Source organism: Erythrolamprus reginae, chromosome 1 (assembly GCF_031021105.1).
Source record: "Erythrolamprus reginae isolate rEryReg1 chromosome 1, rEryReg1.hap1, whole genome shotgun sequence".
NCBI classification, from domain to species: domain Eukaryota; kingdom Metazoa; phylum Chordata; class Lepidosauria; order Squamata; family Dipsadidae; genus Erythrolamprus; species Erythrolamprus reginae.
Genome location: NC_091950.1, coordinates 301,427,576 through 301,715,933, shown reverse-complemented (window position 1 = coordinate 301,715,933; position 288,358 = coordinate 301,427,576). Strand labels below are relative to the sequence as shown.

General features: G+C 39.9%; 1 protein-coding gene and 1 long non-coding RNA gene across 2 annotated transcripts; both read left to right on the top strand.

Moving 5' to 3' along the window:
• The first annotated feature begins 8,307 nt into the window (after positions 1 to 8,307).
• Positions 8,308 to 16,058, top strand: LOC139160984 (uncharacterized). Its single transcript, XR_011558053.1, has 3 exons — positions 8,308 to 8,375; positions 8,527 to 8,721; positions 15,979 to 16,058. It is a non-coding gene; the product is annotated as an uncharacterized lncRNA (long non-coding RNA).
• Positions 16,059 to 68,923: 52,865 nt separating this feature from the next.
• On the top strand, positions 68,924 to 278,387 carry HS3ST5 (heparan sulfate-glucosamine 3-sulfotransferase 5). The gene is made up of 4 exons (XM_070739501.1): positions 68,924 to 69,006; positions 149,840 to 150,031; positions 269,216 to 269,354; positions 276,403 to 278,387. The coding sequence occupies exons 3-4, from the start codon at positions 269,248 to 269,250 to the stop codon at positions 277,331 to 277,333; spliced, it is 1,038 nt and encodes a 345-aa protein (XP_070595602.1). The 5' UTR covers positions 68,924 to 69,006; positions 149,840 to 150,031; positions 269,216 to 269,247; the 3' UTR covers positions 277,334 to 278,387.
• The last annotated feature ends 9,971 nt before the right edge of the window (positions 278,388 to 288,358 follow it).

The window sequence follows — 288,358 nt, the reverse complement described above, 5'->3', positions numbered from 1 at the left end:
ATTACTCTTTAGGCTGAATTAGACCTCTTGCAAATGGCCCTCAAGTTTATCCCACAGCAGCTATCTTTGAATCTATTTTTGTCACAGGGACTGTTAAAAATTGAGTTATGAAATTCCCCTGTGACTTGGAATAACATATTGAAAAAAGCCACAGAATTTAATTGCCAGACACCTTGAACTGAAGTCTACTTTCTTAAATGTGTTTAGAATTGCTTCATTTCAATGAGACAACAAAAAGACTTCCTTAGAAAGCTAGATAGGACACAGATAAAAAGGTACCCAAGGCCTCAATAAGTGCTGAGTATATTTACTACAAAGAAGCTTAAGAAATGATTACAAGAAAATTCCAGTTGCTGCTGAGTACAAGCTATATTTTATACAAGCTATATTTTAGTGACATATTGAAATTCTTGTACCTCTTTTTCCAGCACATATGTTATAAGCCACTCTTTTTCACTGAGATCAAGGATCTCCACCAATCTCTTGTTTTGGAAAGATATCGTTCAAGCATCATTCTAAAGACTGTCCTCATTTAGTAACTGTTGTGGTTCAGCCTGAGCCAGATCAAAGACCAGCTGCGTCTCTGCTGGCTCCATGGCCGGGGGAGTCTGAGAGCGGAGGGGAGGGTTCTTTGCAGCCAGACAGTGGAGAAAGCAGTCAAGAAAGTGACGATAAAGCAAGGTCTGGGAGCCCTGGGGAAGGGCTATCTCAAACAAGTAGCTTGGATTCCCTGGAGTCCCTGGATGACGAAGCACAAGCTATCATTAGTATGCGACAGAGACACAGAGATCAAAGGAGAACTCAACTGCGTAGATATTATCAGCGCTGAATGAGGAGCACCTGGGGGTTGGGTGTGGTCCTCATTAGCAGGGAAGGGTTTATAAGGCATGCGAACAGCGTGGCAGCGTGGAGTGTTATCAAAGTGGAGTTGGTGTTATCTGCATTTTCTCTCAGCATTTTTGTTCCTGGCTCGTGGCCCAGCAGCCTTGAAGACCGGTGAGAGGTTTGTGTCTGTTCGCTCAACAGCCTCGTTTGGCATTAAGGATCCTGTTTTTCTGTATGAACAATTGCTTTCGTGTTTCTTTTGGAGTTCCAGTGCTTTCCTGACCTGTAAGGACATTTTCTGTTGGCTTCTTTTCTCTTTACCATTATAAAACTGTGTTTGGATTCAACCGGTGTGTCTGGCTTATCTTTTTGGGTTGGTCATAACTTCCGGAGTGACCCAGACAGAACAGTAACTAATATGACTAACTGGGTTTGACAACTTGGTCATTAAAGGAAGTGGTCACTTAGTGAAACTGCCATTGTGCTTAGGATCTTACTAAAGTTTTTTCTTTGCTTTACAAACCTATGAAGGTTGTAAATATGACAACTGGCCATAAAGTTACATTTTTAACCACCCTCATAGCTGTGAATGGTCACTAAACATGGGAATCATTAAATGAGAACTACCTAATTGATGTTTCCTCCTCCACAAAATAAGACCGGGTCTTATTTTCTTTGGGGTCCCAAAATAAGCACTAGGGCTTATTTCCCCTCCCACTCCAATGTATGGAAAGCCCACTTCTTCTGCTTGCTTGCAGTGGGGCAGGAGGCCATGTGGCTCACCAGTACTGCTGCCATGAGGTAAGTGTGTGGAGCTTTCCCACAAACCCCACACCAGCTTAATCCGGGGCCTTCACAACCAGACTACCTGCCTCACACCTATGTATCATTTAATTACTGCCAGCTTAGGAAACATTTGAAGTTGTGACCATACTGAAAAAATAAATTTACAACTTGGTTCTCACATTCATAAGGTCACCCATGGTCATATAATTAACTGTGGTCACATTTCACATTATATATGCATGCTTCCTTTTCCTACTGCTCCCTCCCATGATATTTGGGTATATCAGGTTACTCAACAGAAAAACGTGCAATCTTTCCCTGGCTCAGCTGAATAGGAAGAAGAACCTGTAGCTTACAGGGTAAAAGCACTGCCTAGTAAGGCAAAACCAGCTCAGGTTCTAATTCTAAAAGGATATGGCTAGCTGGTGAGAGCTAAATAGCTCAAAATAGATCTATACCAGTCTCCCTTTATTTCTTTATCATTTCTTTGCAAGTTTGGAATAGATAGGGAGGGAGGGAGATTGATTGATTGGATGGATGGATGGATGGATGGATGGATGGATGGATGGATGGATGGATGGATGGATGGATGAATGAATGAATGATACAGATGAAGGTCTGTGATCCTCAAGAAGTTTTTGAATGATGTGCCATTCATTCATTCTAGCCAATGCAGCCATTAGAGAGAGATAATTCATACTGTTGTTCAGTGACTTCTAGTTTCCTATTCAGCTATGAGTTTTCTACTAAACAGTACTTTATCTAATATTTTAATAACAAATGTAATAACTTTATGAGGATCAATACAAATGCTTTTGTCAGGCGATAAATGTTGATTATGAATTGGTAAATTCATGATAAATGTCCACCCAGAATAGGAATCTGAGGAGCATTGATGTTATTGGTTCATAGTCTTCTGTTTGCTAGCTTTGAACAGAATATAAAAAGAAAAAGTTGTGCAAAACTAAAGAGATTCTCATTAGATGCTAGTCAGATTGTTGAATGCCTTCAAGGCTGCTGGGAAAATGAATTTCTGAAACCTCTATAGTCAGCAAAGATCCAGAAAGCACAAACTTTCTTTCTGATCTGATTTACACATTTTTGTAAGCCATGATGGGGTATGTTTGCATAAAGTACAAACTCAGTTACATTGATTTGCATTGCATCTGAATCAAGCCATCATATCTTGTTCAAAATATTTTTATTTAAAAAGGGGACTGTGTTGTTTGTGAGATCAGTCATTGTTCAATCAGTAGTAAGCGTTATTTAATTTAGGCAGATGAACTTTTTGATGTCTTAAAATTATAACTTAGTGATGCGCTCCAGCCACTCCACTCTAGAATTATTTTACGTATCTTTCAAAGCAGAATTCCTTAGAACTAAGTTGTTACTCCAGAAAACACATGAAATGACAGAAAATTTACAATTAAAAAAGAGGAAAGAGAGGAACTTAGACATTCCCTCCTGTAGGGATATCATAGATGGTGTATTTAGTCCTTGATAAACTGCATAATGCCAAACATATATATGGGAGTTAGGAAGAATCTGATTGTTTTAAGGTCAATTTGCTGGTTTCCAGAAGCCTTAAGTTATTTTCTATAAGAAAAAGTTTTCCTGCTTGGTATGTATGTATGTATGTATGTATGTATGTATGTATGTATGTATGTATGTATGTATGTATTTATTTATTTATTTATTTATTTATTTATTATTTGGATTTGTATGCCGCCCCTCTCCGAAGACTCGGGGCGGCATACAAATCCAGCTGGATTTTTCTCCTATTCGTTCTCATAACAATAGCTCCATTAGACAAACTAATGTAATCTAACTTATTTCTGAAATTTGCATTCACCAATAGTGACTTCCACAGCCCATCACTTTGGGTATAATCATCCTAAAAGGGCAAGCGGTACATTATTAAAAACAAACTAGAACCATTATTGCATCTGCACTATTTTAAAAAAAACACAAACAATAGGAATGGTGCAATGTAATTGCTATTTAAAATGTTATCTCTAAAAGCAGGAGTGCTGTAGGAGTACGCTGAGTGATCTAGCAATCTTTTACTAGCAGCAATTAGAAGCAGCTATCTATCCCTGGTAGTAAAAGCTTAAATTGTGTGTCGTTCCTGTTAAAGCCCCCTAGGGTGCTTCTTAAAAGAGCATTTGCAATGTAGGGGTGAGAAAAACACAATTCCATACATTTCAGGAGAGCTTTTAAAAATGTGCTGGGTCATCTTGCGTCTTTGTCTCCAACAATGTCTGGCTCTTGATGTTAATGTTGTTTTAGTGAGAACGGCAATGCACCTGCACAAATCATTGCTTTGTGATCCCAAAAGCATTCAAAAGTGATTTTGTTCGTTTCACAGAGACCATGATTACCTGCGTCCCTTTGTGGGTCAGAGAACTCTCCGTGCAGTACAAAGGCTACAGTCAATAAATATTTAAAGTCGTACTTCATATGTAAATATGAATGTTTCCATTTTGTTAAGCTCATTTAATTGCCTTTCAATCTGACTGGGCACTCTGCAAAAACCACAAACGTTCCCAAAAGACTGCCTTGAGAAGGTCTCCCAGGAATTCTGCACAAGGATGAATAGGAAAAGCCAAGTCCCCTACCCACTTCTTATCTTCCACAGAAATGTAACTAAAGCCAAGTAGAATCTATGAAAACCCCAAATAAATTGGCTGGGGGGTTTTTTCCCCCTTTTCAAAGGCACAAAGCATTATTCCTAAAATTATTCTGCCTTTTCCTCCATCCATCCACCCTCACGCTGATTTTTAAGAACCTCTGTTCTAATGGAGATTTTTCTCTTTCTTTCTATTTAAAATGTCTGCATCAGGAAGAGGAAGAAAACACATTTGGGAAAATAATTACAAAAGAGGGGGGAGATATAGTGTATTTCCTCCATTTTTTTTCCTTCATAGTCATTCTGAACTGAATTGGGTGTTTGCATTTATTTTTTAGGGGGAAATAAAGAGAAGTCCATACGAGGGCATGAGCTGGATGTTACATGATATGGCAGTTTGACCCTCAATGATTTAATTTTCTTCTTATGAGATACAGTGGTACCTCTACTTACGAACTTAATTCATTCCGTGACCAGGTTCTTAAGTAGAAAAGTTTGTAAGAACAAGCAATTTTTCCCATAGGAATCAATGTAAAAGCAAATAATGTGTGTGATTGAGGAAACCATAAGGAGGGTGAGACCCCATGGAGGCTTCTCCCCAACTTTTCTGGCCCTGTTTCCTCCCAGGAGATTCATAGAGAGGCCCCACGGAGGCCTCTCTGCCTTTTCCGGTTACAGTTTCAAAGGCTCAGGTTTGTAAGTAGAAAATGGTTCTTGAGAAGAGGCAAAAAAATCTTGAACCCCAGGTTCTTATCTAGAAAAGTTCGTAAGTAGAGGCATAGAGGTACCACCCTATTCCTGTGACTGAATTTGGAATACTATATTTCATAAAAGAAATTGTTTAGGGACTTACAAAACTCTAGTTAGATTTCTCTGCACAGTTAATTCTGAGGTGAAGAGAGTCATGCCGAAGAAGTATTTTAGACAAGGCACTCTCTCAGCTCAACCCACCTCGCAAGATTGTCATTGTGGAGAAAGTAGAAAGTGGGGAAGCATTAGAAAGGTTTCCCAAATAGAGTTATATATAAAAAGGTTAAATAAAAGAAGAACAACATCCAGAAACAGACATCTGAAATGGAGGAGATAAGATGAGCATTAATTTATAATGTGAAATAAGTTATTCACAGAAGAACTGGAACAACTACAAAGGTCTACCCAGGGCAAAGAAATCAAAGCCTTGCAAATGTAGCTCACACTGTAAAGGCAAACCATGGGAGTCACCAGTAGAGGAAGCCAGTGGTTTTCATTCCCAAACAGGGACCCTCTTCTCCACCTTCTCCTCAGAAAGAATAAAGACTTGGAACTTAAAAAAAAATGAAACAAAGAGTAACTGAACTCTAGAACAGCACAAAAACAAAATAATGATTTAGCCTGCCTTGAAGCTTCTTCCAAAAAGACCCCACCTAGCACAAGTATTAAAAGATGCCAATACTGGAATATCAAATATAGGCACCAACTCACTGCAGGAAACAAGCCAACTAATGTACAGCTGGTAGCAGATCCCATCTGAGATGAGGCTGAAGAGGTGATGCACAAGCAGCCTGTGCAGCTGGCACCCAAATCGGACAGTGAGGAGGCGGGCAAGGTCTCAGTGCCAGAGGCAGAGTCTCTGCTTTCGGAACCTCCATCATCTCACAGCAGTGATGAGGAAGAAGAGGAGGAGCCACTTCCTAATGCATGAGCACACAGATCTGCCAAAAGGCAGGAATGGCTACTCAGGGGGATGTCTCATCGGGAATAGGCTTAGGGCTAATTGGCCACTCCCCAAGCCCACAGGGAATGACGGAAAAAACTGAACGAAGACAGAAAAAATTCTGCAGGAAACAACTCATTTGATAGTTTGTTCGTCATGTGCCTCTTGTTTGGAAAACCTCTGCTCAATTTGCCTTCTTTTTTGTGGACTGATTTCAGGCATCTTGCCAACCTCCATAAGCTTCCTGCAATATCCAGCACTAATTACTTATCTTTGGTTTATGACTTTATGTTAATGCTGTATTATTAACAGCTGGGAGTTTTTTTCAAAAAAAGAGACTGAATTAAGATTTGTTTGTGTGTGAATACTACTAAGGCAGTTTATTAGTGATCAATCAATTAAATAAATATAGGTTTGGACAAACTAGGTAGATGTGTTGCATTTTCTCTGGTCCGTAGCTGGGGTAGAACATGAGCATTAAAGAAAGGTAAAAGAAAAGCAGTGGGGAGAGAGAGAGGCAGGCTGACTTTAAATTGCTTTGCATGACACTGGTGCGGTACAGGGCGGTGGGGCAAGAATGAGCCACCGCTTAGCGCAGTCCTGGGGAGGGGAAGGAGAAAGCATCCCTGAGCAGATATGGCATTTCAGCGAGGCCTTGCTGGACTTCTGCAGGGTAAGGGCAGAAGCAACAGCAGCCGCCAAGCAATGGACACTGTGGGTTGTTCCTCACCATGCTGTAAAAAGCAACCTTTGTCCCAAATAGGTAGCAGTCCAACCAAAATAAGAGGTGTATGTCAGCCTGGAGTATTTCACGTGTGTATGTATGTATGTATGTATGTATGTATGTATGTATGTATGTATGTACCGTATATACTTGAGTATAAGTCGGCCCGAGTATAAGCCGAGACACCTACTTTTGCCACAAAAACTGGGAAAACTTATTGACTCGAATATAAGCCCAGGGTGGAAAATACAGTGGCTACTGGTAACTTATAAAAATGGAATATTCTTCTATTGTAGCTTCTTAAAATTATTTTTGTAGAAGAATAAAAAAAACATATGAAGAATGGTTGCAAGAACTGGGTATATCTAGTTTAATGGGGGGAAAAGGACCAGGGGAGACATGATAGCATTCTTCCAATATCTCAGGATTTGCCACAAAGAGAGTCAACCTATTCTCCAAAGCACCTGAGGGCAGAACAAGAAGCAATGGGTGGAAACTAAACAAGGAGAGAAGCAACTTAGAACTAAGGAGAAAATTCCTGACAGTTGGAACAATGAATATGTGGAACAGCCTGGCACCAGAAGTTGTGAATGCTCCAACACTAGAAGTTTCTAAGAAGATGTTGGATACCCATTTGTCTGAAGTAGTGTAGGGTTTCCTGCCTAGGCAAGGGGTTGGACTAGAAGACCTCCAAGGTCCCTTCCAACTCTGTTGTTATTATTATTATGTAACTTTTTTCCTTCCAAAATGTTTTTTATTTCTTGCATCTTTCTTCCTCCCCTTCCAAAATCTTTCTTTTTCTAAATTCCAATACCCTCTTAAAATATCTTTAGGAATGTTATCTTAATATTAAAACCTGTTATCTTAATCTTCATTACAATATCATTATAATTTTCTTAATAATTGGTATTTCATATATTCTTTCAAAACGATTGCTTAAATCAAACTTCCATGTAATAAATATTCAGATTTTCCATTTAAAACATCTTTCATAAGTTAAAATCATTACTATCTCAATAGATCAGTAAATAACAATTGGGGGTTACTCAATCATTAATTGTAAAATCTTTCTTCTACATGATATTTATCTTGCATAAGGAGAAACCATACTCTTAAAAAAGGTAAATCTATTCATATTAATTATGTAGAACAAATGATTAATGGCAAAATTCATACTATTAGTAATATTATCCTAACCTTTGTATTGTTTTAAACAAGTCAGCATTAACAATCCTCTTGGGTATAAGTATAGTTGGAAGAAAAAGTTTAATTACACAGAATTATCCCCACTTGAAGCAACAATTTCTTACAAAATAACCTATCCTGTTAATCAAATTTAAATGGGTAACTTACATTTTACTTGTACATTTTATTTACTTGTAAAATATTGTTGTTGGCTACATCAGAAGAGAAAGCCATGGTTCCTTCCTTCTGAAAGTCTCTTACACCCTCCCGCCCCTTCCCCCAGTGCTTCCTGTAGAGGAGGAGCTGTGATTGTTACAGCCTGCTGCCAATCAGATAGCTCTCTCAGTGCCTCCTTTCTGTATAGAGGAGGATCTGTGATTGGTTCAGCCTGCTGCTAATCAGGCAGCTGAGGGGTATTGCCAAGAGCAGAAAGAAAAAAAACCCCTTGTGTTGCCAGCCATGAGGTTTCTTTCCTTCCTGCCTTTCACATGGGAACTGTGGAGCTTTGGAAAATGCTGCAGGGCAGTTTTCAGGTCAGTGAAAGTCAGTGACTCTAGTATAAGTCGAGGTTGGATTTTTCGGCACATTTTTTGTGCAGAAAATCTCAACTTATACTCCAGTATATACGGTATATATGTATATATATGTATGTATACGTTGTTCATTTGTTTTATTGATTTCTAGGTCGATCTTCTCTGAAGACTCAGAGCATCTTACAACATGTAAAAACAATACAAAAAACATTATAAGGTCCAATTATAAAACTAATCTAAAAACCCCAGTGTTAAAAAACCATACAACCACATTCATCCAATCTCAGTCATGGTATTGACCTGAGCAGAGTGTTCATGCTCAACGGCCCCAGGCCTGCCAGCAAAGGTGAGTTTTTAAAGCTTTATAGAAGGCCAGGAGAGTGGGGGCAGTGCAAATCCCGGGAGAAGTTGGTTCCAAAGGGTCAGAGCTGCTACAGAGAAGGCCCTTTCCCTTCTCTGGAGAGGCATTGCTTGGCTGATGGGACCTGGAGAAGGCCAACTCTGTGGGCCCTGACTAGTCTCCTGGGATACACGAGATGGGAGACAGTCCCGTAAGTAACTCAGTCCTAAGCAGTGAAGGGCTACCAAAATTTTTACTACCACACTGTGGGTGTGGTTTATGTAGGACGCCCTGCATTTTCTTTCAACATCTTTCAGTGCAAATTGGGTGCTCTGGGGTGGAGCTCCATTTTTGCTACCCCACTGCGTTTCCCCTGGTCTGGGCAGCAGCCCACCTCTGATCCTAAGCCATGTAAGGCTTTGTAGGTGACAACCAACACTTTGAATTGCATTTGGAGACCAATCGGTAACCAATGCAGCTCGCGGAATGACGGAGATACATGGGCACACCTTGGTATGGGCGATGAATTGAACCTTCTCCCCTAAAACAAATGTGATGTGGATTGGGGTTTTTGTTTTTGTTTTGTAGCAACATGGATTGTTTCCCTGGGCGATTTTAAGAGTAAAGTGGTGGGTTTTTATGGTGTTTCATATTTAGCAGTGCTACCTGCAAAATGCTCTTACTGAAGGTTTTTAATTTTGGGAGGCTTGAGATGAAGGAATCAGGCCAAATAACTGCACACTATAATTCTGTAGAGTCTAAAAAATGTGTTAATAGTGTTTCATAATATGCCAACAATAAATGGTAAAGTAAGATAATTAACTAAAAATGTATGATCGTTTCAGGATAAAATAAAATATATGTATAAAAAGTAGCATATCTATGGAGATTCTCAGTCATCCAGGTCATGGTTGTCCCGAAAGTGTTTTTTTCAAGAAGCATATGGACTTTCTGGTTTTGTTTTGATTTTTGAAGACCTTTCATTTCTCATCCAAGAAGCTTCTTCAGAACTGAGGAAGCTTGGATGAGAAGTGAAACATCTTCTAAGATAGTGATGCCAAATCTCTTTTGGCTCGGGTGCCATAGGGGCACATGTGGAGCGATAGCATGAGCGTGTTTGCCCACATCCATAATGCAATGCCTTCCCCCCCACACATGTGCACTGATAGATAAGTGAGTTTTTGCAGATTCACAGAACTTAGTAGTCCTTTTAAACAGGGAACTTTTATTCTGGCATTTGCAGCACCATTCCAGCTTAAATAGAACAGCGAACAGACTTTTGAAAGCTGCTTTTATCGTGTGGTTGTCAGACAGCCAACCAATGTCAGTGCTTTAACTTTCTGCTCAAAAGGCTTCTTGTGCTTCGCCAATCAGGCTTCAGCAACAGCCTTTCTGGCCGATTGTAAGTCAAGGACTTTGCATTTCTGGTGGGGTTGTAAGTTGAAGACTTAACACGCACAACTTCTGTACTGCCCCCTATGCTCAGGGCTCACTGAAGCCTCCAGACTTCCGCTAGGCCCGTTGAGTTGTTTTTCGCTGTCCCCAGGGTTCAGGAAACCCTTCTGAAACCTAGGGAGAGCGAAAAATGGCCCAACAGGAAGTTCAGAAATAAACTTCCAGTTGGCCCATTGAACTGGGGTATTTTTGCCCTCTCCAAGCTTCAGGAGGTTTTCCTGAAGCCTGGGGAGAGCGAAAACAACTGAAAATCAGCTGGGTGGTGTGTGCATGAATCCTTGAGTTTACATAGGGAAACACCTCACGTGCCCTCAGATATGGCTCCGCAGGTTACTTGTGGCATGTGTGCCATAGGTTCGCCATCACTGTTATAAGATATAAAGAGCAGACTATGTTCAGTATTTAAATATAAGTGAAGCTTTTGATCTGCAAAGCAAAGTCTTATGATTCAGGCTGTTGCAAGTATTATGATTCAAATTGTGGGTAATACTTTTTGTTCTCTCCCCCCCACCTTTCTCTTTCAGGCCTGTTTGAAAGCACTGCCCTTCATTCAGTAACTATTTTAATGTTCTTTTCCTTTTTAAAAAAGAAAAGCTCTATAGTTAAAAGACTGAGTTTGGGTAATTTATATATAACTGCATAATTAACCTTCATGAACATGCAACTCGCAGATCAGTAAATCCAAATTTTATTACAGTCCTAGCCTAGTATAAGAATGGTAGGATATAAACAATTTTAAAAATATAAAATACACAAAGTTTTTTAAAAAGCAAATGTTTAAATCTAAAAAAAGAAACTTATTAGAAAGGTAAAACATTAAATACAAGCAAAACAAAAGCATATGGATGACTAAATAATACAGAACACACTTAAATGACAAGTTAAAACTATTTTTTTAAAAATAGGATTAACTTGAAGCTCATAAATGTATAAATTTTCCTGGTAAGGATAAACTTGTCAAAATAAAGATACTGACCAGGTTATCATATTTTTTAAAAAGTGTTTTAAAATCTGAAACCATCCATTTGTGGTGGGTGGGGTCAAGGGCTCATATAGGGTATTAAGAAAGACAAGAGAGAAAGACAAAAGGAAAGAAAGAAAGAAAGAAAGAAAGAAAAAAGAAAGAGGAGGAGAAAGGAAGGGAGAGAGACAAAGAAAGAGAAAGAAAGAAAAAGAAGGGAGGGAGGGAGGGTGGGAGGGAGGGAGGGAAAGAAATAAAGAAAAAAAGAGAAAGCAAAAAAGAACAAGGATGGAAGGAAGAAAGGGAGGCAGGGAAGGAGAGAGAGAAGAAAGAACATAGAATTAAATAGTTTATTTTAGATGTTCAATAGTAGTAAATAAATAGACAAGGAAATTGAATCTCATTGATACCTTTGAGGCAAGGAGAGGCCAGGCATCCTAATCCTAACCCTTGGCATGAGTGATGTCAAGTTGGCCACACCCGCCCAGTCACATGACTAACCAGCTAAACCCACCCAATCACATGACCAACCAGTCACACCGACCTAGTCATATGACCACCAAGACATACCCACCCAGTCACATAATCTTGAAGCAACACCCACTGTCACATGACCATCAAGCTACACCCATAACGTAACCCACAGAACCGGTAGTAAAAAATTTAGAATCTTCCCTTGCTTGGAACATCTCATATTCAGTGATAGTCCTTTTAATATTATTAAACAACTTCTGCCTAACCCAAGTCTGATCCCTCTGGATCAGACTGCTTCTATACAACTGGTAGTAACTTTACAGCCTGGTAGTAACTTTGCAGCCTGCAACTGGCAGCGACCCAGGCCTTCCACGCCCCTGAGCCACTTCTCATGGTGGTGCCATAGGCAGGGCCATCTCTTTTTTTTTTGCTTCTGGGCATGTGCAGAGGTTTTTTTTGTTACTGCACATCTGCATGTGTGTGCCCGCATGTGAAGCGCCCCTGTGGTGCATCCCTGAGCAAACCGGCTGTAAAACAATCCAGAACCTACTTCTGACCCAAGTACTTGGTAAGAACTCAATAGTTGGACAAAAATGTCAGATCCAGCAAATTTTCTGGTTAACTCTGTGACCAATCATAATAATTTGATTAAAGTATGACTAATTTATACACAAGGCAGAAAAGGATGATAGAATTGACTAAATGCTTTCTGTCAGAATATGCCTAGATATTCCGTGCAGTATGCTTCAATGTTTTGAAACAAGAATCTTGCAAATAAAAATTATTAACAGCAGGATGGGAAAAAATTGACTCAGCTTCTTCCTGCTGTGCTATTTTCCAAATATAATCTGTTTATTTACTCCATGTGGCAGACACCCAAGAGCTATCATTCTTTGAAGGAATATCCACAAAACAATTTAAAACCACAAAAACTCCCACAAAAACACAATGGTATAACATAATTAATAACCTTAATATCACAAGACAGAGACAAAAGCTAAGCAACATTCCCATTTGGGAGGCAATAATTAAATATTTCAGAGTAAAAACAGATGCAAAATATACAAGATATATTCTGCAAAGTTAAAATAACAGGTTTTTAAAAAAATATATATGTAAGAATGTCAGAGTTGTGTTTGCCTTTTGCTGAAAAGATATTCAGCTTAAAGCAAGGCTTTGCTGTAACATAACATAAGCAACAGAAAGATAATTAAAAGACCCCTCTTTCACGAACCCCAACTACATGTTAACATGCAGCACATTTTATGAAGTAATGGTTGATAGGAGATCCTTCAAGTACTATGGTTTCCAAATCCAATTCAGCATCTTGAATCGAACCTGAAAATAATATGGGAGTCTGAAGTTGATGAACTATTGACATAATGCCTAGTTTAAGACAATATTCTGATAAAATAATTCAAAAGGGGTCTGCTGTATACCCACTGCAGTTTCCAAAATATTTTCAGATAAAGACATACAACCTAAAGAGGATTTAGAAGCAGGGAAAATATCTAATAAGAATTGTATATGATATTCCCAGATAAACTAGAAGAAACAATTTGAAAGACCTTTATACTTCCACTAAATCTCTTTTAAGAAGTCCTAGATGAATTCCTAGAAATACAGTACCTGATTGGAATAGGGACTAGCTTTTATTCCAGTATGCTTCTAATCTGTAATGGGCAGCCAAAATTTTTACAGCCACACTGTGGGTGTGGCTTATTTTGTGGGTTTGGCTTGATGGTCATGTGACTGGGTAGGAGTGGCTTGCCAGACATGTGACCAGGTGGGAGTGGCTTGAACGATCATCATCGTTCAAGTGAACTGTTAAGTCTTCACCAGTGTCGCTCTCTGGGATGACAATTTGCTTCCCGTTTCCCACATTCTCCTTCCTGGGTCACTCCCTGCCTCAGGCTGGGTAGCTAGGTGAATGGGTGCCGATCAGCTGTTGAGAAAAGAGGGGGGAGGAAATGGACCACCTGCAATTCCTGTCAGTGCTGGTCTCCCTGCTGCTTTTCGAGGAGGAAGAAGAGGATGGGAGGGGAGTATAGTCAGCTGGAGCTGGGCACACAGCTTCATTTCCGCTGGTGGAACTGCATTCCACTCCGTCCTGCCTGCTGCCCACCCCTGTTTGTAATGCAAATCAAAGGGTTGGTTAGCAGTTTTAAAACAGGTCATGTTACAAGGCCAGGTTGCTAGCTATCTCGCAGGGTTCCTGTCAATTCCACCCGATCTGACATAACAGCATTCTCCACCTCCCTTCTACTGGATGGTACCATTGTCCTTTAAGGTACCTTCTCTAATATAGCTCATGCTCTAAGAAAGGGCTCTCCTCTGATATTTGGATGGTCCTGACCCATTTGACTCTCCAGGAGGTTGTTAAAACCTGGCTTTCCCACTAGGCATTTAGGGTCAGGATGTTAGAGACCCCCACAATACATGGGTATTTTCATGGAATGGTTATGTAGTGACTTGGTTATTTTTTTTCTTGCATAGAATTATTTTAATTGGTTATGGTTTTTGTAGGGACTGTTCATCAACTCAGGGTTATTTATGTAAGATAGGAGACGACATCAATTTTCTAAATCAATACATAAATAAATAAATATAGCAGAATATAACATGCCATTTCTATCTAAACGTGTGATGCCTCTTTTGTTGGGAAAACTTCTCTGGAGGCAGAACATTAACACATTGCTTCAGTTGCCCTAATCATTTTCTATTTAGAGGCAGTTGTGAATACAGAGCAGCATTAAACATTCCTTCTTCCCATTTGCAGATCAAAGTGGCAAAGTTCATACCACCAGACCACCTTATATAGAGATGTTGTGGTGTTATGCATCTGACCTTCTCCGGGTCTGGGTCTAGGTGGCTGAGAGTTAAGGCCAACTTCGTGGCACATAAAAAATGAGCAATCCCTGAGAAAAAGAATGTTTGAAAAATACTGAACTGGAATAAATTTCATTATAGGTATTTCATCCCTCTCTGTCTCTCCCATTATGCTCTTCTTTACTCATATGTTTGCCTAATTCAGTTCTGTGCCTTATTAAATGAAAGACAAATAGCCATTCACATGCAGTGGTGGGATTTAACCGGTTTGTACAACTTCGGTCGAACTGGTTGTTAAATTGCTGGGTGGCCCAGCCCTTCCTCAGCCCTTCCAGAAGTCCCCTGCACACTGATTTGGCTCACAGGTAAATGCAGGGAAGCCTACTAGGCCACAAATGGGGCACAAGGGGTGCACTTTGCTTCCCTGTGTCCCATTTTTGCTCCCAGGGAGCTGCAGGGAAGCCCACTAGGCCCAAAATGGGGTGTGGGAGGTCACATTCCCTGGCCATGCTACTCCCACCCACCCAGTCATTACGGCAGAGAACCAGTCGTTAAATTATTTGAATCCCACTACTATTAACATGGCATGATTATCTGAGAAGAATTGTGGTGTGGTGCAGAAATATCCAACAAATTTTGCCCTATTAATTGTGCAAAAATTTAGTTATATTCTATTGAACTTAATGGTTTTCCTTTCTTCCTTTCCTTCTTGCTGCCAATTAGCAGGTGCTATTCATTCCAATATAAATTTGTATTATGAATTAAACCAAACACAATCCTGTTATCTAATTTAAACAGAAACTATCAACATGTGCCATTGTGACAGGAATATGTGTGACCATAATTTACCTAATTTGAAGTCACCAAGTTTATATGGGACTGAAAAGTTTTCACAGTCCCTCATATTCCTCTTGGATTATATTAATGGCACCCATTAACTTTATTCAATTGAATTAAATTATAGTTTAGTTCAGATTTAGATGATCTGACCACACCTAGACATTGCCCTGTTTTTTAAAGCGCTTTTCCCACAATGACAGTCAAAGATAATTAATTAAAAGTCAAAAAGTAGAGGAGTTTTAACCCTGGTTCCAACAAATAAGCAGAATTACTCCCAGGTCATAATACTACTCATGAATATTTATAAATGTTCTAATTTATCAATATTAATTAATAGTGCAAGATCAGAAAATGTGGACTGACCTGGCCCATAGAATCGCCAAGAGCTTAAATCAACTGAGTGCCTCACATCATCATCATCATCTAATTTATGCTGCGTGGGAGATATTTTTTTCTAATCCCTTTTTTCCTTTTAGCACAAAATTCTTTTTTGAAATATGGGATTTCCTTTCTGTTTTCCAAAACTCCAATCTAGAGCTTTCTTCTTTTTCTATTAATAATTTTATTTTCATTTCTGCATTTGCTGCCACCCCATGTCCCCCTCCTTGTGAGTTTTGTAATTGTGTTTTACTCAGCTCTGTAGAAAAACATGTGGCTTTGTGTTCTTTTTGTATTGTTTCAATCCTGTCTTTTTTTTTTTTAAGGCAATCCATTCAGGAGTCTTCTTGTCAAAAGAGTTTCTTGTTTCTTTGTACCTCTCATGTTGCTGACATTATAACTGGACTGCCTCATAACCCAAGTTTATGTAAAGGTCAGTCAATTTTTTCCATTATAAAACTCCATTATTTTCTTGTAACTGAACAATAGATCTGCTACTTGGCACCAAGTTACTATCCCAGTTACATTTCCTTTAGTCATTGATTAAAAAAACACATGGAAATAGCTATGCAGGAGCTTCTGCATATTTGAGGCCTATCACTTTGAACCTAAACTCAAGCAGTTACACATAGACTCCAGTTCCGCCACAAATGTGGGATGAACTTTCCACGACAGCCAACCTGATCCTGGGTAAACCGTTAAATTACCCCACCCACCCACCTCTATCAAAGTGGATCCTGGACACTGTGCTGCAATGGAGAATTGGAAATGCAGCAGGCAGCAGGAGGAGAGGAGGAGAAGCAGGGAGAAGAAAGAGGGAGAGTAGCCTCCTCCTTCCCTCACGCCAGTCGCTCCTTTGACCATTTTTCCATTGCAGCACCGCGCTGCACAGTTTGTGCCACCCACCATTGCCCAGTTCCCCTCGCTTCCCCCAAGAAAGTTGTTCAAAGAAAAAGGATTCTGAATGCCATAATTAAACCATGGCTTCCTAAGATGTCATCTCTGTCACTGAATAAAGTGTGGCGGGCGACTCAAGGCAGTGAGCACTTCCGGCCCCGACAAAAGGAAAGAAGACGAAATGTGAAAGCAGCACCTGCCCACATCTCTTTTCCACCCCCAAACATTGCATGTCTCCTAAAGGCCTCTGGTTTGACACATCCACCCTCTCTGCCTCTTTCCGTAGCATCCCTCTCATACCCAAGATCAGGACATTGGCACCTTTCCTCAGTGTAGTGGTGTCTCAAATCCATGGAGGTTGGCAGGGCAGCTCCTGGTCTACATGGTTGACTGTGGCTCTGGGTGAGCCAAGAGAGAGACAGAAAGGGAGAGGCAGAGAGGGAGGGAGGGAGGGGGAGAGGGAGAGATATGAATGGACGACGGCACGTGACTGACAGTTCCAGCACCAGAGAGGGCAGAGAAGGGAAGTATCCTGGCTACTTCTGCCTTTCATTGGGGCACACGTTTATTTATTTTATTTTATTTATTTATTTTGTCCAATACACAATGAGGGTTTTAGTGAGTATATATCAATATACACATGGTAAAATACATGATGAATGTTATAGAGGAGATACTCATAGTAAAATATATCTAAGAAATAATAGAAAAGAAGATATAGAAATAGAATATATCAATGAAAGAATAGAAGAAGAGATATAGGAATAGAAGAAAGGTATAGGAGATATAGGAGAGTAATAGGACAGGGGACGGAAGGCACTCTAGTGCACTTGTACTCGCCCCTTACTGACCTCTGAGGAATCTGAATAGGTCAACCGTAGATAATCTAAGGGTAAAGTGTTGGGGGTTTGGGGATGACACTATGGAGTCCGGTAATGAGTTCCATGCTTCGACAACTCGGTTACTGAAGTCATATTTTTTACAGTCAAGTTTGGAGCGGTTAATATTAAGTTTAAATCTGTTGTGTGCTCTTGTGTTGTTGTGGTTGAAGCTGAAGCTGAAGCTGAAGTAGTCGCTGACAGGCAGGACGTTGCAGCATATGATCTTGTGGGCAATACTTAGATCTTGTTTAAGGCGTCTTAGTTCTAAACTTTCTAGACAAGGTTCCTCTTGCCTTCTCTTCTCCCCACCACCACTTGCCAGGCAAACCAGGGCTTCCTGTCCCTTACTTCACCCAGTTCACCGAACTCCAGGAAAATTTAGCTACTGGTTCTACTGAATCAGTGCGAACCAGCTGAATCCCACCGCTTCATAGACATACATTTATTTGCAGTTAGAATCCTGAGGACTTGTCAGCCAATGCAGAATCTTCAGATTGTGATTTTGATTTTCTAAGTTCTATGAGATTTTAAGTAGATATACTCAAATGTTCAAGAGTTCATGGTTGTTTGGGGACAAGTCCTTTGAATAACAGCTTTCAAGCTTAGCAAAATCCTCTTCAGATAGCCAGCTCTAGTGCCTACTCTTTATTTATCAGATTTTTACAAGTGTGCCACATGCCTTCAACAAAATTACTGCTGGAGATAATACATAGCAATCACACCCTTTTAAAGCATTCCAGCAAAATAAGGTCACATTAAGCAAGCTCCGGTTACTTTCTTTTCTGTAGCCTATTTATTATTTTCCATGAAAAAGAAAATAATCTTTGATACATACTGTACTCTTTAGCTTTTCAGTGTGAACTTTTTTTCCTCCTCAGTCCCAGCCTTAAGGTAGTCAAGGCTTCGTTCCTTTCTTCTTATCAGTCAGTATCATTGCTCATACAGTTGCTTGTGGTTTAAGTGTTTCAATCTTACCAAGTTCAATCTTACCAAGAGTCAGATTTAGCATCCTGCTTTTCGATGGCCTACAGTTCAGAGATGGATTCTAACTTTACCTCGTGCCAGTTCACTTCCTCTCGCACTGTGTGGCTGCGCCACGCATGCACATGAGCACATGCGCAGTACCAAAAACTTAGCTTCTGTGCATGCACAGAAGCCAAAAACTAGATGGCAACCCACAGACCAGTACCAACCAAAACCAACTCTGTTACATCATCACTGGTTTACTAACATGTCTAAAGAAAGTGCATATTTATTTTATTTATTTATTTATTCATTCATTCATTTGTCCAATACACAAATACATAGGAAGAAAAATAGACATGTGGTAATATAAATGAGGGTGAAAGTGAACTTAGAGGAGAGGATATATGAAAGGAAGAGAATATATAAGATAGGTGAAAGAAAGGAAAGACAATTGGACAGGGGACGAAAGGCACACCAGTGCACTTATGTACATTGCATTTATGAATCTAAACATAAAGGACAGCTTGTTGTAGTTTGTGGCAAGAAGGAAAAACAAGTTGAAAGATATGGTAGACTAAAAAAAATGGAAAAAGAGAGTGAAGGGAGGAAATGCAACAAATGACATCACAAAAAAGCAAAAGGATGTCCTGAGCATCTTTCAAGACATTTCTGAATTCTGTCTTTAACAGGAATTTTTGGATTTATTTATTTTTAAAAAAGTTCCTGAGACCAAAAGGAGTCCAAGTCCTTTTTCTATGATATAAATACATTAGAAAGTGTCCAGAGATACTTTGCAAGAAGCTACTCTACTCACAACAGTATACCTTACACAACCAGACTTGAAATCTTGGGCTTAGAAAGCTTTGAACTACATCGCCTTCAGCACAACCTAAGTATAGCTCATAAAATTATCTGCTACATCCTTTATGTCAATGACTTTTTCAACTCAACCACAACAATAGACGAGCACACAACAAATACAAAGTGAAAGTGAACCGCTCCAAACTTGACTGTAGAAAATACGACTTTAGCAACAGAATGGTCAATGCCTGAAACACACTACCTGACTGTGGTTTCGTCGCCTAACCCCCAAATTTTTACCCTTAGACTGTCCTCTGTTGACCTAACCTGATTACTAAGAGGTAAGGTCAGGACATACATAAGCGCACCAGTGTGCCTACCATCCCTGTCCTAATATTCCCTCTTATCTTATGCATATAAACAATGTTATATCTATGTATATTACCAATACATGACAAATAGAATAAATAAATAACTAAAAATAAAATAAATGCAAATATCTTGGATTGTTTTATGCATCCTTTCTTTCCCTGCTTTGTTCAAATTGTCGCCTCCACCAGTAGCGGTTTGCTACCGGTATGGTAAAGGATGCCACACTGGTAGCGATCACTGCACTGGGTGCGCATCTTCAAGTATGTTACATAGAAACATAGAAACATAGAAGTCTGACGGCAGAAAAAGACCCCATGGTCCATCTAGTCTGCCCTTATACTATTTTCTGTATTTTATCTTAGGATGGATATATGTTTATCCCATATATTGTGCATCCCAGCATGTGTTTGCTTCTGCACACACTCAGGAAACAAAATCTCGCAAGGGGACGTGTGCGCAAGAGAGATTTCAGCAATTTTTGGCTTCTGCACATGAGCAGAAGCAAACAAATTGCCAAAATCTCTCGCGCTTGCACGTCCCCTTGCGAAATTTTGCTTCCTGTGCATGCTCAGAACCAAAAACATGCTAGGACACATGTGTGCATGCAAAGTAACAGTGCACCGGTAGTGGTGGTAATAGGACTCTGACCCTGGCCTCCACCCTAAATTCACATTAATCACCTCTTCAACACCTCACCTATTAACCAAGATAGAAACATAGAAACATAGAAGACTGACAGCAGAAAAAGACCTCATGGTCCATCTAGTCTGCCCTTATATTATTTTCTGTATTTTATCTTAGGATGGATATATGTTTATCCCAGGCATGTTTAAATTCAGTTACTGTGGATTTACCAACCACGTCTGCTGGAAGTTTGTTCCAAGGATCTACTACTCTTTCAGTAAAATAATATTTTCTCATGTTGCTTTTGATCTTTCCCCCAACTAACCTCAGATTGTGTCCCCTAGTTCTTGTGTTCACTTTCCTATTAAAAACACTTCCCTCCTGGACCTTATTTAACCCTTTAACATATTTAAATGTTTCAGTCATGTCCCCCCTTTCCCTTCTGTCCTCCAGACTATACAGATTGAGTTCATTAAGTCTTTCCTGATATGTTTTATGCTTAAGACCTTCCACCATTCTTGTAGCCCGTCTTTGGACCCGTTCAATTTTGTCAATATCTTTTTGTAGGTTGAGAACTGAACACAGTATTCCAAATGTGGTCTCACCAGCGCTCTATACAGCGGGATCATAATATCCTCTTCCTGCTTGTTATACCTCTAGCTATCATTGTGTTCCTTAATAAAAACTAGCAGCTGTTCATGTTGGATCCAGTCTGCTTCCCTTCCTCTGTTCCAGTGGTTCTTTATTCCATACCCTGAAGTCTTCCAGATATGCCTGGACTGCATTTCTCAAAAACGCCATTTGGGAACTGTGTGATTTGTAGCCACAGCTCACCTGAAGAAATCCAGATTAGAGATGGTGCCTTTATGGCATCCTAACAGAGCAGAAGACTTGTTTGCTTCATCATTAAAATGAAGGTACTTCTAAAAATCTGCAGCAATGTTTTTATCCAATCTGCTTAGTTAATTGAAGTCAATTTTCTCCTTCTTTCCATTGTGGTAAATAAAGCGACATTCTTTTTTATTTATTTCTTTTTTTTCCCTTTGTGTTTTTCTTGTTGTTGTCAGGCACAGGACTTGCAATTAAAAGTTATGTGAAAGTTTTTTGTTTGTTTTGCAGCAGCATTGTTAAATATTTATGAAGGGCCTTAAGTCTAGCTCGCCTTGAGGAAAAATAGAGGAATTAATAATGTATGCCATTGCTTTGCAGAAAATTAAAGGTTGGGAGCACGTGTTTAAAAATTAAATCATCCACAATCTAAGCTAACAGATGTTATTTAGTTAAAAATCTCACAGACAACAAAGTATGGAAAAGGTGTCTACTCTTTCCTCACTCCCTTCTCTCAGTGAAATCTTAATGATTCATTGCAGTTGAACAGATTCTGAAGCCTGAGGCTATCAGATGGATAATAAAGAGGAACTTCCATTATATCCTTGAAAACTTTTGCTTCTCTGTCAAATTTCCTATGCTATTATAATTTAATAATGAATGCCCTGATCTACATAGACAATTTTCAACATACGTAGCTCTAGCATCAGGAGTGGCTGTGTAAGTAAATCAATTTAGACACGGGGTGTCAAACTTGATCGCATCACATGACGTATCGTGACGTATTGCCACGTTTTTTACCTTTGTGGACCCAGGATTGATGTGGCCTATGTGTGATGCATCTGGCCCATGGGTCACCAGTTTGACAGGCCTGAATTACGAGCTATTCCAGATGTTTCTCTTCCCACATAACAACTGATCAGTCTCATGTTAGCCATTTTGAATTCCACCTTATCCCCACCAAAGCTTCTGTGATGACACCCCGGCCTTTACTTAAAGAGTTCTAGCAAAGAACAACACAACATCTCCTTTCATAATTTGTAGTCAAGGTGTTATCCTGATGTGTAGCTTGAATCCTCCTTATAATTCCAATCAATGTATAACAAATTCTAATCTAGTTCTAGTCTTGCCTTCTGGAGCAATAGAGAATAAGTCCATTCTCTCTTTAAGTGCTGTATGCTGATCATGAATATCATCTTATAGATACCCTACTGTATTTTTTCTAAATTAGTATCTCAATTTCCCCATGTTTAATTGCCATATTCAGTGCACTGGTGTAGAAACGTCTAAGGTTTTCAGTTATAGTAACTATGGTGCAATGAAATGGAATTGAATAGTTCACATTTATTTTATTTATTGGTATCCAACTTTTTGGGGTGGCAGAGTGTCCTAGAAGTGAAGACATTCGTCTCCCACTCAAAGGCTTCAGAGTTCCTTTTTCAGGATGAAAAGAGAAGATATCTGCTGTGAACTCCACGTAGGTGTCAGGAAGGGCATCTGGACAGTAAATGCTCTGCTCCATTCATTCCCCCTGACTCCACCCTGATAAACAGAGAAAGAGGTCATAAAAAGAGAAAAATATATCTCATCTTTATTAGTTTTACAAATAACTCAAGGCTGGGAACATATCCATAGCCACCCTGAGTCTGCGGAGAGGGGCGGCATACAAATCTAAATAATAATAATAATAATAATAATAATAATAATAATAATAATAATAATAATAATCCAACTGACCTTCCTTTTATTTCCCCCGCAGCAATAACCCTGTGAGGTAAGTTATGACCATATAGATAATCATCAATATCAGACTACAATTCACCCCAAAATTTATGTTGATTAGTCAGAAACCTGTTAAGTGAGTTTGCCTCATTTTAAGACTTTTCTTGCCCTATTTGTTAAGTCAATCACTGCAATTGTTAAATTAGCAACATAGATGTTAAGTGAACTTGGTTCCCCATTGAGTCGCGAAAGGGAATACACAACTCCAGGACACTACAACCATCATAAATATGAGTCGGTTTGTTAAGCATCCAAATGTAAAACATGTGACCATGGGGATACTACAAAGGTCATCAGTGTGAAAAATAGTCAAAAGTCACTTTTTTTCAGTGCCATTGTAACTTCCAATGGTCACTAAACGAACTATTGTAAGTCAAAGACCTACAAGCCTAAAACACAATAAAAATGAAAATAGTTTAGCAAGATTTATTTTGTCAAATCTATGCTTACTCTAATTCTTAAAGATATGCTGTGATGGAGAACCTATGGCACCTATGCCACAGATGGTACATGGAGCATGGAGCCATCAGAGGGCATGTGAGACTTTGCCATGTTTCAGTTCCAGCACACATGCGTGTGCTAGCCAGCTGATTTTCAGCCTCCTGACAATTCAAGGAAGCTTCCCTGAAGCCCCGAGAAAAAATATTGCCCAACGAACGAACCGGAAGTTTGGAAAAATGCACTTCCTGTTTTCTGTTGTGTTGGTTTTTTTGCACTCTGAAGAGTTCAGGGAAGCTTCCTGAAGCCCCAGAGTGCAAAAAACAGCACAATTGGCAAACCAGAAGTGTGTTTTCCAAACTTCTGGTTTGCCCGTTATGCTGTTTTTTGCCTCCAGAGCTTCCCTGAACCCTCTGGAGTGTAAAGAACAGCACAATGGTAAACCAGAAGTGTATTTTCCCAAATTTCCAGTTGGGCATTTTTTTTCACCTACCAGACTTCAGAAAGATCTGTGCACATGCATGGGGAGTAGCATGGTGTGTGTGCACATGTGTGTGGGGTAAAGAAGGAGTGTGGGCATGTGTACACATGCTAGCACACACCCAAACACCTCTTTTGGCATGTGAATCAAAAAAGGTTCGCCATCACTGCTCTAGCATCTTTTCAATAAACTTTCCTCTACGTGGATCTTTCCCCACTCCCCTCTTTCTGTGGATAGAGTTCATATGTATCTTTCTGTATTCATATGCTATTTCATTCAATCAACATTTCTTACAGATAGTAAGAAACCATCTGAGAACAAGCCTCTATCCTCTTCCTTCAAAACATTTGGAAACATTAGAAACAGTTGGGCGGCACTACAAACTTCATTTGAAAAAAAACAACACTTAATGGAAGTTTTGTGCTATAATCTTATCTTTTCCTTCTGATTAATATTGCTAATCCAGGTAGTAGTATTTATTAGAAAGAGTGCTAATGAACAGATGTCTGCAAGGAATATAAATCCTTCCACTTTCCACCACTCAGTCAGAACTGAAGAAGTTTCTTGGATGCACGGAAGGAAAAAACTTCACTGGAACATGGGCGGACCTGCGTCTCCATGAACGATTTCGCTACCTGCGTGGGCGCAGCAGCATAACTGCTGAAACTCACGGGACCTCCAGAGCTGCAGTGGTGAGCCCAATTAGGTATTCCGGATAGTAGCCCACCCCTGATGAAAGGCAAAATGTCTTCAAGGAAAAGTCCAGTTGCCTCCTGGCCTGAAAAAGCACCTTTGAGACAACCATAACCTGGATGACTGAGAACCTCCATGTTAATCAGGGAGTTAAGATTTGATCCTTAGATTGTTTTCTGATAGGGATTCAGAAAGGTGGAAAATTCTGGAAAACATAGGAGTGCAGTCCAAATCATAATTTGTTCAGTTTATAGGTAGGCTTGCATGCTCAGTCAGTTCTGAAGATGGGTTGAGTCTTACTGAGTATGAGAAAGACACATCAGTAAAATTACATTATCGGCACCCTACAATGAAAATTATTACAAGCTATTTTATAGATGGCATCTCCCCCCTGCAAGACTTTATAAAATGTATCTGAAAGTAAATGATAGATGTTGGAAATGTAAAAAGGAGACTGGCACTTTTTTTCATATGTGGTGGACCTGCTCCAAAATCAGGAAATTATGGAATATTATTCACAATTGGCCAAAAGAAATTAGAAAAGAAGATATCGATTTCACTCCAGAAGGAATGCTATTAGGAATTTGGAAAAAGAAATATAGTATACAGACACTTTATCTAGTGACACACATTACAACAGCAGTCAGAATATCAATAGCCCAAATGCGGAAGAAAGAAACTGTTAAATCCTTGCTAGAATGAAGGACTGCAATCTTGGAGTAAGTAATGGTTCTTTATTCAACAGTAGGTAACAGTTTACAGAACTAAAACAAGACAAACATGGCCATGCCTGGAAGCTATATATATCCTGGGCTGCCAGGCTGAGCCAACCAATCACCTTGCAGTATTTTCCCGCCCAAGGAATATGGGGCGGGTACAAGGCCTAACTGTCCTCTGGGCACAACAGAAACAATCCCAACAGAGAGTAATATCATTGAAAAAATCTATAGATGTGTAGAAATGAATGAGATGACAAAGGAAATTAAGGGAATTAAAAATGAAGAAATGGAAAAAGTATGGAATATATAGTATGAATGGATTAAAAACAAATAGAATAGATAAAATATAAAGTGTAAATGTATACAAAAATAACAAATACTGTATATAGTAATATGAAAATTAAATTATTTTTCTTTTCTCTATCCTTCGGATATATAACAAACAAATAAATATATATTGTGATATGATATATTACACTGAAAAATATTGTAAAATACAAATAGGTATAATTACAAAAGGTATCAGACACAGGTGTTGATTTGTAGCAATGTACATGTTTCTTTTTAATGCTTTTCTTTTTTTGAAAATTAATAAGTAAACTTGGGGGGCAAAAAGAAGATGGGTTGAGTCTTCCCATTTAAAGCTTCCCATTCCATTTTTAGCTAGTCATACTTCAAATGAAAACTCACTTTCATCAATGTGTTATGGACCTAGCCACATTTTCTTGCTAGTTAAATTGTTTGTCTCTGTTTTACTTTGTTTTATTTTTCAATGTTTATTTATCAATGTTTGGTTTATTCTGTTTTCATATTGCTTGGGATGTTTTTAACATCTTCCTTTATATCCCTGTGTACTCTAATATACGTTTATTTACAGCTGTATTTATTGTGCATTTGAGAGTAATTTCCCCTAACTTGTATTTTGTAAAATTGGAGAATGTTCTCCATTTCAGAAAATAATTGACTTTCTACTTATGCAATAATTCAAAAATGAGAAATTAAATAGCTTCGCATTAAGGTGTGCCGTTCTTTCTCATTCTCAGCCTGAGGCAAAACAATTCAAAAGCCTTGAACCATGAGTATAAAATTATAGTGAACTAAATTAAACTTTATTTCTTATAAGATGATTAATGTACAGGAGTACTAACATCTAAAATTTAAACTTTGGGTTGGCACAGTCTTTTGTTAACAAGAAATATTTGCTTGCAGTTTGTGGATTAGAATTCTGTGCTGAAGAAACACAACTTAGTGTAAATCTTCCTAAATAGCCATTGCTGTGGAGTAGAGTTATCACAACTGATGTCTACAATATACAATATACAATGTCTAACATCTCAGCTTAGTGAGATCCTCCCATTCAAAATGAGATAGTTGATATGTAAGATGAAAGGGCATCAACATTTACATTGTAGAAACCATGTCTCATTGTAGATCTAAAGTTGTTTCATTCTAATGCAACATGACAGTGAATGGGAATTTTAATGGAAGGCAATCATGCTTTCTAGGAGATGCCTCATCCTGTTGGTAAGAGAATCTAAACTGCAGAAAAGTCACTGGTTTGTAGAGAGGCCTAAATCATTTGTATATGTGAGGAAGATGATGTATTAAATGGCTGGCAAGTAATTAATCAAAGTGGGAGACAAAACAGCTTGTCACCTCGCTCTTTATGAAAACAAAACATACACAAAAAGTGGCAATATGATGCTTTACTGCTTTCCAATTTCCTCGAAAGTCTGCTAGCCTAAAATGCCAGCTTTTCCTCCACTGTTTACATATTATACCACCTACACAGTGAAAACAGAATCAGGATATTTTTTCTACAAGTAAGAAAACTAACCTACATACATGGAAAGATATAATCTACAAAGGCAGAGGGGTTTTTAAGAAGTTAAGATTCAGGGAAGTTAAGATTCAGGGAAAAATCATACGGTTGATTCTATTATGGAAATGAGCCTCAGTGTGGCAAATTATGAGAATTGATTATGAGAAAAAATATATATGTGTATCCTGTGTGTGTGTGTGTGTGTGTGTGTGTGTGTGTGGATGAAGGTATTCAAGAGAGAGTGCTTTTGTGGCTTCTCACCATCTATGAGGAAACTGGATGCAGTTATTCAAGAAATAATTTGTGATTTGTGTTTGTATAATTTATTTATTTATTGGATTTGTATGCCGTCCTCTCTGAATACACAGGGTGGCTCACAACATAAATGAAGCTGACCACCCTCCCTCCCATCCTCCTCCTCAGAAAGCGACAGGGAGACCAGCACTGGCAGGAGTTGCAGGGAGCCCATTTCTTCCCCCATCTTTTCTCAACAGCTGATTGGCACCCATTAGCCTAGCTACCCAGCCTGAGGCAGGGAGTGACCCAGGAAGGAGAACGCAAGAAACATGAAGCAAATTGTCACCCCATCGAGCGACACTGCTAAGGTTGTAAGTCGAGGAATTTACAGTTCATTTGAACGATGATGATCGTTCAAGCCACTCCTACCTGGTCACATGGCCAGTAAGCCACTCCTACCCGGTCATGTGACCATCAAGCCACACCCACAAAATAAGCCACATCCACAGTGTAGTAGTAAAAAATTTGGCTGCCCATTACTGTACTAATCTAAATTCCGAATTTTGTTAAAAAATCAATCATAACCATTCAAATAACAGTCACACATAACATTCGTCGCCAGGGTGCTAAGATCTAATTGCCCCAAGCCTGATGGCATAAATGAGTCTTAATACTCTTGAAAAAGGTGAGGAGGAGGGTGGGGGCAGTGCAAATCTCTGGAGGGAGTTGATTCGGGGCGGCTCACAACAATATACAGTGTTTGATTAGAAAGGATCAGCAATCCCCTAGACTACCATCTATTCATGATTTCAGTGCTTGCCTGTTCTCTGACTGCTATAATTGAGGGGCTACCACAATGAAGAGTCAACCTATTTTCCAAAGCACTGGGAAGTAAGATAAGAAGCAATGGATGGAAACTAATCAAGGAGAAAAGCAACCTAGAACTATGGGAAACATTTCTCACAGTAAAAACAATTAACCAGTGGAACATCTTTCCTTCAGAAGTTTGAGTGCTCTATCACTGGAACCTTTCAAGAAGAGATTGGACATTCGCTTGTCTCAAATTATATAGGGTCTCCAGTTTCAGCAGTCTTCAATTTGAGCAGGAGATGGGCTACAAGATCTCCAAGATCCCTTCCAGCTCTGTTATTCTGTTATTTCAGAGACCTGACAACCACCTGCAGTGATTTTTTTTCAGTTGGAAATTGATTTGCCATTAGCTAGTTCATTATCTTTATATATGTAAGAGCTCATTTGCTCAGCAGTTTTACGTGACATATGTTATGCGATGATACATAATGAACTGCATATTCAATTCTTGACTTTTGTTTTTTCCAAACTTTCTTGACCCCACTGCCCCATAATGTAATATTGCTTTTACCAACAATCTCATGAACATATTGCATACAGAGACACTCACTGTCTAGGAAAAAAATTATTCCTGTACAAGCAAAAGAAGTTATGCATCATCTGTGCAGTGCAAAGAGAAAACAATTTTCATGTCTGTGTGCATTTCTTTTAACTGCAGACCATCTAAACTGATGTTCATAATAGCCTACAGTTCTTGATTGGGTAAGCATTTTAATAAAACAAATAAATAATATATTTGTTATGCAAAATTTCAAGGTCTTATTATAGTAGTTCATTTTCCATCTGGGTTATTCCATTATTTCTTTTGCAGAGTCATTTACCAGAGCATACTTTCAGAAATTATTCTGATGATTTTTTTTTAATTAGGCATCTCCGTGTTTTCAACACAGAAGTATTTGCAAGTTGTAGTCACTTATGAAGAAACTATTCTGATTCAGCTAATAATCAAAATACTAAGCAAATTACAAAATACCTGGATTGTTAATAGTCCTCGTCATTGCCAAATTCTTAAGTAACGATCATGTACAAGTTTTTATGTAGCAAAGTATGAATTTGCAGGGAAGTGTATGGCTAGCCTCCAAGAGTGAAAGAAGAAAAGTGGGGAAAAAAAGCAACTGTTAATTATACTATATTTTCTGATAATATAATAAGCATTTTCCTAAATCTTAATTCCCTGGGGAGCATTACCAGTAGACTTTCTTTCTTTCTTTCTTTCTTTCTTTCTTCCTTCCTTCCTTCCTTCCTTCTTCCTTCCTTCCTTCTTTCTTTCTTCTTTCCTTCCTTCCTTCCTTCCTTCCTTACTTACTTATTTACTTACTTACTTGTACTTATCTGGGGTTGAGGGAATTAATTCATTTGTGTTTTACTTTCTTCAGAAATTGTTCCTCACTTTTAGCACTCTTGTACATTTATGAATTATCTTCTCATTAACTCTCCTGATCTAATAGATGAGGTTATTTCCTAACCATTAACATGTGTGAACCCTATCTTTCACATGTCAATGAACATGTGCTCTGAGTCTGCAGAGAAGGGCGGCATAGAAATCCAACCAAATAAATAAATATACATCCCAAATTCTACTTATTGTAGTAGGATGTACAAATGTATCTGCCTATGTTATGTTGCAAAGAGTTTTAAAATCTTGATAAACTATGATGTTATGATATCCTTCTAGTGTATTACCAAAGCAGTCAAGAATACCAGTTCTCAATAAAGTTTAAACAATAATTTATAGAAATCACAAAGGACCACTTCCTTTGTTTCCTTATTTAAATAATTATGGTTTTCTATAAATCTCTTTCTATGAATCTCTTTCTAAATGAAGCATAAAATGACCTGGATTTTTTCAGGGGAGGGGTGGTGGATTCTAAATAGGATTTCATTTTAATGTATTAAAATAGATTTAATAGATTAATTGTCTTTTTAAATTTCATGATGTAAAATAATTCAAGCCATCCTTTTCATAACATGATGGCAAAACACACTAGTTACTTTCGTCATGGTGACCCAGACTTTCTGCTTGCATCTTTTATACTGCCAAATCATTCACAAATTTATTCATAAAAGATGAAACCAGTATCGGATGAAACGGATGAAACTGTGCGCACAGCTTCGTGTTTCCAGCAGGCACACACGTGTGCGTCCGAATGAGATTTTGTTTCTGCGCATGCACAGGAAGCAATATCTTGCGAGGGGAGAAGCGCGCAAGAGATATTTCAGTGATTTTTGCTTCTGCGCAAGATTCTGTGCATGCGCAGAGGCAAAATTTCGCTCAGACAAACATGCACATGCAGCGCACCTGGAGCAATAGGAGCAGCAACCGATGCTTGGATGTAACCTAATATAGTCTGTTCTTTTAGATAGGGATCAAGTATCCTTTCATACACTTGTAACAATTCATTCACTTCTAGTAAATTGTTCTGAAAATTATTGGGTTGGTGAGGATCTCTTGGCTTTCTTTCTTTCTTTCCTTCTTTCCTTCTTTACTTCCTTCCTTCCTTCCTTCCTTCCTTCCTTCCTTACTTACTTACTTACTTACTTACTTACTTATTAGATTTGTATGCTGCCCTTCTCCGTAGACTCGAGGCATTAGTAGAAAGTTAGTCTTTCTACTGAAATGCCTTATACTTCTATTTTCTTGATTTATATTTTTAGATACTTATGGCAGTATGGCATGTTCACAACTTATGAAAAACCAATCCCTTTCCATTGGTACTTTAATGGTAGTATTTCTATTATCTCTCAAGACAAAAGTATTTTCAAATATATCTTGTGAGATTAAAAAGCATTGTCACCACTTTGGGCAGCTTGGTGCCTACATCTCAGATTCACCTATTTATGCATAGAAAAGTCCATTAGATCCTAAGGCATCCTTAGATTTGTTATTCATGAGAAATCATATCATATGTCAACAGTATCATCACAATCATAATCATAATAACAACAGAGTTGGAAGGTGCCTTGGAGGTCTTCTAGTCCAACACCCTGCTTAGGCAGTAAATCCTACAATACTTTAGACAGATGGTTATCCAACATCTGCTTAAAAACTTCCAGTGTTGGAGCATTCACAACTTCTGGAGGCAAGCTGTTCCACTGATCAACCGTTCTGACTGTCAGGAAATTTCTCCTTAGTTCTAAGTTACTTCTCTCCTTGTTTAGTTTCCACCCATTGCTTCTTGTTCTACCCTCAGGTGCTTTGGAGGATATGTTGTCTCCTTCTTTGTGGCAACCCTTGAGATACTGGAGGACTGCTCACGTAGGAATGTTTCCTGGGTAGTTTACCTCTTCCTTCTTCAAAAGGGAAAAGATAGAAGAAGCTGTTCTGAAAAGGAGTTTTCTACCTATGGTCTTCCTCTGTTGTACAACAGATTCTTCTCTTCATTCTAAAACACTTTCTATATTTGGATTTTGTTTTCCATTGTTTGGCTGTACTGAATCTGAGAACATCTGATGAAGTTGCCCAGAAATAAGTCTGTATTGCAAAACAGGATTATCAGGTTGACTACAGGGTGCTTTAATTATTTATGATAATGGACCTATAATCCCCGAAGTCAATCATTCCTACCCACACTTTAAGAGAGACTTCAGCATCTATCTATAATTTATTTAATTTATTTGTTTTATTATTTATTTATTTATTAATTAGGTTCATTTGGCCATCCATCTCACAAAATGTGACTTTGCAGTTGCCGCTCACGGTGTCAGTTTTATTCTACCTGGACTGTCTTATACAGTATATTCCTGTTATTATTTGTTTTCCCCGATATTGGTATCCAAAATATTCCCAAGAAAAGAGAATTACAAGTAAGTGATGGATTGAAAAAAAGAGTTTCAATTTACATGTCCAAATTATGAATTCACTCAATTTGGAATGCACAATTTCTTTTCAGAAATCATTTTTGTTATCCTTATTAACCTTTAGTCTCAACTTTAGCATGAAGTATGATAATATATTTCCCAGGTATGTAAGAAAATAGGTTTCTTTATATGGAAGCCTACACATTTATTGCATACTTATAATGTACTAAGTGCTCAAAACAACGTGTTAAATTAAATAGCATGTAACTTTATAATTAAACCTATCCTTGATAACAAATTTGATAGAAATACATAAAACTATTTGTCATCATCCATTGTGTCAATTCAGACACTAAATTTATTGGAAAGAAATATTTTCTATATTTTCTTTCTTGAAGACCCCTATTTTTCAGCACAGATGGAAAATGGGAACCAGGACCTTTGGGAAAGTACATAAATTTAAAGATATTTTTTTTGGACATGTTTTTCAATATGATGCCAGTTGAAAAGCTACCTTATTCATCTACCAATTTTTCCTGGTGTGGGGATTATAATGTCATTATTATTATTATTATTATTATTATTATTATTATTATTATTATTTCCCTCCCTTTACTATCGTTATTAGTGTATCTGAAACTATAAATAGAGATTGAAATGTATTCAATATACTGTGGATACAGTGAATAACTCCACAGTTCTATTTTTCTGTGTCTTGTGTGCTTGTGTGTATGTGTCCGTGTGTGTCTTTGGGGATATGTATATAGAGTTGTATTAATATACTGAATATATTGAGTTTATAAATTCTGTATATTTCATTCTGTGTCCATATTAGTAATGTATGCATTTTTTACATCAATTTATTGAGAATCCAACTGAAATTAAACTCACAGAGAATATGAAAAAATATCCAGAGGAGGCAACCTTTTAAATGTATGGAGCTTCAAATATATGCCATCCTAGATATTCCCATATTTTATAGTCCCACATACATTTTCATAAGCATACTGATTTCTTTAGCAAAATAAATTAAAATTTTGTCTTCAGAAAACTACTTTACTTTATGAAGTAGGGAAAAATAGAAAAAAGAAATAAGATTATATTAAAGAAAGTGCAAGATTGCTAGAAAAATATATGACATTTTTTTCCTATAATGTTAGGTTTTAACTAGGATCAGGAGACCCAATTATCATCTGTCCTCAGCAACTGAAACTCATTATATATGTCAGGGGTGAAATGCTCTCAATTTGCTTGTGCCTATTGGTTGTCGAAGAGCCAATCGTGAAGGAAGCATGACGCTCTGCCCACCCACCCAGATGCTGCCAATTGGATTCTTTTACCCTCTGCACATGCACAGAATGCTTTGCTCATGAGCAGAGGGTAAAAGAATCCAAATTATGGCATCCAGGCAGGTGGGTGGAGCCATGTGCTCCCTTTGCGACTGGCTCTCCGACGACCAATAAGCACAAGCAAACTGGGAACATTTTACCTCTGGTATGTGTTATGTCAAATGTTTGAATGAAAGCTGAAATATAAATGAAATAAATAAATAAAGGAGGGGCAACTGTAAATAAATCACTGGAAGTAGCATCTGTTTAGAGATTGAACAACCAATGGTCCGAAAGAGAATAAGAGTTATACAGTATATAAAGCTGATGTAGATAACAATTGAATCAAGTTTTTTCAGGATGTTCCATTCGTAAGTATCCCATTAGTGATTCACCAAAAAAGGTTAATAAGCTCCAATAAGACAATAATTTGTTTTGAAATTCCATAATTATGTAAGTAAATATTTTTATGACAAACTATATAGCAGTCAATGGGTAAACGTTCTCTCTGGAGAAGTATTCAAGAAAATTCAGTGGGCTGCATAGGATGAGAAAAAAGGTTAATTTAGTTGTGAAAATAGCTTTTTTCTCGCATAGAATCACTCATTGTAGCATTTTTTTATTTTTAAATAGCTACATTTAGTGTCAGGAACACCTATCCTGGAAATACCAAGCTAAACTTCTTTGTTGGGGTTGATTAAATCTGTGGTCTGCAGAAATTATATTCTTTAAGCTGTCATCTCTTCATCTATCAATGGATAGGACAACATATAACAATGTACAAGTATATTCCCTATTGAACATACCAATGTTTTATTGTTTAATAGCACAGATAAATGATTAGCATATTAATAATGGATTCCTTGAGACGCCACACATCCATTATATGAAATAATGTATTGAATTTCTCTTGAAAATATAACTAATTTACCATCAGAATTTAGTGTCTAAAAACAAACAGCAAGTTTCATAAACAGCAAGTATGATTTTATTCTGAATTGTATTGGAGGAAAAGATAATCTACAATTTATTTTAAAAATATTTTTTTCTCCAAACACAGATATTTTTTCAGGACCTGAATCTTTAAAAGAAGAGGAACAATCTATATAGATTTATTGTTTTATCATTAATTGAACAGAAGTAGGTTTTTTTCCATGCCAAGGGCGCTTTTTCAGAAGCAAGACAGCTACTTTCACTCAGAATAAAAATGATACGAATAAAAATTCTAAGGCAGAATCTGCATCCGAATCACTCAGACTGAGAATATCAATGAGGAAGGTAAAGAAAGGCACATTGAAACAATAACAGCAAATGAAGTAGATGTAGGAGTTCCGTGTGTATATTTACTTTGATCATGCTGCAGCCTATCCCAATAGAATGCTCTCTGGAAATATTAAAGTTCCAATCTTATGATTTATGGATCCATTGCCCTTGCTGGCTAGGATTTTGGCTCAAATTCAGAAATTGACAATCCAGGACCTGAATAAATGGGCAGCGCCGGACTTACCCGGCTGGCAGGCTTTGCTGGAGGGACCGGGAGACACGGTCCCTCATGGCGGCCGCCATCTTGGATCCCGGGCGAAGTCTCGCGATGCAAGACTTCGCTCGGGAGATCGGAACCTGATTGGCCAGGTCCCTGATTGGTCCGGGCGGGGCCTGCTTGCCCTATATAAGGGTGAGCAGGCCCGGGGCTCTCCCTTTTCGCCCGGACTGCTTTGCAAGAGCAGACACCCGCCCGCCCTCCACTATTTTGCAGTGTGCTTAGGGGTCGCCCTTAGGGGGCCGAATGGGAATTTTTTGCAGTTCTGCCTCTTAGCTGAGCTGTTTTTTCGCCCATTCCACACTGAGGTGCTGGATGTGCGGTTAGGGGGTGCTTGCATTAATTAGGTTAATTGGCTTACCTTTGGTCATTTGGGTAGGCAGGTTAGGGGCGGAAAACTGGGTGGTTTAGCAACCGCGCGTTCTCCCTTGGGCATCTTTGGGGATGATTGACAGGTTCTCCGCAAGCTCATGGAGGGAGTTTCTGCCTGAGCAGCTGGGGGGAACCTGTCTTTGGGTCCTGCACCTTTAATTCCCCGATTCGGGTTAGCCGGTGGGACCCCCCTCATGCACAGCATGGCAGAAAAAGGTCACAGGTGACGGCCTGGCCCTCACCTGGACCTTGCATCGAGATACGCCCATGAGTTGCCCAGGAATGTTTGGTGGCATAACGTCATTTCCGCCCCGGAAGTATTTGTTTGACCCTGCAGGTCCATTTCCGGGTCATAGTTGTTTATGCTAATTTATGCAAAGTATTTGAATAAATTATGCAAATTTATGTTAATAAAAATGACCCAATTTTAAATCCAGCTCTGGTGTCCGTGTCGTTACTCCGTCTCTCCAGCAAATGGATTAGCTCTTTAACAACCATGAAACGCTAGTGTCATTTTTATGGGACTTCAGAATATTTCAAAAGATAAAGCCACTGTAGTTATGCCAAACAGGAGGAGGAATATTAAGGAGGGGAGGAGGAAATGGGATCTCTACGATTAAAAATTATTCTGCCCAAACAGACATTGCATTCAAATAACTGATTGCCTAAATAAAAGTATTTGGCTGTGTATCTTGAGATTCAGAGTAACATAGAAACATAGAAGTCTGACTGCCAGAAAAAAGATCTCATGGTCCATCTTGTCTGCCCTTATACTATTTTCTGTATTTTATCTTAGGATGGATATATGTTTATCCCAGGCATGTTTAAATTCAGTTACTGTGGATTTATCTACCACATCTGCTGGAAGTTTGTTCCAAGGATCTACTACTCTTTCAGTAAAATAATATTTTCTCATGTTGCTTTTGATCTTTCCCCCAACTAACTTCAGATTGTGTCCCCTTGTTCTTGTGTTCACTTTCCTATTAAAAACACTTCCCTCCTGGACCTTATTTAACCCTTTAACATATTTAAATGTTTTGATCATGTCCCCCCTTTTCCTTCTGTCCTCCAGATTATACAGATTGAGTTCATTAAGTCTTTCCTGATACGTTTTATGCTTAAGACCTTCCACCATTCTTGTAGCCCGTCTTTGGACCCGTTCAATTTTGTCAATATCTTTTTGTAGGTGAGGTCTCCAGAACTGAACACAGTATTCCAAATGTGGTCTCACCAGCGCTCTATACAGCGGGATCATAATCTCCCTCTTCCTGCATGTTATACCTCTAGCTATGCAGCCAAGCATCCTACTTGCTTTCCCTACCGCCTGACTGCACTGTTCACCCATTTTGAGACTGTCAGAAATCACTACCCCTAAATCTTTTTCTTCTGAAGTTTTTGCTAACACAGTCTTTTATTGGGATTTGCAACTTGGCTAAAAAAATAAAGAAAACAAATTATATTCTTACAGAAACATCAGCAGAGTCAGAGGCATTGAAGCTAGCACAATTTATTGAAACTTTTTTCTATTTATTACAATAAAGGGAGTTGTTCTCCAGAATGTAGAGATGTACTTATTGATTATTAAGTCATTGCCAAGCCAGTTAATTCGCATGGGAGCCTATGAAATATATTCAATCCTACCTGAAATGTTTTTGACTTTTGACTAAAAACTGATTTGGAATGCTCTCTGAGGACACCTCAAAATACTCCTTGCTTTACACATTTCCTTTTATACTATGACTTTGCAAATTTGATATTAGCTAACTTTAAAGTAGCAAGTAACCAGGAAATTTTGGCTGGTTATCCCACGGGCAAATTATTGATATTTTGCTGAGCTCCATTCTAAATTCAGTTTCAGACAACTAACTTCTCTGTATATTGTATTTTGAAGTCTTTGATTTCCCTGAAGTTTAATAATTCCATGTCCAATCTTGATTTTTATTTTCAGTCAATCATCTAGTGTGACTCTGGGCTTCAATTTGGTTTGAATGTCAACCCAGGATTTGTTTGCTATACAGGATTGTCCATTGTGATCTTTTCTTTGCGTGATCCCATTTGGCTTTTATGGTTAGCTGACATTTCCAAGGCAACAGTTTTCTTTTTAATTCTCTAACACTAACTTTTTCCTCATTCATCAATGGAGATATGTATTATGTTCTAAACTGAGAGTTAAAGCCCTTTTTATAGCCCTGTAAAGCAAAATATCATAAGTGCATAAATGCACCAGAGTGCCTTCCATCCCCTGTCCTAATGTTTCTCTTTTACTAGTATCATGTATATAAATATTATTATAATTTTGTATACTACCAATACGTACTTGACAAAAAAAATAACAAAATAAATAAAAAATTCCTTAAGTGTTACTTTTAGTCTCCACCTCAGCAACTTTAAGTCGTGTGGACTTCGACTCCCAAAATTGCCTAGCCAGTCTGGGGAACAGCTAGGGAATCCTGGAAGTTGATGTCCATACATTGTAAAGCTGCTAAAATGGGGAAACTCTGGTTTACAGATTCCTTATGTCAGGCTGGTGCAGAAGATGGTAATAAATCAACAGGTTGCCACACTATCTGTAGAAGGCCTGGTGTTTATGGGAACTTGGGAGGGGTGATTTCATGAGGGAGCAGATGCAGCCACAAAGCATTCAAGGCCATCATATATCTATCACCTGGGCGGAAGTGGAAGGAGGAGTTGCCACAATCTATGTGGGCAACATGGCAAATTTGTGGGTGGGGGGGGCAAGGCAATGTGAACTTTCAACTGGGTGGGAAGCTCAAATTTGGGTTCCCCAGTGTAGGTGCCAGAATGACTCCATAAATAAATTGGAACTTTGAGGAATACTTTGACTTGGACTCTGATTTAAACTTGGATGCTACTTAGAACTTTGACACGTTCTTTAGTCTTTTGGTCCTTTAGTGGGGGTTAGTATTTTACATTGAATTTACTGGCTGGGAGTCACATTGATACATTTTAAAAACTGCCAGAAAAAGAGTGTCAAACTCAGGGTCCGTGGGCTGGATCCGGCCCACGGGGTGCTTAGATCTGGCCTGCAGAACTGCCCCGGAAACAACAAAGGATTGAGCAACGGTGCCTCTGCCAGCAAAAATGGAGCTTGGGAGGCCCAGCCTCCATTTTTGCGGCTCTTGCAGCCTCTGCTAATGAAAATGGATTCTTTCGGGATTGGGTGGCATAGAAGTCAAACAAACAAAGAAACAAAAAAAAATGGAGCCAGAGAGTGTGTTGCAGCCAAAAATGGAGTCTGGGTGGGCCACATGCAGTCTCCTTAAGCTCCATTTTCGCTGGCAGAGGGCTGCAGAAAGCCATCATGGCCAAAAACATTGAGCTGGCCACACCCACCCTGCCCACATCCACCCTACCCATGCCCACCTAGCCCCCTGAGGTCAAACACAACTGTAATGTGACCCTCAATGAAATTGACCTTGGCATCCCTTTGCTAGAAGGTCTTAAAACAAATGCTACAATCTAGCTATATTTTTGGTGTTAGAATTACAGGTCGTCCTCAACTATGACCACCTCTGAGACCAAAATTTATGTTTTATAAGTGAGACACTAGATAAATGAATTTTGCTCTATTTTGTGAGCTTTCTTGCCACAAATATTAAGTGAATAACATGGTTGTTAAGTGAATCTGATTTCCCCATTGACTTTGCTTGTCAGATCCCAGGACACTGCTACTGTCATAAATATGAACCTGTTGCCAAGCATCCCAATTGTCATAATGTGATCATTGGATGCTGCAATTGTAAGTGTAAATCACTTTTTTTGGTGCCATGGTAACTTTGAATGGTCACTAAATGAACTGCTGTAAGTCAAAGACTGCCTATATTGTATTTTATTGGTGAACACATGGGTTTCTGCTTTTAGTTCTGGGGGTCCTAATAATGTCTTTACTTTGTTTTAGCCTACTGTTCATAATGATGATTGGTTAATTACCTTTTACAATTAGCCTTTTACATTTATAACCAAAAGCAGGAAATCGGCTTTATTGGAGTTATTGTATTCTTGGTATACATAACATATACCTTCCCCCTAGGCCTTTACAATTTTATGCATGGTATGTCTGTCTGTATGTATGTATGTTTGATTTTATAATAAGGATTTTTAACTGTTTTAGTATTGGATTATTATTATATGCTGTTTTATTGCTGTTGTTAGCCGACCCGAGTCTGCAGAGAGGGGCGGCATACAAATCCTATAAATAAGATAGATAGATAGATAGATAGATAGATAGATAGATAGATAGATAGATAGATAGATAGATAGATAGATAGATAGATATAGGAGTACCATCTTACTCTCTTTACTCTCTGTTTACTATTAAACAAGTTAATTATAAAAACTTTCCAATGTGATCTGCCAAGTATTACAAAGTTTTGTGACATCTTAGAAACTGGCAAGTGTATTACAAGTTTCCAATTAATAATATCATGTTTTTCTGCTTTAGATTATTTACCATATTTCACCAGTACAGGTAGGTAGGTAGGTAAGTAAATAAATAAACAAACAAACAAATAAATAAGGCACTTGTGTCTGAGGCACTTATGTTAAAATAAATTCAGGGTTAATGCTGGTTGGAATTATTTTCCTATGTTTTGGGGGGGGGAAATCACCTGCCATTAGTTATACAAATTCATACATGTTTGTCAATAGGGACATATTAAATGCTAACTAAAGCACAAACTGCAGCTTTTATTGAAAATACTTTCTTTCTCTTTTATATTCAAAAATTGTCTGAATTTTTGGATATTAAAGCTTGTAAAATATTTGATCTTTTTAAAAACGATTAGAAAGACAAAAGATTAAAAATCTATGTGTGTGTGTATATACACACACACACACATACACACACACACACACACACATACAGCCTTTTAATCCTTTTTCTTTCTACTTGTTTTTAAAAAGATCAAATGTTTTATATATACTAAAACAAGTCTACCCATTTTTTTTATTGAAAGCCTAGGATTTGAATTGATTTTTACCCATATAAAAATGTTAAGATTTTTTGTTGTTGCTACATTTCAGAGAAACCTTAAAAGTTAATAATAGTTCAGAAGATAAAATATAAAAAAAGTTCAACTGATAGGTCATTGGAACATTTATATGAAACTGAGTAATTTATTTAAAAAAAACATCTCAAGGTAATTACAAACTATATCTGTTATTATTTAAACTAGTAAAATTTACATACAATTAAAGAATTATAAAGTGAGGGTTCAAAATGTTTGAATCATGTACACAAGTTCATTTCTATATGAAATCTGACTAAATTGTATATTATAACCTTACATTTGACAAATAATTATTTCCAAGGATATGTATATAATATATAATAATGTTGATTTTTTTAAACCTGAAAATATAGCAAATATGAAGGTGTGTATCTGAAACATATTGTCAGCATTCCTACTATTTCCTTCATTTTAAAGTAGAACCCCAAGGCCTGACACATATGGGCAAAAATATTAAATCTTAAAAGGTGATTGAGAAATTCAGGTCCATCAAGGGCAACATGCTCTAAATACTAAATTGCTTGGCAACTTGAGAAGAGTTCAATATTGCCTTCATATACCACCTGTAAACATATCTCAGCCATCTGGTCAGTATTTATGGGGGTGCGGATTGTTGGCTAACTACTGTTTATTTATTTTATAAATTACAGCTTTCCTTATGTTCAAAAGATTTATATACTGTTGTTGATTTCAAATATTTATTTGAAATATTTACCCATTCCCTTAGAAACTCTGGCTGCCCTTTGAAGATTCGGTGAAAACATCCATAAAAGAATACAAAAATTATGACATATAACTCAAAAAATAACTCAAAGCTGTATATTTTGAAACTCCTTCAAATCCGTTGTAAGAAGGTAGGAGTTTGGTTTTATTTTAGTAGCAATTTATTCCACAATAGGTAGCCTGCCACAGAGAAAGCTAAAAGACTATAGACATTAAACGTATCCATGATGGAACACTCAAAATGTTCTGATAATCTAAGCATATGGGACAGACTATGGTAGAACCTCTGGTCTTAACCATAATTTGTTCCATAATTTTAGTCACAAACCAATTTGGTCATGACCCAAACCTAATTTTGGAAATTTGGTGCTTACAAAAAAAAATAGGACCTGGATGGGGGAATCGGCTGCGGGAAAAAAAATGATTTATTTGGTCAGAACCCAATTTGGTCATGGTCAGGAGCGTTTATGACCAGAGGTCCTACTATCTATGCAAGTAAATGGTCCCAAAAAATGATTTCTCCAGGAAGAGAGAGAGAGAGAAAGAGAAAGAGAGATAGAGAGAGATTTATTAACTTTAGATTTGAGAGCCGATTTGGGAATCAGTGAAGCTGTTTCAGTATGAAGGATCATGAAAGCTTTTACATTCTCCACTTACAATGTCTAGCTGCAGGTTTCAAACTCTCTTTAAGGGTCATTCTAGGAAGAGAACTCTGCAGCGATCCTGGCTTGCTACAAAACCAAGCCACATAAAAATAGCTTTCATATCACAAAAATCATTTGGTTATGGTATATTAGTGCTGAACACAAGAGCACGCAACAGGTTCAAACTTAATATCAACTGCTCCAAACTTAACTGTAAAAAATATGACTAGCAATCGAGTTGTCGAAGAGTGGAACTCATTACCGGACTCCGTGGTGTCAACCCCCAACATTTTTCCCTTAGACTATCCACGATTGACCTCTCCAGGTTCCTTAGAGGTCAGTAAGGGGCGAGCATAAGTGCACTAGTGTGCCTTCCGTCCCGTCCAGTTGTCTCTCCTATATTTTATATATGTTTTCTCCCATTCATATATCCTGATTTGGGTGGGATTTTGATTTTTTGCCATGTCCATCATTTTGCCACTGTTGATTCCTACTGCAGTTTCCTGAGTCTATACTTTAGGTATGCTCCTTTCCAGGGTGGGATTCAAAAAAAATGTACTACCAATTCTGTGGGCATGGCAGGAGAAAGATACTGCAAAATCCCCATTTCCTCCTGATCAGCTGGGACTCAGGAGGCATAGAATAGATGGGGGCAGGGCCAGTCAGTGGTGGTATTTACTGGTTCTCCAAATTACTCAAAATTTCCACTACTAGTTCTCCAAACTACTTAAAATTTCTGCTATTGGTTCTCCAACACTGGTCAGAACCTGCCATATCTCCTCCTTTCACGATTCTTTTTTTATTTTGTTTATTAATATTTTTATTGATTTTTATAATATAAAACACACATACAACATATGACATATAACATGTGCTCAGTGATTGTGCCCACCACCAGACAATCAATCATACACCACCACCAGTTGGGGGTATTTCTTGTATAAATCATTTAAACCCAAGAGTGAAATATTTCTTTACATATTATAGAGTGATTCCAACTTGTTTCTTATAAGCTTGGTCTCGCATCCTACTCACCATATATCATCTTACCTTGTCCCATCGCTCCTTTCACGATTCTAACTCACTTAGTTCCTCCATATTCTGCTCTATTGCTTTAGCAATAGCACTCAAACTTATATACCGCTTCACAGTGCTTTATAGTGCTTTATAGCCCTCTCTAATTAATTTACAGAGTCAGCATATATTGCTCCCCAACAATCTGGGTCCTCATTTTACCGATCTCAGAGGGATGGAAGGCTGAGTCAACCATGAGCTGGTGAGAATTGAATTGCTGAACTAATGGCAGCCGGCAGTCAGCAGAAGTAGCCTGCACTACTGCATTCTAATCATTGCCCCACCACAGTTCTTAAAATTCTTATAAATCTTACAAATTCTTAGATCAGAGGTCTTCAAACTTGGCAATTTTAAGACTTGCGGACTTCAACTCCCAGAATTCTCCAGCCAACATAGCTGGCTGGAGAATTTATTTATTTATTTATTTATTTATTTATTCAGTTTTTATGCCGCCTTTCTCCTTAGACTCAGGGCGGCTTACAACATGTTAGCAATAGCACTTTTTTTAACAGAGCCAGCATATTCTGGAAGTTGAAGTCCACAAGTCTTAAAATAGCCAAGTTTGGAGACCCCTGTCTTAGATTGTACAAATTCTTTACTAGACAGATGCTGTGGCCTGGTACATTCATGTTTTAGCAGCTATACACAATTTATTGCGGTCTATACATTCAAAGCTGTGTAACATCTAATAAAGTAGCTGCTGATCATGTTCACTTTGATGTAGCCTTTTACTCTGATAGTGACTATTTACTACTACTCAGAGTACTTGATTCTAACATTCATCTGTGTGCACAGTTTCAAAATGATCTGGTTGGATAAACACAGGCTTCAAAAATTAAGCAATTCAAGATGATTATCATAGCAGTGTTAGACCTTTGATTTTCACCTAAAATACTAGTATCTTAACAAGCCATTAAGATAACAAGGGATGCTTGTGAAGCACAACATGTTTGTCGTATTTTGCTGTAATGTATGTCAGACCATTCTCCATTGCATCCGGAAGGAGAGTCCAATATGGGTTATTCTCAATCCTATTGGTCGAGACTGAGTTTAAAATTAACATATTATTAGGCACCGCCCCTTGCCTGCCCCCAGTGAGCTCAGTTTTAAAAACTCAGTCCATGTAACGAGACGTATGAGTTTACTTGTAATAAAGAAATTGTTTTTTAATTGTGTTTAACTTGTCTAACCTGTTTTCTCTTCTTGTGTTTACTGTTTTTCAGATACAGCAGAAGACCAAGAGGAGTTTCTGCCCTCCGTGGGCAGCATCCCCCATCGAAATTTCCCCAGGAGACCTCTTCCCTCATAGAGGGTACCGTCCCACAAAGGGGTATCAGCCTGGGGTCACTGGCCTCCGTGGCCAAACTCGGCTGTGAGCCGAAGGTGGGGGGTCCGCCCCCCCCCCCACTGGGAGGCTTGGGGATTCGGAATCCCCCGAAGTCGGATCTTCTCCTAGCGGCGTGAGCGGCAGCGGAGACTGCATTCTTCTCCCCCATATGTTCGGCAGCCAGCTACGAGCCACGGGGGAGATGCCGCGGTGTCGGAGTGAGGCAGGAAGAAAGCCTCCCATATGGTCAGCGGCCGGCTGCGAGCCTCTGGGGAAACGCCACAGCCGCATCAGTGAGGGAGAATGGGAAGGAAACCTCCCATATGATCGGCAGCCGACTACGAGCCGCTGAGAGCCGCCACAGCCACTTCGCGCTGAGGAGAAGCCTCCTATTCATTGAATCACCCTCGGAGGTTGGCAGAGGGCTAGGAAGCCACCGAGAACACCAAGCCGTCGGTTGTTCCTTTCATATGGTTGGCGGCCGCCTCTCCATAAGAGGCTTGATATTAGCTGCCATGGCAAACCGTTAGGCACCGCGCCCGCCATTTTTGGCGGTTGGCGGGAAGGGCTTCCTCCCCCCCCGTTGTTAGCACCATATAAAAAGGGCGCGAAGGGGGGGTTGATATGGCGTGGTGACGCATGCGCAGTCCTCGACAGCCACGGGAGCCATTTTGTGTGTGTTCCGAGCTTTGACTGGAAACTGTGGTCAGTGTTTTTTCTCGCTGTTCCTTGGTTATAATTTCCTCTCGACCGTGAGTAATATGGAATCAACTGTCGGAGGTGAGCAAGCTGCTCCTTCTACCCCAGTTGCCAAGTCCAAGGATAAGGGGAAGACAAAGCCCAAGACTTCACAGGGCTCCTCTTCCTCAGCCCTCAAAGAGGCCGAGAGGAGAATCCAAGCCCTGGAACAAAAGCTAGAGGCAGTCATGTGTGCGACCCCCCCCAATCCAAACGGGACCAGGTCTGGACCATCCTGCTGGGCCAGTGGTTCCAGGGATCCCTGGGGACACAAGAGCTGAGAGGGTTTGGTCCCCAGACCGCCACATGTTACCTTTGTTGCCTACTCCCAGAAGTAGACCAGGCTCAGCAGCCCAGGAGAGGCCTGTGTGGGGAATTTCCCCTCAACCCAAGGTAGTTCCAACAGCTACCTGCACCCATACAGCTGCTGGACTCAGGGCTCAGCCAGATGCCTGGCAAGATATGTCACCAGCCCTTCAGGACTTAATTACAAACGCCTACTCACAGGGCATAGCAGTTGGAGTGCAACAGGGCACCCAACAACCAAGGCAAACCACACACCGGGATCTTTGGTCTGCACCGCCCCTTTCAGGTCTGGAGTCCACAACAGAAGAGCCAGTAGTAATGGAGGACAGCGACAAGGAGTATGACCTGTCTGATGATGAGACTCCTCCAGAACAACCACTAGTGGCAGGTCTATTCAAACAGTCTTCGTTTAGGACACTATTACATAAGGCAAAGCAGGCAATGGAGCTGAAGGACCCTGCACAGCCTTCACAAACTGTGACACCCAGATCCGCCACTCTGTTGAAGGAACCCAAGCCTGAAACAGACCATGTCCCGGCATCAGAAATATTTATCCAAAGCATAAAGAGACCATGGCAATACCCGGCGGCTGCCCAAGGTCCATCGGTGATAGAAAGGAAATTCTACACCTTTGACGACGAGGTAGAGGCTTTGCTTCAGTTCCCTCCTATAGACTCTCCAGTGGTTACACTGGTTTCCAATGCTCTGGTTCCGGCTGAGATGGGGGATAATTTGAAACCTGAGGACAAGAAGGCCGAAGTCCTTCTGCGAATGTCAGACATGATGTCCAGCTGGGGGTTTTGCGCAGCGGCGGCTGCGTCTTTCTTTAATCGAGCCTCCATTGTTTGGATTGAGGATATGCTATCCTACCTGGGACCAGAGGAAGGGAGACTGCGTCAAAATCTTAGTAAGTTGTTGGCGGCTGCGGAGTTTTCAGCTGATTCCACCTTACATGCCGCCAAATTTGCAGGGAGAGGGATGTCAGCCACCCTGGCATCACGTAGACTACTGTGGCTGCGCAGCTGGCAAGCAGACACTAAGTCGAAATGGTGCCTGGCCTCTTCGCCTTTCCAGGGCTCTCAACTTTTTGGAGACATATTGGAAGAAGTCCTCATAGAGGACAAGGACAAATTGAAAATACTCCCGAGGTCCAAAAGGGGACAGGATCGCTGCCACAACCCCTACAACCGGCGTCAGTCCTTTCGCTGGGACACTTCACGGTCAAACCAATCATTTAGGCCCTTCTCTCAAGGCAATTTTACCCAAAATACCTACAGGAGTGACCGAGTGCCGTTTCAAGACCGCACAAGGGGATATCAACAAACTAGACGCCCATTTCGAGGTTCCAGCCAGAGGGGCTTTAAACGCCCCAAATGACTTTGTCGTGACACAGCCAGTAGGAGGGAAACTCCACCTTTACAGTACCTCCTGGCGTGTCACATCTTCAGACAAATGGGCATTATCTACAGTAACACAGGGACTGCGGTTGGAGTTTGTTCAGCCCCCACCCAACCGTTTCCTGCATTGCCCAAGATCCCGGAACCCTATCAAATGGAAGGAGCTACTCCAAGAAGTAAGTCACCTCCTGGAGATCCAGGCCATAGAGCCCGTGCCGAAACACGCAGAGGGCACGGGATTTTACTCTGTGGTGTTCATAGTCCCCAAGGCATCGGGGGGGTGTCGCTTAATTCTGAATCTGAAACAATTGAATCAATACATTCTTTACCGGAGATTCAGGATGCACACCCTGCATACTATCCTAGCGGCAGTACGCCCTCAGGACTTCCTTACCTCCTTAGACCTGAAGGAGGCTTATCTGCATGTGCCGATATTTCCACCACATCGCAAGTATCTACGATTCTGTGTAGAGGGAACACATTATCAGTACAGGGCCATGCCATTCGGCCTATCATCGGCCCCTCGGACTTTCACCAAGTTGCTGGATGTGTTAACAGCGCATCTGCATGCACAGTCTGTCCGCCTGATGGCATACTTGGACGATATAATAATTTTGTCCAAGTCCCAGGCAGGAGCGCACCAAGACCTCCACCTTACGATGAAGGTTCTGGAAGAACACGGCTTTACAATCAATATTCCCAAGAGCCAACTGGAACCATCTACAAGGCTCCTGCATCTGGGGTCGGTAATAGACACAACCACGAGCATAGTGTCACTTTCACCAGACAGGCAGGACAACATCATAGCCTTGATAACCTCTGTCCAGAGACAACGGACAGTCTCCCTAGCCTTATTGTCCAGGCTGCTGGGGACCATGGTCTCGTGTATAGGGATTGTGCCGTGGGCCAGACATCACATCCGCCCATTACAAGGGTTTCTGCTTCCAGCCCAGAGGGCAAAATTGGGTCAGTCATACAAACAAATCAGGCTCCCACAGAGGGTCAGGACGTTCTTGGCCTGATGGACTTCGCTGGCCCTGTTTCAGGGGTGTTCTTTCCAGACTCACGATCAAGTCGTCATGACTACAGACGCCAGTTTGTCAGGTTGGGGCGCGCACATAGACCTCCAACTGGCACAAGGACTTTGGACCAAGGAGGACCTCAGCCCTGTGAACATCAACCTCCTGGAGCTCAGGGCTGTGTTCTTAGCGCTCCAACGCTTTGTGGCCTTGGTTCAAGGGAAACACGTGTTAGTCCTAACGGACAATGTGGCAACAAAGGCCTACCTCAACCACCAGGGAGGCACGAGATCACCACGCCTCATGAGGGAGACCATGGCTCTCTTCAATTGGGCCGAATACAACTTGGCCTCTCTATCGGCGGAGCACATAGCAGGCGTCAACAATGTCCAGGCCGACTGGCTAAGCCGAACCACCTTGGATCCCACGGAGTGGAGACTGGATCCGCAGTTGTTCCACAAGATCACTCTTCGATTCAGGACACCGCTGGTGGACTTGTTCGCCTCTCACACCAATGCACAGCTCCCCAGGTTCTATTCTCGGTTCCATTCGCCCACGATGGAGAAAACCAACGCCCTGAGGTCGAGCTGGCCACGCGGCCTCTTATACGCCTTCCCTCCAACAAATTTGATTCAGAAAGTGATAGACAAAATTCTACTGGAGGAAGCGGAAATGTTGCTTGTCGCACCACATTGGCCATGGCGCCCGTGGTTCTCGGACTTAGTAGCTCTGTCGATCTCCCCACCTTGGAGGATCCCGGACAAGATAATCACACTCAGCCAAGGGTCAGTCTATCACCCAGACCCGCAATGGTTTCAATTAGCCGTTTGGCATTTGAGAGGAATAAGTTGAGGGAGCAATGTTTACTGGACGATATCATTGCCACAATGCAGGCTGCCCGCCGGCCATCCACGTCCAGGATTTACCAGGCAACGTAGTCGGCCTTTTGTAAGTTCTGCAACGGGAAAGGTATGGAACCGGAAAGGGCTCAAATAATTACTGTACTAGAATTTTTGCAATTGGGCCTTGAAAAAGGACTAACTCCAAACACCCTTAGGAGGCAGGTGGCGGCATTGGCAATGGTTATTCGGTTACCAGAATACCGATCTTTGACTATTCACCCTTGGATACGGGACTTTCTCAGGGGTGCTATGAACACCCCCCCACACTGCTGCATAGATTCCCAATGTGGGTCTTATCCCTAGTGTTGAAGGCTCTGACTGGTCCACCCTTTGAGCCTTTGAGATCTATTCAGCTTAAATTCCTTTCCATCAAGACGGCCTTTCTAGTGGCCATCACATCAGCCAGACGTGTATCGGATTTGTCTGCGTTATACACCAGACCAGACCTTTGCATCTTTTATCCGGACCGGGTAGTCCTACGTTTGGACCCGACCTTTCTTCCTAAGGTCAACTCGTTATTCCACAGGAAACAAGAGCTGATCTTGCCGGACTTTTGCTCGCATGGGAGCCACCCTACAGAACTTAGGTGGCACAAACTAGATGTTAGGCGAGCTGTTAAAATCTACATTAGAAGAACCGAGTCTTTTAGGAAGTCTGACTTGTTGTTTATTGCTTATACAGAACCAAAAATGGGTCTGGGCGTTTCTCCCAGCTCAATCAGCCGATGGATCCGGAGTTGCATAGGGGAGGCTTATAAGGCCAGAGCTCAGAATCCTCCTCAAGGGGTCACAGCGCACTCTACTCGCAGTGCAGCCATGTCAGCAGCCTGGAGGACTCAAGCCTCGATCGAGGACATATGCCGGGCTGCAACTTGGACGACACCTTCTACATTCACTAGACATTATAGACTGGATGCCCATGCTTCGGCTGAGGCATCTTTTGGGAGAAGAGTATTACAGAGGGTGTGTTCCTCTCCAGCTGCCCTGACTTAACAATCTCCCTCCCATTTAAATTGGAACTTGGGTATATCCCATATTGGACTCTCCTTCCAGATGCAATGGAGAAGAATCGTTGTACCTACCTGAACGGTCTTCTCAGTGCACTGGAAGGAGAGTCCAAACCCGCCCAGCATTGGATTGTTTCAGGGAAGCTGGGTTCGGTTGTTTTTGGTTAATGTTATATATATATATTTGGTTCAATAAAATTGTGTTGGATATATTACCTTTCGTTTTTAAAACTGAGCTCACTGGGGGCAGGCAAGGGGCGGTGCCTAATAATATGTTAATTTTAAACTCAGTATCGACCAATAGGATTGAGAATAACCCATATTGGACTCTCCTTCCAGTGCACTGAGAAGACTGTTCAGGTAGGTACAACGGTTCTTCTAAATATAACTTCACTTTTGAACAAAAAAAAAATCACCTAAAAATGTGTTTTGATAAAGAATATGTTTCAGCTAAACCTAACCTATTGGATGCACTCAAAATACTCAAATGTCATCACTTCTATAACATCTTTTGCTTTGGAAGCAGAATAGAAAACACTCCTAAGAAAGAAGAAATTGACTGTGAAAGATTACTGCAAGCAGCCCAAGAGAGCAATATTGCTGGTTTTTGGCACTTACTTAATGACAATGCCCCCAGACAGTGTTTGGTCCAAGGAGTTTGATCACCTCTATGGCTGGGTTAATATCACCTAAAGATTAGAGTCCCAAGCTGCTCTCAAAGGATCCCCTTCCTGGGTATCTATCTATTTTTGATATTTCTAAGCACGTCTCCTAATTATAAAATGGGAAAGCTGCTGGTGTTGATTAAATCATAAAAATCCTTTAACATCATACTCAGCATGGGTAGTTCTTTTTATTGGCCTCACTATTCAGCCACACAGATAAATCAATCCAGATGATTGGAAACACTCTATAACTATCCCAATCTTAAGGGGATACAATAGAGAGGTCTCATACAGCTATCAGCCCATCAGGTTTCCCCCTCCCTCCCCCCCCCCCCTAAGTATAATATGCAAGTTATATGTCAGGCATATTTGTTTAAAGATGATAGATTACTGTAGATGGTTCAATAAATGATTCTAATTGTGGAGCAAAATAGCTTTAAGCGAGGCTTTTGAATTTTTGATCAAAGCATCTTATGAACATCTGGCTGAAAAATATTCTAGCCCTTGCTAAGGGATCCTTTATATTGTCTTCCTTGACATTAAGACAGGTTTTGGTTCAATACTTTATTGATGATACTTTTATGTAGCTAGTAATCATGCTTCATGATTCAAATCAAATATAAGTCCGTTTGTGCTCACATCTCCAATCTCAGAAGAGGCTAAACAAGTATGTACTCTTGCATACCCCTTCTCTTTAATTTCTAAATCAGTGATACCATACAGATAGTTCCATATGTAAGTTTCACTCTCCTTTGCTAAACCGCATATTATATTCCACGATGCTTCATTCTAACGCAAATTCTTTTTCTTGACCCAAATTGGTCTTGGCCATTTTGTCTGTTAATGTAAAACTTCCAAGGGACCAAAGAAGTAAAATCCTCTAAAATGAAGGCATTCCTTTCAATCAAGAGATATTGCCAGGCTAAATGGGAAATTAACAGCTACAAAGTGGCCAACTTATTTTCCAAAGCACTGGAAAGTAAGACAAAAAACAATGGATGGAAACTAATCAAGGAGAGAAGCAATATGGAATTAAGGAGAAACTTCCAAACAGTGAGAATAATTAGCTGGTGGAACAGCTTGCCTTCAGAAGTTGTGGGTGCTACATCACTGGAAGTATTTAAGAAGAGACTGGACAGCTGTTTTAAATGATATAGGGTCGCTTGCTTGAACAGGGGGCTTGACTAGGAGGATTCCAAGGCCCCTTCCAGCTCTATTCTGATTGATTGAAGTTTTCAAATCAAGTAGATATTCAATTTGAAGAGAGCATAATTTATTTTACCTCTAATCATTGACCATGTTGTCTGGGGATAATGGAATGTAGTTCAATAATTTTAGGAAAGGTTTGAATAGGCAGTTTAATAGCAAAAGTCAGGGTGGGAGGGAAAGGGAGGTTCTGCTTTTCTTCGCTCCTTGGCTTATCACATGGGCAACCACATGCATGCATAGTGCTAAAAACAAGATGGTGGTGCCTATGGTACTGCTGAGAAAGCTGGTTCGGGAGCGTGGCAGGCCTCGAATTTGAATCAGAGCATTATATGCAGGTTGCAGCAGTAGAAAGATGACAGAGAACTAGAAAACACTGATTCTTTGATGTTATCTGGCAGCCATCTGAAGCTCTGGAAGCCAGAGAAGATATGTTTACTTGAGTTGAAAGACAGACCTTTGCTTTTTAAATTTAGTTGAGCATATTCTTTATGAGAACCAGTTCGGTGTAATGGTTAAAGCGCTGCGAGTTCTGCTTCTACCCTAGTCATGAAAGACAGCTGGGTGATTTTGACAGTCTCTCTCTCTCTCTCTCTCTCTCTCTCTCTTTCTCTGCAAAGAAAAAAAATGACAATTGGTAAAAATGTATTTTTTAAAAACCTGAAACATGTAAACAAAATCCTTAATTATTGTAAAGTCATTTATGCACGGAATGTGGCCTATTGCCTTGAGAAGGCAATAACAACGCTGAGACTTGTGGCATATTTTTTGCATGAAGGATCTGCAACCTTGTTAATCATACAGTTACAGCCTTTTTTCTAAACTGAGTTCCTGATGACATGGTTAATGCAATGGTAAGCATATGGGATACTTTTATGGACATTCTAAATATACGTACACCATAGAATTATTTATGACTTCTTTCATTCTTCCCTTGAATCTCTCAATGTGGAATGAAATTGTCTACTCCAAGCATATTTCATCTACACTGCTCTTTTAATTCCCCCCCCTGATACAATGTATTCCATCAGCAATGCTTTCATTGTTAAACCATAATATGGGAGAGTGGATGTGAGCATGAAAAGAAAATGCCTTGTCTTTAAAATATAGCAATTTGATTATCTGCTATTGTTGCTTGCCAGCAATGAACTAAAGAGGTTAATGGATCACAGCAAACAGCCATACTTCCTCTCATTCAATAGCATTTGGAGGTGATGTTATGCTTGCTTGGTTGCTGGTAAATACAAGTTGTAATATTTTACATAACACTTTAAAAGAAACCACTCAGCCTTTTGTGTCATTCAGCATGAATTTTGTGTGATGATGATGAATAAGGATTGGATAATGGGGTCTTGAAACTCATTTCCTTTGCTTCTTACACTGGTCCTGCACTTGTGCAAAGTGCTTGTAAAATATTCTCATGTGTTCTTGAGTGATATCATACTTGGTGGCTAATAAATAAGAACACTGCAAATCCATACTCCTTGCCCCAAAAATCTGTACCTACCGAAGGCTGAGAGTGATTGGCCCAAAGTCACCCAGCCAGCTTTCACAGCTAGAAGTAATGTAGATAAGTGCTTCAGTCTGACAGATTTCTGTCTATAAGTGAGCAGCAATAAAGAAACTATTCAGAAATAACTCCTTGTGTTGTTCTTGGTTCTTTGAGCCTGAATGCAGAACACTGATGAATTAGAGACCAAAATGTAGAGCCTGGGTTTATCTTGTGGGGCACAACACAAAATCTCAGAATTCACTCCATTGCATGAGAGTTGTGTGGAACTTTTATTCATTGGATTTCTCCATGGGCTATTGGTTATTCTTTTAGACCTATTGCTATCTCATTATCTCAGCTTGCAACTGAGCAGGACAGCAGAGAACCATTAATTCAGAGGTGGGGAAGAGGGTCATTAGGAATCAGAAGTGATACAACAGTGATACAACAGTGATCGGACTCATTCAAGACAATGATGAATCTGCATACAGACGGGAAGTTGAACAACTATCCTTGTGGTGTGACTAGAACAATCTAGAACTGAACACACTCAAAACCGTAGAAATGGTGGAAGACTTTAGGAAAAACCCTTCCACCTCTCACAATACTGGACAACATAGTATCAACAGTAGAGACCTTCAAATTTCTATGTTCTATCATATCTCAAGACCTAAAATGGTCACCTAACATCAAAAACATCATAAAAAAGCACAACAAAGAATGTTCTTTCTGCGCCAGCTCAGGAAGCTCAAACTGTCCAAGGAGCTGCTGATACAGTTCTACAGAGGAATCATTGAGTCTGTTATCTGCACCTCTATAACTGACTGGTTTGCTGCTGCAACCCAACAGGACCGACACAGACTTCAGAGGATAATCAGAACTGCAGAAAAAACAATTGCTGCCAACCTGCCTTCCATTGAGGACCTGTATACTGCACAAGTCAAAAAGAGGGCGGGGAAAATATTTACTGACCCCTCGCATCCTGGATACAAACTGTTTCAACTCCTAACCTCAAAACGTTGGTACAGAGCACTGCACACCAAGACAACTAGACACAAGAACAGTTTTTTCCCCGAATGCCATCACTCTACTAAACAAATAATTACCTCAACATTGTCAGACTTTTTACTAAATCTGCACTTCTACTAGTTTTTCTCATCATTCCTATTATCCTTTTCCTCCCACGTATGACTGTAACTTGTTGCTTGTATCCTCAGATTTTTATTAATATTGATTGTTTCTTCATTGCTTATTTGACCCCTATGACAATTGTTAAGTGTTGTACCACAAATTTATCCTTTTCTTTTATGTACGCTGAGAGCATATGCACCAAGACAAATTCCTTGTGGCCAATAAAATTCTATTCTATTCTATTCTATTTCAAGAGGGTCATTAGGAATCAGAAGATTAATGTCCTGTTCCATACACACACACACACACACACACACACACACACACACACACACTGGCAGATCTTTAGAAATCAGAAATTACTTATCTGAAACAAGACAATTGGAATTGGAGGATAAAATCTCTTTACTATTAATCATGTGATAACTCATTGTGAGGTTTTGTGCATATATCCAATAGATCTGCTATAGCCATCACATTTCATACTGCTCTGACTCATTTGGAATGGCTGCGGGTGGGGTGCTATGCCAAATCTCACACGGAAGTGCACACCCACCTGGCGGTCATGCGCAGCTGCGCACACATTTTCATTTTTATTCCCACTCTATAGAGTGCCCTGTAACAGCTGCAACCCATTACTGGAAGTAATAATGTCAAAATATTCAAATCACATTTATAAAATTGTATTGTTTTCTTTTTATATATTGTAAGCCACCCCGAGACCTCGGAGAGGAGCAGCATATAAATCCAATCAATCAATCAACCAACCAACCAAACAACAAATAAAATGTTTAAATTTACAAATTATAATACACTAAATTTTCCATAGTCAGTCTTCTCCAAATTTTGCAGTGCAATTCTATGCACATAAAATGTACAATGTATACATCAATGGAAAATTTGTACAAAAATGCATTTTAAAAGGGAGTATGCATAATGTTTAGCAGACTAATTAAGACACATGTCCCAAATGCATTATAGTACAAAAATGTATTTGTAAAAATGAATACAATAAACATATGCACACAAACAAAAAATTATATTGAGAAACATGTTTTCCTTTTTAAATTGCAAACTGTCAATGGCAGCTTTCTGTTCTCCCTCACTTTTAAGCCTAACTATAGTCATCCAGATGCATAGAAAAAGGTGATTCTATGGAAAAGAAATATAAGATGACATCACATAATGATGTAAAATAAGGCCACTATAGGACCAAATTATACCATCTGCCAAAATAGACTTTGCTGTTCCAGGGATAGCAATAGTGAATAGACTCTGCAAGTGCCTGTCATTATCTGGACAAAAATATAGATATTTATTTGTGAAAATGCACCTGGGAAATAGCACATATTTTGGGAAATTGTATACAAAAATTTGGATTATTCTGGTTTTTTAAAAAAGACAAACATGAGTGATATTTTTAAAAGATGCAAAACAACAAATCACACTAAAATAATATTCCTTTGAGAAATATATAAAAAACAGTATGTATATTTTTAGCAAAAAAAATGTTTAACTCTGGTATTCTCCTTGGGTCTAAAAGGACCCGAAATGAAGTTTGATACACTGTAAAATACTTTCCCTGCATATCTGAAACTTGAAATCCCACGACTTTTTCTCATTTGAGGGGTTCTTTCTAAGGGTGGTGGGTTTTTTGGGGTGTGTGTGGGGTGTATAGTTTTTGTTGGGCAAAAAAAGTTACCAATGTTACCCTTCGGGTCCTTTTAGACCCGGAGTATAAGTGTTGGTTCTAGCTACTGGAATGGTCTTTTTGAATACTTTTTTCACTAGTATACTAATTTGAACATTTCTGAACACAATGAAATGAAAATTAATGCTTATTTGTTTATTTTGCTGAGAAAAGCCTGCCCCCCCCGGCTGTATGTAATTATTTCAATTTATAGATAGATTAGCCTGCAAAATCCTTTTTTTTTTCCATTTAATTTTTCATTTGTTTGTGATCAGGGATGTTCAAATTAGTGTACTAGTGAAAAAAGTATTCAAAAAACCCATTCCAGTAGCTAGAACCAACCTTTTTAATACTTCGGGTCTAAAAGGACCCAGAGGAGCACAAGTGTATAATCTTTGTGAACTTTAGGCAGCAAGGCTCAAGCAAACCAGGACTCTGGAAAGCCTACAGAGTTATTTATTTATTTATTGGATTTGTATGCCGCCCCTCTTCGAGGACTCCTGTATATTGCCCTTGTATGGCCCAATGGGAGTCTGACAGCCAAGCAGAATGCATTTCTTATACAGGAGCAGGAATCCCCAGAGTGAGGTCCAATAGAGGCCATAAAATCAAGGGACTCTTCAGTATCTCACTCCCTTTTCTCTTTTCTTCAACATCTTCAAGGTATGTGATTCCCCCTTTCCCCAGGACCTTTGACCATGTGGTCCTGCCGTCCTCCATTAAACCATCTTTCCAAGCAGCCCCATGCTTCCAATGTCTTTTTCCCTACTTGGAACTGAACCCAGATGGATATTCTTTACAATACAAATCTAAGTGATAATCTCTGCAGAAAAATGAAATGTCTAGAACATTTCTAAAACAGTGCATTCTAGCATTCTAAAACAGTGATGGTGAACCTTTTTTCCCTCTGGTGCCGAAAGCACATGAGTACACACTATCAGGCCTGCACGAGAGCCCACACCCATAATCCAATGCCTGGGGAGGGCGAAAATTGCCTCTCTTGCCCCCCGACCGAAGGTCTTCTGGAAGCCAGAAACAGCCCATTTCCCAACTTCTGGTGAGCAAAACCACCCTTCCCCATCCCTCTGGAAGCCCTCTGGAAATAAAAATGTCCTCCCTGATCCTCAGTGTGAGCTGAAAATGAGCTGGCTTGTGTGCACATATGTGCTGGAGCTGAGCTAGAGCAATGGCTTGCATGCTGGCAGATATGGCTCCACATGCCACTAGTGGCACCCACGCCATAGGTTTGCCATCATTGTTCTAGAACATCCAAGATATTCATTTGGGTGATAAAAACAAGATTCTTGGATTATGGTATCCTAAGCATCATGTGTGTATTATAGATAGCATTTGGGATGCATAGAAACATAGAAGATTGACGGCAGAAAAAGACCTCACGGTCCATCTAGTCTGCCCTTATACTATTTCTTGTATTTTATCTTAGGATGGATATATGTTTACCCCAGGCATGTTTAAATTCAGTTACTGTGGATTTACCAACCACGTCTGCTGGAAGTTTGTTCCAAGCATCTACTACTCTTTCAGTAAAATATTTTCTCACATTACTTCTAATCTTTCCCCCAACTAACCTCAGATTGTACCCCCTTGTTCTTGTGTTCACTTTCCTATTAAAAACACTTCCCTCCTGAACCTTATTTAACCCTTTAACATATTTCAATGTTTCGATCATGTCCCCCCTTTCCCTTCTGTCTTCCAGACTATACAAGATTGTGTTCATTAAGTCTTTCCTGATAAGTTTTATGCTTAAGACCTTCCACCATTTTTGTAGCCTGTCTTTGGACCGGTTCAATTTTATCAATATCTTTTTGAAGATTAGGTCTCCAGAACTGAACACAGTATTCCAAATGTGGTCATACCAGCACTCTATACAGCGGGATCACTGTCTCTCTCTTCCTGCTTGTTATACCTCTAGCTATGCAGCCAAGCATTCTACTTGCTTTCCCTACCGCCTGACTGCACTACAGTTAACGTTTGCTTATTAAAATAGGTCTTGCATTGATTGGTGATTATTTTCAAACAAATGTATGTATAACTTCAATTGTTATGTTAAATATTTGCTTCTTTTGTACTAACCAATAAAATTTGGGAGATAAGATTTCCTGGATAATTAAGCTGTTGTTATTCAATACATATTTTACTTTTACTTTGATTACTTACCCAAGCAACCTAGTCACTGAAGTACATGATGAATGTAACTTAGTTTTAAAAAGTTTTGATAAGGCACATGGGAGATTCTAATGAAATGGAGAATCCTTTAGGATTGGAATGTCATAATACATGCTGATGCAATTTGTATTCATGCTGATGTCATTGATGCAACTTCCTTCACAGACAAATTTGGTTAACCCTTGGAGAAACAATTACCCAATTTTCTATTCTGCTGAAAATATTTGTACTAAACCATCTTTACATATTACGGATATCTATAACAATACTGCATATTTGGATATTGTGGCTGTTTCAGTGCAAAATGGATTCACTGCAGCATTTTCTTTCTGTAGGATGTTTGATTCAGTTACAATAACTCACAGATACAATGTGACCTGAACAATATCCAGTGAAGAAAAAAAAAAAGGAAATATTACTTTGGATGTTAAACACTTTTTTGCTATGAGAATGAAAAATATATAGGCTTCAAAGAATGAAATAAAATTAATGCATTTTTCCTTCAAATATTATTGTGGAGAAGGTCTATTCAGTTAGATCTTTCAATTATGTTGAATGTGTCAACAATGGTCTTAATTCCTGTCTAGGAGGGAAGAAAACCAATACAACCATTATATATGAAAGTAAAGATTCTAGAGTTTTATAATATTAAAAAAGAAACAATTTGTTAGATATTTTCTGTTAATTTTTTTGTATAACTACTGCTTCAGGTTTCTCTTGAAGCATTGATATGTGATACTCAGTTGTAATAATTTCTATCTCTACCTTCTTAAAATTAGGAACACACCTTTAAAAAGGTAACTGGCAACAATTTTTCTGAAAAACACATCCAAACTATTTTGTGGACAAACAATTGCTGGTTGTTGACAGTTTTTCCCTATCAAATGCATGGTGAATCCAACTGAAATTTCCAGGCTTCTGGGATTTTTAAATGTATCACCTACTCAGTGCAACTCGGTGTGAAGTATTGTATACAGTAGTTTCCATATCCCTTTTGATCAGTCCACTACTCTTTGTTGTTCCAGATAGCTGACCAAAGCTGACCAATTGCTAACAGGGGATAAATCCTTTATTCAATTTCTAATCACAGATGGAGTATTTGTTAACAATTTCTTCTGACTGCTCTATTCTTCAGTGCATACCATTCTTCATTCTGATCATGCAACTCTGGCCAATTGCTTCTGCAAGAAACAAAAACAATTAGTCACTGAATTATTCAGTACAATATTCCAAACGCTCCCAAAACTGTTATAACTCCCATTTTCACATTGAGAAAACTGGTTGTTTTATCCAATTAGCTGCTGGTTTTGGCTGTCAACAGGTTTCCAATGCAGAGAAAGTGTACAAATCTGCTTAACTGGATGAAAATCTAATTATTACAGGTTTCACAACCCTTTTCTGGTATGAAGCCTTTTGATTCCTGTAATTAGCTTGTAATTTTCATTTGCAGAAATTGACTCAGGTATGCTTATGTCAAGTACACTGATTTAACAAGGAGTGTATGAAATCTGTGCTATCCATTCTGGGAAAGCAATGTCATAATGTATTCATTTATATATTGCACTTGTATAGCAGTGAACCCTACAATTCATGATGGTTTACACAAATAAGAATGAACACAATAAACATAGATCCAAAAACAAAATAACAATAATTAAGATAAACACTAAAAAGCCATAAATAGCTACCAGGCTCAACCCCCAAATGTCAAAATATTACAAATACCTGTAGAACACTGTGGCACAAGAGCATAAAAAGCTGCCAGTATTGGAACAAATTTGCTTTTCCGAGGGCACAGAAGCACATTCCAAGGAGAGTGGTCCAATAAAGAGAATGGGAATGAATCACCATCTCCAGGACTTTAAAATGCTCATCCTTAGGAATATTATCAAATCAGAAATACTGGTCACTTTACTTCATCAAGATATTTATATTCTTTCATTGAAATACAGTGATCCCTCGATTTTCACGATCTCGTTCTTCGCGAAACGCTATATCGCGATTTTTCCCACCCGATGACGTCACTCTCTTCCTTCCTTTCTCATCTTTCTTTCTCTCTCTCTCTTTCTCTATCTTGCTTCTTCCTCTCTCACACTCTCTTCCTCCCTCTCTCATCTCTTTCTTTCCTTCTCTCTCTTTCTCTATCTCTCCCCCTCTTGCTGGCGGGCGGCGGGCGGGTGGCGGGCGGGCGAGGGCATCAGCGAAGAAGACCCAGGGAAGGTTCCTTCGGCCGCCCAGCAGCTGATCTGCTGGGCGGCAGCAGCAGCAGCGAGCAGATGAAGATCGGGGTTTCCCCTTTGCGTGGGCGGCGGGGAAACCCTGATCTTCGTCTGCTCACTGCTACTGCGCTGCCGAGCAGATCAGCTGCTGGGCGGCCGCAGCAGCAGCGAGCAGACGAAGATCGGGGTTTCCCCGCCACCCACGCAAAGGGGAAACCCCGATCTTCGTCTGCTCGCTGCTACTGCGCTGCCGAGCAGATCAGCTGCTGGGCGGCCGAAGGAACCTTCCCTGGGTCTTCCCCGCCGCCCACGCAAACTCCACCATCTGCGCATGTGCAGCCATGAAAAAAAGGTGCGCATTGCACAGATGGTGTTTTTACTTCCGCAACCCTACATCGCGAAAAATCGATTATCGTGAGGGGTCTTGGAACGGAACCCTCGCGATAATCGAGGGATCACTGTATACACATTCCAACAGTTTATATAAACTATTTGGGAATATTGGATATCTTGTTGTGGTTGGCTCTGGCCCAGCTCCTGCCCCAAGGAATGTGGAGGTGGATGCAGGGGAAACATCAACATGTCATAGGCCTGTTTTATTGCCGACAGAGTCAGGTAGTGCAGTTTCCTCGGACGAAGAAGAAGATGGGGGTGACTTGGAAGAGGGGGGCTTGGAATACAGCTCAGGAAGCCAATCTCCATTATCTTCGATCGATTCGGATGAGGAAGTGTTAGACCCACGCATGTGCAGAATTATGAATCAAAGAGACCAATTGAAGAAATATTACAGGAGATAAGAGAGGCCACCTGTGTTTGGGTGGGGCTCCAGTAATTAGAGTTGCTGATATAAATAGCAGCATGCTGGCTTGGCCGTTGTGGAAGATTATCTGATCGTTGTTCTTCAGGACCGGGCCTTGCTGTTTCCGGACTTTGTTTGTTGATTTTTCACGACTTTGAAACCAAAGCAGAGCAAAGTGTGTGTGCATTTCACTTTGTGGAAGGAGGGCTGTGATGTTTCTTCCCAGCTGCTAGCTAAGTACTAAGGACTGATTAAGGGGATTGTACAGACTACCAGGTTGTTTTGGGACGAGTGCTCTTTGCAATACAAAAAGGGTGCATTGTTTCTTTTGAATTTTTGTGATAAAGAACATTTTTTTTGAACTTTCAAGCGTGTGTGTGTGTGTGTCTGAAATTTGTACCCTTGAATTTTCAGGAGACTCATACCATAGAGGCTGGCAGAACATTACTGAGTGATTTTTTAAAAATAACTTCATTATTGTTGTCTGCTGTGATTTGTAAAGGCAATTGTATTAATTAATTAATTAATTAATTAATTAATTAATTAATTAATTAATGGGACTTGTATGCCACCTTACTCCCAGAGGATTCTAGGTAGCTTACAACAAAATACAGATAAAATACAATATAAAACCTCCTAAAAACAGTGCAGAACAATTTAAAACCAACAATTAACAATTAAAACAAAAAACCATGCATGTCTTTCCTGGTCGCCATCTGATCAATGACCCCAGGCCTGCTGGAAAAGCCTGGTCTTTATGGCTTTTCAAAAGGCCAGTAGGTTAGGGGCAGTCTGTATCTCAGGAGGTTGCTGGTTCCAAAGATACAGAGCAGCCACAAAAAAGACCCTCCCCTGCAGGCCCGCCAGCCCACACTGTTTAGTTTTTGTTTTATTTGTGACCTTCTCAGCATTAAATATGTTCAATCGGAGCATGTGTGTATCAGAAAATTTCTTGAGAACAGGTCTGCATAACACATAGCCAAAGAAATGGGATTCAGTTTTCTTATATGTCAAACCATAATGGTAGGAAAGCACAGGAATTCCAAATAACTTAGTTGTTATAAAGGTATATATCAAAGTTTGTCATTTATTTTATTGCCTTAAGATAAAAGCAAGGTGATAATATCCCCCAATCCATAGAGTTTTGACTGAATTTGCAATTCAATTTTATCTCAATATTGGCCATAGAATAATGTTGTGTATCAGGGATTTCCAAACCCTAGGCTGTGAACCCAGATTGGTCCATGGCCTGTTAGGAACCAGGCCGTGCAAGGGATGGGTGAGTGAGCGAATCTTCATGTAAGCATGTGTGGGATCTATGTTGCATGAAACACACACACACACACAAGGCCCATGAAAAAATTGTGCTCCACAAAACCTGTCCCCGATGCCAGAAAGATTGGGGAATCTATCATGAGGACAGATTAAATGACATACACATTTCTTCTTTCCAATAGCACAGTTCTGTTCACAACTGAATTCAAGAGGAAAATCATATGGCATCTGCACAGATCTGTTCACAATTGAATTCAAGAGGAAAATCATATGGCATCTGCACAGTTCTGTTCACAACTGAATTCAAGAGGAAAATCATATGGCATCTGCACAGATCTGTTCACAATTGAATTCAAGAGGAAAATCATATGGCATCTGCACAGATCTGTTCACAATTGAATTCAAGAGGAACATCATATGGCATCTGCACAGTTCTGTTCACAACTGAATTCAAGAGGAAAATCATATGGCATCTGCACAGATCTGTTCACAATTGAATTCAAGAGGAAAATCATATGGCATCTGCACAGATCTGTTCACAATTGAATTCAAGAGGAAAATCATATGGCATCTGCACAGTTCTGTTCACAACTGAATTCAAGAGGAACATCATATGACTTTGTCATCTCATGTTATCTACTTTGTAGGGCTGGTTCAGCGATATTAACATGCATTCTCAATAATCCCGAATGTCATGTCCTTCGGGTTGGAAGATTCAGTGCTACTCTGAATAAAAAGGATTCCTTTTGCTACGAATTAATGCTATAACACAAAATAAAATCTGAATGAAAATAAATCCAATCTTTTCACTCCCCCCACCACTAATTATTGTAATTTAGTAGAGAACTGTTGATAATGCTTATGCTCCCATTAGTACAACTAGTGCTATTTTAAAAACCATTAATACCAATACTAAGGATTGCAAAGACAGATGAAAGATAAAACCATGCAAATACAGTAATACCTCATGATACGAACTTAATTGGTGCAAGGAGGAGGTTCATAAGACGAAAGGTTCGTAAGACGAAACATTGTTTCCCATAGGATCACTTTTAAAACGGGGGGGGGGGAGCAGCTGCCACAGCCGCCGGCTTCCCCGCCGCTCCCATAGGAAACAATGTAAAGTCTATTAATCCGTGCAACAACAAAAAAACCCCCGCAAAAAAACGCTGCCGCCCGTCTGTCACTTTTAAAACGGGGGGGGGGGGAGCAGCTGCCACAGCCGCCGGCTTCCCCGCCGCTTGCCCGCCCAGGATGCTGACCTGCTGTCTCACGGGGAAGCCGGGCAAGAGCGATCTTCTGCCGGCCATGGGCGAGCGGCGGGGAGTTGCCCATGGCCGGCAGAAGATCGCTCTTGCCCGGCTTCCCCGTGAGGCTTCCCCCCTCCTTGCCCGCCACCCGCCCATCCAGAATGCTGACCTGATGCCTCGCGGGGAAGCCGGGCAAGAGCGATCTTCTGACGGCCATGGGTGAGCGGCGGGGAGTCGCCCATGGCCGGCAGAAGATCGCTCTTGCCCGGCTTCACCGCGAGGCATCAGGTCAGCAAGAGCGATCTTCTGCCGGCCATTGGCGACTCCCCGCCGCTCACCCATGGCCGGCAGAAGATCGCTCTTGCCTGGCTTCCCGCGAGGCTTCCCCCCCCCCCCGCCGCGCTGGCTGCGAGCGCTCTGCCAGGCAGCCAAGAAGCATTCAGGGCGAAGTGACGTGGAGGAATGGGGAGCTGAAACCGGGCGGTTTCATCTTTCCATCCCTTCACGTCACTTCGCCGCTAAATCGTGTGGCAGCAAACATGCTTTGGGGTTTTGGCTGGGAGGGAGGGAGTTAGGAAGGTCCTACTTCTCCCCCCAGCCAAAACCCCAAAGCCTGTTTACTGCCACACGATTTAGCCAGGACAGGAGCGAAGTTTGGGTTTGGCATTTGGCTTCGGGAGATGGCTGGGAAGACGCGCGGCTCTTTTAAAAGGTCACAGCCGGGCTGGGGGGCTTCCCAGCAACCCCCCCAGCCCAGCTGTGACCTTTTAAAATGGCCACGCGGCTTCCCAGCCATCTCCTGAAGCCAAACACCAAACCCAAACTTCCGCGTTTGGCGGCTGCTGGAAACCCCCCCAGCCCGGCTGTCACCTTTTAAAACAGCCGCGCGGCTTTCCAGCAGCCTTCAAACGCATTGTTCTCCGGACCCCACCCGCTCAGCCCGGCTGCTGGATTCAAAGCGCTGGGGTGGGGGGGGCTGTCGGGAGAAGGAGCGAGGGGGCTGCGAAGGGGCACGCGCGGCAGAGCTCCGGCGGAGGAGCCGCGCACAAAGGCCGAGGTGAGGCTGAGCAGGAGGCGAAGCCAACCAGTGAGGCCGTGGGCTGGGAGCCGCAGGGGAAAGGAGCTCGGGCATTGTTCTCCGGACCCCGCCCGCAGCCTGGAGAGGGAAAGGGCCGCCGCGGGGCTGAGCGAGCGGGGTCCGGAGAACAATGCCTGGCGCCGCGCTCCGATGCCCGAGCTCCTTTCACCTGCGGCTCCCAGCCCACCGCCTCACTGGTTGGCTTCTCCTCCTGCTCAGCCTCGCCTCGGCCTTTGTGCGCGGGTTGTCCCGACAGCCCCCCCACCCCAGCACTTTGAATCCAGCAGCTTCTGCTGGATACGGGCGGTGGGTGGGACGAGCGGTGCGGAAGCCAGGGGCTTGGCAGCTCGCCCCGCCCATCGCCCGTATCCAGCAGAAGCGGCGGGATTCAAAGTGCTGGGGTGGGGGGTGGCCCGACAGCCCCCCCACCCCAGCACTTTGAATCCAGCAGCTTCTGCTGGATAAGGGCGGTGGGTGGGACGAGCGGCACGGAAGTCAGGGGCTTGGCAGCTCGCCCCGCCCATCGCCCGTATCCAGCAGAAGTGGCGGGATTCAAAGTGCTGGGGTGGGGGGTGTCCCGACAGCCCCAACACCCCAGCACTTTGAATCCAGCAGCTTCTGCTGGATACGGGCGGTGGGTGGGACGAGCGGCGCGGAAGCCAGGGGCTTGGCAGCTCGCCCCGCCCACCACCCGTATCCAGCAGAAGCGGCGGTATTCAAAGTGCTGGGGTGGGGGGTGTCCCAGACCTGCTGCCTTTTCCCGCGCCCGCTGCCGGCCCGATCCTGCGCCTCCTGCTTTCCCCCCCAGCCAAAAATATAAAGGGGTCTCCGGCGGCAGACTGTCTTTGTGTTTTTCACTGGGAGGGGGGAGCAGGAGGACCTTCCTGACTCCCTCCCCCAGCGCCGGACATCCTGCCCTCCCTCCCAGCAAAAAACCCAAAGCGGCCTCCCGAACGTTTTCCATCTTACGAACCTGCCGCCGCCGCCGAGAAGCCCCGCCGCCCGGCTGTCACCTTTAAAACAGCCGGGGGGCTTCCCAGCAGCTTCCCGAAGCCGAACGCCAAACCCGAACTTCCGGCTTCGGCTTCCGGGAAGCCCCCCGGCTGTTTTAAAAGGTGACAGCTGGGCTGCGGGGCTTCCCAGCAGCCTCCCGAACGCCGAACCCGGAAGTTCAGGTTTGGCGTTCGTAAGACGAAAAAAGTTTGTAAGAAGAGGCAAAAATTTTCTGAACCCCGGGTTCGTATCTCGGGTTGTTCGTAAGATGAGGGGTTCGTATCTTGAGGTACCACTGTATATATATATTCTGTTGCCCTTAAAAGGATTAAAGCATTCTATAAACTTGGCACTCAGTTTCTTCTGGGCTGTGTTTCACTTTGTTCTCTTATTTGAAATCCCTATTTATTTTTATTCCGAAACAACCTTGTATAACCATGCATGCCAATAAAAGCATATATACCACACTTGTAAGTGGCTAAGAAATTCTTTATCACTGAATATTTTATTGTTGTAGCCTTTTATGTCTGGTATCCATTTCTATTGTGATATATTACTATGGTAGATTACTTGTCAAAGTGACAAGTTTACAGTTTTGTTATTTCCCAGATCAATAAAGTTTTAAAATGATTTATTAGGTTACTGCCTTGCTATGGTCAAGGGGAAAGAATAGCAGTGACCTTACTCACTTTCCCTTTCTGTAACATTAAATTTCCTTTAATAAACTATGTGTTCACAGTGGCATATTAAATATCAATGCCATGCCTTTCTTTAGTAAAGTGAATGCAAATATCTGTTAAATAAAGGACTGACAATCATTAGTGAACTGTAAAGTGAAGTATTGTATAAAAATCTGACTTACAAGAAGTACACTATTAGTTCCTTTTTGAGAAAAAATGCATAATTCACTTTTTTTTGCTGCTACCTACCATCTTTCCATGCATTATGTCGTCTAAATAAATAATAACAATCAACTTTGCAATCCTTTGCATCATTACAGTTGCATTCACTGAGAGGCGAGGTGAGGAGTGGAGAGGAAAGGAAATCATGTTGGACTTAAATGGAATAGTCACATGCTTCCTAAGTTTTTATTCTAGAATCTGTGTTGTAGATCATTTGCTATAACAAGATGAACGCATCCTCCGGGATTAAATGAGTTGCTATTATAGAAAGAGTAGCATTGCTTGAATTGCTTAAATCTTGGGAGATGTAGTGATCAGAAGGTCCCAGAAAAACAGAAGAAACCACAGAAGCAGGAAATCAACAGCTGTGGAATTAAAAGGAATTATAATTAGCCTAAAAGAAAGAGGAAAAATGGAATGCAGAATCAAGGCTAGAAGAGCACAATTCACAAGGCCAACAACCACAGTGTGGGAGTAGAGAAAACCACTTAGTTAAAGAACTACAAACCCCTATAATTGTAATGGACTTTGTTTTTCAGCATATTAAGAGCTAAGTCATTGCTCTTATATCAATTATTAAATGTTGTTCTTATATCAATTATTAATGTAAATTTTAGAATATACTGGGGCTATTAAACAACTAACTGTACATCCCCAAATTTATTGCACCAATGTAAATAAAATATTGTAACATTCAGAGTACTGTATATCTAACATTGTCTATTTGATCTGCAGAGTTGGGGCTTACAGAGTAATGATGAGATGCATACCAACACACAAATTGTCCCATGCAATGAGATATACACCTGTAGGAGTTCCCAAAAATCTCAGAAGCAAATTGCTAAGTGGGTAGATGATAAATCATAATGAAAGGAATACATTTTTACTAGATAGATAGATAGATAGATAGATAGATAGATAGATAGATAGATAGATAGATAAGATATAGTAATAGGTGTGCGTAAGTGCACCAGTGTGCCTACTATCCCTGTCCTAATGTTTCCCTCTTATTAGTATCAATGCCATGTGTTTATATACATGATATGATTATATACATGTTATAGCTATGCATACTACCAATACGGACTGGACAAAATAAATGGATGGATGGATGGGCGGACAGACTGACTGACTAGGAGATACATTATGTTCCTTGGGCTAAAAAATGAAACTGTGGTAAAATGAAGCAGTAGAGCAAGGTTTACTTATGTGTGACCTATGTATTGGAGTTTGGAAATGCTCCACAGGAAGGGAGCAGCCTGGGTAACTGTTCTTCTACTAAAGCACTGTCAAATCATACCAGCCGCATCATGGAGCAATGCAAAGCCCTCCCTTCGTGGGGTAGATTCCTTCCTCCCTCGGTCCCTTCTCTTTACTCTCTCTTTCCTACGAAAGAGTTGCGGTCCAGAGAGCCGGTGTCGTTTCTTTTGTTCGCTTTGCTGGGTCGCTTGCCGCCGCCGCCGCCGCGCTTGTACAAGTGGCTCTTTCAGATGCCCCTGGCATCGAGCCCGCAGTCTGCCAATGGGAGCCTGACAAAGAGACGGTTTGCCAATTTGGTGTGCGGGAATCCGAGGTTACCCGAGTCAGGCCACCCTCCCGACCTCGCCAAATTCCTCGGGTGCGTGTGTGAGGGAATCAAGACACCCCCTCCCTCCCTTTCTGCGTTGCAATTTTTTGCTCTTTTCTCGCCGTTCCTCCCCACCCAGGCAACCCCAGGCAGGGTAGGAACAACTCGCTTAGGTCGCAAAATCGGAAGGCGGTAACAGCAGCAGCAGAGAGGGCGACCAAGAGAGAGAGAGAGAGAGACGGGGAATTCTTGAGCTTTGGCCAAAAATGAGGGGATTGTCGGGAGGGGAAAAGCAAAGCGAGCTCTCCCCCCTCCCCGCCCTCTCCCCCTCCCACGCGAACGAGGTTCTTGTCACCGAAAATTAGGGGGCGGGAGAGGCCACGCCACACGCGAGCAAACGCCCGGGCGGCGGCAGGGAAACGCTGCGACTCGTAACTGAGAGGCGGAGGTGGTGGTGGCGAGTGTTGGTGTTGTGGAGAATGGGCGACGAGCTTCGCTGCTTGCAAACAGCGCCGCGGGGAGAAGAGACGAGACTCCGCGGCTTGTAAAGGGAAGCCGCACAGGCGCACATAACGGGAGGGCTCGGCGGCGCCTTCCCGAAGGGAACTCGACTGACTGGAACTCGAGTTTGTCCGTCGGCTGCCTGTGGAAGTGAGGCGAAGAATGTGCCACAGCCCCACCTCCTCCTCCCCCCGCCGCCGCTTCCCTGGCTCCTCAAGAGGAGAGCAGCCTGGAAGTGAAGGGGCTCGGTTTGCGGCCGCTGCTGCTGCTGCTGCTGCTGCTGCCAGTCGCGCTGTGCCTGCGCCGCGGGAGCGAGCGCTGCTGCTGCCGCCGCCGCCGCACCTGGCCTCGGCCGCTCTGGGATGTGCAGCAGGCGCCGCCTCCTGAACTCAGCTAGTTCTCCCGCGCGCTCCTCGGCTCCGGCTGGGAGCTCCCACTCGCGCCCCGGCTCCGCTTCGGCTTCAGCGGGAGGGGAGAGCGAAGGCAGCGAGAGCCCTGATTGGCGAGCCGAGCTTTGGCAAAAGGCGCCAAGCGGTGGCGTCCTAATCTCACAGGCGGCCAAAAAAAAATAAAAATAAAAATAACGACCCGTCGGAGTAACCCAGGAGGAGGAGGAGGAGGAGGAGACCGAGCGAGGGCAGAGCGAGGGCTACGGAACACCCTCGCCCTACCCCGCCCTCTGGACTTTGCTTTTGGCGCCAGGGTCCGGAGGCAGAAGGGGGCGAGAGGTTGGTGGCGTCCCGTGACCCGACCCCGTGCAGTTGGAGCTGCTTTGCTTTTGAAGGTTGGCTCTTTACGGAGAACACTTTTGGGCTTGGGCTCTGTGTGTGTGTGTGTTTGTTGTGCGTGCGTGTGTGGTACGTATAGCTGTGCGCGCGCGTTTGCGCCTGTGTGCCTGCGATGCTTGCCAAATAAAAAATTAAAAAAAGAGGCGTCTTGTTCCTCTGGTGCAGTTTTGGAAGGCGCTCCGCAGTGCATTGTTCGAAGGGATGCTTTCGGTTGCTTTTTTTTTTTTTAAGGCGGGCTTTACCTGGGAGTAAGTCCCCTATTGTATGCGGGGACTGTATGATAAAAATGAGGCTCTTCGGGTGAATTGCTTTGCTGGCACCGTGGGGCGGGGAGGGGGGATGAGGATGGCTGGGATATTCTGGTTTTGTCGAAATTGGTCCGGTGTGGCAGTTAATTAGTACGGGGTGGGGGCGCTCGTTGTTCCCTGGCTCCGATGGAGGAGAAGCAGCTGGGGCAAGGAGAGAGTCCTTCCCCCTTGGGCTTACCTGAGGGAAGGTTTTCCAGGTACGAGCTTCCCAGCACCCGCTTTGAGAAAGGTACATTACTATCCTTGTGCCTTCCAAGTATTTTGTTCCTTCTGCTTCAGTGCTGAGGCGCTAAGGGGAACGGGGGGGGGGGATTTCAGCACCTGGACCAAAAAATGGCACAGGGTGTGTGAAAAGTCTTTTTTTCCTCTCACCCACCCAGTCGCTTTCGCCCTGTATTGAACAGCAAGCTGTCGCTGTGAAAATGTGCACCCCTTAAGGAAACCTGTAATACAGTATTTGCGAAATGTTTCCCACCCAGTGGGTGCTGGTGAACCGATTTTTCTCCCCCTTTCTGCTGGCAACTTCATTCAGATGTGAGACAGTTCCTGGCTTGATAGAGCAACCCTGAATAGGTGGGTAGGAAAGCTGAGGAGCCCCACAAGACCCTGGTTTCCTGGTTTGTGCCAGGCATATAAACCCAGGGAGGTTTATTTATTTGTTTGTTTTTAAAACCCAACTCGATTTGTTAAGCAGTTTTGAACATTTGCCACTTAATTTTAATCTTGAACTCTAATGGTATATAAATCTCAGTTTGGTAAGCTGAGATAATGTTCAGTAACTTTCTAACCATAAAATGATGATGTGGGTTTCAGAAAAAATGAGGTAAGAAAAACAATTAATGCATTTTTTTTCTTTAAAATGATAAAAAAAACTGCAAAGGAAAAGTACAGCCACTTTCTTGGAATAATCCAACTACAATATCATAAGCAGGTGTTAGATTTATAGCAGTGTATGTACTGTATTTATCCTATAGATTGGTGTGTATGCTTGGGTGTGCATCATGATTTTTTTTAAAAAAATATTATTTTAGTTAAATATAATTGTTAATAGCTGGACGTCTGATTCATTGCCTAAAATATTTTACAAAAAAGCAAAAAAAGCAAAACTATAATTTAGTCTGCAAGGCAGTTGAAAACACCTTTTCTTTATTTATTAGATGTCCACGGAGGTTCATAGCAAAATATTCAAGCACTGCCTACTGTTCTATATTTTTAGTAGAAAAATATGATAAATATTTAACTATGCATAAATTTATTGTGAAAGGAATGGCAGATAAGGATTTTTCCTTTATATTTTCTTATGCTTTTGTTTCAAGAAACCGTTTAAGGTAACATATTATATGTCCATGGCTTTAAAGCTCTTTATCCAGCTCTGAACTTCTTATTCACTTTCTGAAAAGTGAACATGTAGCTGGGGCAAATATATATGTACATATATTAGAAGTTTTATCACATAGCTGTTCTTATAATGAAGAAAATATTAATTAAAGTACAAAATGAATGTATCATAAAGTCTTGGTCAGTTGTTTTTTAAATGCCTGTTATATCTACGTTTACTCTTATGGCTCCTTTTTTTCCTTATGGCCATTTATTAAAGAGTTATTTCTGTGGATGAATCTATCATTTTAGAGAAGCAATATGGAAGGCTATTAAGCAAGGTCTCTTAAGATTAATGGAAGATATATATTTTCTGAGAAGTATGTTTAGAACTTTGTATGCTTAGTTTCTAAAATAAAATAATGTGTGGATATTAGAATGAAATAGCAGTGCAATGCATCATTTGAAAGCATAGTATTTGAATTAAAGATGTTGATCTGGATTCCAATAGAATAATGTAGTATGTTCATAAATTGCCAAAAAACTCTTGTGACATCATATCACATCGCATGATACAACACTTCCAAAACTCAGGGGATATTTGAGCATTACCTAAAATAAAACCCAAAATGTTTTTCCTAAAGAAAAAACAAGAGACTTAAACATTCATATGGAAAGTCATATTTTCCTGGGATATATTTGGATGTTGAGTTATCTGAATTAATAATATCATAACAGAGTTATAATATACTCTTGTTAAAATATTAATATCAGAAACATAGCATTCCAAATTACAACACATTTGCAAATCTGTATAAGACAACAGCAGAAATATCACCTAAAGGTGTTAGCTGCTGGTGTTTCTTCAGCACTGTATTACTATGGAAGGATGGTTATGTTAATGTGAATGAACTGTCATTCATTTTTTACTCTGCATGTTTTGATTTTGATGAAAATATATAATTTGTACATTTATTTATTTATTTATTTATTTATTTATTTATTTATTTATTTATTTATATTTATATGCCTCCTCTCTCTCCGAGGACTCGGGGTGACTTACAACATGTTGCTATTGGCCAAATATTTATTCTATAACAGTTGTCATTAAGGCTACATTTTGAAACATATATATTGAATTTATGTCAGTAAAAGAGGGACAACATGAAAATAAATATATGCAGAAGGCTTCTCAAAAATCACAAGATGTTATATTTAGACCACTTTGATATTTTACTATTTTGCTTAGTTCTCAGCAAGGGGTTCCAAAGAATTCACTTAGTACACAAAACAGAATACGGAATCCACATGAACTGAGTCGGGTATCCTAACTCAAAGGCAATCCATGTAGAGCATTCACACTGGTGTAACACTTGTCATACATATTCTTTCATGACAAACATTTCAAAGCACTCCTGTGGAGGAAGATGTCACAGGAAAGGTTTCCTACTTGCAGGATTGTTGATATAGCTTACCAAAAGCTTTATGTCACCCGTGGGAATTCCCCAGGATAAACAGACTGTTAACAGTAAACACTGTGTGCCGGGATTGGCTAGATAATTTTATAAAGTTCATGATTTTTAAATGAATGCAAAGAGGATAATTTGCCAGAATCAAGCTGTTAGGCAGCCAGGGACCAAATTAGGTGTTTGACTTAATCTTTTCAGAAATTCTAAGAGGGCGGGAAGAGAAAAATCTCAGTGACTGTTTCTTTATCTGGTTTATTTAGTTTTCCTTATCTAGTTTGTTTTTTAAAAAAAATTGGGGGGAGCTAGACAGAACATTTTTGCTCAATCCATTTACTTTTTAGAGGAGAAATATATCCGTTCAAATCTGTAGCAATAAAATATTGTAACTTAATGACTAGAAAAATCTTAAATAATTATATGTATTTATTGTAGTCTCAAAGGACTGTCATAAATACAAAGGTTTTGCTGCATAATAGTAGAGACTTTGGTAAGACAGATAATTGGAAATTACAATTTGATAAAACTGTAAAAGGTGTAAATAATCATAGCCTTAAGACTATGCAGTCTGACATGGGAGCAAGCCCACTGATTTTCTTTTGAGAAGACACATATAAATTAGCACAATGTTAATTTCTAGTTAAAATATTCTATTTGTCGTTTGCTTCTTAAAAGCCAAAGAACAAATATTAGGGTAGTAATCTGCATCGGTAGGTGTAAAAATGGAGGCCTCTGTTATATAAAATAAGTTTTGCTATCTTTCTAAACAGCTTTTACTGGGGAATACATTGAATCCATCCTATCCCATCCCATCCCATCCCACCCCTCCTTCTGTCGATCGATTGATCCATTGATTGATCCATTGATTGATTGATTGATCCATCCATCCATCCATCCATCCATCCATCCATCCATTTAAATAGCCATGAAGTTGCCATTTAGTCCACAGTAGAAACTAATGCAGGAATAGTTTGGTATCAAGTTGAAGAAATACAAGTCAACTATAAAGGTGTATTCAATGAATATTTTTTTAAAAACATACAAACATATGCATTTCTTGAGTGGATTGTTATGCTGATTTTTAAAAAAGAAATTGCTTCATGTTTGCACTTAAATTTATGATAAATTGGGGAGGTACAAGAAGTATAAAGCCCAAAACATGGTTTCAACAATGATTTATGAATTAGATTTAAACAAAGCAGTTAATAAAAAATTAAGCAATCAATTGTTTATTCTATAAAGTGGAAGTTTATTTGTCTTTGAGATAAATTTTATTTGATGTAATAAGAATAAAAACATGATCTGTCAAATAGCTGTGTCCAATTCAAGTAGATTTCCATTGGTGAAATCGAGCTTCCTATTACTCTCTTTCCTCCCTCTCACCCATCCGAATCTATTTTATTTGGGGGAATCTTCTCCATCATTCAGGGCAGATATAGATTAGACATATGGAATATTCATCTGGATGAAAAATATCTGTTAGGACAGTGGTTCTCAACCTGGTGGTTGGGACCCCTTTGGGGGTTGAATGACCGTTTCACAGGAGTCACCTGTAAAAGACAAATTTCCCATGGTATTAGGAACTAAAGCTTCTATTCTGGCACCTTGAAACATAGTTTTACAATCCAACCAATCAGGCATTTACAGTGAGGATGTCCCTCTGACTTTCCTGCCAATCAGATTAAAGCTCTGTTGGGAGAATTGGCACTAGACTTATGGTTGGGGCTCACCACAACGTGAGGAACTGTATTAAGGGCATTAGAAAGGTCCCAGCATTAGAAAGGTTAAAAACCATTGTGTTGGGGGAACAACTTCATTGACAAAAGGCCATATTTTAATTGACATGTATATCTTATATTTATCCCTGGACTATAATTTTAATAATTGAATTGAATTGAATTGTTAGCCATGTTGCCATTTTCCATAAAGGTATATCTGGCATTGTCACACAGATGTATTCTAAGAGGTTAACGGGTCTAATTCTGTGCAGAAGCCCAGCACATATAAATTACATTTTGCTATGGAATTAGATCATTGTTGTAAATGAACTTGACTTCACAAGAAACTTCTGTTATAAAGTTTCTATTAAGTATAACTTGCATAGCAATTTAAACAAGAAATTTCTGTATCACACCTTGTTTTATGGGAGCAGCCCCAGTTTGGTCAGTTTTTTCCTTATCAGAACAGAAATGAGCCATGTGTTCCATGAATTAGAATAGAATAGAATTTTTATTGGCCAAGTGTGATTGGACACACAAGGAATTTGTCTTTGGTGCATATGCTCTCAGTGTACATTAAAAAAAGATACATTTGTCAAGAATCATGAGGTACAACACTTAATGATTGTCATAGAGGTCAAATAAGCAATGAAGAAACAATCAATATTATTAAAAATCTTAAGGATACAAGAAACAAGTTACAGTCATAAAGTCATAAGTGGGAGGAAATGGGTGATAGGAATGATAAGAAAAAACAAGTAGTAATAGTAATGCAGACTTAGTAAATAGTTTGACAGTGTTGAGAGAATTACTATTTGTTTAGCAGAGTGATGGCCAATGTAATTCCCATTCTCTCCTTTAATCATCTAAGCATTAGTATTTAGAGTTAATAAGCAAATTGGCACAAGTATTGTGGATTCCATTATGTCTCACTATTTGTTAGGATTCCATATGTAATATAGTCTGGAGATCAGGGCCTCATTTACCTAGAATTCATGGAAGTTATAGATTCTTTCTTCATCAATTTCAATGATTTGGTCATTAAATGACATGATCACTAATAAGTGACACATGACAGCAGGGGAGAGAGAGAGAGAGATCACCAGCTGTTGCTGTCTTGTTGTTCCATACAGTGTGCTATGGCTGATCCATCGCTCCCCCACCCCCATTCTTTTGCCCTTTGCTTAAATAATCACTTCCTAAGCAGCTTTTCGATGCAGCAAAGCACTTCCCTAAAATGTGCTAATTGCAAGATAACAAGCTTAGCTCTGTGACCTTAATTAGTGGATTTCAACTCTTCCATAGTTCATTTTGCTACCTGAAACTGACCAGACCTTAATCAGTTTCACACTAAACACTTTTGTTGTCAAGCACATGAGTTGTAAATGAGTGCAATAGCAGGAAAATGATTTTTTAAATTACCATTTGTTACAGTTGTGCTTATGAATAGTCAATAACGACAGCAGTCACTAACTGAGGAGTGGCTATAATCCATAATACAGTGATCCCCCGTTTATTGCGTCCCCAACCATTGCGAACAGGGTACTTCGCTATTTTTCAACCCGGAAGTCAAAATACCATCTACGCATGCGTGCCCGTTTTTTCTATGGGCACGCATGCGTAGATGGCAACCGGCTTCCTTGGGTCTTCCCCCTCTTGCTGGCGTCAGCGAGGAGTTTCCCCACCGCCCACGCAAACTCCTCGCTGCCGCCCGCCCTTCGCCCGCCCACGCGGTTCATTCTCGCCGCTTTCGAGCTGAGTCCGGAAGAGAATTCGCTCCCGGACTCAGCTTGAAAGCGCCGATAGCCAGCGTGGACAAGCCATTCGCTAGCACTGGCTATCGGCGCTTTTGAGCTGAGTCTGGAAGAGAATTCGCTCCCGGACTCAGCTCGAAAGCGCCGATAGCCAGCGTGGACAAGCCGTTCGCTAGCGCTGGCTATCGGCACTTTTGAGCTGAGTCCTGGAGCGAATTCGCTCCCGGACTCAGCTCGAAAGCGCCGAGAGCCAGCGCGGAGGAGCCGAAGATTGGGGGCGGCGCGGCTATTTTAAAATGTTGCCGCCGGCATGGGGGGCTTGCCAGCACCCCCCGGACCCCAAACCCGGGTTTGGGGGGCTGCTAGGAAGCCCCCCATGCCGGCGGCAAACAGCCGCGCCGCCCCCAATCTTCGGTTCCTCGCTAGCGCTGTGGGAGTAAAAACACCATCTGCACATGCGCTACTTCGCGAAAACCCGCTCGTTGCGGGGGGTCCTGGAACGGAACCCTCGCAATGAGCGGGGGATCACTGTATATCTGAAGGACATTAGGTTTATTTATTAATTAAGAAAATGTATATGGCTACCGAACTTTAGGCAGCTTATAGAAGTAAAAACTCTAAAACAAAACCTAAAGAAATACAAATACAACATTCAACGCCCTGGCAACCACAATTAGACAGTCCACTTGATGAACTCCATACCATCCTGAGGGTCACTAGGCTGGCTGCCAAAACCAGGTGTTCAGGACCTTTTAAGAGTATCAAGGTGCATTATTTATTAGGAAGCTTACCAATCTTTGATGTAGAAGAGGCATAACATAGTTTGATCCATATGGAATCTCTTTGGATACAATGATCAGTAATTAATAAATCCTATGTCCAGGGCTTATATTAGGCTAAGGCCAAGTAAACCTAAGCCTAAGGTGCCAACGCTTATGGGGTACCAATATTGCTTCTTCTTCCAAATCATTCTAAAAATGAAAATCCTTGCATTGGTGAAATGTGGCATTATGTCAATGTGGCATAGGAGTGCCATATTTATTTATTTATTTATTTATTTATTTATTTATTTATTATTTAGATTTGTATGCCGCCCCTTTCCGAAGACTCGGGGCGGCTCACAACAAGATAGAACAAATCATAAATAATCCAAATAACTTTAAAATATTTAAAGATTTAAAAGAACCCCATATACTAACAGACACACACACAAGCATACCATGTATAAAATTGAACATGCCCGGGGGAGGTGTTTCAATTCCCCCATGCCTGACGGCAAAGGTGGGTTTTAAGGAGTTTACGGAAGGCAGGAAGAGTAGGGGCAGTTCTAATCTCTGGGGGGAGTTGGTTCCAGAGAGCCGGTGCCGCCACAGAGAAGGCTCTTCCCCTGGGGCCTGCCAACCGACATTGTTTAGTTGACGGGACCCGGAGAAGGCCCACTCTGTGGGACCTAATCGGTCGCTTGGATTTGTGAGGCAGGAGGCGGTATCAGAGATATTCTGGTCCAGTGCCATGAAGGGCTTTAAAGGTCATAACCAACACTTTGAATTGTGACCGGAAATTGATCGGCAGCCACTGCAGACTGCGGAGTGATGGTGAAACATGGGCATACCTAGGTAAGCCCATGACTGCTCTCGCAGCTGCATTCTGCACAATCTGAAGTTTCTGAACACTTTTCAGAGGTAGCCCCATGTAGAGAGCATTACAGTAGTCGAACCTCGAGGTGATGAGGGCATGAGTGACTGTGAGCAATGAGTCCTGGTCCAGATAGGGCCGCAACTGGTGCACCAGGCGAACCTGGGCAAATGCCCCCCTCGCCACAGCTGAAAGATGGTTCTCTAATGTGAGCTGTGGATCGGGGAGGATGCCCAAGTTGCGGACCCTCTCCGAGGGGGTCAATAATTCCCCCCCCAGGGTAATGGACGGACAGATGGGATTGTCCTTGGGAGGCAAAACCCACAGCCACTCCGTCTTATCCGGGTTAAGTTTGAGTCTGTTGCCACCCATCCAGGCCCCAACAGCCTCCAGGCACCGGCACATCACTTCCACCGCTTCGTTGACTGGACATGGGGTGGAGATGTAAAGCTGGGTATCATCAGCATATTGTCCTTGGATGATCTCACCCAGCGGTTTCATGTAGATATTAAATAGCAGGGGGGAGAGGACCGACCCCTGAGGAACCCCACAAGGGAGAGCCCTCGGAGCCGACCTCTGACCCCCCACTAACACCGACTGCGACCGGCCAGAGAGGTAGGAGGAGAACCACTGGAGAACAGTGCCTCCCACCCCCAACCCCTCCAGCCGGTGCAGAAGGATACCATGGTCGATGGTATCGAAAGCCGCTGAGAGGTCAAGGAGCACCAGGACAGAGGATAAACCCCTGTCCCGGGCCCGCCAGAGATCATCCATCAACATGACCAAAGCAGTTTCCATGCTGTAACCGGGCCTGAAACCCGACTGCTGGGGACCTAGATAATCGGCTTCTTCCAAGGACCGTTGGAGCTGGAGCGCCACCACCTTCTCAACAACCTTCCCCATCAAGGGAAGGTTGGAGACTGGACGATAGTTATTAAGTACGGCTGGGTCCAGGGAAGGCTTCTTGAGGAGGGGGCGCACAAGCGCTTCTTTATAGAGTGTTGGAAAGACTCCCCTCCCCAAGGAAGCGTTGGTAATCTCCTGAGCCCAGCTCCGTGTCACCTCCCTGCTGGCTGAGACCAACCAGGAGCGACACGGATCCAGTAAACAGGTGGCAGAACTCACAGCTCCAATGGCCTTGTCCACTTCATTAGGTGTCACCAGATCAAACTCTTCCCAGACAGGTGAACAAGTACGTGCCCCAGTCACCTCGACTGACTCGTTGTCAGTCGACTCTGTTTTACAATTGGAGTCGAGATCGGCTCGTATCTGAGCGACTTTATCAGCGAAAAACGTGTTAAAATCCTCGGCACTGCTCTGCAAGGGCTCCCCAACTCCCCCCTGGTTAAGAAGGGAGTGGGTCACCCTAAACAGAGCGGCCGGGCGGGATTCCGCTGATGCAATCAAGGCGGCATGGTACGCGCATCTTGCCGCCTTGAGCGCCACTTTGTAAGTCTTAATAAAAGCTCTTACAAGTGTTAGATCAGATTCAGACCTACTCTTCCTCCATCGCTTCTCTAGACGTCTCTTTTGGCGTTTCAACTCCTGGAGCTCCTCGTTGAACCATGGGGCTCTACGAGGTCTAGCGCCACGGAGAGGTTGCAAAGGCACAATCCGGTCAAGAGCCTCTGCCGCAGCCCTGTTCCAGGCCTCCGCAAGAGACTCCGCCGAACTGTGGACGAGTGCCTCTGGAAAAACCCCAAGCGCCGTTTGAAAGCCCTCTGGGTCCATCAGGCGTCTGGGGCAGAACATCTTCATTGGTTCCGCCTTCTTGCGGGGAAGGATTAGAGCCAGGAAGTCAAGCCGTAGTAGAAAATGGTCTGACCATGACAAAGGCAATGCTTCTAAGTCCCTTAGTCTCAGACCATTACTCAATTGCTCAGAAAGAAATACCATGTCAGGTGCGTGCCCTCCCTCGTGAGTCGGACCCTGTACTACTTGAGTCAGGTCCATGGCTGTCATGGTGGCCATGAACTCCTGTGCCAACCCAGAGGTTTCGCCGAGTGACAGCAGATTGAAGTCCCCCAGGACAATGAGTCCGGGGAACTCCACCGACAACCCGGCTACCTCCTTGAGTAGCACAGGCAGGGCTTTTGACACACAGCTGGGAGGCAGGTACGTGATAAATAAGCCCACCTGAACCCCTAAGTCCAACCTCATCAAGAGAGACTCGCAACCCGCAATTTCCGGAGCAATGAGTCTACGTAGGCAAAGGCTCTCCCTGGCTATAATAGCCACTCCTCCCCCCCTTCCCTGGGGTCGAGGTTGATGCCATATCTGAAACCCGGCTGGGCAGATTTCAGAGAGAGGAACACTCTGGGCCCAGCCAGGTTTCAGTAATACATGCCAGGTCGGCCTCCTCATGCAGGATCAAATCCCGGATGAGGAGAGCTTTATTTACCACCGACCTGGCATTAAGCAGCAGCAACCTGAGCCCAGGGCCAGAGTTACACTCATCACCAGTACCCAAGATTGGGCTCACAGAGCCAGAACAAGGGACCGTTATTAAGCAACGGTCCCTCGTTCCCCTGGAACGGCTAACTCTGTGGCCCCCCGCCATATCTGCCTCTCCCCAGCAACACTGGAATATTCCGACCCTCTGCCACCCCAGAGATCGGTGCCCCTTCCTCTCCTGTCTCCCGAGCGTCAGGTGGGCCAAATCTATCATTCATACTACTATCGGTCATCTCATCCATACCATAACCCCACCCACCCCCACCAACCCAATCATGCCAGTCATTCCACTCATACCCACAAGTATATTTATCCCAATCATCCAATTAAATTAATAACAATTTAAAATAGCAGTTAATAACAATTTAAAACATTAAAACATATAAAATTATAAATCTGAATAAGTTAATAAGTTAATAAGATAGTATAAAAATATAAAATCAGATCTTAATCAATATCAATCATCAGTCAATCAACCAATCCAGGTATTGGTTGATGGCATATGGCACTACCTGTAGCTCTTTCCGATAGCTAAATAAAGTCATCATGACACAGTTCATCATGATTAAGTTTACACTAATAGGAAAATAAGCACGCATATACCAGTTGACCTTTGTCTTAAGCCAGTCTATCAATAGTTGTTAAAGTATACATGATTGTCTGTAGGCAACCAAAGAACTTCATTAATAAATTATCTGTAAAATATGAATTTTTTATTTGGCTGTGCCTGTGTTTATTTTTAATTAGAAACCAAGACCACAGAATAAATTGGGTTTGTCCAGAAAAAGGCCAAAGGCTGACTTATTTGTAAAGGTAGTCAAATATTGAAGCTGCTGTCTTGCGACTGTAGCTTATTGATGTCTTTTCAATCAAGAGTGCATGTCTTTTTAATGAATATATTCTGGTTCAATTATATTGCCAGGACCTGATTTAGTTTCGATTGAAATATTGTTATGTAACATGTTGTCCTAGATAATTATCCTTGTCACTTCCTGAAATCTATGGTTGTAAACCTCCATCTTGCTATGCAGACCAGCCAGGGACTTTCCATGCTACCTTGTAATATATAATATCCAGGTTTACTTAGTGCAGCCTTTTGAAACTTCTCAGTATGATGGGATTGCAGTTCCCTGAATTTCTCGGTAATGGGAGAAACAAAAAATGGATCAGATTTCTTGTAATTGTAATGCCAGTTCCCAGTACTGGCAGAGTATAATTTGAGAAGGGCTGTTTTATTAAGATCCAGTTTTTCCTGTAATTAGAGGACACCTGTCTCCAGAAACTGGAAAGGTCAAAATGGAGATGTAATTCATTAGATCTAAATTTTAATACAAATGAACCTGGTTTAACCATCCGACTTATATTTATTGGGTGAGCAAGCTGCATACATCTTCTAAAGCTTCCGTATGGCTTTTGGAGTTAATCTCATTACTCAACTCTGAGAAATGGTGGCAATCAGCAGAAAACCACCCAAGAGACAATCAATGACAATTGTGAGCAAGCCACTGGAAAACAATTGATTCAAAGATAATGACAATAAAAATAACTTAAGATGCTATGAATGTAAGAGTTGTGGTTTATCTTTGTATTAAAGTACTCAAATATTTTTGTATTGACCTGTTTTCTTTTCAGAATGAAACTTTTTCATCTTTTCAAAAGTTTTTCTTTAAAAAATGACTCCCAAAAGTGCCATGGCTACTCTTTGAATGTGACTTTCTGCACAGCTGCTAGTCAGACACAAATTGGCTATTTTGCATTACTTGCATATTAAACTAGTGTGCTGTTAGAACTCACAAATGTTATAAGCATGCCTATAAGAGGACCCGGATTGTGGGGGCAATATGCTGGCTCTGTTAAAAAAGTGCTATTGCTAACATGTTGTAAGACACCCCGAGTCTAAGGAGAAGGGCGGCATAAAAATCAAATAAATAGATAGATAGATAGATAGATAGATAGATAGATAGATAGATAGATAGATAGATAGATAGATACACATTAATAAAACTGTTATTTATTTAGATTGCAGAGTGTATAAAAATTAGAAATAAATTAGCAAATATTTACTTTAAACAAATTATTTTCAGAACTTTACACTAAAGGAAAGAGGTATAGAAAGTGTGTAATAAGAACAATTGGATGGCACAAGATGCAAACTTTCACAGAGTTTGGTCTTGTTTTTATTCTCATTCTTTCCCTTTTCTTTAGATTTACTTCTTAAAGTGATATGGAGTGGAAGTAAGCCAAAGTAAACTTACAGTGGACAAAATGGGAAATTGAGCAAAACAAATTGATAGAGGCATTCATCTATGGCTAAAACTGACTTTTCCCTTAATAAGTTCAACTCATCTCTTTTGGATAGGCCACATCTTGGCAGCTCATGGAATAAAGAGATTTGCTTAAGACACAATGCAGGCATTTTTCCAGGCCATCTGTTGGTGAAAGAGCAGAGACATTCTCAATATTATAAAAAATCATAAATTTCATTGTACTACAATGAGATAGTTAGAACACATAGCCAAACCTCATTCACTGTATTAGAATTTTCTTGGCTAGGGGTTGTTCTTGTTTCTGTACATGGAGTTAATAATTAAGAGGATCCTCCTCCTTCATTAAATCATTAATTCTATTCCTGCGTTACATCTACTAACAGTAGAAGTCCTAATAATATTATTTGGGTTTTAAAAATTGAAAAGGATTGTAAAGTCTGAGTTAGATTAATGTAAGTTAAATTAATTAAAACATAATGATCAGTGATGAGAATCTGAGTAATTTGAATTCAGTGTCAAGAAAAAACAAGGGATAAATATAATAAAAACTGTACAATAATAGCAATAGCACTTTAATCTATACCGCTCCATAGTGCTTTACAGCACTTTCTGGGTGGTTTATAGAATCAGTATACTTCCTCCAACAATCTGGGTCATCATTTTGCTGACATCGGAAGGATGGAAGAATGACTCAACCATCTGCCAGTGAGGCTTGAACTCCAGATTATGGGCAGAGTTCACCTGCAGTGCTGCATTCTAACCACTGTGCCACCACAATAAGGTTCCCTAATCTCATCTTCCTGCCATTATCATGGGTTGCTAGACAAAAAAATGGAACCAAATAGGGAGACCACGTAGACTTACAAGACTGACTTTTATAGATTTAAAAAAATCATTCCACTATATTTTGAAAATTTATAATTCATTTTTACATTCACAGGAATTTTCAAAACAAAGAACAGCAAATGGGAACAAAAGTTTTAGAATATTAACAGCATATTAAAGATAACAATTAAAATCAATATTTTTCTTCATTGGCAAGGAAGATAAAATCCTGAAAAACACATGGGTCTGTTACAAGGGACTGGTACGTTCTGCCATTATAAAGTATAAACTAAGTATGGAAGGCCTAGTAGTAGTTTTCCAATACTCCTTCCAATACTACTACCAATTTCATTTACTAATTAATAACTTCATGTGTTCATTTCAGTGAAGTTCTTGCTGGCGTATAACATCAGCCTTTGCCTGTAAAATATATCTGAACAAACCGTTCTAGTTGTTAGAAGATAGTGCATAGTGGGAATAGCAGAAGTTGACTATCCTTGATCTGGAAAAAAAAGTTAATCCTAAAAGGTTTATTAAAAAAAATAGTTTAGGAGAAAGGTGCTCTGGCAGTTTCTGCTGCAGATTATGATTGCTTCTGAAAGTTATGTGAAAAAGAATGTTTAATGTACAGTACATAGAGACATACACATAGTTCAGTTAACTCTGGTGATGAAGAAAGATGCTTGTTGAATATTCTGGAAGGAGTATTATTTTATTTAATACGAATCTGTAAAATAGTTGGCTATAAGTAAATTGTGTTGATCTTCTTCACTTGACAGTTAAATCCCCGATTTAATGAAAAAGCAATCCATTGTTGAGCAATTTTTAGAAGAGATAATATATTTGATTGTCTAATTAAATTTGATTCAAATGATTTTTTCCCATTCTATTTCCTCCTAATTTCTCCATTTTTGGTAATAGTTAACTTTTCGTTTTTCTCATACTTCAGTGAATATGTCATTTTTTAAATTTACACTGTGTAGGTGTTTGGGTGCATATTTCAATAAACACATTCATTTTTATTTGCAGTTTTTACAAATAGACAGAAAACTGAATCGGAAATGACCAAAATACATATCTGTTTACTTGTCTTCAAATACAAATTAATTTTATCATCAAACCTCTGCAGTGATGTTTTAGAAAAACTGAGTGCTGGAAGATTAAAAAAATATATTTACCAACTCTTGTATAATATGTGTTTATAATACGAAGAATCTACAAAGAGGGGCGGCATACAAATCTAATAAATGAATGAATGAATATATGAATGAATGAATGAATGAATAATTAATTAAATAATTAAATAAATGCCATTCATCAGCTGTGAACCATGCCGTTAACTTGCTATCCTGGTTTCTCCTCACTTATTGGTCCAAATTAAGACAGGCAAACTCTGCCACCAAACTCTTTGGGATTCTATTGATGAGAAACCCAGTGATCCTTATATTGATGCATGCCAATAAAATATACCACTATTAATTTCTCTTCAAGTATTTTGGTTTCTTATTTAAGTGGGAATTTGTCCCACAACAAGTAGGGATACTAAAGTTCTAGCTGCTGACCAGCCCAGAAAATGTTCTCAGTGATTAGAGAAAATGGATGGCTAAGGAGATTCACTTTGTTTCTTCCATATACATAGATGAACTGCCAATGCAATATAGAACAAGACATCTGCAGAAGAGGACAGGGTTGAGTGCAAATGATACAGAGGACTGTATAAAGAAGACAAGTATGAGTTGTAATCATCAGATGGACTTCAGGCAACTGCAATGGAGAATTTAAAAAAAGAATAAGATTGAAAATAAGGAGTTGTGGTAACACAACGAAAAGCTATATGAGTGGCAAGATCACATATGTGCCAACAAATATGTGAAGGATGCTAAAATCAATCTGATACTGCAAGTATAGTTACCTTGCTTGGATTGCTGATGGTGAATTTTACCATCAATTGGTAAAATTGGTAAATATTATTATTATTTGAAATACACTTAAAGACAAAACTAAGTATAACATTAATAACAAAACCGCAATTCAAACTGCCAACTCAGTTAAGCAAAGCAATCATTCAGTGAAGCCATGATCGTGCTTACAATCTTACTTCAACTTTCCTTCATTTTACATAGCTGCAAAGGTGGTCAATGGGAGGATTGTTACTTTTTCATCACAGTCATAAATGCGAAGGGTCACTAAACAAGGCCATTGCTAAATGAGGACCATCTGTAAATTGTTTAACTTTCTGACATTGTCAGAAAGCACTAAAAACTGTCAGAAGACGCCATTTGCTTGTTTTACAGTGGCCAATATATTTTCACTTACAAGGCTTATGTAACCTCATATGGTTATTTTAATTAGGCACTTAAGTTCATCAATACTATTCCTATCCTTTTTCCAATATTCACTTCCATAGAGTGTCATAGGGAATACCATGACTTATATGATAATGATCTTTGTTGTATAGGACATTTTACAGCATTTTCATGGCTGCTCTGCCAAATGTTAGCTTGTGGTGTATTTTTTAAAATGTTTGTTCCTTTACTATTGATGCTTGATCCTAAAAGGTGTAAGCTCATCCGTAACTTTAATATCTCAATCCCCATTCTACAAATTGTAGTTCTACTTGTTATTAGTTTGGCCTACTTTATATTTAATTTTAGCACCACTTTTCCACTTTGTTTCTTAACCTTCATAACTAGAGTTTACAAATCATTTCCATTTTCAGCAGTGTCCTTAACATTATTGTGAGTTATTCATGTTTCTTCATCCAGTTTTCAAAGCATGCAGGGAAAGCATACAGCCTTGACATCATGGAGGCATTTTGCTTCATCATGTTGTATCCATCCTACAGTGTTCTAACCTGTATATAAGTTTCTCACGAAGACAATGAGATATTTTTTGGAATTCTAATTTTTCTGAGCGTGTTCCACAGCTTGATATATTCACACAAACCAAGGCCTTTCTATAATTAATAGAGTGACTCCTGTTCATGCTCTTTGGCTTTCTCAATTATCCAGCATGCTTCAGTGATAATTCCTCAACCTTTCAAGTTAGCTTGAACATTTAGAAACTGAATGTGAGGCTGTACTCTGCATTGGATGGTTCTAAGCATTATTTTGATAGCATGTGAAATTAGATAAATTAGTACAGACTAAATATAAATATGTTTTGGTTTAAAACCAGAGTAACGTATCTTTACCTTTACCTCCCCCCTGTTGTTGTAAAAGAAGTTAGCTGAAACAAATGAAGAAAAAACTACCCAGAAGAGTGTCATCTCTACCTGCTTGAGGAAAGCCATCCATACTAAACAAATCAAAATTTCAGGGGAAGGCTGTTCAGTAGAACAGAGACCATGATTAGGAAACATCTCCTGCCCCACCTCCTTACACACGCACACCCCAACTCTGACATCTTAGAATGCTTTTGGGCAAGACAGGCGAAGTTAACAAAGCTCCTGTGCTTAAATGTAATTTTCCATTTGCTTGTAGGAGGTAAAACGAAGATTAGAACAGCAGGGTGTTCAAAAGTGACTTAACTGCAGACATTCTTGGCAGTCACCTCACTTTCCAAGCTGAAGCTAATCATTATTCTGGGTTCACAAAATGTGGGAAAGTAGAGCCAGACCTAAACAAATACCAAACCATGATTCAGATTGTAGTTTTGATACAGGTTCCTTAACCACTGTCTGAAGTCACTTGCTCATTCCCTGGCATCCTGAACATGTTTCTTGTTAAGAAAACCAAAGCAACCAATTTTTTACTCAGCCGTGGAGCACTCAGCAACCTTCTGTAAGAAGGTTTCCATGTGGTGTTCTCAATAAAAAGAACACTTTTTGTTAAATCATCATATTTTGTTTGCTGAATGATGCTGTCAGTGAAAAAAAAATCTATTGAGTATGAAACCTGAGTAAATATTCCAGCCTTGGGATTCTCAAGCAAAGAAATATCATGGAACTTGTACAAATTTTATGAGTAATCTTAATGAGCAAACTGTTATCTTAAATTCAATAATATTTAATGCTGTGTTCATATAATACATCTATTGGGGTATAACGTTTGCTATTTCAAGTTGGAATAGCTACAAGATATAATGTATGCACCAGTAGTTCCAGAGTAACTGCCAGAAATATTAATACCTTCTACTGATACATTATGAAAGCTGTTAATATAACTGGAAAGGATTTTGACTACATCGCTCTAACATCTGTATAATTCATTAAACTATGGAATATCTCTAGTCAGTTAGGGAAACAAAAAATTTGCATGCTTATATTACACCAAGGAAACAAAATAACCATCCTTTGAATGGCTGGAAACATAGAGATGAATATTAAAAATATATACAGATCTTTATAAGAACTTGTTAAAGGGAAAATAGCTGGACTATATATGAAATAGCAGCACTACGGCAATATATTTTTAAAAATGCTTCTGGGTTTTGGGTCCCACTCATACTTGGTGTGCCAAAAATATTACAAGAAATAGAGGTTGTGCTGAATACTACTGATTTGCCTCACAACATCCATTCAATGAATGTTTCACCTTTATTTTGTATAACTCAAAATTACACACCTCAAACAAGGTTGTTATTCTTTTAAAAAAATCAAAACAATCTAAATAATTCATGCAGGGAGCCTGCTAGACTTCAAGGAAGCATATTTGGACCTGACGTTTGGTGGTGAGAACATAAATGTCTATGACATTCTTTGAGTGGGAAATCCATTCAGCTGATAGAAACGTTTCTATTGACTTCTGAATGTGTACTCCAAATTCACCCATTGTCTGAAAAGAAAAAAGTCCTAGATTCCTCAAATATTTCCCCTTGATGAAAAGTGAATAGCAGGTTTTTCTTTTAGGGATATGCAAAACGTCATGTTACTGAAGAAAACAAGATATTCTACATACAATTTTGAATTATATCTGAAAACTTCTTGTTTTTAAACAAGATTTAAACACTTAAATCTCGTATTCAGAGAGTTGGAGTGGCATAAACATTAAGGTGCTGGACTAGAAGAGGGAATCCCAGGACTTGCCTCTCCCTTATGCATAGCTGGGTAGTTTTGGACCAGTCACTTCCTCTCAGTCCCAAATAGCATCAGGCTCTGTGACTAATTGATTGAAAAACAAACCCCTTGTCATATCATACACTGATAACTTCATTATGTGAACTACAGTGAGTGCAGGACAAAAGAAGTAAAGGCAAGCAATCTGGACAAATGCTAGGAACAATAAGAACTTATCAAGATAACTAGATGATAGCAAGCAAGAGAGAGAGAGAGAGAGAGAGAGAGAGGATACATTATAGCTAGATACTATAACAAGTAATACCCATTTAATTCAATGTATACATGAACCCCCTCTCCTTGTAGATGAAATCTTGGCACTGTAACTTACTGCATGGAAATGTACTGTATGTACCTATTTTGTTCTGATTCTTATGTAAATATCCTTCAGAAACAATAAATTATGCTTTTAAAAAAAAAATAATTCTATAGAATTTGAAGAGAATGGGTTATTTTTTTCTGGAGACAATTATTTTTCCGTGAACATACTTGTCAACACATTCCTGGATTCCAGTTTAATGTAGCCTAGACATGAGGGCAGTGCTACAGGCAAATCATTTTACACTTCTGTTAACATGTGACAAAAGGCCACTATTCCCACTGAGCAACATAGCAACACAGAATCAGTAATCCTATGTCTGATTCCTTTTTCATTCAGTTTTGTTTTAGTATGGTAATATATTGTTTTATTATTGGAATTGTAAACTATGAATGATAATTAGACATATACACATTATTGTCCAAATTGTTCCAAATTAGTAAAATTCCCAGTAGTAACTCTTCTGTTCTCTCCCTGACTGGAAAAATAATAGCATTTTCCCAAATAATTCCCTGGGGGGGGAATTATTGACCCCCTCAGAGAGGGTCCGCAACTTGGGCGTCCTCCTCGATCCACAGCTCACATTAGAACAACATCTTTCAGCTGTGGCGAGGGGGGCGTTTGCCCAGGTTCGCCTGGTGCACCAGTTGCGGCCCTATCTGGACCGGGACTCATTGCTCACAGTCACTCATGCCCTCATCACCTCGAGGTTCGACTACTGTAATGCTCTCTACATGGGGCTACCTTTGAAAAGTGTTCGGAAACTTCAGATCGTGCAAAATGCAGCTGCGAGAGCAGTCATGGGCCTACCTAGGTATGCCCATGTTTCACCATCACTCCGCAGTCTGCATTGGTTGCCGATCAATTTCCGGTCACAATTCAAAGTGTTGGTTATGACCTTTAAAGCCCTTCATGGCATCGGACCAGAATATCTCCGAGACCGCCTCCTGCCGCACGAATCCCAGCGACCGATTAGGTCCCACAGAGTGGGCCTTCTCCGGGTCCCGTCAACTAAACAATGTCGGTTGGCGGGCCCCAGGGGAAGAGCCTTCTCTGTGGCGGCACCGACTCTCTGGAACCAACTCCCCCCGGAGATTAGAACTGCCCCTACTCTTCCTGCCTTCCGTAAACTCCTTAAAACCCACCTTTGCCGTCAGGCATGGGGGAACTGAAACATCTCCCCCTGGGCACGTTTAATTTATGCATGGTATGTCTCTGTGTGTGACTGTTAGCATATGGGTTTTTTTAAATATTTAAATATTTTAAATTTGTCTGATTGCTTATGATTTGTTTTTTACATGTTGTGAGCCGCCCTGAGTCTTCGGAGAGGGGCGGCATACAAATCTAAGTAATAAATAAATAAATAAATAAATAAAAATGGAGAGAAAAATAATTAGGTATACAGATAGTCATTATTTAGCAACTGCCTCATTTGGTAACCATTTGCAGTTATGAATCTGTAGAGATTCTCAGTTATCATGGTTGTCCCAAAGGTGCTTTTCCTGGAGGCAACTAGACTTTCTTTTTTCTTTTGAAGACGTTTCGCTTCTCATCCAAGAAGCTTCATCAGCTCTGACAGGATAGTGGGGAATGGAAGGATTTATATTCCTTGCAGACAGCTGGTAATCTGCCTCCTTTTAGAGGGTCATTGAAGCACTTGGAGGTTTATCTGTGTCCTCAGGGTCACCTGAGTAGTGCTCCTGATTCCTGTAATCTGAAATTTTTCCTCTGGAAATCCATTCCTATTCCCACACCTTTCAAAGGGTGTTCATCCCAAATCATATAGCAAAAAGTCTGTAGAGATGCTCACTCATCTATTCGCAGTTATGGCGGTGAAAAATAATGTTGTGATCAATGCTCACATTTATGAACCTCATAGAAAAAGTCATAAAGCAAAGGAAAGCTGAAATAAGATCACAAATACAATTGCTGTTTCACTTAGTGGCTGCTTCACTTAACTGAAATGCTAATTATGATTGTGATCTAAATGAAATTTACTGGTATGTATTTCTGAGAAGAGGTATTCATACGGATTTGAGATTCATTTTGATTATCTCATCCTCATCAGGAATAAGAGGACAAAAATATGTAGGGTAAATGTGGTTAACACAGTGAAAAAAACCTACATTTATGGTAACTAACATTGTGATAACATACTGTTCTCATTTTGAATTTGTATATGATTTTTAATAACTTTTATTGTTCTTCATTACAATATGTGAGTGTTATTGTTCCTACTTTTTAGAAAGTTTGTTTATATTGCCTTGTGATTTCCTAGTTTGCATTAATAAACGTTTAGGGGGTCTTTTCTGAAAGAGATTTGGGGCCCTAGCACCAAAAGTCTGTTCTGATAATTCTACTATTCAACTATACTGTAAGATCTATTTTCTAGCTCTCTCATCACAGACATTTTTTCTCTTTCAATTAGATGGTTCTGTGTAAGATCTAAGATGTTTTTCTTTATTCTCACAAATGACAGCAGTTCTTTGAGGATGAGCCCCCTTATCATGAGCAATGCACATAACATTAAATGAAAATCTTTGCTATTTAATTTTTGTAGATTCAGCTGTTGTTAAAGGCAAGGTCGATTAAATTTGTTTCATGCTGCAATACTTGATCCACGTATGTCTCATTTAATTTCTGTTTAGAAGACATAATAATAGTCTTTAAGGTTGCAGGACTTTATACAGGTTTTAGGGAGTCAATTCCGCTGAGCTCAGTGTGACGCACATGAGAATAAACATAGATAGTGCATCATGTCCTTTTTGCTGCCCTATTCTGCTATTTTTGATTCAATTCAATACTGTAGTTCTGCTTATAATTGAAAAACCTGTCTTTTATATTGTGTCTGAAGCTCAAAACATGCATTATCATTCATAAATAGTCTGCAATAGGCTTTGGTCTTCCTGGTTACCATATTTTAGCTGCAGAAATTCAGAACCAGTATCAAAAATCCTATCAAAGTATTGAAGAATCATTTTATGGCTATGCCTTCCAGATTTTTAGAGTTCAGGCATGATAGACCTACATTCTTTACATCTTTTTTTTTTTTTTGGTAAAGGAAATAATGGGTGTCCTGATCCTAGTTCAAATTGTTACTATCTGTCAGAATAGCTGTCTTCTGTGAAGAAAATGAATCGTCCTCCAATTGCTTCATTTCTCAAAAAATCCTACTGTATATCAAGCGTCAATCTTGGCAAGAGGAGTATCTGTAGTAGAGCAGCTCAGGAAAGGTTCCACAGAAGATGACCCTTATTTTAACTGCAACTTCATTTATTTTGTGTATGAGAAAGTCAGCATACACTTGAAGTAATTTTTTTTTCTGTTTAGGACACAAAATGTTTCTCTCTCCCTTCTCCTGCTCTTTCTCTCTTTTCCTCCCTCCCCCTCTCTCTCTGTGGTGTGTGTCTCTGTGTTTAGAAGCTTAATGTAACATACCGTTTTGATTTATATTCCCTACTTACTTGGATATAACATCCATCATGGGACAGTCACACTACATACAATGCCATCCATGAAGCCAGTCCAGGCTTTATATTTTTCCCAGGGTGCTGTAGAATCCAGAAATAGCAGTGAAGTGTTATTTAGAAGATAACCTATTCCACAGTAGAATAAAACCCAATCAGTTCAGCTGTTGTTTGCTCATTCTGTTTCAAGTTACTTTGATGACCCCATTTATCTCTTTAATGCGTAAACAGATTAAAAGCTAAATAAGTTAAGAGGTGCTTTTCGTGACAATACTTGATTGTGTAGAGTGAATGTGAATTCTGAATTATAATGGAACATTAAGACAGAAAAAATAAGCTTTTCTATTAAAATTGTGATCATAAATGCAGTTTATCTTGAATAAATTGAAGTCTAGGTAGTTTCTTCTTTTAATAAGAGGTGTAATTTGCTTGTGCAATAATTATGTTTTCAGCAAAAGAGGAATGAATAATTAGAAAATATTTAAAAGCAAAGTTTTCTTTGAGTTGGATTAATTCTTGCTTACTTTCATGGGTACATCCTTTTTTTTTTTTTTGCAGGGGGCATTATTTAGAAATAATTTGTCACTGCCTTCTGTCTAGTTGACGGGACTTGGAGAAGGCCGACTCTGTGGGACCTAACTGGTCACTGAGACTCATGTGGTCCTGCAAGTAATCTGGCCCAATGCCATATAGGGCTTTATAGGTCATTACCAACACTTTGAATTATGTCTGGAAACCAATCGGCAGCCAATGCAGTCCGCTGAGTGTTGGAGAAAAATGGGCATACTTAGGGAGGCCCATGATTGCTTGTGCAGCTGCATTCTGCACAGTTTGTAGTTTCCAAGCTAAGTATGGAAGGCCTAGTAGTAGTTTTCCAATACTCCTTCCAATACTACTACCAATTTCATTTACTAATTAATAACTTCATGTGTTCATTTCAGTGAAGTTCTTGCTGGCGTATAACATCAGCCTTTGCCTATAAACTATATCTGAAAAAACTGTTCTAGTTGTTAGAAGATAGTGCAAACACCCCCGCACACCTGCCACAGACGATGGTCCAAAGTCAGCTGTGGATCGAGGTGGACGGCCAAGTTGTAGGCCCTCTCTGAGGGGGGTCAAAAGTCCCCCCCCTCCGAGTAATGGACAGACGGAAGTGTCCCTGGGAGGCAGAACCCACAGCCACTCCATCTTGTCAGAGTTGAGTCTCAGCCTCTTAACACCCATCCAGACAGCCTCCAAACATGGGCACATTATATTTTTTTGGGGGGGGGGTCTGTGTCAATACAAGTGAATCTAAAGGTTTGGAGATTCGGTTTTTTGGTAATACAGATTCCTTTGTTTCATTAGTTGCTTATACTTTTCCAGGAACATGGATTAGGGGAATTTATCAAGTCACTATTGTGGCTTTTTCATTGAACGAATGCTTAATGTGATGTTTGAATCTGACCATATTGAAACCCTTTTTAAAAACCCTTACTTCTTTGACAATAAATCATAAAAAATAATAAACAGTTTATTCAAAGTTTATACCATGGATTATGTCTATAACAGACTGCATTTCTGCAGCAATTTACATCATTTGGTTGTTTTATGTTACTACATGAATAATACAAATAAAGTAATAACATCATCATCACCTATGTAATTCTGTTTCACAGACCCATGCAATTGGTCCATTCAGTCAAGATGATATATCTTGTCTTAGAAAATTGTCTTGAGATTGTCTCTCTACACAATAGGATGACAAAATAAAGCATGCATTACACAATGGTTCTTGATAAGAAAATTTCCCTTGTTTTACATTTTGATCGCTTTCCAAGCCAGCTCAATTAAATGTTCAAATCAATGGAAGTGATACAATTATATATGAATCTTATTCAGTATAATTTCAGGGAGTTTTCAATTTCTATCAATCTTATCAGTGGGATTGAGATGCATCTAGTAAAGCTTTATATTAGGCCAGTGTGCAGTTCTTCCTGGTTTAGAGTTATAGGAGAAGGAATGGGTACAGTGGGAAAAGCATTCCTTAATGAAAGAGTAGTGTGAAGAATAATTCCCAATCAATGTAATGATATGTCATGTAGATTGGTTGCACTTGGGAGGGATGTACTTCCGGTAAGGAAATGACGAACTCACATCCTGTGGATAGCAGAAACATTGCAGCTGAAAACAGCAACTGCATCTTGGATCTAGATTGCTGAAATCCTTTGGGACAGAGATCTTTATGTCAACCATATGTTTGTTTTTGTGAGTAAATGGAAGAAGCTGAGTTTATGCTCTTGGCCACAATTGTGAGCTGCAGAATTCCACCAAACATATAGCCCTCAATGTAGCCTTTTTGGGACTAGGTGCTTGACTGAACCTCACATTTCAATCTCTTTGGATTTTACCTTCTTTAAAAAAAACCTTGCTTTTTTTAAAGGTGAGATTTGGAATGAGAAGATATATATTTTTAAGAGATGACATATTGTTAATATCAATTATATTTTCTGTGAATGAAGTGGGAAATTTTATACATGCATACATACATACATACATACATACATACATACATACATACATACATACAAGATTGTATTAGTTTTATTTTTTTAATATAACCTTTACTAAAATTATTGTGAAAACAGATTTGTTGCACTTTGGAAATTTAGTTTTTTAATTGCGAGCCCTTTGGCAATTCTTCCTTTGAGCTAGTTTTTAAACTGACTACTTAAAAGGCTCATTACAACTTCATTTGACCTTGGTTAAAAATGGTATATTCTATGCAACCGTTTACATTGGACTCTTGGGTGTACCTCTGATAAAATCTATGCAGGGTGGAGATGTGCTTTCTATAGAATGTTAGTCTTCTTAATACTTCATTATGTATGATAACAGAAATGATTACTATTCATAGAGCAAAACCAACTCCCTATCCCCTAAACATTGATTATTTTGAATATATTTTATTATCCCAAACCAGGTTAATTTATCTTGTAGTAATAAAACAAAGTCAAAGAGGGGTAAGGAAAAAGTGCATCTTCTTGATTATATCATGCAACTTTTAAAATTGCAATGGGATTCTTTCTTAATCCCAGCACTGGGAAGAACAAAAATGAATGAAGATTGTAAAATCAATTATTTTGTTTTAGTACTACATTTTTGTCCCAGGCTTTTATTTTTCCAATAGAAAAGGTTATACAATGTAGGCACTTACATTTAGATATCTAAACTACCATACTTTTGGAATATAAGACGCACCGGAATATGAGACGCACCTAGATTTTAGAGGTGCAAAACAAGGAAAAAAGTATTCTGAACCAAATGGTGCAGTAATATATTATTTAATAAAATACCAGTGTAGCAGAATCCTTGTTACAAACATGTATACTTTTTACAACCATGGACAATTTTTACAAACTTCAAACTTGACAGCTTTAAGACTTGTGGACCAACTCCTAGAATTCCTCCCCAGTCATGCTAGCTCAGGAATGGAAGTTGGAGTTCATTAGTCTTAAAATTGCCAGGTTTGGAGACCTTTGCACCCTTAATTCCTAACCCAGGGGTCTTCAAATTTGGCAACTTTAAGACTTGTGGACTTCAGTTCCCAGAATCCTCAAGTCATGCTAATTCAGTGTTTGGCCTTTGAGGCTGCCTGCGTTCCTTCTCCACCTCGGGGCTGCTCCCCCTCCCCCACTGCTCCTCCGTGTTGTTGTCCTCAAAGGCTGATCGGAGCATACTAACCTCCACCCCAGGCACTGGAAATTAAGCCTTGTGTTTTCTCCTGTGAATCTGCCATTTCGATCGCTAACTTCGCTATCTCCCCCTTCGTTCTTCCTTTCTGATTGGTGGTTGGATCAATCTCCTGGAATACCGCCAAACAGCTGTCTGTTGCCACCAATTGTGGCTATTATCGCTGTCCCGCCAACTCCTTTCCCCCTCCTGGGTGCAGCATTTGGTGTATAAGACCACAGATTAATTGTTCTAACTGCCAGGAAATTTCTCCTTAGTTCTAAGTTGCTTCCCTCCTTGATTAGTTTCCAACCATTGCTTCTTGTTTGCTTGCTTGTTTGTTTGTTTATTATTTATTTTGCCTTATGCCGCCCAATCCCGAAGAACTCAGGGCAGCTTACAACAATATAAAATTACCATATAAAATTACAAATAACAATAAAAAGAAGTCAAGAAAAGAAAACAATCTAAATTCTAAAACCCTAATTAAAATTTGTAGTAGAACAACTCAACAACACACTCCCTCTTCTTTGTGGCAACCCCTGAAATATTGAAACATTGCTATCGTGTCTCTCCTGTTCCTTCTTTTCATTAAACTAGACATACCCAGTTCCTGCAACTATTCTTCATAGTTTTAGCCTCCAGTCCCCCAACCCTCTTTGTTGCTCTTTTCTGCACTCTTTTATAGTCTCAACATCCTTTTTACATCATGACAAACAAAACTGAATGCAACATTCCAAGTGTAGTCATCTGCAAATTTGATGGAGTAACCAGTGCATATGCTGCATGGGGACAATTTATGTTTTTATATTCCTTTTGTAATAAAGACAACACAGTAGAAAAATATTTGGGAGGGGTGGGAATCTTAAGTCTAATGAAAAAGTAAGGCAGACTAAAAAAGACACTCATTTTGAATTCCACATTTGTTGGTGTCCTTGCTTATTCTGCCTAATAACAACTTCTGCGATTGTTGATAGGAAATATCACATATTGTACATACATACCCACCTTTCATTTATTCTAATAATATTGCAATGTGAGATTGCTGGTGCACTTTCGAAGCTTTTGACAACTGGCAAGGACCTTGAGGAAAAAATGAAATGCTTTATTGGCTATGAAAACTGTTGAGCAGAGAGATGCAATCACCTCTAAACTAAATGGCTTAAAATAAAAGCTGTGGGTGAAGCTTCAGATAGGATTGGAAGTGAGAAAAGAGCTTCTTCAGTTTATATAATGAACAGGAACATATAGTTTACGTGACATCCAACAAACCAAACTTTAAATTGAACATTATTCTATGCAAACGTCTGAATACTTATTGTGCTGTAAGAATCACAGCTTGTGGAAAGATTCAAATAAATATGAACTGATGACCTTTTAACATATTATGACATGAAGTGCACTCATGATCCCAAGTAATTAATTTTCTACTGTGACACATTTTCTCCTCAATCACATTTTTTCAGAAAATATGCATTCAAAACCATTAGATATTTTTAATGACTTTTCCTGGCTATGTTATATCAAACAGACCAAATAGAGGTTGGACTGCATTTGCCTTAAGGTCAATTAGTTGGCGTAATGGAAAAGAGAAGGTCACCACTTAAATTAGCCTGAAAATCTCCTATGTTTGATAAATGTTTGAAAAAGGATAAAAAATAAACTCAAACTCAGAGTGACATTAATGATTGAAGTGGTACTACATATTGCATCCCTATAAAGAATGTATAAAAAATGGACATCATTTTTTAAAAGTTGAAACTGTAAACACTTTGAGGGCTTATTAACTTTTAATCATTAACCAGTTTGGCATAGTGGTTATGATGCTGGCCTAAAAACCCAGGCGTTCTAATTACCCCAAAGCTGTCTAAATGATTTTAGCCAGTCATTTTCGCAGTCCAACTCACCTCTCATGGTTGTTATTGTGGGGAAAGTAGGAGGAAGAAGTAACATGTTGCCTTGAGTTACTTATAAGGTAATAGAGGCAAAATAAAAATTTAATGAATAAATACATTCATGGCATGGCCATACAATCATTTTGTATTAATGCATATTAGTAGATTTATGGGAAAACCTTTAAATTTTAAAGATGCTAATGCAAAGTTGAATTATATACCATAGTTTTGGAATTTAACTATCAGGGATTAATAATTAATGAGGGTGCTAAAATCATGCTAAGAAATTGGAAAAGTGATATTATTCCAAAAGTCAAAGAATGGTTGCTAGAAATGTTTTGGAAAAATCAATATTTTCGACTAATAAAAAGTACCGTACTTTACTTAAATTCTGTCTTTCTTTAAGATTAATTATTGCTTTAGTAATAGCGCATATATGAACTAAATAAAAGGGTTTTTTTAAAAAAATAAAAGGGGCATTATGTGAAAGTATCATGTTATGATATTGGCCTACCCCTTTTTGGAGTCTTCCACAAGTTCAAATATAAATGAGGATATCTTAGGACTAGTAAATGAAGGGATGACGTGTACTGGAGATAAAAAAGGTTTGCAGTTGAAGAGACAGAATGTTGAGGCATGGTCCAGTTCTGAAACAGACTACTTTTCTTTTTGGAACCTCTGAGGTACTAGAGGTGTCTTTATTGTTTTCCATGTAGGAAAGGCCCACTTCTGTTTTTTCCCAACAGGATAGGAGGTTGCCGCGAGGCGGGTATAGGTAAAGTTGCCCATGTGCCTGACACTGTCTTACCTCAGGGCCCCATATCCAGGCCATCCACTCACCAGCACCTGCTTCACCTCCCATCTACAGCACCAACATACTGCTCAGCCTCCTGCTCCATTGCCATCACAAGCAAGCACTTGGACTCCTACTGCACATGGGTTCTGGTGCTGCCCCTGTGAAGCAGCTGTTGGGACATGGCTAGCCTGGCTGAAGGGGCCAGGGTGCGTGGGCCAGCTCCATCACAATCCTGCCTCACCTTGTTGCTGGAGCACTATGAGCAACTAAAAGGAATGAGTGGCCAGCTAGTTGTGCAGGCTTTTAAGTAGGCCTTATTTTGTGGGGTAGGCCTTATTTTCGAAATAGGTCTTATTTTCAGGGGAATGGGGTATGTAATAGGACACCAGGAATATGTACAGTAGCTTGCAACAGTTGACTTCTCTCTTATAAACCCTAAAGAGTATGCAATATTTTGATGTACATGGTTAGCATCTAAAATCATTGTCCATTGAATTTGCTCCAAAACTTTAAGAGTGACACACATTTCTAATATTTGGTCTACCTGTATATTAATTTGATTCATATTCTTTTAAACATATTGTTAGATATTTGCCTGGGTGACCTACCCAGACAGGGTAAAAGTCAAAAGTTCAGATTTGTTTATTGCATGTTGATTGGTTGCCTTCTTTTGGTGCTTAAAATGTATCTTTGTAAAACTGCCCTGTTGCTGGGCTAGATTGTATAAATAGGAGAACTGTCATTGTATAGAGCTCTCAATACTCCATTGCTTCTTGACTGAATTGACTTCCTTGTCCTGTTAGCGAAATAAATCTTGCTTGATTCAACCTTGCTTTGAGAGTTATTACACATACTCTTTAATCATAACCAACATTTGTTAAATATCTACAAGCAGGAAGCTAAAGTTAATGGATCTGGTGAAATTCTTTAACCTAAATTATCCATTTTCTAACTATAAACAAAATAAATTACATTCATAAATTATTTATATAAAGCAAAGGTGCAGTCTCTCTCAGAATGATACAAAATTTTGTTTGTGGGATCTCAAAAAGGATAAAGCACTATTAGAAAAGATGGAGGTAAAGGAAATCAAATTGTATGAGGAAATCAACTCCGTGAGGGGAACAGAAAACTCTGTGAGGCGCACGGGAAGATAAATGTGAGGTGGCTGGGACCCACTGACATGAGTTTTTGGTCTGACCTTTTTTTGACTTAAGTGGCTTTTTGAGACATTTGCAAGCATGTGGCTTCGCTAATAAAAAAAATTCTGAGGCATTTCTGAGTCATTAAATTTTCAATGCATCACCAATATTTGATGCATTTAAAAGTTCTGTGGGGACAGGGATTTCTGGGGAAGCCAAGGGTAACTCTCTGTGCTTGATTCTATCTACAAAATATATAGCCTGGATTGTAAGCATAAAACTTCAAAAACTTCATACTATGGATGGATTTATGTTCTCCTTTTTGGTTAGTGTTTACCCCCACCCTCCTCCCATCTTTTTCTCTATATAATTTATAGACAAAATATCTGTTGAAACTTGTTTTCTTCTGCTGACACCGACAGAGATTTGAAACAAAAGGATAACCATAATTCTTCACTATTTCTTAGCATGAAGAAAAGCGAATATACTGAATCAAAATGTGAATTTTTTTATAGCAGATAATTTATACACAATTTTTCTTCTCAAAAAAGGCTATGCTATCCACAATACAGTTGGTCCAAACTTGTACATTCTCTCCTTCTCTCTTTTCGCATGTTCTGCCTTTTAGGGATTATCCCAGAATGCTTCTTATAATGCCTTTAATCCTCCCCGAAGGGAATGTTAAGATAGCAGCTTTGAAAGATCTCAAGGGTAAGTATCTTGCATGGCAGATGTTGTACTTTGGATTTGCTTTCAGCTAATGGCATAGAGCGAAGCATTCCACTAAAGACCATTTAAAACCAGTAGAGCTCAAGCACAATCTAGATAGACCTATTTGCAATGTGCTTTGTTTGCCGAATAATTTGAGGAGAGGCTCCGACCTGATGCGATGTCATTGTTTCAGTCCTCTTAAAATAAAAAAAAGTATGCAATCTTTTGATGTTTATTTATTTTATTTTATTTATTTATTTATTTTGTCCAATACACAATGAGGGTTTTAGTGGGTATATATCAATATACACATAGTAAAATACATGATGAAGGTTATAGAGGAGATACTCATAGTAAAATATATTTAAGAAATAATAGAAAAGAAGATATAGGAATAGAATATATCAATGAAAGAATAGAAGAAGAGATATAGGAATAAAGGTATAGGAGATATAGGAGAGCAATAGGACAGGGGACGGAAGGCACTCTAGTGCATGATTAGTGTATAAAATGATGATTAGGAATGCCTAAGGAACATGATATATAAACTGCACATTCTCCTTATTTTTTACTTAGTAATAAAGCAGAAAAATTATAGTTTAGAGTTGAAAGGGGGGGATCCTTGTTCTCTCAGTTTTGTTGTTTTGTTGCAGACATGTCTTTTTGTTTGGATGTTTCATTACCAAACTAGGTATCTTTGTCAATGTTGGTAGGGGGTGGGCTTTGCTCTCAATATATATTCTGGTAGTTTTTCCTGTTAGTGTTCACGGGAGAAGTCTCAATGGTTCTTTGATTGGGTTGTTTACAGTTAAATTGTCGCGGCCACTCTCCTTGCCTTTTGAAAGTCCTTAAAACACACCTGTGCCGGCAGGCCTGGGGACCCTGAGCCTTGCTCCGGCCATTTGTATGAAAGAGGTATGATTGATTATTTTAATAGTGGATTTTATGTATTTTCTAATGTTTTAATTGTATTTATTATCTACTGTGTTTATTTTTATCATTGTGAGCCACCCTGAGTATGCGAGGAGAAGGGCGGTCTATGAATCTAATTAAATTAGTAAGTAAGTAAATAAATAATTAAGTTAGTAAGTCGGTAAGTAAGTAAATAAATAGTATTTTTGGACTTTGCTTGGTCTAGGATGGTCAGGGCTTTTCAGTTGAAATTATGGTTAGGTCTGTACTTACGTTGGGAATTAAAGAGTTTTCAACATGTCTTCCAATTGCTACCGTAGTTGGTGTTCATTGATGTGTTCCGCTAGTCTTCTGCTTGTTTTTCCTATGTAGTGGCTGTTGCTGTTTTTATATGTATGTTGTAAATGACATAAGAAGTTTTGGAAGGGCTTTAGTTGGTTTGTGTGCTACATTGATGCCATGTGGTTGTAATGGTCTATTGGTAACTTCTGAGATGTTTTTGCTATATGGGAGTATTATGCTAAAGGTCTGGGTGAAAAATTAGATCTTAGTCCAGATTGAGACACTACGTACTTAGAGTGTACTGTAGTTTGCATTGCATTCTTGCTTGCCATGACCTTAGTGATTTCTATTAATTAGGATTTTGATCTGATCGTGCCATTGCCTGATCTACTGACTCTGGAACAGCACTTGTTTTCCCAACTGGTGCAGCTAGTGACTGTCCTCCTCCTCTTCTTCCTCCTCCTCCCACCCAAATTCAGAGCTTTTATTTCTTTCCTAATGTGTTTGCATGCATTATTTGCTTTTACATTGATTCGTATGGAAAAAATTGCTTCTACTTACTGATCGTTCAAAGTCGCAACGGCCCTGAAAAAAGTGACTTATGTCCCTTATTGTTGTGAGCTGCCCCAAGTCTACAGAGAGGGGTGGCATACAAATCTAATAAATAATAATAATAATAATAATAATAATAATAATAATAATAATAATAATAATTTTCACACTTATGACCCTCGCAGTAGCCCCACGATCGTGTGATCAAAACTTGGTTGCTGTTTCATATTTATGACCGTTGCTGTGTCTTGAGGTCACGTGACACCCTTTTGCAACTGTCTCACAAGCGAAGACATTGGGGGAGTGGGGCGGAGAAGCCAGATTCTAACCAATCTACGCCCAGACATGAAAATGTGCTGCTCAGACTTTTCTACCCACACAGAAAAAAAAAATTAGAGGGAACATTGGATGGCATAGTTCAGAATTTAAGTAACCCTCCCATTTGTTGATATGATCATTTCAGTCAGTGTGAATACAGTGTGTATTTAGTGCTCCAACTTAAATAAAGCAGTCATCCATCACATTAAAAGCATTCCATCACCTTTTATCATGGACAAGAAGTAGAAGAAAAGATTATGCATTTCAAAAGGCAGCTCAGCACAAGTGGAAGCCAATTTGATTTTTTTAAATCTGAGGTCCCAGAGTATAAAGGAGAATGATAACTTTAGACTGCAGTTCTTTTGTTAATGCAAATGAATGCTGAAATTTATTATTCATTTGAAAAATAACTATGCGGTTTGTAAGAGAGGAAACCTGCCCTATACTTCTAACACTGCAGTATCTAGTTTTAACTAGATTCCATTATTTTATTCCATAATTAAATTATTATATGGAATTTTTACATCAATACTTTTGAGCTTTTGTTACAAAGCATTCTAATATAATATCATTTTTTAAATTTGAATTTGTTTCTACTTCGATTGCTTCAGTTTTTTATTCTTTAGCTAAATTCCTCATGACATATAAAAGTTGTCTTTTTACAACAAATTTGAACGAAGCATTTAACACAGGGGCAAGTGGTAGAACTTCTTCTTTCTTTGTGTAGGGTCTTAGAAGATATTAGTCTAATTACTCACTAAAACACTTCCCATTTATTTTTTCCCCTTTTCTGTCTTTTGAACTGCATACCCTTTCAAAAAGAATAGCAAAAATGACCCTGGGTATTTTACTTTCAATGGTATTGTAGTGGAAGGACAAATGGGATTGTGTTAAATAAAATAGCTGTTGTGAGACATGCCAATCCCATAGAGAAAACGTAGGATATGAACATGAATACAAACATTTTTAACCATCTGACTTCTGGCCAAACTAATAAGGAAGCTTGCCACATTTATCCTTGAGTGACAAACTTTACTGTCATAAGCAATTAAGATGAAGAGGCCTAGATTGGCTTTGGCTGTAAACTCAGTTGTGATGATTCTTTGCCTGTTTCTCCTAATTATAAAGAAGAGAAACTTCTCTGGGGGCAGGATAAGTGTAATGTCACAAGGACTATTTGGACAAGAAATCCTGCGTGAGACCATCGCCAGACAAAGCTTTAAACCTATTTTGCTATCATTTTGCATTTTTTTTAAAAAGCTAGCAAAAAGTCCCTAATTTTGCTGTGAAAGGGTATTTACTCCAACAGCAATCTGAAGAATGGTTAAAAATTGTCATGTGCTTGAACTACAATCCTGTTAATAGATATAATTTGAAATGTGATATAGGATCTTTTAGAAGGATTTTTTAAAAATCTGCGTAAATGTTACCCCACTATATATAGTAAAATTTTATTTCCTTATTCTTTTTCTAATCTTTTCTCTCATCAGATTCCCTAGAAACAATTCTAAATGCTTGTCTGAAATTCTATAGGGCAGTTGTGGTGAACCTATGGCACGGGTGCCACAGGTGGCACGCGGAGCCATATCTGCTGGCACACGAGCCATTGCCCTAGCTCAGTGCCTTCGTGTATATGTGTTCCAACCAGCTGATTTTTGGCTCATGCAGAGGCTCTAATAGGGCATTTTTGGCTTCCAGACAGCCTCTGGGAGGATGGGGGAGGGCGTTTTTACCCTCTCCCGGCTCCAGGAAAGCCTTCAGAACCTGGGGAGGGTGAAATATGAGCTACTAGGCCCACCAGAAGTTGGAAAACAGGCCATATCCAGCCTCCAAAGGGCCTCCATGGGAGTGGGGGAAAGCTGTTTTCGCCCTCCCCAGGCATTGAATTATGGGTGGGGCACTCGCACATGCATGATAGCGCACACCAACACTTTTTTGGCACCCAAGGAAACAAAGGTTCGCCATTCCTACCGGTCAATGACTACTTCAGCTTCAACCGCAACAACACAGGAGCACGCAACAGATTCAAACTTAATACGAACCGCTCCAAACTTGACTGTAAAAAATATGATTTCAACAATCGAGTTCTCGAAGCGTGGAACTCATTACCGGACTCAATTGTGTCAACCCCTAACCCCCAACATTTCTCCCTTAGACTCTCCACGATTGACCTCTCCAGGTTCCTAAGAGGCCAATAAGGGGCGTGCATAAGTGCACCAGTGTGCCTTTCGTCCCCTGTCCAATTGTCTTTCCTTTCTCTCACTTATCATATATATTTTCTTTCTTTCATATATCCTCTCCTCTAAGTTCACTTTACCCTTATATATATTACTACATATCTATTTTCTTCCTATGTATTTGTGTATTGGACAAATGAATAAATAAATAAAATAAATAAAAAATCACTGCTATCGGCTTTCCTGCTTGAGCAGAGGGTTGGACTAGAAGACCTCGAAGTTCCCTTCCAACTGTATTCTGATTCTGAATCATTAGGGTCATGAAGTGGATCCTTTGAAAGGGTCCTGCCATCTAACAGAAGTCGTGTGTGACGGGATTCATGAAATGAAGGGCAGAGGATGAAATTATGACAAGTTTTATCTTAGTCTGTTTAATTTGTTCTTTGTAACTTAGCCTTTACATTTTATTTCTAATCAGAAAATCTTGCAATTTTCTTCCATGTGTTTTTTTTAATACAATTTGAATTAATTTGCTCCTGCCCTCAGTTCATTAATGGATGTATATTTTGAATTGTAACTTCTAAATTCCTGATTATTAGCTAGGATAGACTTATGAGATTGTAAAAATTGAGAATACTGATATTGCATTTTATAATGCTAATTGCCTATTGAATGTGTAATGTATGGTAGCATTAGTTTGATTAGCCTTTCTAGATTAATGTATACAAATTAACATGAAAACACATTTCAACCAGTGTTTAGATCTTTTCCTTGATGAAGTATCTATTTGTGTAGGAATTCCTTTCTAGCAAAATATTAGGGAGAACTCCAATACTTTTTGCATTAGCAGAGTTAGTGTTGCATATACAGTGATCCCTCGAGTTTCGCGATCTCGATCTTCGCGAAAACGCTATATCGCGATTTTTCAGCAATTGTTACCATCTCGATCTTCGCGAACACTATATCGCGATTTTCCCCACCCGATCAGGTCACTCTCTTCCTTCCTTTCTCATCTTTCTTTCTCTCTCTCTATGTTGCTTCTTCCTCTCTCACACTCTCTTCCTCCCTCTCTCATCTCTTTCTTTCCTTCTCTCTCTTTCTCTCCCCCTCTTGCTCTCAAGCGGCCGCCTAGCAGCTGATCTGCTCGGCAGCGCAGCAGCAGCGAGGAGCCGAAGATCTTCGGCTCCTCGCTGGTGCTGCGCTGCCGAGCAGATCAACTGCTAGGCGGCCGAAGGAACGTTCCCTGGGTCTTCCCCGCCGCCTCGGATCCTCGCTGATGCCCGCCCGCCGTTTGCCGCTCGCCCCGTTCGGCGGCCGCACGTCCCGTTCGCCCGCCGCTCGCCCCGTTCGCCCGCCGCTCGCCCCGTTCGCCAGCTGCTCCCCTCGTTCGCCCCCCACTCCCCTCGTTCGCCCGCCGCTTGCCTCATTCGCCCGCCGCTCCCCTCGTTCGCCCCCCACTCCTCTCGTTCACCCGCCGCTCCCCTCGTTCGCCCCCCACTCCCCTCGTTCGCCCGCCGCTCGCCTCGTTCGCCCGCCGCTATCGAACTTGCTATCGAGCCTGCTAATGAAATCCAACCCGCAGCGGCCCTTTCCCTCTCCAGGCTGCGGGAGGGGTCCGGAGAACAATGCCTGGCGCCGCGCTCCCGGCTGGGCTTTTTTCCCCCATTTCCCCTCAGGTGGAATTTCAGACCCTCCGCCGGTTGGATTTCATTAGCAGGCTCGATAGCAAGTTCTTCCTCCCTTTAGAAAGCCCCGCAGCCTCCTCCGCCCGGCGAGGCCGCCAGCGAGGACCCGCAAAGCCGCCGCCGCCGCAGCGAGGCCAAGCCGCCCGCTCCCACGGCACGGGCTCCCAACACAGCGCCGCTCAGCCCGCCCTCGCCGATGCCTCCGCGGATCTGCAAGCCCAGCCGAGCGACGCCTCTGGTCTGGGCGAAGGCAGTGGGCAGGCCCCGCCGCAGCAGTCCCCGCGGGCACCGCGCGCCAAGGGCCGGCCAGGCCGCCGGCCAACAAAGGGGCTCCCTCGCCTCCCTCGGGCAGGTTTACAAAGGCAGCGCGGCAACTTGGAGCCCGGCATGCCCCGCAGCCCTCGCCTCGCCCGCCCCCGCCTGGCCGGCGCTCCGGCTACCCCCGGCTGAGGAAGAACCGAGTAGCCCCCGCCCTCCCCCGCCCGGCTCCCTTCAGCCCCCCGGGGCCAAGCGGGCGGGGGGCGGGCGGGACTTCGCCTGTCTCCGCCGCCAGCATCGCCCCTCCGGCGGGCCGGCCTCCCCCGCCCGCCTCTGCTGCAGCCGCCGCCGCCTCCCCGACTGGCACAAAAGGGCCCCGCCCGCCCCGCCCCGAAGCTTACCTTGCGAGTTTTTGGCTGCGGGGGGAGAAGTAGGATTTTCCTAACTCCCTCCCCCTGCAGCCAAAAACTCAAAGCCTGTATCCTGCCACCCGGTTTACCCAGGACACGAGCGGCGAAGTGACTTGGAGGAATGGAAAGTCCAAACCGCCCGGTTTCAGTGGGGTTTCCCCGTTGCCCAGGGATTCCTTCGCCCGAACGGAGGTGGCTGTGGTGGGTTCAGGAATCCCTGGGCAACGGGGAAACCCCACTGAAACCGGGCGGGTTAAGCCTCCTTCGGCGACTGCGGAACTGCTTGCTGTCAACTTTGCACTGGGCAAAGAACTCTTCACCTCCCGCCAGGCACGGACGAAAGGCGTGGAAGTCTATTGTAGCAGCTGCTACAGCGGAGACATTTGGGGGGGGGGAGGCAGGAGGCAGGAGATCCGGCCCTTCACTTGCCCTCCCAGTAAAAGGCAAAGCCGCGCAGCTCCCCAGCCGCCAAAGGAGGCTTAACCCCACCCCTCTGTCCCACTCATCGCCCGTGGTCGGCATAACCTCCTCCTGCCTATCCCCGCTCTTCTGCCGGCCACGGGCGATGGGTGGGACAGAGGGGTGGGGTTAAGCCTCCTTTGGCGGCTGGGGAGCTGCGCGGCTTTGCCTTTTGCTGGGAGGGCAAGTGAAGGGCCAGATCTCCTGCCTCCTGCCTCCCCCCCCCAATGTCTCCGCTGTAGCAGCTGCTACAATAGACTTCCACGCCTTTCGTCCGTGCCTGGCGGGAGGTGAAGAGTTCTTTGCCCAGTGCAAAGTTGACAGCAAGCAGTTCCGCAGTCGCCGAAGGAGGCTTAACCCCACCCCTCTGTCCCACCCATCGCCCGTGGCCAGCAGAAGAGCGGGGATAGGCAGGAGGAGGTTATGCCGACCACGGGCGATGGGTGGGACAGAGGGGTGGGGTTAAGCCTCCTTTTGCGGCTGGGGAGCTGCGCGGCTTTGCCTTTTGCTGGGAGGGCAAGTGAAGGGCCGGATCTCCTGCCTCCTCCCCAAAATGTCTCCGCTGTAGCAGCTGCTACAATAGACTTCCACGCCTTTCGTCCGTGCCTGGCGGGAGGTGAAGAGTTCTTTGCCCAGTGCAAAGTTGACAGCAAGCAGTTCCGCAGTCGCCGAAGGAGGCTTAACCCCACCCCTCTGTCCCACCCATCGCCCGTGGCCAGCAGAAGAGCGGGGATAGGCAGGAGGAGGTTATGCCGACCACGGGCGATGGGTGGGACAGAGGGGTGGGGTTAAGCCTCCTTTGGCGGCTGGGGAGCTGCGCGGCTTTGCCTTTTGCTGGGAGGGCAAGTGAAGGGCCGGATCTCCTGCCTCCTGCCTCCCCCCCAAAATGTCTCCGCTGTAGCAGCTGCTACAATAGACTTCCACGCCTTTCGTCCGTGCCTGGCGGGAGGTGAAGAGTTCTTTGCCCAGTGCAAAGTTGACAGCAAGCAGTTCCGCAGTCGCCGAAGGAGGCTTAACCCGCCCGGTTTCAGTGGGGTTTCCCCGTTGCCCAGGGATTCCTTCGCCCGAACGGAGGTGGCTGTGGTGGGTTCAGGAATCCCTGGGCAACGGGGAAACCCCACTGAAACCGGGCGGGTTAAGCCTCCTTCGGCGACTGCGGAACTGCTTGCTGTCAACTTTGCACTGGGCAAAGAACTCTTCACCTCCCGCCAGGCACGGACGAAAGGCGTGGAAGTCTATTGTAGCAGCTGCTACAGCGGAGACATTTTGGGGAGGAGGCAGGAGATCCGGCCCTTCACTTGCCCTCCCAGCAAAAGGCAAAGCCGCGCAGCTCCCCAGCCGCCAAAGGAGGCTTAACCCCACCCCTCTGTCCCACCCATCGCCCGTGGTCGGCATAACCTCCTCCTGCCTATCCCTGCTCTTCTGCTGGCCACGGGCGATGGGTGGGACAGAGGGGTGGGGTTAAGCCTCCTTCGGCGACTGCGGAACTGCTTGCTGTCAACTTTGCACTGGGCAAAGAACTCTTCACCTCCCGCCAGGCACGGACGAAAGGCGTGGAAGTCTATTGTAGCAGCTGCTACAGCGGAGACATTGGGGGGGGGAGGCAGGAGGCAGGAGATCTGGCCCTTCACTTGCCCTCCCAGCAAAAGGCAAAGCCGCGCAGCTCCCCAGCCGCCAAAGGAGGCTTAACCCCACCCCTCTGTCCCACCCATCGCCCGTGGCCGGCAGAAGAGCGGGGATAGGCAGGAGGAGGTTATGCCGACCACGGGCGATGAGTGGGACAGAGGGGTGGGGTTAAGCCTCCTTTGGCGGCTGGGGAGCTGCGCGGCTTTGCCTTTTGCTGGGAGGGCAAGTGAAGGGCCGGATCTCCTGCCTCCTGCCTCCCCCCCCCCAAATGTCTCCGCTGTAGCAGCTGCTACAATAGACTTCCACGCCTTTCGTCCGTGCCTGGCGGGAGGTGAAGAGTTCTTTGCCCAGTGCAAAGTTGACAGCAAGCAGTTCCGCAGTCGCCGAAGGAGGCTTAACCCGCCCGGTTTCAGTGGGGTTTCCCCGTTGCCCAGGGATTCCTGAACCCACCACAGCCACCTCCGTTCGGGCGAAGGAATCCCTGGGCAACGGGGAAACCCCACTGAAACCGGGCGGTTTGGACTTTCCATTCCTCCAAGTCACTTCGCCGCTCGTGTCCTGGGTAAACCGGGCGGCAGGATACAGGCTTTGAGTTTTTGGCTGCAGGGGGAGGGAGTTAGGAAAATCCTACTTCTCCCCCCGCAGCCAAAAACTCGCAAGGTAAGCTTCAGGGCGGGGCGGGCGGGGCCCTTTTGTGCCAGTCGGGGAGGCGGCGGCGGCTGCAGCAGAGGCGGGCGGGGGAGGCCGGCCCGCCGGAGGGGCGATGCTGGCGGCGGAGACAGGCGAAGTCCCGCCCGCCCCCCGCCCGCTTGGCCCCGGGGGGCTGAAGGGAGCCGGGCGGGGGAGGGCGGGGGCTACTCGGTTCTTCCTCAGCCGGGGGTAGCCGGAGCGCCGGCCAGGCGGGGGCGGGCGAGGCGAGGGCTGCGGGGCGTGCCGGGCTCCAAGTTGCCGCGCTGCCTTTGTAAACCTGCCCGAGGGAGGCAAGGGAGCCCCTTTGTTGGCCGGCGGCCTGGCCGGCCCTTGGCGCGCGGTGCCCGCGGGGACTGCTGCGGCGGGGCCTGCCCACTGCCTTCGCCCAGACCAGAGGCGTCGCTCGGCTGGGTTTGCAGATCCGCGGAGGCATCGCCGAGGGCGGGCTGAGCGGCGCTGTGTTGGGAGCCCGTGCCGTGGGAGCGGGCGGGTTGGCCTCGCTGCGGCGGCGGCGGCTTTGCGGGTCCTCGCTGGCGGCCTCGCCGGGCGGAGGAGGCTGCGGGGCTTTCTAAAGGGAGGAAGAACTTGCTATCGAGCCTGCTAATGAAATCCAACCGGCGGAGGGTCTGAAATTCCACCCGAGGGGAAATGGGGGAAAAAAGCCCAGCCGGGAGCGCGGCGCCAGGCATTGTTCTCCGGACCCCTCCCGCAGCCTGGAGAGGGAAAGGGCCGCTGTGGGTTGGATTTCATTAGCAGGCTCGATAGCAAGTTCGATAGCAGCGGGCGAACGAGGCGAGCGGCGGGCGAACGAGGGGAGTGGGGGGCGAACGAGGGGAGCGGCGGGCGAACGAGGGGAATGGGGGGGAGAACGAGGGGAGCGGCGGGCGAACGGGGCGAGCGGCGGGCGAACGGGATGTGCGGCCGCCGAACGGGGCGAGCGGCAAACGGCGGGCGGGCATCAGCGAGGATCCGAGGCGGCGGGGAAGACCCAGGGAACGTTCCTTCGGCCGCCCAACAGCTGATCTGCTCGGTAGCGCGGCAGCAGCGAGGAGCCGAAGATGAGGTTTCCCCGTTGCCCAGGCAAAGGGGAAACCCCATCTTCGGCTCCTCGCTGCTGCCGCGCTACCGAGCAGATCAGCTGTTGGGCGGCTGAATGAACCTTCCCTTGGTCTTCCCCACCGCCCACACGCAAACTTCACCATCTGCGCATGTGCGGCAATGAAAAAATGGCCGCACATGCGCAGATGGTGTTTTTACTTCCGCACCGCTATATCGCGAAAAATCGAGTTTCGCGAGGGGTCTTGGAACGGAACCCTCGCGAAACTCGAGGGATCACTGTATTTTACTCTTTGGAGTTGGCTGAATATATCAGATTCACTGCATATCCACCACAGATATACAAAATCCTGTATTGTACTGATGGACTTAATATGATATGATCATAGATTTGTTCTTTGCCCTTGCTCCTTCAACTTGAACACTTGTCTCTGTCTAGAAATATACACATTTGTACATGGAAAAGGTTCTGAGAAGGTACCTATATATTAAATAGCTTGAGAACCAGGCAGAAACCCATGCTGGGTGTCTGTAGTATTTCACTCTTTAAGATGCAGAAATATGCTGCATATTTTCATCTAATTGTTCTTTGTTCTATCTTGCCCATAGGTACTAGCATTATATAACAAATCAGCAGCGTTATAATTAAATTGTAACAATAGACCATGATGTGTTTGATATACATATTTAATAGTGATGGTAGAGCTTATTAATTACATGAATTAAACATATTCATTGTTGTCTTCAACACTTAACTTCAAGAAACAGAGAAAACCATATTTTCCAGTAACAAAATATGGCAAATATGAAGTCTCCCTGTAATTTGACCATGCATATGCTAAATTAATGGTCACAATCTGGGTTGTTGTTGGGTTTTTAGAGAATGAAGTGATTATTATATGTTTTAAATGATAGCGTATTTTGGTTATGTCAAATGAACAAAAGTATATTGTTGGTTTATTTTATAATTGTTATATAAAAAGGATAAAGTAGGTAATCTGTACCTATAGTTTGCTAGAAAAAAACTATAGAATTGCAATTCCTTAAACCTATCTTTAAAATGGGCCTGAATATCTATATAGAGACTGAAGAGCCCCACATCAAGGTGTAAGCTAAGGGAATATACTATGCCAGTGATGGCGAACCTGTGGCATGGGTGCCACAGGTGGCACACAGAGCCATATCTGCTGGCACGCGAGCCATTGCCCTAGCTCAGCTCCAACATGCATGTATGCCAGCCAGCTGATTTTTAGCTCACACAGAGGCTCTGGGGGGGCTTTTCTGACTTCCAGAGACCCTCTGGGGGAATGGGGGAGGGCCTTTTTATCCTTACTCGGCTCTAGGGAAGCCTTTGGAGCCTAGGGAGGGCAAAGCACGAGCCTACTGGGACCATCAGAAGTTGGGAAACAGGCTGTTTCCAGTTTCCAGAGGGCGTCCAGGGAGGAGGGAAGCTGTTTTCGCCCTCCCCAGGCATTGAATTATGGATGTGGGCACTAGTGCATGTGGGATAGCATGCGCCCACACTCTTTCAGCACCTGAGGGAAAAAAGGTTCGCCATCACTACACTATGCTGTCCCAGCTTCTAATTTCTGTCAGATAAACAATGCCTTGCTTCAATGCTTAGAAATTATTATCTGAATATAGATCTTTCTAACATTCATATTTTACTCTGTTTTTAAGTGAAATGTCAATATGCATTGTAAGTCCATGTATTGTATAGTGTACCATCCAACAAACAAACAAAGAGATAGACAGACAATCTAATCTAGTAAAAGCAGTATGAAATAATTATTTTCATTTAGTCCTTCCAGTATGATATCTTGTATTACCTGTCTTCTCCAAATGTTTCCTTTCCTTTCCTTTCCTTTCCTTTCCTATAATTTTAACATGTGAGAAATGTACATTTCAATGTTAAAATTAGCTATTCAGGCCACCTTCTTCCCTTACTGCAGTCATTCATCTTACAATATCAGCTGTAATTCAATGCTAAGCATGCCTACTTCACTTTTATGTATGAAAATGTTTATGTATTTAAATGTTTTGAACTTACAAATAGCTAAAGCCTTCTGGGCAGTTTATAATAAAACACATTACAATGTACAATATGAATAAAACCATATGTACTCATGCAAAAGGCAAAAATCCAAAAACCATTTAATGATATATTTTGGCATTGTTCAAGCCGTGGTGGTGCAGTCAGGAATGGGTTGCTACTGGTGCGATTGGTGACTGCACATCGGTAGTGGCCGCCAGATTGCACAATTTGCACATGACTGCTCCGGTACCAGTCCTATAGGCTCCACCATCTTTTTTCTTTAATTTTTCATTTTATTATTATTTTTTGCTTTGTGCGCATGCATAGAAGCAAAATCTCACACGGAGATGCTTGCGCACGTGAGATTTCTGTGATTTTTTTTTGCTTCCGCAAAAATAACCTTGGAAGATTTCGGTACATTTTTGCTTCCTGCACATGCATGGAACCAAAATCACAGTGGAGACATGTGTGCACACATGTGAGACAACCCAAGCCACACGCCCAGTGTATCAGTAGCAGCCGGTAATAGCAATCCACCCCTGGTTAGAATGCAGTACTTTAGTCAGTACTTCTGCTGACTGCTGGCTGACCGCAGTTTGGAAGTTTGATTCTCGACAGCTCAAGGTTGACTCAGCCTTCCATCCTTCCGAGGTTGGTAAACTGAGGACCCAGATTGTTGTGGGCAATATGCTGATTCCGTAAACTGCTTAGAGAGAGCTGTAAAGCACTATGAAGTGTGTATTGTGTGTATCAACTACTGTAACGCTCTCTACATGGGGCTACTTTTGAAAAGTGTTCGGAAACTTCAGATCGTGCAGAATGCAGCTGCGACAGCAATCATGGGCTTCCCTAAGTATGCCCATGTTACACCAACACTCCGCAGTCTGCATTGGTTGCCGATCAGTTTCTGGTCACAATTCAAAGTGTTGGTTATAACCTATAAAGCCCTTCATGGCATCGGACCAGAATATCTTCGGGACCACCTTCTGCCGCACGAATCCCGGCGACTGGTTTTGGTTTCACAGAGTTGGCCTTCTCCGGGTCCCATCGACTAAACAATGTCGTCTGGTGGAACCCAGGGGAAGAGCCTTCTCTGTGGCAGCCCTGACCCTCTGGAACCAGCTCCCCCCGGAGATTAGGATTGCCCCCACCCTCCTTGCCTTTCGTAAACTCCTTAAAACCCACCTCTGCCGTCAGGCATGGGGGAATTGAGACATCATTATATGTTGTAATGTCCTGCCTGTCAAAGACTACTTCAGCTTCAACCACAACAACACAAAAGCACACAACAGATTCAAGCTTAACATTAACCGCTTCAAACTAGACTGTAAAAAATATGACTTCACTAACCGAGTTGTTGAAGCGTGGAACTCCATAGTGTCATCCCCAAACCCCCAACACTTTACCCTTAGATTATCTATGGTTGACCTCTCCAGATTCTTAAGAGGTCAGTAAGGGGCGTACATAAGCGCACTAGAGTGCCTTCCGTCCCCTGTCCTATAGTCTCTCCTATACAGTGGTACCTCAAGATACGAACCCCTCGTCTTACGAACAACCCGAGATACGAACCCGGGGTTCAGAAAATTTTTGCCTCTTCTTACGAACTTTTTTCATCTTACGAACGCCAAACCCGAACTTCTGGGTTCGGCGTTCGGGAGGCTGCAGGGAAGCCCCGCAGCCCAGCTGTCACCTTTTAAAACAGCCGGGGGCTTCCCGGAAGCCGAAGCCGGAAGTTCGGGTTTGGCGTTCAGCTTCGGGAAGCTGCTGGGAAGCCCCCCGGCTGTTTTAAAGGTGACAGCCGGGCGGCGGGGCTTCTCGGCGGCAGCGGCAGGTTCATAAGATGGAAAACGTTCGGGAGGCCGCTTTGGGTTTTTGGCTGGGAGGGAGGGCAGGAGGTCCGGCGCTGGGGGAGGGAGTCAGGAAGGTCCTCCTGCTCCCCCCTCCCAGTGAAAAACACAAAGACGGTCTGCCGCCGGAGACCCCTTTATATTTTTGGCTGGGGGGGGGAAGCAGGAGGCGCAGGATCGGGCCGGCGGCAGGCGCGGGAAAAGACAGCAGGTCTGGGACACCCCCCACCCCAGCACTTTGAATCCCGCCGCTTCTGCTGGATACAGGCGGTGGGCGGGACGAGCTGCCAAGCCCCTGGCTTCCGCGCCGCTCGTCCCACCCACCGCCCGTATCCAGCAGAAGCTGCTGGATTCAAAGTGCTGGGGTGGGGGGGCTGTCGGGACACCCCCCACCCCAGCACTTTGAATCCCGCCGCTTCTGCTGGATACGAGTGGTGGGCGGGGCGAGCTGCCAAGCCCTTGGCTTCCGCACCGCTCGTCCCACCCACCGCCCGTATCCAGCAGAAGCTGCTGGATTCAAAGTGCTGGGGTGGGGGGGCTGTCGGGACACCCCCCACCCCAGCACTTTGAATCACGCCGCTTCTGCTGGATACGGGCGGTGGGCGGGGCGAGCTGCCAAGCCCCTGGCTTCCGCGCCGCTCGTCCCACCCACCGCCCGTATCCAGCAGAAGCTGCTGGATTCAAAGTGCTGGGGTTGGGGGGCTGTCGGAACACCCCCCACCCCAGCACTTTGAATCCCGCCGCTTCTGTTGGATACGGGCGGTGGGCGGGGTGAGCTGCCAAGCCCCTGGCTTCCGTGCCGCTGGTCCCACCCACCGCCCGTATCCAGCAGAAGCTGCTGGATTCAAAGTGCTGGGGTTGGGGGGCTGTCGGGACACCCCCACCCCAGCACTTTGAATCCCGCCGCTTCTGCTGGATACGGGCGGTGGGCGGGGCGAGCTGCCAAGCCCCTGGCTTCCGTGCCGCTGGTCCCACCCACCGCCCGTATCCAGCAGAAGCTGCTGGATTCAAAGTGCTGGGGTGGGGGGCTGTCGGGACACCCCCCACCCCAGCACTTTGAATCCCGCCGCTTCTGCTGGATACGGGCGGTGGGCGGGGCGAGCTGCCAAGCCCCTGGCTTCCGCACCGCTCGTCCCACCCACTGCCCGTATCCATCAGAAGCTGCTGGATTCAAAGTGCTGGGGTGGGGGGGCTGTCGGGACACCCCCCACCCCAGCACTTTGAATCCCGCCGCTTCTGCTGGATACGGGCGATGGGCGGGGTGAGGTGCCAAGCCCCTGGCTTCCGCGCCGCTCGTCCCACCCACTGCCCATATCCAGCAGAAGCTGCTGGATTCAAAGTGCTGGGGTGGGGGGGCTGTCAGGACAAGCCGCGCACAAAGGCCGAGGCGAGGCTGAGCAGGAGGAGAAGCCAACCAGCGAGGCGGTGGGCTGGGAGCCGCAGGCGAAAGGAGCTCGGGCATCGGAGCGCGGCACCAGGCATTGTTCTCCGGACCCCGCCCGCTCAGCCCCGCGGCGGCCCTTTCCCTCTCCAGGCTGCGGGCGGGGTCTGGAGAACAATGCCCGAGCTCCTTTCGCCTGCGGCTCCCAGCCCACCGCCTCGCTGGTTGGCTTCGCCTCCTGCTCAGCCTCGCCTCGACCTTTGTGCGCGGCTCCTCCGCCGGAGCTCTGCCGCGCGCGCCCCTTCGCAGCTCCCTCGCTCCTTGTCCCGACAGCCCCCCCACCCCAGCACTTTGAATCCAGCAGCCGGGCTGAGCGGGCGGGGTCTGGAGAACAATGCGTTTGAAGGCTGCTTGGAAAGCCGCGCGGCTGTTTTAAAAGGTGACAGCCGGGCTGGGGGGGTTTCCAGCAGCTGCCAAACGCAGAAGTTTGGGTTTGGCATTTGGCTTCCAGAGATGGCTGGGAAGCCGCACGGCCGTTTTAAAAGGTCACAGCCGGGCTGGGGGGGTTGCTGGGAAGCCCCCCAGCCCGGCTGTGACCTTTTAAAAGAGCCGCGCGTCTTCCCAGCCATCTCCCGAAGCCAAACGCCAAACCCAAACTTCGCTCCTGTCCCGGCTAAATCGTGTGGCAGTAAACAGGCTTTGGGGTTTTGGCTGGGGGGAGAAGTAGGACCTTCCTAACTCCCTCCCCCCAGCCAAAACCCCAAAGCATGTTTGCTGCCACACGATTTAGCAGCAAAGTGACATGAAGGGATGGAAAGCTGAAACCGCCTGGTTTCAGCTCCCCATTCCTCCACGTCACTTTGCTCCTGTCCTGGCTAAATCGTGAGGCAGCAAACAGGCTTTGAGGTTTTGGCTGGGGGGGAGGGAGTTAGGAAGGTCCTACTTCTCCCCCCAGCCAAAACCCCAAAGCATGTTTGCTGCCACACGATTTAGCGGCGAAGTGACATGAAGGGATGGAAAGCTGAAACCGCCCGGTTTCAGCTCCCCATTCCTCCACGTCACTTCGCCCTGAATGCTTCTTGGCCGCCTGGCAGAGCGCTCGCAGCCAGCGGGCGGCGGCGGTGGGGGGGATGCCTCGCGGGGAAGCTGGGCAAAAGCGATCTTCTGCCGGCCATGGGCGAGCGGCGGGGAGTCGCCAATGGCCGGCAGAAGATTGCTCTTGCTGACCTGATGCCTCGCGGTGAAGTCGGGCAAGAGAGATATTCTGCCGGCCATAGGCGACTCCCTGCCGCTCGCCCATGGCCGGCAGAAGATCGCTCTTGCCCAACTTCCTCGTGAGGCAGCAGGTCAGCATCCTGGGCGGGCGAGCGGCGGGGAAGCCGGCGGCTGTGGCAGCTGCTGCCCCCCCTGTTTTAAAAGTGACAGCCGGGCGGCAGCGTTTTTTTGCGGGTTTCTTTTTGTTGTTGCATGGATTAATAGACTTTACATTGTTTCCTATGGGAAACAATGTTTCGTCTTACGAACCTTTCATCTTACGAACCTCCTCCTTGCACCAATTAAGTTCGTATCATGAGGTATTACTGTATCTCGTATTTCTTCTCTACTATATCCTCTATAACCTTCATTGTATTATTGTGTATTGTACAAAATAAATAAATAAATAAATCTCCCCCAGGCCTATATAGTTTATGCATGGTATGTTTGTGTGTATGTCTGGTTTTTTAAAATAAGGGTTTTTAGATATTTTTAAATATTAGATTTGTTGTAGATTGTTATTGCTGTGAGCCGCCCCGAGTCTGCAGAGAGGGGCGGTATACAAATCTAATTAATAATAATAATAATAATAATAATAATAATAATAATAAGCTATTGCTATTGCTGCAGAGGAATATGAGCAATCTGTTTCCTTCAGGGTGTATTCAAATGACATATAAAGAATGAAAACCTACGCAGATAGAACATTTTCCACTTCTTAGGGCAAGAGGGGTTAATTGAGCACTCCAAACCTTGGACAGGTCAACAGGGCTCTAGTGGAATCAATGAACCAATCAAGGATCACATATGCATTCGAAAAAGCTGCTGTGCTATTTCACTTTTCTGGTAAACAAGTTAAGAGAGGCAATTATAATACAGTAGGTATAATGGAGACACGCTGAGTCTGGGATCAATTTCATGACCGGAATATTATAATCAGGAAACTACTTGAATGTGGATTGAATGGCATGACAGTTAAGAGGCTACATAGCTGAAAAATCATAAGTCAAAAAATATTCATTAATTATTTTCCATTTAACTGGCAAAGTTATTGACAAGAGTGCCAAAGACCAAGCCTTGACTCTTTTGTTTCTCAATTGCTTTTTGAGAATTTTGAAGAAAATGTGGATGAATGCTGATTAAATATGTTGAAGATACACAGTAGAATGGGACAAAAATAAAGTACAAAATAATTTTGATGGTTTTAAGACAAATGGGATGAAAAATGTATTGATGAATTGTAGCTAGACCCTCTTTCTTTAGGATTGATGGATAAACAGTTTTAAAAAAGGAATGAAATATTATTTCAATATATGATTTCTGAGGTGAAGTTATTATATGCACAAAGATGAAAAGATTAGGTATTCCCACAATGGAATAATGGTTAGCAAAACTGGCAAATCTTTCTGATAGGGATAAACTAACTTCTTTGATTAGTACAAAAAAACCCAAACAACACCATATTTATTGATGACTGAGAACCTGTTATGGACTTTTTGTGTATTTTTTTTAAAAAAAATACTTACAATTTACAGCTTTGATGATTGGGCAGGATAGATGATAGAAATAAAAGAATAATTACGGTATGTAACTTTAGAGAGAGAGAGATTAAAATGTAATTGTACTTATAATTACTGTGAAGAATATTGAAAGCTACTTCTTTGTCTCTTTTTTCTTTTTTTCTTATCTTGCATTTTTAGCTCTGATTTATTCCTTTTTCTTTTTTCTTCCTTACATCATATTAGTTTATATTAGTTCTTATCTTTTTAAAAAGTTTTAATTATATATACATACATACAAACACACACATATATAATCTTAATAATTATATATTATTATTATATAAAATTATATAATATATAATGTTAAAACTCATTTAAAAAGATTAAAAGCCAGTAAAATTAATATAATTTAAGAAAGAAAAAAGGAATAATTCAGAGAGGTGAAAGTACTGAAAATAATACTGAACAGTACAGTATTATGCATTTAGGAAATAGAAATCAAATAGGCAAGTAATGGGAAGTACCTGATTTGGCAAGAGTACTTATGAAATTATCTTGGATCAGTAACTGATTGCCAACAACTTGTGAGTCAGCAGTGTGATCTGGCTGTGAAAAGAAGCATATGCCATTGCAGGCAGAACTGTAAGCTGAATCAATAATATACCGTAATTATGAAATCTCATTAAATAATACCTTTTATTTTATATGATTCTGAGTCTTTATAGAAAAAGACAAATTGGAACAATTTAGAGCAACAAAGATTAGGAAATAAGACTCAACATTCTCTGACGAGGAAATGCTTAACTTTATAAAAAGAGAAAGGGAGAGAGAGAGAGAGAGAGAGAGAGAGAGAGAAAGAGAGAGAGAGAGAGAGAGAGAGAGAAGCAGGCCAGGATTTATTCCATATCATTCCACAGTGATGGATTTAAATTACAAACTTTGATTGAATGCTAGGGAAAATTTCTTGTGTTAACTAGGGATACATTAATTCACTGGAGAGGGATACCAAATTGAATTCCAAAACTGAGCCCCTATTTCTAAATTTATGATTCTAAAATATTTTCCATTAAGTGAATCCAACACTCTATTTCTTTAATATGGAGACCTTTTTTTCATTTCTACAAGTAGAGAGATGTTGGTTTAATATAAAGCAATAAATGTATAGAATTAATGCTTAAAGTATTATGTTAAGATACACACACATCCCCCATATTCCAACTTTTCCATAGACATTAACTGGATACATATTTCATAGAATGTAGAATAATTGAATTGGAAAGAACCTTGAAGTTCTTCTAATCCAACCCCCTACTCAAACAGGAGACCCTATGCTGTTTCAGACAAATGGTTGTCCAGTCTCTTTTTGAAAGTTTCCAGTGATGGAGCAGCCACAACTTCTGAAGGCAAGCTATTCCATTAGTTGATTGCTTTCACCATTAGGAAATTTATCCTTAGTTCTGGTTGCTTCTCTCCTTAGTTAAGTCTGAATCTGTGAATGTCATAAACCTTAAAATACATGAGAAGGTAAATAAGGAGTGATTTCTAAATTCTGTTCCAAGGACCTTCAAATTTTCAAACTAAAATTTTATTGCAAGAGGCTTACAAAAAGAACGATGACAACAACAATAACAACAAAAACCAAGCATTCACAGCAATATCAGACATTTGAAACATATAAATGTCCTTGAAGGGTATTTTCCTTATCATTACCCTGAGTTTACGGAGAGGGGTGGCATACAAATCTAAATAATAATAATAATAATAATAATAATAATAATAATAATAATAATAATACTGGCTTATGCCAGAGTCGTTGAAGATCTAAAAATCGAGCTGCAACGACTCTGGCATAAGCCAGTGAAAGTGGTCCCAGTGGTACTTGGCACACTGGGCACAGTGCCAAAGGATCTCAGCGGACATTCGAAAACCATCGGAATTGACAAAATCTCCATCTGTCAATTGCAAAAGGCCACTTTACTGGGATCAGCAAACATAATTCGCTGCTACATCACTCAGTCTTAGGTGCTTGAGAAGTGCCCGGCTAGTGATGAAATACGAAATCCAGCATAGTGATCTTGTTTGCTGTGTTGTATTGACATAATAATAATAATAATAATAATAATCATAATCATAATCATAATCATAATCATAATCATAATCATAATCATAATCATAATCATAATCATAATCATAATCATAATCATAATCATAATCATAATAATCATCATCATCATCATCATCATCATCATCACCATCATCATCATCTGCAGCTCTTATGAGATAACACTAGATATCAAAAAACCTTAGTAATGGCAACATTATAACTATATAAATGAAATTAAGTTTACAATGTACTCCCCTTGCTGGAATCTTTTGTGATGCAGTGAGATACTATTTAATATATTCAGGACTGGTCAACATACAAGTTGTTGTGAAAAGGATTAATTGAAACTGTGAAGTCTAAAACTATGAGAAGGAGAATTCCTAAATAGCAAGCATTTTAAACTTGTAGTACAAGGAAAGATTATTCAGAAGCATATGTCTTTAATGAAATCATACCATATGGTGTACTATACATTTTTAGAATCTGAATTTTCATTTCTAAGGTTTTGTTTTCTAGAGATTGTTCTTTATGTAATGATAAAAGTATATATCCCACCATTGTACCGTCAGTATACATAAGTGATTGTATATTTGCATTTCTGTTTTCTCAGCTCAAAGATAATTCTCTTAAAAGAACTCTCATCCTGCTTTTTTCACTGCTCTTGAGGTGAAAAGTATAATTTGTTGAAGGCCATTAGACTCAAACTTCATTCATTCAATAATGATTTTTGTAATTATGTCTAGAAAAGATTGCAAAACCTTTACAATGAGCTGCTAATTATTCTGAGCCTACAAAAAGAACAATAGATTAAATAATTTGTCTTTTAAAGCTTACTGTGCTGTATGCAGCAGATATAATGCTTGATAAGAAAAATACATTTACAAGCAAAATTATGTAGTATTTAATGCTTTTTTTGAAGGCTGTTGTCTGCATGTTAATTAAAATTTATCTTTACAATGTGGATTTATATTGAAGAATTCCAAGGATAAATGTATTGAGAATGTACTGATACTATGTGGAATTAACTTATTATATAGTAAGTTGTCAGTAGGATGTGATTCATCTAATATAAAAAATGCCACTCACGCATCATCACAAAATCTCCAGAACCACAAGTCTACAAACTTGAAACTTAGCATGTATGTTTCTCTTGGCTTCTAGGTGTATGCTAAGAAAGGATTTTTTGAAATGACCATCAGGTCATTAGTTATTTCTTATATTATTATTAACACACTCTGATGCTAAGGAGTTAAATGTTCTACTCCCCCTTCCCACCTGAAAAGAATTCTGTTCCAACTGCCAGTGGGCATGGCAAGCGCTTGACTCATCCGGCCTGCAGGCTGGGAGTTTAGATATTCTTTTCCCACTTCCCACATGAAAGGAAGAGAAGGGGATAAGATAGGAGAGATTTCTGTGGGCAAGCCTAAGGGAGAGAAGGGAATAGGAGAGGCCTATCATAACTATTCATTAATGTTCAAGTTTTAACGGTCAATTTATCAAGCCCAGGCATAAAGTTTTGTCATGAAGGACGGGTATATATATCTTTTGTAATAAACATTAAAAGTTATGTCTGAAACTGATTATTAACTTTTTTTTTCATGACAAAAATGACAGTTGCCAAAGTTTGCAATTTTCATTGATGTAGAAACATGCAACATATGCATTTCTTCCCTTTTATTATAGCATTTACTAACCTATTGATAACTCTAGTCACATTGTATTTTACAATAGAAGATATTTTGTCCATATGTTTTGACTTGTTACTGTAATGCTGTAAGATCAACAAAAACCTTAATTATTTTCAATTATGTTGCACATTTTCTTTATTGCCTGTGTTTATTAAATATTTTAATAACATTGAATTTGGACAATATCACAATTCAGTAGATGAGAAAATTTCACTTGCAATTAAATTCTCAAACTTAGTTCCTTCTTCGTGAAGATGAAGTGAAAGTCAAAATCATAGTTAAATTCCAAAGTTAAATCAGAAGTATGACACTGTAAAGTTTACATTTGGATGAAATAGTGAATATGATATTTATTGGCCTCTACTTGTTAAAAACAATAGGATGTCATTTCTACAATAAGGTACGTGTATCATTACTAAATGAAATAATTATATAAGTACTATACTTAAAATAATTATTTAAGTATCAATTTCAATTACACATTTCAATTAACATATTTCATTTTCAATCACACAATCAAATGTTATTTTAGGCAATATATGTAACTGCTGAAATTCAACTGTTTTAACAGCGCATATAATTGCTTTCTTTTAAAATGTCAACTATAGGATGGTTTAAAGCAAAATTCAGGGAAAGTAAAATGTAGCGTACAATATTACAACATGTAATCTATCTGTCCGTCATCTATCTATCTGTTATCTATCTATCAATCAATCAATCAATCTATCTATCTATCTATCTATCTATCTATCTATCTATCATCTATCTATCTATCTATCTATCTATCTATCTATCTATCTATCTATCTATCTATCTATCTATCTATCTCCATTTGTTTCCTTGGGAAATAATATCATATACAGATATTTTACAAGTTTTCAATTTTTTTTAGTTGCAGAAATGAAATACAGTATGCCATTTCTTAATAAATTTGACATGCTGAATTCAAATATAATAATGATATTGTTACAATAATATAACAATGTTAGTTGGCTCTAGTTTTCATGCAACAGACATTTTACATTTTGCAACTACAAGTAATAGGCAAATAATGCACCAAATTTGTATATTTTTATTAAAATTAAGTGAATTATATTTGCAACAGTGAATACATAAAGTAATCTATTATATATGTTTATTAAGAAAAATGAATTTAGTAAACAAGTTTAAAATGTTCAAAAATTTAAATTTCTCATTAATCTTGCTTTCAGTTTATGTCCCTTTTGCTTCTCTTGACTTTTCTTTTGTATTCAAGGAAAGGATTGTCTCTTACAATTGCCCAACAGCAGTCTGCAAGCATTGATGGGGTCCATTTACCTTGATATCTTTTTTCCATAGCTGCAACATCTTGATGGAAGTGCTTCCCATGCTCGTCACTCACTGCTCCACAATTTGATGGGAGTGTAGAAAATATATTTTTAAGGATATGTTACAGCCAAGATTTTTATAAACCTGGATGAGTTTTTCAACCACTTCTTTGTAGTTTGCTGTTTTATTATTTCCAAGAAAATTTGATGTCACTGAAATGAATGCTATCGACACAGTTTTTTCCTTGCCATGCAGCAAGAAAGAAACTCATCATTATTAATAATTTCACAGGTCTGTAGGCCAACAAAAAATCCTTTATTTATTTTTGCAGCACTAAGTGATGGAATTTTACTTATCAGATACATGAAAACTACTTTATTCCTGTCCATTGCCTTCATGAAGTTTTTCACTCATCCCAACTTGATGAGTAATGGAGGTAGTAAAATCTTGTTGCTGTCTACAAGTGCTGGATACTTTACATTTTTATTCCCTGGTTGCAGTGTCTGCCGTAGTGGCCAGTCTCTTTTGATATAGTGCAATTCTTTCACACAACTGTCCCATTCACACAGGAAGCATCAATACTTAATATATCCACCTTGAAGACCAAGTAAGATAGCAACCACTTACAGGCACCACAGATTAACCGTTGATGTTGACCGTAGTTAAAGAAACCCGAATATACCAAGACCATCATACCTGTACCCGTGAAAATCTACGAAAACATTAAAAAAACAGGGCATGAAATTGACTTTGAAAAAACTAAATTACTTTCCAAAACAGAAAATGTATACAAAAGAATCATCATGGAAGCCATAGAGATAGAAAAACACCCCCTCAGCATGAACAAACAAGATGACACATCCCACCTACCAGAGATTTGGAAACCAGCCTTAAACAAAAAAACATATCATAATCATCACCATGTCAATCCTTCAACTAAATGTGATTCCACCAACCAATCAAATCATTAAAACATAGCCACCCAATCTATTTGCTATATTCAAACCAAATCTCCACCCCCACCACTATATATAAGGAACAAATGGCAGTTGCAAACAAACTATATTTACAACAGCACGAAGCTTATAACTTCAGGCTGATGATGGTGAATGTGATTTCACCGAAATGTCGCATAGACACTCAAAATATTACACGGGGCAAAACCCGAACTCAGAACAATCTACATATATATATATATCATATCATATCATATCATATTGTATCATGGAGATATATTTTTTAATGTTATTTTCATTTTTGGTATCCCAAAATTAGGTAAGAATGGCGGTTTTCATGCTCGCAAATTTTTACCTGTAGAACAGTGTAATTAGACCTAAGAATGCAAAATACATGTAATCCATATCACTGACTGAATGTATGAAAGTGATGCCAGTACATGTTTATCTAGTTGTGAGGTTGCTATATGATGTAAATAGACAGCTCTGAATTTAATAGAAACAGCACTGATTTAATTAGATCTTTTCTTCAATCCAGAGGGGAAAATATGTTTTCCCAGTCTTATCTCTATTGGGCCAAGCTTGAAGTTTGCATCTTGGATTGTTTGCTAATTTGCTTTTCAATTAATTTAAATTTTAAATGGCATCTGTAAACTCAAACATTACTCACTGGTCTCTCTCTCTCTCTCTCGTGTTTGCCTCTTAGACCATTAATCTGATTTGCTGATATTGTTGATACACTACCATGCAATGCAGGAAATAAAAACAAAGCTATTTGCAATGCTTGACAGCATAATTCAGTGAGGTGTAGAATTAGACCATAGTGCGGGAAATGTCTTTTGGTGCCAAGAAAATGCTTCTAGTAGAAGATTAGCCTTGTGCTACTTTTTCTATTTCTCTCCTTTAACTTTCTAATCATAGTTACAGAATGGAAGAGAGATGACATACTCTCTACCCTCCTACACATCCCTAACCATTAATACAGGATTTTGTTAATTATTATTTTCCTGTCATATAAATATTCATTTACAAATTGCTCTCTGTCTAACACTATTCACTCTTGGAAACTTCCATAACATTCAGATGTTATCGGAATCCAATATAGATATTTCTGTCTTATGTTCAACAAACAGAAAAGAGATAGTATAGTATGATTTTCAATCTTTTGCTTTTTACAGTATATTTAATTCGGAATGTATAAATGGAAATAAATTAACTACAGCCTGCAGCAATAAACTTTCATTTTAATTAGTAAAGGCCCAGACAGACAGTATTTGGCTGTCTTCTATGTTGCTTCTTCATTTCATTATAAAAAATATTGTTTGATGGATATTTTTTGTTAAATTTCCCATAGCTTAATCCATTTCTCTGCCTCCTTGCTTGCTTCAAGCCCTTTCTGAGTATAAAGACAAGATAGTAATAAACCTCATTATCACTTGAAAATGTAATCTCTAGATCAAAACCGGCCAGTTTTATCTTATTTAACAAAAATACTATTACTTGCTTGAGGTACCCTTCCTTATAGTACATCCTTTTCTCTCTTTTCTACTTTATTAAATTGGAGAAGTCTAATTTTAATTGTGAGGTATCTGATTAATATTCCACTTAAAACAACAATAGTAATCTAGTTACAATTTACTTCAGTTCAAAACAGAAAGCAAATGTTCTGAGCAATCTAAAAAACAGTGATTCTGTTTTAAAGAGGTGAAAATATGAAGTTTTCCCCTCAGAGAGGGATGGCATAAAAGTCCAATCAATCCATCCATCCATCCATCCATCCATCCATCCATCCATCCATCCATCCATCCATCCATATATACAGTGATCCCCCGCTTGTTGCGAGGGTTCCGTTCCAGGACCCCCCGCAACGAGCGGGTTTTCGCGAAGTAGCGCTGCGGAAGTAAAAATACCATCTGCGCATGTGCAGATGGTGTTTTTACTTCCGCAGCGCTAGCGAGGAGCCGAAGATTGGGGGCGGTGCGGGTGTTTTAAAACGTCGCCGCTGACATGGGGGGCTCGCTAGCACCTCCCTGAACCCCCAACCCGGGTTTGGGGGGGTGCTAGCGAGCCCCCCATGTCGGCGGCGATGTTTTAAAACACCAGCGCCGCTTTCCAATGAGTCCCGAAGACAAACGCGGAAGCTTGACGTTTGTCTTCGGGACTCATTGGAAAGCGGCGCGGGTGTTTTAAAACGTCGCCGCCGACATGGGGGGCTTGCTAGCACCCCCCCGAACCCCCAACCCGGGTTTGGGGGGTGCTAGCGAGCCCCCCATGTCGGCGGCGACGTTTTAAAACACCCGCGCCGCTTCGCAGCTGTCTCCTGAAGCCGAACGCGGAAGTTAGCGTTTGGCTTCAGGAGACAGCTGCGAAGCGGCGCGCGTGTTTTAAAACGTCGCAGCCGGCCTGGGGGGCTTTCCAGCAACCCCCAAGCCCGGGTTGGGGGCTCGGGGGTTGCTGGAAAGCCCCCCCAGGCCGGCTCCAATCGTTTTAAAACAGGCGCGCTGTTCTCCGCTGACTCCTGGTGAACTTCCCCGCTTTAGGAGTCAGCGGAGAACAGCGCGCCTGTTTTAAAACGATCAGAGCCGGCCGGCTCCGATCGTTTTAAAACAGGCGCGCCGTTCTCCGCTGACTCCTGGCGAACTTCCCAGGTGAAGGGCGAAGGGCGGGCGAGCGGGTGCTGGGGGGGCTTCGCCCTCCCGCCAGCAAGAGGGGGAAGACCCAGGGAAGCCGCCCAGCAGCTGATCTGCCCGGCGCCATCTACGCATGCGTGCCCATAGAAAAAAAGGGCACGCATGCGCAGATGGTGTTTTGACTTCCGGGTTCAAAAATCGCAAATTACCCTGTTCGCAATGGTCGGGGACGCAATAACCGGGGGATCACTGTACATACATACATGCATACATACATACATACATACATACATACATACATACATGCTGAAAACACTCTAACCCCTGGCAGTGCAGAAATTCAGATTAAAGCATCTTCAGTAAGATGCTGTCTGCTCTTGCTACCTAACATTTAATAACAATATGCCTTCTGTAACTTAAAACCATTATTCTATGTCATACATTCTGGAATGATAGGAAATAGGTCTTTTGTGTCATGTATCTTCAGATTTTTGAACAGTCCTTTTGAACTTTTGGCTTTTCTCCTATGAATTCTCTAGGAATAATTGAGAATAATTTATTCAATACTTCATCCTTTTTGCCCTTTTCCAAACCTGCTTCAATTTATCATCATTCTTCTTAAAACATGCCCATGAGTTGGCATAGTATTCAGGGTAACCGAAAGCAGGAGCAAACAGAATTATTTGTAATTATTTTTCTATGCACGAATCCCAGCAACCAATAAGGTCCCACAGAGTTGGCCTTCTCCGGGTCCCGTCGACTAAACAATGTCATTTGGCGGGCCCCAGGGGAAGAGCCTTCTCTGTGGCGGCCCCGGCCCTCTGGAACCAACTCCCCCTGGAGATTAGAACTGCCCCCACCCTCCCTGTCTTTCGTAAACTACTCAAGACTCATTTATACCGCCAGGCATGGGGGAGTTGAGGTAGCTCTTCCCCCTAGGCCATTACAAGTTATGCATGGTATGTTTGTGTGTATGTTTGGTTTTATAATAGGGGTTTTTAGTTGTTTTTAGTTGTTTTTTATTATTGGATTGTACATGTTGTGTTTATTATTGTTGTTAGCCGCCCCGAGTCTGCGGAGAGGGGCGGCATACAAATCCAATAAATTATTATTATTAATTATTATTATTATTAATTATTATTAAATTAATTATTTTTCATTGATGCAAAATTGTGTTTACCTTTTTTGGAGCCACATTGTGCTTCTGTCTCATTCACTTTGCAGCCAACCATTAAGACTTAAAAGAAGTTTTGTGTAATTATTCTATTCTATTCTATTCCTATTCAGTCCATTTCTCTTTCACTCTAAATTTTATTTCTCTGTTTTTGAGTTTCAGCCATCAACCAAATAAGCATTCTTTGTTGATGACATCTCTTCATCTATTTCAAGAGTGATAGTGATAATTATGTAATCTTTATAGTTCATAGATATCAGTGTCACTGATAGTTATTAGTTCCTTGCATCCTACCCCCACCATACATTTTTGGCAATGGTCAAAGTGGTCCTGCTTAGGGAGGGGGTTGGACTAGATGACCTGCAAGGCCCCTCTAACTCTGGTTATCTGTTATTTTCCAATATAATTTCTTAAAGTTAAAACATAAAAGTTTAGCTAAACTATAAGCAAATACCTTTAGTGCCCAAAGGACAATTCATTTGAACTCATTTAGAATAAATACATAATTCCTCTTGAATTTTTTGTTACTCTCAGATTTCAAGCTTGCCTTTTCATAATTTTCTGATAGAAACATATTTTCTGGTTCAAAATGACTGGACCCAAATAATAGTTAAGAAACTATGCCTTATTAATATCCTGTAATATCCTGTTTTATTTTATTTTATTTTATTTTAAAAAACATATTTTATGGAACATTATTGTTATTTTTAGCCTTCTTCAGTAATCTCAATCTATTCCCAGACAGAGTTTTTTTCCCCAACAGATGTTGGTATAATTAAAGTCATCCGTTGTTATTGCTTCATATATTTTGAAAAAAAATCTTCACTTGCTTTTGGAAGTTATTATGTAGATTTGCTTCTTGACTGAGCAGGAAATAATAACCCCCAACAACAGTTTTGCTATTATTTGTTACTGTACTTTTTTTCATTTAGATGTTTGTCACTAATATTACCATATTCATTCACTTGGCTTTTTGAGATGGATTGTATATTTTCCAACATATAGTGTAATTCCCCTATCTTTTTATTTGTTCCTTTTGAATAAACATTTAATAGTATAATTACGTAATAATTCAGAAATGTCACAAACAGTTTAGAAACATCCCTTGCTTCAGGTTTATAGGTTTAATCTGACTTCTATCACAAATAAGATAGCTAAGTGTATAAGAAAATAATTGTGATATGTTTTTATAGTAATTATTGCTTCAAAATTGTTAATTCTCTGACCTCAAAGCAACACACTTTATAATGAATTCTTAAAAACTATCGAAGAGGACCTGAAAATGTTTTATAAAATATAATGAAGCAACTGGGGACATACATAAGGAACTCAAAGAATCCTGGGAAAATGATATTTAGAAAATGAATGAGTAATCTGCTTCAGTTCCTGTCTAAACAAACAAGATAATTGGTATTACTGAGGCAATATGATGAAATAATGTGAAATAAAATTGGAAAAGCTCTTTCAAATTAAAAAGGAGGCAGTGAAGAATTCATAAAGAGATGTCAGAAAAGGCAATGTTGCAGTCATATAACAATTCCAGGAAATGCTATGAAGATGAAACAGCTTCTGTATAGAGTCTTTGTGAGGCTACGAAGCATTTTTATTTTAAAAAATTAAAACATGCTCCAAAAACTCCAATGGCAAGGTTCTTTTTAAAAAGTAAATTGAATTTTGTGAAGGGGAAATAAAAACTCTTTAAGAAGATTTGTTTTCTCCACCAGATTGACTTTTACATTAGCATTCATTGGGATCTATGGGGAAAAAATTAACACCTATATTTGTGTGATCTTTTATTTGATTTCCATCCTTTTCCTTCATTCGGGGATAGAAATGGCTCTTCCATTTATGCTTGGGTCAAACTGGAACTCACTATGAATATATATATCTGAAAAAGAAGCATGCATTTTAACTACACATGATGTTCATACAGATGTGAAAGCCTCTAGAAAGCCCCACCATTTATATTATGTTATTTTACTACAGCAGTGATTTTCAACCTTTTTTGAGGCGCGGGACATTTTTTACATTTACAAAATCCTGGGGCACACCACCAACCAAAATGCCACAAAATGACACTCTAACACAGTACATATTATACATATAGTTAATAATCTATATACACCATCAGGATAGACATAACCAGCTGAGGCTGAGGCTTCATCTAGTGGTGGCAACATTTACCTCCAGTCCTGACCAGGATTGGAAATCGGGACCATGGGAAGGAGGAGCAGCTTCAACTACTCGCCACGGCCACCCAATGACAAGTGCATGGCAGCCCGAGCGGGGACCTTCCTGGGTGTGGATGAGAGGCGGCCTGCAATTGGTTCGTCACTAGTGGTCGGGATGAATCCTAGAAGTTGATTGGTCAGTGAGCGTTCCCTGTGCCTCAACTCTTCCTGTCGCTGATAGCTGGAGGGATTCTGGGGGGGAATGTTTATGCTTGGATGGAGGCGGGTGGTGGCAGGCTGTATAAATGGCATCCATGGGCTTTATCCAGCAGGCGGGCTGTAGTTTGGGGATCCATGTTTAATTTCCCCCCAGCACACCTGACCATGTCTCACGGCACACTAGTGTGCTGCGGCACACTGGTTGAAAAACACTGTACTACAGGATAATCAAAACCTCCTATCTAGATCATCCAAAGTTTTTCTTCTGTCTCTTTTTCCCATATGTATAAGCAGCTCACTATTATTGAGCATGAAATAGAAAAACTGTGTGCGGAGTGGGAGGGTTGAAATTTGAAACAAAGCAGCTCAATTTAGTATATTTGTTGAATGTCCTAAGAGTTCTCTGAACAGAGGAAAGTCAAACCTCCATGAATGTTTTGTATTCTAACAGAATAAAAGTTGAAAATTCTCTGCTCTGGCAAAAAGAAAACGCTGAAATGGTTTGTTATGAAAAGGGAATGCGAAAGAAGTTTCTTGTTCCCTCTGCTTTTGTCCTGTGGCTTTAAAAAGTGCATCAAGTACTCAGTAGTAATGAGCACTATATAGGGTACCATCCACACTCTAGGTAAATTTTACATGCGGTTGGGTTTTTTTTAAAAGCCTTTACAAATTAGCATAGCAAACAGTAGAACTAGTTTGGCGGGACGCAGGGGAAGAGCCTTCTCTGTGGCGGCCCTGGCCCTCTAGAACCAGCTCCCACCAGAGATTAGAATTGCCCCCACCCCCCTCGCCTTTTGTAAGCTCCTTAAAACCCACCTCTGCCATCAGGCATGGGGGAACTGAAATATTCCTTCCCCCTAGGCCTTTACAATTTATGCACGTTATGTTTGTGTGTATGTTTGGTTTTATAATAAGGTTTTTTAGTTGTTTTAGTATTGGATTGTTACATGCTGTTTTTATCATTGTTGTTAGCCACCCTGAGTCTACGGAGAGGGGCGGCATACAAATCCAATAAATTAATAATAATAATAATAATAATAATAATAATAATAATAATAATAATAATAATAGCCATGAAATGATTGTTTTACAGTACAGAAGTGGCATTGCATAGGCCTTCATTTTTTTCAATTGGCTAATTTGCCTGTACCCCTTACAGAACACAATATTTGCATTTCCTACATGAACGCTGAGTAGAATAACAGTGTCAGTAATGTATAGGATCGCACAGTTCAAACTTTTTGCACCTGACTCCAATATTACACTTAAATGTAGTCAACGGCAATACATATGGTAGTAGTGTTTATTTTTTTATTGGCTGCATGGTTTAGATGGATTTTTAAAAAATAGAAAAGTGGGTTGTGGAATGTCAAAACATTTGAAAAAATGTTGAACAAAGTTTGGAACAAACAGATTGTTTTGTTTCATGCATGATATAAAACCTGAAATATTCGCAAAACATTCAAAGCTGCTATTTTAAGCCTGGAATACTTACCAGAATTACAAAAAAAAGTCAAAATGTTGACAACATACAGTAATATAAGATGGAGCCAGTTGGGGTAGTAGTTAAGGTACTAGGCCAGAAACCAGGAGCAAGTGAGTTCTTGTTCCAGGTGAACCATATCAGGTCAATTATTCACTCTCATCCCTAGGAACGAAGCAATAGCAAATCACTTCTGAAATCTTCCCAAGAAAACTGCATTTTCTTTCATTAGCCTGTGCAGTTTCCAAGAGTCAACAATGATTTGAAGGCACACCCAAAAAAGGCATACTTCTCTTTGAGACCTGATGTTACTATTTCAAACTTCATAGAAACAGAGATAGCTAATAATATTCTTTAAAATTTATCTGATCAACCTTTTATGATATCACATGGTTCCATATGGTATCCATGATATTCTTTTTTCAGTAGTCTTATCTGAGATAGAAACATAGAAGTCTGACGGCAGAAAAAGACCTCATGGTCCATCTAGTCTGCCCTTATAATATTTTCTGTATTTTATCTTAGGATGGATATATGTTTATCCCAGGCATGTTTAAATTCAGTTACTGTGGATTTATCTACCACATCTGCTGGAAGTTTGTTCCAAGGATCTACTACTCTTTCAGTAAAATAATATTTTCTCATGTTGCTTTTGATCTTTCCCCCAACTAACTTCAGATTGTGTCCCCTTGTTCTTGTGTTCACTTTCCTATTAAAAACACTTCCCTCCTGGACCTTATTTAACCCTTTAATATATTTAAATGTTTCGATCATGTCCCCCCTTTTCCTTCTGTCCTCCAGACTATACAGATTGAGTTCATTAAGTCTTTCCTGATACGTTTTATGCTTAAGACCTTCCATGGAGCATATAATTGAAATGTACAACTGTACTGTGACAAATTAAATCATATGATAGAATTATTTCAGAGAAGGAAGTTGGAGGGTTTTTTTTTTTTTTGGCCGGTCAGCTAATCAGGACAGATTTGACAGGCTAGTTATGACAGCACAGATAATTTCATAGACTGGATATTAACCAATTTCAGAACGGGGACAGCAAGAGCCAACATTTATGGTGCCACTATGGGGCTACTAATTCTTAGCAATTCCCAGTGCAGTCTTGTTGATTTTACCTAGTATAAAAACCCAGAAGTTGAATACAAGGACAATCTGCTATATAGAAATTACAATGCAGTAATCTATTGACTTGGAGCAACTTGCAGTTTCTTTTTTTTAAGTCCTTATGAAAGAACTAATCATCCTTCCATATAAAATCTAATTCTAATTTTTCTGTTAATGCCCAGAGCAACAAGTCATCTAATATTAGGATCTATATTGGATGTCATAAAGCTGACAAGATGAGAGTATTTCTTCCTTTATATTTGCCAATAAACAATAACCCTGCTCAGTTATTTCTATGCATTTGTAGGAGGTTTCACCTGCTATAATATTATGTATGGACCTCAAGCAATATAAGTTTTATAGACTGTACTTATGTTTGTTTTGTCCAGCATTTATATATTTATATATTTTTATTTTTATATATTATATATATATTTATTAGATTTGTATGCCACCCCTCTCCAAAGACTCAGGGCAGCTCACAACAACACAATGTACAGAATACAAATTCAATATTAGATAATATTTGCGCTGGACACGGAATAAGAATATGGACACCAAGAACTGGGTTTAAATGGGTCACTTTATAAAAATTAAATGAACTTTAACTGACCAATTTTATCAACCAATAACCAGGACTTGCAGAGGCCACTAGAAAATTTGGGGCGGAAATAATTCACGAATAATCTTCCTGGGCAACCATGGGTGTAACTCCTTGCTGAACAAGGTGAAGGTAGCTATCTTCACCTGGTTCCTGCCATGCCCTTAAAGCATGTGGGAGGAGCTCACCGTCCAATCCCCTTCAGGTTATTGGATTAGGTGAGTCCCAAGGGCACCCCCTCTCCAATCACCCAAGTCGTGCGGACCTATAGTTCCTGGCCAGAAGCAGCCCATCATCTTTCAAAAGATGCCCTAAAGGAGAACGTGCAGTTGCTACCGCTGCCCATTTCTGCCCCTAACCTGCCAATCCCAATGAGCAAAGGGAAAGCCTTTGTCAATCAAACTGTGACTAAATGTGCTACACCCCCTAACCAGTCCATCCTCACTCACCAGTGTGGAATAGGTGAAAAAACGGTCGCAACTAAAGCACTGACACCGCAAAAAATTCGTATTCGGCCCCTGTGGATGACCCCTTCAAAGCACACTGGAAGATAGGGAGGAGCCGGAGGCAAAAGGCAGAATGCCTGAGGTGCAGCCCTATTTATTGGGCTCGCCCAGGTGCGCCCCCGGCTCTGACAGGCTGTGTGCAAAGGCATGAAGCTGATGACGGTGATCTTGCGATACCCCGCGAGATCGCCAATGTCCAAACAGCGAAAGCACCAAGGCTATGTTCTTCCTGGCCCCAGCGCAATTTCAGCCGGCTCTTAATTTTGGCCAACCTTGCATATGGTTTATATATATATTTTTAAATTCATTTGTCCAATACACAATACATATGGAAGAGAATAGACATGAAGTAATATATATAAAGATAATATGTAAAAATAGAGGAGAAGATATATAAAAGGAAGAAAATATATATGATATATGAGATAAAGGAAAGACAATTGGACAGGGGACGAAAGGCACACTAGTGCACTTATGTATGCCCCTTACTGACCTCTTAGAAACCTGGAGAGTCTAAGGAGAGTCTAGTCTAAGGGAGAAATGTTGGGGGTTAGGGGTTGACACTATTGAGTCCGGTAATGAGTTCCACGCTTCGACAACTCGATTGTTAAAGTCATATTTTTTACAGTCAAGTTTGGAGCGGTTAATATTAAGTTTGAATCTGTTGCGTGCTCTTGTGTTGTTGTGGTTGAAGCTGAAGTAGTCATTGACCAGTAGGACATTGCAGCATATGATCTTGTCGGCAATACTTAAATCGTGTTTTAGGCGCCGTAGTTCTAAGCTTTCTAGACCCAGGATTATTAGTCTATTTTCGTAGGGTATTCTGTTTCAAGTGGAGGAGTGAAGGGCTCTTCTGGTGAAATATCTTTAGACGTTTTCAAGGGTGTTGATGTCCAAGATGTGGTATGGGTTCCAGACAGATGAGCTGTATTCAAGGATGGATCTGGCAAAAGTTTTGCAGGCTCTTGTGAGTAGTGTGAGATTGCCGGAGCATCTCCACCCTTTCTTCTCTGTTTTTATCAGAACAACTGGTTCTTCATATAGCTATGACTATAATTGCAGATTAGAACTCCTTCTGTATCTTAGCTGTCTCTTGATTTAATATTTGTGAGTAAGGATAAATTTTGAAAGAGCTAGGTGCATGCGTTCCAATCATAATATTGGTTCAGCTTGTTTTCATCACACTAGATGCCAATTAAGTTACTGATTTCATAATTATAATTTAGCACATTAGAATTGATAATAAACGTTGTCTCACCAAAGCTAAATAATTATTATATAGAAACACATATCTACTTTCTGTTGATGTATTAAACCAGAAGTTTACAAATGATGTATTATTCAGGATTTTTTAAAACCATTATAACAATTTGTTTTATGTTTCCTACCATTTACAGAATTATTTGTAAATCAAAATATTGTAATTAAAAAAAACTATTTCTGTCTCTGCCTTATCAAATGCACAAAGACTATGCATGCACTAAGAGATAAATGCTTCTGTCATTTACTTCCTGCTTCAAAAGAGTGGGTAGGGTCCTATAACTATACTTCTAATAAATGCTCATTAAACATTTTCTTTTTATAAATACCTAAACATAATTAGTGCTGTGTTCTCAAATTAGTGAGATGTTTACTTTAATATGTAGTCAATTAAGATTCCAGAGATGCCATGAACTGTGAATCTTTGCAACCCAGAGTGAAAATGATTCAGAGAAAGGGATTGGATTTTATGGAAGAAAGACATAATGGAAATAGTTAATGGGAAAGAGAAATGAAGGACAAAGTATTAATGATTGAGAAAATAGCATTCAATGGGGCAAGGGCATTTCAGTAGCAGAATAGTAATTAACAATCCCTGGGAACTATTAGTGAAATCTAGAATGCACTACCATTTTTTAGAAAAGGGAAAATCCAGTGCTCTGAACTAGTCCTTTCAATGCCCTATAGAGTGAAAAATTCACAAAAGTGATTGAACTAGTGACTGGGTTTTAATGATGGGATACTGGTCTGGTCTACCTAGTTCCACTAGGTAGTAAATCAATTACTAAAGAAATCTGAAGCTACTTTATTGAAAATCCCACAAATCTGATTGGGCTATACCTCCTCTGTTGGATCAGAAGGACCCTTACCTTAGCAAGGTGCCCAGCCCGCTGGGACTGAGCCAGGACCTTCCGGAGGCGATGGCTATTAAAGTACAAACAAAGCATGTTCGAATGAACTAAACTTTTATTAGTAAAAGTAGAAAAATAAATTTTGTCTCAGGAGACATAAAAAGAACGCCTACATTGTTAGAAATGTAAATCAAAAGATGTCCGCTAATAGCTTCTCTTCCTTGGAGAAGGAGGATGTGAGCAAAGCAGTTACATCATAGAGGAGGAGCTACCTTAATAAACAGAGTTAACTATCTAACTACTGGATGTTTCTTAATGTCTTTGGAGGCTGTCAATCCACAGCGTGACACCCCTTCTTTGTCAGTCATCACAGACATAAGGGACATCAGGACATTAAGACATCAATTCACTTAAGGCACATTTTGTTGGAAAGGTATTCATGTTGATCAGCTGGCAACGGCTTATTCAGCAAGTCAGCGATCTGCTCAGCAGTAGGTACATACTGAAGTTTTACGAATCCTTCTTTCACCTTCTCTCTGGTATTTTGATACCGGATGTGAATGTGCCGTGAACGAGCTCCAACAAATTCAGCTTCATCAATATATGTGACTGAAATATTATCCTCCATAATAACAATTGGTTTCTTTGGACTTTCCCAAATACTATCAATGAGATTAAAAAGAGAGGTTAACTCATTACAGCAATCAGAAACACATGCATATTCAGACTCAGTTGAAGAGCAAGAAATAAACTTCTGCTGCCTAACTTTCCAAAAGAAAGGACAACCATTTAAAAACAGTATATAACCAGAAGTACTTTTTCGTGTTTCTGTGTCACTTGCCCAGTCAGCATCCGCATAACAAATCACTTCAGGGTACTCAACATGTTTTGGCTCAAGGAACAACTTCTTGTCCTTAGTGAGCTTCATGTTTCTCAACAGTCTCTTTATGCATGACCAGTGGAACGTGGTTGCGTTGCCAACATATCTGGACAGTAGATTCACACTCAGTGAAATGTCAGGTCTTGTCCAACTGCTGATGTACAATAGCGATCCAATCACTGACCGGTACAGCGTTTTGTTCTCAAAATCAGGATACTCTTCTCGGGTTAACCTGTAAAAATCAGTCTGCATGGGAGAACGACAAGTTTTCGCATCAGACATGTTACAATTCTGCAAAAGCTGGTCAACCTTACTTTCTTGTGAAAGAGAGAACCCCTTCTCAGTTTTCTCAAACTGAACACCTAGATAATCATTAATATGCCCTAGGCTTTTTAAGGTGAAATGTTTCTCAAGACCCTTTGCAAAAGTTTTACTCATGCTTTCATTAGGACCAATGTAAACAATATCATCAACATAAACAAGAACAATTTCATAAGTCTTACCTTGCCCTTTTGTAAACACGCATTCATCAGGGACGGACTTAATAAAGCCCATTGAATTTAGCTTTTGGGATAAGAGCTTGTACCACATAAGGGCACTTTGTTTGAGGCCGTATAAAGACTTGCTCAGAGACCAGACTTCACCTTCTTGGTCCTGGAACCCCTGAGCACCCTTGACGTAGATCTCTTCATTTAGATCAGCGTTCAAATAGGCAGTCTCTACATCGAACTGAAAAACCTCTAAGTCCAAAGCAGTAGCAGTGATTAGGGCAATCTTGACACACTCATTTTTGACTGTGGGTGAGTATGTGTCAGTGTAGTCATCCGGATAAACTTGAGAGAATCCTTGAGCTACAAGTCTAGCTTTATACAGCTTTCCTTCATTAGGTTTCTGTTTGAGCTTATACACCCAGCGTGTGCCAATGACTTTCTTCTTCTTGGGAGGCTCCACCTGTTGGAACACCTTAAATTTCTTTAAACAGTCCAGTTCACGTTCCATAGCCTCATACCATTTTTCTTGTTCAGATTCAGGCAAAAGTTTGATCTGGTGAAAATGATCAGGTGGAAGTGTAAGATTATTACACATGAAAAGAAAAGGAGATTCAGATACTTGCTGTGCAAATCTCTTTGGAGGAGTTCCTTTAGTGGTTCTCTTTGAACGTCTTGGAACCTCAGTCCATCCTTCATCATCATCTCCGCCTTCAAGTTCATCCCCAGGGATTTCCTCTGCGACTGTCGAAGGCTGTTCATCATCTGGAACATCAGGAATATCTGGCACAGCTGCCTGAGCATCAGGTATCGCCACACCTTCCTTAGGAAAATAAACTGAAGTATCATTACTATGTATACTGGACCAATTTGTGTCTTCCTCAAATTTGGCTGAGTTAGAAATATAGACTCTGTGATGAGAGTCAGCAAATTTGTGGTACTTGGAGACTTCATCAAAGCTGATGAATCTCATTCTTTCTGACACAGGACCTCCTTTCCTTCTTTGTTCAAGTGGAATGTTAACAGTGGCATAACAACCAAAAATGTAGATGTTTTGAACATCAGGCTTCTTGGCATGAAGCAAGTGATAAGGAGTGTCTTGTATGACGCTACTCCATGTTCTGTTAACAATGTAATTAGCATACCTTACTGCTTCGCCCCAGTATGAAAAGTCCAAGTCCGAATCCTCAAGGAGACAACGAAACATTGTCTGCAGAATCCCGTTACGGCATTCACAAATACCATTGTGAGGAGGAGTCGCGGGTGCTGAGGTCTGCTGGCGGATTCCATTCCTGGCCATCCATCCTTGGAACTGTTGCGACATGAATTCGCCTCCACGGTCACTTTGAATTCTCTTGATCCAGACGTCGTGTTGGGTGAGTATCTCTGCAGCAAAGTCTTTAAAGACCTCAAACGCCTCAGATTTTTGCTTTAATAGAAAAACATAGCCAAATCGTGAGTAACTGTCAACTACAGTTAAGAAATACTTACGTTTACCAACAGTAGGCCGAAATGGACCGACAACGTCGGTGTGGACCAATTCAAAAATGCGTGAAGACAATCAAAGAGCAACCTTAGGTATGGGTGAATTTTTGGACTTGGCTGTGTTACAAACTTTACAGTCTAAATAAACTTGGCAAGTCCCATCAATTTTGAAACCATCAACATATTCAGACATCTTTGCTAAGACGGGGTAAGAAGCATGCCCCAAGCGACGATGCCATCTGTGAATACACCTGGAATGAAAAGATTTATTTGTTAATACATGTTTAACATTTGTAACAGTATTAGGAACCTCAGGGGTTTCATTGGCTTTAGAAGCCTCTGAACTAGTAGTTGCACCAGGTTTTCTCTCTGGACCTGTGCTTTCGCCCATTGGAACGCTTATACTTACATCACCTTTAATTGGAGGTTTAGGTTTTAAATAAAAAACACCTCTAATGGGAATGGCAGTAGCAAGAAGTTTGCCATCCTTGATGATGTTAGTGTCTATGAGTTCATAGTTTATTACAACCTTTAATTCTTCTCTCAGGCAATAAACACTAAGGATGTTGTTCTTGGCAGTTGGAACGTAGAAAACATTTGAGATATGGCAGTCCAGTTCTTTGACGTAGACTTTTCCTTTTCCTTCCACTTTGGAGAGTTGATTTTCACATCCAAACACCTCTTTGACATCTGTCTGGTGTAGCTCAGTGAAGGATTCCTTCCAGTACGCGACGTGCACCGCTGCTCCGCTGTCTAGGGTCCATAACTGATGTATGTCATAGAGTGGACTCTTCTCAGGAACAGTTTTGAGGAGGAGAGTACTAACATAAGTAGGTTTCTCATCTTTTGAGTCTTTGGGAGTTGACTTTGCAGTCCCAGAACTCTTTCCTCGGGATCCTTTCTTCTGTGCCCTCTTTGGTTGAGTTGGATATGGTGGAGGGTCAGATTCGCCAGACTTAACACTTTGCAAATCAGCAGACTTACGAGTGTCATCCTTCTTAGGTTGTTTCTGGCGTGGGTACTTCAGTGTACTTGTTTTCTGTTGACCGCTCTTAGCCAAGCTAGGTTTGTGCGCTGCTGACATTGGCCTAAAGTTAGTGTGCAGCAACTCTTCTTCTTCAGTTAGCATGTTACAGAGTCTCTGTGTGGTCTTTTGGACCAATGGAAGTATATTAAACTTGTAAACAACTTCCCTCCATTCGGGACCAAGGGAATTTATGATAGCAGCATTGACTTGGTTATTGTCATAGCGGTATCCTCTCTCCCAAATCTCTATGCATAGTTAGCATCTTGGATATGTGATGAGCAAGTTCATTCCCAGTTTGAAGTTTAGTATTGTGAAACTTGGATATCAGAATGAAATTGCCTTCATCTGATATTGGCTTAAACATGCCATCAAGTGACTCTAACAGCTCAGCAGAAGTGATGTCAGGTGTGTACCTCATTGACAATTGTGAGTCCATGCTCATAAGAATGGGTAGCTTTGCTTTTATGTCAGCTTCTCTTTCTTGTTTAGTCCAGCGCCTTACTGGGGGATTGTAAACAATCTGATCAATGTCGTGAGCCAGTAGGTGCAAATTAATCCTGTGAAGCCACTTCTTATAGTTCTGCCCATTTGACATCAACACAAACTCACCTTTCAAAGCAGAACAGGTGATGGCTTGCCTTGTAGATGCAGTCATCTGAACTGCTTGCATTTGCTGGGGTTGGGCCCCAACACCTGCTGGCAAACCTGGAGGCTGAAGCATCTGGGGAGACTGTGCTGGCATCTGTGGAGTTAGGGCTGGTGGTCTCTGTGGTGAAGCAGAAGTACCTGGAATTTGAGGAACTGGATCTTTTTGCATCTGTGCGGCTTGTGAAGCTCGAGAAACATTAGATTTGACATCATAATGACTCACTTCATACACATTAGCTTCAGGAAGAATTTTTGCCTTTTGGGCATACCATCCACTAGTGGCCGCTGCTGCGTAAGTTGCTGCGGTGGGTAAACTGCCCCCCCCTTGCTTCCAATTGCAAAAGGCAAATGTTCCATTTTTTTTTCTGTGGGCAATTCTGCTCCCCCTTCTCCCTTTGGAAGGGCCTCTATATGAGATAACGCGGCAGGATAGAAATGGGAGACCACTGAAGCGTGACCCTTTTGCGCATGTCTGTCTTGGGCTGGATAGGAGGAGTACATACCTTCGCTATCTGCTTTCTGGGACTGGGCATACGTGGCATCTGCCAGGGACACAGACTCCATCTTTTCAGTTATCAACTTTAATTGGAGTTTCTTCAAAGATCTTAATTCTGTTCTAGCTTCATTTGCCTTTTCTAGGTAACTGAAGTAAATTTCTCGCTGCGCACTATTTTTCATAGTAGGTAAATTATCAAAGTGAAGACAGAATGACTCTAACTCGTGAATTTCTTTCTCATGTTTTTCCATTATTTCCTCAATTTTTTGTAAATTGGAGGTGGTCCCCTTTATTCTAGCAGAAGTGAGAGACACCTGATCACCAAAGTGCTTTGTCTTGGCAAAAACCTTAGAGGGCAAAGCTGATGACTGGAGAGTTTGAGAGGGAGTTAAAGTTTCTTCTTCTATCTCCTCATCGCTGGGCTGATTTGAAATACTGCCTGTGGGAATCCCTGTGACAGATTTAATTTCCTCTTCCCGAATCCCAACTGCATCATCAATCAGGTAAGAGTGACTTACGATTTGTTGAGATTCGCCAGCTTCGGAAAGTTCCGTCTCACGTTGCAAAGACATGATGCATTCCCTTTTTTCTTCCGTGACACGGATGATATCTTTGAGCTCAGCTAACTGCTGGCTGGAAATTGAATCGACGTAACTTTGCGTGAGGGGATTTTTCTTTCTTTTTGCTGGCATCTGGAGAACAGCCAGTGAGCTTACGGAGAGTAAAGGTCTGTTGCTTTAATAGTAAGCCGCCCTCTGCTTACCATGTTGGATCAGAAGGACCCTTACCTTAGCAAGGTGCCCAGCCCGCTGGGACTGAGCCAGGACCTTCCGGAGGCGATGGCTATTAAAGTACAAACAAAGCATGTTCGAATGAACTAAACTTTTATTAGTAAAAGTAGAAAAATAAATTTTGTCTCAGGAGACATAAAAAGAATGCATACATTGTTAGAAATGTAAATCAAAAGATGTCCGCTAATAGCTTCTCTTCCTTGGAGAAGGAGGATGTGAGCAAAGCAGTTACATCATAGAGGAGGAGCTACCTTAATAAACAGAGTTAACTATCTAACTACTGGATGTTTCTTAATGTCTTTGGAGGCTGTCAATCCACAGCGTGACATCCTCTCCATTCTGTAAATGCGACCTAAACCCAGGTAGCTCAATGGTGTTTCTGTACAGGACAAGCAAAAGTTTCACGGAGAAACAATGTTCAATCAACTTTCTCACATCTGTTTTTTTTCAATAATCAGTGATGAGCAAAGAATTCAACTTCACATTTCTCACAAGTATAAAATCATACTAATTCTCAAACATTGTTCTTTGACTGACTTCCAACCAGAATTCTACCAGACAGATATTCCGGCGTGCTTAATAAAACGTGATCCTCTGTAGTTTTAGAATTCTTGCTATCTTTTCTATTCTAAAGGTCAGTCATAGCAAACCTTTTTTTCCTTGGGTGCCAGGAGAGCGTAGGTACATGCTTTTGTGTATGTGTGAGTACCCACACCCATAATTCAGTGCCTGGGGAGGGTGAAAACAGCTTCTCCCATCCCCCTGGAGGCCCTCTGGAGGCTGGAAATGGCCTGTTCTCAACTTTTGGTGGGCCCAGTAGGCTCGTGTTTTGACTTCTCCAGGCTCCAAAGGCTTCCTTGGAGCTGGGGGAGGGTAAAAACAACCCCCCCATTACCCTGGAGGCTCTCCGGAAGCCAAAAACGTTCTCCCAGAGCCTCTGTGCAAGCAAAAAATCAGCTGGCTGTCACATATGCACATTGGAGGGGAGTTAGGGCAACAGCTCCCATGCCAGCAGATATGGCTCCGCGTGCCACCTGTGGCACCCGTGCCATAGGTTTGCCATCACTGTTATAGGGAATATAAGCATTCTTCCAATCACCCAGCACAGATACTGTCTTCATATATGTGTTGAAGAAGCTGCCTGGCCCTTCCATTGTTGGCTGTGGAATGTCTGTGCAAATCCTCCATATATTAATATTTCTCCAATGTTCGGAAACTTCAGTTCGTCCAAAATGCAGCCGCGCGAGCAGTGTTGGGCCTTCCAAGAATTGCCCATATCCCACCATCACTCCATGGACTGCATTGGCTACCAATTTGTTTCCAGACACAATTCAAAGTGTTGGTTATTACCTATAAAGCCCTACATGGCGTAGGACCAGATTATCTCCGAGACCGCCTTCTGACGCACGAATCCCAGCGACCGGTGAGGTCCCACAGAGTTGGTCTCCTTAGGGTCCCGTCGACCAAACAATGTTGGCTGGTGGGACCTAGGGGAAGAGCCTTCTCTGTGGGGGGCCCAGCCCCCTGGAATCAGCTCCTCCCAGAGATCTGTACTGCCCCCAACCTCCTTGCCTTCCGAAAAAGTTTAAAAACTCATCTTTGCCGCCAGGCCTGGGGTTCCTTAGACCTTCCGCCCCCCCCCCCCCCCCCGACCAGTGAATGCTTGGTTTGGCTGTTGAATGAATGATATCGATAGTTTTTAATTAGAATTTAAAGATTGTTTTTAAGGTATAATTGGATTGTTACTATTGTTTCCTGTTTTTTTCTGTACATGCTGTGAGCCGCCCCAAGTCCTCGGAGAGGGGCGGCATATAAATCCAATTAGATCTAAATCTAAATCTCCAGTTACTCTGTCAACACTTTCAGCCTTCGCATGTTTTGACATTGTCACAGCATTTATCTGCCTAAAATCTGAAGAACCCGGCACAATAGAAATACATTTCTTATTTTCTTTTCATTCTTTTTTTTGAAGGGAGGAAGCTAACCCTTGTAGCATTTGTTTCAATTTTATTCCTTATCATGTCACTATCATTCAATTACAAAATGTTCCCTCTGAGGTTTCGTCATTTTTATTTTTCTAAAGATGCATTATTTAAAAAATTGGTCTATCTCACATTTAGTACCACTCATTACTACTATATCATTAACTCATTTTTGTATTTGTCTATCATAAACAATCAAACATGCTTTTTATTCTTTATTATCTGTGTATAGGCAGTCAAAACAAAGAGACCATTTTTGAACTGATGTCCACCAATCACCATTCCCCTTCCCTCTTGTATCCTTTCTCTCTCTCCCACTGTCTCATCCCATTCCTACTCAGCTCTTCATGTCATCTAATAGAACAGTTTTCCCCTTGGACCTCATTAATTCAAAATATTGCATCATTTCCCCCAAACCTTATTAACATTCACTGCAGTATATTATCCAGCAATCATCAAACTGTAGATTCTTACTTTCAGAATTGCAGAAAAAACAATTGCTGCCAATCTGCCTTCCATTGAGGACCTGTATACTGCACGAGTCAAAAAGAGGGCGGGTAAAATATTTACTGACCCCTCGCATCCTGGACACAAATTGTTTCAACTCCTACCCTCAAAACGTCGCTACAGAGTACTGCACACCAAGACAACTAGACACAAGAACAGTTTTTTCCCGAACGCCATCACTGTATTAAACAAATAATTCCCTCAAAACTGTCAGACTTTCTACTAAATCTGCACTTCTATTCTACTAGTTTTTCTCATCATTCCTTTCACCCATTTCCTCCCATGTTGACTGTATGACTGTAACTTGTTGCGTATATCCTAAGATTTTTTATTAATACTGCTTCTTCATTGCTTATTTGACCCCTATGACAATCATTAAGTGTTGTATCACATGATTCTTGACAAATGTATATTTTATTTTATTTACGTTGAGAGCATATGCACCAAGACAAATTCCTTGTGTGCCCAATCACACTTGGCCAATAAAAATTCTATTCTATTCTATTCTATTCTATATACATTTGCAACAACTTAGATGATAGTGGCTCATACTTTCTGACATACGTTTTAGCCTTTTTATTTATTTTCTCACAGGCATTCATCACCTCCATTCCATAAGATCAGAGTCTTAACATTCCCCAAATACTAGGATGCCGTTCTTAGGTAGAGATTTTCTTATCAAGGTGGACAGTTTTGACTGAATTATCCTACCTCTCAGTTTTAATGTAGCAGTAGTTATTTATATAGTGTGAGCTAAAAATATTGGGAAAAGGTTGTTTCGGGGTTTTTTTGTAAAAAAAAAATCCATCTACTTTTCATTTTGCTTACTTTGCCTCTTAAATATTAAATTCAAGATTTCTCTGCAAGGCAACATTTAAGAAAAGCCTCTTTCGCAAAGCACAGATAATATTTTAAATGTAACGACAGCCTTTTCAGAAGAGAGGATGATAAGTGCATATGGAAAAGCATACTTTTTAAAAAAAGAGAGAGAGCTTCAACTCATTTTCAACTAATCACCATCCCCATTTTTAAACTAAAGGGAAGAGAAACTAAACTAAATTTCTGTAGCCAAGCTCTGAAAGCAATGAAACGATGGTTTCTAGTTTGGCATTTCAAATGCATGGGTACCAGAAGGATGTTGCTGAGTTGAAAGATATTCCTAGAATCTGAGACAAATTGAAGAGATTGTGCAATTTTTCAGAAGATTCAAAAGTAACAACTACCGTAGTTACTTTAACAAACTTACCCTAGATACTATTTGCTACTGCTTGCTTCTGTGGCTTCTAATAGAAAAACTCAAAAAGAGAATATTATTTTTAATATTAGATTTGTTTTCATTGTCTTTTCATTGTTGTTAGCCGCCCCGAGTCTTCGGAGAGGGGCGGCATACAAATCAAAACAAACAAACAAACAAACAAATAAATAATTATTATATTATTTATATTTAAATTCTGATGGAGAAAACAAAGAGCAGATTTGAACCAACATTTTCTGAAAGTTAATTGCCGTATTATTGTTTCTACTTGTTTAATAGAATGTGTAACCTGCTAATGGACATTATTGAGATGCAGGCTCTGTCTGCCTTTATTCATCATAGCATTGTTGAAAAATAGAGAAAGCAGAGAAAGAAAAAATGAATTATTTGCTCCTCAATTTAATTACAAAAATTATAAAGTATCTAAGCATGCATTAGGTATGATATAAGCCTTTCTCAGGAGAGGAATCAGAACAACTGAAGGCAACCCAAAAAAGACATTCTAGAAGAGTGATTCCCAACCAGAGCAAATTCCAGATGTGTGTACTTCAACTTCCACAGTTCTCAGCAACAGCATGCTAGATAGGGACCCTGAGAATTAATTTCCACACATTTAGAAGTTTTGAAGCATGGCAAATTTTCTACGACACCTTAAGAATCTGTGAAACAAATTATAGAGCTCTGATTGCATTTGCCCTAGCAAAAAGCTTATCCCACAAATAAGGGTCATTGCTGGAAGACAAAATTTCAATAAAATCCCAATTTTTAAAAAGGACCTAAGGGAATTTGAGAAATTATAGTGCGTTCAGTTTAATGTATATTACAGGGAAATTGGTAGAAACAATAATGCAATATGTATATAAAGATACAACCTTGATGAAGGAAAATCTGCATGAATTCCATGAAATTTAGACTTGACTTGCCGATCTTCTGGGGAGTAAAGTTAGGAGATTAATTAGCAATAAAGATTTTTCTCAATGGAAAAAAGCAAGCACTCACTAAAGCAGTGGTTCTCAACCTGGAGGTTAGGACCCCTCTGGGGGTTGAAAGACCGTTTCACAGGGGTTACCTAAGACCATAGGAAAAGACAAATTTCCCATGGTGTTAGGAACTAAAGCTTCTATTCTGGCGCCTTGGAACATATTTTTACAATCCAACCAATCAGGCATTTACAGTGGGTGTGTCCCTCTGACCTTCTTGCCAATCAGCTTAAAGCCCTGTTGGGAGAATTGGCACTAGGCTTATGGTTGGGGGGTCACCCCAACATGAAGAACTGTATTTAGCGGTCACAGCATTAGAAAGGTTGAGACCCACTGCCCTAAAAGATCTTAGTTAGGGCTAGTGCTTTTTCACTTCTTAATTTGTGCTTTTCACTTTGTTAATAAATTATCTGGATTTAGTGCTAAGTAGAAAGCAGGCTGAATTTATAGGTGATACCAGATCATTCACATCAGGGGTGGGTTCCTCTTACCTTTCCTGCCAGTGCGCATCGTGATAATTCACACGTGAACAACGCGAACACACATGTGCACATCCCCTTGTGCGATTTTATTTCTGTGCATGCTCAGAGGGACAATTTTACTTCCGTACATGCTCACAGAGCTGAAAAATTGCAAAAAATTACAAAAGAAACCTGACAGTGGTGCACACAAATCAGTAAAGACAGCACTGGAGCTGTTGTGTCATTGGCGGGCCAATACCAGAGCGTGTGCACTGGACTGCACCAGTAGGAATTAACCTCTGATTCACATGGTAAAAATGATTGTGAAGAATTCTGAATAGAACATCATAATAATGATACCAATAAGAGAAGGCAGTAGAAAAGATGAGAAGGATAATGGTGAATGGTCAACTGAATGTATTTCTTGAGCTTCTGTGAATAGGTCTATGAATGTACCAATCCATTGTGCCACAGCTTTGAAAAATCCAAATAGTGGAGTTCAGTATGAAAGGGATTGAAAATAAAACAGCAAACATTGCAATGAAGTTACTGAACTTTTTGGAATCTGGAAAATTATTGCATGGGTTACCACATGTGGGAAGGAATAGTTCAACTCCAAAAGTATAGAAAAGGATAAGTTATCACAGAGTTTAAATGTTTGTTATATGAGAAAGGTCTAGAACATTTTATTTATTTATTTATTTATTTATTTATTCATTCATTCATTCATTCATTTATTGGATTTGTATGCCGCCCCTCTTCGCAGACTCGGGGCGGCTAACAACAGTGACAAAAAATAGCATGTAACAATCCAATACTAAACAACTAAAAAAACCCTTATTATAAAACCAAACATATATACAAACATACCATGCGTAAATTGTAAGGCCTAGGGGGAAAGAATATCTCAGTTCCCCCATCCCTGACAGCAGAGGTGGGTTTTAAGAAGCTTACGAAAGGCAAGGAAGGTGGGGGCAATTCTAATCTCTGGGGGGAGTTGGTTCCAAAGGGCCGGGGCTGTCACAGAGAAGGCTCTTCCCCTGGGTCCCACCAAACAACATTGTTTAGTTGACGGGACCCGGAGAAGGCCCACCATTTTGGATCTAGATGAGCAAAAATGCAACTAATATGATCAAGATTTGTATATTCGTGCACGGCATGGAGGAAGTAGATAGAGATGTATCTGGGGTAGGATATGGTAGTTGGAATAGTGGAAATGTTGCAATAATATCTGACAATGACTTTGTTGCCTACAGATGATCTTCTGCTTTTTCTGTTTTGAACAAGATACCTTGAAACCACCATTTAAGGATATCTGTAATGTTGTTGGTGTTGTTGTTGGCATTGTAGTTTCATTGTTGGAGCAGTGGTTGTTAACGAAGGCATCAAAACAGGAAATACAGTAAAATCCACCCTTTAGTACATGTGCCAAAGTTACGTACATGCAATATATAAAGAAAGAGGTCTTCATTAAAATGCTAGGATTGCCATCTTGCTTGTTTTGTCACTCTGCAATGCCTCTAGGTCAAAAATTCTCTCATGGATTGATCTTAATCCTATAGCTGCTGAACACTGATTCAAAGAGACATTTTAGCCTCATTTTATATTTAATACTTGTATCCAATTTTGATTTAAAATGTAATAAACCTTCTGCATTCACTTAAAACATCATTACAAAAACGGTAACAGTAAAATTTTACAGAGTTACTAGTTGAATATTGGTTGAATGGCGTCATAACTCGAATATTTTCTTTCAAATCCCAACCCCCCCACCCCCAGAACATAACTTTCCCTATTTAAGCATGATAATGTCATGGTGGAGGGTTTACTGATAGAAACACTCAATGTAAAATCACTAATATAATATAATTAACAATTTTTTTTCAAGAAGATACAACGGGATGCTAAATCAGAGCATTTACAATACCTATAACTCAGATATGCGGTCATTACTATTGGTCATTACTTATAAAGCCCTACCTGGCTTAAGACCAGATTACTTATGCGACCGTCTTCTGCCTCACACATCCCAATATGCGATAAGATCCCAAGAGTTGGCCCCCTCTGGGTCCCATCAGCTGAACAATGCTGGCTGGCAGGACCATGGGAGAGGGTCTTCTCTGTGGTGGCTCCGGCACTCTGGAACCAGCTTCCTTGGAGATTCGCACCGTCCCCAATCTTCTGGCCTTCTAAAAGGCCCTAAAAACACAGCTTTGTCGGCAGGCCTGGGAGAGCCATTGAGCACCAACACCTTGCTCTGACTTAACTGTTGAATGATTGATGGATGAATGGTTTTTATTATAGGGTTTTAACATTTGTATCTTATTTTATTGTTGTTTGCTGCCCTGAGTCCACGAGGAGATAGGTGACATATATTAATTAATTAATTGATTGATTGATTGATTGATTAATTAATTTTGGTGTGAATGTAATTGCATTACTCAACATTACCCTTTTCCTCTTCTTTTCTACAGCCTTAAGAAGTCAGAACACAATTGAGAAGTGTCTATGTATCTTGTCTGTTTCCGGAGATCCTTTTAACATATCACTGGTCCTTTACTGAAGACTTTTAAGCACTGAAGACTAGCAGACATAAACTTTGCCTTTAATATTCGGTATCAGAACTAGATGGGTCAGATCCTTTGGATGAGCAAAAGGATAAAAAGGTTAGTGATGCTCTGAAAAACTACAGTGTCAGTATTTTGTATTTCTGCATATCACTTGCCTATGCTTTCATTTACTGTATGCTTTAATATTTTCTGAGCTACAGAAAGGACAATCTAGCAGAATTTGGTTTTCTTATTCTGAAGTATTTGTGGAGGTACATTTCCTGCTGTAAATGCATTAATAATTTATTTTTATTTGATCTGCTTCTTTCAAAGCCTAAGACTGAGCATATTTTATAGGGGATTCTGGCTCATACTTAGGAAGAAAACATAGCTAATGCTCATACTGAATGTGAGCGTTTGATGATAGATTAAGAATTGCGGAATTTTCAAAATTAATTACCAAAGGGGAAAAATAAATGCAGTATGAACAGTTAATGATTGGATCTCCTAGTGGTTTTTTTGAGTATGAATGTGGAAAAATATACTGGGATCTGGCATTAACTATAAAAGGTTTAACCTTTTCCATATTCTATCTTACTTCTCTGATAAATATTTCATTGTTTAAAATGGATCTTAAAGGTAGGAAGGAAAGAAATTAATTGGTGGTTTATTACATAGTAGATTACCATGACTATTGCTACTTCTACAGAAAAAAGAAGGTCCATTTCAGAAACATACTTTTACTTCTCACCCATCCATCTTTTGCTACTGTCTTGATATAATACTCAGGGTCAAGAGATTCAACCCAACTTTTGAGTTTCTACATCATAAATAATTTTACCTTAATACATTTATTTAGATATTTAATATGTATTTATATTACATATATGTGAATTCTATCAAAATGTCTTTTTTCTTGCCTTGCCTCGCATTGCCCTGCTCTTCCCTCCCCTCCCTTCCCCTCCCTTCCCCTCCCCTCCCTTCCCCTCTCCGCCCCTCTCCTCTCATTTCTGTGCTGCTGTGCTGTTCCAGCAGACTCTGAGCAGCATACAACAATCAGAAAAGAGATTTAAAATACTATAAAATTTCAGCCATATAAACAAGCAGGGAAAAAAGAAGCAATAAGATCATCCACCAGGATGGATTAGAATCTGATTTAATGAGAAGAAACTTGAGCTCAGAAAGAGGAAAAGCCATTAAAGCAGCCTGCTGTCTTTGCAGTGCATTTATCTTACGGAATTCAGGTTTTTCCTGGTTCTTCTCTCTCTCTCTCTCTCTCTCTCTCTCTTTCAATATTCTGTTTGCAGTCATTTTTTTCTTGTAGGTTTTCATACCTTCCTTTATGCTGCCTCTATTTTTCCATCGAAAGTGAGTATTTCAAGCACAAACAAGATGTTATCATGATGCTAAGTGTCTCCACTGCATACCAAATTGTTTATGTTCAAGATTCAGTTACCTACAAAAGCATATTTATATGGTTTTCAAAAATTGCATTTGCACTTTCATTTTTTTTCTGTATTGAAGCCTGTGTTGTCTAGTGAAAATGTTGAATGGATATTTCTATCTATCTATCTATCTATCTATCTATCTATCTATCTATCTATCTATCTATCTATCTATCTATCTATCTATCTATATATCTACCTATCTACCTACCTACCTACCTATCCATCTATCCATCCATCCATCCATCCATCTATCCATCTATCTTTCTATCTTTCTTTCTATCCTTCTATCCATTTATCATGTGTCAATAAATCCTAAATCAAATTTGATTAACTTCTATGTATACCAAACCTGACTAACAGAAGGAAGGTAAGAATTAAACAGTGATAAGCCTGTATATCAGCATATTGAAAATAGTTTTACAAATTATCCTTCTGTCCATAAGAGTTAAACCTTGTGGTCTTTACACTTATTTTTAAGTGGGGTTTGTGTGTTTTAATAGCAATTAAATAGAAACTCAAAGCAAATGTGACCATACCTTTTTTTGTTGAATCTGCCCCTGTTTAAAATATTGTATAATTCTTACCAAGGGAAATTGAATTATTCGGATCAGCAGAGATAAAGTAGCAAATAGAGGGACAGGCATTAAATGAAAATATGGACATTTCATAATGAAATACAGTCTTCTAAACTGGGTACACAGGAAAGCAGTGGTGTGGTAGCAGAGCCATCTTCAGTTTATACATATTCAATTATTGGTCCTTGTACAAACATCTTTGTTTACATCTTGAAGTACTTTTTTCATGTTACAAGACATGCAAATTGTGCAGAAGTTATTTATATTTTTTGCATACTGCTTTGTTTTATTCAAATTGTGGGAAGGGAATCACAAAAAGAAAAAAAACTACTGAAAATTGATGATACACTAACACAGTGATGGCGAACCTATGGCACGGGTGCCACAGGTGGCACACAGAGACACATCTTCTGGCACGTCAGCCATTACCCTACCTCAGCTCCAATGTGCATGTGTGTACTGGCCAGCTGATTTTCGGCTTGCCTGGAGGCTCGGGGGGGGGGCATTTTTGGCTTCTGGAGAGTCTCCGAGGGGAGGGCGGAGGGCATTTTTGCCTCTGGAGCCTGAGGACGATGAAAAATGGGCCTACCAGGCCCTCCAGAGTTTGGGAAATGGGCTGTTTTAGGCCTCCACAGCACCTCTGGGGGGGCAGGAAGGGGAGGCAATTTTGGCAGTCTCCAGGCATTAAATTATGGGTATGGTAATGGCACTCACTCCGCAGTCTGCATTGGCTGCCGATCAGTTTCCGGTCACAATTCAAAGTGTTGGTTATGACCTTTAAAGCCCTGCATGGCATTGGACCAGAATATCTCCGAGACCGCCTCCTGCCGCACGAATCCCAGCGACCGATCAGGTCCCACAGAGTGGGCCTTCTCCGGGTCCCATCAACTAAACAATGTTGGTTGGCGGGCCCCAGGGGAAGAGCCTTCTCTGTGGCGGCACCGGCCCTCTGGAACCAACTCCCCCCGGTGATTAGAACTGCCCCTACTCTTCCTGCCTTCCGTAAACTCCTTAAAACCCACCTTTGCCGTCAGGCATGGGGGAACTGAAACATCTCCCCCTGGGCATGTTAATTTATATATGGTATGCTTGTGTGTATGTCTGTTAGTATATGGGGTCTTTCTTAAATCTTTAAATATTTTAAATTGTCAGATTATTTATGATTTGTTTCCACGTGTTGTGAGCCGCCCCGAGTCTTCGGAGAGGGGCGGCATACAAATCTAAGTAATAAATAAATAAATAAATAAATAAATAAAATTATGGGTATGCACACGCGCTTTCCGCACCCGAGGAAAGAAATGTTCACCATCACTGCACTAACACATTTAAGTAACCAAGAACAGTGAACATATGTTGATGATATAGTTAATAAAAAGCAGCTTTGGCTTTGAAGAACAGAGGGAAGATCTGCTATCAAAGCTACCATCAGATAAATGAAGTGTAGGTCTTCACCGTACCTGTTCCTTACTCAAGTCTACTATGTACTGCTGACAGATGATCTCTGATTTATTTCAGAGTTTAATTCTTCCAGCCTGATCACTTGGATATTGGAACATCTTCACTCAACTCTTTTTATAGTCAGGATCATCTGATTCAACACTAGGGGAACTGTGCACCCTTTCTATTAGATTAGAGATTTGCTGGCTTGACAGACACAGATGAGGTTTGAGTTAAACAGGAACCTTTATTTCTTCATTTCAGCACCACAGCTTCAACTCAGCAAAAGAACAGCAACCTGGCTTTGACAGCTCCTTTTATACTGGAGTTTTCAAACAGCCAATCAATAAGAATGCTTTGCTTTCCCGCTCGCCGACTTTATTGTGTTTTAGCCAATCAGGTTCCAACAGCAACCTTCCAGGCAGGTTGTAAGTCAAAGACTTAGCGAAAGTGCAAGAAGCCACATGGCTTTTCTGGCGGGGTCATAAGTTGAGTCCAAAGAGAGGAACGGCATAAAAGTCCAATTAATAAAATAAATTAATAAATAAATAAGCACCTTCTCTAAAGTTACTTTGGTCGTTTCTCTAAAGGAAGAGTATGAGAAACAAAGGCAAGCTTAGAGCAGTGTTTTCTGATTATTTCCGCACTTTCCTCTCTCTCTGTGTGTATGTGTGTGTGTGTGTGTGTGTGTGTGTGTGAAGCACCATGACTTTCCATGCACACATCTGCAAAGACAGCTTGGAGCAACTCTCAAAAGCAGCTGGAAAAAGATGTGGCTGTTTTATTGATTGGAAGATAAGTGCTTTGCATGCACTCTGGAGCTTTGTATAGACATTTTTTTAAGAAGGATTTGCACAATTTTGAGAACGGTAGATAATGTCTCTTTTGTTAAATGTTGTCTAAAGCATCTGCCAACGCTTAAACTGGATGTAAGAAAAACTAAGCTCTCTTACCATTAAAAAAAAAAAAGTAGAGGTGAAGAAAACACATCCTCAATTCAGTTTTTAATTTGATTGTGAGAACATCTCAGGTATATTGGAAAAGTTGGTAGTAAGTTCTATTATTTAATTGGCACCCATAGGATTACTAAGTACACCTTTATTATAAATCATCAAACTACCTCTCCTGAAAAAGCACTTTGTAATGAATGTTCTGCGAGATAGTGGGGTTAGAACCTGCAGTCAAACAGAGGCTGTTTAAACTATTGGTTATACAGTTTAACCTACTTCTCCCTCTATCGCCAATATTTATTCTTTGGTTTAAAAAGAGAGCTGGCATTACAACAATGAATAGCATAACAGCCACGTCAAAAATCCTCAAACTTGTAGTGTGTAAAACAGTCTACCTCAAGAAGTATGGAACTTTTAATCAAATTCGAAGTTGACACTTGGGATACTGCATTCAGTTTTGGTTGCCACAATGTAAAAAGGAAGTTGAGACTCTAGAAAGAGTGCAGAAACAACATACAAAGATGATTAGGGGACTGGAGGATAAAACATGAAGAATGGTTGCAGGAACTGGGTATGTCTTGTTTAATGAAAAGAAGGACCAGAGGAGACATGACAGCAGTGTTCCAATATTTTAAAGATTGTCACAAAGAAGGCACCTGAGGGACAGAACAAGAAGCAATGGGTAGAAGCAAGGAGGGAAGCAACTTAGAACCAAGGAGAAATTTCCTAACAGTTAGAACAATTAATCAGTAGAACAGTTTGCCTCTAGAAATTTTGAAGTTTTTAAGAAGAGTTGGGTAACAGTTTGTCTGAAGTAGGATTGGACTAGAAGACCTCCAAGGTCCCTTCCAACTCTTTTGTTGTTGTTGTTGATGTTGTTGATGTTGTCATTGATAATAATAATAATAAGAAGAAGAACAAGAACAAGAAGAACAAGAACAAGAAGAAGCAGAAGAAGCAGAAAAAGAAGAGAAGAAGAAAGAGAAGAAGAAGAAGAAGAACAAGAAGAAGCAGAAAAAGAAGAGAAGAAGAAGAAGAAGCAGCAGAAGAAGCAGAAAAAGAAGAGAAGAAGAAGAAGAAGAAGCAGAAAAAGAAGAGAAGGAGAAGAAGCAGAAAAAGAAGAGAAGAAGAAGAAGAAGAAGAAGAAGAAGAAGAAGAAGAAGAAGAAGAAGAAGAAGAGTACAAATGAATAGAAAAGTGATAGTAGGACAAGGATGTTTTTGGTGATATAAAGACTTTGATGTATGTCTGACAGAGGAAACTTGTCACTGTTCTCAAAAGGCCACCTGTGAATAAAGAAATTAGAAATATTGGATTAAACAAGTTAAATTGGAATTGATTAGGAGAATAAATACTGTGGATCAAATAAAGACCACCAAGCACTGACACATTTCAATTTGTTTTGTCAACAATGATGCTACATTCTTGTCCTATTGCACAAATTGCTTATGTTTGTCTTCTAATTGCGATAGCTAATTTTATACTAATCTTATTAAATTTACAATTAAAAGGTTAAAAAAACTATTTTGAAATAAAAGGAAAATGGGAAAATGCAAAGGAAAAAACAGCAAAGAGAGAAAAAAATAAGAATGTAGTAAAGGAAAAGAAAAGTAGTACATAAAGAAATGATTTCCCCTTCATCACAACAAGTATAAACAATTTTAGTAACATTTATTCATTATTTATTTATTTATTTATTGGATTTCTATGCCAACCCTCAGTTCTTTTAAAATGTAACAAAGGATCTGTTCTTCCTATATCTCATGTCTTATCTTTAAGCAGATTCTTAATGCCTTCTCATTTCAGGCCTGGTCAGGAAAAGTCTACTAATTTACCAGACATAACTATTTTAATCTTGATCAAATAAGCCAGCCTTGTATTCCTTCCTTTTATTTATTTTTTTAATATTCTTGATTTTAGTCCTTTCAAATAATGTGCTGGAATTTGATTTTTTTTTAAGAAAAAAAGTGTGTAAAACCTGTTGTTCCAAAGATTCATAATAGCTAAAAATCAAGCAACAATTTCCAAAAGTATTTAGGGAAAAAAGTATGCCAATCCAGTATTCATAAAGGTCTGAATGTGGTTTGAAGGATGGTGGCTTTCTCGTTTTTCCCAGAGCATTAAACACACTGGAGATCAGTGTTTTGCAGTCTCAGTGCACCAACTGTCTGGACTCTGGAGCATTTGTGGGTTAGGTCAAGACCTCTCTTTGTCCAGAAAGGAATCAAAGAGTCTGTCTACTCACTGCTTCTTTATTCAGCTTGGTCTTCAACTCTTTTTTAAAAAAAAAAAACCTAGTACAGTACTGTATTCAGTTCACCATTTCTTTCCCAGAAATATAGAACTACATTTCTCTATATAACTTTATCATTGTGCTTGAATAACTTGCTATACAACATACTGAATGTGTTGCAAGTATGAAACCTTATAGAGATTGCCATTCCATGTTCTAAATTTTGAACTGTAGGGACAAAAATTAAGCTATTGGGCTAGCATTTGTACATTTGCAAGCATAATTCCCCTTTCATAAGTAACGCTAGAACAGTTGGAATAATCTTTTAAAGACCAAAGAGAAGATTCCTCAGTAGGTGATTTATTTGTTCCAGTTTTCTTTTAATGTGGTGGAATTAAGTCATTTTCAGCATCTCATCAGGAGGTATACAGTATTTGGCCAATCTTGGCTGTACTTGGAAGTCAAGCAAGACAATATATGATTAGAATTTGAATGGGAGATCTTTAATGAATATTAGGATTGTTAGACTAGAATGAGAAGTTGAAACAAGTATCCTAGAATAAAGCAGTGGAAACCTTTGTCTTTTGCCAAGAAAATGACAACAGCCATGGTATTCTCTGTAAAGGATACTTACATGATATAACTATCTCTTATTCAATAGAATGGATACTTTCTTTCACAAATGTTAGATTTAAAGATTCAACTTTAATATGCTACATACATTGCATTAAGTAAACATAGACTTTGGGTATGTTTTCCCCCCATCGATTAGGCAGTGTTATGTTGGGTTGTGTCAAGCAGGGCAGCAAAAGAGTTGCTGCAGCCTTTTTAATCAATCACTTGGCCACATTCTTGTTACAGTTTTCTCCTGGACTCAACACAGGCGTTCAGTTTTATTTGTTAACCTAGCAGAACATTATTTATTAATGAGTTCTTCATGCTTTATTAAGTCTAATGTCAAAATACCTCTGTGGGACTGTAGTCATGTTCTGTCTGTTAAAAGCCTTCTCAAGAAAATGAAAAATTACACAGTAAAGCTGCATCCGGTAGATATCAGTTCAATTACTTTTGATCCTGGCAGATGATGTTTCTGAGTAGTTTTGAAAGAGCTACATCAGATAATATAAGCTGTCTGAAATGAAAGAATTCTGCGCTCTCAAATGTGCATAATTAGGAAGGCTTAGAAACTTAACAAAGCCATTCTGTTCCCAAATGCTGAGTGGTATATTCAGCGGTTGAGAACTGACAAGTTTGGTAAGGCAATACAATGCTTGCCTAGTTTCATTTATTTTTTTCTTTTTCACATCTTTTATGCTGGGGAAGCAAACCTTTATTTCAGAACATTAAAATGCTGGAGTTTTTCAACACTCCAGGGATTAACTGTAGGTTTTTTTTAATTTGATGCAATTAATTTTGTTTAGGAAGCCAATGTTGGAGTTCATTAATTTTTCCTACTTCTTTCCTTGCTTTCTCAATAGCATTATACTTGAATATCATTTCTGTAGTATTGTCATGCAAATTAAATTTATTTTAGGGACTGTTATTCTGAACTTTGTCCAGTTCTGCTTATGGTTTTTGAGCATGATATATTTTAAATACAGAGGAAGGAAGAGAGAGGGAGAGATCATAGAAAAGCCATTAGAAAGAAATTCACCCTAATATTTTAGGAGATAAATTAGTTCTAAATGGAAAATAGCTCAGTTGAATATCTTGAAATCTTCTCCTTTTCACTTCTGTAAATCCTGTTAAGAAAACTCTGTCATTCATATTGTAAAATGGACTATTTTTGGAGCTTGATAAATCCATAACCATTACTCCAAAATTTTTATTGTCAAAGGAGGAAAATATTAAACTCTTCAGAAACTTTTTAAAACAAATTTGGGGCAAGGATTTGCCTTCAAATCAGATTTTTACCCTTGGAGATTGTCTTGACAAGTTGCAGATTTCTTCTTGGCAAGATTTGAAAAATAGTAGCCATTGCTTCCTTCCTAGGGCTGAGAAAGAGTGACTGGCCTAAGGTCACCCAGCTGATTTTGTGCCTAAATCAAGACTAGAATTCGCCATCTCTTAATAACCATCTTTTAATAGACTATTTCAAAATTTGATTTGATTTGCCTTTGCACGCGTGAGCATAGCGATGTTAAACTGGTCTGTGCATGCGCAGGAGGCTAATGTGTAGAGCATTATTTTTATGTAAATTTGGCTCCAATGGACAGATTTCAAACCAGAGAACTGGTTCAGGGGCATGTCCAGATGGCCATCACTGCTGGTTTGGTGATGGGGGGGGGAATTCCCATTATAGTTCTATAGAACCAGTTCGAACAAGCAGGAATCCACCTCTGATACATACACACACACACACACGCGCACACACGCGCGCACACACACACACACACACACACAGAGAGAGAGAAGCTCATACCAAATAGAGAGCCACATTAACTGAGAACAACTACTTTGCTTTTTTATTTTGTAAACTGCATTCTGACCTTCCAACTAAAATGAAATGCAATACACATAATGACAGAGAGATTACTCTCTATTAGGTTACTCTTGGTCTAGATTATTGTCCAGACTTCTTTTCATGTTGAATAAGGAGCCAGTCATTTATTCTTTAGATGTTCAGTAGCAGTTTTGTTGGAAACCTTTAGGAAACTTCTGCCGCACGAATCCCAGTGACCGATTAGGTCCCACATAGTTGGCCTTCTCTGGGTCCCGTTGACTAAACAATGTCATTTGGCGGGTCCCAGGGGAAGAGCCTTCTCTGTCACGGTCCCAACCCTCTGGAACCAGCTTTCCCCTGAGATTAGAACTGCCCCCACCCTCCTTGCCTTTCATAAACTCCTTAAAACCCACCTCTGCCGTTAGGCATGGGGGAACTGAGATAACTTCCCCAGGCCTATATTGTTTATGTATGGTATGTTGTGTGCATGTTTTTTAAACTATGGGTTTTTAGTTTTAATTATTAGATTTGTATTGTACATTGTTTTTTCTATTACTGTTGTGAGCTGCCCCGAGTCTACGGAGAGGGGCGGCATACAAATTTTAATAAATAGATATCTATTTATAGATAGATAGATGGATGGATGGATGGATGGACGGACGGACGGACAGACAAACAAACAAACTCTGCCCCACTGTTGGCCCTATGCTACATTTTAAAGTCCTACCTGCTTTAATACCTCTACACTTTTAGAGAAACGGAGTTTTCAGTTGTGAAAGGTACAGAAAAGGGGTAGCCCTCTTATCAATTTCTTTGGCTATATGAGTCTGATGAAAAACCCCTTCACAGTCTTGCCAAATATTTAGGCATAACTTTATTTTCCATAATGGCTTGTATTTTCCATAATGGCTTGTGTCATGAACATCTCATTCCTTTTACACAATATGATATTATTGGTCTATAAAAATATTCTGTTTGTATCAAGGTAGAAAGAAAGTAGGGAATCGTTTTCTTCTCAGTTTTGGGAGAATAAATTATGTGATATTGGATTTGCTACTTGCCTTTTAATAGAGTCCTTCACATGGACTCAAAATGTAAGTTGGACATCAGAAGTGTGAAACAGTTGTTTCTGCTTTTCAGGGATTCGATGTTGCTCCTGTGTTCCAAAATTCCAATTAATCTCCAGTGAATTTTTTTAAAAAAATACCTCTAATGAAATAGGAAATAAAGTTTAATTTTATTAACTATCTTATCATGTCAAATCATTGCCTTGGTATAATGAATTTTACTTTTGTTTTGTTTTAAAAAAGAACTTCTTTTCTTTCCTCTCATCTTCCAATACTGAATGTTTTGCTTTCTGCCGACTGAAGCGACGACTTCATTGTGAATAGTGCAGTACTTAGGAGTTAATTAAAATCCCCAATGAATTTACTCAGTAGGTTCAGGAACTTTAAAAGATTTTGTGTGCCTACGCATAAGTGTTATTTAAATGCACACTTACTTAAGGGCTGAACAGTTTAGATATTAGTAACGAGCTCTTCAAAAGTGCTTTAGAAAATACAATCTCGTTAGAAGAGAGAAAAGTCAGGAAATGCTTTGGAAAATACTGTTAAATTGTGTGTTTGTTCTTCTACATACTATATCTGTTCTTTTTCTATCTTCTGCCTTATTGATTCCAAACCTTAAACTTCAGGTGGCATTTGCCTTATTTTTTAATGTTTTTTATTAAGACTTTATCTAGCAGTAAGTGCAGAAAGAATAGATAGATAGATAGATAGATAGATAGATAGATAGATAGATAATGATGATGATGATAGATAGATAGATAGATAGATAGATGAAGATAGATAGATAGATAGATAGATAGATAGATAGATAGATAGATAGATAGATAGATAGATAGATAGATAGTATCTAGAAGAATAAGCATTGTTTCTTTGACAAATGACAACACTGGCATGTTTTTTATTAATGAAAAAAAATCATGTGGCAGTCATTCATATCAATGATTTTTATTAATGAAAAAAATCATGTGGCAGTCATTCATATCAAGTAGAACCACAATCCCATCTGGATTGGGTAAAAGAAGCCACGTTTAAGAAGCCACCCTGAGTCTGCAGAAAGGGGCGGCATACAAATCCAATAAATAATATAATTTAGACAAATAAGGAGAGAAAATGTGTAGAACAGGAAGTCCAAGATCAGAGTCCTCAGGTAGAAAAGCAGATTTAGAAATGCATTTACAAAATAGGCAGCTTGAATAAGAAAGATCAGAATACATTAACTGGCCAGAGTGTAATAGAGTGACTAGTTATTTGGAGCATCCATAAAGGAAGAGTCATTTTAACTAACAAGGATATTGTACAAGGTGCAACAGTTTTCTACTTTTATTAACATATCAAGCAATATGATATGGTGCTTTTTGTCTATCTTCTCCCTAACAGGCTAGAAATATCTATTAAGCTTAGAGTGGATTTTAAGTCCGTGTAATGTCTCATTACTTGTTACTTGTGAGCACTCGTTATTTCTGCCAACCTAGCAGTTCGAAAGCACATAAAAAATACAAGTAGAAAAATAGGGACCACCTTTGGTGGGAAGTTAAAAGTATTCCATGCATCTTTGACATTTAGTCATGCCGGCCACATGACCATGGAGACGTCTTAAGGACAGTGCTGGCTCTTCGGCTTTGAAACAGATATGAGCACCACACCCTACAGTTGGGAACGACTAGCACATATGCTAGGGGTGCAAGGGGAACCTTTCCCTAATGTCTCAGAATCTGTTTTATATCTGTTCAAATTATATCTATCTATTTTAGAATCTCATGGTCTAAATGATAGCAGCTGTGTTGCCATTCCAAATGAACATACTAGAAATCCTATTATTACTTCTGCATGAGAATCCTTTGTTCTTCATGTGGCTATCATCCTTTCCCCCTTCCTAATGATCCTAACTGAAGCAGTCTAGCAACAGAGGAGTCATGACGGGGCTACCTGTAATAATGATGAAATGCATAGTAATAGCATGGTAGCATGGTATACTGAAGACAACATTAGGTAGTTTCTTCTGCAGAGGAAATTGTAGGTGTTGGCCCCTGATAAATTGTTTAGTTGTGATATTGGATTATTTTATATTTTGATATATTCTAGCTTGATCTGTTTGTTCATATCACTCCGAATCAATCACATTAGATTGATATGTATGAATAAATGTTTGAGTGAAAGTAGTGAGTCAAAAAATGCTTGGTGAATCTCTGTTATCACAAAAAGAATACAGTAATACCATGAAATCTGATAAATTTGAAGGATGTGCAATTGCAAATATATGTTGCAAATAACTATACAATAACATCATGACTTTCCTTATAAGTCAAAAATTCTTTATTTCAACTGTTTCTCAGTTGTATGAAATATTCCTTGCTATTGTAATTTATAAGCAATATATAGATATATATGTTTATTGTGTGCATGTATGTGCATGTACATATACAAACGTCTGTGTGAATGTCTGCAAAACTTCTTGGATGAGAAGCAAACATTTCCAAGGAAAAAAACCAAGAAAATCCAATTTTGAAAAGCACCTACAGAACATTGATGTTAAATGGAAGCACTCTGAATAAAGACAGAGGGAATCTGAATAATAAGAATGCAATTTAATTTTAAAAAATATTTTTAAAACCCTTTTTGAATTATTAAAATATATTAAAATGTCTTAGCTGCTGGACCACACCCTCTTTTTAAAGGAACATCTTTATATCAATTCTATTTAAAAATGTGATATATTTCAGAAAATGTGATGTAAATAATATTATTATCACAGAAAAGTGCCACAACGTGATATAATACAAGATATGATCTAAAAAATCAACAAAGCTGCTTCATATTCCTTCTTTCAAAGCTATTAAAACTGTCCTACAAATCAAGTTGAAATTATAAACAGAATTGTCTTTATCTAAATCTTTACTTAATCTTTGTGAACATTTGCATAAAGAAAGTATTTGTCAGAATTCTCAACAATCTAATTCCTGTCTTGTGTCCCCTTGCCCCTGCCAAAAGTGATTTTAGTCAAGGGCTAGAGCGTTTAGCTAAGAGATAAACTTCTTAACATATAAAAATCCTTTTGTATACTAACTTCTAATCATGTCCAAGTCCTCCTTATTTCACACATTGAAATTTTTTTGTGACATGCGTTATTAAATATAGCATGCAGCCTTCTATTGGAGGCCTAATCATTATAAAGCAAGACAGCACTTTTATTTCCAACATCTAACTGCAGCTTGCGAATTGTCTATTTTTTCTCTGTCTAAGAAATCATTTCGGCACCCTTGGGTGTCATTTGTCAGGATTGGCTGCATTGGATGAGTCTAATGTGGCCAAATATGCCATAATGAGATTTTTTTCTTTTTCCTGACCTTTTTTGAGCACTACTATAAAACTGCCTGGAGACCTCCAAGCTGGAGCTATTACTTACCGCATGTGGCTTTGAAAACCACCAAAGTTCAGCTACTCTTTTCAGCTTTACCAAAATGAGGCAGAAACACCTCTCAAGCAGTTGTAGTTCTGGAGGCCAGGATGATAAAGAGGCCACATGAGATCAGAGAGTTTGGTTACCACAACAAGAACTTAGTTTAATCTAATTAAACCAAAATACAATAGGGATTATTCTAGTAACACAGGTTAGAAAATCAGACTCTTAACTGTCAGTGTTGAACATATGCAGTGTGTGTTCCAAAAGTAATGCAATTTTTTTAAAAGTACAGTAATACCTCGTCTTACGAACTTAATTGGTTCCCGGAGGAGGTTCGTAAGGTGAAAAGTTTGTAAGACGAAACATTGTTTCCCATAGGAAACAATGTAAAATGAATTAATGTATGCAAGGAAAAAACACCGCAAAAAACCACCGCCGCCCGGCTGTCACCTTTTGAAACAGCCGGGCGCTTCTCAGCGTTCTCCCAATGCCGAACCCAGAAGTTCGGCAAAACTTTGGGTTCGTGTGGCCGCCGAGAAGCGCCGCCGCCCAGCTGTTGCCTTTTGAAACAGCCAGGGGGGCTTCTCGGCATTCTCCCGAACGCCGAACCCAGAAGTTCGGCAAAAGTTTGGGGTCGGCGTTCGGGTTCAGGAGGATGCTGAGAAGCCCCGCCGCCCAGCTGTTAGCTTTTCAAAAGAGCCGTGGAGCTGTTGGGCCGGTTGGGAGGCTGAAACGGAGGTGAGGAATCCCAATAGGGAATTCCATGAGCGGAGCTTTGACATCACAAGGATGTCCTTCCCCCCAGCCTGGCTGTCACCTTTTAAAACAGCCGGGCGGCTTCCCAGCAGCCTCCGAACACCGAACGCGGAAGTTCGGGTTTGGCGTTCGGCTTCGGGAGGCTGCTGGGAAGCCGCCCGGCTGTTTTAAAAGGTCGCAGCCGGGCTGGGGGACTTCCCAGCAGCCTCCCGAACCCCGAACTTTTGTCGAACTTCCGGGTTCGGGAGGCTGGTGGGAAGCCCCCCAGCCCGGCTGCGACCTTTTAAAACAGCCGGGGGGCTTCCCAGCAGCCTCCGAACGCCGAACGCGGAAGTTCGAGTTTGGCGTTCGGCTTCAGGAGGCTGCTGGGAAGCCGCCTGGCTGTTTTAAAACATCGCAGCCGGGCTGGGGGGCTTCCCAGAAGCCTCCCGAACCCCAACCCCGGAAGTTCGGGTTTGGTGTTCATAACTCGAAAAAAGTTCGTAAGAAGAGGCAATTTTTTTCTGAACCCCGGGTTCGTATCTCGAGTTGTTAGTAAGACGAGGGGTTCGTATCTTGAGGTACCACTGTACTGTCCTTGAGCCTCTATACATTTTTTTCCAGCAACTGCCATGACTGGTATGTGCCCTGGAAGGCATCTTCAGGGACCTCTCACAAAGTCTTTGTCACAGCTGATTGGATCTCTTCTATGGACTAAAAACACGCCTGGCACAAAGCGCTACGAGTCTGCGAGTTCCTGGCCTAACACCAGGTACCAACGCTGCCCTACCCCCCTATAGTCCTGACGTCGCCTGAGCAGACTTCTTTTTGTTCCCAGCCCTGAAAGGAACCATTTCGTCCATAGAAGAGATCCAATCAGCCATGACAAAGACCTTGCAAGAGGTCCCCGAAGACGCCTTCTGAGGGTACCTCTGAAAAGTGTTCGGAAACTTCAGATCGTGCAGAATGCAGCTGCGAGAGCAGTCATGGGCTTACCTAGGTATGCCCATGTTTCACCATCACTCCGCAGTCTGCATTGGCTGCCGATCAGTTTCCGGTCACAATTCAAAGTGTTGGTTATGACCTTTAAAGCCCTTCATGGCATTGGACCAGAATATCTCCGAGACCGCCTCCTGCCGCACGAATCCCAGCGACCGATTAGGTCCCACAGAGTGGGCCTTCTCCGGGTCCCGTCAACTAAACAATGTCGGTTGGCGGGCCTCAGGGGAAGAGGATTCTCTGTGGCGGTACCGGCCCTCTGGAACCAACTCCCCCGGAAATTAGAACTGCCCCTACTCTTCCTGCCTTCCGTAAACTCCTTAAAACCCACCTTTGCCGTCAGGCATGGGGGAACTGAAACATCTCCCCCTGGGCATGTTAATTTATATATGGTATGCTTGTGTGTATGTCTGTTAGTATATGGGGTCTTTCTTAAATCTTTAAATATTTTAAATTGTCAGATTATTTATGATTTGTTTCCACGTGTTGTGAGCCGCCCCGAGTCTTCGGAAAGGGGCGGCATACAAATCTAAGTAATAAATAAATAAATAAATAAATAAATAAATAAATAAATAAATAAATAAATAAATAAATAAATAAATAAATAAATAAATAAATAAATAAATAAATAAATAAATAAATAAATAAATAAGGCGCGTACCAGCCATGGCAGAGTCGCTGGAAAAAAGGTGTAGAGGCCCAAGGACAGTACTTTGAAGAATTTTAAGTGTTTGTGCAAATCTGTTCAATAAATTACAGTACTTTTTTAAAAAAAAATTGCATTACTTTTGGAATGCACTCTGTAAGTTGTCTATTATTTAATATAATTTAATATAATTATATGCACAGATTACAAGTCCCTACATTGTAAAATATATTGTGTATAAACAATTCATTTTCAAATTCAGCTGAACACATTCCTTTTATTTAACAATTCCAAGAATTCCAGCACTAAATTGAAAATTAAAGGACAATAAAAGTCAACCTGGATGTGTTCCATGTTGCGTTTTAAGAACTGATTAAATAATCCCATTATATCTTACTCAAAGAGAAAGATAAAATAATAAATAAATCTAAAGCTCCGCAACATAAATGAAAAACTTGCTTTGAACCATATCAAAAGCTTTTTCTTCATCCAATGGAGCCAACTGCAGATTCATGTGAACCAGCATATAAAGTGATTATGTCAACCAGAAGTTTTATATTGTCCATAATTTGAGTCCCCTCCAGGAAATCAGACTCTGCAGGATGTATTATTGGTAGTAATACCTTCCTGCCAATGTGGTAATATAAATATTTTAGCAGGTAGAATTTTATTTTCATGGAGTGTTTGAAATTAATCTTTACATTTGCAGAAGTCAGATAATAAATCCTAGACACACAGTTTTATTTGTTTGTTTGTTTATTTGTTTGTTTTGTCACATGTATTGATGGTATACATGATGGTGTATTTAAATACATGATACTAGTAAAAGTATCTAGTCACATATTTTACTGCAGTTAATAAAATCTTATGCCAATTGATAAGATTCCTAAGGGGACAGCAGTTTTAGTTATTGTCCAGAAGTTATTAAATACATGGAGAAAAGAATCTAATTGATAAGAACATTTTAAAATGTATTTCCCAAATGAAAGAGTATACTGAGACTTAGATGAGATTACCTAAACTGGTGGGGAGAAATTAAAGGTGTAAAAATAGATCTTTCATTAAGATTTATGAAATATAGTCAGCAGCAGTTCCTGCTGGTTAGGACTGCTTCTATAGAATCTACTGTATACACACTGTAAACAAAACCTAAACACCACAGTAGGAATTGAAAATAATATCGCCTATACAGCACACCAATATTCTAATACGTTAATCTAAAATGCTTTTGGATTTGGAGTGAAATGTACATTTTTGAATACTATCATAAAAAAAAATACATTGAAGTCCTGAAAACTTGTATTAAATGCTACACAAATTATTAGGAGCAGCTGCCTAAGAGGAAAGGTTACAGCATTTGAGTCTATTTAATATGAATGGTGACAGATTTGAGTTGATATGAGAGAGGCAAGTAAAATCAAGCACAATCTGGAAAAGGTTTGGCAAAGAAACATTAATTTTCCTCTCATGTTCAGCTGAAAGTGACAAAGAATATGTTTTTGCACAAAAGAAAGTTAACCTACAGAGTTTGCTGCTTTGAAATCTGGTGATGGCTATCAATTTAGATGGTTTTGAAAAGAACTGTGCAATCAATAGCAACTTGTTTTGATGGGATTATAATGCTCCCTGAATCAGAGGAAGCACAAACAGCTTCTGAAAACCAACAAGTGGAAGATAGCTTGTCTTACTTACTTGCGTATGTCCCAAGATTAATAGCTGATGATTGTGTAACTGAATACTGGTCTAGATGGGGCCTTTGTCTTTTCTTTTTATGCTCCTAATATCAAGAATTATGGAAATGCAAAAATTAATAACAAACTTTATGCTATTGCATTTAAAATAGTAAAGTTAGTTGATGGTCCTAATGGATTGCTGAGACATTCAGTCTATTCATAGTCAATGGCTGGCCATCAATTCTGGTGGCATCAGAGCACTCATCATAATGATAAATGACCCATGTCTAATGTAGGAGCTAGATAAAGTTGCAGACAGATGGATAATGAAACAAATCAGCGAAGTAGAGTCCTATTTGTTTCTCTCTTTGCAATAGGTATATTATCAGAGTAATGAATTTGTACAATATAATGTCTCTAGGACAGACCTGGGCAAGGGGTGGCCTGTGGGCCGCATCCGGCCCACCCGCTGCCTGTGACCGGCCCGTGGAGGTCGGTCTAACCTGTGTGTGCACATGCAAGCAAAAACCAAATGCTGTACGGTGGAGTCGGACGGCCCCGCCACCTCCGCACAGAAGTGGCACCCTGGGGAAAAAGCAGTGCTCGTGTCATGCCTGTTGGTCAGCTGACAGTGCTGCCTACACTGGAGCTCTCTCCTTGCCCTCTCCACCTTTCCCATAAGTTGACTTGTTGTGACTTCTTTGGGCATTCGTTTCGGAGCCTCTCCCACCCTCACCCCCAAGGTGCATGACAGGGCGCAGAAGTTTTTGTGAGAGAGAGGGAAAAGAGAGAGAGAAAGGAAGAAAAGGGAAAGAGAGGGAGGGAAAGAGAAGTGTAGAGGAAGGAAAGAAAGAAGGAAGGAGAAATGGAGGGACCAATGGAGGAAGGAAGGAGGGAGGGAGGGAGGGAGGGAAGGAAGGAAGGAAGGAAGGAAGGAAGGAAGGAAGGAAGAAGAAATTTCTTTCCATGCCCTTTTGGAAAAGTCCAATAAATGCTCATATACCAGGGGCGGGCAATTAATTTATAATTATAATGTAATTATAATATATAATATAATATAATATAATATAACATAACAACATAACATAACATAACATAATATAATAATATTTAATTATAATTTATAATTATAATATAATTAACTCAGTTCTACCCAATACTGTATATAGTATATATAGTATTGGGTAGAACTGAGTTGATTATATTAGTCTGGCCCTCTAAAACCATCCCAATTTCTCATTCGGCCCCATAGCAAAATTAATTGCCCACCCCTGCTCTAGGAGGAGTTAATGCCATTAAGTCTTTCCAGGGATACTAGCAGCTCCATTTTCTAATTACATGCTTGATGAAGCTACAACTTTAAGAAAAAAAAAACTTGGACTCCTTCTCAGGAGGGTAATATAGATGCCAAATTCTCTCAAAAAAAAAAATTAATGAAGGAGAATATTTGTAGGTCAGGGTTGACCTGAAGATTCCTTGGTGCTCTCTGGGCTTCCTTGTTTTCTTGCAGAAATTTCATTACTCAAATTAGGTAGTGTCACCAGTTCTAGTAACTGCACTACTTACCTAAGTAATTGGGTAATGAAACATTTGCAAGAAAACAAGCAAACTCAGAAAGCACAAAGGACCGCTTAAAAAAAATTATGCTTCCGGTTTTAGAAGAAAGATCTGTTGAAGTATGGCTATGATTGGTGTGCGAAAATTTTGAACTAAAATTCTCTGCTTTTACAGCACAGCCAAAGAGAACACTTCTTTTCATGAAATTTCTAATTAGAAATAACATTAAAGGACCATCTGCTGAATTTTCAGACTTTAATTTTAGATGTAAACTGAATAGTAAATCTGTGCTCAGATAAAATTTAATGTCAGAATAAAGCTGTCCGTCAGAAGTGAAATAAACTTGAAATAGATCTTTAGATGAGAAACAGCAAAACGAGGATTGTTTCAAAACACAAGCACATACCACACATATACACAATGTTGGGGATGGGCGGGTGTGTGTGTGTGCAAGACAAAAGAAACTGGAGAAAAATGAAATACTAAAAGCCCATACAGTGAAAAATGCAAATATGGATTCTGTCTGTTTACAGAATAGTTATTGACTGCTGATTAACACATTCCCTCTAACTAATCCTTATGAATTAGTGTTAAGTCTAATGAACCTAGGGGACATTGTTGTTAAATTGTTGTCATTGTTTGATTGCTCTGTAGTATTTTCCCCAGAAAGGCTATCGAGGATTTAGTATAAAATCATACAATGAAAGAGTTTGAAGGAACACCTGTTTACTTTTGGCACTGCAGCATCAGATCTCACAGTGTACACAGCAAATATTTTGAGTTTTTATTTATTTGTTTGTTTGTTTATTTATTTATTTATTTGTCCAATACACAAATACATAGGAAGAAAAATAGACATGTAGTAATATATATAAGGGTAAAAGTGAACTTAGAGGAGAGGATATATGAAAGAAAGAGAATATATAAATATACAGTGTTCTCTCGATTTTCGCGGGTTCGAACTTCACGAAAAGTCTATACCACGGTTTTTCAAAAATATTAATTAAAAAATACTTTGCGGTTTTTTCCCCTATACCACAGTTTTTCTTGCCTGATGACGTCATATGTCATCATCAAACCTTCGTCCACCTTTAATAAATATTTTTTTAATAAACTTTAATAAAGAAACATCTAATCTAAATGGTTGCTAAGGGAATGGGAAATTGCAATTTAGTGGTTTAAAGTGTTAAGGGAAGGCTTGTGATACTGTTCATAGCCAAAAATAGTGTATTTACTTCCGCATCTCTACTTCGCGGAAATTCAACTTTCGCGGGCGGTCTCGGAACGTATCCCCCGCGAAAATCGAGGGAACACTGTAAAACTATATTTACAGCAGCACGAAGCTTATAACTTCAGCCTGATGATGGTGAATGTGATTTCACCGAAACGTCGCATAGACACTCAAAATATTACACGGGGCAAAACCCGAACTCAGAACAATCTACCTACACACACACACACACACATATATGAAATGAATAGGGTTTACAAATAGAACATAAAAGCAAAACACACACACACACACACACACACATATATATATATAGAAAGGTCTTTTGTAAAGTGGAATTTATTAATGAGAAAACATGGGTCAAGATTCCATTGTGTCATTAAACTGGTGGAAACCACTCCATCTTCAAAGCAAATCCATCATCTTCTCCTCACATGCATGTCAATTTGCTCCAGAGATTTGGGGCTTAATATACGTTACATAGAAGAGATCACAAAACTATTCCTTATTTTAGAAATATATATATATGAAGATTTCAAATTGCTAAAAAAAGAGAGCAAGGGGTGTTCATCAGTGGAAGATGTCCATTCTGAACAAAATTATTGGAAGCATTCTACTTGGGCAATATTCTTTCCATTAGCTCTGTAATTGAGGGATAAAACACAAAACGGTGTTTGTAGGGATGGTAGGATTTGCCATTATCAAGACTCATATACTTCAGTGTAAATTACTACTTTTATGAGAGTTTGTTTTTAAAGAATTTATATGATCACACAACTCTGGGTGACTTACAAATGAAATAAAAATAAAACCACACACACCACAAAAATAGCAATCATAATCACTAATACGTGTGCTTCATATTGTTACAAAATTCAAATTGGAACTTAATCATCCTGGCCCAATACATTTTAAAGTTGTTAAGCAGAGTGATAGTATTCAGGAAAAAGCTGTCCTTGTGTCTAGTTGTTTTGGAGTGCAGTGCCCTATGGTGTCTTTTTGAGGATAAAAGTTGAAACAATTTATGTCCAGGATGTAAGAGGTCTGTAGATATCTTCACAGCCCTCTTTTTGACCCGTATCATGCAGTATACAAGTCCTCAATGGAAGGCAGGTTGGTATTTTTTGGTTTTTTTCTGGAGTTCTGATTATCCTCTGAAGTCTGTATCTCTTTTGTTTGGTTTCAGAACCAAACCACACAATTATGGAGGTGCAGATGACAGACTCAATAATTCCTCTATAGAACAAAATCAGCAGTTTGATTTGAGCAGTTTGAGCTTTCTGAGTTTGCACAAAAAGAATCATATGATCCTGGGACATTGCAACATCGTAAATAAGTCAACTGCCAAGCATCTGAATTTTGATCACATGACCATGAGGTTGCTACAACAGTCATAAGTGTGAAAACTGGTTATAACTCACTTTGTTCAGTGCCATTGTAACTTTGAAGTCACTAAACAAACTCTTGTAAGCAGTGATAGACTGCTGCCCCATGGGGTGGGGGTGGGGGTGGAGCGCAGTGGGGTAGTCCGTTTATGCACTATTTATTGAATACTTAATAGTTTGTTTTATTGTCCTTTCTTGTCTAGTACCCTAGTAGGATCCTTAATTACTTTTAAAATAAGAAATAATTAAATAGCATGTTTTACCCATAAACACTTTAATCATTTTAATCATTATCTGGAACTGAACTTTTAAAGAAATTGAGCCACTTGCATAATCTGTTATCATACCGAACCTTGTGGGTTCAGTACAAAACCTTAAACTGTTACTATGGTCCTCAACAAATAATGCTGTCTATTATTTGTCCCTTTTGTGGTTATTCAAATAATGTAAGTTAATCAACTGAAAAATAGTCCAAGCACCTATTTGAAAACTTATCTTGGTCGGTAAGCCACTCCCACCCAGTCACATGACCTTTAAGCCACCCCCCAGTCACATGATTGTCAAGCAATTTCCACCTGGTCACATGGCCAGTAAGCCACTCCTACCCGCTCATATGACCATCAAGCCATACACATACAATAAGCCACGCACAGAGTGTGGTAGTAAATTTTTTTACAGCCCTTCACTGTTTGTAAGTTAATTTCCTTTCCTTTTCTTTGGCCTTGTTACTTTTATGATATGCTGCTTGTCTAGGCAAAATCCCTGTTAACATTCACAACTGCCAATGCAGGGTAAAGATGTGCTCTTGCTGGCGATGGCAATGCCAATTACCACCTTGGAGAGAGAAGGGATTTCAAATATTTGTTCCATTTTCCTAATAGATGGTCAGCATTTCCAGGGTTGACTATGCTAATGACACATTAGAGGGAGACACTTGTTTGGCAGAGCAGTGAATGTAAGTTGATTTCTGCAGGCAAGGATTTCTGGATTAAAATTGCTATAAAAGTCCTTTGTTGTCTATTGTGGAAATCGAAAAGATTTCCTCTTGTACACATTAAGCCATATGTAGACAGCTATGATACATTGTTCCTTCCCTAAACTATTGTTTTGTTCCAGTTAAACCTTAGTCATACAAATTAAAATGCACTTAAAAATTATCATTATGGCCTTTATATAAGCTATTAGCAAAAAAAAGTGTGGTAATTTGGATTTCAGGAATAAAGTTAGAGGTTATTAATTTCACACAACTAGTATTGATAAAGCAGTTTACTAAAAATAAAATAGACAATTAAAACAATATTGTTTTTTGGTATTGTGGTGTTGTTGGTAATTATACAGTTAAAAAAAAAGAATGCAGAGGAAAACCAAACCATTCATCCAACTGATGTAGAGAAAGCTTGTCTGCATGGTGTAATGGAGTTCAGTACAATATTCCTTTTCATTCGTGAAAGTTTCAGTGATTGAATAGGAAAAGAAAATATGATAACTTATAGTTTATGAATCAGTGTGAACCATTGTGGTTTCTCAGTTCTGATCTCATTTTCTTCTAGACAATCCTATCATCCTATCATCCTAAGCACCACTGGGATAGGGGGAATTATCCCTCAACTACTGTATTTTTCGGTGTATAAGACGCACTTTTTTCCTCCCTAAAAGAGGCTGATAATTAGGGTGCATCTTATAGTCTGAATGTAGCTTTTATTTTTTTTTATTTTTTTTTTCAGCCCTAACTAGCTGCTAATGATCTTCCCAGCTCTTACCTTGCAGGCTTTTTCATTGTTTCTCTCTATGAAGAATGTTTTCCAAGCCCTAAATCTTTGCAGGGTTTATTTCATTACTCTAACTTGCTCCGAGTAAGTTTCTTTCCAGCCCTAACCAGGTGCTAACAATGTTCCCAGTTTTTACTGGCTTGCAAGCTCTTTCATTGTTACTCTCTGCAAAGAAGAATGTTTTCCAAGCCCTAAGTCTTTGCAGGGTTTTTTCCATTGCTCTACTTGCTCAGACTGTTTCTTTCCAGGTACTAATAATGTTCCCAGCTCTTACTGGCTTGCAAGCTCTTTCATTGTTGCTCTCTCAGAATAAAAAAAAATTAAGCCCTTAACCAGGGGATAAAATAATGTGCTGAAGCTGACCACACTAAGGACACTAGCTAGATCAGTGGTTCTCAACCTTGGGGTCGGGACCCCTTTGGGTGTCGAATGACCATTTAACAGGGGTCGCCTAAGACCATGGGAAAAGACAAATCTCCAATGTTGTTAGCAACTAAAGCTTCTATTCTGGCATCTCGGAACATATTTTTACAATCCAACCAATCAGGCATTTACAGGGGGGTGTCCCTCTGACCTTTTGCCAATCAGCTTAAAGATCTGTTGGAAGAATTGGCACTAAACTTATAGTTGGGGGTCACCACAAGATGAGGAACTGTATTAAGGGGTCGCGGCATTAGAAATATTGAGAACCACTGAGCTAGATGAATACTTGGTAAGCAGATCCTTTTCCCTATTTTCCTCCCTTCCAAAACTAAGGTGCGTCTTATACTACAAAAAATGGTGTATATAATTATTCCATATAGCAGAAGGAACTTTGCACAAATTGGGGCAGGAGAATGTCTGCAAAAGACTCCTTTAATTTCTGTTTCTGATTTAATCAAATGAATAAGCATTGGGTTCCTAATTCTGCACATTGTAGACATACAGTTTTAATTTAGTTCTAGAAGTGGCCATTTGGAATGGAGAAACCAATGGGGTTTTTTAGGGGGGGGGATTAATGTTGATTTCAAAAAGAAAGGGTGAATTTTTATCTGTATAAAGAAAGGATGGTTAAAAAAAATGTAAATAAAACTTTACTTTCAAAGTGAGCCAATTGGTCACATTATGCATTTTGGCTATGAGGCTTTTAATTTTTTACGATGGTATATTGTCAATAATATGATTTTAGCAGTACATTAATCACATTGGTACTTTTGCAACATAACCTCAATTAGTGTTGCTTCAAAGAGGCAATATGATAGAAGATGTTCTTTGTTCTGCCACAAAGCCAGAATAATTTAGTTTGAGTTTCTGAGGGATAAACTGTTTGAATTGCGTTATATTATAAATTTTTCATACATCATTAAAATGACAGTAAATTCCCACATCAACTTTCACAATTACATATATATTTTCCTGTATCTGTTGCACAGATAAATGACATTCCAAGGAGAAGCTATTTCAGAATTTTAGTCAGCTGTCAGAAACCAATGAAATTCAGAAGTCAGCAGTGTGTTAAAAACAATTACGTGAAAATGAAATTAAATGTTTATTCTTTTGCTGGGTTTCAACAAATATTACAAAACTGTTGCTATTTTTTTTATGGAGTCTCAGTCAGTCTGCCTGCAGCTGATATTCTCTGGAAATGTTAAATTCCAGCCAGTTGGGCTTATTGTTAAGAACTCTGCACTCTTGTAGATCCATTTTATCTGGAAGAACTGAGACTAGGAAAGGCTGGATTATATGCACATTTTTGCAGCCCTTGTAACATATATAAATACATAAAGTCCCAAATAAAAATGATTGGTGCTAGACATGACAGACAGCCATATTGGTTAATATAATATCTCATTCATTTAAACATAAAATAGGGTAGGAAGTAGGTGAGGAAAAACTAAATCCCTTTTCTTTGTGAGGTCTTTATATTTGATCTTGGTTTTCTCAAATCTTATTTATATTATAATGATGCTATAAAAGGAGAGGGGGTTACTATTCTTGCCTGTATGTTCTATAAATCCTTATCACTCTTGCTTACAGGCCTATATGAAAGAGTAAATATTTTTAGATGTCCTGTACTGTTTCATATAGCTATTTAAAGTTAATACATATGTTGTGATATGTAAGATTGGATACTAACCAATCATCAAAACTGATTGAATAAATTTGAAAATGCTTCCTTAGAAATTAGTCCTTTCTCTTTTGACAGACTTTATTGTCAAATAACAGAATTTATGATTATGGTGGAGAATTATATCAGGCTGATTACTAGAATTCAGGAAACATTAGTGGAGGTAGTATAAGAACATAAAAGAGAAACAATTATTTTGGCAAATTCTAAAACGGCAAGCACTAACACTGGAGAAAACAGAGATTAATCAGGAGAGGTTAACAGTTTCATCCTGATTGCTATCTTTAATATACTATTTTACACAAGAAAAAGGTCCAATAATCTATTTAGAAGCACAGCTCTTCATTTTTTTGTGTTTTGGGTATGCAAGTCACAAAACATAGACATATGTATGCGTGTATATTTTGTAAAGATGGATTTTTGCCAAACAGAATACTCTGATAATGTGATGCTACAGCTGGTGTCTACTGCCGGAGACCACTGTAGCAAAAGCTGCATAATTAAATGAGTAGCAGCAATTCCCTTCTCTATCATTTATATGTGCTGCTGCTACTAACTGCATGATGAAGATGGAGCACAAAATTAAAATTTGGACCAAGAATCTCTAAATGCAGTACTTTCTACCTAGTATAACAAAACCAGAATAGACCAGGAGCAGGTGAATAATTGTTACCAGTTATCACAAAATTACTGTCGTCTGCTTGTTTATGAGTGTGTGTTATAAAAATGGATTTACCATTGGTCTGGTATTCTAGATTAAATAGCATAGATTAGTGTTTTAAATTAATCTGAATGTTATTTTTCTTTACTATCCTAAAAATGTGGAAGCTTTTGGAGAAATAGAAGTCCAAACTATCATCTCTTCTCCTTCTGTTGCTAATCTAACTTGTATTTCTCAGAAAAAGACACACATCACATATACAGTTTTATCATTAAAACCAGGCAGTGTAATGCATTATGCATAATTTAAATTTCACCAAAAAGAACTTCCAGACAAACAAAAACAAAGCAGATTAAAAAGCAGCTGTGATGATGTCACAGCCACCCCCCTTCAAGAGTCCTCATGCCTAAACTTAACTGTGAATTAGTCCAAGAGTCCTGTAAAATCCTGAAACAGTTCAAAGAGTCCTTGTACAACCCAGACGTAAAACACAGTTCTCTCTCTCTCTCCAAACAGATAAACTCCCACGCCAAGAGGCAACAAAGCTGGCAATTTATCAGCAGCCCCATTAGCCTAATTGCCCCAGCCACAGGTGTTCTCCCTTATTTCCTGTAATACTTGCACAGGTGTTCCTTCCTTGACATCAACCTGCGTCAGTTAAATATAATGTTGCCTCTCACTCTATTTCAAATAGAACAGGGTGTAATAGTTTTGTGCAACGAGCAACATGTCTTGCAATAATTCACTGCCCCTTGCCATTTTCAAATTTTTCATATTCCAGAAAATCTGGACATTGGAATATCCTAAGCCCAGTGTTGAATTTATCCCATTTCCCATGTAGTGTCAAAAAACAAGGGATAAGTTATTGATTTAAAATAGTGGCCAATCCATTATTGATCTTGCTTTTACTTTCATTATCAAGACATAATGAAGAATTTAATTTAATTTAATTGACTTCTATGCCTTCTGTGAAGTGTAATTTCTTTTGAATCTGAAGTAAATCTTATTATTTCCTATGGTAATATGGAAAAAACAAAAAAAACAAATAGCACAACATTATATGTGGTCATAGGTCCTACCTTCCATAGTTAAAAATCATGGTTTCCAGTTATATCTCAACTTTCTTCTAAAGTGCCTGTCATAGTGAGCTCAGATTCAGGCAAGAGTATTGACAATGACCAACTTGCACCAGAGTTCCTGGAGGATCTCTTGCCTGAGGACCTGCAGGCAGTTGAGGTGGGGCCTTTTGGTAATCCATAGGAACAGCAGTGGTCTCTGAAAATGAACATTTGCTGCTGCTTCCCAAGGAAGGGCTCACCAGATGGAAAAGAAAGGAGCCACGCTCTTAATGAGCAAATTTTTATTTATTTATTTATTGGATTTGTATGCTGCCCCTCTCCGCAGACTCAGGGCAGCTAACAACAATGATAAAAACAGCATGTAGCAATCCAATTAATAAAACAACTAAAAACCCTTATAATAAAACCAAACATACACACAAACATACCATGCATAACTTGTAATGGCTTAGGGGGAAGGAATATCTTAACTCCCCCATGCCTGGCGGCATAAAGGAGTGTTGAGTAGTTTACGAAAGACAGGGAGGGTGGGGGCAGTTCTAATCTCCAGGGGGAGTTGGTTCCAGAGGGCCGGGGCCGCCACAGAGAAGGCTCTTCCCCTGGGGCCCGCCAAACGACATTGTTCGTCGCTGGGATTCATGCGGTAGCAGGCGGTTCTGGAGGTAATCTGGTCCAATGCCATGTAGGGCTTTAAAGGTCATGACCAACACTTTGAACTGTGACCGGAAACTGATCGGCAGCCAATGCAAGCCACGGAGTGTTGAAGAAACGTGGGCGAATCTTGGAAGCCCCACGACGGTTCTCGCGGCTGCGTTCTGCACGATCTGAAGTTTCCGAACACTTTTCAAAGGTAGCCCCATGTAGAGACCGTTGCAGTAATTGAACCTCGAGGTGATGAGGGCATGAGCGACTGTGACCAATGACTCCCTGTCCAAATAGGGCCGCAACTGGTGCACCAGGCGAACCTGGGCAAACGCCCTCCTCGCCACAGCCAAAAGATGATGTTCCAATGTCAGCTGTGGATCAAGGAGGACGTTCAAGTTGCGAACCCTCTCTGAGGGGGGTCAGTAGTTCCCCCCAGGGTAATGGACGGACAGATGGAATTGTCCTTGGGAGGCAAGACCCACAGCCACTCCGTCTTGTCTGGGTTGAGTTTGAGTTTGTTGACACCCATCCAGGCACCGGCACATCACTTCCACTGCTTCATTGACTGGACATGGGGTGGAAATGTATAACTGGGTATCATCGGCGTATTGAGGATACCTCACCCCATGCCCTTGGATGATCTCACCCAGCGGTTACATGTAGATATTAAATAGCAGGGTGGAGAGGACCGACCCCTGAGGCACCCCACAAGGGAGAGACCTAGAGGTCGACCTCTGACCCCCCACTAACACCGACTGCGACCGACCAGAGAGGTAAGAGGAGAACCACTGAAGAACAGTGCCTCCCACTCCCAACCCCTCCAGCCGGCGCAGAAGGATACCATGGTCGATGATATTGAAAGCCGCTGAGAGGTCAAGAAGCACCAGGACAGAGGACAAGCCCCTGTCCCGGGCCCGCCAGAGATCATCCATCAACGCGACCAAAGCAGTTTCCATGCTGTAGCCGGGCCTGAATCCTGACTGCTGAGGACCTAGACAATCCAAGACTTTTCATTAGAAACAACCGTTCTTTAGTTCAGATGCTGTGTATCCTGAATCTTGACTTTTGAGTGAATATTTTGACTGTATCTTCAACTGATCTTCAAGAATCTTTTGCGATTCTTTGACCCTTGGATCTCATTTTGACTACTCTTTCTCTGCTACTTTGAACTTAGTAACTTTGGGATGCTATTAAGGCAAGCCTACTTGACTTTGGAAATTTTTCAGGACAATATCCATACATGTCTAATGTTAGGGGTAACATCATTATACAATTTCAGATTGTACAAAATAGTTTCTTCACAATCACAGTTACTGCTTCCCATCCTGGAAAGAACAAATTAAGGCTTCTTCTTGAGCCATATCCATCATCGGACATTGGCGATCATGTTGGTGATCCTATTTTTATCAACAGCCACATGAAAAACTGCTGCTGAGGTGGGTTATTTTACAAACCAGACCCTTAGATTTTGAGCCATGATGTTCTTCTGCCTGGACCTCATTTGCCTTCATTTTTCCCTGTATGACTAAGTGAAGTATCCTGTATTTTTAGGTGTCTTATTACATGTCCAAAATATTCTAACTTTTGCTCTTTTTTATGGTTCTGGTGATTTCTCTTGGCTTTCCCAGACAACTTATCACCACCTTATTTCTTATTTTGTCAACCAAATTATATATAAGAGCTGCCTATAAATCAAAGCTAGTCTAATAGAATAGAGCATCTGAAGTTCAGGATGAACTGTGGACTATTCGTGTTGTTATCTAGATAGGGTAATGAAACATCTTCAAGAAAACATCAAGCCCAGAATCGACCATGGACTCCACAAGGCTAGTCTAATGACATCAGTTTACTTTGAAGGGTTCATATAAAGTTACTTATATACTTGCAACCTTATTTGTTTAATCATTTACCTACTCTCTCATTGTTACCACCCAGTGGATAATACTTTTTTTCTAAAATGCTCAAATGTAATACTGTGATAAAGCTGAAGGGAAAGGATTTTTTTTTTAAAAAACAATTGAGGGAATATCTCCCAAACTAAAAATGATTTGCAATACTGTTCAAAACCAGCCAATATTAAATAATGATGCCAATAAATCTTTAGTCTCAAATAAAACAAAAAGCCGCCTTACAAATAAGTGACACACTGGAGAGGAGAGGTTAAATCAATTCCAGAAATCCTACTGAGCATTTCCAGATAAAAAGAAAATAAGAAGCATAGCACCATTGTTGTTTTTAATATTACAGTTTTGTAAGATTGTATAAAAATCACCAGCTGCCAAGAGGCTATCAGGTCAGTTTCTAATGCAATTGAAGAGCAAAGCTCTAAATAGAGTTTAGATGCCACTTGATAAATACTGTTAAGTAGCCGATAATGATCAGAAGTAATGCAAGGTAATTATATTAAAATGAAATGTCAGTAAAGTTAGCTAAAATAGCTGTTTTCATTGACTCTAGAAGCATTCAGCCACAATTAGTGGTCAAAATAACTGGTTATAATAAGTGGTCAAAATAGGAAGCGTTTTATCAAATTCTGTACCTGTTAACAGTGGTGTCCCCCAAGACAGGGTTTTAGGACCAACTCTCTTTATTCTTTCCATAAATGATCTTTGTGATAATATAAAAAGCAACTGTGTCCTCTTCACAGATGATGTAAAACTATTTTAACAACGCTGGCAATGCTACTTCCTTTCAAAAAGACCTTGACTATGTATCAGAATGGTCAAACAAGTGGCAACTTCAAATTCAACCAACAAATACTCAGTCTTACACACTGGCAAAAATAATCAGAACACAAAATACAAACGAAATGATCACAACATTATTGACGAGCCTCACTTAGTAAAGGACCTTGGAACACTCATCTCTAATGATCTAAGTGCCAGAGTCCACTGCAACAGCACTGCTAAGTAGGCATTGAGAGTCTATAACCTAATATTGCATAGCTTCTTCTCTGGTAATATTGTACTTTTAACCAGAGCGTATAAAATATTTGCTAGATCAATTCTTGAATACAGCTCGCCTGAGATATTTCCCAAGAAGAGTCCTACACTCCTCTGTTCGCAACAGAATATCTTATGCCACCAGACTTGAAATTTTGGGCCTAGAAAATTTAGAACTCAATTTAGCCTAAGAAAATTTAGCTCTCTGACCTAAGTGTAGCACACAAAATTATCTGTTACAATGTCCTGCATGTCAATGAATACTTCAGCTTCAAACAAGATGCCAGAAACTGAGCTTCTGCGTATGCTCAGAAGAAGAAAAAAAAAATCATTTTTAAATTTTTTTTTTAAAAAAAATATGGCAGCACCCATGGGCTAGCACATGACGTCACCAGTGGGTCACTACAGATTTGGGCAAACTGGTCCTAAATGGGAGGAACCCACCTCTGAGCTCACACTATTCCTAAGATGTCTGTAAGTGATGTACATAAGCGGACCAGCGTGCCTACTGTCCCTGTCCTACCATACCCATATATTCCTAAAATGTCATGTACTCATGTTTGTACTTCTTATATATTCGCAATCATGTTTATACTTCATCTGTAATCATATACACTTTTGATTAAACAAACAAATAAATAAATAAATAAATAAATAAATAAGATGTAGGAGTACCTAGGAGAGCAATAATTACATTTGGGTCATCTTCGTATCAGATGTTTAATGAATCTTAGTGCAAAATAAAAATAGTTAATGTTAATGGTCAACCAGCAAAGTAAAAAGTATTAGTGATATGTCTGGGCCGTTTATTGCCAAAAGTCTACAAGCATGACTGATACAAGTATGGTAGATAAAAATAAAGGTAAAGGTTTCCCTGTTCAGTCATGTCAAACTCTAGGGGTCAGTGATCACCTCCATTTCTTAGCCGAGGAAGTCAGCGCTGTCCGAAGACATTTCTCTGGTCATGTATGAGCATGACTATATGCTAAGGCACATGAAACACTATTACCTTCCTATACAAGTGGTACCAATTTATCTACTCTCATTTGTTTGCTTTTGAACAGCCAGGAACTGAGCCAGGAACTGGGGGAGTGAAAGGAGCTCATCCCATTATGTAGCACTTGAGTCTTGAATCCGGGCTGTCAACTTTGCAGCTGACAAGCTCAACAACTTTAACCGCTGAGCTATCGCGCCTCCTGTAGATAATATTCAGAAAAGCCAAAGTGGATGGCCATGTTCCTGTTTGTTCCCATTACTCAGTGGAAGACTGCACTTTTCACATGTATAAAATCTTGGATTAAATCCCTGGAAATTGAAGGACGACAAAAATGCTTTGGGAGATGCTACACTGCTGTCAGTATTGAGCTAAATAGAACCAGCAATTTTAGATGAAATAAAACAGCTCCTTATATTCTGTCTGTTTATTATGCAAAGGTTACAGTGGAGCCATAAGGGACACTGGGAGTAGAGCCAACGAATGTAGCTCCGCTGTCCTTCAGTGTTTTCTTTAACACATAGAAGCAACTTCTGAAACATCTAAGATAGGGCTTTTGGGATGATTTTGAAAGATTAGTCAAGCTCACAAACAGCTTCTGACAGCATTAAGAAAGGGAATATGCTAGGGCTCTTTATACAGAAGGGACAAGGCCTGCTTTCCACTATTCCAGAATTGAAAACATGGAATAATGGATTTAAACTATAGGAAACCAGATTCAATTAAATGTTAGATGGGAAAGCCAAAATTATAATACTTAGAGCAGCTTAGCAATAGAAACCATTCAGTAGTGGGTTCCTACCTATGCTCCTAATTGTGTGCAGCTCTGTGGTGCTGGCATGCAAGCGTGTGTTCGAGCAAAATTTTGCTTCCTGCACCTGTGCAGGTAGAAAAATCTCAAACGGGGATGCACGCAGGGGTGGGCAGCATGCAGGACAGGGTGGAACGCAGTTCCACCGGCGGAAATGAAGCTGTGTGCCCAGCTCCAGCTGACTATCCCCACTCTCATCCTCCTCCTCTTCCTCGGAAAGTGGCAGGGAGACCAGCACCAGCAGGAGTTGCAAGGGGCCCATTTCCTCCCCCCTCTTTTCTCAACAGCTGATTGGCACCCGTTCGCCTAGCTACCCAGCCTGAGGCAGGGGGCGACCCAGGAAGGAGAGCGTGGGAAACGCAGAGCAAATTGTCACCCCAGAGAGCGACACTGGCGAGGTTGTAAGTCGAGGACTTAACAGTTCACTTGAACGATGCCACTCCCACCTGGTCACATGGTCAGCAAGCCACTCCTACCCAGTCACATGACCATCAAGACACACCCACAAAATAAGCCAGCAGTAAAAAATTTGGCTGCCCATTATTGGACTCATGTGCTTCTATGCCTGCGGAAAAACCTCACTGAAACACATGCGCACAAGTGTCCCCATGTGAGATTTTGCTACCTGCACAGGGGGGAAAGCAAAATTTTGCTTGAAAACGCGCTGGCATGCCAGAGCCACAGATCTGCGTACAATTAGGCGTACCAGTAAGAACCCACTACTGAATCCATTACTCAAGAAGGTAATAATTTTCCTCCTATTTCATAAGTTCAAGCAGATGCTAAACAACCATCTGCAGAAGGTAATGTTAATTTGGATTTCTGTAGTAAGCAAAAGTGAAGTCAGTGGCTGAAATGATCCCTACCAACTCTGATTTTCTGTCTCTGTGATCAACAGCTATTAACTGTGGTAGCCAAGTGGAACCTCTTTGTTCATTAACAGCCTTCAGCATCACATGCTTGATAAAAATGTTAGAGGAATATGATTAATCTTTGATATGAATTTTTGTGGTTTTATGAGGCATGCTAATCCCACCTCCTCCATGCCAAAATATCTTGCCTCTTTTGTATTGATACAGCCCGATTATAGCCAGGTCTTCAGCAGAATCCTGTTTTCCCCAAGAAATTTATATATTCAAAATCGAAAGGCAAGACATAAATACATCAATTGGATGATCCAGCGTCTCATTTATCTCCAAACTCCTGGTGTGCTAATTACTTTCCCCAGATGAAGTAGTTAAGTTACATATAAATTCCAGCAGGGAATAGTCCTATATTATATTCAAAAATAAAAACAAAACGGCCCCTCCTGTTTAAAGAACCTTGCTGTTTAGGAAGCATAAAAACTGTAAAGACAGCAGTGTTTGGCATTGTATTGTAACTGATGTATTAGTTGAGCATATTTAAGATTTTGTGTCTTTTTCCAAAAGAATGGGCTTTCTCCATTCAGAGATTTTTGTGAAAGTATAAAGAAAAATCTTATTCATCGCCTTTGAATGGATTAAGGCAGTTGCTCCAAATCCAAGATGTGTGATTTTAAACAGACATATCTGCAGGGTGCAATCAAAAGGGTTCACCTGCTTTTTATGTGTATTGCACAGGCAAATCTATAGTAAAAAAACTGGCAGTTTTGATTGCCATATTGAGGGAGGGTTTTTTTTGTTGCTGTTTTACCATATCCCATGGGTATTCTGATTTTAAAAGGTAATCATTTTATTACATTTTTGTGGTTTCCCCTTTAGTCATTTGCCTTTTGTTGCCCTGCTTTATTATTTTATTTATTTATTGAAATAATAGCTTTTCCTCCACTGCAGCAGAAACCTTACGTAATATACCATGAAAAAGAAGCATTTGCTTATATTGTAGAGGGGTTTGCTAAAATCCCTGAAAGTTTGTCTGTTGGAAAAAGGAAAAAAAGAGAGAGCAAGATTTAGCCTTAAAACTGAATTGGTTCCAATTAGCCTGATTGGAATATAGAGAACTAAGCAATCATATTGATTGAAGAGTGACCATTCTATTGCACTCTAGTTATGACACACTGCAGATTAGCTTTCTTCCAAAATAAGTAAAAACAATTGCCTATAAATATAGTGATGTGAAAAAACCAGTGAAAATACAGCACTTGGCTGATTTCAGGAAAATCAAGAAAGGAAGAAGAACAAGCAGGAGGAGACTATTAAGAAATTTAGGTGAAAGCAGGAAAAGCAACTTTTCCAACTTCATGGACCAATGGAGGGAGGAAGAGAGGGGAAGGAAACTGTTCCGTGTAAGAGGTGAGCAAGCACATTTATAAGGGCACCGCCACTTGCACCAGCAGCATGCGTCTGTACCTACCACTTGCACAAATGGAGCTGTTCATGTGCGCTCACCCGCTGGTCGTGCCAGTGGAGCTGCACACATGCTCACTGCTGCTTCCAAAGCCAAGTTTTAAATAGCCCACAGCCCTGGGTATTGGGGCCCCTGGGTTAAAGGGTCATTTAGATTAATCATTTCAGCTACAATGATAACCGATCTGTGCTTCAGTTTTATTATAATTCAGAATTATAATTTTAGAAAACCCTCAAACTTCCAGAAATCTTAATGCAATTTTTGTTTGAACAATAAATAATACAAGAAGACTCATGTGTAAAAATGCGGAATGGTGAAATTTTCTTAAAGTGAAATCTGACATTGGAATTTATGAATTCTGCAGCTGAAACAACAGTAATGGCTTCAATTTTGGTTGTGCTTTTTATTCACTTGTGACAGCAAATTCGTATTAATTCCACATTCCTAGCTTATTCCATATGGATTTCAGCAGCGCCAGCTGGGATTGTATTTATTAGGTCCGTTCAGGTTGAAGCTGTTCAAATGAGACATCTGGCTTTGACAGACCAAAGAAGGCAAAGGCAGGTCAAAAGCAACTGCTTAAAATAGTGGCCAGGAAAATCAAATTCCCACAATCCCCACTTACATTCTACTGGCAAGTTCAAGTTCAACTCCCAAATAACGTTCTATAAACTGATTCTCTCTGGATTTTGGGAAGGAAACTCTTGCATTGACCATTGTACACCAGTTTGTTGTTGCTGCTGCTGCTGCTGCTGCTGCTGATTATTATTATTATTATTATTATTATTATTATTATTATTATTATTATTATTATTATTATTATTATTATTTAGATTTGAATGCCGCCCTTTTCCGAAGACTCAGGGCAGCTCACAACATATAATATAAAGCAGTAAATACAAAGACAAATCTAATTAATTAAGCTAAAAACCCAATACAGTGGTACCTCGTGATACGAACCCCTCACCATACGAACAATCCTCGTGATACGAACCCGGGGTTCGGAAATTTTTTGCCTCTTCTTCTGAACTTTTTCCATCTTACGAACCTGCCGCCGTTGCCGAGAAGCCCCGCCGCCAAGCTGTCGCTTTTTGAAACAGCCAGGGGGCTTCTTGGCGTCCTCCCAAACCTGAATGCCAAACCCAAACTTTTGCTGAACTTCTGGGTTCGGCGTTCGGGAGGCCGCCGAGAAGCCCCACCGCCTGGCTGTCACCTTTTGGAACAGCCGGGGGGCTTCTCGGCGTTCTCCCGAACGCCGAACCCAGATGTTCTGCAAAAGTTCGGGGTCAACATTGGGGTTCAGGAGGACGCTGAGAAGCGGCGCCGCCCAGCTGTTAGCTTTTCAAAAGAGCCACAGAGCTGTCGGGCCAGTCAGGAGGCTGGAAAGGAGGTGGGGAATCCCAATAGGGAATTCCATGGGTGGAGCTTTGACGTCACAAAGACGTCCTTCCTGGAGTCCATGTTTCGGCCGACCAGGAGGGACATCTTTGTGACGTCAAAGCTCCGCCCATGGAATTCCCTATTGGGATTCCTCACCTCCTTTCCAGCCTCCTGACTGGCCCGACAGCTCCGCGGCTCTTTTGAAAAGCTAACAGCCAGGTGGCAGGGCTTCTCAGTGTCCTCCTGAACCCCAACGCCAAACCTGAACTTCCGGGTTCAGTGTTTGGGAGGCCGCCAAGAAGCCCCCAGCTGTTTCAAAAGACGACAGCTAGGCGGCAGGGATTCTCGGCGGCTTCCCAAACACCGAACCCGGAGGTTCGGCAAAAGTTCGGATTCGGGTGGCCGCCAAGAAGCCCCGCCGCCCGGCTGTCGCGTTTTGAAACAGCCGGTGGGCTTCTTGGCATCCTCCCGAAGCCGAACGCCAAACCCCAACTTCAGGGTTCAGCATTCGGGAGGCCGCCGAGAAGCCTCCTGGCTGTTTCGAAAGGTGACAGCCAGGCGGCGGGGCTTCTCAGCGGCCACCCAAACCCAAACTTTTGCCGAACTTCCAGGTTTGGCATTGGGACAACACTGAGAAGCGCCCGGCTGTTTCAAAAGGTGACAGCCGGGCGGTGGCGGGTTTTTGCGTTTTTTTCTTTCACGCATTAATTCATTTTACATTGTCTCCTATGGGAAACAATGTTTCGGCTTACGAACTTTTCGCCTTATAAACCTCCCTCGGGAACCAATTAGGTTAGTAAGACGAGGTATTACTGTATATTAAAAATCAATTAAACAAATTCAAATCACAGTCATACATCACATTTATTGGTCAGGGGCCAAGATCTAATTACCCCAAGCCTTAATGGCATGTCCTCATCTTTAAAGCCACTTTGTGAGAGTGCCCACAACATTTGAAACATTTCAAAGCTGTCTATTGGCTTCCAACAATGATTTGGAGATTTGGAGGCTATATTTTAAAAATCGTAAACATGTGTTTTAAATCTTTCGGTGTAGTTTAATCAAAACCATCCATGCCATTCGTGGAAACTGCATCCCTGTCACTATAAATACATTCTCTCTCTGCTTTTATTCAGAAACACGATTGGAGCATTCTTAATCTTGGAAGAACTTCATGGGAAAGGAACTTAAGCTACGTCATCTCTCTAATACTCAACCTCAGTAAATGAGTCAATTTATTCTATTTCAGCTGCTCCTCCGCATTTTTGTACGCTACTTAACGCAAGACTTTCAAAGCCCACTCATCCATGTCAGTAATTCATCAGATTTCCTGCTTTTAAAACTGGAGATGTACTTATGCAACAGATCCAAATCATGAGACGATTTGCCCGGAGGTGTGTAGCATTTTTAGTCTTGCAGCCATTAAGAGAGGGGTTTTTGGTTGTTTAATAAATGCTATTTTTTTCCTTATACCTTTTGTGATGCCTCCTCAACAATTCTTTTCTCTTCCTCCAGTTTATCTATCAAGCGTTCCAAAGGCCTCCATTTGAGAAGGGCAAACAGCAGCAGTAACTTTCCCTCCTGGCTTGCAGGGCAATCAACCTGGAAAATCTCTTTCGTATGCTCATTCCCCCCCTTCCTCCCACCCACAAATACTTTTCTTGCTTTTTCATGGACAGATGAACATACACAAATTATATAATCCTATTGTTACTGCTGCCGTTTCCTTTTTAAAAAAAGAAATCATCAGGCTGTTGCAGATGCAGCAACAATGAAAGCTGTCTTTAAATAGAGAACGTATATAAAATGTGACTTCTGGAATTCTTTCCAACCTATTTACCACAGCAAGATCCATAGGAGGCTTCTGTATCCCCCCCCCCCAGTTTATTAAAACCATAGGCTATATGTATGTATGTTTGTGCATGTACTTGTGTGGGTCTACTTTCCTCTTGTGTTGCATCTCTGGGTATAGGGGAAGAGCCTTCTCTGTGGCGGTCCCGACCCTCTGGAATCAACTCCCCCCGGAGATCAGGACTGCCTCCACCCTCCTCGCCTTTCGCAAACTTCTTAAAACCCACCTCTGCCATCAGGCATGGGGAAATTGATTCCACTGGGCCGTTCCATTTTATGTATGGTTTGTTTGGGATGTATGACTGTTTTTTATGTTAATGGTTTTTAAACTGTTTTTTTAATCATTAGATTTGTACTGTATTTTGTTGTTGTGAGCCGCTCCGAGTCTCCGGAGAGAGGCGACATACAAATCTAATTAATAATAATAATAATAATAATAATAATAATAATAATAATAATAATAAGAAGAAGAAGAAGAAGAAGAAGAAGAAGAAGAAGAAGAAGAAGAAGAAGAAAAAAAGTGGTCGAAAATGAGCAAGCAAAACTACTGTGGGACTTCCGACTTCAGACTGACCGAATTCTGAAGCATAACACACCAGACATCCTGATTGTGGAGAAAAAGAAAGTATGGATCATCGACATCGCAATCACAGGGGATAGTAGAATTGAGGAGAAGCAGCTAGAGAAATTAGTGAAATACGAAGATCTAAAAATCGAGCTGCAATAACTCTGGCATAAGCCAGTGAAAGTGGTCCCAGTGGTACTTGGCACGCTGGGCGCAGTGCCAAAGGATCTCAGCGGACATTTGAAAACCATAGGAATTGACAAAATCTCCATCTGTCAATTTCAAAAGGCTGCTTTACTGGGATCGGCAAACATAATTCACCGCTATATCACACAGTCCTAGGTGCTTGGGAAGCACCCGACTAGTGATGGAATACGAAATCCAGCATAGTGATCTCGTTTGCTGTGTTGTATTGACATAATAATAATAATAATAATAATAATAATAATAATAATAATAATAATAATAATAATAATAATATCATCATCTATGGAAAGCCCAGGAGAGGTGCTCTGTGGCCAAAGGAAAAATAAGCTGTTGGCAGGTTCTTTGGAGCTGCTGCCCAGCTGATTCTCCCAGAGGGATATGTTAGGTTTTATTTTTTCCTGAAATATTTTTTTTCTTGCAGCCCTGCTGTGATTCAGCTATTCTTATGCTCAGTCTTTCTTTTGCTCATTTCTTCTATCGTACCAAAGCGTTTTTCATTCTGTTCAGCTTTCGGAGACCTGTGGGTAGACAGACAAGAGTTCTGAGCCCTTTCACCTACCTTTTGATATTTTTCTGGGTTGGAATGGACAAAAAAGAAAATGTCACTACATTATTTATATGACATCTTTGCCTGCCTGCAGGCAAATGGCACCTTTACGTGTTGTCCCTCCAACCACTGGATGCCTGAAGTGTTGTACACCATCCAGATTAAAATAAATAAATAAAGCAAGGACAGCATTAAAAGCTGAATGGGGCAACGTAGCTTTTAAACAGCATCTAAATAATAATCAAAGAGAGTCTCTTTTAAGCATATTCCAGGTGCCACAAATGTGAGGGACATTTTTTCATTCCCAAAGGGGTGGGTGGATCTATAATGGAAAGTCTAATTACAAATTACAAGTAAATACAATTAAGAGGAAGTAGACTTTAACATATCCTTGACCACAAACTATCCAGAGACTTTTAAGAAAAGGAAGTGATTTGAATTTTTCTTGAAAACAAGAACAAAACCAGTAAACCTGATCCAGAATCTCTATGGCATGGGATTTAAACTCACTCTTGTCATTAGTTTGGAATGATGCCTTACACTGCAGATGATGGTAAAATGTACGAGTCTCTCCTGAAATAATAATAACAACAGAGTTGGAAGGGACCTTAGGGGGTCTTCTAGTCCAACCCCCTGCTTAGGCAGGAAACCCTAAACTACTTCAAACAGATGGTTATCCAACATCTTCTTAAAAACCTCCAGTGTTGGAGCATTCACAACTTCTTGGGGCAAGCTGTTCCACTGATTAATTGTTCTAACTGTCAGGAAATTTCTCCTCAGTTCTAGGTTGTTTCTCTCCTTGTTCAGCTTCCACCCATTGCTTCTTGTTCAACAAGATTTTATTTATTTCATTTATTTATTTTGTCAAGTTATGGTTATGGACAAAATTCGAACAGGATTGTGAATATATTTACAAGTATGGTTATGAATACATGATATTTTACAAAAACATGGGAAATTAGAAAAGGATGGTAAGCATGCTGGTGCTCTTACGTTCATCCCTTACAGACCTCTTAGGAATGGGGGGAGGTCCATGGGGGATTCCTACTGGTGTGCTAGGAGACTCCGTTTCGGTAGTGACTTCCAGATTGCTCAACTTGTGCTTGACCGCTCTAGTGCCATCTTCACTGCTATATTGGGCGGTGCCATATTTTTTTCTGAATTTGGGGGCCTTTTTTGCTTTCTGCACATGCGCAAAAGCAAAATCTCGTGTGGGGAGACATTTCTTTGGCAAAAAAATCATTGAGTGTAAAAATATCTTTTTCAATTATTTACATTAAAAAAAGAAACAACACAATATTTACAGAAGAAGAAAGAAATTACAAAAGAAAAGAGAAATTACAAAAGAAAAGACGAAATAAAGCATTATGCTTTATACATAGAGTATTTTTGGTATCGGAACTTAATAGGTGCACCTGCTGGATTGCAGGATAATTGTTTTTGCAGCTTATTCATTTATAACAATTTTTCCTTATTTACTAATACACATAGATCTCCTTAGTTTATTAATATCCATTGAAATTGCATTTTTATTTATTTTTTATTTATTTATTTTGTCCAATACACAATAATACACAATGAAGGTTATAGAGGATATAGTAGAGAAGAAATACGAGATATAGGAGAGACTATAGGACAGGGGACGGAAGGCACTCTAGTGCGCTTATGTACACCCCTTAAAAGCATCCCCTCAAAAGGTTTTGCTGCATTTTGCTTCCTGTGCATGCACAGAAGCAAAATCGCGCGAGGGACATGTGCCTCTTTTCATCCAAGAAGCCTTCTTCAGCTCTGACTAGATGGTGAGTAATGGAAGGATTTATATTCCTTGCAGACAGTTGGTTATTTGCATTTTTTTTAGAAAGTCATTGAGGCCACTTGGGGTTTATCTGTGTCCTGAGTAGTGCAAATCAGAGGTGGGTTCCTAACGGAGCAATGTACCATTTAGGTGTGGCCCAACAATGACACAATTTTGACACAATGGCTCCAGTTCTGTCTTTGCTGGTCCATGCTTTCTGCTATCTTTTTTTTTTTTTGAGAGTTTTTGGCTCCGTCTGAACATGTGCAAAAGTAAAATCGTCCCTTTGAGCATGCATAGAAGCAAAATCGTGCTAGGGGAAATGTCACAATATACACAGAATTCACTGGTAGGAAAAAGTAAGAGGAACCTGCCTCTAGTGCAAATGGGTATGGAGCCTTCTTGGCTGCAGGATGTTTTTCTGCCCTGTGTCCCTTCTCTGTTGAAAACAGGCACCAGCTGTTCGGAATGAGACTGTTGTCTGCAACTCAAACTAAAGTGCAAATGGTTCGTATAGATTGCAATTTTTTTGGAAATCTGTTGATACTCCCACACCATTCTAAAGATGTTCATCCCAAAATGCATAGGTAAAAGTCCATGGAGATTCTCAGTCATCCAGGTCATGGTTGTCCTAAAGGTGCTTTTTCAGGAGTACTGTTTTTTTCTTTTCTTTTGAAGACATTTGAAGAGTGAAAATACTTCATGTAGTTGACCTTTCCTTCTATATCTCCTACATTCTTTTTTCTATTGCTCATCTTCCAATATCTAAGAGTATCTATTCACCCTGTGAATAAAACACAAAATTTCACAACTGATTATTTCTTGGCAGCTTTTTTTTAAAAAAAAGGATTCCAGCCTTTCGTCTTCAACCCTCCCTTTCTAATTGTCAACAGCTGAATTGTACACCTTTTTCTTTTGTAGCAAAGTTAATATAGGCCCTTTGCTGTAGCACTGTTCTGTTAGATTGTGAGTTTTTGATGGTTTCCAACTTTGTAGATTTTTTAAAAAGAAAATAGTCTAAGTTCAAGCAGTCGTTAAGCATATGCTCCAGTGATTACCAAAATGACAACCCTGTCATACAAGAAAATGAGTAACAATAGTTGCTATGGATTTCCGAGCTCACCTAATCGCATTTCTTCAGAGCCTATATAATTATTGTCATTAGGCTGAGCTTCAATAGCATGACAGATTTATTTAAAAGCTAAAAATAATGTCCAACAACAGATCATTCTCCTTCATTCTCCTTTTATTTCCCACCCATCTAAACCCCCCCCCCCCCTTCAAAATATCTGTACAGTGGGGCAGAGGGAGCCTCACTGTAAAATTGTTCAGAAATCAGAGTGGTGTTTTGGAAACAAGCTGGATGACCTACTTTTGAATTACGGCAAAGATAAGAGAGCTTGCTAAGGGAGGATGTAAAGCACCACTTTCTTCTGCAATTGTTTTATTGTTATTCCTTGTGGGAAACGGTGAAGGGGGGGAGGAAGCATTTTATTTTATTTTTATTTTATTTATTTATTTATTTTGTCCAATACACAATGAGGGTTTTAGTGGGTATATATCTATATACACAGTAAAATACATGATGAAGGTTATAGAGGAGATACTCATAGTAAAATATATCTAAGAAATAATAGAAAAGAACATAAAGTAATAGAACATATCAATGAAAGAATAGAAGAGATATAGGAATAGAAGAAAGGTATAGGAGATATAGGAGAGCAATAGGACAGGGGACGGAAGGCATTCTAGTGCACTTGTACTCGCCCCTTACTGACCTCTTAGGAATCTGGATAGGTCAACCGTAGATAATCTAAGGGTAAAGTGTTGGGGGTTTGGGGATGACACTATGGAGTCTGGTAATGAGTTCCACGCTTCGACAACTCGGTTACTGAAGTCATATTTTTTACAGTCAAGTTTGGAGCGGTTAATATTAATATAAATCTGTTGTGTGCTCTTGTGTTGTTGTGGTTGAAGCTGAAGTAGTCGCCGACAGGCAGGACGTTGCAGCATATGATATTGTGGGCAATACTTAGATCTTGTTTAAGGCGTCTTAGTTCTAAGCTTTCTAGGCCCAGGATTGAAAGTGTAGTCTCATAGGGTATTCTATTTCAAGTAGAGGAGTGAAGGGCTCTTCTGGTGAAGTATCTTTGGACACTTTCAAGGATGTTAATGTCTGAGATGCGATATGGGTTCCAAACAGATGAGCTGTATTCGAGGATGGGTCTGGCAAAGGTTTTGTAAACTCTGGTAAGTAGTGTGAGATTGCCAGAGCAGAAGCTACGTAGGATTAGGTTTACAATTCTTGAAGCCTTCTTGGCTATATTGTTGCAGTGGGCTTTGGCACTTAAATCTTTTATTATTAGTATACCAAGGTCTTTAACCTAGTAGGGATTATCTGTGATAATTTGATTATTCAGTTCGTATTTGGAGTTCAGATTCTTCTTCCCAATGTGTAGGACAGAGCATTTGCCACTTTCTTCTGCAATTGTTTTATTGTTATTCCTTGTGGGAAACGGTGAAGTGGGGGGAGCAAGGATTTTATTTATTCCTGTGCAATTAAATCAGTATGCAATTTTGTTGGTAAAGTACATTTAATATGTACATTTAATCCCATGTTATTTATTCATGAATTAGAACTAACCCAGAGTATTCCGGGATAAAATGTTCCTCTTAAGTATTAAAATATGGAGTCTACTGCCAAATAATTAAAAAAAACACCTAGATGTTGCATGTTTTTTTTAATACTCCAGAATTTATTTTCAGAGATGTGGGAATACTGAATAACTCTTCTCAAACAACAGTGGCACAAACCACTGTGCATAATCATATGCATATTTTTGGGGAATAAATATTTACCAGTAAAAATGGACAGGATCAGACTGAACAGGATTGCACAATTGCAGAAACCTCAGGCAGAGAGAAAGGGGAGTATGAGCTGCTTTATATCCAACCAAAGACATAAGATCCTACCATTGTCAGGAGACCAGATCTGAGGAGCAGATGAAGTGAATCAACCTGATAATGTGGTGATATATCTAGCAAGTCTGCAGTGCAGCCTGAAGCCATTTAGCAAATGAGAACTCATTTACTCCTCTGCTACTTTTTGTATTCCTTTTCTATTTGGGAAAGAAATTAAGAATGCAGCCAAGAGTTATGATGCCCTCTCCATCTGCTACATGCTGCAAAGCCATGTTTATGTTTATGTATATGTGTTTGTTTGCTGTTTACAAATTTTTATTGAAATTTATCTTAATGTAAAATACAAACAAATAAATAAGATAATGAAGAAGGGAAAAGAAGCATGAAAGAAGGGTGAGGTACAGGGGAAAGAAAAGAAGCAATGACTCCCCCCAAAAACTTGATTTTTTTTCAGCATAGTACACACAGAATACAGCTACAATTTCAACATTACAGTTTTACATAGTAGATACATTACCGTTTTACATAGCAGATACTAACAATAGCAGAAGCACTTAGACTTACATACTGCTTCGCAGTGCTTTTTATAGCCTCCTAAGAAGTTTACAGAGTCAGCATATTGCTCCCAACAGTCTGGGTTTTCATTTCACCCACCTCAGAAGAATGGAAGGTTGAGTCAACCTTGAGACTGGTGAGATTTGAACTCCCAAATTGCAGGCAGTTAGCAGTCAACAAAGGTAGTTGTTGTGAGCCGCCCCGGGTCTAAGGAGAGGGGTGGCATACAAATCTAATTAATAATAATAATAATAATAATAATAATAATAATAATAATAATAAATAGTATTTCATTCTAACCACTGAGCCACCATGGCTTTAGCTGTTTCTATAGCAGCAAACTGATAATTGAAAACCCAAGTCAAAATTTCTTTTTCTTTTTCATTTCAAACACAAAGTCTAGAAATGGTTTCCAAATAGAAACAAAACTGGATATGTTTTTTTTCCCTTTAAAACAGTTTTGCCATTTCTGTCAGCTACATCATTTTTTCATCTATTCTTCCATTGTGGGAATTGACATAGGTTTCTGTTTTTTCACATATAGAATTCTCTCACAGTCAAGAAGTACAATAACAGTTTATGCATACATGTTTATTTATTTATTTATTGTTAGAGTTTAAAGGGACCATGAAGGCCATCGAGTTCAACCCCCTGCCCAAGCAGAAACCCTATAGTACAGCGTTTCCCAACCAGTGTGCCGCGGCACACTAGTGTGCCACGAGACATGGTCAGGTGTGCCGCCAAACTCCTAGGGCAGCTCCAGCTGGGCAGGGCACTGCCGGTGCGGCTACTTTCCGATGCCGCTATTGCTGGCGCTCTCCTGCCCCAAAGAAGGAAGGCGGGGAAAAAAGGAGAGCTTCATTCTTCGCACCGGCAGCAAGAGGAGGAGGGCACCATCAGCAACGGCACCAAGTAGTAGCTGGGGGATGGCGGTGGCAAGAGCTCCAGGGCGGAGGCACCAGCAGCGCCCAGCCCAGCTGGAGCTTCCCTGGCGGGGGCGGCAACCAATACCCTTTGGGGCCCGGAGGGAGGGTGGTGGGAGCAGGAGGGTGCCGGGCTGCACACGCCTGCACCAGCGCACCCCAAAACACCCCCCGCACACCCTTTTCCAAGGGCGAAGCCGCGGCCGCCCCCCCGCGCCTCTAGGCCCCTCGCGCCCCTGGCTGCTTGCTGCTGCCTTCGCCGAAAGCGCTTTTGTCCCGGGCTCTCAGCGAGGGGGCTACAGGAGAGGCGGTGAAGGCGATCTCTCTCGTTCTCCGGAGGCTGGAGAAAGTGATTTTCAATGTCGGGGGCGCGGGCCAGCGTGCGCTCTCCCCATCCCCCTGCCCCATTCAAAGTAAGCCGACAGGGGGATGAGGAGAGCGCACGCCGGCCCACGCCCCCGACATTGAAAATCACTTTCTCCAGCCTCCGGAGAACGAGAGAGATCGCCTTCGCTGCCTCTCCTGCAGCCCCCTGGCTGAGAGCCCGGGACAAAAGCGCTTTCGGCGAAGGCAGCGGCGAGTAGCCAGGGCGAGAGACATAGCAAGAGAGACAGAGAGAGAAAGAAAGAGAGATAGCAAGAGAGGCAAAGAGAAAGAAAGAGACATATAGCAAGAGGCAGTGAAAGAGAGAGAGAGAGCAAGAAAGAGAGAAAAAAGCAAGAAAGAGATAGCAAGAGAGACAGAGAGAGAGCAAGGGAGAGAGAAAGACATAGAGGGAGGGAAGGAGGGAGAGAGAGCAAAAAAGAGGAAGAAAGAAAGAAAGAGGGATGGAGAGAGAGAAAGAAGGGAAGGAAGAGAATGAGGGAGGGAGAAATAGAGCGAAAGGGAGGGAGAGATTTTTTTTTGTCCAAACTTTTCTTTAGCCGCCCCCCCACCCCACCCCGTTCAATGTTCCCCAGGATTTTGAAAATATGAATAATGTGCCGCGGCTCAAAAAAGGTTGGGAAACACTGCTATAGTACACCAGTCAAGTGGCAGTTCAATCTTCTCTTAAAAATGTCCAGAGTGTTGGAGTTCACAACGTCCGCTGGTAGGTTGTTCCATTGGTTGATCGCTCTGACCATCAGGAAGTTCCTCCTTATCTCCATGTTGAATCTCTCCTTGGTCAGCTTCCAGCCGTTGTTCCTCGTCCGGCCCTCTGGTGCCCTGAAGAATAAAGTGATCCCCTCCTCTCTGTGACATCCCCTCGTATACTTGTAGACTGCTATCATGTCCACTCTGGCCCTCCTTTTCTCTAGGCTATCAATGCCCAGTTCCATCAGTCTCTCTTCGTAAGTCTTGGTTTCCAATCCCTTAATCATCTTGGTTGCTCTTTTTTGCACCTTCTCCAGAGTTTCAATGTCTCTTTTGAAGTGTGGTGACCAGAACTGAATACTGTACTCCAGGTGTGGTCAGACCAGGGCGTAGTAGAGTGGTATTAAGACTTCCCTGGTCTTGGAGTGTATTCCCCTGTTGATGCAGCTTAGGATTGTGTTGGCTTTTTTAGCTGCTGCTGCACATTGTTGGCTCATGTTTAGTTGATTGTCCACTAAGACTCCGAGGTCTCTTTCGCAGTCGCTACTGCTAAGAGGGGTTTCTCCCAGGTTGTATGTGTGTCCAGGGTTTTTTCTGCCTAGGTGAAGGACTTTGCTCTTGTTGATGTTAAACATCGTTTTGTTGGTGTGGGCCCACTGTGTTAGTCTGTGTAGGTCTTTCTGTAATTTGAGCCTGTCTTCTAGGGTATTGGCTACCCCCGCCAGCTTGGTGTCGTCTGCGAATTTGATCAGTTGCCCTTCTATTCCCTCATCCAAGTCGTTGATGAAAATGTTGAAGAGCACAGGGCCCAGGACTGAACCCTGTGGTACCTCACTGCCTCCGTTCTTCCATGTGGATTTGGAACTGCTGAGGACAACTCGTTGGGTGCGGTTGGTCAGCCAGCTATTGATCCATCTGCATGTGTTGTAGTCTACTCCGCTTTTTTCTAATTTGTTGATTAGGAGATGGTGGTCGACTTTGTCAAAAACTTTGCTGAAGTCTAAGTATATGAGGTCCACCATGTTGCACTGGTCTACTGATTTGGTTATAGTGTTGAAAAAGGATATGAGATTGGTTTGACATGATTTGTTTCTGACAAACCCATGTTGGCTGTTGGATATTATCTTGTTTGTTTCCAGGTAGTGGCAAAGCTGGGTTTTTTATTATTTTCTCCAGCATTTTTCCAGGTATTGAAGTCAGGCTAATAGGTCTGTAGTTGCTTGGATCCATCTTTTTCCCCTTTTTGTGGATGGGAACTACGTCCACTCATTTCCAGTCTTCTGGTAGGTCTCCAGTGGCCCAAGATTTTTGGTAGATGAGGAGAAGAGGTTCCGCTATGGTGTCTGCCAGTTCTTTTAGGACTCTGGGGTGGAGTCCATCAGGTCCCGGTAATTTGTACTCATTAAGCTCCCTCAAGTAGTCCCTAATGGTAACATGTTTGTCTATTGGACAGTCTTAACATACGAATGAAGGTGAATATACGAGGCCAGAGATGGGTTTCAGCAGGTGCTGACCAGTTCTGGAGAACCGGTAGTGGAAATTTTGAATAGTTCAGAAGGCCTGTAAATACCACCTCTGACTGGCTCCAGCCCCATCTATTCTTTGCCTGCCAAGTTCCAGCTGATTGGGAGGAAATGTGGATTTTCCAGTAACCTTCCCCTGCCGTGCTCACCAAGCTATGCTCACCAAGCCATGCCACACCCACCAGACTATGCCCACAGAACTGGTAGTATTTTTTTTAAATCCCACCACTGTACAAAGCCCAGGATAATGTTGTAGGATCCAATTTAAGTCACTCAACTGGAGTGGGGAGGGAATGGAGATTTACCAGTATCCTTCCCCTGCCGTGCTCACCAAGCTATGCTCACCAAGCCGTGCCACGCCCACCAGGCCATGCCCACAGAACTGGTAGTATTCTTTTTTAATCCCACCACTGTACAAGGCCCAGGATAATGTTGTAGGATCCAATTTAAGTCAGTCAACAGAACCAGACGTTTTGTCTTCTGAGCTTTCATACTTGTGCTGGAGGCCATCTTCCGGGAACTTCTCTCTTAACATGACATACTGTCAAAGTCATAAAAAGAAGTGAAATAAGCTTCCTCCATTAATTAGCTGGCATCATGGCAGGGCTCTTTCCAGTGCACCAAGCCTTGGCTTCCTTCTGTTGCACTGTTGGAATCTTGTACAAAGGAAAGAAAGCGGAATGTGAAGTAATTGAAAGCACCCAGTGGCATTTTTGACTGAAATGGTGAGAAGCACATTTTGCATCCCAGATAAATTTGATATTATGTGTTATCACTGAGAACAAATCAGAAGAAAAGACTATGGCCACTGTACCATCAAACGGAGATGTGTATAGAAGTCATAGAAGGAGGGTGCTGTGATGCAATTATCCAGAAGAGTGATGACAGAAAGGCCTGGATGGAATGTACGATGATGTGAGATCTCAAGGATGTTGTATGGGTGATGATGTGGCAGCTAAATAAAGAGAAAACTTGTCATTTGAAGTGCCTGGAAAAAGACATGCAATAATGAAAGGGAAGTAATGGGGAAAGTGAAGGATTTTAGCATTCACTAAGCCATGGTGACATGAGGAGGCTTTGAAAGACTATTGATTTGGTTTATTTCCATTCAGAGATAAACTGCTGGGAGATGGGAAATGTAAAAAGACTCAAAAGCAGCTTCTTGAAATTCTAGTTCTTGGCTAATGTTCTTTCTTTTAATACGGACTTAATTCTAGGTACACCTCTTTCTTCTTGCTAGTCTGCCTGCTTTTCCTTTTGAGATAGATTCAGAGATTCATTGTCAGTGCCAGCCCAGAGGTGGGTTGCTAAGGTGGAACAGTGACATGTGCTCACCCCTGTGGCTCTGAGCGCAATTATGCTACTGCACCTGGGCAGGTACCAAAATCGTGCACAGGCGCACTTTGATTTTATTTTATTTTATTGGATTTGTATGCTGCCCCTCTCCGTAGACTCGGGGCGGCTAACAATAGTAGTAAAACAGCATATGACAATCCAATATTAAAACAGTTAAAAACCCTTATTATAAAACCAAACATACATACAGACATACCATGCATAAAATTGTAAAGGCCTAGGGGGAAAGAGTATCTCAGTTCCCCCATGCCTGGCGGCAGAGGTGGCTTTTAAGAAGCTTACGAAAGGCAAGGAGGGTGGGAGCAATTCTAGTCTCTGGGGGGAATTGGTTCCAGAGGGCTGGGGCCGCCACAGAGAAGGCTCTTCCCCTGGGTCCCGCCAAGTGACATTTAGTTTAGGCACTTGTGTGTCAGTGCACAATTTCACTACCCGTGCAAGTGCAGTAGCATAACTGCACTGGACTCCACTAACACTCAGAACTACGGGCCAAGCACACGTCACCATTCCACTTTAATAGCCTACCTCTGTGCCAGCCTTCTTGGATTGCTAGGAATCAGTTTTATGAAATGCAGTAACATTGCTTCAAATACCTATGTCCTTGATATTTATTCAGGCAGAGTATCAAAAAAGGTTATAAAAGAAAAACCCACTTAATATAATTGTTCAATGCTTTCTTTGTTATGGCTACTTACTCCCTTCATTTCAAAGACACGTTTCTTGTTTTTAATGCAAAATGCATTCCTCTTCTCAGTTACGGACAGTTACCACTTTAAACTGTGACGTTATTTACAGCAAGTATAAGTATAAACTTCAGTTGCTTCTAATTTTTTCCCCCAAAGAAGGGAGAATCTGCTTATATTCTGTGGATTTAAATGGAATGTCATAAAACTGAAGTTTTAATGTCAGTGTAAGTCCATTAAGTAGATTTAATGGCAGGAACACAACCAGTATCTATTTGTGTGAAATTTAAAAAACTACTTTGATATGCTAAAAATCAAAGACTACATAAAAACTATATTGATACCTGCCCTCTTTAACAACTGACCTTGAACAAGGATCAATTTGGAAATTTATGGCAATGCCATCTAAGAAGATGGTACCATCTAAGAAGATTCACTATCTTTTAGTGCTAAACAGTTGTTTCTGACTTCAAAGACAATAGAGGTTTCTTACAGGACAATCCAACAAAAGTAGTGTTGATTACCCAGGTGTCCTTTCCAATTATCTGGAATAGAAATTAATACTTTTAAAAACTCCTAGTTGTTAATGTTATTGTCAAGTACATTAAAATGTAGTATAATTTTTCATATTTGAGTATATTATATTGTTAACTAATAGTTCTCCTATTTTTAGAATATCAAAGATGAATCTTTATTTTAATATTCTAAAGATATAATTTTAAGTTTTTAATAATCACTTTGATGAATTCTTGAACTACATCCCACAAATTATTATAGCTTGCTGTAGCGTAATAACAAACTTTCCACATTCTAATGATCTATTCTGTATTTAATTTAGTACCCCTTGTCTTGAAAAGCACTGTACTTTTTAAAAAAATTAAGTTTAAGAAAGGAAGTGTTCCCTGGTACAATGTATGAAATAGAAACTCATTGACATCATAAAAATTGCCAGCAGATAATGAATAAATCTATTAAAATTCATTATGTTCATGCAATGTTTTCTTATGAAAACAATATTTCTTTATCTTTAAACAGATAATACAAAAAAGCATGTATAGTGTTAATACTAATGTATTTAGTTAAATAGTTTTCCTTTAGATAATTTATCTTTTAAAATGAAAGGTCATCTTAAGTTTATACAATTTAACAATAATATGATCATATTTTATAAAAATAATAGAGCAAGTGTGCTTGTCTAATCTTTCATTCTTGGCAAGGAAGCATTCAAAATGCAGTGTTGTCTTCTTTCTACAATAAATACTGTTTATTTTGATCATGTCAATTTTTATGAATGCTTCTAGCTTTTTGGACAGAATGTATGTTTATTTATATACTTCTGTTGTTGCAGATAAACCTACCACTAATTAATTCAGATATTTAAAGATAGAATCAGTTATCCATCATATAGTCCTCTACAGAATAAATAACCGGATGTAATAAATTTTAACTACATTTTGTGCATAATGCTAAATTCATAATGGTTATCATTTCTATCCCTTTAATATAATACCCCTTTCCAAGTTGCATTGTAGAAAATCACCCTAGAGAACAAAATCCTGCAAATGTCTCCACTGATAGGGAAAAAAAATAGTGTTCAGTATACTAAAAACTGTGTGCCTCGCACTAACATAATAATGAACCAGCGCTGCTAACCAAAGTCATAAAACTTAATCCAATTAATCCACCAAGTGCTGTTTGCTCAATGTTATCATTCTGTAAGAGGTGGACATTTACTGACAATTATTAATATTTGCAGCATTTATAGAAAATAAATTTTCAACTTGTGTATAACCCTCCAGACTTCCATATTTAGACATGTGCGAACTAAAACCTGGGCTCCCTAACTGGAGATGAGAGGGAAGGTGAAGAACATCCAAGATGTAAAAAAAAAAAAATTATTTAGGCAAATATATATTAACAATATAGTAAAGCCCTTCATGGCACCAGACCAGAATATCTCCGGGACCGCCTTCTGCCACACGAATCCCAGCGACTGGTTAGGTCCCACAGAGTTGGCCTTCTCTGGGTCCCGTCGACTAAACAATGACATCTGGCAGGACCCAAGGGAAGAGCCTTCTCTGTGGTGGCTCTGACCCTTTTGAACCAGCTCCCCCCAGAGATTAGGATTGCCCCCACCCTCCTTGCCTTTCGTAAACTCCTTAAAACCCACCTCTGCCGTCAGGCATGGGGGAATTGAAACATCTCCCCCTTGCCCATGTTGTTTTGGTGTATGATTGATTGTGTGCTTGTTTTTTATATATATTGAGGTTGCTTTTATGAATTTTTTAACCTAAAACTGTAATTAGATTGGTAAATATTAGATTTGTCACTATGTACTGTTTTTGCCATTGTTGTGAGCCCCCCTGAGTCTGCGGAGAGGGGCGGCATATAAATCCAATAAATCTAATCTAATCTAATGTTCAAGTGAAAATCGAATGGCTTGTAAGACTAGTATATGGCATAGCTCACTGATGGTGAACCTATGGCATGCACTGGTGGCACCTGGAGCCAAATCTGAAGGCACACATGGGGTTGCCCTATGTCAGCTCCAGTGTGCATGCATATGCTGGCCAGCTGATTTTCTGCCATCTTTTTGGCCCTTTTCACTCTCCCTAGGCTTCAGGAAACCTGTGGACAATGAAAAACGGCCCAACAGGCCTACTGGAAATCCAAAGATTTCAGTGAGGCCATGCCCTGAACAGGGAGGCAGTGCAGGGGGGGTTGTGCACATGTGTGGGGACAGCACAGGGGTTGTGCAGGGGGAGAGCATTGCATTATGGGTGGGGGCACATGCACCCATGCTATCATGTGCATACGCACCCTTTTGGCACCCTAGCCAAACAAGGTTTGCCATCACTGTCATAGCCTGATGGGAGGGAGATAACGAATTGTTGTAAAATACAGTGAGGTGAGATATGTCAGCTGCTTTAGATAGCTAACAGAAACAGTTTATCACAAAATTAATGTTAAAAGTTTGATTTTAGTTTTCTGTAATTCTCATCCTGCAAATTTGACAAAAAATTAAAAATGATTGAACCCCCATAATATCTAATTGCAAAATCCATTTTAATAACTATTTTACATGGTTTAATATTCCCAAATTACTAAATTGGAATAATTCCATGGATTAAATGTTGTGAGCCACCGAGTCTCATGAGAAGGGCGGCATAGAAATCGAATAGATAGATAGATAGATAGATAGATAGATAGATAGATAGATAGATAGATAGATAGACAGACAGACAGACAGACAGACAGACAGACAGACAGACAGACAGACAGACAGACAGACAGACAGACAGACAGACAGACAGACAGACCGACCAATAAAAGCTGGGTGTGCTGATGAGAAGATTGCCGGTAGATTGTTAGGAAGATAAGGAACCATTGCAGATGGACTTAATAGATATTTTGTTTGGAAAGTGTAAGAAGGAGACATGATGATGGGAAACCCAAGTCTAAAATAAATATCCTCTTTTCCACAGGTCCCACTCAGTGCTCATTTTTTCTCCATAATTTCCTACATGACAGCTAGAGAAAATCTATTCCTTCTTCTAATTCAGAAGGAAGCTTGGAACCAGGAAGGATTTCCAGAAGTTGAATGGGTAGGGCTTCTATGAATAGGTTTAGTTCCTACAGTAGGACCTCTGGTCATGAACGCTTCTGACCATGACTAAGTCAGGTTCTGACCAAACAATTCACAACATTTTTTTTCAATACCAACTTCCCATTCCACACCATTTTTGTTGTAAGTGCCAAATTTCCCAAATTAGGGTTGGGTCACGACCAAATTGGGTTGCAACCAAAGTTATGGAATGAATTATGGTCGTGACCTGCGGTTGTACTGTACATAGTTCAAGTTGTGGTTTGCCTGTGTAAGGGATATGGAAATTCTGGCATTTTTTAATCAGATTGAGCTCTGAGATACATGGATAGATGAAAAGGCTTTAAAAAGGGGAGGGAGGGAGGGAGGGAAGGAAGGAAGGAAGGAAGGAAGGAAGGAAGGAAGGAAGGAATTATTTGTGAGTTTCAACTCAGTTTTTACAAAATGTAGTGAAGTGATGACATACATTAAATTCAAACCAAAAACAATGTGAATATACACTACTTCCAAATAATCAACTCTTGTAATAGAGTAATTAAAAGAGCTACATGAATGTTTAAGTATAAATTATATTACCCTTCTATTGAAGATTATTTTTGTGTACATGATTATTCTATTGAAAGTCTTTCAGATTAATATTTGTACATTGCAGAACTGTGCATTAAATAAATAACTTGAAAAAAAGAGTTGCTGTGAAGTTTATTAATTACTTATTTAAAGGCTCTGCAACAGTGCATAACAATAAATAATTCAAGAAGATCTCTAATCTTGTTTTCTTTCTTCTTAATTGGTTTTATAGCATTGTTTTGGTAGTTAGCCCGTATTTTTTAAAAAGAAAATAATGGGGGGGGGAGCTTTTTCTTACTACACTTGGCAAATAACTATTTGTATGTAGGACTTCAGAATTCAAGAGTTCATGGCTGTGACTGATAAGAAATTATATGAAATGTTACAGATTTGTCATTTTCCCCAATATTGAAATATATGTACATATGTTAAAGTTTTTTTTTAAAAAAATGGATTCATAAAATATAATCTCCAGTTTGAGAAAGTAAAACATAATGAATAATTATAACAAAGTTCTTACTCTGTATGCATGGGGGGGGGAAAGGAAGAGAGGTCAAAGGTGATATTTAAATGTGCCAGTGTAAGAACAGATTTTACCCTTCAGATCTAAATAACTTTAGGCCACAGGAGTAAGACATACACTGTAGCCTTTCTGTGTTCACTATTAATGGCTTTGACAATGGTGCACCAAAAAGACATTACAGTGACATAGCAGATGTTTAGAATTAAGAACTACTGATACGTGTCTGTTTTATGTTTTGAGAATCAACAAGCTTCACATAAACATAGAGATGTTTAGATGTACTTATTTTAACACAGTACAGTAATTGTTATGAATTTAAAAATATAGTACTAATTCCGAAAAGTTCAGTGGGTGTTCATTTAAAATGTCTAGAATTATAGAAGGGACCATCTAAGCCAAGGATTTCAAACTCAACATTATCATGACGCTGTCACATGATGTATCGTGACCTTTTTCCCCTTCAATAAACTGGATGTGGGTGTGGCCAGCACATGATGCATCCAGCCTGCAGTTTGTGAGTTTAACACCTCTGATCTAGGCCATCAAGATTAACCTTCTAGTCAATTCAAGCCTTCTTCTTATTGATAGCTATTCAATGAGAAGAGATGAGATGAGAAGAGTTGGAAGGAACCTTGGAGGTCTTCTAGCCCAAACCCTTATTCAGGCAGGAAACCCTAGACCATTTCAGATAAATGGTTGTCCAATATCTTCTTTAAAACTTACAGTGTTGGAGCTTTCACAATTTCTGGAGGCAAGTTGTTCCACTGTTAATTGCTCTGACTGTCAGGAAATTCCTTCTTAGCTGAAGACATCCTGAAGAGGAAAGCTCTCATCTCATAAGATAATTGGTTCCCCAATTAAACTGCTTTTATTTTATGAAAATTCTCCAATGTGCTACCAGAAAGCCATATTGTAATCCATGCAGCTTATTCAATAGGGGCTTGTCACCTTTAACTTCTTACATGGTGTCTGACTGTACCACCAAGATCTGACAGGTGCAGTGTCCTAGATCTCATCTATGAAATTGTGTTCTCTTGTAAAACGGAAGAGGCATGCTTTGCCTGTTGTGGTACCCACACTATGAGCAGCTTCCTCCTGAGATTTGGAGGGTCCTAACTCTCCTGGCCTCCTAGAACCTTGCCAAGACTTGGCATTTCCCAATTTTCTCATGGATGTTTGAGAAGCCTATTATATGTATGCTTGAGGTGGGAATTCATTATATAGTATCTTTACTTTCTTTTGTATTAAACTATAACTTTATAGTGTATTTGTGTGTGCATTTGTAAACTGGTTAATAGCTATCCAAAACTGTGTATTTAAGATCAAGGGAAATCTACAGATGCAATTTATATTGACTTCTGCAAAGCCTTTGATTCAGTGGTTCACGACAAACTACTCCTAAAACTCAAATCCTATGGCATCTCAGGATCCCTCCATAGCTGGATTACAGCATTCCTGTCAAACACACAAGAAGTCGTCAAATTAGGAAGCACCATATCCACCCCCGTCCCAGTTAAAAGCGGTGTTCCCCAAGGTAGTGTACTGGGATCAATGCTCTTCATTCTCTACATCAATGACCTTTGTGATTACATCACAAGCAACTGTGTCCTCTTTGCCGACAATGTAAAACTCAACACCACCGATAACACAACTACTCTCCAAAAAGACCTTGACGCTGTTTCTGAGTGGTCTAACACATGGCAACTCCAAATCTCAAGTAGCAAATGCTCTGTCCTACACATTGGGAAGAAGAATTTGAACTCCAAATACGAACTGAATAATCAAATTATCACAGATAATCCCCACTCGGTTAAAGACCTTGGTATACTAATAACAAAAGATTTAAGTGCCAAAGCCCACTGCAACAATATAGCCAAGAAGGCTTCAAGAGTTGTAAACCTAATCCTACGTAGCTTCTGCTCTGGCAATCTCACACTACTTGCCAGAGCTTACAAAACTTTTGCCAGAGCCATCCTCAAATACAGCTCATCTGTTTGGAACCCATATCGCATCTCAGACATTAACACCCTTGAAAATGTCCAAAGATACTTCACCAGAAGAGCCCTTCACTCCTCTACTCGAAATAGAATACCCTACGAGACTATACTTTCAATCATGGGCCTAGAAAGTTTAAAACTAAGACGCCTTAAACAAGATCTAAGTATTGCCCACAAGATCATATGCTGCAACGTCCTGCCTGTCGGCGACTACTTCAGCTTCAACCACAACAACCAACACAAGAGCACACAACAGATTTAAACTTAATATTAACCGCTCCAAACTTGACTGTAAAAAATATGACTTCAGTAACCGAGTTGTCGAAGCATGGAACTCATTACCGGACTCCATAGTGTCATCCCCAAACCCCCAACACTTTACCCTTAGATTATTTATGGTTGACCTATCCAGATTCCTAAGAGGTCAGTAAGGGGCGAGTACAAGTGCACTAGAGTGCCTTCTATCCCCTGTCCTATTGCTCTCCTATATCTCCTATACCTTTCTTCTATTCCTATATCTCTTCTTCTATTCTTTCATTGATATGTTCTATTACTATACCTTCTTTTCTATTATTTCTTAGATATATTTTACTATGAGTATCTCCTCTATAACCTTCATCATGTATTTTACTATGTGTATATAGATATATACCCACTAAAACCCTCATTGTGTATTGGACAAAATAAATAAATAAAAAATATGAGTTTGCTAAACAAATAAACTAGACCTTTAGCTTTCTTTTTTTTAAAATTTCTCTGTATAGGACATTGCATTTCTTAAGACTGATCAAGATTTCCCCTTTTGACTCATTCTAGTTTCTTTTCTCAGAATTGAAAGCTCAGAACTAGACATAGTATTTGAGATGGAAACTAATCAGCAAAAAATAGAAAAATATTACTTCCAGTATTTTAGCAGGAATGCTTCTATTGATGTAGCCTAAAATTCTATTTGCCTTAAAAAAAAATATGTTACTGGCTTAATATAACCCAGCAATGAATATGCTGGGTAATATTTAGTTATATCTATCTATAATTCCAATGCCCTTTTTACATACTGTATATTATTGCCAAACCCTCATCTTTATTTCATAATTCTCTTTGCAATTACGTAAGAAACTTGGATAAGAATTTGTTGAACGAACGTGATTGCTTTTTTCCTATGAATGAATATTGGCAGTTCTGTGTTAGCAAAAACTTCAGAAGAGAAGGATTTAGGGGTAGTGATTTCTGACAGTCTCAAATGGGTGAACAGTGCGGTCAGGAGGTAGGAAAAGCATAGCTAGAGGTATAACAAGCAGGAAGAGGAGAATTTGATTCCGCTGTGTAGAGTGCTGGTGAGACCACATTTGAAATACAGTACTGTGTTCAGTTCTGGAGACCTCACCTACAAAAAGATATTGATAAAATTGAATGGGTCCAAAGACGGGCTACAAAAATGGTGGAAGATCTTAAGCAAAAATCAGGAAAGACTTAATGAAATCGATCTGTATAGTCTGGAGGACAGAAGAGAAAGGGAGGACATGATCGAAACATTTAAATATGTTAAGGGTTAAGTAGGGTTCAGTGTTTTTAACAGGAAAGTGAACACAAGAACAAGGGGGCACAATCTGAGGTTAGTTGGGGGAAAGATCAGAAGCAACATGAGAAAATATTATTTTAATGAAAGAGTAGTAGATGCTTGGAACAAACTTCCAGGAGACGTGGTTAGTAAATCCACAGTAATTGAATTTAAACATGCCTGGGATAAATATATATCCATCCTAAGATAAAATACAGGAAATAGTATAAGGGCAGACTAGATGGACCATGAGGTCTTTTTCTGCCATCAATCTTCTATGTTTCTAATTTATTTTTCTATTAGCTTTTATTGTGCTATTTTCAGCCGATATCCCTAATCTTACTTAAATTATTTTAGAATTTTAACTACCATCGTAGATTCAATTTCTTTAGTATTAACTTTACAATTCAATCTGTACCATTTTCAAATACAACAATAATTCTCTCTCTCATCCAAGTCATTATTAAAAATACTGAATGGCACTGACCCAAATTGAACCATGTGCAAAGTCGTTTCATAATTTGTGGGGTATTGTTCTCAAGACAATTGAATCTATCAGATAATTGTGCCGCCAAACTCATTCCACCTGTTTGCTAATCAGAATGTCATAAACTACTTTGTTAAATTTGAATATATTATGCATGTGGCATTCCTACAATTAATCAAGAAGGTACCACAAAATCTGATTGGGAAGTTGACCAATTACAAAATAAAGTAAGATTTAACCTACAGTTTTGTCTAACAAAATTCATAATTCACCTAGTAAAAATTTCTGTGGACAAAATGCAATTTTAATCCTACATAACATCAGGTTTGTATGGAATCCTGGCAACTTGGAGAAGTCCTACAGCTTTCAGGGTAAGATTTTTTTTTAGAAAAATGGATTATCATTTCTTCCTTCCTAATGCTGACAGAGAATGTCTGGCTCAAGGTCACCCAGCTGTTTTTGTGCTTAAGATAGGACTAAATCTTCCAGTTTTCCAGTTTTTTGGGCTGGTGCCTTAAAGCAATACTCCAAACTGGCTTATATAAATTAATCACATATATATCACATATAATGGTGTAAGTTTGTTTAAGGGAAAACACGTTGTTTCTGGTTATTGTATGTGAAATAGATAAACGATAAAACATTGTACATTGAGAATCTGCATCCTTTTTATCTTAATTTACATTGCATTTAAGTATCAGTGCCATTGAGTTTAGGGCTGCTGCTTGTGAGATAAGCTCATTAATTTAATTATGCCACTAGCATGTTTGCTTTAGTTGGTTAGGCAATCTGTTATGAAACATTTGGATGCATTTGTAACCTAAAGGAGAAAACAGTCAAATAGTATTGATCTATTTCCCCTTGCTGGCCAAGTCTCTTTTCTAAGAAACCAAATCTTGCAACAAGGCTGGCAGTTGTAGGCAAAGGGCCGTCCCATGATAACATATAATAGAACAACTTAGTCACTGAGCTCTTTATTATACATATATCTTTGACCTCCAATTGATTTTGGAACTTGTAAAATAATGAATAGGGTTTTATAACCAAAACTATTGCCTATTCTCTAAGGACAGGTGTCACACCTCCATACACAGTGGTCTGGAACCATTTTAGTCTGAAAGCATTTAATTATGTACTTTTGAATATTACATGTAGTTCCTAAAGTGATATGTTGTCAAGTAAGTACAATTAATAACTATTCTTTAAAAAAAGACTTGATGGATTTTTAAGTAAAGAATATTTTAAAACAACTTTTTCTTTCTTCAGGTAAAATAGGTGTCTTTTATTCATGTTAATTAATGCTTAGTTTAGATATTTATTTTATTTATTTATTTTTATTTATTTATTAGATTTGTATCTCCGCAGACTCGGGGTGGCTAACAATAATAATAATAATAATAAAAAACAGCATATAACAAATCTAATATTAAAATAACTAAAAACCCTTATTAAAAAACAAACATACACACAACATACCATGCATAAATTGTATAGGCCTAGGGGGAAGGAATATCTCAATTCCCCCATGCCTGATGACAGAGGTGGGTTCTAAGGAGCTTACGAAAGACGAGGAGGGTGGGGGCAATTCTGATCTCTGGGGGGAGCTGGTTCCAGAGGGCCAGGGCCGCCACAGAGAAGGCTCTTCACCTGGGTCCTGCCAAATGACATTGTTTAGTTGACGGGACCTGGAGAAGGCCCACTCTGGAACCTAACTGGTCGCTGGGATTCATGCGGCAGAAGGCAGTCCCAGAGATATTCTGGTTCGATGCCATGAAGGGCTTTATAAGTCATAACCAACACTTTGAATTGTGACCGGAAACTGATTGACAACCAATGCAGACTGCGGAGTGTTGGTGTAACATGGGCATATTTAGGGAAGCCCATGATTGCTATCATAGCTGCATTCTACACGATCTGAAGTTTCTGAACACTTTTCAACGGTAGCCCCATGTAGAGAGCGTTACAGTAGTCGAGCCTCAAGGTGATGAGGGCATGAGTGACTGTGAGCAGTTACTCCCTGTCCAGATAGGGCTGCAACTGGTGCACCAGGCGAACCTGGGCAAATGCCCCCCTCGCCAAAGCTGAAAGATATTTCTCTAATGTGAGCTGTGGATCGAGGAGGATGCCCAAGTTGCAGACCCTCTCTGAGGGGGTCAATGATTCCCCCCCCCCAGGGTGATGGACGGACAGATGGAATTGTCCCTGTGAGGCAAAACCCACAGCCACTCCGTCTTATCAGGATTGAGTTTGAGTCTGTTGACACCCATCCAGACCCTAACAGCCTCCAGGCACCGGCACATCACATCCACCGCTTTGTTGACTGGACATGGGGTGAATATGTACAACTGGGTATCATCCGCGTACTGATGATACCTCACCCCATGCCCTTGGATGATCTCGCCCAAAATATGTATTCTTAATATGCACTAACTATTAGGTAGGAGGGCAACAGAAATTCAAAACAAATAACCTCATACATTACAGTATTAAAAACTTTTCTTTCAACATTGCATGCAGGTGAACTTATTTTGTCAATGAGATGGAGAACTTTTTCTGATGTTTACATTTTAATTTAGCATTACATTTAATTACCAGATTAAGAGAAAGAAAATTGTTTGACTTTACTGGCAATGTTGCTGATGAAAAATATGGTAAATCTAGAGAAAACAATTTTGGTGCATGTGTATGCTCCATGTAATGATTAACAGGAAACCCTACAAAATAATCTCCTTCATATTTACAATACAAAGAATGGTTTTGTGCAAATCACATTAGGATAAAATGTTGCTATGTCTCATAATAGCCCAAGTTATGATTCAGAGGGGAATACAAAGATCTGAAATTTAAGACAAAGGTAGAATCAAGAACAGCATAGTGAGCTTTCCATGTAAAGATATTTTAAACAAAATGCTTGGAAACAGAAACATCCATTTCCCTAAAGTTATTCAATGACATCAGGCTGTTTCCAATGCAGGTAGTCTTTGGGGCTATAATGGCGATTAGGGCCAGAATTTCCATCACTAATCAATGCAGTCAGAAAACACCAGACTGCATTGCTTAGTGATGGCAATCCCAGCAGTTTCCATTGCTGTCATTAAGCAAGAGGCATGCAAGTTGTTAATGAAGAAGTGCGACACAGGAAGAGATAGGAATGGAGAGGTGCTTTTTTGTTTTAAACAGCCCCAGCTGTTTCTGAAGGTGACAGCTGGGTGGTGGTGCTTCCCGGTGCTCTTCCAAACGCCAAGCTCAGAAGTTCAGCAAAAGTTCGAGTTCAGGCTCTGGAGAATGCCGGGAAGCGCCCCCGCCCGGCTGTCACCTTCCGAAACAGCCGGGGAGCTGTTGGCCGGTCAGGAGGCGAAAAAGGAGGTGGGAAATCCCACGAGGGGATTCCAGGGGCGAAGCTTGGATGTCACTTAGATGTCCTTCCTGGCTGGCTTAAACAGGGACTCCAGGAAGGACGTCTCAGTGACATGTGGGATTCCCCACTTCCTTTTGCACTTCCCGACCGGGCGACAGCTCCCCGGCTGTTCTGGGAAGCGCCGCTGCCCAGCTATCACCTTCAGAAACAGCCAGGGCGCTTGTCGGCGGTCTCCCAAACACTGAACTCTGAAGTTCGGCAAACGTTCGGGTTCGGGAGAGTGCTGGGAAGCACCCCAGCTGTTCTGGAAGGTGACAGCAGGGCAGTGGTGCTTCCTGTCGCTTTCCCGAGCGCCGAACTTGAAAGTTCAGCAAAAATTCAGGTTCAGGCTCTGGTACCGAACCCGAACTTAAAAAAAAAATTTGGGTGCCGAACCCACACCCGAACTTTGTTGGGTTTGCCCAATACCACTCAGTTGATATAAGTCTATTGTTGGATGGAGACAGAGAAGAAAGAATTCTTTATCACAACCCTGGAAGAAGTATTAGCTTTTGCAAAATTAAATATTTCTGGTTGCAGGGACTTGCCCAGGCAGTCACCAGGAGTTAAAAATTGATTTGAAAGTGCGCACACATGCACGCGCATACGCATGCATCCCTTTAAAAAAATAGTGTCTAAAAAATAGTCTAAAAGTTATTACTATATAGTTGGGGATTTATGATTAATCACTGAAATGAACTGAGGAAACACTGCTGAGTTAAAAAATGAGGGAAGGCTGAACACAGCAGCAAAGCGATTAAAATGAGCTGATGTATTAACAGAGCCCAGCTGCAAATCAATTCAGATAGAAAGAGAATATCAGCTTACAGGCCAGTTTAATAGGCGGTAATTAAAGCAATTATTGCTTCATTCTTAATGTTGCCCCAGTCAATTAAGGATCCTACCAAGATCACCACTGCAGAAATTAGAACATTAGTGTTAGTTTGCACAAATACTGTATGCTAGTAACCAAAATCTGGTCAGTGCACAGCTCAAATTTAGAATTCTGTAATTATAAGTCTACCAAAACCATTTTTTTCTTTGTACTAAGAAAATGTATTCTATGTCTTTTCATTATCAAACATAGTTTTGTTTTTCTAGGAATTAACAAAATCCTGGACCATCATATAGCCGGTTCTGAATTTGTTTAAGGAATGTGTGATTTTCAAAACTAAAGAAGTGATAACTCTTGAAAGAAATAATTCAGAATAATATTCAGAGTACGAAGCCGCATTCCATACACTTAGCTATAGATAAATGTAAACAATGTTCATAAACAGAATTTCGTTACGTTTCTTCATTTATTGCCATTTTTGCTACAATTAGCAATACAGTGTTTATTTATTTATTTATTAAATTTGTATGCCGCCCCTCTCCGTAGACTCGGGGTGGCTCACAACAGTAATAGAAAAACAATGTACAATACAAATCTAATAATTAAAACTAAAAACCCATAATTTAAAAAACATGCACACAACATACCATACATAAACAATATAGGCCTGGGGAAGTTATCTCAGTTCCCCCATGCCTGATGGCAGAGGTGGGTTTTAAGAAGTTTACGAAAGGCAAGGAGGGTGGGGGCAGTTCTAATCTCAGGGGGAGCTGGTTCCAGAGGGTCGGGGCCACCACAGAGAAGGCTCTTCGCCTGGGACCTGCCAAACGACATTGTTTAGTCGACGGGACCCGGAGAAGGCCAACTCTGTGGGATGTAATCAGTCACTGGGATTCGTGCAGCAGAAGTGTTCCCTCAATTTTTGCAGGAGATGCGTTCTGAGACCGCCCACAAAAGTCGAATTTCCGTGAAGTAGAGATGCGGAAGTAAATACACTATTTTTGGTTATGAACAGTATCACAAGCCTTCTCTTAACACTTTAAACACTTAAATTGCAATTTCCCATTCCCTTAGCAACCATTTAGATTATTACTCACCATGTTTATTTATTAAAGTTTATTAAAAAAAAATTTATTAAAGGTGGACGAAAGTGATGTCATCGGGCAGGAAAAACTGTGGTATAGGGGGGGAAATGCAAAGTATTTTTTAATTAATATTTTTGAAAAACTGTGGTATAGACTTTTCGCGAAGTTAGAACCCACGAGAATCAAAGGAACACTGTAGTTCTTAGATTTATATACTTCTTCATATACCATAATACTTTAGAGCAGTCTGAACTGTTTCCAAATGTTGGTATATTGTGCCCAACAATGTGGCTTCTAATTTTATCAACCTTGGAAGGATAGAAAACTGAGTCAACCTTGAACTAGTCAAGATCAAACTCCTGGCTGTGGGCGGAGTTAGCCTGCATTACTGCATTCTAACCATTGCGCCACCATGGCTCCAGAAATTAATTTATTTCGGCCACGACAAGGAAAATCAGATATGTAATATAAACTGTTATTGAGTACAATCTAGGGCCTGCTGCATTACATTAATTTTCCACCTCTTAGAAGAAGACATTAATCTTGTAGAAACAGGTATATGAGTTGCTATAAATTGTGCCAACATTTTATCTTCCAGGAACCCTAAGCTTTTTGATCTAAAAACTATAGAGGCAGTTCTTATTTTATGACCACAGTTGGGACTGGCAATTCAGTCATTAAGCAAAATGGTCACTGAAAATCATAACTGTGCTTATAGTATTACTTCAGTTTTTCTTTTGCTTTACAGACTTGCATAGACCATAATTTTGCTTTATTTATCATAAATTTTTTTTAAAGTTCTAGGATCATGTAAGTAAAGAATTTTTCTTAAAAGTAAAGAAATAATGATCATTATTTCAGGCTTGCTCTTATCCAACTTCTCTATACTGTATATAAATCCTTCAAACTTGTTTTTTCCTTTCTTATTTTAATAAATAATGACAACATTAATTCCACAGAAATAATAAGTACAATATTACATACTTAAACAGCTACGTCCCATATTAGCATTCACTGGAATGTAACACTGAAGCCAGTTGGGGGTTTCCTCTCAGGCTATTTACTATTTTCTTATAGGTTTATTTTACTATTTACCAATGTAAATAAGTTACACTATTTCATAGAAGGACATGAAAATTTTTTACACTAATTGTGAACATTTAATGAACATTAGTGAATGTTACCGCGGAGCCAGAAGAAGTATAGCAAAACAATGTTCTTTGGATCCCTGCAACATTATGACATAACCAGTGGGTTTTTTATATGATCTTAATATCATAGAATGTACACATTTGCTACATAAGAGTATCACAAGAATCAGTGAACATATGCATCAACGAATACTTGATTAAATATACGGTACATAATAAGAATATGAACCTCTGTTCATAATCATCATCAATGCAAGATGCATTGATTGCAATGTTATTATGATGTAGATCAGCAAATCATTTCTTTAGAAAAAGAGAACCAAGAGCAGTTCTTAACATTAACAGTCGAATCAGATATCATTTCTTAATCCTCCCTTTCTTAATAATTTCCTGTGGTAAGAGAAATATGTAGGGGATAAAAAAATAAGATATATGCATGGAATATGATACATGTAAGATTTAATGTTTGCATATCATATTGCATATCAATGTTTTGCTTGGACAAGCAACCCGAACAAGTGTAGTTGCATCTAATATATGCATTTGCAAATCAAATTACGTCTGGGGTGGGTTCCACTTGCCTTCCCTACCAGTTCTGATTGCGATGGAAGAGTGCACGTGCACTTCTGTCACATCAAACCAAAATGATCCTCTGCGTATGAACAGAAGCCTTTGCGCATGTGCAGAGGGGTTTTTTTGCAAGCCACGGTGACCAGAGGACTGGTTTGAGAGCATAGACCATATGTCTATGTCATCACTACCAGTTTGGCAAGCAATGGTAAATTTCTTCTACTGGTTCTAAAGAACTGGTCCTAACCAGGAGCAACCCACCACTGAAGTATGTATGTTCATATATGTGTAAGTGTATATATATGCACACACACACACACATACATATATAATTTGTTTTCCAAAAATCTGTCTATTATTTTTCTTTTTTTCTAATTTACATAGTTCATTAAATAGCTGTAAACACCTTTCATTTAAAAAAATAAAATCTATGCTTATAGTTCCGGGAAGGAAACTGATTTTAGTTTACAGTTATGCTACCTTTTTCAGAAAACAACCCTAGAGGACAATCCAGCTGAAAATAGAAAAGGACCAGCCCATTGTGTCCCTGGCAGCCAAAACGGGACATGGGAGGGCTGTGCATAGCCCCTGGCACCCCATTTTCAGCCTGGGCAGCGACCTGCAGCACTTTGCCAGCCAAAACGGGCCCCCCACACCTCATTTTGGCTGTCCAGCCTACAGAGGAGAATTATAGTGCTGTTCCAGCCTTCAAAGAAATCCAGTTTGATACTCTGATCTAGAATATGCTATATTCTGTACCTGGATAGGTTTGCCTGTATCTGTCCTGTAATAAGGCCAGTAGGCAGGGGAAGAAAGAGAACGAAAGAGATACTTCATACTGAGATGAAAAGTAATGATGTCAGATCTAGACCAAGAACCCTAGAGGACAATCCAGCCGAAAGTTAACTTATTTATTTGTTCACACCAAATAGAGATTCTAGGGAGTGGCTCTTCTAATTCTTTTTCTCCGATAATATGCTGTTCTGGGCTATGCTGCCTCTTGTCTCACCTCCTCCTTGGAATGCATTCCCTCCTTCCTGAGAACTGCTGCTCCATTGTAGTTCATCATTCCACCTTCCCCTCCATGAGCACCATCCATCACATCGCCATTAAGTACATTTCCTTTTGAATCAAAATGTTTTTTGCAAGTATTTATTATGTCAATTACTACCTCTAGCATTTCACTGCCTAAAAATTGAATGCAGGATGATGAAATCAGTAGAAGTAGGGGGGAATGGTCTAGACCAGGGATGTGAAACTGGTGGTCCATGGGCGAGATGCGTCATAGCTGGGCCATGAAGGGGGTGTTCCCCTCTTGGAAATGTGCCCTGACAGGTTTCAGGTAGTTGCATCAGCCGTGACTCCAGGGAAGGGATGGAGGAGTGGCAATTATTGTCCAGAAGAGTCTTTGTCCTCACAGGATCTCTGCCCCAGAGTTTGTTGGGGGTGAAGGTCTTGGCATATTCGGGTTTCTTCCCATGTACGTTTCAGAGATTTCTGGCAATGTTTCCACGAGGTCCCACTCATCATCTTCAGGCTGGAGCTTTTGTTCTTGTGCTTGTGTTCACCCTAGCATATATGTATCCAGGCCACATATATATATATATGCAGGCCACACCTACCCTTGCTCGGTAAAGGCAAAAAAAAAAAAATCACAATATGATGCGATATGTCACATGACATGATCGAGTTTGACACCCGTGATCTACATAGATCAGGGATATCCAACCTTATTGGGTTAGTGAGGATAGTTAGGTATTCAGTACATATTATTAGTGGTCTTACCAAATGATGGCTATGTGAGATAGACTTTTGAAAGTCAGGAGAAAGAAATGCTGCCTAGGAAAGGCTCAAAGAAGAGAAAGTGCAAGGTTACTAAGAATTGCAGGGTTCTATTAATGTAGCAGCACAATAAAGTGGAATACAGTAGTCCCTCACCTATCGCTGGTGTTACGTTCCAGACCTGGCCGCGATAGGTGAAATCCGCGATGTGGAATTTATCGACTGATAGTACTTATTTAAGTATTTATATTGTAATTGTTTGGTAAGTTTTCATTGTTTTAAGTGTTTATAAACCCTTCCCACACAGTATTTATTTTAGATACAGTATTTAAATACAGTATTTACAATTTTAGATTTATTTATTTTTTTAAAAACCTGCCGATCGAGTTCGGCGGGCTGTTTAAATCTGCCAATCGACTTCCTCAGAAACCCGCGATGAAGTGAAGGCGCAGTAGGTGAAGCGCGGTATTTGTCAAGCATTCATTAGATAACATATATTGTAAGTATAAACATGATAATAATACATGAGATGGTTACAAGCCTAATGGAACATTAGGACAGGGACGGTAAGCATGTTGGTGTGCTTATGCATGCCCATTACAGACCTCTTAGGAATGTGGTTAGGTCAACAGTACAAAGTCTAAGGTTAAAGTTTTGAGGTTTGGGAAAGAAACTACAGTCAGGTAGCATTCCAGGCATTGACCACTCTGCTGCTTATGTTGTATTTTCTGCAATCAAGTTTGGAGCAGTTTACATTAAGTTTGTATTTATTGTGTACTTGTATATTGTTGTAGTTGAAGCTGAAGTAGTCATTGGTGGATTGGCATAATTTTTATTTATTTGATTTTCCAAGCAAGCTTATAGCCTCTTTTAAACACAAGAAACATTTATGAAAATAAAATTGAAACTAGAAAGTGATTTCTTTTTTTTCTTTTTTCTTTTTTCTTCAGCAGGTACTAGTTTCACATAGATTTTTTTAATGTCTTAAAAGTAATATGGGAAGGGTAATCTTGTCCATTTATCCCCTGTATGTACACAAAACAACTTTCTCACATGCCTCAGAATAACTACATACTGTATTTCCCACTTTGAAGAGGGAAAATTGTTGATTTCTTTTTATGCACAGTGATCTGGAACCTGTTCAGTAAAATAAATAATTCCTCTTGGGACTACTGGCAATCATGTATACATAAACTGTGCCTAACCTTTGAAACAATTAACAAGTATGCTAGCAACAAAATCATTTGTGAGTACATCTGTTTGCCTTAAATAAAGTAGCTTTCCCCTTAGAAGGATAGCAAGTTGGAAGTATTTGAATAATTTACTATATTTTCTACAAAAAATTGCCATTTGATTATATTTCATTATCTTTCTGAAAGGACTGGTAAAAACTTAAGAGTTCAAGTCCTAACCCAGGACCTAAGAACTGTTAAACATCTGAGTATATAGGCAGTAACAAGTAGGTTGGGGTTTTGTTTCGTTTTTTGGCAGAGTGAATATTCAGGTATAATAAGTTCAAATCTTCCTTGATGTAAAATTTCACAAGAAATGGCCTATTAATCTGGTGACTGTTGAAATGGCTGAATATATATATACACTGCTCAAAAAAAATAAAAGGATCACTTAAATAACACAATATAACTTCAAGTAAAAGAAACTTCTGTGAAATCAAACTGTCCAATTAGGAAGCAACACTGATTGACAATCAATTTCACATGCTCTTGTGCACATTCAACTTTGTACAGAACAAAGTATTCAATGAGAATGTTTCATTCATTCAGATCTAGGATGTGTTATTTGAGTGTTCCCATTATTTTTTAAGCAGTATATATATACTGTACTAAACTTGGAGGCAAATAAATTTCTATATAGTGATTTGCACTAGTAAATAATGCATGTTGCAATGCATGTTGAGTCTATAGATGGAGAGTAATCATCTACTATATATGGAAAGTCTACATGCCAGCCCTGCTGGGCATTTTAAAACAAAAGGCATTGCCAAGAGGGAAATGGAGATGTCCCATCAGCAACTGCTAAATTTTGCCTCTCTACAAACATGGCTATGAAAAGTTAATCACTAGTTCAAATTGAGAGATGAAAGACTCATTGTTGCTTTTCCAACCCTGACTTCTAAATCTTGGGTTAAATTGCTTGAAGAGGATAGATTCTTTCTTTCTTTCTTTCTTTCTTTCTTTCTTTCTTTCTTTCTTCCTTCTCTCTCTCTCTCTTCTCTCCTTCCTTCCTTCATCATTCCTTCATTCATTCATTCCCCACCTCTTCCTATTACTTCACTTCTTCCAGTTTTTTCTTTTCTACCCTTTCTACCAGGGCAGCTATGATTCCCACCATTGGTCCTATTATTCTTGCTTCTGCTCCTGTTCCTGCTCCTTTGTTTTCCTTTCACTACATTTGTAAATAAGTCTGTTTTATGACAGCAGCATAATTTTTTTTTTCATCTTTCGGCGCATTTTTTCTGTTTTAAAATATAACAACAACCATTTATTAAAATTATATGCTATCTGTGTCCAAGGGATTCTGGCTGGTAATGTATATGTCTCATTGATCTATAAGAGCTATCCCTAATAAAGTGAAAGAAGAATATTATATACCATTGATATACAATACAATATACATTACAATACAATGTTGCCAATGTATTGGAAATTGATTTGCCCTCCTCATTTCATGCTTCAACAAATGAAAGGAAATAACAGTATTCCCCTTTTCCCTTTCACTCTTTTTTGTCCATTGTACACCCAAGCACTGTGGAAGCTGGCATTTGGGCTAAGAAAGAATCAAAGAGAGCCTTCCATCTTCTTTCCTTCAGTGAAGACCCACTTGTGAAAATGTCATCCTTTTACCAATATGAGCTTTCCCCCCCCCCTACAGGAGGGCTTCAACGCATTAGAAAGTAATGCGGAACCTTCAATAAAAGCCCTACATGGCATAGGACCAGATTATCTCCGAGACCGCCTTCTGCCGCACGAATCCCAGCGACTGGTGAGGTCCCACAGAATTGGCCTCCTTAGGGTCCCGTTGACCAAACAATGTCGGCTGGCAGGACCTAGGGGAAAAGCCTTCTCTGTGGGAGTCCCGATCCTCTGGAAGCAGCTCCCCCCACAGATTCACACTGCCCCCACCTTCCTTGCCTTCCGAAAGAGCTTAAAAACTCATCTTTGCCTCCAAGCTTGGGACTTTTAGATCTTCCCCCTGACCATTGAATGTTTAAGTACAATTGTTGAATGATTGGCCGATAATTTTTTCTTTTAATTGTTTTTAAATGTAGCATTAATTGGATTTATATTATTGTTCTATTTTTTATATATGCTGTGAGCCGCCCCGAGTGCTCGGAGAGGGGCGGCATACAAATCCAATAAAATAAAATAAAATAAATAAAATAAATAAATTAAGCAGACAAAATAGCAAAAGGCCAATCTCTAATGATAGTCTTCTTGCGGACTCCATATATCAAGGCCTCTGGCCATTATGTACTGGGGGATGTGTTTGAGAAAAAAATACTACTATTGGAGACATCCTGCCAAATGTCTTTTGGGAGACCTTCGCCTGACTCCAAGCACAGATCTAGCAGTATGTTACTTGTAACAGCGTTCCTCCTGCCCATGCTCTGTTTCTGGGCATAGTTACAAGCAAAGTTAGCGGGCCATAAACACTCGTCAAGCTTATGGGATCCTTATGGGAACCTAGGGCCATTATTAAAATAAAAGTGATGCTGAAAACTGGCAGTGTACTTTGCGACATGTCAGGTTTACTATGGCCATATACTGTATGTTTCACCAAAATTGGAGTCCTGGATCTTTTCCTTCCAGGGATGTTTAGAAAAATTTGTATAAAGGTAAGATTTATTTTTATAAAGAAAGGAGCATTATGTTTGGAGAGAAGTTTTGACATTATCCAGAATAGCTGGAGACATTTGCCGTGAGCATTATCTTGTAGTTTATAGAGCTAAAATGAGTCAAAGCAAATAAAAGCAGTTATGTTTGTTCCTGCCGTATGTAGAGAATAATGAATCATGCTTTAGGTGCTGTATCTTCTTCTTAGATAAATGTGAAACCTTTTGTCCAGAATTATAATGAGTTCTTTTTGTATCAATTCTTTCTCTATTTCTAAACATTCCTATATGGGGTTAAATGAGGAAGAAAGCTGGTATATGGTTTATCCTTTTAAATCATATTTTATACGGTTAAAATTCAGACTGTATTGCATAAACATAATAGTAGGAGCATTGTGCGTTGCATTGTGTGTGAACCAAATAATAGTGTCATAAGATATAGTAAAAATGTGTGGGAATGATTTTGAAGGACAAGGAAAGAGATGCTGCCTAGGGAACAGTCAAACAAGAGAGAGAGAAGCCCAAAGTTAGTCAATGGTCAGAGGAATAGCAATCGCAATAGCATTTAAACTTCGACCGGGTGTCAGCAACCCTTGGCTCCGGAGCTGCATGTCACTCTTTGGGCCCTCTTATGGCTCCTTGTCCCATCACTGTATGACCCCGCAACTCGCCCTCCCAGTCACTTGTCGCCTGGCCCAGTAGTGGATGGAAAAGAGCCAGGGCTGATTCTCTGGCATGTCATATTTGTTGGAGCTCTTCTGGCCCTTGTTGGTGCTTGTTGCGAGCGGCCCTAAGAGGTTTACAGCGTCAGCCTATTGCTCCCAACAATCTGGGTCCTCATTTTATTGATCTCAGAAGGATGAAAGACTTAGTCAACTTTGAGCCTGGTGAGACCTGATCTGCCAATACACTGGCAGTCAATGATCAGCAGAAATAGCCTGCAGTACTTCATTCATTCATTCATTCATTCATTCATTCATTCATTCATTCATTCATTCAATTGATTCAACTTCTATGCCACCCAATCCCAAAGGCAAAAACAATAAAAAAGAAGTCAAATATAAAATTAAAAAAATAAAACCCTCATTGAAACCCATTATAGAACAATTGCAACAACATGCACACATACCATTTATTGTAACCACTGCACCATCGCATCTCAATAAGCTTAGGAAGGGGACCCAATAAGCTTACGAAACAGCCATCCTCATTGATCAGGGTGTAATAAGAAATAGTGGGAGATTTGTACTTTCAGATTTGCAAATTTATGTTAATAGAGCTCACCTGGTTGTGTTTATTAACTGGTTTGCCTGGGAGGGCTGATAGATACTCATGTGTTACATTTTATATTTTATTGTTTGGACTCAGATTTGAAGGAAGATTTTGAGAAACACTCAAGAAGTAAGATTTTGAGAAACACTCAAGAAGTAAGATTTTGAGGAACAATCAAGAAGTAAGATTTTGAGGAACAATCAAGAAGTAAGATTTTGAGAAACACTCAAGAAGTAAGATTTTGAGGAACAATCAAGAAGTAAGATTTTGAGGAACACTCAAAATTTTAGGAATGCATACTTCTAGTTTCATCCGGCCTTTAGCTTTTAAAAGCATTGCAACTTTTTAAGATTGTGATTGTAACAAATGTTCTAGATAAAATGCAGATATATGTAAATCCAGGTTGCTTAATTGACGAATTAATCTGATTCATTAAAACCTTGGTTCAATCAAAACACTGATTATGATTAATTAAGCCACATACAAAGCTGTGCAAATTCTGCAAATAGAAGTAACCTTAGCAAAATAATCTGTCAATTTCTCTCTCTCTCTCTCTCTCTCTCTAATTAATTCTAATGTAAAGTTAGAAGAAGACTCAGTGCTAGTAAGTATTATTTTCAAAGAAAGATAAATCTTTAGAATTTTATTTAAATATGAGAAATCTGGGGAAAAATCATTAGAATTAGAGAGAGAGAAAGATTAACAAGCAAATATTGAAACTATAGTAATTTATATTCTTTTTTCTTTGTTTCTAAACCTGAAGCTGTTTTTGATTTTATTTTATGGATTAAGAATTTAGCTTACTATGCACACTTTCTATATCCTGAGGGTCATTTTAAAAACATTTTTGGACTGAAAATACTGAACATGCCATCAGGTAGGGGTTAAATCGGGAATGTGAAACTGGCTGTCTGGAGGCAGAATACATCACGCACAGGCCACGCCCACCCCAGCTCAGCGAATGGGAAAAAACATTGTGAAACATCACATGACAGCAATGTGATGCTGCGAGTTTTATACCCATGGGTTACATGGTAATATGAAATGGTAGGAGTGAAATGCTAATCATCCCCTAAGCATCTTTGTTGCCCTTTTCTGAATTCTTTATAGAGCCTCAACATCTTTTTTTTAATATGGCAACCAAAATGATGCAATATCCCAAGTGTGGAATCTATATTATTGCATATTACTTTACCCTGTAATACTTATCCAAGGGCATGGGGTGAGGTATCATCAGTACGCTGATGATACCCAGCTTTACATCTCCACCCCATGTCCAGTCAACGAAGCAGTGGAAGTGATGTGCCGGTGTCTGGAGGCTGTTGGGGCCTGGATGGGTGTCAACAGACTCAAACTCAACACTGATAAGACGGAGTGGCTGTGGGTTTTGCCTCTCAAGGACAATTCCATCTGTCTGTCCATCACCCTGGGGGGGGGAATTATTGACCCCATCGGAGAGGGTCCGCAACTTGGGCGTCCTCCTTGATCCACAGCTCACATTAGAAAAATATCTTTCAGCTGTGGCGAGGGGGGCGTTTGCCCAGGTTCACCTGGTACACCAGTTGCGGCCCTATTTGGACCGGGAGTCACTGCTCACAGTCACTCATGCCCTCATCACCTCGAGGCTCGACTACTGTAATGCTCTCTACATGGGGCTACCTTTGAAAAGTGTTCGGAAACTTCAGATCGTGCAAAATGCAGCTGCGAGAGCAATCATTGGCTTTCCCCAAAATGTCCATGTAACACCAACACTCCGCAGTCTGCATTGGTTGCCAAACAATTTCCGGTCACAATTCAAAGTATTGGTCATCACCTATAAAGCCCTTCATGGCACCGGACCAGGATATCTACGAGACCGCCTTCTGCCGCACGAATCCCAGCGGCTGGTTAGGTCCCACAGTGGGCCTTCTACGGGTCCCGTCAACAAATCAGTGTCATTTGGCGGGCCCCAGGGGAAGAGCCTTCTCTGTGGCGGCCCCGACCCTCTGGAACCAGCTCCCCCCAGATATCAGAGTTGCCCCCACCCTCCTCACTTTTCGCAAGCTCCTTAAAACCCACCTCTGCCATCAGGCATGGGGGAACTGAGATATTTTCCCCCCCTAGGCCTTTACAATTTATGCATGGTATGTTTGTTTGTATGTATGTTTGGTTTTACAAATAAAGGTTTTTTAACTCTTTTAGTATTGGATTTACATGCTGTTTTGTACTACTGTTGTTAGCCGCCCCGAGTCTACGGAGAGGGGTGGCATACAAATCCAATAAATAATAATAATAATAATAATAAATAATATATAACCAATAATTAAAACAATATCACTGTTAACAATATCATTGTTAAGTTTAAAATAAATGGGTTTATATTATAAGGAAATATTTTTCTCTATATAATACTGTATCTATCAGGATAACTAATAAGGATTCAATGTTACATTATTTTAAAAAGTACTTTTTCTTAACTTCTACATGTAAACAGCTTCATTTCAGAAGTTTTACAAACTTCAGGCATATTTGAAAGGTTGAGATGAAGACATTCATATCTGCACATATCAGAATTATTCGTTAGATTAGGAAGTCCAACAAAAGATTAAAGATGAGAGAAATAGAAAGTTATTTGCATTTAATTAAAGATGATATATGCATGAAAATCCATTTTTAAAGTTGGCTTCATATTGTAAATGAGATACTTGCTGTGACCACTGTTTGAAATAATCCAAACAATTTTAAAAGATACAAGCCTATACCCTTATTTTTATTATTGTTGTTGTTGTCATTGATGTTTTATTTATCATTAGCATAATAAACATATCAAGCCATATGTAATTTATGTGTAATATATTTTTAGATACTAGTAGCTTCCCATGTATTTCATTTTTGTCTCTATTTAAGTTATCTGTAAGCGAACCTGGGAGCCAGGAATAAACTAAGAATACCTAGCTGTTCAGTTTCATTGCCAAGCTGATTTTGGGTTTTCCTGGGCCTCTTACACTGGGAGGTTTCAGCATTTATGTCCCAGGTTTAAGATGACTTGACACGATTGAAGTAAACTGGACTGTACAACTATATATATTAATTTGGGAGGGAAAAAAAGTATTCTAGGTTCATCATTATAAACCTTCAGTGCAACATAGCCTCAATGCATTCAGGGCTATGTAATTAATTAATTTATTTATTTATTAAATTTGTATGCCGCCCCTCTCCGTAGACTCGGGGCAGCTCACAGCAGTAATAGAAAAACAATGTACAATACAAATCTAATAATTAAAAGTAAAAACCCATAATTTAAAAAACATGCACACAACATACCATGCATAAACAATATAGGCCTGGGGAAGTTATCTCAGTTCCCCCATGCCTGATGGCAGAGGTGGGTTTTAAGGAGTTTATGAAAGGCAAGGAGGTGGGGGCAGTTCTAATCTCAGGGGGGAGGTGGTTCCAGAGGGTTGGGGCCGCCACGAGAAGGCTCTTCTCTTGGGACCCGCCAAACGACATTGTTTAGTCGACGGGACCCGGAGAAATCCAACTCTGTGGGACCTAATCGGTCACTGGGATTCGTGCGGCAAAAGACAGTCCCGGAGATATTAATGTAGTATGTGTAACAGCATGTGATTCAAAAATGGAGGACATTTATATGATAGCCTTCTTGGAGGTTATCCTTTTTTTGTCAAGGATTTTGCAAGCCCAATTATTTCTATCTGTTCATCTTTAAAAGCTGGATAGGCAGAATTCTCATGGGTTCTGTGAAGGGATGATTTTCAATTTGGAGTGGGGTATCATCCTCATGCCTTTATATCCAGCTATATAGTGTATGACTACTCAAGCCAAGCAGGAAATGCAATGGAACCTTGAATTCTATTACCTAGAAGTTGCGAGGGACATTGCAGGATGGAAGAGGCCTAGGTTTAATCGTAGTGTGTGGGAATTACTATTTGTGTAGCTTTCCTCTGGTACCAATGAAATCTTTATTTTTGGGATTAAATGGGACCTTTCACTGAAAGTCCACCATCTACGGTACAAGCTACTGAACTTGTAGGCCCTGCTACAGAAGTAGGAGACCATCATAGCCAGAATAGTTTTCTGTGGTCTTCTCTTGGTATGCTGATTTATTACCTTTTCATCGTCCAATTAAACTACTGCTATTCACTTTACATGGGATTTCCCTTGGGGAAATGGCTTAGAAGCCATCCATGACACAAATTGCAGTAAATCACCTGTTGACTGGAAATACCTGTATAGAAGAGTAACACCTATACTATAGGAGCTGCATTCCAGGTTGCTTCTGGGTCCAATTTAGATAAGAAATTCTTAAAACTGCAGTTTTTAAAATAAGTTGAAAATGTTGTCATAAATTATTTCCTCTATTCAGTCTTTATTAATTCCACTGGACTAGTAAACAATAATGCTATATTGTAATAGGAGTACAGCTGCAGTATTGTGCATTTGATCCTAGTGTAGTCACAATCAATTTATCACATACCACATACATAAAATATGTATATATATGTGAAGAAAATAAATGGGCATAATATGCAACATTTTCCCCAGCAAAATATGTGCCTTTATAGTGGACATGCTAATGTTATCTTTAACTTATTCTGTGACAGATGAAGGTATTAGAAATTATTGTTTCTAGGAAGTGTTTTTAGTGTTTCAAATGCTATTTTCTGAACTGTCCAAAGAATTTGTTGCCTGGATATGGAAGATTGCCTGCATATTGTTAAGCTTTTAAGAAGTTTCCTTTTGTCTCAACTGTAACGAAGCAACAAATTTTAGTGCCACAAAATGAAATCAGTTAGACCAATGGTCTGATATGAGCACAATTCACTGAATTATTTCAGATACGCTGTTTTAAAGAAGAATATTGTGTAGCCGTGAAGCTCCAATTTAATATTTGTTCCAGATCCAAAACAAATTCAGCAGGATTTATGAGATTAGTGAATCTGTTGTTGAATAGACAAGAACATGTTTTTTTTTAAAAAAAAAACAACCTAGAGAAGCTTTCTTCTGAAACCCAGACGCAGCAGATTGACAAGTATCCATATGTAGACACAATTTCATATTTATGTATTCTAGATTTATTATCCCTGTGCAAGATTGTTTCTCCCAAGCTGTGGGATGACATTTCCCTTAACTACTGCACAGAATACACTATTCTTGTTAATAACACTATACCAAAGGCAAAGATTTCAAAGTGTGTTTGAATTTTTAAGTTTTAAGAAGAATTTTTAAGAAGTGTACTATCTTTCCCTCTAGTTTGTTTATCAGGATATTGTAGGTTTATAAACTATTCTGAGATATGGTTTGGGACATGAAGTTTGTTTGTATGATCAAGAAAACAAAGTAACTTTCTGGTTATTTTAGAAAACTAAGGAGAGTTTTAGAATTATTTGGATAAGAAACCATTAAAAATACCAGAGTTTAGGCTGATCTAGAAAGTTTAAACAGAACCTTATGGTAAACCATTTCCACACTATTACCAAAAAAAAAAAAAACCCTTCAGAAATGTGTCCATAAGTTACTAAGTGTTTATTTTGATTCAAGGATACTACTTCTTGTTTACTTAAGAAGTAGCATATGAAGCTTCAAATAGCCAGTGCTAAAAAGGCTCTGACCCAAAGATACATATGGTAACTCCTGGAATATACAGGTAGTCCTCAACTTATAACTGTAGTGGAACCGCGACTACTGTAACGCTCTCTACATGGGGCTACCTTTGAAAGGTGTTCGGAAACTTCAGATCGTGCAGAATGCAGCTGCGAGAGCAATCATGGGCTTCCCCAAATATGTCCATGTTACACCAACACTCCGCAGTTTGCACTGGTTGCCGATCAGTTTCCGGTCACAATTCAAAGTGTTGGTTATGACTTATAAAACCCTTCATGGCACAGGACCAGATTATCTCAGGGACCGCTTTCTGCTGCACGAATCCCAGCGACCAGTTAGGTCCCACAGAGTGGGTCTTCTCCGGGTCCCATCAACTAAACAATGCCGCTTGGCGGGACCCAGGGGAAGAGCCTTCTCTGTGGTGGCCCCGGCCCTCTGGAACCAACTCCCCCCAGAAATTAGAATTGCCCCCACCCTCCTTGCCTTTCGTAAGTTATTTAAAACCCACTTCTGCCGCCAGGCATGGGGAAATTGAGATACTCTTTCCCCCTAGGCCTTTACAATTTTATGCATGGTATGTCTGTATGTATGTTTGGTTTTTATATTAATGGCTTTTTAATTGTTTTTATTATTGGATTATTATTGTACGCTGTCTTATTATTGCAGTTAGCCACCCTGAGTCTCCGGAGAGGGGCGGCATACAAATCCAATAAATAAATAAATAAATAAATAAAATAAATAAATAAACCTGCCATTATGGAGCCACTGTGGTTGATAAGTCATGATGGTTATAAAGCAGGTTACCACATGGCTGACCCTATTTTATCATTTTGGGCAGCAATCATTAATTAAATGGCATGGTTGTAAAGTGATTACAGCAGTTGTTAAGCAAACCCATTGGGTGTTTTTGCCTAAGACCAGAAGTAAATGCCATTTTCAACAAAAGTGCCATAAATTGCAGCTCCATGCCCACAGGACACTGCAAAGAGCCATAAATGCAGGCCAGTGCTAAGTGTCCAAAATGCAATCTCTTGACTACAAGAGATGGCCCAGTGATCAGAGGTTTGGAACTGGGGAATAAGGAGATTTTGGGGAGTCTGTTGTAATTTTGAATGACTGCTAAGCAACCAGTCATAAATCAAGGACTATGTGTACATTGACGCAATGTTTCTCACCCTTGCTAACTTTAACTTGTTAACTTCAGAACATCATAAAGTTTCTTAAAGATCCATGGTGCTGCAGTAGTTAGAGATCCATGATGGTGCAGTAGTGCCTTCCGTCCCCTGTCCTATTGCTCTCCTATATCTCCTATAGCTTTCTTCTATTCCTATATCTCTTCCTCTATTCTTTCATTGATATGTTCTATTACTATATCTTCTTTTCTATTCTTTCATAGATATATTTTACTATGAGTATCTCCTCTATAACTTTCATCATGTATTTTACTATGTGTGTGTGTGTGTCTGTGTGTGTGTATACCCACTAAACTCTCATTGTGTATTGGACAAATAAATAAATAAATAAATATAAATACTGCAGGCTAACTCATTGCTCACTCCAGGAGTTGGATTCTGAGTGGCTCAAGGTTGACTCAGCCTTCCCAGGCCAATAAAATGTTGGGGGGCAATATGCTAACTCTGTAAACTGCTTGGAGAAGGCTATAGAGAATTGTGAAGCAGTATATGAGTCTAACTGCTATTGCTATTGCGAAACACTGGACTAGAGAGAAAGTGGTAATGGCAAATCACTTTTCAATTGTTAAGAAAACTAGAGATACATCCACATGGTTACCAGAAGTCAAGTCCAACTCAAAAGAGTCTTTAGCTTTAGCTGCTATTATTTGGCTGTTTTGGGGCAGTCCCTGTAGTACTGCTGCTTAATCTGCTTATTGTCCATGCTGCTTCCAGCCGTTTCTTAAACCAACTGCAGAAATATCAGTCCAGTTTAAACTGTGTTAGCATGGAGCTGGGCTGAAAATTTGATTCATCATGCCTTTGTTTCTTATCCTCCCAATCTGTGTAGTAAATCAAGACAGACTGCTGGTTCCTGTGTGAACTGGTCCACGAGTGCCAATCATTTTCTTTTGGGGAACTTTTCTTCCTCACTGGTCTTTGTGCCTTTCTTTCCTTTTGCAGACATTAACACCCCTGGGTGATTGGTGCATCTTCCCACTTCACCCCTTTTGCCATTAGCTCAGCCCTTCTTATTTTCTTTCCCCCTTTTGTAGGAGGGTTGCTCTGGCGCTAGAATAAGCAACGGGGAAACAGTTCTTTGTATACTGGTTTCTCTGTATCTCAGTTGAAATTTTGTTAATAAGGAAATACTGATATTTCAACTTCATAGACAGAATGAAAATAGCAATATTCCTTTATTTAAAAATAAAGGTAAAAGAAGGTGGGGCAGGTGATAGGAAAGCAACAGGACAATGTTTTATCCAATTTGGACAGAAACAGAAAGGATGTCTACTTGGATATGTGTTGAGCGGAGCTTGAGCTTCTAGTGTTGCGGTTCATTTAATTAATTGATGGGTTTTCACAGGATAATTTTTTAAAATACAGAGAACATAACAGCCCTGCAGCCCAAGACAAATGGCTATTCAAGAGAGGAACCAACCATGCATTGCAGAGAATCAGAGCTGCATCTGTTGCCTCTGGAACAGAAAATAGTGCTGGAGGCCATGATGAACGTAAGATGGCTGAGTTCAGAAAACAGATGTTTTGAACTACAGCTGAAAACATCTGTGCAGGCCAGGGTACATTTAGAAAGATCTGAAAATGCAAAGAGGATGATGTCATCCATTCTGCCACTGAAAAAGCAGTGGAATGGATTGAATTGAATTGAATTGAATTGAATACTTTGTTTGGCCAAATGTGACTAGACACACAATAAATTTGTCTTTGGTGGCAGAGGTTCTCAGTATACATCCGGGTGGGTTCAAACTTACCTTGTTGCTGGTTATTTCCTCCCACACAGTGTGGATGGGCATGCACAAAGCGCGCATGTACATATGCATGATGCTGAAAAATCCCCCAAAAATCCTCCCACCCAAAAAAACCCCAAAAGAAGATGGTGACATATGCGCAATGCCGGAAACTCAGCTTCTCTGCATGCACAAAAGGGGGGAAAAGGAAAAAAATTAAAAGATGGCGGCATCCACAGACCAGCACCATCAGAACCGGTTTTGTGGCATCATTATGACATCACAAACAGGTTGCTAATAATTCGGGCAAACCAGTCTGAACCGTGAGGAATCTACTTCTGGTATCCATGCAAAGCAACATAATTATAATGATGAGGATGCAGTGCAGGTTGGCGGGGCTGCAGGGGAGGGCCTTCTCTGTTGCTGCCCCAGCTTTATGGAATCAACTCCCCCCAATGTCCATACTGCTCCCACTCTTCAGGCTTTCTGTAAGGCCACGAAAACCTGGCTTTGCTGACAGGCCTGGAAGCCATGAATTAACAGCTAACATGGCCAAATCGTATGAATGATATGTTGTCTTGATTGTTTTATGAAGGGTTTTTTAACGAGGGCTTTATAGTTTGGGATAGTATATTCAACTTCTTTTTATTGTTTTTGTATTTATATTGATATTGTAAGCCATCCTGAGTCTTTCGGGATTGGGCGGCATAGACGTCTAAATAAAGGAAGGAGGGAAGAAGGAAGGAAGGAAAGAAGGAAGGTAGGTAGGTAGGTGATGATAATACTAAGTCTGCGCTACTATCAATCTTCTCATTGTTCCCATGATCCATCTCCTCCCACAAATGACAGTATGACTGTAACTTTGTTGCTTGTATCCTTACAATTTATATTGACTGTTTCCTAATAAGATTTGATTGCTTATTTGTACCCAGACTATCATTAAGTGTTGTACCTTATGATTCTTGATGAACTTATCTTTTCTTTTACACTTGGCCCATAAAATTCTGTTCTATTCTATTCATAGACATTAGATAGCACTGTGAGAATTAGGTGTTTAGAAGAGTGATGGCATGACTGTTTAGTCGTTTTGGCTTGCAATGCCAGTGCTGTCCTGATTGGAAGAGTTGAAACAGTTTACATCCAAGGTCTGAAGTCTGAAGTGAGAGGTCTGAAGATATTTTCATAGCCCTCTTTCTAGCTTGGGCAGTAAGCAGGTCTTCTGTGGAAGGCAAGCTGGTTGCGATTGTTTTTTCTGCGATCCTAACTGTTCGTTAAAATCTGCACCTGTCCTTTGTGATTGCTAAATCAAACCAGACAGTTATAGAAAAACAAATGACAGATTCAATAATCCCTCTATAAAACTGTATCATTATAATGAACAAAAAGTACAGATCTGCCCTCGGAAATGGCAAAAGCCATATGAACTTTTTTTTGCCACTTCTGCATGTCACATCAGCATCACTTATTTTTCTGCAGGGATTCCTCCATACTGTCAGGCCTGATGCATCTTCTCTTGACCTTATTATCCACATTTTCCAACTTAATGCCACCCAACTACATTGGATTGCAACTCCCAGAATTTCCAGCCAGTGGTGATAATATCCGTGCAGACTAACCATTCAGGTAGTTGTAATCTCACACATTGGAGAAAAACAACCCTTGCTGGTAACGGAGCTCCAGATACCCTTCTTTATATGTACAGTCTGTGCTTGTATTGCCTCATTCCAATCTTGCTTATTTAGAATTATTGGGCAGATTTGATACAGGCCCTGCAAAGTGATAAATTGCCAACTGATAAATGCCAAATTTAAAGGTCTCTTTTCGGCACTGGAACTCTGGGATCCCTACGGTGTTCAAAGGAGCGGAGGTTGAATATGCATGAGGAAAGCCAGTTTGAGACATAAACAGCGAAAATAATAAATCTTTCCCCCTTGCTATTAATATTTGGTTGAGGGCAGGGGGGAAATGAAATATTTTCTAAAATATTTTAAATATAATACGTTGCCTGTAGTCAAATCTTGAGCTAAATATTCTGGGCTGATTTTCTGGCTTGCTGTGTGAAATAAGATCTCTCCAAGTAAGTTGAAATACAATTAGGATTGTCATGATTCAGCAGTGGAGCGTTTTGTAGAAGATAGATGACCCTTCCATTTCATTTCTAATGACAGGTACTGTGTTTGAAAGCAGTGCTTCGCAATGCCCAGTGTCACTCCTTCATGCTTTCATACATGCCCTACCCATAGAAGTCCAAGTTGTCTTTAAAGCCATAAAGCTTGCAAAGCTACCTCTAATTGTCTGTGCTTCCACAGGCATCACCATCTTCCAAGGGCAGACAGCCAAGGACAGGCTTCAGAGCAGCCATTCAACTCATGTAAATAAATATGTCTGGAAGGCTTTCGGGAATGGTGCTTTTCTTAAGATAAAAACATTTTTGCAAACCAACTTCTAATGTTTTACACAGCTGTATTAGTTTCACATTGACAATCCTGGGTGACAGGTTTTTGATAAACTCTGGAAATGTTTGTTTGTTTGTTTTCTGCTAAGCAACAGTCATAACTCACTGTTCAAGACAAAGTCTGAGTTCCATCTTCAGGATCTCTCAAGAACCATAAGCAGTGAAAATAATAAATCTTTTCTCCTTGCTATTAATGGGGAAAAGGGATATTTGGTTGAGGGCAGGGGGGAAATGAAATATTTTCTAAAATATTTTAAATATAAAACGCAGCTTGTAGGCAAATCTTGAGCTAAATTTCCAAGTAAGGTTCCAATTTTCTCAGCTGGTTTCACTTTTTCCATGAAGTGTACATAATTTCAAAGTAGATCTTGGGGGAGGAATCAGTTTTAAAGACAAACAGCCAAGTCCAGCCCAGACTATGAAATAGTTATTATTACTTTCATAATAGTTTAGTTATATGTTACTTTAACAATATAATGAACATTATTCTAATGTCTGCTGATGTACATGTACAACATTTCATTTTATAAAAGCCGTAAAGACAGTTGTTAAGTTGAAAATGCAAAATGTTACACAGCATCACAATTGCCACTTAAAGCACTTTCTACTAGGTTGTTTCATGCAACCACTAAACCTATGGCCATCCCTTGAAAATCCAGGCTTGTCAGAAGCATCAGCATTAATAACTAAGCTTTTGCAAGCCTTTTTAAAGGTGCTTTCCAAATTTCTGACTTTTAAAAAAAATATTTTTAAGTTCAATTGCAAAAGCAAATATAAACGGAACTCAAAAAAGAAAGATAATATGTTCAAAGAAATTAAAAATAGAAAAGAAAGCAATAGAATTAAGAAAAAGAAAAGAAATGTAAATAAATGGCTCCCAGTCTTCTTGACAAGTAGAAGCAAATTTGGTTATTCATCATCTGGTATAAAGTTACTAACAAATCTCTCTTCTTTCCATTACCCATCTGTTCTTTTTGAAAACGCATAAAGCTTCAATTTTGTAACTCAGTGTCAGCAAAAATTCTGTAAAAAGTTTTATAAAAGCATGCCTTATTTTAACTTTGATCAAACAAATCAATTTCATATTCATTTCTTTTACTTCTAACAGTCTTGATCATTAATTAATTCAGATGTTATCTTTCTTTTTCTCATCGCAGAGGCTTCTTCAAGGCTTTAGCTTTGTGGATGCATTGGAAAGTCATTACCACAATTATTATCTTGGCTAGCCTTTTGTATTTCTCCTTTAATTTTCAAAGCCATATCCAGCTTTTGTGTAGCCAGTAAAAAGTACTTATAGAGCTGGTCTCTTGGTTCTTGTCTATTTGTACTCCACATTCTTCCTGTCATTGTTATTTCTAGTTTGAATGCCTTGTCTGTTTATAATCCACACATTTTGATCCAACACTGCTGATTCTATTATTTCTCTAACGAGTGGCATACTTTTCACATCTTTCTTTCTTTCACTAACATATTCTAGACATCGTTTATCCATAGAAGCAGACATGATTACTTATTATTGATCTGGTTGTGACTAATATCTGGCCACTTTCTTCAAATGTCTCCTTTAATACTTCAAATATTGTAGCATTCTGTGTCATTTTGTATATCCCAATCCTAAAGCCACCCCGAGTCTTCGGAGAGGGGCGGCATACAAATCTAATAAAATAAAATAAAAATAAAAATAAAATAAATAAAGGCAAGTTTTTCTTTCCTATTTAGCTTGGACATGAGTCCTCTCTAATGTCCAATTTAAATCACAAACTCTCTTATCTCTCTAATGACTTTCCATAGTCAAAGTAACTTCATGGTAAAGTGTTTATATTATAAATTCCAAAATCTTATCTATTATATATTTCGATATTCCAAATTTATCCAGACCTTTCATTCTTTATAACTTTCTTGTTTGGCTTTTTGCCATTTATTTAATTTTTTAAATTGTCATAAAAATACATTTTATTACACTAGGTGACTTTTCAGGCTTGTCATTCCAAAGACCACTATAGGCTTAAGATACTTAAATAAGCACTTTCCAAAAGTGATCAGAACTAACATTTGAGAATTTTCTGTCCTTTAGAAATCTTTGCTGAGGGGTACAAGCAGGGCAATGGTAGGTAGTTGTCAATTCGGACCGGTTCGCCTGAACTAGTGGCAGAAATTTGTTCCCGCTCACTGAACCAGCAGTGATGGCCGGCTGGCCACGCCCCCAAATCGGCCTTCCAGTCACCGCTCCTTGAAAGCGGCTGGAAAAGAACAGGGGGTCATTTGCATGATGTGACCAACTTAACCAGTAGGGAAAGTAAGTAGAACCCACCCCTGAAGCAGAGTGACTGATGCTAGCGCCAAAGATGCCACCCAAACCCGCAGGAGGTTTCCCTTTGTTTCCGCCTCCAGAGAGGTTCTGAAGAATCTTATAGGGTTTGCAGCTTTGAGGCAAATCTACAATTTGAAAAATCTGTCACACTAGGAGGTCTCAAGGGGATGATTCAGCAGAGAATAAATGTTCTCAAGCTGGTCCCCGCTTCATCAGTCGAAGAAAAGCATTTGATCAGTTTCACAGTCCCTGTCATTCTCAGAGGTTTTCCAGTCAATTGACTGGGCAGAGTTAAACAGGAAGAAGTAGGCCAGCTAAGCATGACATTCCAATCCTGAATGTCTTCGGTGTGTTAAAATGCATTTTAAAAAAATCTATATCCAGGAAACCCATTCAAACATGTTGTCAAAGTTCCTTTTTATGTAATCCTTTCTTCTATTTCATGGGCCCTTGATCCAGCTGGTCCAAGCAGTGGTTCACTCCCTCCTGATTGTAGTTACTAAGTCAGCACATTTTCAAGCTGTTTTACTGCTCTGACCATATGCTTAGTAATGGTGTGGATTGTCCTTACGTATAAAATCAATTGACTGTAAGCAGTGGCCAAGTAAACCTCACGTGATTAATGCAATAACTCAAATTCTTCCAAACATTCACGGAGCAATTGGCAAGGAAACCTCCTTCCTAAGAATCACAATGTGTTAATGGTGGATAACCTGCTTGTGTCTCTATAGGAGAGAAAAGCAAGCCACTCAGTCTTTTACATAGGAGAAACTACTTGAACAGTGTTAAAAGCTGGATATTGATCTGTGCCCCACTGAAAGTCATGTGCTGATGTAAATGAAAATGTGTCAAGAGTCAATATTGATTTTTTTTTACAGCGCGGTTGTCCTTTGGGAAATACTGCCAGACTGCTGCTGTGCTTGTCAGCAAGTGAAATAAGACCCTTTTTCCACAAGGCTACACATGTCCAGGCATCACATTTCCTCCTTTTACTATAGTAAAAGGGACACAATGCCTAGCACATCTGATGTCAGTGACTTCTTCATAAGAATCAATTTCTGAAGGGCATGAAGTGCAAAGGAAGGTTTAAAATCAGGATGCTTTCCTGTAACCTATATTCAATTCGGCTTGCTTTTACAGAAAATAGGAATGCTTCAAAGCTACCAAAAGTTATTAGGAAAAAAAACTTTTGAGGCATAAAGAATGAATAGATTTGGACCGAGTAAACTAGCTAGAAAATCAAAACCTTCCAACAATTGACTCCAGGTGACTTTGTTATTTATTTGGATTTCCATTCTGGCCTATAGACTACAGATATGGAAGTTGTGACAAATGAGACCCCAGGGATTACTGTATTTTTGGAGTATAAGACTTTAACCACTACCACCCAAAAGAGGGTGAAAACGTGGGCGGATCTTATATACCAAATGCCGAATTCCTTGTTTTCCTTCCCCAAAACTAAGGTCTGTCTTATACTCCAAAAATATGGTACTTCACATGTGCAGAAAAGTTGCTATTTTGCACATATGTAAAATATAAAAAAGGTCCCTGAAAGTTCAAAACAGCACCATGCACCTGAAATGACTAAAGTGAGAAACTTAAATTCTGTAAACCTGTGACCCTGGAGGTCTTCAAACTTGGCAACTTTAATACTTGTGGACTTCAGCATCCAGAATTCTCCAGCCAGCATAGTTGGCTGAAGAAGTCTGGGAGTTGAAGTCCACAAATCTTAAAGATGCCAAGTTTGGGGACCCCTGCAAAATGATAAATAGCAATAGCATTTACATTTATATACTGCTTCGTAGTGCTTTTACAGCCCTCTCTAAGCAGTTTACAGAATCAGCATTTTGCCCCCAACAATCTGGGTCCTCATTTTACCCATCTCAGAAGGATGGAAGTCTGAGTCAACCTTGAGCTGGTAGTGAGATTTGAACTGCTAAATTACAACTAGCAGTTAGCTGAAATACTCTGCAGTTCTGCACTCTAACCACTGCACCACCGTGGCTCTTAAATGAATTTGTGCATTCCTTCTACAATAAAACTAATGATTTACCAAGGTTTGGGAAGAGGTAAATATACCACTTCCTTTTAAATTTAAGTTTCAAATCAAATGAAGCAATGATTGAACCCTTATACAGTTTTTATAACTTGTTTCAATACCCTCAGTTTCTGACAAATAATGAACTAAGGCTTTCTTTTCCCAAAAGAGAAATACTTATTAAAAATGAAAAAAAATGTAACTACTTTCTTGACTTAGCCATATTCTTAACAATGGTGGTAGAATGGCCACCTTTAGCTTTACTTTGGCCACTCAACAGCTTTTTCCCATGTTGGAAAGTTGGAATATTAAAATATAAAATAAAATGAGATAGAAACCTGATCTTTGAGGTGTAGGAGAAGAAGTGGCATCTGGGCGACAGGGGGAATTAAGAGAGGAATTAGGCTGGAGTTGATAATATTTCCATAAGCAATCCATGCCCAGCTTTCCCCTTGAATCTTGTTAGTTCCTAACTTGTGTCAATTTAATACTGACCATTACTTAACTAAATTCTTGTGTATGGGCATAAGCAATACATTTTCTTAATTTATTGTGTAGTCCTAATTCTTTGCACTTGACAAATGTACACTTCTGTGAACGCGCCCAAAATTGTAGCTGTATTACCACACTTCAGGCCAATGGAGATTTCAGACACACAAACATTTCTGAGAAAAGCTAATGCCAATTGTCAGTTGCCAGTGTGCATGAATTAATTCATACTTGATAATTTGTCAGTTCTGGTATGCTGCAAAAATTAGAATTTTGCCTTTGAAATTCATTACACTTCAAACTTTGAGAAATGTGGGAAGGAAGTAGAGGAAAAGAAGGGAATGTTAGTGAAAAGGAGTTCAGAGGATGCCTTTCATTGCCTGTTGATAGTGCCACAAAATGGACTTCGGTGCTATCAGTGTATGGAGAAGACAAAATTCTAAATATCGTTTTTGTAATAGTTTCATGTAGAAGTTAAAAAGTATTGGAAACAAAATGGAATCTTGATGATTCCACGGATCAGCTACTTTTGTTGGAAAGTAGGGCTTTCCAACAAAAGTGAAGGGCTACCAAACGTTTTACTACCACACTGTGGGTGTGGCTTATGCAGGATGCCCTGCATTTTCTTTCAACATCTTTCAATGCAAATTGGGTGCTCTGGGATAGAGTTCCATTTTCACTACGCCACAGTATTCCTCCCCGTTCGGGCAGTAGCCCACCCCTGTTTTCTACTCACATGAAACTATTTCATAGATAGTAGTGAAAGTAATGCAGTGCTCTATTTCACAAGATTGCCAGTTCATTGAGAAGAATTTCATCATCATTGGTATCAAAATTTATTGAGAGATTTAAGAGAACATACTATGTCCCACTGTACCTCTCTCTCCTCAAACGAAGATAATCCATGAGGCTGATCAAGGCAGACTTTATTCCATAGCATGAATGCTGAATAATATATTGAATGAATCCAGATAATCTATTTAATCTAAGACTGTTCAGAAGCTGGGAAGCTACCGCTGTCTTGATTGCCATGCCCATCATGCAATGTTAGAAACTGGTGTGCAATTGTCCAGGGAAGACTTTGTAAGAAATGATCAAGACGACTTCCCTCCCCTCAGAGAAGAATAATCCAGCTCCCAGAATTTCTCAGCATGAGGATACAAGCCACATTGATCTAAGTTTAACTTCATAAGTTGAATGTTTTAATATCTCCATCTCACAATCCACATCCACATCCAGATCACTTTGAAATTGAGAAAAAGTATTGCCAGGGAGCTCACTGGCAGTGATCATAGTTGGCTGCTGAAGGTTCTATTTCCAAGTTCAGAGGCTGAGTAAAAAAATATTACTTCTGTCCTAGCTCAAAACTACTCAATGAGAATCTACAGATTTCTGCAAAAAATAATTCCTTTCTATATTTATCTGCACAGTACAGACACTCAATTTCTATCTGCCTTATCTAAGTTAAATGAGCCTTCTGCCACCTACCCTTGCTGCTTTGACTCATAGAGCTCTAAATACCTTAAAGGCTGATTTCAGAGTGGTTACGAGCCAAAGTTATCCACTTCTCTAGAGAGTTATCTACTACACATTTGACTTTGAATGAATTAGCCGTGTCAGTGTTCCACCCAGCTTGGAGATGAAGAATAATTATCAGATCCAGCTTGATATTAACCGCTCCAAACTTGACAGTAAAAAATATGACTTTAGTAATCGGGTTGTCGAAGCGTGGAACTCATTACCAGACTCTGTAGTATCATCCCCTAACCCCCAACATTTTACCCTTAGACTATCCACAGTTGACGTCTCCAGATTCCTAAGAGGTCAGTAAGGGGTGTGCATAAGCGCACTAGAGTGCCTTCCGTCCCCTGTCCTATAGTCTTTCCTATATCTCGTATTTCTTCTCTACTATATCCTCTATATATAACCTTCATTGTGTATTACTGTGTATTGGACAAAATAAATAAATAAAAATAAATAATGGAAGTAAGTAAATCCTTCAAATCACATTTTGCCATCAGTTGTAGCTTTAACCTGCATTCGTACATGTAGCGATTATAAACTCCTCGGAGTGGGTGGCATATAAATTCAATCAATTAATTAAAGAAACACACATGTTGCCCAACATTCACCCCACCCCTATACAGTGCTCCTTAAGAATCTTTTTTGAGGAGTAACAGATATCTCCTGCAACAGATTTGATAATTTATGCTCACAGCAATTGAGGAGACTCTTGGCAGTTTACAATATACAGTATCTATCAACAATACAATAAATGGCATGATACAATAAATAAAAATAACAATGCAAGTAAAACAGTGTAATATCCATAATACCAAATGAACATGTTAAACAGAATAGTATAGTCAACAGCTTAAATATAAATAATTACAGAAAATAAAATACATAGTGAAATTTTATTCCATAAATGCAATGCAAGCTAGAATTTCCATTTTAATTAATTTCAGAAATATTATTACTACTCTTAATTATTATTATTATTATTATTATTATTCTGTAAACCTTGGCCAAGGCATGATGCCAACCCCTTCCACAATATCAATATCAAATCAAACAAAATATCCACACATCAATTACATAAAATTAGCATGAACATTAACAGCAACCCATAATTAACACTAAAACAATCAATATATTTTTAAAACCTTTGCCTTAAGAACTTAAGAAGAGTAAAGATGGAAGATTTGTGGGTTATCAGGAAGACATATTGCACTAAAGACTATATTTTAGGAACCCCAGAACTTTTGAAAACTGGTCTTTGTACAAATGAATTATGAAATGATTTGGAGCCCTATAATGGCTAATGCTATTTCAAAATAAAATCTGAATATGAGTGTGATAATAGTCTATTTTGTTGTTTTTCAACTACCGCATTTTTCAGACTATAAGACACAACGGTGTATAAGATGCACCAAGATTTCAAAGAGGTAAGTAAGGGGAAATAATTTTTGTCCTCCCCAGGCCCTAGGAGCACTCTACACACTCCCACACCCTCTGTGCCCGTTTTTCACAAAAATGGACCTGTTTTTCACCCATTTTTGTGAAAATCGGGGCACACAGAAGATTTTGGAAGCCGGCAGAGTTCTCCTGGGGGCTTGGAGAAAGGCAAAAACACCCCTGGTTTTATTTATTTAATTAATTAATTAATTGGATTTTTTTGTTGCCCCTCTCCAAAGACTCGTTTTCACCCATTATTTTTCAATAATGAGTGAGGGTTTCGGAGGCTCCTGGGGAAAGGCAAAAACACCCCCATTTTTGAAAAAAAAACTGCCCCAAAACAGGGCAGATTTTGCAAAAATGGGGGTGTTTTTGCCTTCTCCCAGGAGCACTCTACTGGCCTCCCAAACCCTCTCCCATTTTTGTGAAAAATCGGGATGTGTGTCCCATTTGTAAAAATAGGACATGGGGCCAGGACTTTGGGAGGCCAAAAATGGCTGTATCCAGTGTATAATTTCCAACATTTCCACCCTCTGTTAGTGAGGGGGAAAGGTGCATATTATACTCCGAATAATATGGTAATTGCGCAAGAGAGCTTGAAATAGAAGTATTTTACATGGCTGCCTACTTCTGAGATTGAGGGTGCAAAAAATTTCTATTTTTTGTAATGATTATGATAGTATACTATACGATACTATTGGCTATTGTTGCAAAAGTTTAATCAGATTAAGTCTTTGAGAACCATCTACTCTTCACGCATGCACCCACCTGCTACTTTTAAAGTCAGCTTGCTGGTTAGATTGTTATAAAGAGGCAGAATTACATTGAGTAGAATTGAGAATATATTTTTGAAATATAGAGTTGCACTGATTCTCTCTTTCTTTCTTTCTCTCTCTCTCCCCCTCCCTCCCTCCCTCCCTCCCTCTCTCTCTCTCTCTGTTTGATGTGTACAATGTAACCTGGGGAATACAATAGTCTGTTATTGGACCTCACTGCTCTAATGGGGCAATTAATTCAGATACTCAGCAACTCTGATCTGCACAGTCGTGTTTTGTGATTACAGTGATGAAGTGAAGATTAACACTTCTGGGTGTAGCAGGACTGATGAGATATGCCATATTAATCCTCTAAGAAAAGCTTAATTGGACACTGGAGTAACCTTCCTCCATTGTTACACACCACTGAATCCCTTGGAGAAGAAGTAGTTAGGGTATATGATAACAACATTATTGTAATTAAGGAACGGCTAATAATTTAGAAAAAGCATGTGTCATTTTCTTCAGTTGCTACCCAATATTTTAAAGTAACTGTGGAGTTTTTGGTTCTCTCTGAGCTTTGCGGTTTGCTTGCAGATATTTCATTACCCAACTAGGTAACATCATAAATTCATTATCATCAAATTTTGATTGAATTGAAGAAAACTTATATTTAATAATATTTTTGTATTATCTGGCAACACAGTTCTTTTGAAAAAATTTGGTGAAATCACCCAACAATCATGTTGTTGATTCATAATTCACCTTCTGTAAGTGATATAAAGAACTGATTCAATTTTTGTTACTTCCCACGTTTGTTGTCACAAAATGAAGTTCAGTAAAATACATTTACCAGTAAATATGGAAAATGTCATCATAGACATAAGAGGTAAACATTATGGCAATAGCTTATATCAAAAATTATAGTAAACCATATTAGCACTGCATAATTTTTGAAATTTTTTAAAATAACTGTGGATAAATTGCTCAGGCTAAAAGAAAAATTAACATCAAAATGAGATTTTAAAATATTGGGTGGTGTATGTGTGTGATAAAGCCATCTCTAGCTTCATTATTGTCTGTATTGCTAATGATTTTTCTGCTAGATTACCTTCATGTGCACCAACATTGTTCTTGATAGAAATATTAAAATGGCTGCTTAATAAATTTGTATTTTTCTTCAGAAACCCAGATTAGTGTAATGCAGTAGTTCTCAACCTTTCTAATGTCACGACCCCTTAATACAGTTCCTCATGTTGTGGTGACCCCCAACCATAAGTCTAGCAACAATTCTCCCAACAGAGCTTTAAGCTGATTGGCAGGTAGGTCAGAGGAATACCCCCACTGTAAACACCCGATTGGTCAGATTGTAAAAATAGGTTGTGAGGCGCCAGAATAGAAGCTTTAGTTCTTAACACCATGGAAAATTTGTCTTTTCCCATGGTCTTAGGCAACCCTTGTGAAACAGTCGTTCGACTCCCAACCCCCAGGTTGAGAACCACTGGTGTAGTGATTAAGGAAGCAAACCATTTCTGAAAAACCTAGGCAAATTCTCAAAGGTACAAAAACATAAAAAGTCATATGTAGCTAGCCTTGATTTTATCTTTCCAAAAATTTATGATACAGTAATTTAAATGAATTTAGTTTAATTAACCAGCAGAGACAAACTACAGTATAACTATTGGTATTCTTTAATTTCAGTATCCAAGCATTGAAGAGCTCCATTATGAACAAGTTATTTGGTTAAAAATAAATACAGTAAAGGTAAAGGTTTCCCTTGCGCATATGTGCTAGTCGTTTCTGACTCTGGGGGATGCTGCTCATCTCCATTTCAAAACCGAAGAACCAGCACTGTCCAAAGATGTCTCCATGGTCATGTGGCTGGCATGACTAAACACTGAAGGTGCACAAAAGACTGTTACCTTCCCATAAATGATGGTCCTTATTTTTCTACTTGCATTTTTACATGCTTTCAAACTGCTAGGTTGGCAGAAGCTGGGATAAGTGATGGAAGCTCACTCTGTTACATGGCACTAGATTTTCGAACTGCTGAACTGACCTTTCTGATTGACAAGCTCAGAATCTTAACCACTGAGCCACCACGTCCCTTTAGTACTGGTACTTTATGATTAATCACAAAGGATTTCAATTTTTCGAAGGAGAGAAGGAAGGAAGGAAGGAAGGAAATGTATCTCTCTTCTGACTGGGTTTGGCATCTGCAGAGATAGAGGCAAAGGCAGTTAAGATAACTGGGGAGGAAATCTGGTTTAAAGCAGTTGTTAAAAAGTCAGGCTACATCTATTTCCTTCTTGTGAATTGCTGGATACTGTATGTCCTCAAACTTGGAAACAATTATTCACTTAGTAGCATTGGCATAAAATGGCAAAAGTGAATCAATCTTTGCAGCGAGATGGCAGTCTTATCCCTGAAGAGTAAAGGGCAATTGCAACAGTTCTGAACTGCCAGCTGAATATGCAATACTGTCTTGTCCATATTCATTTAAAATTAAGTAGCAACAAAGCATCCCCTTGGAGCAGCTTCTAATCATGGTCACCATCATCATCAAATGGGAAGAAAGATGTAAAAAAAGAGAATATTTGTAGCTCAGGGTTGGAATGAGAGGTCCTTGGTGCTCTCTGAACTTGGTTGCTTTCTTGCAGACATTTCATTACCCAAGTAGGTAACATTATCAGTGCACAAGGACTCCTCAAAGATGTAAAAAGACCACTTTTCTTACTAATATAATTTTCATTATTAAATACCTTGTCAATTTCATTAAATATTTTCACTGGTTTGCTTAATATTCATATTATACAAACTAATTTCCATTTCATTTTGGCTGCTGTTTTCAATCAGAGTTGATTTTTTATTATTTTATTATTATATCATCATCATCATAATCATCATTATTATTATTATTTATTAGATTTGTATGCCGCCCTTCTCCGAAGACTCAGGGTGGCATACAAATCTGTAAATAGCTTTTACAGATATTTGAAAGTTCATTATTTCTAATGACCTCAATATTGCATTATTTTGATGTCAGGGGCTTGAAGGTAGGTATGGTATCCTCTTTGGTATAGATGAAAAAAATGCCCAAACAGGCAAACCAGGTGTTCTGGAAAACACACTTCCAGTTTGCCGTTGTGCTGTTTTTTGCACTCCGGAGGGTTCAGGGAAGCTTTCCTGTGCAAAAAACAGAACAACAGGCAAGCCAGAAGTTCAGAAAATGCACTTCCTGTTTGCCCATTTTGCTGTGTTTTGTATTTCTAGGCTTCAGGAAGCTTCCCTGAACCCTCCAGAGTGCAAAAAACAGCAAAATAGCAAACCGGAAGTGCGTTTTTTCCAATCTTCCGGTTTGTCCATTGGGGGATTTTTTTATTTTTTATTTTTTGCATCCGGGGCTTTAGGGAAGCTTTCCTGAAGCGTCCGGAGAACAAAACAGCCTTTCCCAAAGCCGGAAATCAGCTGGCCAGTATGCATATGCACACTGGACCTGAAACCTGGGAAAGTCTTGCGCGCCCTCCAATATGGCTCCATCTGTGGCACGTGTGCCATAGGTTCACCATCATGGATTTAGAGCAGTGTTTCCCAACCTTGGCAACTTGAAGATATTTGGACTTCAACTCCCAGAATTCCCCAGCCAGCGAATGCTGGCTGGGGACTTCTGGGAGTTGAAGTCCAGATATCTTCAAGTTGCCAAGGTTGGGAAACACTGACCTAGAGGATACAATATAAAATGTAGAAAATAAATTTTGCTTCCACCAAAGAAAGTAAACTATATCCATCCTTAAATAACAAATACATGTATTTAAATGCCATTTAAAAAAATCAATTCTATATATAGGTTGATGTGCTATTATTATTATTAATTTTATAATAGTGAAAGTTGAATTAAGTTGGATTCAGCTTCGGGTTCAGATTGTTCTTTGTTGTGAAATGAATTCATGTGTTTAACTGGAAAGTTCTTGTATATAAACGTGCGTCAGGAGAGTTAAATGATTCAATAAATGTCACTCCAGAAAAGCTAATTGGAAGCATATCATTGTCAGTTACCAGGAAGTATAAATATATGGATGTTCTATTTCTAACCATTAGTATAACTTTATATCTTTGAGATATTTAGAATGATAGAATTGAGTATTTCACCTTCAGATTTTTAAAAAGTGCATACAGTACTTCATTTCAGTTAAGGATAATTTCATTAATAATGCTCACACATTATTCATCATTTCAAGCCAGTTATCATCTGTCTGGTTTCTAGCCGCCCCGAGTCTTCGGAGAGGGGCGGCATACAAATCCAAATAATAAATAAATAAATAAGTAAATAAATAAACAAAACAACTACAGTGTCCTATTTTAATGTAAATTGAATTTATTGGTCACTTATCCAATTTTCCTAGACATAGAATTAACTTCCCATCTAACACCAAGTTTCAATAATGAGATGTTCATATTTTCTTAGCAATTTTGTGTCTTCATTATTCAGCTTTTGACAATGGTTTGTGATGAAAGAAGTATGTTTTGTGCAAAATTAAATAAATTAATTAATATGCCTAATGAGGATTATCAAACATGGAAGATCTGATTTCATTTCAGTTAAGTTTCTGATTAAACATCTGTGATTTTTATAGCAAACGTTGATGGTTAATTATTATTAAGTACTACTACAATATATTAGTGAACCTTAACATATTAAATCTTATCACAATTAATTTTAAAAACCACAAAATTGCTTTTATATATAGCATATGTTTTCTAAATGTTTTAATATCCTTCCTTCCTTCCTTTCCCATATCCAGTTATAAACTCAGATATACCTTAATTATAGATTAAGCACCTGAGTTGGGATGAATACAGAAGACCTTCCTTCTTTCCATCCTTCGTTCCTTACCTCCCTCATTCTCTCCCTCTTATATTTTGCACAAAATGAAAACTAATAACTCAAGCCAGGAAAAGGGTGTGAGACAGTGCGTTCTTTGACCTGAATATTAATGGACATCATTCAGACCTAGCAAGGTTCTGAACATCATTAGCAATTCCCTAAAGATCAGATTTCTGAACACAAAATGAATATCATTTAATTCTCTTTAGCTTGGTGGAACATTATTCGCAAGAGTAAATGCTACTCATTGAACATAAAAATTTGAAGACATGATCAAAATAAGTTGGAGCGTTCATTTCTAAAACATGGAATAGCACTTAGGAACTGATGCAAAGGGGATGGGGAGTCTTAAATTGAATAAAGCCTAGGTAGATGCTGTCCATTTTGTGATGGTGTTGATGCTGTACATATTTATCTGCACTACATTTTGGATTATAATCCCTTCGCCCAGCAGTCTTCACTCATTTCCAATTATTTAGGAAGCTCTGAACCCTAAATAAAAACTTTTCAAGGGTTGAGAGCTTTAGGAAAACATGGGACTCCTTCTTTCCATGCATCTTGCTGAAGTTTAATAAAATAAATGAACACATTCTCACAAATTGTGAATGGGAGGAAAAATAAGGAAAAATAAGCATAACTGTGGCAACAACTTGCTTCCTCAGCTATCGATATTTCTCCACAGCAGGGGTCCCCAAACTTTTTACACAGGGGGCCAGTTCACTTTCCCTCGGACTGTTGAAGGGCTGGACTATAAAAAAACTCTATGAACAAATCCCTATGCACACTGCACATACCTTATTTTAAAGTAAAAAACAAAATGGGAACGTACTATTTAGAGGGGGGGGAAGTCTGAAATTCATATATGTTTATGTTTTGTTTTTAATTTTCTTTTGTTAACATCTGACTGGCTATACAAAGTTTTCTTGGCTTATAGAAAAATGTATAAAGAAAGAAGGAAGCACTTTGTCATAATGGTTAATAAGTTAGAAATATAATTGGTGTACTTTTTTAAGAAGGGAATTTAATTAAAATAAAATGAATGTAACTGGATGACAAAATTAGAAAAAAAAACTTTTGCAACTTTTTTGATGATTGATATTAGTTACTAACAAAATACCGCATTTTATTCATGGAAAATTAGATGTGCTCCTGTCACTCACCCGTGGGCCGGATAAATGGCCTCAGCGGGCCGCATTTGGCCCACGGGCCGTAGTTTGGGGGCCACTGCTCCACAGCATAGCTGTTTGGTATGACGTTATCTACGACCATGCCTTGACTAGATCACAGGTGTCAGGGAAATATCGGGGAATTTGAAAATGCTTTCCCCCTGGACACCCTGAATAAGCTCTGCCCTTTTTATACTTGCCTAATGATGCCACAAGCCACATTTTGAGACTTTTACAAAATTTCCAGTGGCGGTTAATGCTGCAGATATCCAGAAATGAAAAATGATCATGAAGAGTATGTGAAAGCTTCTTGGAACAGTGTGAAAAGAATTATGTTACTATCATGTAGCATATAAATTACAACCATATGCAAATTGGAGCTATGAAATAGAATGCTTGGTAGAATGATGAAACGAAAGTAACTTCAAATGAGAAAAAAATGCATATAAGACAATGATGGCTGCAAAAGCCAAGGATGAGAGATAGATATTGTATAATGTATGTAAATGATGTAAATAAACATCACTGAAAATAGTATAGTCAAAGAGAGCAAGGAAAAGTTAAGTTTTGAAGTAAACAATGAAATGCAGAGCATTTTTATGGAAATAAAGCACAGCTTTGAAAGTAGATTAAAAAGCTAAAAAGGAATTTCGGGTAGAATGAATGTTCTGAAGAATTTTGGGATGCAACTGAAGTGAAGGAATATTGGGAAGAATATTTTAAAAGTTTTAATGGAAATGTTAGTGATATATTAAAAAAAACTTAATAATAATAATAATAATAATAATAATTATTATTATTATTATTATTATTATTATTATTATTATTATTATAATTATTTATTGGATTTGTATGCCACCCCTCTCCGTAGACTCGGGATGGCTAACAACAATAATAAAAGCAGCATGTGACAATCCAATAATAAAACAACTAAAACCCCTTATAATAAAACCAAACATACAAACAAACATACCATGCATAACTTGTAATGGCCTAGGGGGAAGGAATATCTCAACTCCCCCATGTCTGGCGGTATAAATGAATATTGAGTAGTTTATGAAAGACAGGGAGGGTGGGGGCAATTATAATCTCTTTCTTGTTCACCTTTACAAAACTACTGGAATGTTTAGTTTTGGGTTCTAGGGTGGTGGGTTTCCTGATAGAAATCATAGTAACTGGGAAAAAGAAATGATGAAAAAAGTCATGCTTAATGCTTTGAGACTGTTGAAAAACAGTAAGGTACCAGTAAAGATTGTATTGGTTTGGTTCTGCAACCCAATAAGACTGACACAGACTTCAAAGGATAATCAGAACTGCAGAAAAAACAATTGCTTCCAACCTGCCTTCCATTGAGGACCTACTGTATATACTGCACAAGTCAAAAAGAGTGCTGTGAAAATATTTATTGACCCCTCACATCCTGGACATAAACTGTTTCAACTTCTTCCCTCAAAATGTTGCTATAGAGCAGCGTTTTTCAACCAGTGTGCCGCGGCACACTAGTGTGCCGCGCGACATGGTCAGGTGTGACGCGAAGCTCAGCAAGAGAGAGAAAGAGAGAGAAAGAGAGAGAGAGAAAGAAAGCAAGACAGAGAGAGAAAGAGAGGCAGGGAAGGAGGGAGAGATAGAAAGAGAGCAAAAAAGAGAGAAAGGAAGGGAGAAAGAGGGATGGAGAGAGAGGAAGGAAGGAAGAGAGAGAAAGAGGGAGAGAAATAGAGTGAAAGGGAGAGAGAGAATTTTTTTTGTCCAAACTTTTTTTAGCCCCCCCACCCCACCCCACCCCGCTCAAGGTGCCCCATTATTTTGTATATGTAAAAAATGTGCCGCAGCTCAAAAAAGGTTGAAAATCACTGCTATAGAGCACGACACCAAGACAACTAGACACAAGAACAGTTTTTTCCCGAACGTCATCACTCTGCTAAACACATAATATCCTCAACACTGTCCAACTTTACTAAGTCTGCACTACTATTACTACTATTTTTTTCTCATCATTCCTATCACCCATCTCCTCCCACTTATGACTGTATGACTATAACTTGTTGCTTGTATCCTTAAGATTTCTATTAATATTGTTTCCTGATTGCTTATTTGACCCCTATGACAGTCATTAAGTGTTGTACCTCATGATTCATGACAAATGTATATTTTCTTTTATGTACACAGAGAGCATATGCACCAAAGACAAATTCCTTGTGTGCCCAATCACACTTGGCCAATAAAGAATTTTATTCTTTTCTATTTTATTCTATAAATGGTGAAAAGTTAAGATGTGATGGTGGGGAGGAAAGATCTTTTACATAATAGCTGTGCAATTTGATTATCTCAGGGACTGCCTTCTGCTGCACAAATCCCAGCGACCAGTTAGGTCCCACAGAGTGGGCCTTCTCCGGGTCCCATCAACTAAACAATGTCGCTTGGCAGGACCCAGGGGAAGAGCCTTCTCTGTGGCGGCCCCTGCCCTCTGGAACCAACTCCCCCCAGAGATTAGAATTGCCCCCACCCTCCTTGCCTTTCGTAAGCGTCTTAAAACCCACCTCTGCCACCAGGCATGGGGGAACTGAGATACTCTTTCCCCCTAGGCCTTTACAATTTTATGCATGGTATGTCTGTATGTATGTTTGGTTTTACAATAAGGGTTTTAACTTAATATTGGATTTTTATGTGCTGTTTTTATTACTGTTGTTAGCTGCCCCAAGTCTACGGAGAGGGGCGGCATACAAATCCAATAAATAAAAAAAACAAATAAATAAATAAATGCATGAGACTGGACACTGGCAATTGGAAGGATTTTTTCTTGTTCACCTTTACAAAACTATTGGAATGCTTTGTTTTGTTTAGTGGGTCCTAGGCAGTGTTCTCTCTAAATTTTTTTTGGGGTGGGCGAAAAAGTATAGTGTCTGAGCGGCAGTCCCTTCGGGACTGGGCAACACAGAAATAATAATAAAATTTCCCTCTCGGCTTCTGGGCAGGTTTGGAAAACTCTGAGTTGATGATGATTTTTAAGTGAGCGATTGCTCACTGCTCAGCTTAGAGGGAACTATGGTCCTAGGGTGGTGGGTTTCCTGATAGGAAAGCTGCAAGAGCTGATAATGGACAAATCTGTTAAGTTCAGTACAGCTTAATGCCATAAAAGGGTGTGCAGATCATATTTTTGTTCATTTACCTATCATGAAGAAGGATAATTGTGTGAAAGAAAATGTACTAGAGATCTCTTGATTTAGACTACAAGTATGATATGGTAAAATTGAATTGTAGAATGTTTTGCCTGAATATGAAGCTGGAAATTGGCTGCTGGGTACGATAAGAGCACTGAATGATGGTATAAAAATGCATGAGAATAAATGGAATAGCTCAACATTTAACAAGGAATAAGACAAGGATGTTGGTAGAATAACATAATTGTGAATTTTCTTATAGTGAGGGAATCGTATGATTCAGATATATATGAACATACTCAGGGAACTCAGGGAAATACTTTTAACTACATTAGAAGGCCTTGATGTGGATGTTGGAGCAAAAGAAAATGTCTGCCTGAAATCAGTAATAACTCACAATGCCTGGCCTGGTGTTAAACAGTTGCCATTCTCAGTTCAGTTCCATCCTCTGCTTTTGAGGCAGTCACATTCTAAATCATCTTTCACTTCCTTAGAGATGAGCCTTATTTTAGGACCTTCGGAAGGTAAAATAAGCAATTAATGTATACTCTTCTCCAAAAGAAAGCTAATGTAACAGAGGTGGGCTCCTCCTAGTTCAGACCGGTTTGCGTGAACGAGTAGCAACCAGCTGATGATGTCACGATGATGTCACAGAACCAGTTCAGTCGGTGTCAGTCTGTGGGCGCCACCATCTTTTTTTGAATTTTTTGATATTTTTTTTCTGAGCATGCACAGAAGCCGAAGTTTCCGGCATTGTGTATATGTCGTTTTGTTTTCGGCTTTTTAAAAATTTAGTTTTGGATTTGGGGGCATTGCATATGTGCACGTACTTCGCGCACATGCACTCCTGGGGTGGGCTGCTGCCCGGATGGGGGGAATGCGGTGGTGTAGCGAAAATGGAGCTCCATCCCAGAGCACCCAATTTGCACTGAAAGATGTTGAAAGAAAATGCAGGGCGTCCTGCATAAGCCACGCCCACAGTGTGGTAGTAAGAATTTTGGTAGCCCTTCACTGAAAAAACGCAGCCACACAGGGTGCGGAACAAAGTAGCCTGGCAGTGAGGTAAGTTAGAACGCATCCCTGTACCGTAAGATAAATTAGCACAGTTGTGAACTGTGGACTGGAATGAAACTCTTTTGATACAAATGCTATTATTTGCATGTGGAAAAATAATCTTCAGAATATTTTTGTAGCTAGTACTTCTGTGTTAGTTACACAGCAGGGCATAGAATAGAAGAAAAAGGAAGCATATAGGAATGGCAAAATAAAATCAATTCAAAAAGAAGCAGAATTTCTAAATCTACAAGGTATACCAAAAGTCAAGCGAATACTGTAGAACAATTACAATTTTAAAAAAAAATTGTTTTATTTTTTCTGAAAAAATGTGATTGCACTTTTGTTTGATGTACCTGTTCAGGTGTCATATAAGGAAGAAGTGTTTAAAAGAAATACTAACCAATCTGAAATTTTTACATAATTTATATAATTACATCTATGGGGCCTGTGTAAAAGTGTTCAGAAACTTCAGATCATGCAGAATGTGGCCGCGAGAGCCATTGGGGGCTTCCTAGATTCGCCCACGTTTCTGCAACACTCCGTGGCCTGCACTGGCCTGCACTGGCTGCCAATCAGTTTCCAGTCACAATTCAAAGTGTTGGTAATGACCTTTAAAGCCCTACATGGCATTGGGCCAGAATACATCCGGAACTGCCTTCTACCACACGAATACCAGCGGCCAATAAGGTCCCACAGAGTTGGCCTTCTCCGGGTCCCGTTGACTAAACAATGTCGTTTGGCAGGCCCCAGGGGAAGAGCCTTCTCTATGGTGGCCCCGGCCCTCTGGAATCAACTCCCCCCAGAGATTAGAACAGCCCCCACCCTCCTTGTCTTTCGCAAATTACTCAAGACCCACCATTGTCGCCAGGCATGGGGGAGTTGAGATATTCCTTCCCCTGGGCCATTACAAGTTATGCATGGTATGTTTATGTGTATATTTGGGGTTTTTGTTTTTTGTTTTTTATAATAAGGGTTTTTAGTTGTTTTATTAAATTGGATTGTTACATGTTGTTTTACCATTGTTGTTAGCCGCCCCGAGTCTGCGGAGAGGGGCGGCATACAAATCCAATAAATAAATAAATGTTTGATACGCCCCGTATTTTGTATTTTTTCGGGGGGGGGGATGGTCTAGACTCTAGATTAATCTTTGTGCTTGTTAAGCAAATCCATTGAAATAGACCCATTTGCATTTTGTTGGGGCCAGAATATTCAAAATGGAGATGTTGAATTAAAATGTCTTCTGTTAGCAGGGACTACTTAGAAAATGGTAGCACAAGATATGAATAAAATGGGCTATAATGACAGTTTCACTCTGTGCATGAGAGGAGAGAGCTTTTTATTCTACCTTTAAAGGAAAAAAGCCTCTTCTTACATATTCCACTAAAATTGCTAGATTAAAAAAAACCCATTGCAATTCTGGATCACAATACTATTTTATTCTTATCTCAATCATGAACATTCTTAAATAAGAGAGCTAAAAGAGGCAGGATTAACCGTGTTTCCACCAAATTTGGTAATTAAAATGCAAAATGAACATAATTCTTCCAATATGGTACCATAGGAGAGTTTAAGCTAATCTAAGAATGGGGTTCGGTCCTTAATAATGTATGCTTAACATCAAAAGCTGAATGAGAAACAGAGGAAGATGCCATTTCAAAATGTGGAATTCATAGGATGAATATATATCAGTCATCCACTCTACATATGTATAATGTATAAATTTGCACTCTTTTTATTAATTGCAAAAAAAAAGAAAATACCTGTATGAAAGAGTGACAAGCTGGTCAGTCTATTCCGGTCACAATCAATGGACTGGCATTCAGTTGATCTGGAAGAATAAATGGACACTGAACTTGCAGGAAAAACAGCAGGAGGAGGAGGAGGAAATGAGATTATTTCTTTCTATTTAAACCACTTTATTTGTACAGATATTTTTCTCTCTTTAAAAATGAAGAAATGGGCAGAACAGAATATTGATTTTCCATTTGAAGTTTTTGTTGCAATAGTATTGATTAACTATTTTTTCTGTGTTCAAATATATTTTAGAAGTTAATATACTAAAATTGACTATTTAGTCTTTTGTAAGGAATAAGAAGTGAATGTTTTTTTAAATAAAAATCATTCGTAATAAGATTATATGAACATGTGCTTTTGACTGCAGTTAAATTTAAATTATTACAGCAAGTTTAGTTTGCAATATCTGCAGTAACATGGTCAGACTTCAGATAATAATCTCTCACTCGTAAGCATTCACTTACTTTATAAATACACCATTCATTTATAGGCAACACAAGCACACAACAAATAACCCTTTCAATCTGCTGTACATTTGTAGTTCTACATGTTTGCTAACCAAGAGCCCAGATATCCTTACAGTCCATAACTGTAGTAATTAGAACCTTCTTTAGCATTCTATGGTATCATAGCAGCTTTAACCTATTACTGGTCAGACTGAAATTTGTTTTAATAAGACAAGGCGGAGGTTTGTCTCTGCGAGACAACCATTTATCCAGAATGGTTATAGGGACCCAATGGTTAGAACTGGGTGTTCAAGATTTTTTCCCCTCTTCTTAAGAACCATTTTCTACTTAAGAACCTGAGCCCAGAAAAATTTCCTAGAAAATTTGAGAGCGGCACGAAGGCCCGGCCAGTTTCCTACCATTCCCCCTTTAATCCTGGCCATCTCGGGCTTTTCTGGACTGCCAGAGGAGCCTTTCGGTGGTGCTCCCCTCTCGCGCGCCTGGATTTCTCTTTCTGGCACAGTGTATGGAAGGCAGCCTCGCGCCGGGTGTATGGGAGGCGCATGCTCCTCCTCGCCGCCTCAGAGTCCCTCTTTTTTTTTTAAGCCTTAAAGTTTTGGATTTTTTTGATTTCCCGCACCTCACCTTCTTCCTTCGGCAGCGACTGTCCACCTCCTCTTCTTCCTCCTCCTCCTCCCACCCAAATTCATACCTTTTATTTCTTTCCTAATGAGTTTGCACACATTATTTGCTTTTACATTGATTCCTATGGGAAAAATTGCTTCTACTTACGAACTTTTCTATTTAAGAACCTGGTCACGGAATGAATTAAGTTCTTAAGTAGAGGTACCACTGTGTCTCAGTCTCATGCCATGAAAGCAGGGGTGAAATGCTTGATCCTCCTGGTTGTCAGAGATCCGTTTGCGAAGGGAGCACATGGTTCCGGCCACTTGGCCAAATGTTGCCATTTGAGTTCTTTTACCCTCTGCGCATGCACAGAATGCTTTGCGCATGCGCAGAGAGTAAAAAAACTCAAATGGCAGTGTCCAGGCAGGTGGGTGGAGCTTCACGCTCCCTTTGCCACCAGCTTGACAAACGGCAAGCAGAAGCAAACGGAGCATTTCACCCCTGGGTGTTTTGCTTGGGCAAGGGATTGAATTAGAATATTTTCAAGTTCTTTGTATAGAGCTCTTTGCCCACTAGGAGTACAGTATAAATGTCAAAAGCAGGAGATGTTAAAGCTATAGACATGGGGGCGCTACTGCCCGGACAGTGGGGAATGCAGTGGGGTAGCGAAAATGGAACTCCACCCCAGAACACCCAATTTGCACTGAAAGATGTTGAAAGAAAACTCTGCATAAGCCACGCCCACAGTGTGGTAGTAAAATTTTTGGTAGCCCTTCACTGGCTATAGGCAACATATCTCTGGTTATGGTCTCTTTAGTTTGATAATTTTGCCAAATATATAAGACACTTTTTTAAAAAACAGGTCATTCTGTCTTATCTATTCATCTTATCAAGTCATCTACTGGTACTAGAACTAGATCTAAAGGTACTTATTTAAAAAGATTATTACCACCCAGCAAAACCAAAATCTGGGTTTCCAAATCAGGGAACTAGCATAAAGGGAAGAGTTTTGCATTTTAAGAATGACAGATTGATATAGTTGAAAGGGACTTTGAGGCTTTCTAGTCCAAAGTACCCCCCCCCCCCCGATATAGAAAATTCATTCAGGATTTAGCTTTTCTCAAGGCAAATGACTATATTATTAACCAACCTGCCTCCTGGATCTTGCTTGCATTTCTTTTACACTAACACATTTAATTACAACTGGTACTCTGTCTCTTCTTGCCATCCTCATTGATAAAGAAACTTAACCTTGAAAAACAATAGCCTTCCCTCTATGACGTTTTGAAATTGCTTACAAATAACGTAAAAAATATTTTGAACAATACCGTTTATTTAAAAAAATGAAAAAGTAAACAAGAACACAGTCACAAGCCAAAGTCCAATAAGAAAATAATACATCATGGCTATTGTAATCCAAAAATGCATTGTTAAAAAAAATAATAACCCAAGCTTCAAATTTTAAAAATATTTACAAGATCAACGTTAATTGCAGCCTGCTTTCTTGAAGAATTAACTATCTTAGTAGTTTACATTGTACATCATGGAATAGAGTTCTGGCAACTTTGTTCTATTTTTGTGGAGTGATTTCAAACCAATCACAAGCCATTTGTTTTTCTGATATCACATCTCAACTGTGAAGAGTTTTCCTTTCACAGTTAATAATGGCTCCCTCTATTGGCATTTTGAAAAAAGGGTTCTGTCATTTGTCTTTAGAAATTAATAGTAAACAGAATTTTTGCCTTAATGTAAGGGGGAGAGGGGTTGCCTTTTTAAAAACAATAAACATTGTATAATGCAATTTAAGTGCAGTTGTTGAAAGATGGTATATAAATACTATAAATGAATGATGAACAAATAAATATCCCTTTAGCCTATATGTGTCTTGTACTAGGATTTCCTAAACATATATCATAGTATTATTGAAATCAATTTCATTTTCATATTTTACTCCTCAGGTTCTCTAAAGAGCAATTCCAAATTTAAGAAAAAGAAAGGAATTTATCTATCCATCCATCCATCCATCCATCTATCTATCTATCTCTCTATCTATTTGACTAACTGACTGACTAACTAACTAACTAACTAACTAACTAACTAACTAACTAACTAACTAACTTCTATGCTGCCTAATCCCGAAGGACTCAGGGCAGTTTAGTCAATGTTCCTTTTACTAACTTAAGACTAAGCACTGGAATTTGGTTCATTTGAATTTAGATAGTCAATACTCCATTTGAAAGGTTACCCATCAACATTTATTTGCTGCATATTTTTTCCACACATTTAAAACACTTAAACAAATATGCTTGTAATTCTAGAGAAAAATATTTGTGATTAAATTATCTAACCTCTTTTATAATTCACTTTCCTCTTTGTTACCTGATCCTCTTATACTTCTTATACATAATGGTACAAAGCAAAAGTCAGGCACTGTAGAATTGACATAATTCTATGGAGCGTATATGTGTCTTTCTATTGAAATATTATGCTTGAACATAATGTTTCTTAATATTTCTGTTGAAATATTATGCTTCACAGATTGTCTCCGTGAAATCAGGAAAGAATTTGCACAGATGAAATGGTAAATCTTGAGAATCCCTATTTTATGATTTTTCTTTAATATAAACCAGTTGTTCTAAGATCGGTTTTCTTTGTCTATTGTGATATCAGTTTATTTTATTTTATTTATTTATTTGTTTGGATTTCTATGCCGCCCTTCTCCGCAGAGTCAAGACGGCTTACAAAAATGGAAATAAAATACAAAATACAATGAGAAAAAGTCAAGCATAAAATTAATACTAAAACCCCAAGAATTATTTAAAACCAAGCATTCATTATTCATTCTAATCACAATTTTCCATTCATGTCATCACTGGCTGGAGTAAGCTGTTAGTACTCAACAGCCACAAACCTGCCTGCAAAGGTGAGTTTTTAAAACCTGGTGAAAGGCCAGGAGGGTGGGGACAGTGCAAATCTCCAGGGATAGTTGATTCCAGAGGGCTGGGTCTGCCACAGAGAAGGCTCTTCTCCTAGGCCCCACCAGCCAGCATTGGAGAAGACCAACTCTCTGGGACCTACTTGGCCGCTGGGATACATGAGGCAGAAGACGGTCCTGTAGGTAACCTGGTCCTAAGCCATGATGTATGGCCTTCTAGTTTGTGTCTTCAGCTTTTCTTCATTAGCAGTTGTTTCATGTAATGTTCCTCTTATCAGAAAATATAGTAATTCATATGCAAGGAGTGAAATGAGTTTATTAATGCTTGAAAAAAATTCCCTTTATTTGTATCATTAGAACTATTTCCCCTCCTTTGTATTATGTGGTATATGTACACTGGCAAAACAATGCCAGGAATTCTCTACTGTTATTGCTGCAAGTATAATGTAATATTGAAACACATTGTTAGCATGAATGATTTTATTGTTACCTTCCTCCTGAGTGATTTTTACATACATTGTAATTTTCAAATCCTCCTGAATGCAGCAGGTTTGTTTGTTTTTGTTTGTTTTTTCTTTCCTATAAGAGGAAAAATTGAATTAAAATAGCTCTCAGATTTTAATTAATCTGCAACTATCTAACTGCCTGATTTAGTGAGATATGTTAATTTCTAGGCAGGAAGGTCAAATAGAAGTAGTGACAATATTTGCACTCATATCAGACTAAGATTACAGCATTTTAGTCTGATAGGGATGTAAATATTGACATATCTTTCATCTTCTGTATTACAAATGCTATTTCATTTACCAGAGCCTCCTTCTGCTAAAGGAGATGAAGTTATATAATAATTTTAAAAATAGATAAAGAGTCACATACAGATGAAATTAAACACAACTAAAATATAATTTCATGCCTTATTATCTACCTTAGTATTGAATAGACTGCAAGCAGCCTTCCTTACTTTGGATACTCTGATTACTCTGATACTCAAATAGAAAGATTTTAAGAAAAAATGACATTATTTTTATTCTGGATATAAAACTAAGAAACCTGAGCTGCAAAAATCTGGATGATCACCACTATAGTGCAAACAGGTTAGAACTTCTGAATATTTATGCTGCTGTCTAGGGTTTATCTAATTTTCTTGCACCATCATCTAATCATCATTATGAGGTGTTCCAGTGGTGGGTTACTCCTGGTTTGGCTCGGTCTCTGAACCAGTAGTGACAGTGGCAGGAGGCGTAGGCCATCAACCCGGTCACTACTGCGCATACAAAAGCATTTGGCAAAAGCATTTAGAACCCACTACTGAGATGTTCACAATACTGTAAGACACAATCTTATTGTATCTTATAGTATTGTGAACACCTCTGTAGAGGTATGTTAGGTGAGACAGAAAGATGCAAAGAGTTCTTGTTTTTCTCTTGGGCATAACTCTTATTTTTGATATACACTGTACCTTTGAATCTATCGTGCTTCCTGCTAAAATAGTTGATCAGAACACCCAAATGAAATACAGTAGAGATTCTTCTGATTCACTTAGGCTACAGGAATATTCGAAGACCATAAATCTTACTTTTCAGTTTTGGGGGAAGAGGCGAAATTCCAATTACTTACAGTAAATATTTTTCTTCAAACAAGTCTACAGAGAAAGCAGGTATTTTTCTAACTTGTGGCTCCAGGGCTCAGCAATACTCCAAGGAAGATTTGGGTTTCAGTGAACTGTAGTACAGGTCATCCCAGTCTGAGATAGACCTTCTATTCTACCTAGCCTTAGGTTATACTGCAGTTCCTCAGATTTTACAGATAATTTTCCTACATAGAAAAAACCCTTTATTTCTAAACACTATAGAAAGGACCATAGGCCCCTTTAAAAAATCCAGTAGGGTAGGGTCCCTATTCCTGCATGTTATGAAGCAAAATTCTCTGTGCTCTGTGAATGAACAATTTTAATTCATTCAGTGAATGGACTAAATTAAGCTCTAATTAAACCAAGAATTAAGCTTTAATTAAGCCAAGAATTAAATCACACTAATTAAGACAAGAAATACCATAATTGGGCTCCTGGAATATCAAATCAAAACTAGGGAAAACCTGGCTTTTCCCTTGAACTTTGGGAAGCTGAGCCTGATTTGTGACTATTTAGAAGAATGTTTTTGTTACTTTTGATGTGTAACATTCTGAATATTGCTTTATTGATGTTGTGGATTTTTTTTCTTTTTACATTTTTAAAATTGCACATAAAAAATCCATTTCTAAGTGAATAATGTCTGGATACAAATAATTTTAGGAAATAGTAAACATAATATTTACAATAATATTCACTACATTTATATTAATCATATAATAGTAATAATATTTGCATATCCATTTTAATAATTCTTCCTTAGAGCATTAGTCCTTCTCTTATATTTCTATATTTCTGATTTCTGTTTTTATTGGCTAACCATTGATAAAATGAATCCCTTGTTAAAAATACTCAGTTGCTTCCTTTTCCTTAACTTTAAGTATTAGTGTATTCATTTCTGCTCATTCTAATATTTTTTAAATTACATTTTCATTTGTAGGGATCTCTTCACTTTTCCATTCAGGTGCAAATACAATTCTAGCTGCAGTTAACACATGTAAAATCAGATATGTATTCCCCTTATTATACTTTTCCTGTAAGATGCCCAACAAAAATATTTCTGGTATGTTGTTTCATTTTAATTTTTCTTAATTTTAGCTTTTATGGCTGCAGTTTGAGAAAGTCCCAAATTAAGAAAATGACACAGACCCAAACTGGATAAGGAGGAAAGGGGAAGAGGTTTAGGGTAGCCACACTTGAACCTCGCATGTTATATTTTGTAAGTAAGAAAGTTATAGCTTTAGTTTGGCAAGATTCTGTCCATTAGGTATACAGCAGCTAAAGAATTGGATTTGATTGAACTTTACTGTGTCTTCTCTGGGCTTGGGCCTAACAGGCTATCAGGACATCGCCTCATGGTATTTGCACTAGAGTGACATACAAGGTTGTTCCTATGATAGGATTCTTCTGCCTTATAAATCCTGTACAAGTGGGAGAGGAAATTCCACAGTAAATTTCACCTGGTTTTCAAACATGTTTCTAATAAGTGCACTGGGGAATTTGGGGGAGAGGGGAATGCTCATACCACTAGTGGAGCTTTCTTTGATAACTAGCACACTTAAGGGTGCATGTTATTTCCAGTCCTTCCAAAACCATGTGAAGCAGACTTGCCAATCATAGAATGTTGAATGCACCAGCTACTTGTCTCCCTCCTGTTAACAAGTAGGGCCTGCAAATAAGCCAGCCATTCAGTGCTTTGCCCAAGCACATGTACTCTCAGATCAACAACAGAATCCCCTCATCTATCCTTCAATTAAATTAAATTAAACGTAAGCCGCATCCTTGTCCTCTCATCCCTTATTTTCAGTCCATGCTGTGTTTATTTGGCAGTTTTGCAAAACAGTGGCAATTTCACAGGGAGGGAGATGCCAGGCTCTAAGCCGTCATTCCTCCTGTATTAAAAAATGAGGGATGTCACAACACGATATCGTATCATCAATTTTGTAATTAGGTAATGCTATAACAGTGGCTGGAGCGGGAAAGGAGAGGAGCTGAGTTCTAAGAAAATGCATCCTTTTGCAGCTGCTGGGGCAGACCCACTTTGCTGAAATAATGAACCTTCTCCCTCCACACTTCCCAGAAAAGAAGTGTGTGAAGAGGAAATAAAAAACACAAATCCTCTTGCAAACAACAAAAAACAACCCCTTTCTTACCTATTTCATTCCTGCTCCCCAATGGCCGTGCTGAGCCAGCTGATTCTCAGGAACAGGGGTGAGCCAGAGTTCCCTCTAATAGGGAAATGTGTTGCCCGCAATCTGTGCTGGGGTTCACCTTACCAAAAAAAAAACCTCAGTTCATTTTTGCAACTGACTGCTAGAAACAAATGAGCTTAGTGGCTGAATTCAGTCAATGTTGCCAAAGCACAAAGGTCTCCGCTTTTGCTGGCGCTGAATAGTTCATGTTAAAGCACCCTGTAAAAAGGAGATTCTTAAATTAATGGGTAGACATATATGCTTATGGACAATTAAGACACTGTGGGTTTTTTAAATAAAAGTTTTTATTTACATGTATACAAAACATAAAAAACAATAATAACAGTTGACAATTGAAACCTAATACATTACAATATGTCTGAATATAAAAATATAACAATCAATAAACATATAGACTTACAAGGAAAGGATAAAGAGAGAGTAGAGAGAAAAAGAAGAGGAAAGAAAAAGAGGAGAAGCAAAAGAGAGGAGAGAAAAAGAAAGAGAGAAAAGAATGGGCGAGTGTACAGTGGAGTTGTGTTAAGAATATGAACTAGTTTTAGATTTATTAGCGCATTACCTTAGATCAAGATTAGTAGTATAGATAGGTAGAAGCAAGCGTTGAATAAATCACAGTATAGAGATTTTGGAACTAGAAGTTAAATTTCATATTTATATATCTAATATCTCTTACAGCTATTGGAGAAAAAGAGGAAAGGTTTTATACCAGATTTGTATCTGATCTAATATATACAGATCATTCCATTGTTTAAGCAGATTGTGCAGAGATGACTAAGTTAACCATGGCAGTTAGAAATGAAACCGAGTCTTCATTTAACAATTGTTGGGATCCCTTCTACAGGTGGTTTAAAAAAAGAGAAGACACGTGTTGTGGTACCACTGCACTTTCAGTCAGCAGCCCTTTAAAAAATGCTGTTGGAAGATATTTCATAGAATGGCAAATCATTAATGTATTGCTTATTATGCTTAATGGCCAGTCCGTATAATAGGAAAATATAAGACACTTGGTCATAAACTAAGAAAAATAGAAAAGATAATCAAATAGAAAATGTGAGAGGTGCATTTAAAATGCCTCGTCTGGCTGAGACCAAATAAAATTGTTTGTTAGTAGTCATAAAACAGGGTAAAGAAAAAGGTTGACAATTGACACATTTAGATATACTTGCATAATAATAAAAAATACATTTATTTTTGATACAGAGGGAACAGAATTGGAATGGGTTGTAATGGATTTCGTAAGCAAAACCATATATCAGATATGAGCTGAGATCAAATTTTCATAGCTTCAGGGCAAAATTTAGTTATTGAGTGAATAATATTGGTGCGGCAATCTTAGAGGAAAAGTGAGGTGTATACTTATCTTCTCTACTAGGTAAATGCTTTCAGAAAGGCAGAATCAAGTTACCTTATATGATCCTGTAAAAGTTCCAGTATTTTTTTTATTTATAACGTTTATATAGTTGCCAATTCAAGCAAAAGTACTCAGAAAATTCAGCAAAACACAAGGGCAAGAATACAAAATCACACTACATACACTGATAAGTAATAATAAAAGGTGATCCAAAATAAAAGGACACCATCAGCCAAACAGGTGGGTACAACACAAAAACCCAGAGAAAGAACCAGTTTTTTGACAGCCTTTCTAAAAGCCAGCATGGTATGGTCAGGCTCTTTTATGGTTTTCCTAGCTTCATCGTAGGTATGAAAAGCCAGTTTATCTCTGAGATTTGATATGCATGATGAGTAAAAATAACCTATTTTTACAGATGGTGCTTGACTTATGTTTACAATGAATCCAGAATTTTGGTCATAAATTAAGGCATGTGATCAGTCTCAATTTTACAATTATTTTTATGATGTTCGTAAAGTCACCATGTTTATATATCAAATCACATGGTCATTAAGTGATCCATATATTAAGTGAATTCAGCATATGAAATGATGGGGATTTTTATTTTTTCTTGCCATTTTCTGCCAGAAAATGGCAAAACAATGTCACAAATCATGGTCACCTGTCTTGACCACATAATGTTTCAACCAGTTGTAAATGGGAGTTAGTTACTAAGCACCGGAAATACAATCACTTGCAATTGATAAGTTAAGTGGAATTCTTATTTCTCAGATTCACAATACATTATAGAAACATAGAAAATTGATGGCAGAAAAAGACCCAGTGGTCTATCTATAAAATCTGTCCTTTGGATTTTTAGTTTGTTTTTGTTTTCTTTTTAATTTATGTATTTATTTATTAATTATTATTTTATTTTTATTTAGTTGTTATTCTTACTTTTTTCTTTTTTGTCAGATGATAGACATGCCTGTAACCCAAGCATGTTTAAACTCAGTTACTGATGATTGGTTCCAAGTTTCCATTACTTTATTATTGTAAAGTAATAGTTTATAACATTATGCCTAGACAATTAAAAGACTTGATCTGTTTTATTACCACTGATGGACCAATTATACCCTTTTGTTTTCTTTAGAGAGCCAATGAGGTGGCTTTGAAGCAAACATTCAGATATCAATATGTAAACAAAGAGAATGGCATTCCTTATGTACCAGGAAGGGAGAGAATATTAAGAGGCTTAAACTGACTTGTTCCTGATTAACTGGAACCTTTCTCAAGTAACCCAGGTTGCGGGCAACAGCCAGATCTTTGCAGTCTGGGAAAGTGCTCCATTGGAGAATGTGATTTATGACACACCCTGGGAGGAGGGGGGGGGGACAGTCATAATTGAGCAGTAAATTACATGGAGCAAGCTGGCTTCACTTGGGTATGTGCCAACATGTTGCTCCTAATAAATGACTAGATTTCTTTTGAAACTTGGCTCAAGGCTCATGGTTTAATTAGGGCATCTGTCAGAATCCCAACAAAACTCTTATAACAGAATCTGACAGATCTGATTGTGATTATCTTCATTTCTTTATCATCCAGTATACCTTACTTTGTCACCTCCAAAAGAATTTTTTCACTTTTTGCCATTTTAATCTCATGTCCCTTATTTTAAATTAAAAATAATTAGTACATAACTTTTCAGGGTTGTGCGTTTCTTTTTTATTAATGGTTTCTGTGTCAAATATGGCACATTAAAATCACAGCAATAATACCTTTACTACTTAAAACTCTACCTTCTAAGAAAAAAAGCTATTTATTGGATTGAAGAAATATATATATATACCGTATTTTTCAGAGTATAAGACACACCTCAGTTTTGGGTGAGGAAAATAGGGAAAAGAATCTGCTTACCAGCTATTCATCAGGCTAGCATTCTTAGGTAGTTTCAGCACATTATTTTATCTCCTGGTTAGGGCTTTTAAAAAAAACCTTATTTGGAGAGAATAACAGTGAAAGAGCTTGCAAGCCAGTAAGAGCTGGGAACATTGTTAGAACCTGGAAAGAAAAATTCTGAGCAAGTAAAGCAATAAAAAAACTGCAAAGTGTTAGGGCTTGGAAAACATTCTTCGCAGAGAGTAACTATAAAACATCTCGCAAGCCGGTAAGATTTGGGAACATGTTTAGCACATGGTTAGGGCTGGAAAGAAACATTTGTAGCAAGTATTTGTTTTTTTGTTTGTTTGTTTGTCTTGTCCAATACACAATGAGAGTTTTAGTGGGTATACACATAGTAAAATACATGATGACGGTTATAGAGGATATACTCATAGTAAAATATATCTAAGAAAGAAGAGAAGAGAAGAGAACATATCAATGAAAGAATAGAAGAAGAGATATAAGAATAGAAGAAAGGTATAGGAGATGTAGGAGAGCAATAGGACAGGGGACGGAAGGCACTCTAATGCACTTGTACTCGCCCCTTACTGACCTCTTAGGAATCTGGATAGGTCAACCGTGGATAATCTTAGGGTAAAGCATTGGGGGTTTGGGTCAGGTAATGAATTCCACACTTCGACAACTTGGTTACTGAAGTCATATTTTTTACAGTCAAGTTTGGAGCGGTTAATATTAAGTTTAAATCTGTTGAACAGATAAAAGATGTAGAACAGATAAAAGATGTAGAACAATAAAAAATCCTACAAGACAGGGTTTGGAAAACATTTGTAATTTGTTGTGTAAATTGTCAGTACTACATACTACACTGGTTGGGTTTGGGTTTATATGAACTAACCAGCAATGTATGTTTAGAGGAAATAGTATAATGTTACTTTAAGTGCTAGGCTGCAATAATGTTACTTTAAGAGCTAGGCTGCAATTAGTCATAATTAGTCATAAAAGGGAGACAGATGTGCTGCTCTCTTATATTGTATTGCATTGTATTGTTGGTTGTTGGTGGCTATTGTGGTTAGTCTTGATAAAGCTTGCTATATTGCTGTGTGCTAAGATATAGCTGTGTGCTTAATCTTCTGTGTGCTAAGATATAACTGTGTGATTAATACTGCTGTGTGCTAATAATAGAATATATTGCTATGTGCTAAATATTGGTATTGTATGCAACTGTGTGTAAGAGTAATGGTTAGCTGCTGTACGTTTAGAACTGTGTATGATTGCTTGACTTGAATATGTATGTAGCTAAATGTATATGCTGGTTAGTCTATTGTATGCATTGTAAAAAATATTTATACCGTACTATATTTTGTCTGTATTATTGGCTGAACAACCACCACTGCCACATATACTCTGAAGAGAGTAACTGTGAAAGAGCCTGCAAGTGGTTAAGAGCTGGAAACACCATTAGCATCTGGTTAAGACTGGAAAGAAACATTTGAAGCAAGTTAAAGCAATGAAAAAAAAGGCCTGCCCAGACAGGCCTTGGAAAACATTCTTAGCAGAGAGTAACAATCAAATAGCTTGCAAGCAGTAAGAGTTGGGAACCTCGTTAGCACCTGGTTAGGGCTGCAAAAAAAAATGTACTTGAAGCAAGTTAGAGCAATGAAAAAACTCTGCAAAGACTTAGAGCTTGGGAAACGTTCTTCGTGGAGAGTAACAATGAAAGAACCTGCAAGATAAGAGCTGGGAAAATCTTTAGCACCTAGTTAGGGCTGGGGGGGGAGCTTCAAATAAAGCTGTATTCAGAGTATAAGATGCACCTGAATTTTCAGCCTTTTTAAGGGAGGAAAAGGGTGTGTCTTATACTCCGAAAAATATGTGTGTGTGTGTATATATATATAATAATAATAATAATAATAATAATAATAATAATAATAATAATAATAATAATAATTAAATAATAATTTATTAGATTTGTATGCCGCCCCTCTCCGAGGACTCCAAGGATATATTGGAAATGGAAAGTTATTTTATGGCTAACCTATAGTACTTGAAAATCTGAGATCTGTGCTTTGATTAAAGCATACTGTATATGTTTGTAGATGCCTTAAATCTTTTCATTTGGATTTTCATCTCCGCTTAATTTAGGGGCAGGCGAATCAAGCTAAAATGTTTTAGTCTGTGACTCTCTGAAGATACCCTTTGTTTTATTACAATGGAACCCGTTCCTGAGTCAGAACTGATTATGAAAACAAAAGAAAAGTACATTTTAAATCAAAATAATGATTGGAAATGTAGCTCTGCAGTTTAAAACATCATAATAGAATTAAATCAACCATTCTATTTAGAACTTATTCACATCGAGGTGGGGTTGGACTAGATGACCTACAAGATCCCTTCCAACTCTGTTAATCTACATGTTAGAAGCAGGAATTTAAACATTTGAGTGATGCAATTACCTGAAATGATCACCTACCATCTTCATGATTTCCCAAAGTCATTATCTCCAGTCTATGCAGGCAATCAGGCATATAAAGACATGTTACATCTGTCTGTTCTGTCATTAAGACATGTTTGTGTTACCTCTTGGCCAACCAAACACAAATGTATTTCTTTGTAACATTTACATTATGTCACATAAAACATAATCTTACCAAGTTGTCTCTCCCAACCTTTTATCCCTGTTTAATCCAATGCTTTATCACCGTTTTAAAATTATTCTTTGAGTTGCCCAGACTCAAAGGACATGTTATAGCCAGCTAGCTAAGGACCAAACCAGATGTTATAGTGACAGCCACATTTATTAGAAGTGACTCACAAGTAAATTAGTATGTAGGTAAGCGACAAAGGAGAATGGAAGGACATCGTAGACGGTTTGGAGGGAAGTTAAACCAAGCTCTGGTAAATGAGACTTTGGCAGTAGAAATAACTCTTGCTGGGGAAAACAATATATGAATAAAACAGTGACAAGTAAAAGCCTTGTGGTGCAGGAGTTTTTGCTTATCCATACTGGATTTTAATTCATGTCATCAGTCCCACATTCTAATAATTTGACCTGACCCACATACAAGCAATTTATCATCAAAACACCTAATTTGTTCCCCCTGAAACAAAAGCTATCAAGCAAAATATTTACATATTTCCGTGTCCCTTATCTGCCTGCCTTTAATATGTTGATGTCAGAAAAATGCAGGTGGAATTGTTTGCTCAAAAAAATCTTAACAGAAGAGGTGGAACTGATATGTCTAGTGACCTTACAGAAACCCTGGCAAGGACTTTATGCAAGTCTAACTTTGGAAGTGGTAAAAATCTTGCACGTTAGCCATTAATTACAGGATTCGTGGAATATGGTAAATTCTTAGTTTCATATCATATAAAAAAAACAGAAACTGTTTGACAGCCTGTTAATAAAGGTTTCTCAGTATGTTGCCTCTTGCTCAAGAACGGTTTATATTTTTTGGTGTCTGCAGACTGAAGAAGTCCTGAAGATTGATGGAGGGCCATGCTATTCAAACAGCAGGCGTTGCTGAGACAGAAGCTCCTTGTGCTAGGCAGCCTTGCTATTGGAAGCCTTCTCTATCTAGTTGCCAGAGTTGGGAGCTTGGATAGGTAAGTCATTAAATTAGCATGTCCCAGTGACATCAATAATTATAAATGGCTATAGGTGCTTTCCCCACCTCCACCCACCCACTCCAATTTCCTCTTAAGCTTTGAATGTAATTGAATAGGTTTCTAGCTCTTTGTCTTGCTGATAGCACTTTAAAAGACAATCAGCTGTAGTATTGATTTTCATTGTTAGTTTCCTTCTGTATAAAGACAGGGGAAGGCATGGGAAAACTGAAGGAGCATTAGCTTGCTGAACCCAGTACTTTGGTGCATGTCCATTTATATTCTATGTGCAACGGCATTTCTGTTCAGAAGGAATGCAAAGTGCCATACAGTAAATATGTCACCACAGTAGGTCAGCTTTTGTGCACAATAGCAGGCTAACTTCATTTTCAATAAACAATCTTATACATTTTTTTCCTGATATTTATGGGTGAGCAACTAAGATGGTATGATGGTAATTAAACTTGTGCCGAAGCCTGCAAAGTTTGTTTGTCAGCCTTGGATCTTCTTGTACTAGAAAGATTGCTGAAGGATATAAAGCAAATTTTAAACTCTCTTAATTAGATTTTAAGTCATCTTTTTTTAGAAAAAAAATTAAATTCCCCTTGAGACGGATATAGTGAATGAAAATATCTTGTTGGAAATAATTATTTTCAGGGCAATTGTGGGATATAAAACTAGGGCCAGTTCTGTTTATTATTCCTGTTAATGCCCAATATCGTTGGCTTTGAATTACATGAAACAACTTACTTTCAATTTCATATAGAATATGGAATTAAGACTCAATTATCAAATCCTTTTTTCTGTTTTATGACTGTTAAGTTGCTCCAAGAAATGGCAGAATTAAAAGAAAGTAAGTCTATTTGATGAAAGATTTATGTATCAAAGTTGCTTTCTGAAACCCATTTGGAGGCAATTAGTATCTTAAAATGGTAATTAAAATTATGTACAGTATTGTAAAATCCCCATTCAAAATTCCAGGCTGCAACTGTATTTACTGTAGATGGTAAAGAAGCAAACATAAACATTGCATGGATTTAGTCAATTATAGCTTGTGTTATTTCATAGATCCACTTGATTGATGCCAAGTTCACATGAGTTATACAAAAATTCAAGTCACTAGTTGAAAAAAATAAAATAAAGCCAATCTGATTTTTACTTATTTAATGCATTTAGGACTTACCTTTCTTCATTTGGAATGCTAGTTAGCATATACTGTATAACTTCCAGAGGGATTCCCATTTGGACACTGGATACATGTAGAGCAGTTTAATTTTATCTCAGTTTTTATACCCGTGTCAGCAAATCATATTGTGGGACCCAGCATATGAGTTCCATTACCCTACAGTGTAAAGCTAGTCCCCCCCCCTTCCCCATAGTGCACCAAGGATAGCAAGCAAGAGTCAAACAGAATAAACTAGCAATTTAACTCTCAGGATTGCATTGTGTCTAGCAAGTGTAGAGTTATCTGACATTTCCCATATGCTAAATATATAATCCCCACAGCCCATGCAGTTTGCAAGCCATGTATAAGATTTATGAAACAATATGTATAAGACATGCCAGTATCCCCGGCACTTTGTGCATATTAAGATTACAGGCTTAACAGGTTAAGATGGTTGTGTAGCCTCTCCCAATTAGGTTAGTTTTGTCTCTTGTAACATCCAGTGTTCTAATAGATGAGAATGTAAGTTAGGGTTGAATTATGGAGCTATTGGTATTCTTTAAGACCCATAACAGATAATGAAGCCCATAACATTATTCCCTAGATAATGCAGCCCATAGGGCTAGCAGATGAAACCAGGGAGTGGCAGTTTTTAAAAAATAAAATATTGATTGTTGTGTTTTTCCAGAAAAGACATACACCTTATTGTGCAAAATTTAAGCCTCTGTTTTTCATAATGGTTCTTGCCAAAGACTTGCACCATTAGCTGCTGTTTGTCCCCAAATGTACTGCACATTGAAAACACAGTTTTTTATGTGGATTACCTTGGGTTGCACATATTTGTATATATAAAAAAAAATCATGGGGGAATGTTCAGCTGTCTTTTGCCTGGGCAACGACATAACATTCCCTTTTGGTTTCTGGGGCATCTATATTTTTCTTCCATTTATGATAAAACAGATTTTTTAAAAGAAAACTAAGTGCTATATGAGCCTACTAAGCAGGAAAAGGTGAGAGGTAGATTGGGAGAGACTGAAATATTTTGAACAATTGGGAACACAATGTTTTTCAGGTAAGTTGTCAGCTTTCTAATATAATTATGAATTTGGTCTGTTTGTTTGCTGTTTATGATCTTTATTTTTCAATGGTTAAATGAAAATAAACTAAATGCACAGCTAGGCAACATGAAAGATTAATCTTACATTGCACCAATGAGGGGTATTGTGTTGTGTTTTCTCACATTCACACATTTGTAAGAATCATTGCCCTAATTTCATTCAAAGAAAGAAAGGATGTGCCTAGCCTAGCTTGTTTCCTACCATCATTTACCATCAAAATCCTACATTGTGAAGATATGCAAAATGGTCTCAGGCAATTATGTAGTTACGTAGAGTGGACAGAAATTCCTTCTTGTCTCTTGCTGGAACTTGGCCTATGACCTCAGGCATGAAATTTAATTAACCTTTCTCCCAATCTAGGCTTGCCTAGCAACAAATGTTATTAATGGTCATAAAATTATCCAGACATAGTACTTGACTCTTGAACTTCTGCAATGGTGACTTCTAGCAGATCTATATATAATATGCTAATGGGAAAAAGGAATGATTTTATTTTTCTCTCTCATTGTGCATGATGGATATGTAGTCATCAGTGAATTCTATCCTGATGATCCAAAAATATGGCTATCCTATCTCTTGTAATATCTCTTCCACCCATTGGAACAGATAGAAACATAGAAGATTGACGGCAGAAAAAGACCTCATGGTCCATCTAGTCTGCCCTTATACTATTTCCTGTATTTTATCTTAGGATGGATATATGTTTATACCAGGTATGTTTAAATTCAGTTACTGTGGATTTACCAACCACGTCTACTGGAAGTTTGTTCCAAGGATCTTGGGCACATTAGAGTCATACCTTCTGTATGCCACCTGCTGGATCTATACAACTCGGTGCTTGTATTGTGGCATGAGTACTAATCAATCAACAGAAAGCCACAGTTACAGAAGAACTAAGAGCTTAGAGGATTAGGTAGGAAGAAATTAAGTCAGGAAATGAAGCCAAGGAATAACAAAATCACACTTTCCTTCCTATTTAAGTCCCTCTCTGATGTAAGCCTCTGATTTTTGTAAGGCCCATATTTGATAACACTCCCGTGCTGAGGCTGCTCTACTTCAGATGGACAGGAACAGCAATTTCTCAGTAGTTCTTACCGATTTCTCAATAGTTTGTAGAACCCCTTTCTACTACCAAGGAAGGGTGGCATGGTTTCCTGCCATTTTGAGGCCAGAATATCCTGGTTAAAAACTGTAGAAAAATTTCCCAATAAACTTAACTTTGTTTTAGAAAAACAAAGAAAACCCTAAAACTTCTCCCCAAAACCAGAGAAAAGAAGCCGATAAAAAAGAAAGTTCTGGTACCAATGGATATCTAGAATACGAAGCAAGTGGGGTTTTTTTGTGAAATGGAGGATATGCTATGTAGAGCCAAGAAGAGTGAGGCAGAATCATTATATGCTTACACAATATTAGCTATTACTTAGTGTAAGGGTCCCCAACCTTGGCAACTTTAAGACTTGTGGACTTCAACTCCAGGAATTCCTCAGCCAGCAAAGCTGGGAATTGAAGTCCACAAGTTTTAAAGTTGCCAAGGTTTTTTAAAAGTGTCATAGGTAAATTCTGATCATTTTGTACAAAAAATATGTTTTAAATTTATCTGTTAATATTTAAAGCAGGAGTGCCCAACCTTGGCAACTTTAAGACTTGTGGACTTCAACTCTGATGCTGGTTGGGGAATACTGGAAGTCGATGTCCAGACATGTTCACGTTGCCAAGGTTGGACAACCCTAGCTTTAAATAATATTAATTCAGTGCATTTGATCAATTCAGTGCATGTGAAATACATGAATAGTATACAGAGCAGGGGTGGGCTACTGCCCAGACCAGGGGGGATGCATAGAACTCCGCCCCAGAGCACCCAATTTGCACTGAAAGATGTTGAAAGAAAATCCAGGGCGTTCTGCATAAGCCACGCCCACAGTGTGGTAGTAAAAATGTTGGTAGCCCTTCACTGGTACAGAGTGTGACTTAGTTCCTCCCTAAATATATATTTAGCGACTGGGACATGCTCTTCTTACAGCACAGAATATGGAACAATGTAACAATATCAAGGTTTTTGCATTTGATTAAATCTTAACTGATGAGCCATAAATAAAAAGTTAACTTTTTAATATTATGTTTTTTTTGTGGGTGTGGGTGTGTTTCCTGGTTAACAAGCTCATTAGCTTCATTTTAATCCTAAATCTGATGGTGGGGAGGGGAATATATTCTTGTATAGAAAGCAAAAACAATTTTCCAAAGCAAAAGAATATTATGGTTTTAGAAAATGAAATGTTTTTCTCCCAGGTTATTAAGTTGTGAAAACTTGTGACTTGCAGTAAAGTTAGTTCTCAAATTATCAACATTTGTTTTAAGTTCAGACTACACAATAAGATATTATACAATTCTTCTAAATGAATGCATTTCCATTTAGGGTAACACCACTACCAAGAATAAAACATGGAGAGATAAATTAACCTTTTTTAAAAAAAATTGAAAACGTCTTCATCCCAAATAGAAAAAATACTTAATATAAGGAATGGGATAGTAGGTAGAGCTTCAAGCTTGGTATTTTCAATAAAGCACAAAGAGTTAAAGTAAAATCTATTTTTTACCTGCACTACAATTGGATCTGGATTGCAGTTTCTTTTTATTCGTCATCTCAATGGTTTGCACATAATTTAAAACAAATGTGTTTATTGGCTTTAGCTAATATTTGTTGGACAGCAGTTGATTTTGAAACAGTTCTTCAAGAATAAGTAAAAATAATTATCCCAGCCAAGAGTTGTTTACTTCTTTAAAATTATGCTTATAACATATAGTACAGTTTCATCACAGTGCTATATTTAATACACAGAAATAAATATAGCAAATTATGAGATGGAGATTTAATTTTATGAGGACATGCTTTGCAAGTATATCAATAATATACATGCATATACAAATACATATTTTCTCCTCTAATTTTACCATGTTGCACTAATAAAAATCTCAAATATTACATTAACATTCAACTTTTGTAGACCATTTCATTCACTTTGAGACAGTAAATACATAGTAAAATATTAATGTAGGAATAGTCAAGCAATTTATTTTGCCTGAATTTTTACATTTGATAGGTTTAAATCCAGGTTCAAAAAGTAGGCTTCAAATTGTTCCAAATTACATAAGGGTATATCCAAGGCAAGCTTCCACAACTGAGTGTGTGTATACCTATCTTATAAATTGCAGGGGGGAGAAGGGAGGAGGGGAAGAGAGAGAGAAAGAGAGAATATAGATAGATATAGATATAACACTGCCTTCATTTCAGAATGCTGTTAACATATATGAGTGCCAAAAACATGCCGATCTTCCAAAATTAACTGGAAACAAAATATGGATAAATGTGGAACTTTCTGAGAATAGAAAAAATACATATATTTTTTTTTTGGGGGGGGGTTGCTAGTTTATAAGTGAGCCAACAAATTGTATATTGTCTATTAAATTCCTGCCATGAAAATAGACATCAGTATCTTGCCTTCTGAATAGGACGATGTGAATCATCCAGGGCTGGGCAACTGCCTGTACGGGGGGGAGTAAGGGACGCAGTAGGGTAGCGAAAATGAAGCTCCACCCCAGAGCACCCAATTTACACTGAAAGTTTGAAAGAAAATTCAGGGCATCTTGCATAAGCCACACCCACAGTATGTAGTGAAAATTTTGGTAGCCCTTCACTGGTATCATCCTAAAATGCATTATACATTAATTATTTATTGTTAATTTCATTAATTTTGATTGCTATCCTAAATTATTCACTGCAAGGTAAAGCACACACACATAGACACTATTCTGCCAGGCTCTCTGGTAGGAGCCTCCCGAAAATTCAAGGGTACAAATTTCAGACACACGTTTGAAAATTCAAAACAATGTTCTTTATCACAAAAGTCATAATAAAAAAAGCACTCTTTTTGTATTGCAAAGAGCACTCTTCCCAAAACAACTGGGTAGTCTGTACAATTTCCCTTAAGCAGTCATTAAGTACTTAGCTAGCAGCTGTGAAGAAACTTCACACCCCTTCTTCTTCCAACGAAGTGAGACACACACACGCATACAAATCTAATAAATACAAATACAAATACGCTGCTCTGCTTTGTCCAGCAACACAAGATTCCTGACGAACTCTGATCAGATATTCTTCCACAACAGCCAAACCCACATGCTGCTATTTATAGCATTAGCCCTAATGACTGGAGCCCCACCCAAACACAGATGGCCTCGCTTATTTCCTGTAATATGTTCTTACTTGGTCTCTTCTACGCATAATTCTGCGCTTTCTTGGGTCCAAAATGTCATCATCTGAATCAAGGGACGATAAGGGAGATTGACTGCCTGGGCTGTGTGCCAAGCCTTCCTCTGCCGAGTCACTCCCACCTTCTTCTTCGTCCGAGGAAACTAAACTCTGAACTGATTCTGTCGGCAATAACACAGGCCTGTGACATGTTGAATTTTCCCCTGCATCCACCTCCCCATTTCCTGGGGCAGGAGCTGGGACAGAGCCAACCACAACAGACACCAAGCATCTGGAGAGATAAATGAATGAGCATACACACATAGACACACTCATACACACATAGCACAATGCCCACTCCACCTTTAATGCTATGTGGCCTATTCCCATTTATACGCCATTAACTTTAGTGATAGAGCTTCTGATTGGACATGTGTAGAATTTAAATGTTACTAATGCAAACTACTTTTCTCTCCTTCTCTCCTCTCTTTTCTCCTCCCCCGCTCATCCCAATTGTAGACTGCAACCCATTTGCCCCATTGAAGGCCGATTTGGACTCCATGGCCAAGATGAAATCCCACTCAGAGCTCTACAATTTAAGCGTGGATTGTTGCATGAATTCCGAAAGGGTAATGCCAGCAAAGAGCAAATTCGACTTCACAGTTTGGTCCAGCAAATCCCCAAGGCCATAATAATTGGAGTGAGGAAAGGAGGAACTCGAGCGCTACTAGAAATGCTAAACCTCCATCCAGCAGTGGTCAAAGCCTCTCAAGAAATACACTTCTTTGACAATGATGAAAACTATGCCAAGGGCATCGAGTGGTATAGGAAAAAAATGCCATTTTCATATCCTCATCAAATAACCATTGAGAAAAGCCCTGCATACTTTATCACAGAGGAGGTCCCTGAAAGGATTTATAAAATGAACTCATCCATCAAATTACTGATCATTGTCAGGGAACCCACAACAAGAGCTATTTCTGATTACACTCAGGTGCTGGAGGGAAAGGAAAGGAAGAATAAAACCTATTACAAATTTGAAAAGTTGGCCATTGATCCTAACACCTGTGAGGTGAACACGAAATACAAGGCAGTAAGAACCAGCATCTACACCAAGCATCTGGAGAGATGGTTAAAATACTTTCCCATTGAGCAGTTTCATATTGTGGATGGCGATCGTCTCATTACAGAACCGCTGCCAGAACTCCAGCTGGTAGAAAAGTTCTTAAATCTTCCTCCAAGGATAAGTCAATATAATTTGTATTTCAATGCCACCCGAGGGTTTTACTGCTTGCGATTTAACATTGTCTTTAACAAGTGCCTGGCGGGAAGCAAAGGACGCATCCATCCAGAGGTAGATGCCTCTGTCATTACCAAATTGCGCAAATTCTTTCACCCTTTCAATCAGAAATTTTACCAGATCACAGGGAGGACATTTAACTGGCCCTAAGATAAACTTCCTACAACACTGTGTGTTGCACCTGGAGATATGCAACTATATCTCTATTAGAGTATATTAAAAAAAATGCACTTTTCATACTCCCAGTTATCAAAGTAATTTTTTTTTCATGCGTACTTGTACATATGCAGTGTGTGACCAAATATAAGATGGGATCAATTTTTCTACAGAACAGCGCCATAACGTCAAATTTAAACTCTCTGCATAATTGCATCATTTTATGCTGTACAATTATATGAGAAAATGTCATTTAAAGAAATTAACTCAGCTACTCAGTTCAAAGGGTCAGCACTCTTATTTGCTCCATAAAATTTAATATTAAAGGTATCTGGAGAAAGGGCAGAATATTGCTTTGAAATTCATAGCAATTCTAATTCACTGCAATTAGAATTCATTTCTGAAAAATCTGCAATGCAATATTGTATTCCTAAACATTGTTTAGAAATATTGCATTTGTATTATAATGTATCTCTAAAAGAATATTGGCCCTTTAAAGAGAATACATTTATGCTGCAGGCTTATAATGGCTTATCACTGCTCTCTAGGAAACCTCTATTTTGGTAACAAGAAGGGGCTAAATAACATTTTTATGAATAGTTCTCACTGCTTCCATGAGTTGGGGTGGGACAATTATGCCGATTAAATGGATGAAAAGCCAATATAAGTTTGCTGTGTGATTATACCCTATATGATGCTAAGTTCTTTTGAAAAATCTTTTCGTAGTGTTGAAAAGAAAATTTCTCATCCAGCCAACATAGTTTCAAATTTCCTGTGGTGAGTTTGCACTATTGTTTTTAATTGTATGGATCATCTTGGCACTTAGAGCATGTCAATCATGTGTCAAAACGAAAGTCTTTTTTTTCTCTCCCTTCTATGCTTGTATGTTGACAAAAATTTGATGTACATATTGTATATTGTTTGTAAATACTGGTTTCACACCAAGTAATTCTATTTTGTAAACTAAATATGGCTATTTAATTTATTGTGAAAATTAAATTTATTGTGGTATTTAAAATGGAATGGATTAAAATTGCTATATGTGCAATTTGCTCTTTGTTTTTCTTCAGTGGATGTTTGATGATCCTATGATGTCTCGTTATCTCAAACAGCAAGCTTTTCATTGGAAACAATTCACAAGTTCAGCTGGGAGTCAAGGTCTGAGTAACTTGATTTGAGTAATATTCAAAGATATGCAAATCCACCATTGAATTGGCAGTCCATAACAACTGTACTATTGTCAGATATATTTTTAGCTGGGTCTGTATAAAGAAGACTGTGTACTGTACAAAAACATCAAGCAAGTATCCTTAGTTCTGCAACTGTAAGAGCATTACAAAGGGAAGGCTACCAAAAATGTTTTTAAAATGTTATTATTCCGATAATGGGATGGTGATACTTATATGAATCTTTTCGGCTTCCATGAATCATATTCATAGGTCCAAATGGAGGCTTAAGGTTGAGGCAATTTATTATAACAATTTAAAAAACTTTTTATGAGAGCTCTGTCTAGCATGAATTGGGGAACACATTGTACTTATTGAAGCTTAAGGTTTCAGCATCAAATCACTCTCAGGCATCCTTATGCTGGCTAAGCACACTTAGAAACAAGGTTACTTGCTGCAGGTTTTAATGAGGCTGCAGTCCAGTAAGACCAAGTCAGCACAAGGGGCTATTGCCTACCAGCGCTGTAAATGCCGTGTTTTTGGAGTATAAGACACATCTTTTTCCTCCCTAAAAGAGGCTGATAATTTGAGTGTGTTTTATACTCTGAATGTAGCTATATTTTCATCCCTAACTATCTGCTAACGATCTTCCCAGCTCTTACCTTGCAGGCTCTTTCATTGTTTCGCTTTACGAAGAATGTTTTCTGAGCCCTAAGTCTTTGCAGGGTTTTTTTCCCCATTGCTTTAACTTGCTCTGAGTAAGTTTCTTTCCAGCCCTAACCAAGTCCTAATGATGTTCCCAGCTCTTACGGGTTGCAAGCTCTTTCATTATTACTCTCTGCTAAGAATGTTTTCCAAACTCTGTTTTTGTAGGGGGTTTTTTTTCATCCTCTACTTGCTCCAAATGTTTCTTTCCAGCCCTAACCAGGTGCTAACAAAGTTCCTATCTCTTACCAGCTTGCAAGCTCTTTCATTGTTACTTTTTCCAAATAATGTTTTTTTAAAGCCCTAACCAGGGGATAAAATAATGTGCTGAAGCTGACCAGACTAAGGACGCTAGCCAGATGAATATCTGGTAAGCAGATTCTTTTCCCTATTTTCCTCCCCCAAAACTAAGATGCATCTTATACTCCAGTTTGTCTTATACTCCAAAAAATACCAGGGTTGGGCAGTAAGGGGGAACTTCTGTGCATGTGCAGCAGCCAAATCTCACCGCCCCATCCAGGATGGAGAGAAGCTCGTCGGGGAGACGACATCGCTCCCGCGGTGCCTACTTGCCAGAGTCTATTTCATTTTTTCATTTCATTTTATTGGATTTGTATGCCACCCCTCTCCGTAGACTCGGGGCGGCTAACAACAGTGGTAAAAACAACATGTGACAATCCAATACTAAAGAAGCTAAAAACCCTTATTTTAAAACCAATCATACATACAAACGTACCATACATAAATTGTGGAAGCCTAGGGGGAAGAATATCTTAATTCCCCCATGCCTGACGACAGAGGTGGGTTTTAAGAAGCTTGCGAAAGGCAAGAAGGGTGGGGGCTATTCTAATCTCTGGGGGAGTTGGTTCCAGACGGCCGGGGCCGCCACAGAGAAGGCTCTTCCCCTGGGTCCCGCCAAACGACATTGTTTAGTTGATGGGACCCGGAGAAGGCCAACTCTGTGGGACCTAATTGGTCGCTGGGATTCGTGTGGCAGAATGAACTGCTCTCCTTCCTGGCAAGCGGGCGAAGCGGGAGCATTGTCATCTGGCTGACGAGCTGCTCTCCTTCCTGGAGGATTTCTTCCCACTAGTGGCTTCTGGGAAGGACTAACCGGGACGCCTCTGCTCCTGCCGCCGATGCAGCCACGGGTCCGGGACCTGCATGGCAGTGACGGTCCATCCCATTCAGGAGCTGCCAGCAGAAAGAAATCTTGCAGGAAGGAAAGCAGCTTGTCAGGGAAACGATTGTTGCCCGCTTACCAGCCACTGGAGAGCATTGTCTCTCCAACGAGCTGCTAGCCAGAACGCTAAATTGGGCTCACCGCCACAGCTCATAAGTGCTAGCGGGCCAGCATGATTTTGCTTCTGCAGCTGTGGAGGTAGCAATATTGCGCACAGAGCCGCAGGTGCACCCTTGTTGCAGCATGCGCAAAAGCAAAAAACCCTCACTGAAACATGGCTCAAAGCACAGCTAGCAAAAGGCAGTTCACAGTCCTCTAGCCATCAGCTGTGCCGGCTGCGCTGACGTCAGTGCCAGTCAGCTGATGGAAACAAGACACGCTGGCCTGAAGGAGCAGGCAGCCATCGGGAGCACCTGGGACGCCAGCAGCTGAGATCACCCAGACATCACGCCATCCCCACAGACGTCATGCCATCCTTGAAGCAGTTCCCCCTTTCTCCCCATGTATGGCAAGCCACATTGGCGATTACATTCATTCTAATTCTTCAATGTTGTTCATTGATTTCACTAGAAAATGAGGTTAAAATAGATTCACAATGAAGTAAAGATGAGCAAAATCACTAGGATGCAGTGTCTGTGATTTAAAAAAAGGGTCATTTGGGTTTTTTTGTTTCTATGGGAATGAAGAAAGAGAAGAATCAGATGCATTTAAAGGAATGGAAATGCCACTGGGTGATGGTTGCAAAGGAATAGGAACCCCCTTTGAAAAACTGCAGCCTTTTACATTTGTGTATGCCTCACAAGAATATAGGCTGAGTAAAACACACAGAAATCATTTGTAACTATTGCATAGAAGTGGAAAATAACACTTCAAGAATACTTGAGCTGTTAGGTTTTCTTTAGATTATCATCACTGTGTTCATAACATAAAAAAGCAAAGAATGTAAAATCAAATCAAGTTGACTTTAACTGATTTGTAAAGTGTAAAGTATTTCAGAGAAAGCAATAGATAATTTTCTACTTGTATATACAGTGATCCCCCGGGTATCGCGACCCCGATCATTGCGAAACGGCTATATCGCGAGTTTTCAACCCGGAAGTAACACCATCTGCACGCATGCGTAGATGGTGGAGTTTGCGTTCCGGCAGATCAGCTGCTGGGCGGCCGAAGGAACGTTCCCTGGGTCTTCCCGCCGGCATGGGGGGCTTCCTAGCACCCCCCAAACCCGGGTTGGGGGCTCGGGGGGGGTGCTAGGAAGCTCCCCATGATGGCGGAGACCTGTTAAAACACTCGCGCGGCTTCCAAACTGAGTCCTGAAGCCAAGCGCAGAAGTTCGCCTTTGGCGCTTGGCTTCAGGACTCAGTTTGGAAGCCGCGCGAGTGTTTTAAAAGGTCTCCGCCAACAATGGGAGCTTCCTAGCACCCCCCAAACCCGGGTTGGGGGCTCGGGGGGGGTGCTAGGAAGCTCCCCATGTTGGCGGAGACCTGTTAAAACACTCGCGCGGCTTCCAAACTGAGTCCTGAAGCCAAGCGCAGAAGTTCGCCTTTGGCGCTTGGCTTCAGGACTCAGTTTGGAAGCCGCGCGAGTGTTTTAAAAGGTCTCCGCCAACAATGGGATCTTCCTAGCACCCCCCAAACCCGGGTTGGGGGCTCGGGGGGGGGGGGTGCTAGGAAGCTCCCCATGATGGCGGAGACCTGTTAAAACACTCGCGCGGCTTCCAAACTGAGTCCTGAAGCCAAGCGCAGAAGTTCGCCTTTGGCGCTTGGCTTCAGGACTCAGTTTGGAAGCCGCGCGAGTGTTTTAAAAGGTCTCCGCCAACAATGGGAGCTTCCTAGCACCCCCCAAACCCGGGTTGGGGGCTCGGGGGGGTGCTAGGAAGCTCCCCATGTTGGCGGAGACCTGTTAAAACACTCGTGCGGCTTCCAAACTGAGTCCTGAAGCCAAGCGCAGAAGTTCGCCTTTGGCGCTTGGCTTCAGGACTCAGTTTGGAAGCCGCGCGAGTGTTTTAAAAGGTCTCCGCCAACAATGGGATCTTCCTAGCACCCCCCAAACCCGGGTTGGGGGCTCGGGGGGGTGCTAGGAAGCTCCCCATGATGGCGGAGACCTGTTAAAACACTCGCGCGGCTTCCAAACTGAGTCCTGAAGCCAAGCGCAGAAGTTCGCCTTTGGCGCTTGGCTTCAGGACTCAGTTTGGAAGCCGCGCGAGTGTTTTAAAAGGTCTCCGCCAACAATGGGAGCTTCCTAGCACCCCCCAAACCCGGGTTGGGGGCTCGGGGGGGTGCTAGGAAGCTCCCCATGTTGGCGGAGACCTGTTAAAACACTCGCGCGGCTTCCAAACTGAGTCCTGAAGCCAAGCGCAGAAGTTCGCCTTTGGCGCTTGGCTTCAGGACTCAGTTTGGAAGCCGCGCGAGTGTTTTAACAGGTCTCCGCCAACATGGGGAGCTTCCTAGCACCCCCCCCCGAGCCCCCAACCCGGGTTTGGGGGGTGCTAGGAAGCTCCCATTGTTGGCGGAGACCTTTTAAAACACTCGCGCGGCTTCCAAACTGAGTCCTGAAGCCAAGCGCCAAAGGCGAACTTCTGCGCTTGGCTTCAGGACTCGGTTTGGAAGCCGCGCGAGTGTTTTAACAGGTCTCCGCCATCATGGGGAGCTTCCTAGCACCCCCCCCCGAGCCCCCAACCCAGGTTTGGGGGGTGCTAGGAAGCTCCCATTGTTGGCGGAGACCTGTTAAAACACTCGCGCGGCTTCCAAACTGAGTCCTGAAGCCAAGCGCAGAAGTTCGCCTTTGGCGCTTGGCTTCAGGACTCAGTTTGGAAGCCGCGCGAGTGTTTTAAAAGGTCTCCGCCAACAATGGGATCTTCCTAGCACCCCTCAAACCCGGGTTGGGGGCTCGGGGGGGTGCTAGGAAGCTCCCCATGATGGCGGAGACCTGTTAAAACACTCGTGCGGCTTCCAAACTGAGTCCTGAAGCCAAGCGCAGAAGTTCGCCTTTGGCGCTTGGCTTCAGGACTCAGTTTGGAAGCCGCGCGAGTGTTTTAAAAGGTCTCCGCCAACAATGGGAGCTTCCTAGCACCCCCCAAACCCGGGTTGGGTGCTCGGGGGGGGTGCTAGGAAGCTCCCCATGATGGCGGAGACCTGTTAAAACACTCGCGCGGCTTCCAAACTGAGTCCTGAAGCCAAGCGCAGAAGTTCGCCTTTGGCGCTTGGCTTCAGGACTCAGTTTGGAAGCCGCGCGAGTGTTTTAAAAGGTCTCCGCCAACAATGGGAGCTTCCTAGCACCCCCCAAACCCGGGTTGGGGGCTCGGGGGGGGTGCTAGGAAGCTCCCCATGTTGGCGGAGACCTGTTAAAACACTCGCGCGGCTTCCAAACTGAGTCCTGAAGCCAAGCGCAGAAGTTCGCCTTTGGCGCTTGGCTTCAGGACTCAGTTTGGAAGCCGCGCGAGTGTTTTAAAAGGTCTCCGCCAACAATGGGATCTTCCTAGCACCCCCCAAACCCGGGTTGGGGGCTCGGGGGGGTGCTAGGAAGCTCCCCATGATGGCGGAGACCTGTTAAAACACTCGCGCGGCTTCCAAACTGAGTCCTGAAGCCAAGCGCAGAAGTTCGCCTTTGGCGCTTGGCTTCAGGACTCAGTTTGGAAGCCGCGCGAGTGTTTTAAAAGGTCTCCGCCAACAATGGGAGCTTCCTAGCACCCCCCAAACCCGGGTTGGGGGCTCGGGGGGGGTGCTAGGAAGCTCCCCATGTTGGCGGAGACCTGTTAAAACACTCGCGCGGCTTCCAAACTGAGTCCTGAAGCCAAGCGCAGAAGTTCGCCTTTGGCGCTTGGCTTCAGGACTCAGTTTGGAAGCCGCGCGAGTGTTTTAAAAGGTCTCCGCCAACAATGGGATCTTCCTAGCACCCCCCCAAACCCGGGTTGGGGGCTCGGGGGGGGGTGCTAGGAAGCTCCCCATGATGGCGGAGACCTGTTAAAACACTCGCGCGGCTTCCAAACCGAGTCCTGAAGCCAAGCGCAGAAGTTCGCCTTTGGCGCTTGGCTTCAGGACTCAGTTTGGAAGCCGCGCGAGTGTTTTAACAGGTCTCCGCCATCATGGGGAGCTTCCTAGCACCCCCCGAGCCCCCAACCCGGGTTTGGGGGGTGCTAGGAAGCTCCCATTGTTGGCGGAGACCTTTTAAAACACTCGCGCGGCTTCCAAACTGAGTCCTGAAGCCAAGCGCCAAAGGCGAACTTCTGCGCTTGGCTTCAGGACTCAGTTTGGAAGCCGCGCGAGTGTTTTAACAGGTCTCCGCCATCATGGGGAGCTTCCTAGCACCCCCCCCCCGAGCCCCCAACCCGGGTTTGGGGGGGTGCTAGGAAGATCCCATTGTTGGCGGAGACCTTTTAAAACACTCGCGCGGCTTCCAAACTGAGTCCTGAAGCCAAGCGCCAAAGGCGAACTTCTGCGCTTGGCTTCAGGACTCAGTTTGGAAGCCGCGCGAGTGTTTTAACAGGTCTCCGCCAACATGGGGAGCTTCCTAGCACCCCCCCCGAGCCCCCAACCCGGGTTTGGGGGGTGCTAGGAAGCTCCCATTGTTGGCGGAGACCTTTTAAAACACTCGCGCGGCTTCCAAACTGAGTCCTGAAGCCAAGCGCCAAAGGCGAACTTCTGCGCTTGGCTTCAGGACTCAGTTTGAAAGCCGCGCGAGTGTTTTAACAGGTCTCCGCCATCATGGGGAGCTTCCTAGCACCCCCCCCCCCGAGCCCCCAACCCGGGTTTGGGGGGTGCTAGGAAGCTCCCATTGTTGGCGGAGACCTTTTAAAACACTCGCGCGGCTTCCAAACTGAGTCCTGAAGCCAAGCGCAGAAGTTCGCCTTTGGCGCTTGGCTTTAGGGCTCAGTTTGGAAGCCGCGCGGGTGTTTTAAAACGTCGCTGCCAACATGGGGAGCTTCCTAGCACCCCCCAAACCCGGGTTGGGGGCTCGGGAGGGTGCTAGGAAGCTCCCCATGTTGGCGGAGACCCGTTAAAACACTCGTGCGGCTTCCAAACTGAGTCCTGAAGCCAAGCGCAGAAGTTCGCCTTTGGCGCTTGGCTTTAGGGCTCAGTTTGTAAGCCGCGCGGGTGTTTTAAAACCCCAATCTTCGGCTCCTCGCTGCTGCGGCGGAAGTAAAAACACCATCTGCGCATGCGCAGATGGTGTTTTTACTTCCGCAGCGCTACTTCGCGAAAACCCGATCATTGCGAGGGGTCCTGGAACGGAACCCTCGCAATGATCGGGGGATCACTGTATACTGTATGTAGCTAATCTCTAGGTAGTGAGAAACTAATGTAATAGGGAGTTGTTTAAGAGGGATGGTTTGCATCCATCATACAGAGGTACCCAGGTGCTCGGTGAGGAATTCAGAACTTTTTTGGACAGGCATTTAAACTAGGTAAAGGGGACAGAGATGTACCAGATGTGGAGGATTTCTGTCCCCTACCAATGAGGATAAATCAGTTTCTGGAAGCTTATGAAAAGGGAGCTGTAAATAAAATAGATGTAGTTGTTGATGATAAGGGGCAAACTAATAATGAAAATAATGTTCTTCGGGTAATGTACACGAATGCTCGAAGCTTGAGCAACAAGCTCTGTGAGTTAATGGCCATAATATCTAGAGATAATTTGGATCTGGTTGCCATAACTGAGACATGGTTTAAGGATTCTAATGAATGGGAAATATCCATACCAGGATATACACTGTATAGGAAGGATAGAATAGAGAGAAGGGGAGGTGGAGTAGCCATTTATGTTAAAGAAAGTCTAAAAACAATACTAATTCAAAATACATGTAAAGATCTGGAGACCCTCTGGATTTGCATGCAAAATAAAGACAGTTCTGTCATTAGAATTGGGGTGATCTATAGGCCTCCAGGGCAATCTGAGGAACATGACAACAAGATGGTGGATGAGATTACCCTAATGGCAGTAAAGGGAGATATTGTGGTTATGGGTGATTTCAACATGCCTGATGTTGACTGGAATATCCCCAGTGCCCTTACATGCAAAAGTAAGAATATAGTAGAGGCCTTTACAGGAGCAGCTATGGCACAGCTAGTTAAGACACCAACTAGAGGGGAGAATATTCTAGATTTAGTTTTTACAAATGGGAATCGGGTTTCAGAGGTCAAGGTGGGAGAAAATTTAGGTTGCAGTGACCATCTATGTTTGTGGTTTGATGTAAAAACTGATTGTGAGCAATCCTATACTGCAACCAAAGTATTGGATTTCAGAAAAACAAATTTTAATGCAATGGGGGAATATTTAAATAATGAATTAAAGGGGAGGGATAAAATGGCAGGAGTGAGCACCCAGTAGACTGTATTAAAAAAGGCCATCTTAAAAGCCACAAGACTTTATGTAAAGCAAGTAACTAAAGGTAAAAGGAAGAAGAAACCGCTATGGTTTAGCAATGATGTAAGGGCTATAGTCAATGAAAAAAAGGCTGCCTATAGGAGGTATAAAGAGTCTGGAAGTATAGCTGATAGAGAGGTGTATAAAATGAGACAGAAGGAGGCGAAACAGATAATATATGCTGCTAAAGCCTCAAAAGAGGAAGAAATAGCAAAATCTGTAAAGAAGGGGGATAAAACCTTCTTCAGATATATTAGTGATAGGAAGAAGAAAAACTGCAGCATCACAAAGCTTAGTACCGGGAATAACACATGCATTGATGGGAATAAGGAAATCGCTGACCATTTCAATAGCTACTTCTGTTCAGTTTTCTCAAAAGACACCTTACAAAATAATACTATAGAGGGATATAGCATTGCTTCCAGCTGTACGGATTCAGCTCCAGTGATCTTAGAAGCCGATGTCTTAGAAGAACTTGAAAGATTAAAGATAAATAAGGCAATGGGTCCACATGGCATCCACCCCAGAGTTCTTAAAGAACTCAGATCTGTCATTTCTACCCCCCTGACTGATTTGTTTAACCAATCCCTGTTAACAGGGGATGTTCCTGAGGATTGGAGAATGGCCAGTGTTGTGCCTATCCACAAGAAGGGCAGTAGAGAAGAAGCTGGTAACTACAGGCCAGTTAGCTTGACATCAGTTGTAGTTAAAATGATGGAGACTCTACTCAAAAAGAGGATAAATCAGCATCTAAAAAACAATAACTTATTGGACCCAAATCAGCATGGCTTTACTGAAGGCAAATCGTGTCAGACTAATCTCATTGAGTTCTTTGACTATGTCACAAAGGTGTTGGATCAAGGTGGTGCCGTGGATATTGCCTATCTGGAGTTCAGCAAAGCCTTTGATACGGTTCCACATAAAGAGCTGATAGATAAATTAGTGAAGATTGGACTTAATCCCTGGATAGTTCAGTGGATTTCAAGCTGGCTGAAGCATAGACATCAGAGAGTTATTGTTAATGGCGAGTATTCTGAGCAGAGACAAGTTACAAGCGGTGTGCCACAAGGGTCTGTTCTGGGTCCTATTCTTTTTAATATGTTTGTGAGTGACATAGGGGAAGGTTTGGTAGGGAAGGTTTACCTATTTGCCGATGACTCTAAAGTGTGCAATAGGGTTGATATTCCTGGAGGGGTCTGGAATATGGTAAATGATTTAGCGTTACTAGATAAATGGTCAAAGCAATGGAAACTGCAGTTTAATGTTTCCAAATGTAAAATAATGCACTTGGGGAAAAGGAATCCTCAATCTGAGTATTGCATTGGCAGTTCTGTGTTAGCAAAAACTTCAGAAGAGAAGGATTTAGGGGTAGTGATTTCTGACAGTCTCAAAATGGGTGAGCAGTGTGGTCGGGCGGTAGGAAAGGCAAGTAGGATGCTTGGCTGCATAGCTAGAGGTATAACAAGCAGGAAGAGGGAGATTGTGATCCCCTTATATAGAGCGCTGGTGAGACCACATTTGGAGTACTGTGTTCAGTTCTGGAGACCTCACCTACAAAAAGATATTGACAAAATTGAACGGGTCCAAAGACGGGCTAAAAGA

Excerpts from the sequence above, each read along its gene's own strand:
- HS3ST5 (XM_070739501.1), top strand. The coding sequence starts at position 269,248 with ATGCTATTCAAACAGCAGGCGTTGCTGAGACAGAAGCTCCTTGTGCTA. Across the intron at positions 269,355-276,402 it reads AGAGTTGGGAGCTTGGATAG|ACTGCAACCCATTTGCCCCA; the intron begins GTAAGTCATTAA and ends TCCCAATTGTAG.